We start from the raw sequence: 285814 nt of genomic DNA, 5'->3' as shown, positions 1-285814 counted from the left end.
GACAAGAGATATTAAGTGTACACAGTTCTGCCTTTCTGCTGCTTTCTGTATTCTGCTAAAATACAACACATTGTTTGTTGAATAAAACAAAACAATATTTCCAACATTCTTTTATTGAACAAATTAAACTGAACACAAACAGCACCAATAGAAAAATCTGAATGCTAGTTACATTTTAAAGTGCAGGTTTCCAGTCATACTCTTTCAAACAACAACAAAAAAATATCGCAGTCTTATACGATGTGTTTATGGTGCAAGTTGACATCACGATGGCGATTAAAAAAAAGCCCTAATGGAAGCTCAATTCATTTGCACTTTTTTTTGTTGCAGATTTCTCTGGAAATCCGGTTCAAAATAGCACTACACTTAGAAGGAAACCTGGCTAATGTCAGCGTGTTCTGGAGCTTAGCATTTACTATGATAAACACAGTGTTATCATAACTGATAGAGATAGGAAATAAGATCCTAGTTGTAAAAACGGAGAACTATCCTTTAAATCAGTTTAAGAGATCCTCTCTGATGTATTCAAACTGAAGCAACGTTCAAACTGGCACCTTGAATTCATCCCCTTAGAGAGGAAAACCCTCAGTTCCACACTGCAATCACACCAACTGTTTTATACCAACTAATTAAACTAAAAACACTCTCCAAGAAAACTAGAACAAAACAGACAGCTTTGAACCCAAGAGGCCATTTAAAACAACAAACCAATCAGAATCCAGACAGAAGTGAAAATGGAAAAAAGGTGATAATGATAAAATCTCTTCACAGAAATCCAACTCCCAGTAATCCCTCTCCTCAGTCACAATGCTGTTGACAAGCCATCCTTAGTGCCAGATTTATACAAGCATATGTTACCATAGACACGCTGAATAGGTCTCACCGCTCCGGCACACAGCAGTGATAAACCTCTTTGTCCTCGCCGGCTATCTCACTCCCTTGCCGCTGCTCCCACTCTCATTTTCCCTTTTGTCTAAAGTGACCATATTCGTCAACAAAAACACACTTCCCTTCCTGCTTTGAAAATCTCTCCCTTTCACTCAATTTGGTGTACGTCATTTCCCTCAGATCTGTCAAAGAGTATGTGATTATGGCATCCAGTGACATTCACCCCCTTATTATGCCACAGTGTGAAAGAACAGTAAGACATTCATTTTTTTTTTTAAATAGTGTTAAAGATGATTGTTGAAATTCTGGTGTGTCAAGATGGATGGGGGAGGCATACATGCTGAGGTGTCAGGATTTCGGTGTCCTAAATTTTCTTGGTTACACAACAGTTTCTTAAGTGACACATTTGCCGACTCTCACTATGAAAGCTTTTGTTGTTTTTTTTCGTCTCTGTCTTGCTTTTTGGGAGGATGTTGATGTTGATGTTAACTGACAAAGAGGGAGGGGAAAAAAAATGAAGTGAAACTATGCCAACCCATATTTTTTTTGTTTTGTTCCTCGGTCTCAATGCCTTTTTCTCTGTATCTGGCTTTCAGCTCCAGAAGAGGAAGGAGAGAGAGGAGCAGCTGGAGGATGTGATCCAGGCCTACGAGAAGATTCACATGGAGAAGAGCAACCTCCAGAGGGATCTCGACAAAATGGTCCGAGACATTATTCAGTCCACTACACTGTGCATTCGTTTTACGCAGAAGCCATATGGCTCATTAATACATTCTTACAGTTTCACATTCTGCTGAATATACAGTGTATATGTCGGCATGGCTGACATCATGAACATGCATTAAACATAAAAGAGATGATTACATTTAAGTCACCAAATGCACTATGGGGCCAACAGCATGTGGACACCTCTCTGCATACATGTAATGTATTTATGTAAACTTAGTCTGGAGTTGTTTTTATGGTTTGGTTCCAATTTAGGGGAAATCTTAATGCTACAACACAATAATATTCAAGACAATCGTGTTTGTCCCTTTCCTGTTTCGACATGTGTGCGCAATCAGTGCGCCTGCGCAAGCTGCAGTGCAGAACCTGACCTGTTAAAAAACTAATAGGTCAGGAAAAGATTGTGGTTTAGGTTCATGTTAGTACGTTTGTTATGTAACTTTTGTTTTTTTATGCTTATTTGTATGGGGACAAGTATGTAGCATAGACCTATGCCACACACCACAACATTTATAGCCTAAGCTAATTTGCAATGCACGTCCCTAGATGGGCCCTTTTTTTTTATATAATTTTTTTTAAGACAGTAGAGAACACAAACTCAACAATAGATACATGACTTAAAATGCAAAAACTCACAAGGAGATACGGACAAAACAATACACAACACAGACTAATACGATAAATCACCATACAACAGGAGCACCAGATCATTCATGACTACATGACTGCTCCCTCTTCAAAAACTGTTTCAGAAGAAGTTCCCTTCCCAGTCAGGATCATTTTTAACAACGCATAACGCATTCCACAAACGCATCCCCCGAACAGAGAAGGCTGTTTGACCAAATGAAGATTTACGCAAGAGCATCTTAAAGTTCCCGTTGGATGCACCGCGCGATACAGAACCCAAAGCTCTAAGAGGAACCACCAGGTCACTGAGCACCTGGGGAGCCTGGCTATGTAGGCACTTATATACAAGTTTAAGATTTGCAAATTTAGTACAATTAATCGAAATGTAACATATTTAATTTCTTGAGAACATGGCAATGATGAGATCTCATCGGCTTCCAGTCCAAAATTTTAATTGCTCGATTGTATATCATCATAAGAGGCTTTGTTATTGTAGGTGCTGCTTGTGTACAAATTATTGATACATGCTTGTAGTTTCTAGAAACTACATGCATGTATCAAGAATTTGATATTGTTTTCAGTCACATATCTGTATGGAAAAAGAAAGAAAAGAAAGTTAATGTTTTCGTTTTGAGGTATGCAACATTTGCATACCTCAAAACGAAAACATTAACTTTCTCCCCATTACCTCATTGGGTAATATTGTATTATCACTACCCTGTGTAAATGGTAAATGAAGGAAAGAGTAATGTATACTACGACTGTCGGTTTTCTCTCTCCTGTCATTACTTTTCCTTTTGTCGCTCTGATAGAACGATAAAGAAAACAGACAGACACTTTGACCGGGCACTGCTCATTTCAAAGTAATTGCACTCTGAGCAAACCGTTTTCTTATACTGAGTCAACAGTCCTTCAGAGAGAAGAATCCTTTTAGAGTTAATCAGTGAAATGTCTCCTCTGACACAGACAAACTCTTGATTGACTGTAAAGCCACATCAATCTCGAAAGATTTAATTTAGGAAAGTATTGTAAATATTTCTTTTCCAAGAAACTGCAACTTCCTTTAATTTAAAAAAAAAAAAAAAAAGATACTAAGATTAGTTTTTAGCTTAATCCTCCTTTGTTGCATTTTTCATACTGTGAGAATCTCCTTTTATAAGCACATTTCTGTAACTGGTTACAAATCAAAGTCGATCCAGCCCCAGGTAGACGCTTCCAACTGAACAGCTTGGCTGGCTGGTCTTTCCCAGATCCCCTCTGTGATAATAAAGCCTCTCATATGACAGTGAAGTCCACTGAGCACCTCATGCCGAGCAGCCGCAGCAGTTTTATGTGGGCAGAATGTTTACGGGAGGAAGTGAGCCAAAAAACGTTGGAACTGCCACCTGCCGAGGACTGACACAGTGTCAATGTCACCTGAAGTCTGTGGCGGCAACGGTTAATACTGCTCCAGCTAACTGCTGGGCCACATTGATCTTTAACCTCCGACTCACTCATCGACATAATATTATATATATATATATCATTATGTGTGTGTATTTTGCATAATGACAGAAAAACGTTAGTTTTCCATGTACTCTAGAGGGAATGATGTCTAAAATAAGGCCCTAAGGCCTGTCAAATCTGACTCCAATTTATTAATTCCTGTGTCTTCTCACATTGGACTTAAGTCTACCAGAACACAAGGATCAATCTGAGACGAAGAGTTCAGTTAAGCAAAGTTTACTGAATCCAGCATAAAAGTACATACCTCAAAGTTTTTAGGCTGAAATAAAACACCAATGCCTGGTTGAAAATATCAGTATTATAATATCAGTGCCAGGATGTGAATGTAGACCACTCGGCCAGGCATGCCAAAACACTTTTTTATTTATGAACTTCAATAATCAAAGGAAAAATAAACTCAAAATGAAATAGCACAGGAAACGTGGTCGTTCTCGGGAGTGTTTTAATCAAACCACAATCTTTTTCCTTTTAAGTTTTGGTGCCTAAACTTAACTTTTTCTGACTAAACTCAACTACCATGGCCCTGAAAAGACCGTCATCTGGCGGTGTATATAGCCGGCTCGCAGTCTTGGCGGCTAAACACATCTACAAACTGCAGTTGCTGGTTGTGTCTAGCTCCGTAGCCGGCGTCACGGAGATAGACACAACCAGCAACTTCCGCTCGGATTTTTGCCTAATCCTAGTGCCTTCCAGGCAGCGAGACTTTGGGGGCTGAAAACACAGATAAACTTAGATTTTATCGTTCTATCGCACTGTAGACTGTTCAAATTACAGCACTTTACTTAGTTTAAAAGACTTCTATTGATAATATGATCTGTTGGTGAAGAAGCACTGATCACTTTTTTTTGGGGGGGGGGGGTATATAGACCAGAAAGGGACATGTTCACAAACTGGCTTTTAGCGAGTTACAAAGTAGAAAAAGTAGCCTGGCTGTGTGTCGCTGGCCATAAGTGCCTAAGAACGTACTGTATATAACTTCTGTAACTATGTTAATCCTGTGCACGTGTCATGTAGTTGGAAGATTTAACTAAAGCATGGAAAATGTGTGTGATTACAGTCCAGTCTGGTGGAGAAGCATGTGGAGCGTATCCTGGGCCTGGAGTCAGCTCTGAGGCAGAGGGAAAACTCCCTACAGAAACTCAACATGCAGCTGCACAGCAAAGACATGCAGTATCTGCAGCTGCACGCCGGACCGGACCAACACAGTGAGTGGCTGTCAACTCTCACTCAGGATGTAGATCTGTAGTTGAGATGTGCCGGTTCTACTGTAAAGAAATTCTGATGGCAACAGTACATCCAACAATTTCTTTTACCATCATTACCGTGATTATCGCCACAATAATCGTAACATGAGATTTTAAAAACCGGCACATCCCTCATTTATATATCTATAAATAAATATATGTAATGAAAATGTAAAATACAAAATTCAGAGGGTTGCTTGGATATTTCGGTTCGTTAACTACTCAACTCTGATAACCATTTTGATAGTTACTGTAAAAAATAAGTTGAATAAGAAAATACATTTTAATATCAACCAGCCGTTATCTCTGTTAGTCACTCTCCACTCATCTTTTCTCTGTATCTTTAATCAAATCCAACAATCTGGCCAGAAAAGCATTTTTAGTTGAGGTCAGGTGAATCTTCGGCCTGTTGGAGAGAAGCTTGGACATTTTGTTCTAACTCCTCAGTCACAGTCGCAGAAAAAAAGAGACCTCCGAATCAATGTGGCTGCTAGTGACTGAAACTCCGAACATTTGTTTGTGCCTGGTACTATAAATTTGAGGATTTCTCCGTGTTATTCAGCCTGTTGCTTCCATCTGTACAGCCAAGTGATCTCTATTGTAATTAGACTGCATCACCAAATGCTAGAAAACCTGTGAGATAATTTGACTTATTATGATGCAAATTCATTCCTGTATCCGATGCTTCAACCAAGGCGGGTCACTCCATTGCTTTAACTGCATTTATGAGAGAAAAAGCATGCGATTAAAACCTTAAACCACATATGGTTTTGAACTATAAAGCCTCACCAAGTCAGCAGATTCCCTCATTTTGAGACAGCAGCACAGAATTCAACATAAAATATGCAGTCCACCGCTGTTGTAGAAGAGATTGTGTTCAACTTTAGCTGTTCTAGAGTCAGTAGATGCTAAACTCTGCTCCCTTCAACGCTGTGGGCGGCTGACTGAAACCTGGAAGAAATGTGTCACCGCCACCTCAACAGATGCCTCTAAATGATGGTATACCTTGATGAAGAGGCGGTATAATTCTGCATCAAGCTCTCGTATTTAATGAAAAAAGGGGTGTATTAGCTTTTTTTTATTCCTTAAATTTGTTTGAGTTTGCAAGGTTGTATTGTTGATTAGTAGGTGTGTGTGTGTGTGTGTGTGTGTGTGTGTGTGTGTGTGTGTGAATATGAGGAAATATCCATGTACAGTATGTGTCCACACCCGGGTGAGGAGGCAGTAGAAGCTGGGATATAAAAGATGATGCACTGTTACTTTGTCTTCTGGCTCAAGGACTGGAGTCTGTGTGAGCGGAGCTGAATCACTAACATGCCCACACAGATCACATCACCCAGGTACGAACTGAAAGATGCTGCCCTTGGAAGAAGTCAGCTCTTCTGCTCTTTCATACTCATCTACTGTACAACAACTGTGGACAGCAGAACGCTGCATTAGTCAGGGCTAAAAGCAATTCAATTCAATTGTATTCATGGTGTCAAATCATGACAGAAGTTATGTCCGGACACTTTACAGGTAGACCACACTCTAATTTACAGAGACTCAACAATTCCCCCAAAGAGCAAGCATTTGGTGCAACAGCTGCGGGGAAAAAACTTCCTTTTAACAGGCAGAAAGTTCGGACAGAGCCTGGCTGTTGAAATGCAAGCAATGAAAATGTAGTGTTTTGTTCACTTTGACATGTTCTCTCTCTTTCCTCCCAGTGCTGGACTGTCCAGCTTTGACCCTTCAGAGCTCCCGCAGCCTGGACACCCTGTCCGACCTGAAGCTGCAGCGGCTGGAGGCCGAGCTGGAGGGGGCGCGGCACGAGGCCCAGGGGGCATGTCAGAGGGAAGAGGAGCTGAAGGGGGAGTGCGAGAGAATGAAGGAGGAGATGAGGATGCTGCAGAACAGCCAGAGGGACAGGGTCAGTGTTTGTTTTAGAGTGCTTGGGTTGCCACACGAGTGGAGTGTACTGTGCCTGGACATTTTAAATGATGTAAAGAACACTGTCAGAGACGCAATTGACCCCAAAATAATATCTTGTGATAGATTCTCGTGAATGTCCTGATTGGTTTGTGATAAAGTGTTAAGAGAAACGTAAATGTCAAAATATATGTCCAAAACATTGATATCGGACAATTCTGCAACAAAAGAACACAAAAAAAGATATAATATTTAAAGACATGATTCTCCCATGATTTGGAATGTATTCCCAGCTCCAGTGGGACACAAAACCCTGACCTTGCCAAGCTCAAGCTGTAGGCATTGAGCTGTGTAGGGACTAAAATCCCAACATATCAGTGTCAGAGTCCAGCTCTACCCAGGACGTGACAGAGGACTGAATATGCTACAGTTTATGCCATTAGTGCTGAAATCAATATTGTACCTAGTTAGTAGGGTCGGGTGGAAAAAATCGGAAATCGTCTGTATCGTGATTTTTTTTTTGTGATGATTTTAGAACCGATTCTTTTCACTAGAATCGTGATTTTTTTTTCTGCTTCTTTAAACCAATGATTGACCTAAATATTGTAGTGTTTATACGCTACCGCCGAATGCGACTACATCATTTCCGTTTCCAGCTAAACAGAGCGAAAGCAGAAAATGCCACGTTATGTTCTTCTTTACAAATGAAATAACTGTCAGACTGACTGACTGACGTGTGATGTGCATTCTTCTTAGAAAACAATTCGTTTTTAGAAATGTCTCATGATATATTGTCTCTAGAAGTGTATTATTCAACTTTTGTTTTTGTTAAAGAAGGAATAGAAAATCGCAATACTCAATACTATCTAATCGCAATACTTCTAGAAGCAAATCGAATCGGCACCTATGTGTCGTGACAGAATCGAATCTGGACAAAAGCATATTGTCCCAGCCCTACTAGTTAGTGCGTGATTTTGAGAAGTACTATTATTCCCTTTATGCCATGAGTTACTGTAGATGGAAGATTAATACCACTGTCATGTCTGTAGGCCTATAAAACCTTAATTTAAAAGTCCTTAAATATGAAGCTATATACAGCTGGTTAGCTGGTCAGCTTAGCTTAGCACAAAGGGCGAACAGCTAGCCTGGCTCTGTCCAAAGATAACCTAAGGTTTGTACGCTTCAACTTTTGAAGAAGAAACAGCTAGCTCAGACAGATCCAAGCTAGCCGTTTCCCCCGTGTCCAATCTTTATGCTAAGCTAAGCTAACCAGCCTTTAGCGGTGGGTAAAGGTAAAGTGGGTTTTCATCTCAGCAAAAAAACATAGTATCTCAACATGTTGAATTATTCCTTAAGATCTTCCTACAGCTGATTTGTTGACATTTAATGCCACATCAGAGCATCTCATTAGTCACTAAAAAGACAACACAATCTCAACTTTTCAAATGCTCTCTTTGTTGTGGCAATATTGCTAAATATGTGGGCTTCTGGGATCACACACACACACACACACACACACACACACACACACACACACACACACACACACACACACAGACACAGTGCTTGAATAATAATTATCAATAAACCTGTTTTCACCCACGTCCACTTTATTTCTGATGATGTTACCTTCAAACATGTTGCCTTGATGGGCTCTTGCTGTCAGATTTTGTCCAATATTCTACCAGCACCTGCATGCTAATCTAATTTCACGCTCTACTTCGGCAGGAAATGACTTCTCCGTGCAAGCAGTGTGATGTGGAATGGATAAAGAAGGTGGGAGATGAGCAGTAAGTGACCACAGCTGATCTCTGGGGGGGGGGGAGGAACTAGGTAGTTATGTCAGGAAGAAGAGATATTGGTTAAGGAGCATCATCTATGGCAACGTCAGAGAAAAGAAAGAGCAATGTTTCACTAAAAGCCGCTACTCATCTAAATCTTTATTCCCCGGCTGATGTGATGACCTCCAGGGGCCTCATTAGAAACTAGACAAGCTCGCCATCGCTGGCTAACTGTGTTCAAATAAATTAATTAAAATTAATAAAGGAGCCTTATTCTTGGAGCACAAAAGCTGTATTTACTATATACTGCAGTATATGTGCATTCAACTGCAACATTGCTCATTTGGCAAGAGAATAGACTGAGCAGTAGGGGGCAGTGTGAGCACAGTGTAGGACGCCTTCCTGTCCACTTCCTCATCTCTATGAGGCATTAATTCCAGTTTTGTCTATCTATGTCTTATGCTTCCACACCTGAAATCTACAAAAACAGCAATAGTGAGCATTCAAGCTGCACTGTTTCCACTCATTTATCTGCCACTTTACAGCCAAAGAGATAAACTTGTGCTGAGAGTAAAGAAAGTAGCTTATCATCTTATTGCCCCAGGCATCACATTACTGTTCACAAGGTGTTAGGTAAGAAAAGAAGTAAAAACCACAGCAGGTTGGGCAGATGACTCCCACACAGTGAAACCCCAAGAGTGTTTCGATGGGGAACAAACTGAAAGTAAATGGTGCGGCAGCGAAGAGAGGCTGAGTTTGTATTGAGTGTGTGGTGAAAGCCTACTGCTTTTTCCAGACCATGGTCACCTTTTGGTTTTACTCAACAATATCACTTACTCCTACTGAAAAGCTGTGATGCCTCGACTCTGTTTCCTGGTGCTTTTTCTTGTAATTGGGTTCATTTAGTGTAAACTGAACAGATTGATATGGAAGATTTTTCATGTGCTGTGGACAGTGGTGGAAGTGAAATTATTCAGATCCGTTACTTCAGTAAAAATACTACCACACTGAAAATACTCCACTACAAGTAATGGTCCTGCAATTAAAACCTTACTTGCATGTAAGTAAAAGTATGTATCAGCAAATGTACTTTTAAAGGTCCAGTGTGTAACGTGTTTAGAATCAGAATCAGAAAGGGTTTTATTTCCATGTACGTTTTTTAACACATACAAGGAATTTGTTTTGGTGTTGTTGGTGCACGTCACACATTCTCTAGATGGAATATTAAACAATATAGGTATAAACAATATAAGTATAAGTACATGTACACAGTATGTATTAAATTAAATTAAAAATAAAGATAGAAATAAAAAAAATCAAATAAATAAAGAGCAAAGAGCATTACAGCAGAGAGAGAACAGTGGCATGAAGAGCCAGGGGTGGAGAGTCAGGGTGGTTTCCGGGCCTTGTTAATAAGGCTAGTGGCGGAGGGGAAAAAGCTGTTCATGTGATGTGAGGTTTTGGTCCTGATGGACCTCAGCCTCCTGCCAGAGGGGAGTGTCTCAAAGAGTTTGTGTCCGGAGTGGGAGGGATCGGCCATATCGGATCGGATCGCATTATCAAAATCTGTGTTGCCCGTTCACAAACTTGTCCTTTTTCTTGAATATTTACCTCCACCATCAATTCCAAGTATTCCTATTGGCTTGAAATTTTACATTTGCATTCGCATGAACTGGGGTAGATGCTCCATATTCATGCTCCATCTTGAAATACGTTAGCCGGTAAGGGACATACAGGACATACTGCTCCGCCTTTTGCGTTTTCGCTGTCACATGATAAACTCACAGGTGCTGCTAATGCTGCTAACGGGTATCGTAGCTTCCTGGCCCCGGCAAGTTTGAAGAAGGAAACATGGAGGACCACACGTATTCAAAATCCAAAATCCAAATTTCAGGAACAGGAGTCTTCTTCTTCGCCCAGAAAAAGAAAAAGGATATTGAAAAGAGCAAGAGACCGGCGTCATCAGAACAATGCGTGAAGGCTACCGTAGCTGTAATACGTACTTTGAACTGCGTGGCGCGAGAGAGTTGATTGCAATATATGATCTCAACGCTAGATGGGAGAAATTCCTACACATTGGAACTTTAAGTCTCAGTGCAGTAAAATGTTCCCTGTCAGAGTTTTCCCATTATATCTGATGTTTCGGGATTAATATTCCTGCTGCATTAATGTTTCATTTTTCTGCTGTAAAAAAATGCATAATATTCTATATAAGATCATCATATGTTTGTAGCGTTGCTGTCTTGTGAGAACCACGTATCTCTTAAAAAGGTTTAAAACTTTTCATGGTTTTCAGCTTTTTTTAGACTTTTTAAAGACTCTGTGTAGCTTAAGAAGTAGTAGTAGAATTGTCTCAACACATAAAAGGACACTTCATCCTTCAGTTTATCACAAACATCCAACATTTTTCAACAGTTTTCACTGGACAGGAAGGGGATGAAAAACTGAAAAGTAACCAAAACTGTCAGATGGTTTTACCCTATTTACCTCTGAGTGGTTACGTAATGGAGTAGAGCTATAAAGTTGCATATAATGGAAATACTCAAGTAAAGTACTTCCAATTTGTACTTAAGTAACTGTACTTTTACATTGTTCCACTGGCTGTGGATCACATTAACACCTGCTTTGCCCTAATAATCATCAGCACTTTAGGAGAGTCTGTTGGAGGAAATTGCTGGTATTTAAAAATGGAGACTTTTGTTAGTAACTTCATTTTATTGTGATACTTTTAAAGCTTCTCCTGTACACTGAAACTGTTGATATACCAGCAATTGGACTGATGGAGTCATGAAACTTTCACCTAAAAAACCCAACCAAAAATGTTTTTATTTATTCTTGTTTTGGAAATGTTTCTGTTTCGTAAGAGGCGGCGCAGTTTGTGGCTAATCCTATAACCTGTCAGAATTTTCGTGACTAAATTTGTGGATTTTCATGTGCCTCACTCATAACTAGTAATACATAAATGAGCTGCTCTCCCCAACCACAAGCCACACGCCTGTAGATGTTGGCAGCCATCTGGCAGTAACCCCCCTCCTCCTCTTTACTTCTGTAGAGTGACTGACTAATCCCTCTTCAGCTTTCATAAAATATGAGCAGTTTCCAATAAATCACGACAGACATGATGATTTTAAATTGATCTCCCATTTCTTGTTGGAAATAAAAAGTTTAGAAAACTTTATTCTGCCTGAAATAGAGCCTGGCTTTTAAAACCAAGTGCAGTTTTTGGAAATCCATTTTTGAAAATTTGAATTGCTATCTAGCCCCAAAGGTAGCAAAGCTTAACACACTGAATGTTTGGTGCAGTATTATGACTTGTGTGTGAGGACAGTTTGACACCTCTCTGTGTTCGGCTGAAAGTGCTTGATGAGAGTGTGAAAAGCCCCCACCGTTTAACACCTGCCCTCCATGAGACACGAGGCACGAGGCATGCAGTGAAGACCCATATTCAGTTTAATTTCTTTTAAGTAGGCTACAATTAATTAATAAGTATTTTTTTCTCCAGAAAACACAACCACACAGTGACAACTTAACAAAAATATTTGGGATCGACACATCGCCCTTACCACCGTGTATTTACCTGTTAGCACCCCCCCCCCGCCTTGAAAAGGAAAATGTATTATTACTTTAAGTTGTAGTTAACATAGAGGAGCTCAGATCATGCAGGCAGCTGCAGTGACAGCTCATTCTTTGAAAGGTCAGATCAGAGGTCAGATTTCTGCCCACACTCTTCAATTCATCTCCCACAAACACACATAAACCATTTTATCTGATCAATTTAGTGGCACGTATCTTTCATCACTGCTGCATCTGCATTATCACACCCATCCTACGCACGGTACTGTACATTGTGCAGTATGTTCGCGCATACAAAGCGAAGAAAGAGGAAACAAAAAGAACCTGCGCATGCTGGCAAATTTCTGAACTTATTTTTAGACATGGCAGAGAAAACAAACAAACGTGGGACCTCTTTTCAAAGACTTTCTGAAGTTGAACGAAAATGATTGAGAAACTCGGTTAAGTGTGTGTGCGCACTCGTGTGCAGATGTTCACACATCTGCTTTACTACGTGGGGCCCGGAGTGAAGGTGGTGTTGCAGCCTGACCCGGACCTCTGACACAGATTGTCAAAACACACAAGCAAAATTGAAAAGTGAGATAGTACGTGTGAAAAAGGAAGAGGTGCATGAATCTTAACTGTCAAGAAATTCAGTATACACCGGCGTTTGAAAGAAGTCAAAAGGAGAGCTGGAGATGAGGGTCTCCAGGAGTAGAGAGGATAATTACTTTTTCTGGGCGCTATCACATTATAGCCTACTACATGCTCCACCCACCATGCCAGTAAGTAACGCAATAGTTTTTGTTTTCCTACTGATGCACTAAAATGTATGCATACGTTTGCAGGAGATTTTAGATGATTGTGAATCATTTCATTGTTAAGCACCAGGTTCCACCGACTTTTACCACAAAGAAGGATGTTGTTTGTTCTAAGGTGGGGGGTTAAAGGGGGTTTGGTACCCCACTCTGTTTGAGTCATAGCAGAGTTGGTGGAAAACTAGGTGGGCCACTCGCAAAAGCCAACTAACCAGTGGAAGTTATGACTTATTTTCATTATAATTGTGAGCTTCCTTGAAATGGAGTCTCTAACTTTATTTTAAATGATTTTGGGATGAGGAACGTGTAGCAGTGTGTCGTGGGTTGAACGATGTGTGAAGAAGCATCACAGCAAGCATGTTTTTCAGTGCACGTCTTTGCAGATATACTGGATGTAAATGTAAAAAGAATTAGATTGTAGTTCAAAGGAAACAAATTATCTACTGTTATTAGTACAAAAATATGCAGTGCGAAGACACGATTAAGTTAGTGCGCGGGTGTGCCGGGGAACATACTGTTCATTTGTTTGTTTTATTTGCTGTGTAGGCAGGATACATATGTGTTTTCTTTTCATTTTACTGGTACTGCAGTGAAAGCTATTCCTCTTTATGTAAAAATCCCCAGGATATGCAAACGTGTTTTTTTTATCTGCCACAATCTTAATGGAGGAATGAGCTCAGTCAAATTCTCATTAACAACAGCATAAACATGGTTATCAGATTTGAGCCTGGCAACAATCTGGCATTTTGGTAAATGTATAGTTCCATTCATCATGAGTGGCAGGTGTTAAAGTTGACTGAACCTTTGCCCTCATAAGAGGTGTATTTTTTTTTTTTAAGCACCTACGCAAAAGGCAATTCAAAGTGCTGTACGAAATTCATTAAAAACATTGAAAGAAGTTGAGCAAAACATGGTAAAAAAACAAACTTTTTGTAAAGAAAATTCAAACATTTAGAGACATAAATGCAGGATAGAAGAGCGAGATGGTTTTTGATGAGTATTTAAGGTTCAGTGCAGTGTCCCAGCTCTAACAGCTTTACATTTGTTATTGCACTTATGAAAGTAATCAAACCTCTGAAAGGTCTAGATACAAGAAGTTGACTCACGCTGGCAGGATAAACTGATTATCTTAACAGATTTGAAGTTAGATTTGCGACTTTCACGTCGCGCAATTAACATTCTAATATACTGCTTTCAGTGCTGGAATGATTGAATTTCAGGTCAAGACTGGGGAGTTTATAAAAATTGGTTAGACATTTGAGATAAGGTGTGCGTTATCAGATTTGAGGGCAGCTGCATGGCGTCGGCAGTGACTAACTACTATAGTTGCTTTTCTCTATCTGAACAAAAATCTCAACCTACAAATCTCTCTGCTATTAACCACATACTGATCACTCTTAATCCCATCTAAGATATCAAATACATGCTTCAAGACATGTAGAGATTATTCTTTATATCTGCTTGTATATTGCTTATAAAGTAATTTATATTGTGGGACTCAGATCAGTTTCGAGCTAATGATTTGACTCAAAGTCAGCTTGTTGCCATGGTTAGAAGACACGGAAGCTAAAAAAGACACAGCTTTTGTTTACGGTTCTCGGAGAGAGAGTTGCTCCGTCAGTGCGGCCCCTGGGAGAGTCATGACACATCTTGCTTTAAATGGTGTGATTTTATGCACTTCAAATTATGCGCCGTGACTTTCACTCTAAAAATATAAAGCCCGTAATTCTCTCAATTAGCCGCCCGGATTTGTGAGGCTGTGTCACTGCTGCAGAGCTCATTCAGTTTGAAGAGGAGATGGAGACGCGTGTGGATTTGTGATGCACTTCCATAAATCTTACAATATTAAATAAAGACTTTGATTAACTTCCATCCATGGTATACATTTTGATTAGCTAAAGCTGGGGTAGGCAGTTTTTTGTATTACTGAGCAAGAACTAGACGTCTGCAGCTCTTCTTGGCTCTGATTTCAGGCTTTAGAAAATCTAGCTCGTGAAGGGAGACTTTGGTCAGAATCACAGGTCATTTCAGAGAGAGGACGTTCCTATCGGCTGTTCTACAAAACGCAGATGCACGTGCGCCTCCCTTCAGATGGTAAAAAACCTAATTAAATGCCGTAAAATCCTGCAGAAGAAGTTGCTATTCCAGCATTGGCAACAATTGCAGACGATGCAAAGCAATGTCCAAAAAAGGGAAGACAGACTTATTAAAAAAAGTCTAACAATAAAATAAAGTCCGGCAATAAACGCAATAAAACGCGTGTCAGTATCGATGAAGCGTTTTAGAGATGGAGAGAACATGTTTTGTATTAGTTTAGCCTTCTGCTAACCATAGCCAAAGTCTCAGCTATTTCAAGTTCATGTTTATGTAGCGAGCTACAGCCTCGTACAGCTTGTCATCTCAAAGGGCTTTACAAAGAAAACAGGATGGTAATTCTCATAGAATTGCTGCCACATTCCACCAGCATTGTGATATTCTGTAATGACAATTATTATGATAATTACATAATTGCCTCCCTTCCTCCTTCCTGCAGGGTGAACTTGGCTCTGGCCTACACAGAGTTAACAGAGGAGCTGGGACGCCTCCAAGCGCTGAGCTCCAAGCAGACGGAGATCCTGAGGAAAGCGTCACATGAGCAGGCTAGTCCAGGTTAGCATGTAAAATACTGCATATCAAAAATGTGAAATCCTGGGTCACTATCACCACAGTCCCTCAGTGGTGAAGGATGTATTTAGTTCCTTTACTTGAGTAAAAGTAGAAATACCACACTGTAAAAATACTTAATTACAGGTAAGTCCTGCATTCAAAATAAAAAGTAAGCAAAATAATCAAAAAGTAAATGCCCGCTGTTAAGTGTTCTACTCTTATATTATTGAATTATACTCTCCAAGTGCTAAGGAGAGAGGTACAGCATCTCTTGGACCCTTACCAATTTGCCTATAATAATGGTAGGGATACCGACGATGCCTTAATCACAACTGTGCACGCTATCTTAAAGCACCTTGAAAATCCATCAGCTTATGTTCGATTATTATTTATGGACTTCAGCTCTGCATTCAATTGTATTCTCCCTCAGACACTGTTATGTAAATTACAACAGATGGAGGTGAATCCCATCATTATTAGATGGTATGGTTCTTTTCTGACAGACAGGAAGCAGCAGGTAAGAGTCAACTCTACTCTTTCTGATACTCTGAACATAAGTGCAGGTGACCCCTCAAGGCTGTGTAAGCTCTCCTTTACTTTTTATAATATACACAAATGATTGCAGAAACATCTATAGAAATAACCACATTATTACATTTTCAGATGATACAGCCTTATGTAGTCTACTTACAAAAGATTCAGACACTGCTATCTATAAACAGGAGATAGAGGAGGTAGTGAAGTGGTGCAACAGGCATAACCTGCCGCTTAATGTAAATAAAACCAAAGAAATGATTTTTGACCCCAGGTCTATAGGAGATCAATGCACACTTCAAATTGAAGGTGTACTTGTTGAGCAGGTAACAACATATAAGTATTTAGGCATACAATTAGACTGTCAGTTACAGTGGTCCCATCAAGTGGATTATGTTTGCTCAAAGATGAGTCAGTGTCTATATTTCTGAAGACGACTTAGAGTTCATGGAGTGGACAAAGATATCATGCTACTGTTTTACAAGGCAGCCATTGAATATATTGTTGTGATTGTGAGGAAAGTATATGATAATGTGTGATTATGTTTCTATGTAGGTTAACTGTATGTTTATTGTGTGGTTATGCGCGATGTGTCGCCATTTCGTTTCTCTCGATGCCCAAGATGAATTTCTCCTATAGGAGACAATCAAGGCTTATCTTAAGTACAGTTGTACAGCTGTTGGATACTTTCAACTGTAACATTGCAACATACTTTATGAGTTCATCATCATCATGTTTTGCGTATAAAATCTATAAGCAAGGTAACTAATACATGTGGTAGAATAGAAAATACAATATTTCCATCTGTGTGGAGTGGAAATACTAAAGTAGCATGACATTTAAATACTTAAGTACAAGTACCTCAGATTTGTACTTAAGTACTGTTAAGTTACATTCTACCACTGAGGTAGGTCTCTACAGTTCTGCATGTGCTGTCTAATGACATAAAAGAAAGAACTTCTGGTTGTGATTTGAGATAGAAACCAACATACAAAGCAGCGTACAAGTGCTAAACAGTAGCAACACCTTTCCCTTCCTGCACACACAGTCACACACAATGCATTGTCTGCCTACCACAAACCAAATGGCACCACACGCATTACCTTTACTTAGCTGTAGCTAGTCCAAACTGGAAAAGGATTTTGCATAAATCAATAAATTACTGTGCATTTTAAAGCAGCCAACAGTAGGGAGAACACACAAAAAAACCCCAAACTGCGTTTAACTTTTCCCGAAAGTCGTGTTGTTTCACATTAATCTAGAAAATGTGACTTAAATGGCACTTCTGCGTAATTTGTTACAAGATTGTGTGGCTGATACATATGCCTCTCGGCTCTCTTTAACAACAAAACAAATATTTTCCGTGAATTGCTGAAATAATCAGAGAAATGGGAATTTGTGCGGAGCCATGCACGCTCTCCTGGGTGTTATACTGCAGAAGTAAATGTGAACTGAAGAGTCCCATTGGACGGTTTCCACCTCATTCGGAGGCTCTGAGAGTGCCTTAGAGCACAAACACCCCCCTTTCTTTTAACACCTCAACCAACTGGCCATAAATGATGTTTCCTCTTTGATATGGGAAGTGGAGCTGAAGTGGTGACTGACTCATCAACATATCTTGTAATTACACAAAACTGTACAACTGTACAGTTGTACATACAGTACAACTGTATGTGTATTTCTATTCATACCCTGATGCAGCATTTGTAGGAAGTTTTTTTTTTTTTTAAACTGCCATGAATGTCTTCTGATAAAATGCATATCGACTGTTTTGGTACAAAAGTGTTGTTGACGCCTCTTACACAACATGGCCAAAAGTATGTGGACACCTGAACATTACACCCATGTGTGGGTGTTGAACACCTTGTTCCAAAACCATGACCATTAATCTGCCACTATTCTGGTTTTAGTCTTTCCACCAGATGTTGAACCTGCTACAGGGATTTTGTCCCATTCAGACATAAAAGCATTGGTTAGGTCCAACACTGATGTTGGGCGATCAGTTCTGGCTCACTGTTGGTGTTCCAGTTCATCCAAAAGGTGTTGGATTGGGTTAAGGTCAGGGCTCAGTGCAGGCCTTTGTGCACAGGGGCATTGTCATGTTAAAACAGTAAAAGGTCAAACACAAACTGTTGCTACAAAGCTGAAATAACACTATTGTCTAAAATATAATTGTATTATAGCGTAGCATTAAGATGTCCTTTAATTAGAAAGAAGGGGTCTCAGCCCCAGACCAAGAGTACACAAAAGTATATGCACAAGTGTGTCCACATACTGTACTATTGGTCAGGTTACCAAACTTCTTTTCTAATGTGTTTTTACACTTTTTTTTTTTTTCTTCCCTCAGTCCAGCGCCACTCTCCAATCCACCACCAGCGCCACTCTCCAGTATCTCAGCGCCACTCGCCCATCTCCCAGCGCCACTCTCCGGTCCCACCTCCGCCACACCACTCCCCAATCCAACAGAGGCGCTCACCGGTGCGCCTCTCTCCAGACATGCACCGCCGTTCACCCCTGCTGGACGTCAATGGCGGTCCGGCCTCTTACTCCTGCCGGCCACCCAGCCAGCACCTGAGGGCCAGCTTCCAGGGCCGTCGCAGTTACTCCGAGGTTGCTGATCCCTCCGCTTACCAGTGCCCACCCCGCTTCTCCCTGGACCCTGTCGCCACCCTGCCTAAGCCTCGGCCCTACATTGACGGCTACGCAAAACAGCAGCAACAACATGTGGGCTCTCCTCACGGTGGACTGCAGCACAGAGGCTCCCCGTCTCCCCATCAGGGTGGTGCAGGAGGAGACGGGGGCCTCGGGGAGAGCTCCATGCGCCACTCAAGAGAGATGCCATTCCCTCTGTCTGAGGTGGCCCACCTGCATTTTGAGCCCCCTCCTCCTTCCACACCGGCCCCCCAGCCCCCACAGTCCTCTGAAGATGAGGAGGAGTGGACTTGCCCGCATCCCATCAGCCCACCACGGACGCTGGGCGTGCTCTCTTCGGCAGTGCCCAGTGGCGTCATGAGAGGCCCAGCATCCTGCTCAGTCTTCCCCATCCCTCAGAGGTCTAACAACCTCAGCTGCCACACGCAGCCGGGGTACATGTCAGCCGAGCACGCTCAGTCCTGGCCTTCAATCAATGTGAGTTCAAACTAAGTGTAAAACTCGATCACAATGATGTAAAAGAGATAGTATAGCTATGTGGTTGAGTGATTTTGAAACTATGAATTTGCAGCAGTGAAGTTTGTCACAACTGTAGTTACTGTGGGAGTGCTGAGCTGCTTCACAGAAAATAACTAATGAGCCGTTTGCACACTCGATGTCACAATCATCTATAGACCTCTTGTCTTTATCACATCTCTTTCTAGTTCCTTAAAAGTAATTACTAAACAGAAACAGTTATTTGCTTCCTTTCTGAGCATGACATGAGAAGATTGATATCAATCCAGTGTGTTTAGCCTACCTTAGTGTAAAGGGTAAACAGCTCTGGCCAAATTGAAAATCTACACCAAACAACATCTTTAAAGCCTGACAGCTAAATAACACATCTCCTTTGTTTAACCTGTACAGTACATGAACAGAAAAACAATTATTGTGGTTTTAGAGTGAGATAGTGAGTGTCGAAACTATTTCTTGGCAAACAACAATTAAATGCAAATATTGTGCACAGCTTTTTCAAAGTAAGGTTGCATAGTTTGGTACCATCGTGCCTGTGCAGACGGCACACAGGGATTACTTGCTGTTACTCAAGAAATAACTCCAACTCTAACTTAAACACACAAGATACATCATGTAAATAAACAGCTGTTTTCTAACCTTAACTTTAACATTTGTCAGGTTAGAAAATGCCTTTATTTTTGTAAAAATGATTTTACAAAATCTAACCACCCAAAAAGATGCCAGTACCCTAAATTAGCGGTTGCATGACATGATCATTGCATGTGTCTTGGATACACCAAGCAATGATTCGACTGTGTGATATACCAATCACACAGTCGAATCATTGCAGTGTCTGAAGATGTGGTTATGAAACAAAGGATCATTCCATTCGGGCTATATGGGGGTGCTGAATGTCTTTCACATAGAATTGCTTGGTTTCTCCAAATAAATCATTTACATATCAGCCTATTCATAATACTGTTAATAACAATCAGAAATAAGGGTACTCATGTGGACAAAAATCAGAAGTGCGGGTACTCAGTACTGGTGAACTGGCCCATTACAGGCACTGGCACTGACTAATGATGTCATCCTGCTGATAGATCAGAAAATGCTTTTATGTGTCGTTCTGGAGGGCACTTCCGTGTCGATCTTCTCATCTCCTTCTTGGATAGAAAGCAAATATAGTTCCCACGATGTTGAGACATTCCTCTGATAACTATTCTTCTCTCTAAATGTAACTGGATTACACAATGAATCAGTGCTTGGATGAGAGTTTCCACCTGGATTTACTACGAAGGTCTATTTCATGGCAAAACCCTGTTGTGTAAGTGAAGTGATCACTCACCAAGTAGTAATGTCATTTTGTCGCCTCCCACAGAATGACTAATACAATGCAGTGAAGATGTAGAATATGTAGTGCTTTATCCTGATGGTGTGTGTGTGTGTGTGTGTGTGTGTGTGTGTGTGTGTGTGTGTGTGTGTGTGTGTGTGTGTGTGTGTGTGTGTGTGTGTGTGTTGCCCTGCAGCTCTGGATGGAGACGGAGGAGAGCGACATGCGGAGCTGCCCTCTCTGCCAGCTGATATTCCCCATCGGTTACCCTGACGATGCCCTCATCAAGCACATTGACTCCCACCTTGAGAACAGCAAGATCTAATTGCCATGGAAACCAGCCCGCACACATCTGCGCTCTCCTCTTATAGATTAGGTAACAAGATTGACAGAAGTGGCCAAACGGAAAGTCAAACGTAGAATCACCAGTTAGCTGTGTGTAATAATCGATAGATAGGGATGCAAAATGGATGCAGGGGCCTGGTATATTTGGGAAGTACTTAAACCAGGGTCTCTCTTGGACTTCTGAGTCCTTCACCGATCGCCCTTCAGACAGCTCTGCCTGTATAATCACTGGTTCTGGTTGCTGCTGTTTTGTTGTGAGTCTTGTTGTGTGATTTCAGACAGTTTCAGGTATCGTGTTGTTTTTCGCTTCACAGTGTAGTACACTTAGTTATAGCAAAGTAAGCCAAAGACGAGGTACGAGAGGCACGCTGGCAGGTTCAGAGGGCTCTGCATGTCAAAAAGTTAGTTTCAGTGTGCATCGGTAAATGATCAGGGAGATCTGAGGCGTCCTTTCTGACAAACCATTCTCACCACTTAGCTTTAAATACTGTACGCTTGGACATTTTCTATCTCTCAAACAAAACTACAGAAACACTATGTACACTATGTTGCAGAGGATTTTGTGGAGTAAGAGCAGAGGACAGCCATCTGGTAGAAGCTGGCTTATTAAAATGATCTGACAGAATAGTTGTATGAGTGAAGATTTTAAGTTTTTGATGCTGAAGTGAGGAAAGAACACAACACTGTGAAGGATGGCCATCAGGGTTTGATGCCAGTTCACTTTCACTTCTCGAAAACAAGGTTTTCATGGCAGTTAAGAACGTATAAAACATTCCAGTCTCACATTTCATTTACTGACAAATCAAGATGGAGAATATGAATGTGAAAGTATGTTTGGATCAGCCTGAAGGCGGTTTTATGATGATGCCCTGCAGGGCGGGGCGGTGGTGTTGATGTGAGAGAAGGGAAAGTTTAAGTCAGAATATACCTTTATGCTTACGGCTTGTTCAAAAATCTAAGCTAAACTTTAAGTTGGCAAAGCCTATACAATGTATCCGTTTTCAGTCCCCATATATATTTTCGATGTATTATTTCCTATTTATATTCGATCTGTAAGGCAAAAAAATATGAAGATATATTTTTGCAAATGTTAAGGCACCACGTCTCATGTTGGTGTTTCTCCCATGTGCTTGCACACTGCTGTATATTAGAGGAGCTGGAGGTTAAAATCCCACCGCATGGGATATTTTTCTGTACAAATTATCAACTGGGATTCTCCTCGGTCTCCCTCAAGATCTGACCTTCAAACAGTTTGATGTCACGACTGCCCAGACCACCCAACAAAAAAAGAAAAGAAAGAAAAAAGAAGACACTCAGCAGGCTGCATGAGATCAAGACTTCTGACCTGCTTTGAGAAAAAAAAGGCAGAATTTCTAACTGTACTATATTTCTATCCTGGAGATCTGATACAAAAAACTTCATCTCCAAACAGCAAAATTATCTCTGCAGGGTTTCAACAATGACAGTTCTTTTGATACATGGGTTTCATTTTTTTCACAAGTGGAAGCTTAACTTGAGATCTGCTTGTGGGACTTGAACTTCTTTTTGAAAAAGAGAAAAGAAAAAAACAACAAAGTTATACTGATGTCAGCTAATCTGAGGCTTTCAGTTCCATTTGCAGTTTCTAATGTAGGGGATGTCCCTACACACCCACCCATGCATTTAAACTGGAAGTTACTGAGGAGATGAAATGTGGTACATTAGAGCACATAGGGCAGCGATTGTGGCAGCAGGATGTTGTAGGACAGGTTTCATGTCCAAGTACTCTTGAGCAACACATTGAATCCCTACAAGCTATGGATGCTCTGCTCCAGGCTACAACTTCTTATAAAAAAGGTAAAGAGAGTTTACCAACGGGGGTCAAAGCATATCAGATAAAAGGATAACTGGTGTATTACCACTTGGACATCATTTTAGTGGGTTCGGACACTGGTTCTGTTGGTTATGATAACATTGTACTTACCTTGTTGATTGCTGAGATCTGGGACAGCACAGGCATAGCTATTTCTCCTTTGCTTTACATTTTGTCCAATAAAAAGGTTTTGAAGAGAAAAATGAAATCGCTCCAAGATGTTAGCAAACATGTTAGCTCAGTAGCTTAGCTTGGTCACTAACAGGACAATAGGTGCACACAGTTTATTTAAAGTGGCCATATTATGCCTCTTTTCACCCTGTTTGTTCAGGTCTCTGTTTTAGCTACAGAGTGAGACCTTGCAACTTCTGTAACATCTTTGTTGGCAGCCGCACATGTGCAGTAGCTAGCTAAGGATTACATGAGCTAGCTAGCTGTTTCTCCAACTTCGGCCTGTACAAGGCAGGATTAGCCAGGAGACTTCTTCTAAACGAGGGCGCACTTCCAACTTTGCGTGGAATACCTGCAGAACAGGGACATGTAAGTAGTTCTATACAATTTATTTTGTAGATCAGGGTGAATTTGTGTGTGTTGTAGCAGTGTTTTGCCATTGAGAACGAGCTAGCATGCTAAGGGTTAGCCCCCTAGCCAGCTCGTTGGCTTCACTTGAAGTGAATGGTGCAACACAGCTAATAAACTACGATAGCGTTCTCCATTTTGAAATCTCATGCGTTTTGTTCCCTCAAAAGGTCAACACTGTAGAAACGGCTTGGTGTTGGCCAATGGTACAAATTTGCGGGTCAATGTTCACCCAGGTTGAATTTTAATCATTTAATCATTCATTTTAAATCCTGGTGCGAGCAGGCCTTTAGACAGTTTAATTTTAGTTATTTTACAGGCCTTAGAAAAAGTGTGTTTTCTGCAGCGTATTACAGTAGAGGCGCTTTGCCTCGCCTGGAATAAAGACCAACGTCAGAAGAAATGATTGTACTTTGAAACATAAAACAAGCAGAGGTATTTAAGGAGTGAGCCCAGTAACTGAATTTCTCACAAGACCAGATGCGTCAGGATTTGTTGGATTCAGCTCAGCAGGTAACATTAATTGATTGATCCATCATACTTTTAAGAAAACGCATGTTGCAATGTTGGGAATAAAAAAACCATACTTTTTTACAAATGGGAAATGCACCTACCACCTCCACTAACCACGTCCTGGGGAAACCCTGAAAACTCTTCAGAATTGCACAAGAAAGAAGGTGTGTGGTATGTGTTTTTTGTCCCATCAGAGTTGTTTTTAGCTCAGAGATTTAAGCAAATTCACTTGGTGATTATTGTAACTGACAGAACCAAACTGAAATGAACTGGAATGCTCCTTAAGAGAACAAGTACAGAGACCATAAAATCGAAGCAGGCTTCAATGACGCCCAATTATTCTATACTGTATGTATGTTCCTATATCAATCTGTGTAAAAAGAAATATTTAAAGTTGTGTACAGACAGGTATTTTGCAAGTGTGTAAGGCTAATGCAACGTGTACTCTATTATTCACCAACTTCAAATTGGAGTGTCTGTAAATCAGTATATATATAATCCTAGCCACCACCACGCGACTTATGAATTATATGCGAGTTATATACAAGTACTACCTTACACTTTTCCTCTTTTACTCACTACGTAGTGATATGTCCTTTAGTCAGCTAATATCCAACTACAGCCTGCAGATAAACATCTGTTTGTTTTCAGCTGTGGGACGTGTGACAGTGTGCACTTTCAGGCTTTGTCACATCAAATGATTTGGGCTACAAGTACACTACAGGTTTAAAGAAAAATCGTTTGAAGGTTTCAGTTATTAAGAAATAAAAGTCTCCAATGCATGTTTTTCTAGTTAGATTTATCATGCAGCAAAGAAAGAAAGAAGCACAATCAAAATGTGCGTCGGTCTTCACCAACGACGATGCAATGTTGCGTCATAAACCACAAGTAGTTAAACTGCATTTGGAAACTTTACGTTATGACAATGTAATTTTAATTTGAAGTCAGACCGTAGTTTTTTTTTTTCTTCATAGCGAGTCATGTTTACGTGCAGCGGTTAAAGATTTCACAAACAATATGTACGTTTGTTCCCCCTGATTAGTGGACCTACGTTGACTCACAACCAAAGACAACTAATTATTTCCTGTCAGTGTGTAGGTAGACGCTACACTGTGGTCAGTGGTGCTGGGATGTTCACAAACCACAATCTGTTGGCCAGCAGCAGCAACACAGAGTGATCACACCCTGTACAAAGCTCACAATATGATGCACACTGATGTTTATGCTGCAACACATTCGCACGTACAGAAGCTGTGCTTATTCTTATTCTTATTCTTTATTCATAAAGGACAACACACATTAATCAACATTTCTGTAAATGTGCCAGTGTTAGCCAGATGGCTAATTTTCAACTGTAGTCCTTTGGCCAGATGATTTTAGACCAGAGCAGCAGGAAGCCGCAAGACATTAGTACTAAGGTCCATCACATAAACATAAACATTAGAATCGCCAGTTCTGGTTCAAGATTTTTCTTTTTGTGCCCACCGACAGTCAAGATCTCATCCGTTTTTCTCCTTTGTTTGCTATTCTAACAGCAACCTGTCTCCTTGGTTTTACTCAGGAGATTAACAGAGAGACAAACCCAGTGGAGGAAAGATCAGATCTTTCGGATCAAAATGTGTTTATAATGAAATTTCACTCAAAACTTCCCTCAGATTTACTCAGGAGGCAAACGGCTAGATCCAACAAAGATTAACAGTTTTTAAAAAAAAGCCTGGTTTCTTTCTTGTATAGCTCCTCTCTCCTATAAGTAACTGTGTGAGTCAGGTTGTTCTCCTGGGTAACACTAAGCGCACATGAAGACCTCAGCACTAATGAACTCTCCGCAACACTAATGAGAAGTAATGTGTACTCCACTCCATTTGTGTGGTGGAACAACACCGCCGGCATTCAAGGACTTTTACGAGTCTGATAAACAGAACGAAAGCAGCAACAGAGGTATATAAAGAGTCACTTCCCCCTCCCCCCCTCTCTCTCTCTGTAAATAATCTAACGAATAAACTGGAACATGCACTGAAATAATGTGTGAACTGGCGTCTTTATGCACCAATGATGTCATTTGCTCTCGGCTGCATTTCACATCCTCTTTATTGATATTAACATCAAAGCTTTGTGTTGCACATGACGTTAGACAGTTTCTAAGGAGAGCATTTTAAAAGAACAGATCAGGGTGAAAATGTGGCACAAAACAAATGGCTACTAGAGGAGTTTTCTTCAAATTACGTGCTTTTAAAACACTTTCAGAAGTTGTTTGTATTCTTAAACATTTGAAAGAGACAGAAGATATTGCATGTTCAGTCTATGTGCCACTTCCTTAAAGTTGCTTCTTGATGCAGAAATAAATGAAGACACAAGATGGGTAAAGGAAGTTTGGCTTGGTAGTAGGTGCTCAGACATTTCAAACTCAAGTTTATTTTATCCTTAATATTTTTACAGTGTGTTATTCAAGTATTGCGCCCGTTAACATGCTTTAAAACCTAGTAGTAGAATAGACTATATAAACTAATTTCTTTTGAAATCACGTTAAAAGCATCACTGTGCACAAAACATCTGAAATGCAAGCCTGAAATGTATTCACACATCTCCGTTTTAGAATGACATGTTGAGATTATGTTATTAAAAAATATATATGCATAACTAGGTAGGCATTTAAATTAGGTTTGACAACAATATTCAATATGCACAATGCACACACACTTACATACACAGAGGCTGTGTGTGTGTGTGTGTGTGTGTGTGTGTGTGTGTCAAAGAAAGACAAAAGTAGTAAGTATTGATGCACTCATTCAATGTACTGAATCATAATGACATGTCTGATCCACATCAAATACTGTTTCTCATTATAAAACTAACAACTATTAAAAACTAAGTTTGCTAGACAAAATATAATTTAACATTTGCCGGTTATAGCTCTTAGGTATCAACACAATTCCCCACTCTCACCCTCTCCTATACTCATGTAGGTAGCTACTGTACCCATCTACACATGCATGGATACACTCTATATCTAGGCTTTATGTATTTACAGGTACATATTCATGGTGGGGGTGGGCAAGTATTTGGTATGAAAATAAATATAAAACAACAGATGGACAACAGACATACAGTATCTGTTAACATATCAGACTGTTACTGTACCCTGTATATATACACACACACACACACACACACACACAATTGTAATCTGGTTCAGAGTCCTGAGGAGTAATTATATTGTTAATCTCAGTCAGCCGGGCTTTATGCAGCTGCTGAGGGAGCCGAACTCGCTGTGAAAACATCACCCATCGATATCGCTCAGGTGTCGCTCATAGGTCAGCGATAAGATATTGCATCAGTAAAAGAGGTTGAAGTATGCCAGATTGCGAGCTCACATTGATGTTAAGTGAGATGGTTGATGTATGAACTTTGGGTTGTCTTTGTAGCCAATTATGTCAAAGTAATTATGTTCACAGTACAAGAAGGTGATGATTCTGTTCTGGCTGCTTTGTTTAGTTGTTTTTTGTTGTGCATTTATTATATTAAAATGTATTTTCACATTTCACCAGCGTCACCATACCGATTGATATCGTAAAAATAGAATTAGACAGATTACAACTTTAATAATGAAGGATACCATCTCATGGACTGCTTAACCTCGTTTTATTTTAATGAAATGACTTTATTTATACCAGCAGGCCTGATGGCTATTTTTAACACAAAAAAGCCCCACTACTATTTATTAATAACTGAAACTTGATGGCTTTGATAAATGAAACCGTTTGGCTCCTTTGTTCAAATGTTTTGAAAATCCCCCTAAAAAATGTTATTAGTCTTTATAACATGATATTACTAACCTAAAACATTAAGTATTCTTTAACTATTAAAAGTGCCATCAGCAGTGAGTAACATTGTCTTTTAAAAAAAGCCTTTTTGATTGACTGAGTTTTTGTTGATGTGTTGACGTTTGATCTGCACACACGTCAGGCAACATTATTGCTTCTCTCATAAAAATGTCAAAATTTTTAAAAATATTGAACTTTGGACTCAAAGAGCAGACCAAATATAAAATCCCCCGCTTTGTGTGAAGTCAAGGTTGTTCTGTTTACTTCAAATCATCCGCCAAGCTTCTTACCAAGTTAGTTTCCTACATCGTTAGCTCTATGCTGCTAACCTCAATGCACAGCCTACCTCAGGAAAAAGAAAAATGCACCCACCCATCCGGGCCACAAAACCACAAACTCTGGTAGACTTATATACAAAAAGCTACACAGGCAACACACACAGCTACGCAGTGAGAACTAACAGAGAAAAACCACAGAAACGCAGTCAATAAGTGATAAAAAGCAGCACTTACTGCTCACTGATCAAAAACAACAAGTCCTCTGTACTTACACACACACGTTGCTAAGAAGCTGTAAACACACACGCATGCATCATCTTAAATGCGCACACACACGCACACACACACACACACACACACACACACTTTTCTTAGAATTCACTGTTTTTTTGTCATTTCTGTATTTCCGATTATCTTCACCACATCACTTGTCACCTGTTGCTCCTGGCAATAAGGTTAACATTTAATTTATTGAGATTATATATATATATATATATATATTGTTTTTACAGCTTGTGAGGCTCATACTAAGACAAAAATGTCATACTGATATTTTTTTGTATGTGGAACAAAAACACACATGGAGGTTAATATGGGTGGATTTTTCTGTGTTGTCGTCCATCAATGTTTACACACTGTTGCACTTATATTAAACCACTACAGGACCATTAACGCCGATCTTTATTTCTCTTTTAAACTGATGTATCATATTGACTACAGTCATATTGACTACAGCTTTTATATCAACTATTTCTGTTCTCAAAGCAGTGTTAATTTCCCGCTAAAACAGGAACCATGTTTTTAATGCAACAATACTGGATGGATAAGCATGGTGGGGAAGGAATTGAGTTTGGATTTTGAACCCCAGAGATGTGCAGAACAATTAGACTAAAAAGACTACCAGTTTCTCAGGGACTACATTAATCCAACAGAAAGTAGTGGCATCATGAGTTTCTCCACATCACTCAAGAGTCAACGGTTCAAAAAGCTGAAGGGTTAACATTTAACAGATGCAAAATAAAATTGGAGTCTTGTAAGAGTTAAATATGCTGAAAGACATTGAGGAAGTTTCCCTCTGCTGCTCTGCTTTTTTGCACATTTGATCTCAGCCCAAACCTGACGAAGCTTTATTCATAACGCAGTAGTCTAAGTGGATACATACACAGTACATCTAACTTAAATCTATTTTCCCGATAGATATTCAGTGAATGACTGTTTATAGTTGTTGAAAAACGGTATATACTGTATGTAGGCCTATTAAAGATATGTCTTCTTGAACATGAAGTACAGAAGCTGTGCAAAAAAACCACTTTGCCCATTTGCAGGTTAAAAAAACCCATCTTAAGTCCCATGTTTAGTTTCCATGTGGGAAGTGTTTCACCGAGCCCACTAGATGGCCACATAAACCACAGAACTTTATCCTAGTTAACTTCAAACCACAGCAGACTCTGGCAAGTCGTATCATCGTTTGTTTGCCTTCACATTTATTGTAAGCGCTACTGTTTGCGTTCACATTAAATCTCTTCTAAACGTCCTTTAGACTGGAGCAAAAGTCCATTGAATTCACATATAAGTGAAAAAGACAGAGGCAGTGGACTGTTGGGACTGTTCTGTTCCTCCTTGTACTGTATATTGAATTCAGTTGATATTTATTGGACTTGAATTTTAAGTTGAATCAAATCATGGTACACACACACACACACACACACACACACACACACACACACACACACACACACACACAAAACGCTGTCTTCAACTTCCCAAAATGTCCTCACTTTCCAAAAGATGTCTTTACTTAGCAATAATGTGGAATGCACTTACACAGTTGAGTTCTTCTTTAACTTCTCTTAGACGCCCACACTACGCTGGCTACAGTAACATTTAAAAAACGCATGCTTTCTTCAGCATTTTAAACAGCCCCCAAAATTTTGCTTTGTAAAACAGTCTCCAGTGTGGAAGTCCTGAAAGGCTAGGTGAAAAAGAAACACATGCAAATCTGAAAACACTGGCCTTGTTTTTTAGTGCATATGAGGAAAACACGGCTTTGGGCTGTGTAGAGGTCTTTCTGTGCCTCTAACCCATGTGATCAGTTATTTTAACCACATCTGTTGTCATTAAACTAACCTTATTTTGTCAGGTAGCATTATGCTCATATAATATAGTGATTTGATTGACGGAGTTACTGGTTTACCTGGTTAGCAGTATTTATGAGCTGCATTCAAATACTCGTTCAGTTGACTAACACCAGAAACAAGAAACTATGTGAGAGTCTGTATGAAAACACAGTGGAGGGAATACCAGAGAGCAGGGAGGAACAGAGCAGAGGTTAAACCAGCTGAGACTCTGCAGAGTAATTGGACTGTCTGTCCCACTCTTTACCAGATTTGGGCTGTGAAGCGTAATTTTGTAGTTTGTCGGCCAACAAAAGACAAAAAAGATGAGAGTCAGCTTTTTTCCTGTTTAGACGTTTCAGTGTGGATAGAGATCTTTACAAAAACACATTTTCAGATTTAGCAGGTTAGTGGATGTAGTCTTGGAGCTCACAATGTGTCACGTTGATGTGCAGAAAGATATACAGTGAAAGATCAAGCTAGATGACTGTGATTGTTCCGTGACATTTCCCTTCCAGTGACTGAGCTGTACACAGTGATACAGCTGATCACACACACAGATTCACCATATGCTGTTCGACCAGGAATCAGTGCCGGTTGCCTCACTGACGACATGTTCATTATGTCGGCCAGCAGAAGGCCCAGGCCAGAGAAATCGAAACCCTCCGTGCTGTGGATGAATGAGTAAACACGCAAGCCAAAAAATACATACAGTATGACGTCACACTCCAGCACACGTTATCTACGTGGGTAGAGGCAGAGATAGTGTCGGCGTGATGCGTGAACTGCGTTTGAACCGGCGACCTCTGTAACTCACCCATATTGACGGCAGGCAGTGTGCCCACTCACAACACAGCGCTTCAGCGAGCACAGCGTGGCCCCAGGGACTGCGTCGATCGGGGAAAGGGAGGAGGGAGGATGGAGGGGTTGACAGGCAAGTGAAAAATATTGCCAGTCCAGTTTATATGTCAAGGTGTTGGTGGAATAACAAAGAGACACAGAAGGGTATGAGAGACATTAACTTACAGGATGTTATGCCCAGTATAGGCTTAATGAAAGATGCTGAGGAGAGAACAGTGGTTTGTGCTTCACTGTTCTATTATTTATCCTTCGAGAAGAAGATGAGACTGAATGTAATTCAGTTTTCAGCAGTCTTGTATAAAGTACTTGAAAGCAATACTTGAGTAAAAGTACAAGTATCTTACCAGAACATGACTTTGGTAGAAGTTAAAGTCACCTTTTAGAATATTACTTGAGTAAAAGTCTTAAAGTATCTGATGTTTACTGTACTTTAGTATCAAAAGTAATTTTCTGATATTAAATGTACTTAATTATTAGAAGTTTAAAAAAGAAAAACTTTGATTATGAACTATATGGCCAAAGGTGTGCAACGTTATCTTCATCACCACCCCGTTCACCACTGTCGTCAGGGTGTCCATCATCTATCGTCAGGGTGTCCATCGTCTGTTACCATGGTGGCAGAGCCTGCACCAAGTGCTTCCATGACACTATCAGTTATTATGCTTCCTCTTCTTCTTCTTTAGTTTTGGCCCATGTTTTTTTTTTTCCGCCGCTTGACAACAAACAGGCATTACGTTGCCAACTGGATTGGAGCGTGCTTTAACTTAGCAATCTAGGAGCAATGATTCACCAAACCTGCTGTTTTCCAGTGTAACGAATTTCTTCTGATTTTATTTTGTAGTAACAAGTAACTAAGACACATAGGGGAAATGTAGTGGAGGAAAAGTAAAAAAAATTTGGAAATATAAATAAAGTAAAATATAGAAAATTCTACTTAAGTACAGTGGCAAAGTATTTGTACTTTGTTACATTACAACTCTGGTTTTCAGTCTCTGGGGAATACATGGTAGTTTGTTCTTTTTATATATTGGACTAAGTCTATAACTAACTACACTATGTCTATGGCCCGCAGTCTGGTTTCAGTCTTTTTTCCAGATGTTGGACCTGCTGCAGGGATTTTCTCCCACTCAGCCACAAGAGCATTAGTGAGGTCCAACACTGATGTTGGGTGATGAGGTCTGGCTCACAGTTCATCCCAAAGGTGTTGGATGGGGTTGAGGTCAGGGCTCTGTGCAGAGTCAGACCAGTCAACTTCTTCCATAGCAAAAAGGGAAAAACATTTCTTTAAGGAGGTGGAAAAGGGACAAACACAAACTATTGCCACAAAGTTAGAAGCAAGCTAGGGGTACAGACCACACAAAAGGGTTCCCACAATAAAATCGGAAGGGTCACAAGATGAGAAGGGATAAGAAAAGAAGGACAATATTTCTGTTACACAAAATGATGTACATTATCGCCGCTAATTTTAGCTTTTTCTTGTGAAATACTGGATACTTGCAACTTCAGATGTGTGCCAGGGTTGTCCACATACTTTTGGCCATACAGTGTATTATAATGAAGCACAGGCATTAAAAGGTCCCATATTGTAAAAATTGAGATTTACAAAAAGAAATTTGTTATAAAAGCAGGTGGAGTGCAGTACATAAATACTGTGAAAATAATAAAATGCTCAATCCACAGAGAAAATGTTGATTTATCAGAAAGGAGTCTTTCTGATAAATGCACACAGCCCGTATTCAGAAACTGTGCCTTTAAACGAGATTTCCGTAAGGTTGTGATGTCACAACTATACTTTAATATATACATATATATGTAGGTAGAAAGTTTCACTACAGTACAGTTACAGTCATTCCCCAGCTGCAGTGAATGTCCAGATGCATTAGAACCAGAAACTGACAAATCAGAGCAGACTAGGCTTTTTCGGGAGGGGGGTTAAAGACACAGGCACTACAAATTGAGCGTTTTAGACAGAGGGTGAATACAGGTATATTTAAAGAGACAGTACGAGAAAAATAACGTGTTTTTTTTAACATTAAGCATGTTAACATGTTCTTGTACAACCCCAAAATACAAGTATAAACCTGAAAGTAAGCATAATATGGTACCTTTAAGAAAACCAGATGTTGATCTGTTTGCAAGTAAACTGTATAAGTAAAGCCATTCTGTGGGTGTGTGTTTATCTGTGCGTCCCCAGTTGTAGGATGCTACTGGATGAAGCAAAATCTTTTTTTCCTAGTCGTGTCTCCACATTAACATTAGGGGTGACACAGAGGTGAGTCACTGTCTCCATAAATCATTCATTTACCTCTCATGTATAATTGTATAATACTGCATTGCACTGTAAAGCCAAGCACATCCTTTCTAAAATCCTGAAGGAAATATGTAGCCTCATGCAGTGTCTCAATGCAGTGCAACTGCAATCATTTATATGTTCTAATCCATAACACATGATCCATTATGGATGTTAGAAGGTTACTACAGTCAGAGGAAGGGTGGAGGTGCCAGTTTCCACTGTCAGGACTGCCTTCTACTTTAATATTTGATCGAGAACAGGCAGCCACGGACGTATCACAGGGGTCGTCAGCAGGGTATCCACCTACATGAAATGGCTCTCAGATGCCTGACACACAGAACCAGTGAGTTCATCTTTGTCCCAGTGACATTGAAGAAATTACCTTTTTGAAGGCTGGCCGGGTTACGATCATACCTGCTGAGATCAGGCTGGCTGAAAGGGGATGTTTTCAGAGCCAAACATTATTGTAAAAGGTCGATAACAGGTTTCGAAGAAGGACACTTCAAAATATTCAGGTTTTATACAATAAATAGTTAAAAGTATGACGACACGCAGACATTACACCCAAATATGATTGTTAGGGCTGGGTATCGGTACTCAGTACCTAATAATTAAGGTATGGACCGAAGAATTTGAAGTAATATGTGAGGGGGTCTACCCGCCCTGGAGTCTAGAAACTGGTGGAGAAGGAGTGAATGTGATTAAGATTTGGATGGATGTGATCAGAAGTGGCATTCCTGATCCTGATCTTGCTGGGAAGACGCACTGGACAGTTGATTTTGAAGCAAACTGGAGGTGAATGGGTTGGAGGTTAGTTTGCGTAAATCACACAATAACAAACAAACTAAGTGATCGAGTCAGCGGGAGACCAGCAACCCCTGTGTTCTACAAAGTAAAATGACAAAAGGTCAAATGAGTCTGGTGGCTTTAAAGAAAGCAGAGATAACGGCTTCAGTTCCCTGTCTGAAAGGGCTGTGTTACAGCAAGGTAAAGAGGTGAAAATATTCTAAATATAGCGCACACTTAATCAGACTTTTTGTAGGTGTCTAAAATGCATTTAGCTGCTGTCCCCGTCCACAGCAGGACATTGCTTAGCTTCTGTGTCGGTACTCCTGCCTGCTTCTCCGAACTGGGGGGTGTCATACAACCCCACTTCAGAAAATCTACTATACAGTTCGTAGATCGCTTCATTTTGTTCCAAATATTCTTTAGCTACACATGCCAAGCTTCCAAAACTAGAAATATTGATCACATATCTCTGGCAGACGTGCGATCTGCAATGTCATTAATGATTATTAATTATAGAAACTCGAAGAACAATATGGACATTTGGACTGGACTCAGATTACTCATTCTGCTCCTCAAACCAACACTTCAAATAATCTTTGAGGCAAACAAATGGAGGCAGGTGTTTGAAAATCTGCCAAATCAACCATATGGCCCCGAAGGTGGAAGTAACAAGAGTGAGTGCACAGAAGCTCTCGTTTCCTTTCGACAGTTAAACATTCAGCTCAGCACACTACATCCAAGCGGTGGGTTCTGGTAACAGATGTGACAAAAGGTGTTGTAGCCCGGAGCAGCCCACTTGACCTCAGCTGCTTTGGGTGAGAATGTTTTCTTCGAAGAAGTGTTGATCCTGTTTCAACACTTGGAGTTTTATTGTCAGTAACAATATGGAGTTGAGCATCACTCTAGTGAAGAGCGATCTGCACTGGTCTTCACTCTGTGACAAGAGAGATGGAGATACGTCTGTCTGCACACATATCATCTCAGTGATTGGTGGGCATATTGCTCGACTCGGGGAGTTTTCATCATTAGCCTGTGCTGCATGGCAAACGGGTAGTGTGGCCCCTTTTTTTCCCTTACAGGCGGCAGTATCACAGCTCTGATCTGTCACCCTTCGCTTGCCTTAATGTGTGAAAGCAAGACGTGTTGCGCCTATTAGCACATCTTGGCAAGGCTGGCATGCTCATCCCACATCCCCGGGGAGCCCGGCAATATGGTGCCGCATGGTGACCGCCCGCCAGCCCTGGCTCCCGCTGTCACAACACATCACACATCCCCAACAACCACCGCCACCATCTCCTCTTCCACCACACCTCCATCACTGTGGCTGCATGAGTGACAGGAGCGCCAAACAGCCAGAGCCAGGGGGCTGCTAGGTGTAATAAAAACAAAAAAACTTTTAAAGAGAGGGGAAGCAGCTCAAGTGGACTATTTTTTCAATTACTAATTTCATGTTTGGTTCAAAGGAAAGCGCACACATGCCAGTATACGCATCAATGCTTTAAATTTACTTCTTCTTACCTAACCTATAAACTTACCAGCTGGTTTGGAAACCCAACCGTTATGCTTATGGCTCAAATTCTTGTTCTGGTAAAGATGACATTGAAGATTATGGGAAAGCCCACCCACACTTAAACTTGTAATGTCTTTAAAATATATATTTTTGGGGAATTTTTGCGTTTAAAAGCTGACAGGAAATTAGGGGAGAGGGAAATGGGGGCTCTGTTAGACTCAATCCAGGGATGTTGCGATTACATGGCCCGCAAGTTAGGCAACACCTAGACCAGAAAGGTTTTTTGTGTAGTGTCATTGCTTTATTTTAGTTCAGACTCTGGTTTTAAAGTGTGCTTTTACTGGAGTATCTATTAAGTGGCTTTTTTTATTGTGACATGGATGTCTTTTTTGCAATTTATCTGATCTAAGAGGAAGAGACAATAAGAACAACACATACCTGTGTTATATTAAGTCAGCAAGAAATGTAAATAGAATTAGCGACAAACAAAAGACAAATGTGTGGGATTTGACCCTAATCCAGCAGGAGCACTTATACAGTTCAATAGTTAGATAAGACTGTATGCTGCATCTTCAAAGGCAAAAAAATGTATCACAACTTCCTGTACAACCTGCAGGTTAAAGGCTTAAGACACATTTCAGTCCAGTCTTTCTAACAGTGCCATGTAGGGCTGGGTGGCCTTTTTTTTCTTTTCTTTTATATACACAGACCAAAATCTGTCTGCAGCACCAATAATTGACATGTGGTCAAACTTGTTATCAGTTTTACAGTCAGATTTCAGATTAAATTCCAGATTTAAAGTCAGACATTTACCAAATTTAGACTATTTCGATCTAGGCAAAGTTCTGGTACTGTTTACACTGCAGAACTAACTATATATAGTGCCAAGACAGGGCAGACTGAGCAATTGGCATGATGACTGGCACTAATGTGGTTAATAATAATATACGCCCTAACAGTGTGATTCATGCATATAAAAGCGAGTTAACTTTGTACGTTTTGGTCATAATTTCTATATCAATCAAACTAAAAGCTTTTACAACATCAACAATTAACCTGCAGGTTCCAGACATTTGATTCGCCGCCCACAACTGTGAATTGTCCAGTGATTCTTATGAATTAATGCAGTGACAAAACAACCTCACTTAGTGCAGTATCTAACCAAATACACCTCCTCACACGATGAAACCATTCATAACCAAAACACTGCAGAGGTGGACACCTACAACGAGCAGAGAGGCATGTTTGTGGGATGATGGAAAAACAGTATATTTGGAGAATTACACATAGAAACTGCAAGCAAATACAACCATGGCCAGATTGGAAACATAGGAAACAATAGACAGGCTATTAATGATGTGCACATATAATAGTTTCCATTCTGTAGTCGTGACAACTCGCCTATTACACACAAGACTGCGGCAGAGTTGATGACTGTGCTGCCTGGATCTGGATCTGATGATGAGCGGTCTCTGTCTCTCAGGTGGTGGAGATAGAGTCAACTCTGTGAGTCACAAGGCTTCCACTGACTAAGTTTGAGTATCGCAGACCACGAGCAAACAAATCAGCCATGTGTGTGTGGGATCCACCCACAGTCTGTGTTTTTGTGGTGAGTAGATACTTTACAATAAGAGCAAATGAGCCTATATTTAAATTTCAACTCAGGTAGCTTGTAATTCTTGAGTTTTATGTTACATTAAACTTTAATACAGCTATTTTTATTATGAAGTCCCAATTACTGCATGTTAATTTGAGTTTTGTGCGTGCAAAATGCATGTTAAATATCCATCTCCTAAATTAAAAATGCAGATATAATTTGGATACCACAAGCAAAGCAGTCTTCCCAGTGTGAATTCTGTTTATTTCAGATAGGAAAACACAAATACATTTAAAATCTGACCATGTCTGACTATAAAAAGACAACATTAATCATTAAGGGAGTTTTGCAGATTTCACCTGTAGACAGCACACCGTGATCATCAGATTTTCATCATTGATCAACTCAAACTACAGGCTCAGATTCGTTTAGATTCAAGTCAAACAAATCAAACATGTTTAATCTGATGTGAAGGCTCCGTCTGAGGCCCAAACAAGAAGTGGAAGCTTTGAAACTTGTACCTCCTTCACACTACAAGAGTGCTAACGCTCATGGTGCCATATTTAGATTAGTACAAAGTCTTATCTATAAAAATCTGAGGTCTGCATCTGCTCTGGCTTTCAAACATTTCTACATTTCAACATCACAAGCAGCACTACAGAATCCCAGCCACAAAGCCACGATGTTTACTGTGTATGTGGTGCTTTGCACACAGCGGTGTAAAGGTCAGGTTAATGGAGGGGCTTGCTACACGACGTGACAGTGTCAGCACATCTTACCTGCCTGTCACAACCATATGTACCCACACTATATTATATATATATATGCATATAATAAGCAAAGCACCACATACACAGTAAACATCGTGGCTTTGTGGCTGGGACGCTGTAGTGCTGCTTGTGATGTTGACATGTGGAAATGTTTGAAAGCCAGAGCAGATGCATATATGTGCTGTTGTAAGAGTTTATGCCACAGGTTAAAGCTGCAGAGCTGCTGTGACACCATGGCTTTCAGCCATGAGTGCGACGCCTGTGAGGTGCCTGTTGTACACACCACCGCTGATCCTCTCTGCCACCCCGCCGGTGCCCACTGGGCATCTTCTGGCGCTGTGAAGCATCGTAGCCCGAGCACCAGTGACGGACAGGTTCTGACCTGAAATTAAATTAAGATTCCATATGCCAGAGGTGATGCCTGGACAGTAAAGGATATTTAATCCATGTGCTCAGGGCAGGGAGACGAGGGAGGGGACTACGGGAGGAAATAGGGTCAAGGAGGTGGAAGCGGGTGGGGAAGCAGGGGTTCGTCTGCTGATCTGTCATAGCTCCACGCCTGGCTGGCCATGCTCACATTAACACTGACAAGACAAAGAGGTGACACATCCCGGCCTGAAGGGCCCCGGGTATATGGACACGTTCATGCACATGCACATGCAGACATTTACTCTCATTCACATGTGCACACATGCATTTACAGTAATATTTGCAGGGACCAGAACAGGAAAACTACGCACACTTCAAAAAAACACGTTACTTTGATTTTTCACACAATGCATTTGTGCAGTGTGAAGTCTTAATCCTCACTCTTTATTATTTACATCTTCATTTCTTCTACATAACAGAACTGCTGCCGTCACCGTGATTCAGAGTGTAATCTTTTAACACACCCATTAAGAGCACAATTTACAGTATTATGTAAACATTACCACAAAATAAAACACCCATATTTATAAGTCTTTACAAGGTGGTGATGGCGCAGTTGATATAACACATGCCTTTGGTGTGGGAGATCTGGGTTCAATTCCCACTGCAATACATCAACCAATGTGTCCCTGAGCAAGACACTTAACCCCTAGTTGCTCCAGAGGCATGCAACCTCTGATATATAGCAATTGTAAGTCGCTTTGGATAAAAGCATAATCTAAATGACATGTAATGTAATGTAAAAAAAATAACTCTGCACAAAGACTCTCCCACATGTGCCTCTAAAGCACAGATCACACATGAAGTAAAGAGGAACACATTATGGTTCACAAAACGGTTTGGCTGACAGATGAGGGGTGGCAGAAAGTGATGCCAAAGCAGATTGAACTTTGGGACATCTCTGCTTTGGACACCTTCAACAAGCGGAGGGCATGCGGCGGTCACTGGGGGCAAGGCTCCGGTCAATAGGGTGTTGGGCAGGGATGGGAGGGAGGGGAGGTGAGGAAGGTGGGGGGCTGGGGCGCACGAGGCGTTGTGGTGTCACCGTAATGTCAGCCCGTGTCAAGTGCAATCATCGTTAGCTGTAATTTTCTGAGCAATTAGAGTGCTTATATTGAGAATGCTCGCCAGCTGACAAACATTGGGAGTAGCTGAAGGAGTTCCTCAAGGCTACACTGGACATACACACACATGCTTTCTAAAAACAAACACACACACAGTCTCAAAGGGCTACACACACACACACACACACACACACACACACACACACACACACACACACACCCCCCAACAGCCAGCACTCCTGCCTTTTCTATGGTCTAATTGATTGCTTTATGTTTGACATCAGCTTACATATGTGTCTTTTCATTTGTATCAAGATCTGTCATATAGCTAGACTATGGAAGCTGTTTATCGAGACACTGTTCGTGTACACTGCTTTTTTTTGCACTAAATTGAATATTAATTAGAAAAACACTCATCTGTCCCCTTTAAATTGTGCAAGAGCACTTCAACTTTCAGGTTAGTTGGGAAAAATATAATAAATCTAACAAATGAACGCAAGAAAACAAAAAGGACAATACAGCAACTGCTGCAGAAAACAGCAAAGATATAGTGTCCTTGTAAAAAACATTTTCGGAAAAAAAAACTGGAGGTGTATACGGCGCAGCGCCGCTGGTGTGTGTGACAGGGACATGATTTGGAGAGGCCACCGCGATCTGACACAGTTAAAAGAGGGGCATGTGGTCCCAGTCCTCTCACTCACAAACTGGGTGATGACTGACTGACCCCCCCCCATCATCACTTCAACCCCCCCTCCACACACACACACACACACACACACACACACAGTACAGATGCACACACAAACACAAAAGCATGTGCAAAATTAGCACGACCCATTTACACATTTGAGGGATAAACACGTGCACAACATGACAGTTATACTGTCAATAAACCAGCCTTTTGTAAATTCTTACCTTGCCTTAATTCAAGAATTTAGGCATGAAATAAAACAAAATTATTTTGTGATTATTTTTGCAAGTGATTATTACAGTTTTTTTCAACTGCTTACACACAAACTCTTTTCATGTCACACAATTTTTGAAACCTCTCACTCAAAGTGCAAAACTACACAGCAAATCTCCAAAACCAGAAGCTATTTCTCCGCCTTTCACTCAGTTTTCAGTTGCATTAAACACTTTTTTCAAAACACTACACACAATTCTCTACCTAAGACTCAGAAATCTAACAGGAAGTGACTTGCTTTACTTTTCTAAACACAACCAATCAAAATGCTACACTTATTTACAAGGGCACACACACACTCCTCGCATGTGCAAACACATTATGTCATAACTGAACACTAACCAATCACTGCTTTAGTATAGGCCGATACAGAGGTCAAAGGTCAGATTACTTGAACAATGGATGCCAACAATAGACAGAGAGCAGGGGGAGGAGGAGGGACAGACAGGGGACAACAACGAGGAGGAGGAGGAGGAGGAGGAGGAGGAGGAGGAGGAGGAGGAGGAGGAGGAGGAGGAGGAGGAGGAAAGAAGAGGAAGGAGAGCCATCTCTGATGACATCAGGGCCACACTTATTCATCATTTGATCAACCACGGATTGACCAATGAGAGAAGCCCATCTTGAGTAGCTTTACAATGGCCATACTGCATGCAACTATCTAATGACTACTTTAGCATTACAAATAAATCAGACTTTGTTTGTGCATACAATTCCCCCCCCCCACCCCCCCGCCACAACACACAAGCACACACACACACACACACACACACATACACACATTCTTTATTCTAAAAATGATACCTTTGGTTTACATATGTTTGTAGTTTTGTTTTCTTGTTTCATGCTACTCTTACAAACGTAATGTTTTGCCCAATAAATATTTTCTGTTTTACTGTAACATTACATTGTTGTTTACAGTGCACTTTTCAACCACTTTCAGCAGATTACTTTCACTTTAGAACATTGTAAATGTAGATAAACTAATATAGCCTATGAACGACAGAAGAGCTTTAGATTTAAAACAACAGTGTGTACATGGTATATCCAAAAATGTACTATTATGAAAAAAGTGTTTGCCATTTGATGCAAATGCTTCATTTTGAGATATGTATATGGTATTTTGAATGCAGTGTTTCATTTTGAAGGAGATGTGAGGCATTTTGCATTTTGTGTGTGCAGTTTTGGGAATTGTGTGTAGAGTTTTGAAAAAAGGAGACGTTTGAAAACGTGTGTAAGCAGTTGGAAAAAACTGTAACAAATATCTGTGTTATCTTCTGGTAAAAGTCAATTGACCGTTCACTAAAACCTGATTTCTGTCAAAATTCTGACAAGATTTTTTGGATTTCTTCACCCGTTGACTTGGTATGCAAGCACATTGGATTTTGGAGTTTGGAGGGTGGTATACTTTTAGCTGACGTGTAAGGAATTGTTTTAACAGTGTGCTGCGAACGTTATCATGTCCAGCTAACTAGCTTAGGCTACTGCCTAATAGTAATCAAGCAGTACTTCCGAGGCCAAGAATAAGTAGCCTATAGTAAGTGCGTTAGTTTGTGGGGTCACAAGTTATGTTTAGGAACGAGCATGTCCACTACGCAGTATATCCCCAATGTATGGAAGTCGTCCTGGATGCTCTCAGAGTTTAGGCTAATGTTATCGTATTGGATTTGGAGAGGTTTACACGCCAGAAATGTCAGCCAACTTTACCCAAAACAGCGATACGTTCACAAAACGCCTTTTTTGCGTGTGTAAGCTGAGCAGACAAAGGTTTTATTAGAAGGAAATACGTTTGGTCTTACTTTTTAGTCTTTTTCCATATCATAAAACATATATTTACATATATTATATACATGTATATACATCTATGTGTGTGGTGTGGATTAAAACTGATGTATTTCAGTCTCACTATCCGTCTCACTTTCTCCTCCTAAAACTTTCAGAAAGCTTTAACATCTCCAGCCACATAGGCGTCCTCCCATGTCACCCACGGTTTTACTGACACACGTCTATCTGGGACGAGTCGCTGCCCACATCCTGTCTGCTCACGTTGGCTGGTCCCTCGTCACCAGCAGCAGCAGCCACCCAAACAGCAACATCTGTCCCGATCGGTCCCCACCGACCTCAGATACTGAGGGGGATCAGAATATGACACCAGAGAGTAAAGTGGAGCTGTGACACAGTTGTGGTTTTGCACAACAGAGATGGGCAGCAGTCCGATCAACAAGCAGCAGATAGATCCAGTGGGTCAAACAACAAGTGTGTGTTTCAGTAGGCTATACGAGTGTGTGAGGCAGAGAGAGAGATCCCATACACTTAAAATTAGCAATTGTATTTAGGTTTAGTTGGGGCTGGGCACAGAAATGTGTCTGTGGCACCGACAAGTATAGAAAACTGCCAAGTGACAAAAGTTAGCATTTATTGTTAGGTCAGATTCATAGTTTTTTATTTTGATCAGATACAGACATTAAGTGAACTGATTTTTTAAGTTCTTGTATGACTGCTCGTGTTAAGACAACATTTTGAAAGAATTTTGGCTTCTTTCGTTAAATTTTCAATACATTTTTGATGGAAAAAACACTTTTCACCCTTTTTAAAAGAAAGCTGTTGTTTTGGTAGCAAAACCAGGTATTGTATTGGCACTATTGTTTAAAAACTTAAATCCCTTTGTTTAGCACCTTTTAAAATAGTATTGCAGATGTCGAGCCACTAAACACCATTATTTTAGCTGTGATATTTAAGTCATTATGATTTGAGGTGCAACTGCAATACAACAGTGGATGAAAATCAAGATTAAAATAAGTGAAAGCCACAGTGCCTCTGCAAAATAGCCTCTGGAAGGAACTTGTTTTGGTGGAACATGTGTAGGTTCAATGGTTGTTTCAGATGGCAACAGAAAACTCAGATTGGACAGATAGTCTAGCTAGCTGTCTGGATTTACGCTGCAGAGATCTGAAGTTAACTATTGTCCTCAGAAATCGACCGGAGTTTAGAACGCCAACACAAAGAAAGCCGAAGGAAACGGACATCCCGCCGAAAAAAAAGGCCATACGGCAACATTTTCGGTGGCAACGGAACAAACCCGGAAGTGCAAGAACGTGGACATAGACTAGTTCAAAGATGACTGGTGATGCAATATATGTTGACTTCTTGTTTTACTTTTGTGATAAAACCTTTGAAACGACATGCTAAGTACTGTTAGTTACACTGCAAAACTCATCTAAAGTTTGCCAACATTAGCTTTGTTTAGCCACCATAAGCTAATGGTCGTAACAGACCAAGTGAGGCTGTAGTGGCAAAACACCTGAGTGTGTTGAGTTTAGCAAAAGTGTGTGTGACCGTTTATGAATTATAAGTTTTAATTTGTAAGAGGAAGAACGTGTTAATTCTTCTTTCAAAAGTTACATGGTTTTTGCTTTAAAAGAAAATTCAAAAACACATTTTTAAAGTAGCATATTGTGTTCTTCTTTCCCACCTAACCTTATAAAATTGGGATCGGCTTAAAATGTGAAAAAGAGATTATTCACAAATTGGAGGGGTTTGCAAGAATTTATTGGATTGCTCTCTAATCTGTGATTGGTCATCCTTGTCTGATCCTGTATTTCTTAATGTGACAATGATGGTTAGGAGCAGACGAGAGGGAAGCAGAAAGACACAAACAGAGAAACGAACCGGACAAAGACAGAGGGAGATAAACAGATAAACAGGATGTACAACAGACGGAGAGAAAGATTCAGAGCTGCTCCTCTCCTCCGCCTCCCCCCTCCAACATGTTAAGGTGCAGGGTGTATAAATACCCCACTTCCCCCCAGGGCCAAATCAGCCCAGCAGGACCCTCTGTGTCCCCCTGCTTAGACCTCTCCCCCCACCCCCCTTCTCTCCTCCTTGTCCAGCTCCCTCTTACCCCCCCTCCCTCTCAAATCACCTCCCTCTTACATCGTCTAATTAGGATCTTGGGCCTCGTTAGGGCCAGCAGACCCTGGGGCCCGCTGATACAAAAGCTGATTCTATCTGACGTAACAAGTCAATGCCAAGGGGACAGATGCTAATTTTAATTAATTAAATGGAAGGGTCAGCTCGTGACAAACGAGGGCCAGAGGGAGGGTCGGTCGCCGGTGTGCTTGGACCAGCCAGACGCCTGTTCCTCTGGAGGGGAAGATCAGCCCAGTTGTTGTTATTACTGCCGTTGTTCATCTCACAATGCGAGAACCTGAGTTCCCAGATGAGAACTTTACAGGCAAGTCATGGCTGGTGGGCAGAAGGTGATTGGAGCGGGGAAGAGAGAAGTTGGCATTCTACCTTATTAGCACAAATTATAACATGCATAACCCTGATTTGGTGGTGAAATATCTGAGAAAACAATGCCTTACCTCGCTAATTTTCATTAATGTGACAATTGTGGGCAATAAATTCTGTCTTTTTTTATGAATCAGGTAAGTTAACCAATACACGGAGAAATCTATGCTGCCACTACAAAAATCAAGAACAGCAAGGAATTATTAATTTTCATTATCAGCTGATTTCATTATTGGCTGATTTCATTAGCCCTAAATCTGCCAAGTATATTTTTGATTAATCAGTCAGGAAATACACTCTTTTTTTAGACACCAAAAGATATTTGATATAAAGTGATAGAAAACAGAGAAAAGCAGAACATTGATTAATTAATTATCAAAATACTGTCAATAATAGTTCTGTCAATACTGGCTAGCGCTGTGATGTTTTTTGATACTCACAGCCGTGAGCACATCTTTGCCTAAATAAACAAAATTCCGTTTGCAGCAGCAAACACGTTTGGTTCAAAACATTTACTGCCATTACTACAAGCGTATTTTATTTCTTTTGTCTATAAGATCTGATCTTGCAATACACTATCTGCTTATACAAACTAAATCATGATTATTTTCTATTATGTATTATGTTTAGGCAACTCGAAGAACTCAGACTGGATGTTTTTGATTTATTAACATTTGACTCAATGCTTAAACCAAACCACACTGTTACGACCCAGCAGGACTCGGGATGCAATGCCGAAGTCATGCGCTTTGGCTAAGCCCACCCTGAGCACCTGAAAGAAACATTACCAGTGAACATAATCCAGCCAGAAATGGCATTTTCCCTTAAATTAGTAGTATGTAAATGTAATTTAGAGACATGGGGTGCTTTTCATTATGCTAACTTATGCTCCCTGGTGTCCTGTCTCCTCTCGTGACCCGGAAATCGTTTCCTGGAATCTCCGCTGCACTCCTGTTTTGTTTCACTAGTAGCAGCTAGAGCTACTGCAATGGCGTATATAGCAGGACTTTGTACCATGAAAAATCCCAAATAAAGGCTTCTAAACCAAATATTACACAACCGGACATCCTAGCAGAGAGCAGTAATGTGATTCGAAATTGGGGAGAAATGACCAGGATTGGCCGCCAAGATTATAGCTATCTGGTGTTAGCATGCAGCTACTTAATAGTTAGCAGTATATCCTAACGTTAGATTGTAATGCAACAAAGCAGCACTTTCTACAGTCAAAAATGGCAGATATAGGCTTTTAAACCAAATACTACATAACTGAAAATGTTTCAGGAGTAATGTCACCCAGAATTGGCAGCCAAGATGACATCTTTTACTGCAGTTAGCATGTAGCTACATGTGACAATGTTAACACCGCAGTAGCTTAAAACAAACACTCCAGTCCTGCCTGGCTGGAGCAAATGACCAATCATAGAAGGCCAGTGAAGGCCGGCTAAGTGTGGCATAACACTCAGCCCAGAGTATAAAAAAAACTGTTAAAACCGGAGCGTTCAGAATAGTTGGAAATCTTAATGTTTTAGCTCACGGGGATTTCTCTAAAATACGTTTACCTCATTTGTTTTGGCCACATTTAACATGAAAACCCAACATTATAACATTGTAGATATGACAGAAAATACAGAAAAGCATAATATGTCCACTTTAAATGCATCTTGAGGAAACAAGGAGCAAGGAGGCTTCTGGAGGCGCTTCAGAGAGAGAAAAAACAGGTGTTCCTTTATCAAGTGGCATGACGTATAAAAACATGACAGATACAGCTGGGCAGCATGTTATAAGTAACTATGGAATCAAGGATTTCTCATTTGGCAGCTTTGGCTCCTCTGCCCTCACATCTCTCTCTCTCTCACACCTATGCTGGGAGGAGCTAAAATGCGAGGATGAGATGTGAGTTAGGGAAGCAAGGAGACACGCCCAGAGTTGAAATGAAATAGTAAAAAATTGGCAATTTATTTAAATAAGCAACTATCTGATCAAAGATATGTCAACAAGATTACATTTGATGCCAACTTTCGGTACTTCGGTAGCCTGGGAAAACCCTCGACGAACTTCCGGCAAATTTGAGATTTGCTCTGCAAGTCCGTCTGGCCAGGGGCCCATTCAAGCCCATTTCCAATTTTTCCAAATCGAGGCACCAATCACAACCGTTGAGGCGGGCTTTACACGATGACGATAGCACAGCGACGTTGAAGAGTCATCTCTTCCATCGCTCTGATTGGTTTTAGGTCTATCCAATTGCGCCCAGAGGCATTTGAGCGGTGTCCGTTGGTGACGCCCCTTTAGAAATGGGCTGTGAATGAACCTTCCCCAGAACCCCACTCTCAGTTACAACTGAGAAGGGTCTGGTGTCAACCAGGCTAGTACTTTGGTACATTTTTGATTCCAGCGAGACCCAAACCCCAGTAGTTTTTCCTCAATATGACCATTTTCAAAAGTTTTTTCAGATATTCTTCTGGATAACATCCTGCAAAACATCTAAATATTAAAACTTTAAAATGTTCACATGCTGCCTTTGTCGTTATCAGTTGACCTTTGTTTGTGTGGAGGATCTGCGGTAATAACCACAGGTGTTTTTTCAGTAGTACGGACCACACCAACACTGACAACAAAACCACAATCTTTCATTGTCTACTGGCTATCGATGATGTCTATCTGATAAAACTGTCAGCTTTGACTTTAGTAGAAATGTTTAAAAAGTGGTAGATAGGTGGATGATAATGGTGTATTTGACTGACTGTACAGTCTATTGTGCTTAAGGTGTTGAACACAAAAATATTTTTTTTTCTAAATATTAAGAATCCCCCCTCCCCATATCTCCTTCTCTCTTCCCACTGACCTAGTTTTGGCATTTGATCCTGAAGATCAACCCCTAGAGGGTGCACAGTGTCAGCCTTGTACCATGTCAATTCCCACACAAAGGGCACCATTTGTCACTTCATATTTTCAAGGCTCCAAAACCCCGGCTTTTTTCATTGTTGTCTCTGGCAGGGGTCACTTCCTGGTGGTTGCCCTGCCTCCCTGTCATTCTTCCCTGTGGTGCACCTGCTGCCCTTGTTGACCATCACACAACAGGGAGCCAAATGTCTCCGTTCACAGATTATAGATCTGAACTTGATTTATATTACGATATAAGAAATACATGTATACAGGCACTACAAGAAATTCCCATACCCAGAAGGTACTGCAAACTTGATGCAAAGTCGGACCTTTGAAAGCAAAAAAAGGAGCTTTATTTATTTAGAATATTTCTAGTATTTGGGTATTATTTTTTATAGGTTTGGCCATCGTTACTGTCATTTATAATGACATTATACTCACCCATGTAATGCCATGAGCTCATTCTGGGAACATCTCTAAAAGAAGTCTAAAGGGGCAAGAAATGAACACGCAGTCGATCTGACAGGATGTAAACAAACCAACTTTTTTTTAACCACTCTTGAGGGTAAAACACACCTGAATTGTTGGTAACAATCCTTCACTGCACAGGAAAACCTCTGTATATGCACAGCTATGGAAAGTAATGTAGATCTAAGATGAACATTTTCTCTTCCAAATGAGTTTGTATTGTTTAACTGCTCATGTTTTTTGTCCTGTTGGACTTCTTTTAAGCGATGTCGCTGTGTGCCCAGACCTTAGCACTTCTATCATAACTGATAGAATCAATGGCTAAATCTACAAAAATTATATCCAAGTTTTAATAAATTCTTCTTCAATTTTTGAAGTTCAAAAGTTTTTTTCAAACTACTTTTCTGACACTCCCTCCCTCTCAGCCATCTCCTCCACGGTCTATGACTCAGACACATGGGGCATTTTAACAGGGTGTCCTTGATGAGGCCCAGCACAAATTACCCAAAGTGCCATCTTTGCCAGCGCCACTTACTATTTGACATCAGGAGAGTGAGGGCTGCTCCTGGCAGGAAGTGAGCCCAGGACCTGGCATCATTGGTGCCCAACACCGGCCAAACCATCACGGCCAACGCTCCGCCGGGGGTCAGCAGCCATCACACGCGGCGGCCTAATGCTGCTGATGAGAGAGAGCCCGCCTCGCAGGCCTGCACACCCCCGAGGTGTGGCCACTCAGCATCAGCTTAACCTGAGCTGACAGACCGTCCGCCACTCGGCACTCACACAGCCGTGCACGCACTCACACATGCACTGATTCATAAAAATACACACATGCACACACAAACTCATAGAAATACCCATGGCCACACAAAACCTCCTTCTTTTATATATATATATATATATATATATATATATACACACACACATATATACGTACATATATACACACACACACACACACACACACACACACAAATAAAGACTAAAGTATATCTACGTATCAGTAGTCTAATATCACTTTTATAGAAGACATTTATATGTACTTTATGTTTGCACAGCAATGATTTGAGCTAAATGCAACATGCTCACAACAATAATGCTAACATGCAGGTATGATGTTTACCATTTACTGTTTAGCCTGTTAGCATGCTAACATTTGCATAGCACAAAACACAAAGTACAGCTATTACTGAAGAAATTAATGTTTCCAGGTATTTGGTCATGACTCACTTAAATATTCAGAAAAGTCAGGGGATCATCAAACGTTATTACAATTTATCCTGAAGGGAACATGAATATCTGTACCAAATTTCACAAAAATCCATCCACTACTAGCTATAGAGACATTTCATTTAAAACTACAAATGTCAACCTCATAGTGGCACTAGGGCAGTGATCTTCAACAGGGGATCCGCGACCCCTGGGGGGGTCCTCAGAGTCATTTCAAATTATTGTCTAATCATTTTGTCCAATCAGTTTTTTTCCCCATCAAAATTAAAATGTCTGAAAATATACATTAACATATATCCAAATATTTTTAAAACACAACAACCTCAACAACATTGATGATACACTTACTGGCCTGTAGGGTAGCCACTATGGTAGGCATCCATAGATACAGTTAAGCTAATGGATTCACTTTGCCTTTCATGTGTATGTTTGACATTAAAACATGATGATATATGAGTATGTAAATAGTAGCATAATGCACCATAAAAAGGTATGTGTAAAGGCTTTACACGTTATTGTAGGCCCAGTTGTGTGTGTGTGTGTGTGTGTGTGTGTGTGTGTGTGTGTGTGTGTGTGTGTATGTATATATATATATATATATATATATATATATATATATATATATACACACATACACATACATACATGTAGTAGGGGTCCCTGCTCGTCTCTTTGCCAGCTTAGGGGTCCTTGGCCCAAAAAACATTGAAGACCCCTGCACTAGAGGAAAGATCAGGGCATCACCAAAGTCTGTAGGTTTCAATATCTTCCCCCACTTTCATTGCAACCCATCCAGTAGTTTGATATTTCAGGTGGTGGACCAACTGACATTGTTATCCCTAGAGCGACGCTGCTAGCGTATTTAAGTTAGGCCTAAACAAAGTTGCTAACACAAATATATGCAAGAATGTAATACATTTGCCTCAATCTGTTGTCTTGCTTGACATAACCAGTAAAATGCTCTCACATATTCACAGAAATAAAAAAAGAGGAAAGGTCTAAGGGGATGTGATGATTTTCACACCCAGCATGTTTTCTGAGCTTCAGTGTGGTTAGAAACCAGATGAGTAACATAGTGTAAACTGTTTTAGGTCAAATGTGTGGAGTGCATTTTATTTTCAATCTGATCATTTAAAGAGCTTCCTCAAAAGGTCAACATCTCATCTGTTGTGTGCAAATTACAGTAGTATTTATTTCTTTTAAGATAAAATTGAAACTTGAGAAACCTTAATATTACAAATATCTGCTCAAGACAGAGATAATATTCCCTTATTGTAAATACATCCCTTACGTGCCCCAAAGCAGTTTGGGCATCAGTGCTTTGCTCAAGGGCACTTGCAGGCAATGGAAGATGTAACACCAGATGAATGGAGCATAATGTACCCTGAAGTTTAAAATGTCACTCCAAAATGTCACTTCAGATCTTGCCATCTGAGTCATTAGCAAGCATCGATGTTCATACATGAAGAAATTCAAGTCTGAAATTTTGACCGTGTTACGAAGTTAAAAGGTCCTTTCATTTTAGTTGGACAATTAAAGTGGAATCAGTTTATTTAGGTTAATGCACCAATGTACAGACTTACGTTTGGTGCCATGACTGTAATGTCATTCCCCACAAGCAAACACTCATCAGATTGGGAAAAAGCACATACAGATACAGAGCTGTGAAATCTACCATCAGTGGGCTGTGTGGCCATTCTCAGACCAATTACTTCCAACCATTACAGTAAACTTGTAGTCAGCTAATATGGATGCATCCAAACCTAACAAACTACCTGATAAGCTGCAGCAAGTTAAGACAGATCAGAAACGCAGGTAATTAGTTGTGTGTCAATATATAAAGTGTAAATCTGGCATTAAGTGTGCATGAATAACTGCAGCGTAACTCATAGAACGGATGCAATTATAGTAACTCAAATAGTTACGCAAGTTCACACATAAACCCACAGCCTTTGAGTCAAAATACTGTATATCTGTGATGCTATCTTTTGTGTGACAAAAGCATTGAAACGCCCATAAAGCCAATTGTACACTGAAAGAATTATGTGAACAGTCAAGAAAGCACTCATGTTTACATTTCTAAAGACACCATATAAGAGTATTAAAGCATTACAATGCACGTGACAAACAACAACCAAATGAAAACAACGTTCAGCCACAACAAAAAATGAATTGACAATTGAACAACTGCCAATGCAAATATTGCTCTTTGCAGCAGCAGCATTACAGCAGAAATCATCAACCAGCTGACGCTATGACATAGCTCATAGCTTTCTGACATTTCAATGCACACAAACACAGACTGAGCAAAGGGAAGACATCACCTCAGGATAAGCAAACACTTAGTTGACGAAGCGAGGAAGCGATGTCCATGATCTCAGTAAAACCTTTCTGGAAAAGTCTCTGTGGTCCCAAACAGCCACTAGCAGGACAGGAAACTCCAGCTTCAGGCTTGAGGTGAGTATTTGAGGCCTACAGCTAATATGACCAATAGGGTTGCTAAATCCAGGCAGCAGCAGCAGAGAGTGTAGCACAAACACCATTATCTCCTCCAACAAGCCATCCTGAAGCAACAGCATCGGCCTGTTGTGTTAAGAAATACTAAACAAGTAGTCCGCCTTGTGACAAAGGGTTTGTTTAATATAAACTACAGGAAGTAGAGTATGTCATGTGTGAAAGTAGCAGCCATTTGAGTTGTCAGTCTGAATTAGCTTGCAGGCAATTGCATGACACCACCATGAGGTTTTGTGTGAAAGATCTCAACTACTGGATGGATTGCCATGAAATTTTAAGGTGCTTTTATTGGATACTTTGCTGTAGAAAATTGGCAGGAAGTGAGGTGTGAGATGGCCGTGGTTTGGAGGTTTGGTTGGGTGACATGCAACAAAGATCCCTGGCTAGACTCAAATCAGGGACATTTCAATTATATGGTCAGCATCACAAACCTCTAGGCAATAAGGACATGCCACACCAGAGTGCCAGCCAACAAAGCACTAAAAAGTCTTGAAAATGTTCCAAGTCCTTCCAACGTCCTTCCAAAACTAATTAATTACGTCAGTGTAATGATTAACATCTTTCCATGACATGGGGTTGGATGAGTGACAATCATCTGTCAGGGCTCAAAATCCTTTTTTTTCTCTGTACAAGCACTGGACCAGTGTTAGACGGACCGTCTAACTTTTAAAATAACATGCACCAAAAGTTTTTACCTGCACCCAAAAAAATATAATAATTACTGCACCATTTGGTGTGTTTGTCCTTCTTCCTCGACACTTTTGCAGCATCCAGATCCGACCATGAGAAATCCAACATCGACTGCAAAATTCTCTTTGTTATGAAATCGTCAATGTGCTGTATTGTAATTTGAGCCGAATTTCCCTTTAATTTTCTAAAAAACTGGAGAATAAAATAACTTCATAGTCATCCTGAACATTATCATATTGAAAAGATCAGCACACCTCTGAAGGAAAACATTTATTTAATTTATGAGTTTAAAAATAAGGGCATTTTCAATCTGGTACAACATGATTTGAGCTGACCTTCCCTGTACAGTAATGTACAGTGAAGCTATTCTTTTATATGGTCATAGGACAGGAACATTTTGAATAGAAATCCATTGTGCTTCTCAGCCGAACCGAATATGTGCGTGTGGAAAATGTCAATTGTGTCAATGCATGAGAGTTGGCAGTCCTGCACAACATATTTTCTGTACAAAGTTACGTGTAACAATGCATGTAAATCTGAGAATTACGTGCACAGTTCAAATTTTTCACTTGCACTACTATGTATGCACGTGGTATTCGGAGCCCTGTCTGTAGATGTTTTGATATCAAACTGTAATCCTCTGTCAAGGAACTCCTCCTTCATCACCTGACTGCACTCAGTCAGCCAGCATTTCCAACACACATACAGAACCATCAACCAATCCTCGTTTATAAACTGAACTGTGACAAAAGACATATACTGCAAAAGACAATATTGCAGACAATTACAAGATAATTGCTTATGTTGACACAGTAACCAATAACAGATGATTCAAGTCAGTGAACACACTCAGTAATGTCAGTTACATAATAAATTTCAACCTATAAATCAGTGTATTGATTTGAGGAAGGGTGCATTTTATTGCTGATCATTTATTATTTTTTACTTCTAAGAGAAACAATATGTTATTTATTCTGTCAAAAGTCACTGCAGCGTCACTTCAAAGCTCATGTTCTCTCTAGTGTATTTAATATGATGATGTGTGGGCAAATATTATTCCTGTGTTTGACACAGTATCTATTTGTTGTTCAGATGATACCACAATATTGGTTAGTTTTTCTTGTTCAATAAAGATGGATTCATTAAAAATGGTGGTGGGTATCGGGGTGGGCTGCCGGGTGGTGGATGTGGGTGGGTGGGGGTGAAAGGAAACACCGTGGTGTTGATCTCCTGGAATGTGGCATGCCAGAAAGCTGGCTCGACTGGCACCAAACCAAATGCCTTTAGCTCTCAAACACCACTCTCACTCTCCTTCTTTTCTCTCCCTCTCATGAGCGTCATGGCCCCAGTCCAATCTCTCTCTCTCTCTCTCTCTCCCTCTCTCTCCCCCCCTCTCTCCCTCTCTCCCTCTCTCTCTCCCTCCCTCTCCCTCTCTCTCCCTCTCCCTCCCCCTCTCCCTCTCCCTCCCCCCTCTCCCTCCCCCTCTCCCTCTCTCCCTCTCCCTCTCTCCCTCTCTCCCTCTCCCCTTGAAACAGGAGAGGCGCCCATCTCCGCTTCCTCCAACAGGATCAGCGATCACTCTGCCCAGGCCTCCGGACAGACGGCATTCCTTCCACCTGCTGCTGCTGTTGCTGGCCGGCTGTTGCACCGGGCATCCAGAATAGATCTCTGACGTCCGACTGGTTACTAGAATACGCCGACGTCCTGAGAATCGAAAGGAACACAGAGGATAGACACAGACACACTGTACAGACTTAAAACACAGGGAAATTCATGTATACATACAGAGATAAAAGGTCCATTCAAACACAGAAATGCAGATATCTACAGAGCCTTTAAATAGTGATGTCAGACATGCTGGGGTGAGGGACGGGTGGGACTGTGGTCTACAGTAAATAGTGACCAGAGTTTGACCCTATATCAATACTATCAATACAACAGCACAACAGAAGTTGAACTACTACAGCCAAGGTCCTCCATAGCTGACACAAACTGTGCTTTGTAAGAAAAAGGATGCCAACGTTTCTGTTATTGTATCCCAACTGTTTTTAGCCACACAATGTCGGGATGGCAATGATGGTCAGGTGGTTGGTTGGTTGGTAAGTCAGTTCGCTACACTGGTTCAGACTGAAATATCTCAACCACTATTGGATGGATTGACATTGAATTTGTTGCAGACATCCATGATGCCCAGAGGACACATTATTCTGACTTTTGTGAGCCCCTGACTTTTCATCTAGTGTCATTAGAAGGTCGTAGTTCCCGCTTACCCAGTGAAACATCTTAACATCTACTGGATAAATTGACACCTGGAATTTGACATTCATGGTCCCCAGAGGATGAACATGTCTGACATTGGTGATCCCTAAACTTTTCATTTATGCCAACATCGTGTCAAAATGTAAAGGTCCAATATTTTTATGACCAAATACCTGCTAAACTAATGACATTCCCATCTGCCACAGCTGCACTTCGTGTTTTGTGCTAAAATACGGAGTGGTTTCGGACACGCACTTAGTGTTCTGCATCAAGCGGTGAAAATGCATCCATCAAAAGAAAAACAAAAAGCTGCTCTAGCTTTTATCAACAAACTTTTAAAAGGCTGGAGAGGAAAAGAGGGAGGGCTTTGGCGGTGGACGGCACGGTTGTCACTTTTGCTGGCGCCTATTTGCGTGATTCATGTTGACTGAAGCCCTGCGTTTGTCAGGGGAGGTGTCTGCAGTAAAAGTGCCACAGCCCTCCAGATTGACACTCATTAGAGAGGGGCTTCGAGGCAGAGGGGTCCCGCAGGGGGCAAGAGGGCAACAAGGAGGACGAGAGGCCACATCCCACTAAAAATAAATGATTTCTAATGATTGATACAGATAGCAGTGGACTGATAGGGCCAGATGAATCAGCGGGCTTAGGTGGTGGTGGAGGCAGGCAAGACCTCTGGTTGGCAAGCTGTTGTCAGCTGAAATGTTGCTTAAAGCCAACGTGTCCAGCTAAACGTGTCTGATCTGAATCCAAACACACACATATATATACACACCACCTCAATACCAGTACACCTCCCCCTCCTCCTCCTACACTTGTTGTGTTTGACCACCCCTAGCAGTGCCCCTCTGCCTCCTGCCACTCAAGCCATATACACAAATACACACATTCACATTACAGACATTGCACACAAATGCCAGCGCTCGCCCAGGAGCAAATGAAACACACAGGGGCTACCGGACTTCCTGCCTACATACACACACACACACACAAACACATGCTTCAGTCTTAGCCTATTGTGCTTTAACCCTGCTGCACTTTCCACAGCTTCACGTCCCCTGAAACACTGTGTCCATCACTGTGTTTGTGCATGAAGTCCGCGGCTCAGGTCATTCATCGCACATGTCTCAAGCTGCCAATCATTCAATCAATCCCGGCTTCATTACAGTGATTGTAATATCAAGGCCCCCAGCATCAAGCTTGCAGGATGTTAGGAGGCAAAGGGGGCAGGATTATTTTAATACAGCATTCAGATCAGATTTCCTTCAAAAGTAATTTTCTGCTGAACCTTCTCAGGCAGTGTTCTTCAAAGTCTGAGTTAGAGCGCAAGGGGGGGTCAAAAGTTTTAAGTGGATCTTCATTTGGGAGGCGCTAAAGTTGATTTAATCTCTTGAGAGAAAGTTGGACTCTGACTATCTGACATCATATCGGTTTCTCCAACAATTATATAGCTGTCGCGTGACCCACAAGCATCACAACATGCAGTCATCTTAATGTTTTTGCCTTCCATTACCTCTTGCCAGTTCCAGTTTCTGAGTTGTACTTAGTTTGCACACATTAAAATCAAACTCATAAGAACGATATTCAAAAATAAAACAAGATTATAACAAGAGTTATAACTCCAAAAACCTATCCTATTCCTCTGCATGTTTTTGGTAGACAAATCAAATATTACATATATGTAATTAAAATAAGCTATATTTTCATCTTTTTGTAAATATATATATATATACATACACACACACACACACACACACATACTGGATGGATCCTTACATGATCTTTTCTCCATTCATGGACCCCAGTGAACCGACTAAATATACCTGGCAGAGGTGGCCAGGTGGGTCAATGTGAAAGTAAGGATGGCCATGTGGCTGCTTTGACAATCTGAATCGGTATTGTGGCAACTCACTATTCCTATTTAAACAAGCTGAGGAAAGTCAGCAGAAACAGCGATCCACCTTTTTTTACTTCAGGAGATGTGATGTAACTCACCAAATATTTCACCGCCAGAGTTTAACATCTCATATTTCTGCTGGTTTTCTCGTGAACATCCTCTGAATTCCATCAGTTAAGTTACGGTAACTTTAAGGATAATAAAGCCATTTCTCAATGTCAGTATGGGATTAAGAAGGAAGGGAACAACAGAGACCATGGTGTCTACATGTCTTGAATGAGGGTTGATCAATTATTAAATGATCCTTGCCTTTATCTGGATAGGAGACACGGACCCATGGAAATCCTTGGCTAAACTGACAGCACCTGACTCTTTGTCCTGCAGGATTTATGGCCTGATAATTAGGATTTAGAACAAGCGCCTATCCAGAGTGGCAGCTGTACATCAGCTGCCACCCTGGATAGACAGAGACAACAGAGCTGGTACTAGAAGGAAAGACATCCTGTATTTCTCAATGCCCTGAATAACTTCATTAATTTATAGCCTAGCATCATAAAATAAGCACATAGTCATACAAGTAAAGGAAGGTGGGATGTACAGACTTAGCTATGAGGGGTTTTTTGAGTTTCTTTAAACTTGGTTAAATACAAAACATTAAACTTTTAGGCTTTTCTTTGCAGATTTTTGTGGATGAAATTAGACAAGCAGAGATCATGAAGACAAGATGCTGCAGGACAATGAGAGAAATACGATATTATTTCACATTTATGTAATTTAAGTAGATGTCTGTGTTTCAATTCGGTGATTAGCTTAGCATAAAGACTGGAAACAACTAGCCTGGCTCTGTCCAAAAGTAACAAAATCAAAAAAAAAATCTGCACTTCTAAAGATCACTAATCTTGTTTGTTAAATCTGTACAAACATTGAAGTGTGAAAACATTTTTTGCACAGTTTCCAGTCTTTATGTTAAATTAATCTTTTTTTTAAATTAATTAATCTTCACATGAAAACCACCTGGCAACATGCCAAGTACATTCTGCGGGGTGTAGAAACACAACCAGAACCAAAGCTCATTCAAAGTTTCAGTCATATGCAGAAAATGTCGAGGTGGGGAAACTCAAGCTTTTAATAGCTTCATGGGTTCAAAGTCACTCCATAATGCTTTCTGTGCTCAACCTTCTATAAGCTTCTCATTTGGCTGTGATTAAATCTCCAACAGTAGCTGAGCCGTGCAGCTGACCCTGAACCAGCTGACCCTGACAGTAGCACTTAGTATCGCAGGGTCAGCTTGAAACTGACAAGGGTGATGATTTCTTAATGTAGTCAGAGGGCAAGTGGACGTCGGCTGAGGTTGGGACTCTGTCTGCGTATGAGGTGGGTGTAGGGTATGGGGTGTATGTTGGGTGGTATGGTGCCTGTAAGGGAAGCCTGGCAATGTTTTGGGGTGGGTGGATGAGAGGGGGTGATATGCGTTCATGGAGCAGGCCAGAGGAATGCGGGGAAGTGCACAGCTGCCCTGTTTTGTCATAGCTGTGCACTGCACTGTCTGTCTGAGTAACATAAAGCTGCCAGTGTTATGTGTTCATGTGCAGGACCTCCCATGTATCTGCGGGCCCAAGATGCACAACCCAGCATGAATGAACCTACATGAGCACCAGCCATTACAGTTAAGGCTGGGATCGAAAGCAACACCAACCATCAATCAGATCCTAGTTTAATTTTGTTGTAGCTCATGAGTCTGTCAAATCTGTTAGCTGCTGATAGTATAACTAATGTAAACTGCATGATGCATACTCATCCCTATGCAACTCTATTTTATATTGTTAAGGTTCAAATTGTCACAGTAATTAAAGAAAACTTCACAGATTAGACACATAAAGATCCCTTTTCTCATCATGGTGTGTATTACTCGGCCTCTGAAAACACCGGTCATCTTATCCTTAAGGTTATCTTGGCTTTGGCTTGCAGATTGCAAATGTACTACAGAAGGTCTGTGGTATAAACTGGGGGTGTGAAGTTTGAAAGATGTGGGCATTCACCAGACAGGGAGGGTCTAATTAAACAGTTGCATTATGGGGAAGTGTAGGATCCAGTGGAGCTTGATCCATATTGGGGACACCTCCACCTCTTCTGCTTTGATCATTCCTATTTGTGAATCCCCCAACTTGGAAAACCCCTCTGATCGCTGAGTATTCACCTATCTATACCTCGTGTATCACTATATGTGTTGCATAGTACATTTGTATGATGTAAGTACTGGTAATTTTGGAAGAAAAGATAATCGGACGTTTGATGTTTTTCAGCTCATACAGGCATACTGTAAATGGTTTTTGTGTGATGTTCCTTGCAACTGGTTTAAAATTAGCTAACAAGGTTTTCTTGAAAACCTAGAGATTAATTGAAATGACTGAAAGTCATAGTGAAAGTTTTGACACATTTAATGTCCCAGTGTGTGATCACTCAAAGGGCACATCATGAGTCAGATCCTGTGCAGACTCAGCTCTGTAGGAACTGTAACTGAAAGCTGAACTTTAGGACATATTAGAGTTTTTAATACTACATCTGATTGATTACTGGATATCAGAGCATGTAAAAAAGATGATATCTACATCTACATTTTTGCAGAAGGAAAGTCATGGAGGTAACATGCAATGCAATAGAGAACCCCCTGTCTAACAAGTTCAACGAGATTCCTATGAGATAATCAATACGATCACTGGTGTCAAAAGCAGCTTTACCGTCATGTAGAAGCTTCAACAGCAAAAAGACAGTGAGAACTAATGCTGCATTTCCACTGCATGGCACAGTATGGCTCTACTCTACCTGCTCTTATTTGGTTTTCTGTTAGCAAAAGTTCTGGATAGTACCTGGTACTTTTTTATGGTACTACCTCGGTCGAGGTTCCAAGCAAGCTGAGCCAATACTAGAAGGTGGAGTTAAAACACTGCAGACCACTGATTGGTCAGAGAGAACTGTCACTAGTGCAACAAGAGACATCCTGTACAAATCCAACATTTTTAAATAGCCAAGAGATGCAATTTCTTTATTCACTCACCAGAGATTTTTTTTAAATGGCAGCTTGCAAACTAGGTCGTATAATTGACGAAGTGCATACATCGTTGCAGAGGAAAGGATCCAGCGAGTGTGACGTTGAAGATGATGTCAAGGCAGTTTCACTAAGGGGGCTACTATCTGCATTGAATAAACAAAACAGAGAAAAGCACCTGGTACCAAAAGTGAGTTGAGTCAAGTTGAACCATGCAGTGGAAATTAGGCATATGTGTTAACCTTGCAAACTAAACTAATCAAAGAATCATGAAGTCGAGTTAGGTTTTATGTGTTTTCATATTTTAGTTACTATCTGTAACTGTGGAAAAGTGTCAGTGCCTGAGAGCTGCTGCTTGTTGCCTTAAGCTTATACACATACCCTGTGTGTGTTTATAGGGGTTAGCGAGGGTTCATAGGCCAACAAGAGAGTGCAGACTGTCCCATTACTCTCCCACCACAACACGCCCCTCTCTTAAACAAGCTCTTGGAGAAAGTGGCAAATGTCTGGGGGAGTCACACAGCAACATGTGCCAATGGAGATGTCTATGAACTCCACTGGGGATCAGAGAGGTGGTGGTTTGTTTCAGCTTTTTTCTCAACTTGTATATCCTTGAAAGTTCATATAGGAAAATAAATCCACAGCCTTACTTGAACTTGTATCAGCATTTTACATACGTGCATCCAGTTTCAATGTTTTTTCAGGCAGCCCCAATAAGCAAGGAACACTTTCCAAAAACATGGCTTAATGTTCTTTATGTCGGATTGTCATCTGAGACTTGAGTACAGCTGCAGGTCTAGTGTTGCCCCACGATGGCTGGGGATGTCTGACAGGACAGAAACCCACCCAGCATTGATTACCAGCTAATTATAGGCTGAGGAAGTGGCAGCTTGTTTGTTTCTGGGTTGCTGAGGAATACATTTGCACTTCACCAAGAGTTCATGAGCTATTGAGAGTGAATTCCGCTGAGCACTAAGTGCTATCTTTCCTATATCTCACTCTATCTGGAACTCACAAGATTTCTCCATTCTCTCCGTTCCTCACTTAATTCCACCACCCTCTGTTTTCACAGTCTCTGTGGGTGGTGCCTCCTGAAGCCCTCTTTCACACCCGTGCAGAGATTTGAATAAACATATGTTGCGTTAATTATGAACCAGAGCCATGGTGCGCCTCAGACAGGAAGACGTTCTTCAGGAGCCACTTTGCAGAGCCTGAGCTCCAGCTAAGTCGGTCTAATGAGAAACGTTTACGTGTGATTATGAGGGACGTCCTCACTCCTGATTCTTACAGCGCCCAAACATCTGCTCCCTGCACACTAAAGCCAGGCCTTATCACATTTTTACCAGGGTTTTTAATAAACTAGTCAACGTCTCAGCACAGTGTAGCATAAGAACGTCCTCTCATAATGCACCCTTTATAACATATGTTGGACTTACAGTGTTATTCCAGTGTATAAATCAGGTTCCAATATAATACTCCTACTGGTACTTAATGTAGATACAGTGGAACAAAACAAGACTGTGTGGAACAAAGGAGTAACTATTGGGCATTGAAGAAATTAAGTATTTTTGTAAATATTGATTACATCAAAGTGACGTTCTTTCCTCTAAAATGTCCAGTTAATACTCCCTTTCTACCAACAGCCTTGTTTCTGGTTTGGTTTAAACGTCTCCAAATAAGATGTTGATGCCATTGAGGCGGAGTTATGAAAATAAGAGTTTTTTTACACCCAGACAGGAGAAAATGTACACCTGTCTCCCTTAATATATCATCTGAATTATCATGTTTTCCAAATACATTCTCTGTAAGGAGATAGTGTGGCCCTTTAATCACAAGGTTGGCAGTTTGATCCCCGGCTTCTCCTGTCCGCATGTCGAAGTGCCCTTGAGCGAGACACTGAACGCCAAGTTGCTTCCTGGGTGCTTAACAGCAGCCCACTGCTCCAAATGCTTAGGATGGCTCAAATGCAGTGGTCAAATTTCACTGTTGTGCCATGTGCAATTGTGTGTGAAACTTAAGTTAAAGTTTAAGGGTTTCCCCAACCCCCAGGTAGAGGGATCATAGGACAAATTCTTTTTGATTCTTACTTTTAGTAAATAATTTATTTAGCAATACCTCGTTGGGCCTCTAGGAACTATTCAAATTTGAACAGAGTATCATGATAGACAAACAAGTATGCACCTTGTGACAAGGGATTGCAAGTAAAAATGGTTAACAAGCCAAAAAAATTGGGAAAAACTGCCTGATAACATCAGATTTTTGAGTCTTTGTGCTATAGTTCATCAATGGTGGGAGCAACTTTATTTTAGTTCTACTACTATGGTATCAACACTGCTGAATCGTTTTTACTTGTAAGCCAGTGATAAATCTCCCATTCCATATGATGGTAACGTCATATTTTTTAATTGGTCTGCTTGGTACGAGCACCAAACTGGTGTTCGAGTGAAACGAATGCCATGGCTCAGCCTGTACATTGGGTTTGATTTGTGAACTCTGTCAGACATGCCATGCCCACCCACATCGGCGCAATGTCAAAACGCGGATATTTATGACTGTGAGGTTATGCACCCAAACAGCAGAGTTGACTTAAAACATAAGCAAGGAGGTTAACAGAAAAATGGCACAAAAAAAACACTAAAGTAATAAGCCATAAGTAGGTTTTCAGATGATTGTGGCTGAAATACAGTATATAGGAAGTCATATTAACACAAGCATAAGTGAGTTTCACATAGTGAACATTGTGGTTATGAGTTAGAGCAACATGTAGCCTCCTCAGGTTTCAAATGGGGGTTGGTGGGTCTTTCCAGTGCAGATTCATTGGGAACACGCTGTAAATTAAGTGGTGTCAACCTTTAAACTTTATACCAGCCATAAGGATTCAGTGTGTCTCAGAAAAACAAAGTCTCCTCCAAAGACATTTAAAAAAAGAGAAAGTGTTAATACCAGACTCCCAAGAAAAACAAGAGGAGGTCGGGGTGGATGAATACAAAACTTCAAAAACAAAACCTGGCTGGCCGCTGCCCTAATCAGGGGTTGTTGTCCAATTGTTGGCTTTAACTCCAACATCGGAAAGGTTTTTCGGGAGGAGGTTGTCAGACCAAGCCCCCAGGAAGTGCGCCGGGCTTTGAGGCAAATTGAACATAGCAGCCAAATGAGGAATTACAACTGGCCCGTCATGTGATGCCCTCTGGCCCAAAAAGACTTTTTCCCATAGATTTACATGGTGATAGAGACGTCTGAAAATCCGTGGATACATTTTTTTCGAACATCACAACCCCCTGCAAAATGACTCATTTCACTATCAGAATTTGATCCATTTGGTCTGATAACATTTGGAAAGGAGAGCCGCACAATTAAATCATTTAATCCCCATACAAGTTAATGGAGCGCTCAACCGGAAGTAGCCGGCTTGACTGGCAGAGGTCTCTAGTGCGCCTGCTCTATGGGCCGCACAATCCGGAAGTTGTGCTGATCATGTGGCTAATGTTTGGCTCCATGGGCCACTGAGCAACGCTCATAGGAAAGAGTGGGGCTCCGCCTCAAACACTCTATCCAGTTCTTATAATACTGCATGTTTCAGACGATGTTTGACCATTATTTCATCTAAAGCACATTGAGGCCTTTAATATCGAAATCCACAGTGTCATTCATTACAGATCAAATAAAAATGGTGTTATATTTCTAACCAGCAGATGATTTCAGGTTGTTAATGCCCACAATCTGGTAATTATCGCCACGTCTTCCTTTTTGCAGAATTTCATCCGTTTTAACCGAGCGGTCGGGAAATAATGTTAATAACGACATGTGAAGACATCCACTGATGTGCCCGTCCATCACGTCTAAATTTGTCAGGCCTCAGAAACCATGTAGGAGCCAACCTCACTTGTTTTTAATGCATTCTTTTACAGCTGTTAAGATTTTACATCAGTGACCAGTTGCCTCTCATTTCTACAAGTATGAGGGAGATTATGCTTCGTTATTTTTTTTAACTCATGCTCACCCAGATTGACATGCAGGCAGCAGCAGAAAGTTTAGATTCTTGAGAAATCAGAAGGTGCTTCATCGAGGATCTACATCCAAAATGAAAAGCGATTTATCTTTTTCAGAATACCTGTGTGTTTTTCCTCATGCCTGTGCACATGAGAGCCACCTGACCTGCTAATAACACTGCCAGGACAAAATGAAAGCTGGTTGTGCTTCACAAGGTGATGGCCTGGGGGCTGTAGCCAGAAGCAGGAAGAGCAGAGTAGAGGAAGTGGTGACTCTAGCCGGAGGTGGGTGGGGGGTGGTGGGGTGGACACGCCTGGCTGGCCGTGGCGGCGGCGGTGTCGCTCACACTGTTGCCCTCTCGCCACCCGTGTCAACACTGATGACTTCAGCGTGTGCCCTTATGAGCTCACCTTGCTAGGAGAGACACAGGAAGTGGGATTGGAGCAGTGACAGTGTCGAGGGGGATGACTGTGTCATATCTGCACTGGAGGGGGGTTTTGTGTGTGTGTGTGTGTGTGTGTGTGTGTGTGTGTGTGTGTGTGTGTGTGTGTGTGTGTGTGTGTGTGTGTGTGTGTGTGTGTGTGTGTGTGTAGCTGCTAATACCTCGGGGATTATCTCTTTCACCTGTATTTATGGAGCCGATTCTCTGTCCACACTGGCAAAAAACGAGCCATTAAAAAGCTCTTAATGAGCAGAGAAAGCTGCTGCGTGACCACTTTCTGTTTCATCCAGATCAAATGATGTGTGATTGGGTACGTGTCGTGTTATGCTTTGACAAGCACGTTTGTGAAAGTTAATTTTGCATATTTGATTGGGACTGAAATATTACCTGATGCTTTCTGAGCTGTTCTGCTGCCTTGTTGCCAACTTGTTCAAACACCAAGCAGGTTAAAATAATCTGTAATCTAGATTTTAAACCAAAGTGTTATTCAATTTAGAGATTTACAGTAGTTATTTAAACATGCTTATAGTCTTGGCCTAACACAGATCTGTGGTGGGAGAAATATCACTTCAAGCCTTAAGGGAACATTCTGCTGTTTTTCAGCCTGGATCTTCTTCTTATGTCTATGATGACAATAGGACTTTTTACTCAGTAAAAATATTAACATGTTTTTGTTTATTCTGTCCATGACTTAGACACACATTCCTTTATTGTATTATTGTATTAACATTGTGAATATCTGTATAAGATACTGTTTTTTTAAAGTTGGTTATCTTTAACAAAATAAAAGAAAGCGAGAAATATATGAACAGTTATTGTAAATACATTTCATCTTTCCATGACCTGAACCTAAATTAAAATTTTTAAAAGATTTATAAATGACATTTATTTTATTTGGGGTTAATTTTCACGACACTAAACAACTGGAATAGCCTAATAAGGCAATTAAAGCCATTTAATATTGACGTCACACAACCAGTGGCTTTATGTCACAGACTTATTAAAAATGCATGATTGAAATGGAAAATGAAAAACAAAATCGGGTTGATGATGCAACCTGTCAACTGGGTCTGAACAAAGAACAGCTGGAGTAAAAACGGATCGATTTCAAAGCTCTCAACGTGCACATATTTAGTCTTTTTTTTTTTTTTTTACTAAATAACAACAAATCGCTATTTTGTTTTCAATAAGCTTCGGCGGGCTATGAGGCAAACAGGAGTCATTCTAGCAAAAACAAACAACCATAATTAATCAATCTTCTTGATAATTAGGCTACATGTATAAGAACCTTCTGGACACAAAGCGCATTATTCTGTTTTATTGTTAAATTATAAAGTGTTCAAATTAGTTCAATGATTGGCCTAAATAAATATGGTCAGCTTGAATTCACTACTATGTCTTCAGTTTTAATTCACGCCCTTGCAGGTCACATACTCAATATCAAATTATTATGATAAACAACAATCATAAAAACCCCTCAAGATAAATGCACAGACATATTCCCAACAGGGAGTTTGTGGCATTCAAGTTTTACAGCAGTTATTTTTTGTGATTGTTATTTTTCTGTAATTTCTTTCTTTAAATACTATCCTTTTAAAATGTATTAAAGCAATTAGCCTACAGTTCTTTTTTTCTTTTTCTTTTTCAAAGGGCAGTGTGTGTAATTTATGTCCAGTTACTGTGATGAGGGGATGGCTCTTTCATATCTGGAGCCTATCACGTCCTGCCTCTGCATCAGACACACCTACAAAATACTAAATGTATATATCATAGGTTTGAAAACTGAGCATGTGTTTGAGTCATTGGTAGCGACTCCACGCGTCAAAAAAGATAAGACAATCACCTGCTAAAAAAAGTTTATAGATAGTCTAATAAGACGGTGTGAGAGATGTTTTATTTGTCAAATTATAGGAGTTGATAGACCGAGACACAGAATTGTATAGTCTGTGGCATGTCAGTGCGCTGCGAGTGATAGGTGAGGATAACAGTCCACACTCTGCTGTTTGTGATTTCATTTTTATTTTTTTATTCTTGTACATGCTCTTATTGAACTGGGCGCAAGAGCGGAGCCTTATGACATTACGCACAGACCGGGAGCGGGGCTGCAAATGGGCGGCATAGATGGCAACCTCTCCCTCAGCATGTTGAATGGGACTGAAACGCAAACTTTCGGAAAGAACGCCGACATCAGCAGTCATCTCCACCGCGGCAGCAAGGATCTAGCCGAGTTTAAAATGGGGATTCAGGACACGAGGTTTTACTACCCAGACTCTGTTCAAAACGGACAGGACGCTCTGTCGCTGCCGTACCACTCGGACCAGGCGGTGGGAGGCTACGGAGCGCAGACCGGCAGGTTTTACGCACAGACCCTCAGCAGTTGTCCGTACGGCGGCGTGCGCTCGCCGCCAAGAAGTGGAGCCGGGCAGGGTTACATCCCGACGACAGGAGACGGGTTTCCTACAGGGGGTAAAGACTTGTACTCTCCTTCTCCGGAGAATTACCCGGCGAGCTTTCAGCACGGCTACCAGCGGCCGCCTCTCTACCCTTTACCTGGGCTACAGGTGTGCGGGAAGACTCAGGCTCTGCTCAATAACTACCCGCTATGGGCCAAGTTCCACAAGTTCCAAACCGAGATGATAATCACCAAACAGGGGCGGTAAGTCTGACAGACAACTCAAACCATTCTCATTTGTTTTTCCACACTAATAACAAGCTGATTATCCCTTTCTTCTGGTCAGATTTGGGGTTAAATAAAATATAAATGACGGACTGGTTGTTATTTTGGCTTTTACACTTTTTCTACTTAACTCACCACCAGTCGTATCTCAATGCCACTACACTGCAGTAACTTCCTACGATTTAACTTGAAATGCGTTTTTTATTTTCGTTCTGAGAACTAAATAACACTTGCTGTGCCTTGTGGTGATCATCGATTAGAGATTCAAAAGTTTAACTTTTAGCCCCACTTAACTTTGCAGACATCCCCAAAACGTCACTGGTCAGGTGACGGGGCTGCTGCCAGCTTTGGGATTGTATATTAGTTGATGAGAATGACCTCTGAACATGTTTACCGTAATATAAGGCGATTTTACGCGTTGCTGCTTTTGCGCAAAATTGGTCAGAGCTGAGTCATAATTAGAGGATGAATAGAAATGAATCTTGAAAATGCTTACAGTAATTTATTTGAAACCTATCTCAAGAATGGTGCTGTAGAATTTAATTAATAATTAATTAATTATTATAATTATTTAATTAATAATTAATTAATTATTATAATTATTTAATTAATTGGCCTAAAACATGTTTTACAAAAGTCCTTTCTCTCAGTAAACTCCAATGCTTCCGCACTCTCTTATTTTTTGTTGGTAAAAAGTTGACCAAATCAAACATTTGCTTTGGGCAATGTTCAGGAGCCAGAGAAATGATGAAGTGGATCTAACATCAGTTGCAGGTGTTGCTGGAAACGGTTTTGACACCTCTGCTTAACCTCTTAAGTCACTTTAACACAGCAGACATGGAACCCCCAAAAGAAGGCAAATCCTTTAAGTGTACCTATTTTTAATTGATAAAATGTCACTTTATTATTACTTCTTACTCCCTGGAGGCAGTACTTCGATACAATCCCCGTCCAAATCTTATTCCTAAATGTAGCCTATATTTAAGTTATTTCTCGTCAATTAATCTCGTATAGCCTACACACTCTCTATTTCCTGTGATTTTAATATTAGGCTAATAGGCTCGACAAAATCAAATCAGTGATACATCAAACAGTTGTAGGATACACACCTTGTCAGTCTGAAAGGGCTTTGAAGGCGATGTGATAAAAAAAAAAAAAAAATGTTTTGATAGTTAAACCTCAGCGCGATATCTCGAGTATGCGATGATACTGAAATTGAGATAATAAATAAAAAGCGGAGAGGGGAAGAGACGGCGCTGCCGGGCCCCTGTGATGGGTCACCGAGCATTAGGACGCAGTCATGTCGATGAGGATTAATTCACTAATGTGCGACACTTGTGTCTGACAGAAGGTTTCAGGCCATGGGTTTCTCATGAACAGAAAACAAGTGCGCTGTCACAAACGTCACGTAATAGGACACTGATATTTCCAATGCTGAAACCACACATGTTCTATTAAAATGTAAAGCTGTAATCTCTTCATTTAGCTAAATAAATGTCCCTTAAGTCACCATCGATCGCTGAAGGAGGTAACACAATGGGGATTGAGCCTTAACACTGACGAATGTATTGCAATATTAAAATATTTGCAGAAAAGACTCCAGGCCATAAAAACAGAATATGCTTCAGTCTGTTTCTATGCTCCAGACTGCTAAACTCTCAACACAATGCCATTGTTTTCACTCAAATACAAATTCTGAATCAATCAGGACTGAAATTAGCCACTTTTTATTTACAATTCCAAATAGCATCATATTTAAAACTTGTTGTTTTTATAAATTTTTAGTGTTTTTTTTTCTATTTTAAAAACCAGGAGGATTCACAGTTTTAGAACAAGAATTTCAATTTGCCAGCTGCAAGTTGCAGTCTTGCAAAGTCTTCCCCTTTGACCTGCTTGGTTTCTGCTGTCAGAGCTATTCTGAGTGCACTTACATTGCATTTTTTTTGCTTTAATAACTTGGAACAAAGAAATTGCAAGAAGCTTTGCATCAACTATATAACTTATATGGATTATTTATGAAATTGGCATTATTGCATAAAGCACCTTCATAACATGTAAGGGTGTGTTGATTTTGTGAGTGAGTTTTTGTGAAAGCAGAGAAAGTTTCAGGTAGTTTGAGTTGCAGATTTGTATTTTATTGTGTTTCTTCTTATTTTTCTTCAAGTGTGTGTATATGTGTGTCAGTTACCATTACCAGTCCTGGCAGTTTGCTCTCTAGAAACACATGTAATTAAAACACAATTTCATTTTAAAACAGCTTCACAGAGAGAGAGAGAGAGAGAGAGAGAGAGAGAGAGAGAGAGAGAGAGAGAGACACACACCCCTTCAGACTTTTCTGCACAAAAGTGTAAAAACCACCCGCAATAACAAAAGGATCGGTAAAATGGGCGCAGAGGTGTTATCCTTCCACATGTGACAAAAAGCTAATTTTCATGTTGTGCAAAAACCACAAACCTCATATTATGAAAATGTTCTCATTCGATGTTCTCTCCTTTCATCTTAACTCCCTTACTCACATGCAGAACTGCAAGTATCCAGCACAAGACTCTTTTAAAACAAGAACAAAAACTGCTACTGATTTTGGAGGAGTTGAGCAGAGGAACAGTACCGGGGAAAAAAATGAAAAGTTTCAATATCAGAGGCAAAATCCCTCTTAAATTTTCATCTTGGGTTCAGGCTTCTACAATAATTTTGCTGCGAATTTAGAAAGAAGTCTGAGGGTCTGCAATGTTAATCAAAACCCTGGTATCTATAGGAGACAAGGTGAAAGAAGCTCTAGAGAAAAGTATAGAGAAGGGTCAAACACCACTGAGCCTTCAGATGGCCACGCTGAGAAGGTGAGGCTACTTTGAAGTTCAGGAAGTAAGACTAGATTCTCTTTTTCTTCCAGCCTGCTAGACACTGGGTGCACAGCCAGACAGATCTCTCAGAAGTTTTGCTCATGTACACCTGGGGCTTTGAAATCTAGAGACATTTTTCATGGCCTATTGCAAAGGGGGGCTGAATTCATCTTCACTTCTCACAAGCTAAATAAAGCCATTTCACTTATGCACAAAGGCAAAGTTCATCGAGGCTGCACACAGTGGGGCCTCAAGGTTGATATAAACACGCTTTCTGTTGTCCAAGAGGATGAACAAAAGAAGAAAGAAAACAGCAGAAAAAGGCTTTTCAAATGCAAAATAATGGGATTTTCTAATATAGTGAAAAATGAAATGAAGTGACTAAAACTGAAAAGGGAAAGTAAAGCTTTTTTTCCCCCTCATTCATTTGATTGACCAATGTGGTGATCCTACACCTGGGGGGTGATATGAGTCAGGAGGACAAACTTTTTCCTACCATAGTTTCTAAGAAGCACATTCATTTAAAGGGGACTTTTTTCTGGAAATAGAATGGAATTGAATATTAAGGGATTTCATAAGCGTAAAGACACAATTTCATCGGAAATGTGCCTGGACTCGAATCAAAAACCTTTTGCTAGAAGATTTAAAGACAATAACTCACAAGTCCTGCTAACAAAGTTGGGCATGATCGTACAGTCTGTGTTCTAGGAAGGAGATAAGACTGACTAACTTCTCACCATTCGTTAACCTTTCAGGGAAATAATGCAGAGCTAAACTTCAGATTGAGAGGAATCATGCTCATGTGCTCTCTGTGCTCCACTGAGTCCAAACTGTGACATGTATCAGTGATGCCTGGTAGTGGGAGAAATAATCCTTTGATTTATTTTGCCCTCAAGAACAGTAGGTACTTATGAGTCGACGTTTCACAGAAAAGCAGAATTATCAGGCAGAATAATCAATCATAAGGGGAATTTTAAGTTTCTGCTCTTCTACAAGATATAGTATCACTTTTATCATAAAATGTGTATTAGTACATCATTTAAATAACTATCCTATCCTATCCTAAATTGACTGCAGCTGCTTGGTGAAGTCCTACAAAGGAAAACATCATCTACAGTTAGAATAGTCAAGTTTATTTCCAAAGTAGATATGTATTATATGTATTGTATTATGTATTTTGGAAAGTATCACTTCACCAAGGAAATTACAGTGGGCGTTTTCTCTGTTGTGCCTAGCTACAGACATCTCAACACAATGCAATGCAGTAATATTAAACAGAACAGATTTAAGAATTACACAGAACTGCAAGATGTCATGTAAACGGATATTTGGAAGTCTTGTGCATTAATGCTTTCTGCATGTCTGAAAGCAGAAGTGGGACCATTTCAAGGTTTTAACAGTATGACTTGTCACTTCCTGTTCAGCTGTTTGTGTGTACATGCAGCTTTTCGCAGAAACATCTACTGCCAATATTATTTTGATAGCTAAACGAGTTCCTCTTACCATATAAATAAACTCTAATAAGTGGTGAAGTCCACCGCTGTTTGAGCCACCGGCCAATCCTTGCTGGCCTCAATGTTGTTATGTTCCCCTGGTGTCTCTATATAAGGTTTCCAATGGCGTTAATACAAACACTGAGGCCGAGAGGACTGATCAATATACTGCTAATTTTTTCTGTGATTATTCAGATAATAAGCTTTGCATACGAGAAAATACCAAAACAATTTTATTTGTCACATGAAATCGTACGAGGTACAATTCCTGTGAAATGTAGTCCCATCAGCTCCTTAAACTTGTGCAGGATTCATCATAAAGCAGAAGGTGGCTGTCAGATCAGCAGACAGAAAAAGAGTCTGCAACCCAGTTGAATGGCATCGGCACTCCAGGATCTCGGTGAAAGGACTCCACAGCTCCGGACATCCCGCTGAAAACCAACGCAGGCATGGAGGCCACCCAGCTCACCGTCTGACACCTGCACACTGGCTAGCAGGATGCCCAGCAGAGAAGTCGCAGACGGTGTTCAAATCCTCCATGCTTGCCTCGGTGATGTAGAGATGGAGATGGACGCAGAGATGGTCTTGCTTGTCCACATAGTCGGGATCGTAGACATAGGTCGTAGCCGATAGCCATCTTCACCTTTTACTCTATTTACATTTGAAAACTTTGACCAGCCAGGCAAGAGCTTGAGCTCATGTTCTCCACCTTTTTCTCAGTGTTTACTCTGATGTTGAGGTCCCACAGCCCTATGTTCCCACAGCCCAAAGGTCCCACAGCCCTACGGTCCCACATTTGTAAGATTTTTCTTAAAATTAGGCCCTATGTTATGGTTAGGGTTACATTCCATCTGTAGTCCATTGCTACTGGATAATAGGTTGGGTGTAATTGGCAACCAAATTGGGAGAAAGGGGGATGAAATCTGATACAAATTCATGAAAAAGGAACTTTGGCAACATAGGGCCTAATTTTGAAAAAAAATCTTAGAAATGTGGGAACATAGGGCTGTCAGAACATAGGCATGTTCCCCTGATGTTTACATTTGAAAACTTGAGCCAGCTGGCTAGCTAGCCCAGGCTAGCAGAGTCGGCAGGAGACTGGCAAGTTGATTTCCCAATCCTGATGAGCGACTCATAGCCACATGCAATCACCATCCAACGTCAACCACATTGTAAATTTCAGCAAACATTTTGTAGAGCTGACAGAGAGGCGACTGGAGAGTTCTGTGCCTTCGAGCAATGAATTGATCCTACTAACAAGTATTGTCTGTCTATGAAAGTCTGATATATCATCTTCCTCTGTGCCATAGAGCCCCATTGTTGTTAAAAAAATAAATAAATCAATCAATGAGCCACACTGTTGCACTGGGTGACATGCTCCCTCATCACCATGAACACACACACTGTAGTTTATTTTGACTCAATCCCACGCACACTGTCCTGCTGCCACAAATACTCATTAGAGCACCAAATGTAGATTACTCCGCCGCTGAAAATAGTCCAACAATTTCCAACCATTTCCTTCTGTTTGAGTTACGTTTCATAAAATCTACACTGACCAGCTTTTTTAGGAATTTACTGAGACTTTAAAAATGAAACTATACATTTGTGACCTATTTGAAAATATTTGCATCGTCACTATAGGAACAAATGGCCTTGAGGTGTCATAGACAGTGAAAGCATTGAAAGACGGACCAAGTTTTGGTCTTTCCAGCATTACATACATACATACAAATCCTTGTTGTCGGTTATTGGCTGGAACACGGTTATGTTTGGTGGGGCAGGTTGGCGCAGTTTGTTTTTGTTGCCGTTTGTGGAGCCTGGGCTGTCTACAGAGACCGTGTTTTTTTACAGTGTGTTCAGGGGACAGGCAGCTCACGGATAGTGAGGAGATGTTTGCTGTATGTGACAAAAAATGTTGTAGCCTAAAAAATGCGTGACATCGCTTAGAGCACCTTTAAATTTCAACATGTCTGTCACTGAATTCCTCTGCAATAAGTCAATACAGAAGCAAGAGTGTCTGTGTTAAAGAGTGCTTGTGTCCGGCAGCAGCTGTAGACTGGCATGTTTTCGTCACAGATGATCAAGCGTACGCACGGTGACAAAAACTGGACCTGAACTCCTGTCCAGATGAATCAGCTGGTGCGCTCATGTAGAACAGTCCTCTCCCTGGTGAATATCCAGTTCCTCTTCTCCTCTCAAGCTTCTGCCGTGCATCCCCAGGACAAACCCTCCACCCCTCCTTCACTCCACCCTCTGCTCTTTCCTTTCTCTAACCTCTGTTTCCCCCCGCGGTTTCCCCTCCCCCTTCCTCCAACATCCACACAGAGTTATTTTGATTTTTTTAAATGTCACCACCAGCAGTACGGTCTCTGTATTACTGGCTGGTTCACCACACTCGCCTGTTTCTATGGTATTTTGTCTGAAAAAAGACTACAGTTATGAGTATTCATGTGCGTACATACCTGGATCAGGCTGAGGAAGTGCCAGCCAGTTGTCGTTACTGTCAAGTTTCCATTGAATCAGAGTGGCACACTGGCAGGTTGGTTAGGGAGTCTGTCTGGTAGCTGTGGAGCTACAGGTTTGATTCCCACTGGTGTTGAAGCAAGTCTATGTATGTAGTCTACTGCAAACAGACTGAGCTGTTTTCCTTGTGGTGGAAACTGGTGCAAAAATAAAATCCTGCGTGACAAACTCGTCAGAAAACAGCATAGCTACTGTATGCTTCATTACCATGCTGTCACCACATTGACAATAACGCACGCTAACGTGTTGTGTTTTTCAGCTTCTCTCTCTGAACACATGTACATAAAGCCAGAGTGCTACCCCCACATGCAAATACCCCTCTGTATTGTGTTTTCTATGGTTTCCCCCTTGCACAGTTCTGATTTCCTATAAAAGGCTAAGTATTAGTGAATCAGCAATATCAGTGGAGCCAAAAAACACATAACTACTAATGTACTTTCTAGATTACTCTCACAGTGTAGGTGGGTTGATCCATTCATATGCTCAATAGAGTTTCTGTTTTCACTTGTATTAAACTCTGCAATGGAAGAAGAGCCTTTTCACCTGTTCTTTGCGAGCCACTGAAGAGCTGCTGCCACGATTTGGTTTCACAGAGAACTATGAGCGATTGTTAAACTGGACTCGCAATGTAGCCAAAAAGACAACTGGGACCGTTCTAGGCAAGGTTTTGTCTTACGTACGCCTGTTTGTGCGTATGTAGTCCACAAGTATAAAGAGTCATAATTCGAAGGCCCAATCCAGAATAAATTCCTAAAAGTCGGACTTGTAGGGCTTTTTGAGTGTTCACAAGATAAATTCAAGAAACTTTTAAGAAATACATGCAAAGTTCAAGATTTAAGCATATTTTGACATTTGCGATCAAATTGTGTCATTGTAATAAACCAAAGATAAAGTATTTTACGATATCTTTGTGTTAATATATTAGTACATATGTGAGTAGTGTCAGGCTAGGTATTGTTCCAATTATTGTGCCAATATGATTATATCTAGTTTGAGTAGCTTACTGAAGCGATTAAAACATTTTTTTTACAGTTTCTATATAGTCATTTTAGTTAAGCAGCTGGTCACTGTGGTTTTTAGTAAACATTTCTCAAACAGCAGGAAGTAGTGCATTTGTTGGACTATTTTTTTTTTTTTTATATATCTCTATCTCACACAAACACACACACACACACACACACACACCCTCAACCCATGTTTCATCCTCCTCCCCTCTGCCTGCAGAAACAGACAACTTCTCTGCAAAGGACGGACAATATAAAAAGGACAATAAAGAATTAATCTGATTCATTGTGTAGGGGAATATATTTTTAAATTGGCTCTTTTTGCTGTATAAATACATCTACCTGTACGTAGACACACACAAAAATCAACAAAGGCACCTCTAGCCTGCTAAACAGTAACCTCCAACGCTTTGTCTCTTTATACACCTCACTGGTTTTTACACCACTAAATGACCAAACTGCTTCAGGGAGAACACACTGAATTTAAATGAGATAAACCTCCATCCAGACAAGATAACGTTTTTTCTACTTTGCCTAAACAGCACTGCCAACATGTCGGAGGCTTAACATGTAAGTTTAACCCTCGTTTGACCAAGAGAGCATCAAGATTAAATACTGTAGTCTCTAGACATTAGATCTCATCTATTTGTTCCACCCAAGAGGGCGTTTCTGAAAAGGAAGTTTTTCCCCCCCTCTCTATTTTGTGCCTTTGCACTCTTGCAATGACTAATTTAAGCCATACACTGTATGAAAAAGTAATCACATTCGTACTTCAAAACTCTTTCAATGCATTTGTGTTAAAACAACACACTTCTATTCAACTTGACTTTAAAAGCATGTATTTGTGCTGCAAACACTCCAAGCCGGACATAAACTTTTTTCATATTGAACTAATCAAATGGGGCAATTGACGGGGTGAGCTGCTGGGTGCCCTTCGCTCATTACAAATGCTCCATAGCCTTAGGTGCTTTTAGCCAGTGTAAAACAGCAGGGCCAAATGTCAACATATTGCCCTCATTTGGTGACACCAAATGCACACTGGGGACATCATATAGATCCAGAGTGCAGTGCAGGTTCATATGCAAACACAAAGCATAAATAAATCAGTCGTCATTCAGTGGTTCATTTAGACAGTTTTTATTTCAGTTCATTTTGGGAAGTGTGCTTATTCGCTTTCTTTCTGAAGGGTACTGGAAATGAGAAGATCAATACCACTAATTTCTGTCCGTTAAATATGAAGCTACAGCCAGGAGAAAGGCAGTGGCGTTTCCTGGGGAATATAAAATTAAGCCTCGACCCCCCCCTAACTGTGACACATATTTTCATACATTTTTCACCCCACCTTTATCCCCAAAGAGGGGATATTGTAGTCCATAAAACTTGTTTACACTTTTTGTACAGATTAAAAAGATGTGTTAATTAGTGAGCTTTATAAACGTACTGATAGGGAGATTTTCTAGCCATGCTAGCAGCATTAACTATTTGATTTTGTACAGCCATTTATGGTTCCAGAGGATAAATCCCACAGATTTTGGTAATCCTGTGACTTTTCCTATGGCGCCAACACACTTGTAGCCTTTGTGAAATATCTCAACAAATATACGATAGTCATGAAATTTGTAGTCTCCTTTGCCAGACCCTGCTCCAAAGCACGCTGGAGGAGAGTCTGGCTACTCCACATAGCATTCGGGGATGGGAAGAAAATGTGCTCTGGTTAATTGGCATTTCTTTAAACCAATCACAATTGTCTTGGGCAGTGCTAAGCACTGGAGAAAAGCTGCGATGCCGCTGCAAAATAGGCTCAGAAGGAACTTGTTTTGGTGGACCATGTGTACGTTTAAAAGTGATTTTATTCATGCAACAGAAAACTCAGATTGGACAGATAGTCTAACTAGCTGTCTGGATTTACCCTGCAGAGATCTGAGGAGCAGTTAACCATAGTCCTCATAAACTGACCGGAGTTTAAAATGCCAACACAAAGGAAGCCCAAGGCAACGGATATCCGGCCTAAATGAGTGAAATCCGGCGGATTTTCCGGCGGCAACGGAGCAATCCCGGAAGTGGAATGTCAAGGATAGACTACGAAATTTGGTACAGAAATTCATGAAGTCCCAAAGAATTAATCCCATTGATGTTGGTCTGACTATTCCTCTAGCGCCACCATCACACCAACTTTAACATGGTTTATGAACAAATACCTGCAGAACTGAGATGCATTTATGCCAACATGCTACATGGTGAACATGGTTAACTTGCTAAACATCAGCTTGTAGCATTAGGTGCTTTCCGACCGGATAGTACTTGTACTTTTTAGAGGAAAAGTACACTTCTAAGCAGTTCTAAGAACTACTCTCCCCCAAAATCTTTTTTTCTGTTTGCATTCCCACTGGCCAAGTGGCCATAGGGACTGGTAGGAGGGGTAAGGGAGTGACGCAAGCACAGCAACGGTCTTTATAGCATTGTCACTAGACCTTAGCGCCACATACAACAAATGATGCTAATACTTGTGCACTTTTCCTATATTAAATGCACGTCCAGTCTCGTAGTAATTCACGTAATGTTTTGCTCAACACAGACGGGGCTTTATTATACTCGGAACAGACCCCGCCTCTGCCTGCTGCGCTGTGTGTGTGTGTGTGTGTGTGTGTGTGTGTGTGTGTGTGTGTGTGTGTGTGTGTGTGTGTGTGTGTGTGTGTGTGTGACGGTCAGCGAGCCGCAGGACACGTTTGTGGAGTTTAACTCCGAAAAGAGTTAACCACAGGTTCCCGTTAATCTTATGATGGACATGTGATATTTAAACAAACGAACCGTCAATGGCGAAATAAAAGCCTCTTATTTTCGAGAGCGGTCTGAGAGACCTCCAGCTTACCGCGAGGTGTCTGAGCATGACTGGCCGAGCGACGAGCTAGAAGCTGGGGCAGGCGCTTGCTGGCTGTCGCCTCACTTCACAGAGCTTCTGAACTCCGAAAACTTTGAAGCAAATTGTCAATTCGGCATCAGTTTTCGCAAGACTGCCTATATTCGAAATCTAAATAGTTAATTTCTCACCTAAAAACGTTGTCAGAAGTGAATTTAATGAATAAGATGGTGAAAATTGTTAAAAATATCCCGTTGTTGCTCTGCCTGCAAGTTCCGAGTTGGCAGTGGGCGAGACTTATAAGTTCACCAATCAAGTACACCTAGGAAAAGGGAAAAGGGAAAAGACCCTGCTCTGAAGTAGGAGCTAAAAAGTACGCTACAGTGGCCAGAGGAACTTAAAAATCCCCAAATGTTCCTGTCGGAACACGACAAAATAAGTGTTCTAGGAACGTTTAGTTCTAAGAACTGCAAAAATCCCTCCGGTGGGAAACCCCTATTGTGATTGTGAGCATGTTAGTACAACCTCATAGAGTATGGCTGAAGACACTTTGTATTGTTTACCTTTGGACAAAGCCAGGCTACCTGCTTTCAGTCTTTATGCTAAGTTAACAGCTTCTAGCTGTAGCTTCATATTTACCGTGCAGACAAGGGAGTTATCAATCCTCTCAGCAAAATAAGTGCATTTCCAAAATGTCTATTGCTAGATGATGCAACTCAACTGTACCATAACATTCATGTGGTAATGCGTTTCTGTTGCTTTGCTCTGTATAATGTAACAGGGTTTATAATCCTGCAGCACTAAGTGCATCTCTATCAACACTACATGCTTAGTGTATACATGAATATGCCACAGTCACAAGTGTCTGTCGTGGTGTGGTTGTGTGTAGTCCATGTCTTATATTTGTGTGTGTCTGTCTGTCTGTCCCAGCCTCTCCCACCGGGGATGCCCTGACCTCCCGGTTACCTCGTCTCACTGAAGCCCTCTGTGTTCAAACTAAGTTCAACATATAAAGCTCCAGCAATCAGCAGCGACTTCTGGGGCATCTTTTATTAACAGCAGTATTAAATATTCACCTACACTCGTCAGACATCATCTTCCACTTCTCCATTACTACTACTCCTCCTGATTCTTCAGCTGGTGGCACAAAGGCAAACAGGAATGATGTCCCGCCTTACTTCCTTTCATTATTGTCCTTAAAGGGTAACCATTTTTTTTTTCCCCAACCTATTTCCCTATGTTTTTGTGTCTAAGTGACTGATGGGTACATTGATCTGTGACATTGGTCCAGTATTAAGCAAGATCGCTGCAGTCGGCAGCTAACAAACAAGCTACAATGTAAGTTAATAGGGCAATTGTCCAGCTTGTATTTACCTTCACAGAAGTGCTCGTTTTGCCATTGACAGGCTCAAATTAACAGTCTAAGTGTCTGACAACATAATAAAATTTATATAGCGCTTTTCAAGGACTCAAAGTCACTTTACAGGGCAAGGTAGAAAACAAAAAAAAACGAAACAAGATTCAGGCACAGATGAAAAGAGAGGGGGCGTGGGGCTACGGATAGGCAGAGGTAAAGAGATGGGTCTTGAGGCGGGACTGGAAGATGTTGAGGGACTCAGAGGTGCGGATCTCTTGGGTGAGGGAGTTCCAGAGCCTGGAAGCTGCCCTGAAGAAGGCTCTGTCCCCAAAACTGCGGAGGTTGGACTTGTTGATGGAGAGGAGACCGGCTGAGGTGGATCTGAGGGACCGTGAGGGTTGGTAGGGGGAGAGGAGGTCAGTGAGGTATGAGGGGGCCAGATGGTGGAGGGCTTTGTAGGTGAGGACCAGGATTTTGTAGGTGATCCGGTGGGAGATGGGAAGCCAGTGGAGTTGTTTTAGGACTGGAGTGATGCCAGGATTTGGTGCGGGTGATGAGTCGGGCGGCTGCGTTCTGGACCAGTTGGAGTCATTTGATGTGGGTAGAGCTGATGCCAAGGAGAAGTGAGTTGCAGTAGTCCAGTTGGGAGGAGATGAAGGTGTGAATGAGTCTTTCAGCAACGGGGGGTGTGAGAGAGGGTCTGATTTTGGCGATGTTGGAGGTTTTAATGATATGACGGATGTGGGGCTCAAGGGAGAGAGTGGAATCAAAGATCATGCCAAGGTTGCGGGCCTGGGGAGACAATGGTGCCGTTGATGGTGAGAGTGGGGTTATTGATTTTGCTGATTGTGGATTTGGAGCCTATGAGGAGGAATTCTGTTTTATCGCTGTTGAGTTTGAGGAAGTTGTGTTGCATCCAGGTTTTAATAGCTGACAGACAGGAGTTGATGTGGGAAAGGGGAGGATTGTGGGGGGGGGGGGAATTTGGTGCCGAGGTAGCTCTGGGTGCCATCGGCGTAACAGTGGAAGTCCCGGTTGAAGTGGCGGAGTATCTGACCAAGAGGGAGGATGTAGATGATGAAGAGGAGGGGGCAGAGTACATATTATGGAAAGGATTTCTATGGAGGTCAACCTTTCTGTTAAGAGTAAGATTTTTTTTAAGCATAAAAACAGCCGCGAAATTGCGTTGGCTAAACCCACCAGACCATGTAAATAACAGTAATTTTAGCATGGTAAAATACACTTCAAAAGACAGAAACAAAATTAAACTATGAAAAGCTGTTTTGGGTCATCTTTCCACTTTTTCCCCCCCAACCATCACAACTCTAGTTTTGGTTTAAATAAACACAGTTTACAGATTTACATGTGAAAATATGTTGGCTCTATACACGCTAAAATTATTATTATTATTATTTTTTTTTTAAATGGAGTCTGGTGGGTTTAGCGCTAGCGACTTCAGAGCTGTTTCTGGTTAAACAGAAACGTCTCAGAGGTTTTAAAGGTCTCTCTGAAGGGATCTATTCCATAATGTTGTCAGACACTTAGAATATTAATCTGAGCCTGTCAGCGGCAAAACAAGCACGCTTGTGAAGATAAATACAAGCTGGACAATTGCCCTATTAACTTACATTGTAGCTTGTTTTGCCGCTGCCCACTGCAGCGATCAGTGGCGGTTTTTGGCACGGGCGAACCGGGCAGTCGCCCGGAGCGGCATTTTTTCATGTCACATGGTGGGCGGCACAAGAATTTAAAAAAAATTAAAAATAATAATAATAATAATAATAATAATAATAATAATAATAATAATAATAATAATAATAATCTGCGCTGCGAAGCGGTTCTCTGTTATCCACCATTTCACTATGTGGGGAATTGGCAAATCGTCTCCCTCCTTGCAGCTGCAGGCGCCCTGCTTGCACCCCCTACTTTCACAATGAAATGGACTAGTCCGTAACGGTGCGGGGCCCGGCGCGAAAGATAAACACAGTGACAGGAGAACTCGGAAATACACAGAGACGAAGCAAGACGAGTCTAAACCTCTTTTAAGTCAATGGTCTAAACGCGAAAATGAAACAAAGTTACCCAAGTGGCTCAAATAAGAGAAAAGCGAAAAGACATGTTTTCGGCAGTAGCAGGACCTTCATCAGCTCCCGTGGCTGATGATAGTGGGGGTGGTGGTGTCGGCAGCAGTGGCATGCACAGTGAGGAGGAGAGAGACAGATGAGGGAGTGAGGGTAGAACCTGCGTAAGAAGAACTCCCCTTAAAACACTTTGCCCCTTGATAAAACTGAGTGGTGGACAAAACACTACAACAATAAAAGACGTAGGCATTCTTTACTGTATGATTGCATTAGTAGCCTATATAAACGTTGCACATCATGCAAACTTTAACGGGAATTGTAGCTTTTCCATCTGCTTAGGCAGACAAAAACTCACGATAGACTTCTTCAAATTAAAGCACAGGACCTCTTGAAATGATAGATAGATAGATAGATAGATAGATAGATAGATATATTATACACACACACACACACACCTTTATACGCCAGTAAAACTACTGCACAATCTCACTACATGTACATTGTGAATGAATTGTACATCACCATAAATGCACAAATACTTTGAGCATCAAATTCCGAAAAGAAATATTGTCCGTTGCCTGTTCGTCAGCTATTCACATTTTTAGTAAATTTATTTTTTACATTTCCACCAGCTGTATTGCATTTAACAACTGTCAACTTTAACATTTGAGGCAACACAAAAAAAAACACAACACACTGAAATGTCGAGGCCTGCTAATTTTAGCCATAAGATGATGAAATTCCCCAACAAAAAAAAAAATACAGATACATGCAGACAAAATATTCGAAAGATGATTAATTATGTTTATCCCTGTGTTTATCCAGGAGGATGTTCCCCTTCCTGAGCTTCAACATCAGCGTTCTGGATCCGTCTGCTCACTATAACGTCTATGTGGACGTAATTCTGGCGGATCAGCACCACTGGAGGTACCAGGGCGGAAAGTGGGTCCAGTGTGGGAAAGCAGAGGGCAACATGCCAGGTACATTTTAAAATCAGAAAACAGATAATAAATCAATGTAATGGATTCACTCTCTCTCTATTGCTGCTGTATTTATTGTATTACTGTTTTAGCTCTACCTTTACCAGCTGCAACTCTGAAGTGATAAAAACATAATTATAATCCAATATTGTTGTATTCCAATGTTCTAAAATGGGCCAGTCTGCATAGAGTACTTGTACTTAAGCAAAATGTTTAATGCACAACTTGTAAAGAGTATTTCTTTACTGTGCTATTGCTATATTTACTTTAGTAAAATAGCAAAGTACTTTTCTCCTACTCACTAGCAGCATGTCTTTTTCGTCTCTTCCATTTGGTATCCCTTGATTTTATTTTTTTTTAATAATTATTTCCATCAATAAGTTATACATATACCAGCATACTGTGTAAATTCATACTCCAATCAGGTATCTCTTGATTTGAAGGGATGATTAGATGAGCATGTAGTTTGCGGTTTACTAAATAAAAAAAAAAATGTGAAGGTTTTTCTGTCACCTGTTCCTGCTCTTTGGAGCTGCTAACATCTTTTACAGAATACTTCTCCCAAACACAATAACCTTCTTAAATCAGAGACTTACCCTTAGCCATACATTTTTCACATTTCTTTCTGGGGCTTTCAAAAGAAAATTCTGACTAAGTATATGACGAACTCCAGCTGATGAGCACAAACCGTGGTCAATGAATGAGTCGGAGACTTCAGCTCAGTGCGTGCAACAGGGGTGATCTTGAGGAAGTGGTTTATTTTAGCAATATGGTAGCAAATCTACATGCATACAGTACAGAAAAACCAAGACGTGCATCATGATGCACAAGTAGTCTGAGAGGTTTCTGTGGACAATTTTTTTCCGCTGTTGAAGTCAGCAGGGAGTGAGTAAGAAATACAGAAATTATACATTTTTGGTTGAAGTATTCCTTTAAAGCTAGATCGCGGCAACTCTGTTTAATGATGGAGCCTAAAGTGCTCATATGCTTTTTCTTTTTCCTTTATTGTGTTATATATCTTTTTGTGCAGGTTATAGGTTTACAAAGTGAAAAAGCCCAAAGTCCACCCCAAAGGGACTTACCATCTCCAACAGAAAACACTGTTCACCAACTGCTCCAAACAGCTCTACTGTAGTCCAGCCTTTACTTCAGAGACAAACATGGTCACTTTGGAACACACGTCATAATGCTCGCCTAGCTGCTAGCGTGGCGCGCCCTCATACTGCTTCTGACTGGCTAGTAGTCCTTACCTAGGTACTGTCAGGGCACGCCCTCATACTCTGCTTCTGACTGGCTAGTAGTCCTTACCTAGGTACTGTCAGAGCACGCCCTCATACTCTGCTTCTGACTGGCTAGTAGTCCTTACCTAGGTACTGTCAGGGCACGCCCTCATACTCTGCTTCTGACTGGCTAGTAGTCCTTACCTAGGTACTGTCAGGGCACGCCCTCATACTCTGCTTCTGACTGGCTAGTAGTCCTTACCTAGGTACTGTCAGGGCACGCCCTCATACTCTGCTTCTGACTGGCTAGTAGTCCTTACCTAAGTACTGTCAGGGCACTCCCTCATACTCTGCTTCTGACTGGCTAGTAGTCCTTACCTAAGTACTGTCAGGGCACTCCCTCATACTCTGCTTCTGACTGGCTAGTAGTCCTTACCTAGGTACTGCACATGTGCGACTCCCAACAAAGATGGAGAGGTCTGAGAGGTCTCACTCTGTAGCTAAAACAGAGAGCTCAACACACAGGGTGAAAAGAGGAGCTGCAGCAATGTGCAGTACAACAAAAATATGGTGTTTTTTGATAATTAAACCGTGTAAACCTATTCTGATATAACCTCTAAATACATTTATGAACCTGAAAATGAGCATAATATGATCAATTTTAAGAACTTATTGATGTCCAAGAGAAACATCTCCGTGAAAATTACAAGTGCATTTTATTTCAGTTTATAGTAGATTATATTAGCTTTATCAAAACTATATTTATAGCGACACGCCTCAATTCACAGGATATTGATTGTTCTTTTCGGTTACTCACATTTCATTTTTTATTTCAGTCTTTGAAATAAAATCTAATACATTTTCACATTTTTTAGTTTTCCTTGATCCATTTCTCAGCTGTAAATTCATAAAACAATTCCAAGACAGCAAATATATTGAGTGACAAAAATAAGGAAGGGGGGGGGTATTTACTGTATGCATGTAGGTCACACAATTAGCGAATTTCGGCAACAATGGAGATTTTTAAGATTAAGACTTATTTATGAGGATAATGCACATGAATCAACATTTCTTCGGAGGAGGAAGACAACTACACAAGCAGGTAGGATAAAAGATGACTTACTCAACTTGATGGTCAGGAACAGGCTGTCATGGCTAGCAACAGGATGGCAGTGTGAACAGGCAAACAAATCCAACAAAGGCACGACAGGTGAGCAGGACAGGAACAGGCAACAAAAAGCAAGAACAGATCGGGGCCGGGTATAGAAGGTTGGAGATTGAAGGCATAAGCCTCATTGGAAAGGGAAAACATAAATTAAAACCATTGGGAATGATTGGGAAATGGGCCGGTTATATACTGCAGGACTGATGAGGGAACGTGGAAACAGGTGAGCAGGTGAATGAGGGACAGGTGGGAAGGTCTGAGAGCATCTGGTAGATGGATGCAGAATGGTAATGCAGGGAGGGACAGAGAGGCAGACTGTGTGACAGTAGGTAATGGATAGGAAGGTGGGCAGAGAAGTGTATATTATTAGACAATGTTGGGCATTGAATGAGAGTGTAGTATGTATTAAAAAACTTTATTCAGTAGGCGATTTGAGGCTGGATGCCATTGATCTTTTATCTGACTGAAGTTAGTGTAAGTTAGAATCTACGGCCCCGACCACGGCTCTGAAATATCTGTAGTCTAATGCCGCCTTCACATTGGCACAGTAGATACTGCTGCGAAATGACCGGAAGTCATTCATTTCCTATGGAGATGGCGTCCGAATGGGTCCGAACCAATGCAAACGAATGCGGTGGGAAAACAAATCGGACGGTTCCTATCCGACAATCCGACCGGAAGTTAGTGTTGCTATGGTACTGATAAACAAATCTGAATTCTTAACTTTTAATAAAATAAATGATTTCATAACGATATGTTGTCATGTAATTTTTTAATTTTCATGATTTCAACGTTATTAGGGCAGTTAATACAATTAAAATGTATAATTATATATTATTATATACTGTATAATATATATTACAGCGGCCGTTTCCCTCCAAAAAAAATCTTGGACACTGACAGTAAGAGTCATTCTAGTCTCTTCATTTTTTTTCTCCTCGCTTCTGACACTTTCAACAGTGTAGTACGACGTCCACTGGGGGCGCATTGCGTATTACGGAGCTGATTTCAAGTGCCAGTATGAAGGCGGCGTAACTGTGCATTGATAAATCCATGGTGCTGTCCGTGGTGCTGAAGTCTCCTATTTCTTAAACTAAATAAACTATTTATAAAAATATTGGTTTATCTGAAAAATACAGGACTACATTGGGATCGTTGGAAATGTCATAAAGGAACACATCTTTCTAATCATTGCATAACTGGACATAAAAATGTGGGTATGATTGATTTTTCTTCAGAACATTTCTGGACTGGTTGGCATCATCTGCAATGTCCATACGTATCTTGTTATTGTGTGTTTTTTATTTTAACTCCCTTTAAGTTTTTTTAAATGGATCACTCACCCCCCTTCATGCTTCTCCCCAAATACAGTGTATTATGATATTGATATTGTGATATATCAGTGTTAGTTTCAGCCACACATTCCTCATTTATTTGTAAGAAGTTGTTTGAGTACATGGACAGAAATATTTGATATACATTAGATATTATTTCCAGTTTGCAGTTCTGTAAAGAACATGGAATTGTTTTGTTTTTTTACATCTCCATGTTTCGTTCTCCCCGTTTTCTTCTTCCATTCTGTCATTATTTCTTTCTGTTAACACCTCAGAGAAAGAAAAACACAATAGCAAGTCAACCAAGACGTATTTTGTGTGTGATTGATGATAGACTAACCACAATTATAAAAATGAGAGAAAGTGCAAGGTATTGTCACACATGTGCCAGGTGTTGTGGAAAGGTGACTGCTGTGCCACAGTTGTGGAAACTGTGGTGAAACAACTTTACTCAATTAGATTTAATAGTGCCATTAATGTGGTCTGCTCATAGGTTAGCAGGTCATTGTGGTAACACTGAAAAATCATGGCCCTGAGATTGTATCCTGTAATAAGAAGGCATCAAATATAGAAAGGATGAAAACAATATCGTCCCTGTTGGCAAATTTAATTTTAGATCAAATATGATGAAAAAGTGTTTTTTCCAGTAGCTTCTCACCCTCCCACTTATTAAACTCAATCAACCACATAAAAGTGATTTATTGTTTTAAACAAATATTGGCAGCCAGTAACATCTACAATATCTACAGCTGTTGATATTGCATGTTGGATTATTTGTAGTGCACTACAAAAAATGCAACATGCAATATCAACAGCTGTTACGTATGTACGTATGTTACGGCTTGCACTGTGAAGCAATTCAAAGACTACCTTATCTATCTTTTTCTTGTAAACAAATTACAAATGAGTAGAAATATTCATTTGATAAATGTGTGTTAACGTGGGGGGTTACATTTAAATTGCATTGTATGTGCAATCTATGAATATCTATATAAACATGCAGGTTTGCAGATGTGGCTGATGTTAGATTCATGCATGTTCAAGTGACTGAAAGTGTAAAGAATGTTTGTTTTAGTAGTTTTCCTGGCCAGAAATACTTTTAAAATGTTATAAAGTTCTTCATGGTATGCTTTTGCTCTTACAGGGAACCGGATGTACATGCACCCTGACTCTCCCAACACAGGCGCCCACTGGATGAGACAAGAAGTGTCTTTCAGCAAACTCAAACTCACCAACAACAAGGGCAGCACCAATAATGTGGCACAGGTACCACTTCCTGTTCTCTGCCTTCTACCCTTTGTATTTCCTCTAATAATTCTGTATACAAGAATCATATCAAGAGCTTCTTAAACCACTTCTTTGTAGGCCTATTCATCTTTTAAAATGTACACAAATAGGTTTTACATACAATGTTCATTTTCTGTATCATGTTTCTGACAAATGTCAAATTGAAAAAACACATTATTGGGTGTAACAGTGGCAAAGTGCTCTAAAATACATATAAAGTATCTCTGGTTTGAAACCAGCCAAGTGCTTTCTCTCTGCCTTCACATTTCCTGTCTGATTATCTTCAATGTTTTGATCAAATAACGGCAAAATAAAATGTGAAACATACCGAATATTAGATTGTCCTGGCCTCTCTCTCCTCTCCAGATGATCGTGCTCCAGTCGCTCCACAGGTACCAGCCTCGTCTGCACATCGTGGAGGTTAAAGAGGACGGCTCCGAGGATGCCTTCCTATCATCCAAAGCTCAGACCTTCATCTTCCCGGAGACTCAGTTCATCGCTGTCACCGCTTATCAGAACGCCGACGTAAGTCACATCAATCACAGGACGGCAGTTTTGTGTGTACTGATTCTTTGTAAATTATGGTCAACCTCAGCTCAGTTTATTTTTTTTATTTTCAATCAATTCTTACTTGAAAAAATCCTGAGAAGAAATTATAAGTTATGTTGTGAAGTCTCACTTCTCTGCCTTTATTTTTGTTATATTTTGGACTAACGAGTAGGGCTCTGTTACTTTATTCTATTTAATGTACACACTTATTTACTGTAAGAACTGCTGATTGCATAACACGATAACAACATATCTCATCCTCCATCTTTATGAGGTCTAGAGTTCAATGATTCATGTCAGAGCCATGCTTCAGATAGAAGCTTTGGTTTATGCATCAAAACTGCACACACAATAATTAACATTGCTACAATCTAACATGGGTTACTATACAGTGACTAAGTTCAACTAAGAGTCACCTCAGCTGACCTGAGGACTGTCGCTCACTCCTCCCCAGTATGTGCTGTATATAGTATATCTGTAACAGCTGTTCAAATACATTGTGTAAGAGTTACTGTAATCCAAAGCAACATACACTCGCCGTGTTGGTATGATGTTCATTCTATCACTATATGTGTACCCACTCTCTGGTTCTAAAGATTAACTTTTCACACACAAGAAAAGAAATTACATGCAATCCTCATTAATTATTAGTCAGTGACCTCTTCTCTTTTTGCTCTCTTGTTTCTCTTACGTGGTGGCTCACTCCTTCTCTTTTTCCTCTGCCTACATTCTCTCATTGCCCTCCTCCTATTCCTCACACAGATCACTCAGCTGAAAATAGACCATAACCCCTTCGCTAAAGGTTTCCGCGACAATTACGACACGTAAGTAAATTATTTTTAATAAGCTGTATTTGTAAAATAAATGCATTTGCTCACTGTGAATAGTGAGACTGGATTACTGCTGGTACTAAACAGGTGTTTAATAAGGATTAGATGCAATTACTACGCTGCTCGAGCATGTTGCAATGAAAGGGTGTGAGGGGCTGTGAGATGTTTGATAGATAGTTTGAGGTTTGTGCAGGAAATAACACCTTCTTTTTTGTCTCTCTTCTCACACTCTCTTCTCTGCCCCTCCTCCTCCTCCCTGCTGCCTAGGCTGTACGCTCCTCCTGACTCTGATCGCCTCACCCCCTCCCCTCCAGAGAGCCAGCAGCTGCTGCCAGGGAGCTGCTACCCCCAGGGCTACCTCTCTGAGCAGTACATGAGCCCCCTGCCTCAGAGCCGCTTCTATGGTATGGGCCAGCAGCACAAAGACCCGTCCGTCAGCCCTGGTCCTCACAGCCGCTGGTACCTTCCGCCTCAGCAGGGTGTGGCCTCCAATCGGCTTGACTTCACTTCCTCCTATGAGGGGGACTTCTCCGGAAACGGTTTCTACAAGCCCTTCCCCTTGCAGACATCCGCTCACCATGCCCTCAGCTACTACCCAGACCATCCTTTTGCATCTACTAGCGTGTCCGTATCAGGAGCCACCTCAGCGGGCTGGACCACCAGCCGGCCCACCCCTCAGTACCTCAGCCACCCGAGTAAGCCTGGCCCCAGTCTGGGCTGGTTTAGACCCATGTCCTCGTCTTCTTCCTCCTCATCTTCTTCTATGTCACCTGGCAACCCCAGGCTGCACCCGCCCTCGCTCCTAGAGCCTCTGAAGCCACCCCTGCTGCACGACAAGCCCAAAGACACTGTGGAGGTGGTGGTAGAGGACCCCTGGCTTGAACCTCCCTCTGTGAAATCAGTGGCCTCGGCTGACTCGGGCCTGTTTGAGGGCGGCATGGGGGACAACAAGAAGAGGAGGGTGTCGCCGTACACGTCCAGCACTGAAAACTCCCCGCCTCCGCGCAGTGGAGAGGTCTGCGAGAAGGACAGCAACAGCGATGCAGACTACTATGGCTATTACACCCACTGAAGGCCTCACACAGTCGCCACAGTCTCTCTCCCAGCGTCTTCCCACACCGCCCTCATGAACACGCATTGGTCTGTCCAGTCAGGTCATGATAAAGGGCTGGAACAGTCTCTGTTTTTTGAAGCAGACAAATACTAGAACAACATCACAGAACGTGCAGCCTCGTCTGCTGTCATGTCACAGTGTGGCCAGCCTCTCTATAAAGTCCCCTCTCAAAGTGTCAAATGATTACAGGAGCAACTTCCAATGTTACTGTCAAAGTTAGTGTTGAACAGAAGTGGATGTGACTGGAGAACCGGTCTGCAGTCACATAAACACCATACGGACAAACAGACCTGTGACTTAAGCCTTTGAAACATTTGGAGATTTGGGGGGGAAAAAATGATCTGCATATCTGTTTGCTGACAGACGCCTGCAGGGATTGTCTGTTCTTCCTGCATCAAACACTCTCTCTGTCTCTTTTGATCTGTCTTGTCTCTGTCTGTCTCTTCCGTTTCACCCTCAACCTTTCACACATAGGGCCTACTTAAAAAATGCTCACGGTCATTTCCCCCCTGATGATTCTAGGCAGAAATTACCTTTCACACACAGTCTCTCTCTTCAAATCCGGCTCCATTTGTGTGGTGCAGCGCCGACCAGTGGCGACAGAGGAGTGTTGCAGACTGCAGAGTGTCTGAGTGAACTGATATCAGGAGGTTAGGAGGGCTTAGCGAGCACATGTTCTGAAGCACGGCCGCTAATTGAACTCTGTGTGTGTGTGTGTGTGTGTGTGTGTGTGTGTGTGTGTGTGTGTGTGTGTGTGTGTGTGTGTGTGTGTGCGTTTGCATGTTAAGTAAATCAGCAACCACAGCAGCAGAAATAACTAACACGTCCTGACAAAAGGACAACAATAATCCAACAACAATCCAACATATCTCACAGGTGTAAAGAAGAGCTTTTATCTGTGAAGTTCCTATGACTTTTAAAATCTGGGGTTACAATTTACATTTCATAATCAAATGCTGCCCTTCTTGGTATTTACAGGGTAACACAGAGTCGTAATTTATGTCTGTTTGAACTGTAATGTGATTAGATCCATGTCCTAGCACAGAGACAGTTAACATGGAAATGCTGGATATGATAAAATCTCACCTGAAGGCCAACTGCTTGGTTTCATAGAGTGAAAAAAGGCCTCATTACAACAAAGGCCTAGCCCCCTGCTGCAATCAGTGGATGTGAAAATGGTCCTGTCACTACACAGTACACACATAAAGCCCACGATCAATACCAGCATCGATGACGAGGTAACTGGAAAACAGTATTAGAAGAGAGAATTGTGACCATTTAAAACACGAACTGCACCCACTGTGCATGAACAAAACCACATTATTCATATTAAACTACATTACATTTCCCATTGTGACTCTGATCTATACATCTTAATCTTTTTTGATGTGGTGCTGCAGGTTTTCCCAATCACTTCCCATACAGTAGGAGCAGAGCAACAGAGCTGCAGACGAGTAAAAAGTGGGTCAATCAGAACGGCTACACGCACCTGTAGGTTAACAGACGAGGTACTGTCACCCTCAGGCCCACGATAAACAGGAAGCACAAAGTGACCAGACAGACACTCTGAATTTCCCCCCTAGTCTTCGGTCCTATCATGCCGTGACACTGGCTGACAAGATTCCTGGCTCCCGGCCTGGTGACAGAAATGAAGAGTGAGGCCGCAGTCGGCGCTGATAAAGAAATCTGCTCCTCATTCCTCACCAGGTGTGCTAATGGCCTCAGACAACACTGGAGGCGAGAGACAGCCACTCGCTTGGTGCAGTGCAGGGTTACTTTAGTCTTTTCTGAGGGAGAGATGAAATTAAAAACAAATATGCACTCTTGAAATGCCTAAAATGTGGAACCAGCAGTCGGTAGCGTACCGTCTTTGTACAAATGTGTACACTTCAGCTTTTGTACCCATTAAACAAACAAGATACGAAGTGTAAATATGTGAACTTATAGGTGCGTTGGACAGAGCCAGGCTAGCTGTTTCCCTTTATTTTCAGTCTTTAAGTGTTTCAGTCTTTTAAAAAAAAATGTTTAAGAATGCCACCACCAAACATTTCATGCGTAAATAAAGAGAAATACCACAGCCCTGAGACACTGAGGTCAGGTCACCTGGATTAATTCAGAGAATTGAAGGGTTATGGACCTGGGGGAGTTAGTTTGTAAAGTACTGAAAGAAACTTACATATGGTGTGTATTTTACAGGCTGGTTTCACTATTTTCAGACTCATATATTTAAATGTTAGGCCATCATAAATTAAACTAATGAAGGAGTTCCCCTCCTGGCAGCATGGAGAGGACTTTAATGTTGGGAAATGAAATCTATAGAAACAGTTAACTGAATCGATAAAATATGAAAAAATCCAAGTAATTATACAATTTTACAGGTTTTGTAAGGGTTGGACTCCTATACATTGTTTAAACCCTGGCTTAGACCTGTTTTCCTTATTAAGGTTTCACATGTCGACATAAAATTCAAATTCAAGCTCTTTTCTGAACTGTGCTGGTTTTATATAATCGTCGTTTAAAGACTGGGACTGCAGTATTTGGCAAAATTATCTTAACAATGATGCAAAAAGGACAAACTGACGGTTCAGTCCTCTACCTGAACATTTAAATAACAAATTATTGAAATGGTAGCAAAGTGTTAATTGTATGCAGAAAAAAGAATGGATATATTGTTTGTAACTTTTCCAAAAGATATGCTAATAAATGTTTCTGTCGACATCTGTCAGAGGAAAAGGTGATGATGTACCTTGATGAAGGTGAATGAAGGTGAGCGATGGACAATTCTTGTTTCAAGTGCAATTAATAGAAAGCAAATTACTGATGGCATTTCAAAAACAATGAGAGTAAAGTTTAAGTTATCACTGGCTTATTTATTTAAATGTGCTGTTGGTTTGTTTCGTGTTTCACCTACATCAAATCGCAGAAATGCTTTCAGACGCCTCAGGAATGACCCCTGCTGGATATCTCAGCTATTACAATCACCTTCAGCCAATCCCTGATGTTAAACCTCTATTACCTCCATTTCCCATGAGTCTGTGTTTCCCTTGAGCACACATTTCCCTCAGTAAGAGAATAAAAGACTGTGTGGGAACTGTATTTCCAGAGATTTTACTGTATAATATTGCTATAGAGGAGTGAAGGAGGGAGACCAGATGAGGTCAAACATGTTATTTTTGTGTGTGTGATCCATGTGCACTGTTTGTCGAGGGAGCGTTAAACCTCCTTTGACTCCTTCAATAGGAGCTTATAAATTGCAAAAATAAGAGATGAAGATTTTCTGAATGGGGAAAACTGTTATTTATTAAAAGGTGGCATAATTGTGTATTGTATTGTTTTTTTATTCATGACATTAAAGCTTACACATGACAAGTCTCGTCTGTTTTGATGAGTTTCTGTTATTTAATGGAAGTAGAATTTTTGATGCTGAACGGAGCACCTTTTTTAAAATGCTGCATTAAAAAAATTAAGTGAGAATTAATTTGTGCCATATATCGATTTCAAACAAAAGTCACCATGCGTATACAATTACCTGCAGCCAAGTGTAGTTCTCATAAATGAAATGATACATATCACTGACAAATAAAAACACAGTTGTGATGTCGACAATTTAATGAACATGTACATGTTTCCAACCAGTTGGATATTCTTTTCACTATCAATGACATAGAAATACAGTTTCATATCTTCTTTTTTTTAAATATGTGTATATAATGAATGTTGGTTATTGTGATTCTTTAAACAATAAATGACATGTTGAAAAAAAAAAAAATAAGATGTTGCAAAAAGAACGCCCCTCCCTCTGAAATTACCTATGATTGGCCGTCACGGGATAGATTCTCTAAAAGCCTAAAAACAGAGCCAAGAAGAGGTGCAGTTTTGTTTCAGACCACTTGAATTACAATATGCTGAAAGGTTAAGGCCCAATGACGCAAAAAAACTGCCTACCCCAGCTTTAATCTGCCAACTATTCTCTTTAAAGCTTTAGTGCATAACTTTTTGATATTAATGAACGTCCGTTACATTCAAGCCGTTGCCAAATGAGTTGTTACAAAGCTAATGAAGACTATCAGCTCCACACAACTCTCTGGATTTCTCAGTATGACTATGTTCAGAAGATTCGCGGTCAGGGAAGGCTTGTATCATGTGGACGCGCCGACAGTTTTGTTGTCATTACTTAGAATTTCTCATGGAGGAGACAGAAACTACGCACTATAGCTTTAATTATCAATTAATTGGTAAAGTGAGAAATACACGTTATAATTTCCCACATCGCAAGGTGTCACCTTCAAATGTCTTGTTTTCTCCGACCAACAGTCCGAAACACAAAATATTCAGTTTAATATCATTTACGACAAAGAAAAGCATCAAATCATCACATTTGAGATGCTGGAAGCAGAAAAAGTTTGCTTAAAAAAAAAAAGAACTAAGACGATAATCAAATCAGCTGCCGATTCATTTTCTGTCGATCGACTAATCGTTGCAGCACTAATTATCCTTCATCTGATGCCGTGTTTCTGATTAAGTTCTCTCTCTTTTAGCTGTTTTTGGTCTCTTCCAACTCCTGAGGGAAATATATGTCTCTTTATCTGCACAAATGCTCCACTTTGTTCACCAGCTAGTCTCTAACTGTGTCTGCTGTTTGCTGCTGAGCAGGTAGTGTACAGAGTTTTTTTCTCTGGAAACGATGCTATCTGACGGGTTAGGCCGGGTGAACTAAAACAGTAAAGTTGTGGCCAGACAGATAAACAATGAGCTGAAACTCACTTTAAAGCTGTGATGCTGAGGGATGCAGCAGATTCTGGTGATAATTAACTGTAGATTGAAGGTTCTTATCTTTATTGTGCTTTAGTGGAGCATATTCCCAAACCAATTTGTAATACATCACAGCTGATGCTGTTATCCAAAACGACGTACAATAAGTGCATTCAACCATGAAGATCCCACACAAACATTGCAAGAATCATGTTAGTAAATTAATAATCAAATAAATCAAATTACCCACTGGCTCCCTTGTCTGGGACGCTGTGGCTGTTGCCCGCTTTGCTCAGTTGGTAATCCAGCCCTAACTGTAGCATTAACTTCAGAAGATCAAACAAATGTACCCATCATAAAATGTTAAGTAAACTGGCTGAGAAGGAAGACATGCTTTTAATAAATGTTTACAATTAATAAACTAACACAATAGGCCTGTTACTAGCCTGACTGTTCATGTTCATGCAGAGTGTGCATCACACATTCAGTCTTTTCTGCAAAAAAACTGTGCAATTCTCAAAAATATAAACATATACTGTATATGTGTTGACTGAAGTAGTCTAAAAAAAAAAAACTAAAAAAAAAATGCATTATAAAATTGATTGTGATGAGAAAAGTTCTTTCTGTTTCTTCACCTGTGCTGGATGCTGGGCGACTGACTGGTCTGATGGGACTACAGGTGCTGAGGGTTTCCATGAACCAGTCATGGGCCAACAGAAGGAACGAGAAGAGAGACCAGCAGCATCATCTCCACTCTGCACGTTTCTCAGAGCTGTTTATCCACCGCTGATATTTCTTTCTCTCTCTCTCTCTCTCTCTCTCTCTGTCTCACTCACATGTGGTTTTTGTCTGGCGTCGCTCGTCGCTGTCGTCTCATCACCAGACAGTTAGGTTTTCAATATTAGCAAAACCTGGATTCTCTCTGAGCTTCCAGTACGTCCCGTTTGTCAACCACACGTCCCGTCCACAGGAATCTTTGGCTTTTCTGAAGAAGAAGAAAATAATCATTTACAAACTTTCATTTCATACAATTCATGTATTTGCACAGGAACATGGTACCATGTGGTATCTTCAAAATATCAACAATTTGAAACAAAGAAGAAACTTGCTTGTTTTCAGCTGTATCACCATAAATCAAATGTTTAACATGTATCTGTAAGAATGTAAGCATACTGAGTAATATGGAAATGAACTTGCAATAGTACTGTTTATTGATTAACCGTTTCATTCATTTTTCACGCAAAAATGCCAGAAAATTAATAGGTCCAGGTTCTGAATTGTGAGAATTTGCTGCTTTGCGTCGTCATTACATTATAGTGAATTAAATACTGATATAATAGTTTGGAGAAGCAGGCAGGAGTCCCAACACAGAAGCTAAGCAATGTACTGCTGTGGACGGGGGCCAGCAGCTGAATGTAGATTAGCCACCTAAAAAAAAAACTGTTTAAGTGAACACTATTTAGCATATTTTCACCGCTTTACCTTGTCGACAGGGAACTGAAGCCGTTACCTCTGCTCTCTTTAAAGCCACCAGACTCCTTCGACAAAAACAGTAATTTTACCTCACAGAACACAGGAGTTGCTGGTCTACCGCTGCCTCCATCGGTTTGTTTGTTTGTGTTATTCAGTGACTTTGGGGAATCCAAACTAACCCTTTAAAACACCAAAGTTACTCACTTTGTTGTGACAGGGCGTAATTGTTTGTCTATAACCAGGATTACAAAATAATTGAACTTACTTGAAAAAACGTGGAACATGATCTTGCCCCATTTTGGAGAGCTCTTTTCTCCGCTCCCTATGAAACTCCTCTATCTCATCTTTCTTTATGTCTGCTTCATCCACCTTTCCATCCTCCAGCAACCTATTAAAAGCAGAGGAATTTAAAGAATAATTCAACACTAAATCCACTTTTTTTGTGACAGTAAATTACATTAGACCGTCACTCTATTATATGTTGATTTTTTTTCTTTGCACCGTCTCCAGCTCGCCTCACCTTTGGTCTGGGCGCAGACGGCTGTCTGTAGGAGGAAGGAGAGGCTTCAGGTCGGGGGTCAGTTCATTTAGCTCCATGGCAAAGGTGGAGAAGCCATAGTACAGCATATGATCCTTTGGCTGGGGATCTGTGGGGTGACAGAATCCTCTCCGGTAAGCTGCTGCACAAACGTGACGCCTGGATTTATGCTGATTAGCAGTTTTGGCAACAGGGAATGCTTCCATTTAAACCCTTAACCTCTAAAGCAGAATCTAAGCAACAATAAAAAACCTTGAGGACAAACACGTTAGCAAACATGTCCTCAGTCTTGTTTGCGATGATCACACACTCACTTGGCTTCCAGACACATTTCGGAGTGGGCAGGGTGTCACAGTAGATGCCTTCGTGCCACAGACCTCCGAACCGGTGAATGACACTCCCACTTTGGTCCAGCACCGTGCCCTGCACTTCATTCTTGTTCGTGTCTGAACCCCAATAACGAGACTACAAAAACAGACAAACGTGTCAGTCAAAACCCTAAAATATCCAAACACAGAAAAGAGAAAAGAGCTGAGTGGTGCAGGAAGTCGTTTCGTTCACCTTGACGAAGGTAATCTTGCAGGTGCAGACGTTGCTGTTGAGGTTACGGATGGTGACCTCTCCGTAATGCTCCAGATAGCGCTGCTGACTGAGGACGTTGTGGATACAGGTCACTACTTTGTTCCACTCATAGTGGTCACCATACCTGGACAAAACATCAAATTTATCAAGCTAAACTAACAAAGAGAGTTTATCAAGTATGAATGTTTGCTGGTTTTCTTTGTTTCATATCTTTGTAAACTGAATACCTTTCCATTTTGGTTGAACAAAATGAGCAACAACAACAACATTCTTTCCCATTTTTTGGACAGAATTCTAATCTATTAAGCAAAAAAGTGACGTACAGAAAGTAATTATTAGTTAGACGCCTGGTAGCCTAATGGTTAAGGTGCATAACCTTATAAACACAACGTCTCATGTTTGATTCAAGCCCTGGACATTTGCTGCATGTCATACCTCTCTCTCTCCTACCCATGTTTTCTGTCTCTCACTATTCTGTCAACTGTCAAATAAAGGCAAATATGCCAATGAAAACCTTTTGGGATTTTTTTTTGTGGAAAACCTCAAGTGTGCTTTAGTAATCATGATGTATACATGGCCAAATGCTGTGGCTCTGGTTTGTCCTGATTGTGTCATTATAAAACGGGGATATTTATGGAAGTGTTTCATGTCTCATTGATTTTCTAATGGAGAGAACCTTCATCGCTTCACATCAAGTATGATGTTCACTTACATGTAATGGCTAGTGTAATGCCAGGTGTAGGCTGTTTACCTTGGAAGAGTGACATTCACCATTCCTGTTGGCAGAATCTCCAGTGACTTCCCCCAGAATTTATTTTTCCATCGCTGGTCTGTTCAGGAATATAAATAAACAAGTGTTGTTGAGAATATACATTACAAGCAGTCCTAACTTTGTCCTAACATGTGACTTAGACCACTAACTGAAACACAAATCAAGAATTTGGTTCGATAAAAGAAGAGTCTCACCTTGCCAAAAGGAGAAGTTCTCTGAGTGTGCATGGCATGCAGAGATGGGGGGATGGTGGCATACCTGGTAAAGTACCAAAAAGTATGTCAACATTTTAAAACGGATACTTCCAGTACATATGAGTGTGGAAGAAAAAGTGAAAGAGATATAAAGCTTTTTCACTTTCAATTAGAATTGTATCTTTATCAACGAGACTGTTACATATCTGTGCATTTGTCCTAAAAAGAGCACTGCACCGATTTAGCAGCAGAACAGTCTTTTTTATTGCACACGTTTCTTTTCCTGTCAAAACCTGGTGCCTTCTTCACCCAAAATGCAACTCTAACTGCAACTTTAACTGCAGACAGTTTAGTCGGACATGTGGCTAATGTAGCCTGGAGCCTCCAGCCTGCAGCAGAGATGAGCAGCGGGCTACATAGGTCTGGAAAGATCACATCTTTCTAACTTTTTTTTTTAATTATCAACTGTCAATCTTCCTGCCATGGGAAAGAGTTTTTGATCACATACTATGACATGTAATCAATGATATTAACAGAAGTCACTGTCTCATGATACTATAAATACTCTATTGCTTTACTTAGGAATATGCATCACTGTAAAACGTCGTGTAATCGCTGCAGTTTCTTGAGCTTTGAGATTTATTACATATTGCATCTTGAAATTGCATCTCTAAATTTCAGCGTGCCTATCTGAAATCATGTTTTTAGAAGTTGTATTGCTAAGATACTGTTCAAGAAATGAATTGCTTTGTCAAGGACTGACATTTAATTACTTTTCACTTAATTGCTATCACATTAAAAAAAAATGATTTGTGTTCATTTTTGATAGCATGATTAGTTACCACCATTTCAATAAAGCAATAAATCACTCAGTGTTGATTCGTGCAGCCCTGTGTGGCTGAGCTGCTCAATTACACAAATGGATGATCCATCTTAATTTACCAAGAGGGGATTAAATAGTAACTCCCCATCATCTTTTACCAATCATAGAAGTAAGTCAGTTTGGTCCCCTGTAGTAGCCACTCAGAGCTCTTAAAGATATTCCTGAATAAAATATCACATAATAAATAATAATAATCCTGTTTGTGAGATACCTGCTCACTGATGAGGCGGAAGCCCCGGTCCTCTCTGATGCACTCGTAGGTCTCCCCCAGCACCGGGTTAAAGGGCTTGTAGCGGTTTCTGAATGTCACAGGGGAGTAACTAGAGATAGCGAAGGCAGCAATGTAAACCTGTAAGAGATCAAATACAAGAGTGTGTTGTGCTAACTCAATCTAGAGACAATCGGGAGGATGAGGAAAGGAGGAAAGACATTGCTGTTGTTGTTGTTACATATCCCTGATTGTTATTGTATGTTTACTTAAAAAATAATATACAGTATATGACAAAATCACTTCATGGCTCATGGAACTGCCTGTTGCTGGGTGATTCTGTGTGCAGCCACAAGACAACAAGCAGCCATTTTCCTGCCTTTACTTGGGCAGTTTAAAAAAAGTAAAGACAGGTGCACACAATTCCTGGACTGGAGTCTAAATTATATTTCTAGGAAACATTATCAACTGCTTAGCCTGTGCAGATTTATCAGGGTTGCTACAACGTTATTAACGACAATCTGACTCAGTCATATTACATAAATGTGTGTGAATAGTCTTACCATCCTCTGGTAGGGGTCCGATGTGTTGCTGGCGATATCCAGCAGCTCACTGTACTCCAGCTCTTCACACAGCCTCTGCAGCAGGTTAACGGGCTCATTGAGAGCAGCAGGCATGGACACTCGAGCCAAGTCTTTACCTGAGGAAAAACACAGCACATAAGGAAACTGCTGTTTCAAAAATAACGTCTGTGTAACAGCAGAGTGGTGTGACTTGCCTATGTTATTGTAGAGGATAGCCATGAGGCCCACGTGGCTGTTGTCAGGACAGTGAGCAGGCAGTGTCGTTCGCCGGCCGGTGCTCTTGGGAACAAAGCTGTTAGGAGTCTTGGAAATGCTAGCACGGTACTTCCGGGTGGCCGACGCTGTAATGTTGGTGAAAGGAAGTAATATTAATCAAAGCAAAAGGGCAATTTGTTATTTCTATTCAGGAAACAACAAGAACAATAGTCTGCAGCCGTGCTAGCAGCTCTGTGAGGTTGTATTTAGGCACAGAAGTGCTTTGAGCTGACGCGGCCTCTAGCTCACTCAGTGACACCATTGTATGGGTCCTGCAGCAGCCCGGGTTCGAATCCGACCTGCAGCCCTTTGCTGCATGTTATCCCCACTTTCCTGTCACTATCAAATAAAGGGAAGAGCCCCCACAAAAATAATCTAAAAATATCTTAATATATTATCTTAAAATATTTGAATTAGAAATTATATAATCTATAAACTTTTTTTAAAAGTGCTTTGAGCTAAATGCTAGCAGGCTGCTGTTAAGCAGATATAATGTTTAAAATGGTCATCATCTGAGTTTAGTGTGTTAGCATGCTAATATTGGTGCTAACAAAGTACAGCTGAGGCTGATGGAAATGTTAGTTTTGCAGGTTTAGTTATAAATCAAATTAGTGGACAAACAGAAATTTTGACCTGATGATGGCGCTAGAAAACTAAATTAAGCGACAACCAAAGTTATTACAACTCATCCCCTGAGGAATATGAATGTCCAAATGAACCACATTTCATGGTAATACATCCAATAGATATTTCAATTAAATCCAGGAGGCAATTTGAGGGGGGATGAGGGGCAATGCCATCCCCCTTGTTAGCAAAATGACTAAAATACATGCCCCTTGTTAATCTACCATCCCCCCCCCCCACTCCATCTCCTAGTAGCAGAGAGAGTGCAGGGGCAGAGGAGTTGTTTTGTTGAATATAATTGTGTAGTCTGACTCATTGATCCTTTATCTGACTGAGATATGTGCAAGTTAGAATCTAAGGTCCCGACCATGGGTCAGAAATATTAGTAGCCTAACAGTGTAATTAAAAATCCATGGCGCTGTCCGTTGTGCTGAAGTAGCAGATGGATACGTAATTGCGACTTTTCCCGCCCTTCTATTAGTTTCGTCTTGGATCTATAATACTCTCTAAAATATTTAGCTGAAAAATAAACTAATAATTAAAAGTAAATTTAAATAAATAAATCGCCTAGCTCTTAAAACACACATTGGCATATCGGGAATTGTCTTAATGCAGAAATTAAAATAGTTTATTCATGAGGTTTAAAGTTTCCAGGGGAAAAATATCACAGTTCTTACTGTAAAAACTTATTTTTGACATTTCTGTTTCCTTTCTGTTTGCGTACTGATGCAACTAGTAGTCAGAGTAGATGGAACTAATTAAAATAATTTGATTGCATGAATGAAGGTCCTACATGTACCCACCATGTCCTTCCTCTGGCTCAGAGTTGGTAGTGCTTCCATCACTGAGTCCTGACTCATCAGACACCTTAGAGGAACTACCACAAAGGATGTCGCTGGCGTCAAAATACTCTGCAGCTGAATCTGCTACTGAAGGAGGCCCGTGGGATGAATGCCTCGCTGCTGCAGGCTGTCGACGGAGGAAAGAGAATGAGGAGCAAAGAAAAACAGCCACCAAAGCCCAGAAAGGAATATGTCCCAGAGAATTCAGATGACAGGTTCAGCGTGAATCGTACCTCAGCAGTTTTAGACTGGTGGATGTTGTTAGTTTCCCAGACTTCCTGCAGTTTCTGCCTCTCCTGGGATAGAGTTTCATGCACTGTCTTCAGCGAAGCAAGCACTGAAGAGGAATAACAACAGAAGTAGTTTCAGGGGAAATTTGGATGCATATTCATTTCAGATTTCTTTCAATATGGGCGTTTGTAACATTTTATCTTTTGCATAATCATCTCTGTGGACTCTCTGATCTTGTCTTGGATTTTGCTCATCTACCTATAATACTACCTTGTAAGAACCCTGTCTACCTGTGTGCATGTTTCTGTTTTTCTGACCTCGTAGCGATATGGCGCAGATGTCCTGCTGGATTTTCTTGCCCTCGGGCGATGTGGCAGTAGGAGGGGACAGCTGTGAGTAGACGTAGTCAGGGATAGAGGGGACTGATGCACCGAGGTGAGGCGAGCTGCCCAGCTGACTGGAGGACAGCTATGAAGGTGAACAGAGGAGAATGGAAGATGGTTGATTTAATGATTCACTTAACAATGTCCCTTGTTATCTGCGAATTTGGGTGTAAAGGCGCAGTAACTTCCTGGAGTCTTGTTGTCATCAGCTAATAAATACTCCTCCCCGTAAAACCTCATTTTATTATTTTTTTTTTACTTCTGTTTTTGTACGGATATAATGTGTAAATTAGTTCACTCTAGAGGAGCTGGTAGGTAGAGCCAGGCTAGCTGTTTCCCTCTGTCTCCAGTCTTTATGCTAAGCTAAGCTATAACCAGCTGCTGGCGGTAGCTTCATATGTAGTGTACAAACTAATAATCATATTTTACATAAAAAATATGATTTGTCAAACAGAGAAGTAGCTAATTTAAAGCTATAGTGCGTAGGAATTCTAAGTAATGACAACAAAACTGGCGGCACGTCCACATGATACAAGCCTTATGTGATCGCTCACACAGTTGCTAGTAGCCAAGGAGGACACAGAGGATAAAAAAAAACATGATGGACTCTTCAGAAGAGGTAATTATCTTCTCATGTGCTTCTGCGCGGGAAAGTCACCGGACGACACATTCTTCTGAACACAGTCATACTGAGAAACACAGAGAGAGCTGTGTGGAGCTGATAGTCTTCATTAGCTTTGTAGCAACTCATTTGGCAACGGCTTGAATGTAACGGACGTTCATTAATATCAAAAAGTTACGCACTAAAGCTTTAATTCTACCTATAAAATGTGTTGAGGCCTATTGGATCACTACTGGAGTACAGTTTTCATTGTTTTATTGTTGTCGCATTGTGTTGTGTGATAATCAACCTGGTGAAATCAATTAAATTGACCAACATGGATTATGGTCATCATTATTGGTAATTAATGTGCTTAAGATACATCAATATCATAATAGTCATCTAATCAAGGACTTATTTACATTTGGAACATCAGGTTAACTACTTTTTTTAATGGCTTAATCCTGGACCTCTAGTACCACAGCCCTAAGGTATTTTATGATTAAATCAGGTCCTGTTGTTTGGTAAGAAAGGAAACCGTCAGAGCTGCAGTACTCTGACTAGCTGGCAGGATAGACAACCAACAGCACTCTGCTTTCTAAAGAACAGGATTGAAAACTACTGATCTAGAATATAAACAAAACGCAGGTTTACTTGATTGATCTATTCATTTATTAATTTTATGCTCTGTTCTGCGGGAAAAACAAGATACTCTGGTATATAAAATACGTTTTGGAGGTTGAATAAGACTATTATGAATATACCAGGCTAAAGCACACAGAAACGTTATTCAGTGCAATTAAATTTGAATTTAACATTTAAATTTTTTGTGTCCATTATTTATGCAGTCACAATTCAGTTTCAGGATGCTACAACTACAAGTGTGTAAATGGAAAACATTAAATCATTTTTATGAATCAAGTTGTCTCTGCCCATTGCCAACTCACCGATTTAGTAATCCCACGAATAGGCTTTGGATTAGAAACAAAGGCCCAAACATGTTACAGGAGGGTTGGGATGTCAAATACTTAAGAGTCTGTACTCGATATTCAGAACATTAAAATAGCAGAAACTATTTGCTTTTATAAAGAAATAGTGGAGTAATGGCGTCCTGAGCAGAGAATCAAGTCACACTCCCTCTGTTTGTGTTGTAATCTGAGTTTCTCTGTTCTTTGTTTTGATAGCCAGTAAATGTGACTGCATGTGAGTGCCTTGTGCATTGGTATCTGTCGTTGAGGGCCATAACAAAGTGTCAGTATTTGACGAGTTGGGGAACTGTCTGTGAGTCGTGTGGAGGCAATCCCATCCCATTTTTGTTTTTGTGAATATCGAGTACAGACCCTTTAAACCCAATATGTTCTAAAATAAGTTACCATTAAAAAGACTATTTATGGTTTCAATCAATAAGTATTTCAAATCAACTTAAAACACTGATATTAAATGATATCGCATCAATGTACAAATCAATGTAAAACAGTGCCCGTTTGGTCTACATACTAATTGAGAGTAAATTACAGACCTTTCTTACCATTCCCAGGGATAATGTGCGAGAGTGGCTCCACATCTTCCCTGACCTCGGCTTCTTCGGCTTCTCAAGCGAGATATTCTGGATCAGAACATTTATAAATAATTTTAATTTCATGTGATGCTGCCCAGAAAGAAGCTGCTCCAAACTGAACAGAACTCTACCTGTATGCTGATGATGCGCTTCAGGTCTCCGTTAGTGAAAGCCTGGCCCCCTTCCAACATCTGCAGCTTCTGGATTAAGCGGTTTAGCTCAGTAAGGTCCAAATGACAACGGTTCAGCTCTGGAAGAAAACATAAGTGGTATGTAAGGGATAATCACCTAGAGGCAGGGCAATAAACAGTTTTATATGCCCGGCTTGTGGACGGCTTACGGTAACCTTCCACAAGCCGGGCATATCAAACTGTTTATTGCCCTGCCTTGAGGTGATTATCCCGTTGATTCTACTTCTTGCTTGCCAACATAATAAAACAATTCAAATACTTTAATAATTATGCTTTTTCTTATTCATATTGCATGCTTATTAAATGTATACTCTGTTTGAGTTCATCTCCCTCAAAAAGTAGTCCCCTTTAGAACTTCGGTGAATAATGTTAGCTCAGCTGTAGCTAATTAGTTTCTATAGCAACCACACACGGTTCTTCGGCGCTGCAGGTGTCCGGGTCAGTTGTCACTGTCAGTCTATCCTTCTGGTGGCTCTTCCACTCGGTGAAAACCTTGATAGCAAAGGCAGTTGCCTTTTTCGTGTTTGATTCAAGGGCCCCGTCTTCAATTGTACGCAGTTCCTCATCTGTCAGATCTCGTTAACGGGGACCCTGGGCCTTGTCTTTTTCTTTTGTCATTCTGTCGTCCTCGACGCTCTTTAACCAGTCCTCAAATGTCTTCCCTACTCCAAATATATTAAAACAGACAATGAATTCGTCCATTTTTAAAACACTGTAATGTTTAGAACTACGGCGAATAACGTTAGCTCAACTGTAGCTAATGTTAATTAGTTTCTATAGCAACCACACAAGGCTGCATCTGATCACTAACGTTAGTTTAATAACATAGTTGCTACGTTGTATCTCGCTTGCGAAACTATGTATCGACTGACCCTCCGATAGATTTCCGACACATTTTAGAAACTTTTTTAAACAAGGTTTATTTTTACAATGGACCTCATGTTTGAAATTTCTGTGATAGAAAAAAAATACAAGCGGCGTATTGATCTTCTATTTGATGACGCTGTGCTCAGTCAGCGGGCAACCTGCCAGGTTAATGCCCTCCTCCCAGCCAATCAGAATCAAGCATTCTTAAACGAAGTAGAATAAATCTATTTATTGAGTTTCTGTCACTAATTAATCAGATAAGATTTGTGTGGTCATGATCACATTTTACGGTGAAAAAGATTCCACAGAGACAGCTGTGTAAGAGCTTTTAAATAGTGAGAATGATTAATGATACTCTTTGATTCTGGTTGACAGAGTAAAACCTGACATTTATGTTAGTTTTTAAGATTAACAATACAGCATCTTAACATAATGTCGCATCATTTACACAAGTCTGTTTATCGAGAGGAATAACAAAATGTACCACCAGAAACAGAAATGCAAGGCACACTTCCAATAGCTGTTTTCTTAACAGTGTTTCCTGAGAGAGACACTTATAATTGCACTCCTACAGTATAACACTATCAGACTCACATGGACGGTTAATATATATATATATATATATATATATATATATATATATATATATATATATATATAAATCAATGCAGCAGAACCAGAGATATCGTCTTATTTATTTCACACTTTGTTCTTCCTTGTTTTGGCGCCTAAATACCCACAATGCGACTCAAGTACAGACGGCTCCATCAGAGATTCGGGGTGTGTTGTGCTAGTAGCAGCTAATGTAGCATTGAGTCTCTAGCCTGCAGCAGAGATGAGGAGCGGGCTACAGAAATCTCTTAAGCTCACTTCTTTCTACCTTCACACTAGGGCAGTCCTCGACTAAAGAAATTCTTAGTCAACGAACACCATGATTTTGTCAACTGACATCACTTGAGGCAATTTATCAGATTTCGCACAGCTTCCTCTGGCGATACAAAAGGCTTTACAGCTCCTCTTTAAATAACTTATATTTTTCAAAGACTATCCAGAATTTATTCGAAATCTGTTTCTATAATGAGACTTTTTCATTGGTTTGTGAATGTTGTTTCTTTGCATTTGGGAATATATGACACATACCTTGAACACAGGAGTCTGGGTTGTGACTTTGCTGCAGCCAGGCCGAAACTTTTCTGTTCACAGCGTTGTTATCTGAGGGCAGCACTCCTGCTGGTGCTCCAGCTGAATCCACCATGCCTGCAGAGCTCTGGTAACATAAATACAGAGAGAAGAGGACACAGGAGTTAATTTGAGTCACTTGTAAAGATTGTTGTGTGTTACGTTTGACTTTATTGCTCATTTGATAATCACCAAATCTCCATTCCCAGCTTGTCCGGCTGCAATGCCATGGGACAAAGTCTGGAGGAAGCTGCTGTGAACATGAGCCACCTCATGCTTCTTGTACAGGCGGTGGGCTTGTAGCTTGGTTACCCAAATGTAGAAGAGTTCATGGCTCTTTGCCTTAGAGAGAAAAGAAAAGTCAAAGATATGTCTTTTTAATCTGAAGGCACACTCTTTGTTTGTTTGAAAAATTACTGTTTACCTTTATGTGATAGAGAATGTCCCCTGCATCCAAGTCAATCTGATTTGACTTCTTGTTTATCGACAATACTGCGTGGCTGACATCTAAAGAGCCCTGGAATCTTCCCCTGGACACCTTCAGTGGACAAAAGGTATGTTTAAGTGTTTAAATCTAGTTGACGAAATATCCTATTGAAAAATAAAAAATAAAATAAATAGTAAAGATATAGTAAAATAAATGTTTACTTACATCTTGTTGATTTTTGGAGTAACGCAAGTTCCCTGCTTCCAAGACAAAGTATCGCTGATAAAGAGATCAAACATCATATTTTTAAAAACTTTATTGATAAAGTCAACGTGTTGGCATACAAGATGACAGAGTGGACGGATTTCTTACCTTGTGCCAACCTTTCAGTGGCCACTTCCTCCTCTTGAGGAGATATCCTTCACAGATACCCGGGGTGGTCATGTCGTGAGGGTTATCGCCTCCTGCGTGCATTTCTACCTGAAGGTCGTCAATCACTTCCCAGTCTTTGATAATCTATAGACAGCATAAACGGGAAACACACTTTAATTTTAAGGTTAATTGGCAATGTTATTCTTCTTTTTTAGTAATTGTTTTGACCTTTTACAAAAGCACAACAGCAAAACACAACACATTTTGTAAAGTGACACAATACATACATACATACATATATATATATATATATATATATACATACATACATATATATATATATATATATATATACACACACTACTGGTCAAAAGTTTGGGGGTCACTTAGAAATTTCCATTCCGCTCCATTACAGACAGAATACCAGCTGAGATCAGTTGCATTGTTTTTTTAACCAGGGCAGCCGTTTTCAGATTACATTATGTGCTTACATAATTGCAAAAGGGTTCTCGACTGTTGTAGAAAGAAGTGGCTGATCTTTAATGCAATATCTACATTTCCCATTATCAGCAACCATTCATCCAATGTTCCAAAGGCACATTCTGTTTACTAATCTGATATCATTTTAAAAGGCTAACTGAGAACACATTGGAGAACCCTTTTGCAATTATGTAAGCACATAATGTAATCTGAAAACAGATAGATAGATAGATAGATACTTTATTCATCCTGAGGGAAATTTTAGGCATCCAGTAGCTTAGACAACCATAACACAACAAACACACATACATAAAAATCACTCACAGCAATTTAAAGAGTTAACAATGTGTGAAGTGATAAATAAATTTGGATGAGCTAACTTTGTCTCAAAAGCTCAGAAAAGAAGGCAAGATGAACTTTACTCTGATGTCCCTAGTACTGTAGGTGGCAACACCATATGTTGTTTTAGTAATCTATGATTTTTGCTGAATTTTGAATGTCTAAAAATCTGATTATATGACATTTGTAAACTGGTATTCTTTATTTTTAGACTATTTTAAGTGTTGTTTGAAAAGTTTGGATTCTGGGTCTGGTTTAAACTAACTTCTGGTGTCTTGTAAGGCCACAGAGGAATAGATGTATGCATGACACAATGATGAAGATGGTGTTAATTTTACTGTGGCATTTACTGCCTTTAAAATAAATAGACAAAGGATCTGGCTCACTAATCTCAGTGGTTTCATGCTAAATAAACTATAATTCAGAATGAAAACAGAAAATCTAAAACTGCAACAAATCTCAGGATGTTATTCTGTGGAAATTGTAACTGATACCAAGCAATGACTTCCCTTTTAAAAGAACAATAATATACATAGAGCTATAATCCTCTTATTCAGGTGAACTATGACTCACCTGTCTGGAGTGGCGGGATGACCCAGTGCTACTGCTCCGAGAGCGGGATGGCTTCCACGTTGGTGAAGACTTCTCCAGGCCGCTCGCCAGCGATTGGCTGCGGTTGAGTGAAGATCCGTATGAATCCATTTCAAAGCGCAGACCTCAGACTCCCCTCCCTGTTGTGATCAGCTGGTTGTTGAGAGATATTTGAGAGATATATTCCATTATTATTACATCTCTAGACGGCATTACAAAGAATAAGAACACACACGAAAGCAGCTTTCCAGATTCCTTTTTAAAGAATATAGAAAGAGAAATGTTAAGACTTGAGGTTTTTCATGCTGAACTTATACCAAAGAAACTTATCAGCACATCTCTGGTAAACACAAGATTTAAAGTGGTGAATTTGCATGATTCTTTGTGGAGAAACTCAGTTTCACAGATCTGTAGAATAAATCAACTAATTGATTAGTCAATAAAATCATGAGTGAGTCGACTAAGAATTTCTTTGGTTGAGGACAGCCCTAGTGCGACATCCATGTGCCCCCAATTTGTTGTGACACGCGAACACTATGCTACAAAGACACCAACTGTATATGTGCTGGAAAACCAAAACAGACACTATATTTGAAGAGAGGCTTTGTAAAGATATCAGTCACTACCCACATCTCGACAATTAATTTTAAAACAATATAAAGACAATCAAATATGCAACAATTCATGGAGGGAAATTGCCCAGAGTTTCGGGAAAAGAAGAAAGTGCATGCGCAGAATACATCATCCTGTAGACACCATTCTACTGCGCATGTGTGGAATGCGTCCTCCAGAAAGTAGTATAAACCAAACTACTACAGGTCCGTGGTGCCTGCAGCTGCCCATAAATTCCACATGCAATTATCTTTTTATTTTGTAAGGGAGTCAGCTCTTAATTTAAAGTCTTACTTTAATCAAAAGTTGTACATGTTAATCTGATATTGTCCTTCATAAAGATGTAATGACCCTCGAGGACGAGACAGCTCCGCAAACATGAAACCAAAGTGAAAGCGTCAAACAGGCTCAACAGAGCAGGAGACGAGTTGAGACTCTCTGTAATCCAGTTACATAAAGAGCCACCTGGATACACTTCGTACATCCTGGATCCTCATCTCACTCTGGATATTAAAGTCACCCACACTGAGCATTTCACTGAACAGAAAACTAAATGTTCTTCACAAATTCATTAACATTTTATACAACATATTTCTACATATATGGCTAAATAGTAGTTTGTTTACAGATTAGTATGCATGAGCAACTCAAACTTTAAAGTCTAAAAGTAAGCAAATAAAGAGAATTAGTTTCCGTTGCCATGATTTTCCTTTGAACTATACTTGAGGTAAAAAGGAACAGGCTCTGAAGATGTAAAGTCATTCTTGTGATTACTTTGTCACAGAATAATCTGTTAATCTCGAGTTTTTGAACATGGGTGGGTTGGTTAAAGAATACATAAACACCCTACAACATGCTCCAAACTGACACAATAGCCCTGCGTGACATATTATGTTTTTGAAGGTTATAATGGTCATTTTTAAGAACATTATTTGGTGGTGCTGTAGTGCAACATAATGGAATTCTTGTTATTTTGAGTCCTGTTAGAGAAATTGTTCAATGTGAAATATTTGGGATGTAAATATCATTCCTTTCATGCCAAAATGTTGATTAGTTTAGTAATTTAGGCTCTTGTTTATAAAACTGAAGGACACTGACACAGGATACTGTATGTTTTGCACAAGCTGGTCTAACATAATGTACAGTATGTGACATGGCCGCCAATACCGGCTGCAAGGAGAGGATTACTAACCTTGCTTAATTGGTTTTTCAGGGGTTGTTTTTAGCCACATAGAGGAACATGAGGCAAAGAGCACTGACACAACATGGAAACTGCAAATGTGAAGACCACAATCACAGCAGGACAACAGTTAGAAATTGTAACCTTGTCCATTGGATTGTTATCAAAGTACTTTTAAAGTACCTGTTGACATGAATGTGAAATAATAACAGTACGCAAAACAAGTGTACAGACATAAAAACTGAAAATATGCAGTGCAGTTCAAGAATAGAATAAATACAGGGCAGTATTTTGATGTCACATATTTGTTTTTACAAAGAAAACTTCCTCCAGAAAAGCAACGTGTTTGTGAGACAGTGACCATTTTGTTTGCCTGGAGAAACCTGGAGATTTGTCTTTTGGGCTTTCTTACAGACATTTGCAACATTTTATGTGTGCATTTAATTTGCAAACCTTATTTTATTCACTCAAGTAGGGAAATTACTTTTTTTTAGGTTTAGGTTTTATTATTCTGTCATCTGTATTTAAACATCACAGAACACTGTATTTGTAACAGCATCAGTCTGCAGAAGTGAGAATAAATGAGTCTGTGAGAATAAAGGCCATCTCAACGGAACCTAAATCAATGGGGCGTTACTTCCAAACTGATATCCCTCTAAATCTGGGCAGAAGCAGCACGGCTCGTGGTTATGTAAGGGCAGGAGAGGATGAGTAACTGACCTCAGTGATGATAGCATGTGGTGGAAACCGGATGAAAGGATTTGCAGGTTTCTGAGCTTGCTTACACAAGAAGGAACACAAAGAATATTCTACAAGTTAAAAAAAAATGGTTTTGATCTCACTGGACGGCCACAAAAGTGATATTACACTTTCCCCAAGGCGTCAAGAGTACAAAGTATAATTTTAGATTAGAACCTTTTGCAAAACAAAAAAAAAGATCTATGTAACTCAGTTTTGCAAAACTTCTATTTAAAATATAAAAATCCGTTATATACAGTACATGTTTCATAGTTACATGTAGTTGAGGTCGAGCACTTAAAGCAATCTTACTCCAAATCATTTGAGTCAACTTTTGAAATGCAACAAAGCATTTAAAGGGCTGTTCAAAAACAATCGAAATAGACAAATGATTTGTGGTCAGAATCCTATGCTTCCTCATGATTGACCCAGAAGAGAGCAGATATGAGATCATGAGCTCAAATGAGATCCAAAAACCAACAAGTCAACCGAGGCGAATCATGCAAGAGGATGGGGTTAAAATGCAGAGATTATGACAGCTATAATCTTGTATTTTGGAATACAAACTGCAGCCAATAAATGATCACTTGAGAATAAAATATTTATAAATGAGTGTGGAAATCAACCTTACTACATGCAGTACAAATATATTAAATAGTCTAAGTGAGGATTCAATTAAATTACAAGGACGCAGTTTGTAATCCAAAATCAGAGATGAGACGAGACAATCTAACAGAGGGAAGCACATTGTCGCCCAACAGCTGTAAAAGTGTGTGCTTGTAGTAAGGAGAGGATATGTCACTTATTTAAAAAGACTATTAACTGACCAAGAATGCAAATCAAGAAGCAGCTACATTGATATGTTTTAGTAAAACTAGTTCAGTATGAGCAGCCAGTCTGATTTTATATGTTACACCTTCAGTCCTTTAGGGTCCATGAACTATTCGGAACTGCTCTCAGAAACTTTATCCAAAGACCATTAAGATGTCACTGTCCCAGCACACAGAGAAGAGGAACTTTGGATGATTTCAACCAAGCGTTTAGTTGTATTCTACCAATATGAACACGATGCATTCAAGGCAGAGAACACTGTTTATCACATGCAATATCTAAATTATATTAAATATTCTACTGGTTTGGTTCGGCTTTAGGCTATATTAGGATTGAACAGAAACGTTGTGTTTTCTAAGCGAGCTAAGGTTTAAAATCCAGAACAAAAGCCTTACCTGAAATTCACCTCCGACTCTCATCATCTGTTGCGATCCTCTGCGCCTGATACATCCAACAGGTGTCTCATTGGGTGTTAAAGAAACTGCGGGAAATCAATATCTAGACGAAGAAAACAACGTTTTCCATCTAAAACAGTCAAAAACAGTGTAACTACATGTTACATGCACAGATAATCACTAACTCTGATCACATAATCTCACCGGCCGTGCCCTCTCTACCGGTGGGTGAAACGAGCTCCCTCAAATCAAAGGAGAGCTGTGCGTCGCAGGCTGCGCGCGCCGTGCGCAATGCGTCCTGGGCATTATCCGCATTAGCTGGAATTACACAGCTACTAGCAGGGATGTAGTGGAGGGTAGCCTAAATCTAGACAACCTCCACTCACTCTACACACCTAGTTTACTGTTTTAAAGCAAAGGGTGGGATCTTAAATATGGCCTTAACATACTAGAAGTGACTTGATTTAGAAAATATGGTATTTTAAGGGAAAAGTATGGTTTTATGTGTTAATAATTATCTGAAAAACATAAATAGTTGTTGATATGGGTTCATATTTGTCGATCAATCAGTGCAGGTAACAATTTGACCATTATTTACCATCATACCAATAGCTTGTAAATGGTGCCACGTCTGCAGCTCACATAATTTGTGATAAATATCTAAATAAAATCATCTATTATTTTTGATCTGTCCATACCATGTACTTTACTTTTTACTGAATCAAAATGTGAGAGTTTTAAGTTTAGACATCCCGTTTTGCAGAGGGGAGTGGAGTGTTGAAGCGAGCGCCTCAGTAATGTCTGTCTCCCTCAGAAAGGCGGGCCGTAATAGACTAACTGACCTAGATTAACATGCTGTAATCTGCAGATTAACGTATCAGGATCTGTGACCACTTGTGTTTATTTTGGCTGGAGTGCTTTTTTTAAGATGCCACTTTACAAGAATTCTGCCACTGCAGCTACTTTGGGCAGTTGCATTTAACTCAAGATAAGAACTCAAAAGAACTCAAAACTCAATTTTTAAAAAGCTTGTCTAACAAATCCTGCAATTCTTAAATCCCAACAAATCACACTGAGCAATAGAATGTGTTGAAATAGTTTATTTATATGTGACAATACAATTAAATAAAGAAATTGCTTGGGCAACACAATCCAAAACTTCCAATGAGAAGTAGTCTGCAGTCTTCTTTATTCACAGCAGCCACAGTGCTCCTATAGGTGGACGCACATTGTATGATTTAGTCGAATTTTAGCACCAATTCAACTGCTCCAGTCAAGTTATTAAGATTGAGTAAACCACCAACTTCTTTTTTTTGCAGACTAATCTTAAAGGTTTGCCTGGAACTTTGGTGCTAAATCATAATAAACCTTAAAGTATGCATCCAACCCAACAGTCCCTCGTCATTCCATGCAGCTGGAAATCTGCAAGGCGACAGTCCGAGTAATTTCTGAAGCTTTACGTGGCCTCCGCTGCTTTAGGAGCGCCCTGTGTGCTGTCCCCCGAGCTCTGCTGTTTGACGTACTGCTGGAGGAGGGCGGACAGGTGGGCTGGGTGGCGCTGCAGCAAGGAAGCTGTGTGGGAGGTCAGCATCGTCAGCCCGCTGACTAGTTCGCCCTGGACAACAGCCACTGACGGCAGTTTGGAGTAGCTCACCACCCCCTGGGCAGTCAGTAACATGTTGTCTATACAGGCTCCTGTTGACAGGTGAGCAACGCAGTGATTGATGAGCTGTAGTTAAATAATCACCTTCTGTTTCTGTTTTTCAGTTAGGTTTTTAATGAAACACAATCCAGGTGTATTAATAATTGTGTGTTAATCTTCCTCTAATGAACTAGACTATATCCAAGAAGTTCCACGTATGGGACTGGTGAGGTGGTGCCGGAAATTTCGCCGGATGTCTTTATGTTGTAATTTTAAACTCCAGTGGATTTCTGAGGACTATGGTTAACTGCTCCTCAGATCTCTGCAGGGTAAATCCAGACAGCTAGCTAGACTATCTGTCCAATCTGAGTTTTCTGTGCACGACTAAAACAACCTTTGAAAGTAGACACGTTCCACTAAAACAAGTTCCTTCCTGAGTCTATTTTGGAGAGGCACCGTCATTATGTCCGGAGCTCAGCAAAGAAATTCCAATAAACCAGAGCATGTTTTTCTCCCATTGCGGAATGCTGTGTGGACTAGCCAGACCCTCCTCTGCAGCGCTGTGGAGGAAGGTCTGGCAATGCGAGACTATTAATGAACTGAAACAATTAGTAAATTAACTGATTGACTTTTTAAAAATATTTCATTAATTATTGAAGACATCCCAAAGATAACTTACCAAACATAGCGAGGATTCTAAAGTCAGTATTTTTGGGACTTTCCGAGTGTTGTTAAACAACTTAAATTTGGTCTCTAGCAGCATTGTCACGACACTGGGACTTCAAACTTTGATACAATACCTTGAAAATACCGATTATTGAAATAATTTTCCGATACCACAGGGATAACATATGGACTTGCTTGTATCTAATTATTTCCAAACAGCACTCCTGCTGTTTTCTTCGTCAACCAACACCAGTTGCGGAAACTCTGCACCTGCCATCTTTAATGAGCTAACTGCATTATATTATAAAACTAATTTCAACAAAAGATAATCAATTCTTCAAGTTGCTGTTACTTTTAAAAGCCTTAATAGTTCTATCTTTTAAACTGATATCACACACACACACCTTTAGGGTATGATATAAAGTTCCCATTTGTTAGTACTTTGTTAAGAAATTGTCTTGGGCAGAAAATACCAAATCAGGATCTACACCCAAATCAAATAAGACATTTCTTGAACCACGTATCTGTGTAAATCCATTTGTAACCTCCTGAGGCAGCATATCACTCTTGAGCCATCTTTGTCTGTAGCAAACATTATAAAATGATTATTCTGCATCACAACGTTCCTCCTTGCATTCAGACACGGACAATAAACATACCCAGGAGCGTCATCTGTGGGCTGGCCCTCAGAGTCGACAGCATCTCCTTCGCTTTGGGCTCTTTACTAACAAACATAACTGTAGGACCGACGAACAGAGGAGCCATGTTGGAGTAAACGCTGTCTTTCAGGAACGACCGCACCACCTGAAAAAAAGCATGATTAAAGAATAGAATAACCTTCAATGAAAACTAAGATCACAGGGGTTTAAGGCTGTGTAGCATGTTCCATGTTTTAAGGGACACAAAGGAGAGCTCAGTCACGTTCCTATCTACTTTGATTGGTTATTTTATGAATTATGCAGCAGCTACAGCTATGATGCATTGTTTCACAGCCTGGAATTCAGTCATGTAGATAGAATCAGTGAGATTGAAGCAAGAGTTTAACTGTTTAAAACCTAATTGTGTGTAATATATCCCATGACAAACAAAACCAACACTAGTAACCAGCAACAAGTTAAACGTTAGGGCCCTTTATGACGGCAGAGATTGTGTGATCCTCAGGTAAAATCACGTGGCTGCAGTAGAGCTGGGCAATATATCGATATTATATCGATATATGAGGCTAGATATCGTCTTAGATTTTGTATATCGTAATATCCTGATATTACATGTGTTGTCTTTTCCTGGTTTTAAAGGCTGCATTACAGTAACGGGATGTACTTTTCCGAACTCACCAGACTGTTCTAGCTTTTCTATTATTTGCCTTTACCCACATAGTTATTATATCAACATAACTGATGATTATTTATCAAAAATCTCATTATGTGCATATTTTGTGAAAGCACCAATAGTCAACCCTACAATATCGCCACAATATCGATATATTTCATTTTCTCCATATGGCCCATCTCTAGCCTGCAGTCCATTTATTGGAAAGAAATGTTACACTTGCTGATTTTTTTTCTTCAAAAAGCAAATAAAAATACAAGGCTGGGGTGCCCTGGTGGCCGTCCATGAAACGGTCCCCAGCCTGGGACCTTTGTCACACGTCTCCCTCTCCCCACTTATTTCCTATCATTTCTCTACAGCCTGCTATCTAATCAAGGCAGTGAAAAAGAAAAAAACAACTTTAACTCACTGGCACACTCAACATGCTTTGTACAATCACTTTTTCTGGGGAAAAAACAGTCGTAAAACATTTTTAACATATGGTTACCTGGTTGGGGAAGAACTTGACAGTGATGCCATGTTTGTTGAGTCTGTGCTTGAGAATCATCATGTCTTCAGCGTTACTGGCACTGTTCTGGACCACAGCGATCATCTTAGAGTCCTGGAACACGTTATTTAAATTCCTCTTCAGGACTAACATAAGAGGGTTGTCCTGGTGGAATAAAATAGAAGATTTTGTCTCACAGCAAAGTGGAGCTACTAAAATATCCCTCCTTTTAATCTATTATACTGTGTATAGTATTCCAATGAGCGCTTGAAGTTTGGGGACAATGGTGATGTTTTAAGCTACCATTATCATTTGAAATGTTTTTATATTAATGCCAATGTGATACCTGAGTTTCTGTATCCATACCAACACAACCTTTTTTATTTTTGTGATACCATAGTTTTAGGAATAAAAATGTGTTTTTCCTTAAAAAAAACTTTTAAAGAAGCCAAACTTCACAAGCAGCTGCACACACACACATATATATATATACATATATATATATATATATATATATATATATATATATATACATACACACACACACACACACACATATATATACACACACATACATATATATATACACACACACATATATATATATATATATATATATATATATACACACATATATATATATATATATATACACATATATATAAATAATCAGTGAGGTGTAGCTGTAAAATGATAAAGTTTGTGACAAGTCAAGTCAAAACCAAGCACCACCCACTGGCCGGCGCAAACTCTCATTTTACAGCTAAACAGTACACTAAAATATGTTTCTGAAAATATTTGAGGTGAGAAAAAGGCAATGCAGTAACAGAATCTTGATTCATATTTGATCAGCGCTGCCTAGTTTTACAGATTGATCAGAGTTCACGCACAGTGATTGACACTGCAAAGGCAGAAGAGATTATTTGATTCATGTAGTACTGTCAGGATATAGTGACAGTTTAAGCAAATATGACAAAAAGGTTTTGTTTGTTTTTTTTTAATCTAAGTTACCGACTACAGCTTTAATGTCCATGGCATGCTTTTGTTCCTCGCCACTGTTGCACTAAATGCTTGCTATTGAGGGAAATTGTTGGGTTCTTATTATAGAGTGTGGTCTAGACCTACTTTATCTCTAAAGTGTCTTGAGATAACTTCTGTTATGATATGACGCTATAAATAAAATTGAACTGCTTTTGGAATAAAATGTTTTGTTTTCACAGTGTACACAAGATATGGACAAGATAGAAATTCACCAACTCACTAACAGTGTTATATATTGGCTCTTGGCCCTTCATGTCCGTCAGAGAAAAGATGCGAAGGGGATGAATGTTACCTCCTGGACGTGTTTGGTTTTGGATGGATATGCTCCTGGAGGAATGACCCGTGTGGGAGGAATGTACTTTGTGACAGCCATGAGCTTCTGTTTGAGGATGTGCATCGGTCTCCTGTGGCGAGTCACGGCCTTGGAGCCGTGCCGAACACTCTGTGTCAAGGGAAGCCATCCTGAAATACACAAAGTCTGTTAAACATTTGCTGAGGCTGCTATGCTAACACTGGCTAACCATACACCTTTAGCTCTTCTGGTATGCCGTTTAACTGAAGCGTAGCTAACAATGCTAGTTGTAGACAGTTCTAGAAAAACAGGCAACGATGTACTAACTCGTTACAGACAGATAGCTAAAGCTAGAAATGCAGTATTGACTCAACATTACCCTGTTTCGGTAATAATTTTACACACAAGGTCGCCGCCATCTTTAGGAGGAAATCGTATTCCAGGAAGTGACGACAGCACAAATGATGCATTCACTGTCATGTCGGAGGAAAGAGAATCACAACAGATGATTGTGGAAATCAATCGAAATAGTTTCGGCGGCACTTGAATACACTGTTGGGTAATTTAATTTATTTAAAAACATAATATTTTTTTGTAAATTGTGTTTTGTATGTAAACATTCTTAAGTAACTAAAGCTGTCAGTAGTGAAGTAAAAAGTACAATATTTCCCTCTGAGATATAGCGGAGTAGAAAAAGCCTAAAAAGTGGCATGACAAGAAAATACTCAAGTAAACGTAATTCAAATTTGTAGTATATTAAAGCGCTTGTGTAAAAGGTAGTTACATTTCCACCGCTGTAATACAACTAGGTGGCGGACGTTAAGGGTTTTCCGCTCGGTTGCTCCTATAACAGATATGACACGAATGCAGCACAACGCATCGCTGTTTAGTTTTAATCTTCGATGTCATTGCTTTTTTGTGTTTAAATAATATCTGCTGGCCACACAATCCCATATGTATTCCTTAATTAAAGCCTACATGTGAAAATATGATTTTAAAATCATGTTATCGCATACATTTTGGTCCGGTTACAAAACACTTAATGTTTTACGTAAAGGAGGATGCGCTGTTACGTCAGCGTCAGTTTGACAAGCATGAGGCGCATACTCAGTGCGAATTTATTGAGGCAGATCAATTTATTTGGTAGAAATCCTCCGTCTCATGCCTCTCTGACAGCGGGTCAACAACACGTCTGTGCACTGAGTTTCTGCAGGAAATCATCGAGTGACCGCACAAACATGGACCTGAGTGACATGAGGAAGAAATACAAGGGAGATGAAGAGGTGAGTGGTATTGAAAAGACTGGAGTTACCTGTGTTTGGGTGAAATACACTGATTCATATAACTATCCACTGTCCGGTCTGTGTAACTACAAGGTTATCATGATGCGAGGTGTGCAAATACTGCTATATGTGCTGTTTTTAATGTGATACAGCAGGTATGTTTTCATACTCCCCAATTGACTCAGATTTTTGACTCGTACAACCTAGGCCTAAAAAAAAGCTCCTTGGATAAGTCATTCGAATACACTGACATTGGTTGGCTCAACCATTCAAAGCCTACATCAGGTTGTGTCTGTTTTCAGAAGTATTTAGATAATTTACTTTAGTACACAACAAGTAGCCTACCAATACCACACTGTGAATATATAAGTAGGGGAAAAGTCCTGAACTCAAAACCTTACTTAAGTAAAAGTATGTAGCAGCAAAATGAACTTAAAGTATAACAAGTAAAAGTAGCCTATGTATTGTTCAGTAAAATGTTCCCTGTCAGCGTTTTCCTATTATAGCTCAATATTTCTGCTGCATTAATGTGTATGTAGCCCTGTTTTCAGCTTTGTGACGATGCCTTTTCCATCTGATCCAAGAGGCTTTTTAAAGACTTTATTTAGCTTGAGTAGTAAGAGAAGTTTCTCGACAAACATTTAACATCATCATATCTGGAGATACATGGTTTTCACTGGACAGGAAGGGAAAGACAAACTGTCATCTGAAAAGCAACTAAAGCTGTTGGACAAATGTAGTGTAGTGGATTAAGTAGACAGTTCCAAAAAAGGGAAATACTCAAGTGAAGTACAAGTACCTAAAATTTGAGTTTCTCAGTGCATTGATGTATGATTGATTTGCAGTGCTTTGAGGAGAGTCAGCTTGTATCTCTGGACCCAATCAAACAATTTGGAAACTGGTTCGATCAAGCCACAAAGTGCCCTGAAATTGGAGAGGCAAATGCTATGTGCATCGCCACAGCCACCAAGTAGGTACCACCGCCTCCTGGAAATACATTTATTTTCAGTTTTTCACTAATGTCTAATGTCAACCTTATTCCTGTCTGTACAGAGATGGACGTCCGTCTGCTCGTATGGTCCTTCTGAAAGGTTACTGCAACGAGGGTTTCCGTTTCTTTACAAACTACGAGAGCAGAAAGGGTTCTGAGCTGGTAAGTTGGCGCTGTCTGACAGCAATCGTCCAGGTTCTTTGGGACCTTAAAATCCACTAAAAAGGTGACTTTCAAACCAGTTTTTTTTAAGCTGATACTGTTTGTTTATGAGATTTACAGTTGTCACTGTCTGAATTCCTGGTGGATCAGTTCTAAAAAAAATTTCAATAATGTAATGTTGCTTTGAGCAAAGTCTCAACAATCAGGTCAGAACACAGTAGAGCTGAAACCATTACTGGAATAATCAATTTAAGTCATTTTATCTCAGAAAAAAAGCTGCATATTGTCTGATTCCAGCTTCTCCAATATGATGATTTGCTGCTGTTTTCAGTTTTTTCTTTTAATTGTAAATTTAATATTTTGGGTTTGGTCTGTTGGTTGGAACAAACACGGAATTTGAAGATAAGTTATTATATTTGAAGGATATTTTGTTTTGACTTATCAACTCTCTGATCTGTTCTTTGTCTGTAGGAGAGCAATCCATATGCATGTCTGGTCTTCCACTGGGAACCCCTTAACAGACAGGTCAGCATCTTACATGTGCTCATCATATTCTGCCTTATTGATAATGTTTCAATAGATTGTCCCACAATAAATATTTATACATTTAAATTGTGATGTGCAGATTCGCATTGAGGGTACTGTGGAGCGAATCCCCTTCCAGAGCTCCAGTGACTACTTCCACTCCCGACCAAAGAGCAGCCAGATCGGGGCGGTCGTGAGCCGACAAAGCACTCCAGTTCCTAACAGAGATGTAAGAACCAAAACTATACTGTGTTATTATGTAGGTAAATACATAAATGTTAATGGCTCAATTTTCACGGTGTCATTTCTTTTTAGTATCTAAGGCAGAAAAATGCAGAACTGGAGGAGAAGTACAAAGACACAGATGTGCCTATGCCTGACTACTGGTAAATATAACTTTTTGTTCTTTACATTAAATCAAGCTATACAATGTTTAAATCATGGAAAAGGTGAAGAAAATGTGATACATTTGTTATGCAAGATCCCATAAGTCACATTAAAAGCAACTGTGCGACATTTTAGTAAATGCATGTGTTCACTTGCTTGTAGAGAGTTAGATGAAAATATTTTACATATGTCTATTACAGCCAGCAGTGGATTAGCTCAGATTAGTTTAGCATAAAGACTGGAAGCAGGTGGAAACGGCTAGCCTGGCTCTGTCCAACCTACCAGCACCTCTAGAGGTCACTCAAGGAAAATTGCTGTTTTACAGGAAGTTAAGGCTTTTCTTCATATTCTAAGTTATTATTACTACTATTATAACATTACTGCTAAATATTTATTCTGCTCTTATAAGGTAACTACTAATACACCACACATTTATGTTACTCTAAACCACCATCTGTAAACCAACTGTATACTACTGTCTACACTGCACTATATTTCTTGTCCTGTCTATACTTGTATATCACATTGCACTTTTCTGCTCTTTTTGCACTTCTGGTTGGACGCAAACTGCATTTCGTTGACTTCGTACTCTGCACAATGACAATAAAGTGGAATCTAATCTAATCTAACTGCCCTCTGTTACCAGGGGCGGCTACATGGTCAAGCCTTACCTGATGGAGTTCTGGCAGGGTCAAACCAACAGACTTCACGACCGTATCGTCTTCACCAGGCCGAAGGACGGAGAGTCTGAGCTGGGGGAGTTTCAGCACGCTGCAGAGGGAGGCTGGGTGTACCAGCGCCTGTCCCCATGAGAAACACCTCAGCAGACTGTCATGGGCACGGGAAAAAAAACTCCCCATCTTTACCTCACTGGAAGTAACCGCTCATCTCTCGGTACTGATGGAAACCATTCAATGTTGATTAAATAGGTGGTGCTGCTGTGTGTAGGATTTATTAACAAGCCAAACATCATTGTGTCGCCTTGTTTTTCTTGATGTCAGTTTACATTTTAACAGTGGTGTGAAACAACCTGACTGCACTGTACAACCTTAATTTTCCACGTATTATGAAATGAAAAGACGCTGTGTGGTTTACAGAAAGAGAGCAAACTCCACCAAGTTCTATCAAATAATGATTGACAGTATAACGTTGATTATTCTGCAGTGTTGTTTGTTAACCTTTTGGATGTGAAGACTGTTGTATTTCTTGAAAAGCACCATCTGTACTTGTCTGATGCATCTTTCTGTGATCCATTTTACACTTTACAGGTCTGTACTTTCCAAGAAAGTTTAGTAAAACTATAGTAACTTTGTAATAGTTACAGGGAAAATGGAGAGAATGTTCTGAGACAGTTGTTTGAGTTTGGTTGGTTGTGTTGAGTTTATAAGCAGGTCTTGATTCCTATGGAAATTGATTCATTTAAACCCAAATAAATACAATCACTGGCCACTTTATTATTACCTTGCAAAGCAGCTGGATTCTTGCGAGATCATGAGATCACGCAGGATCACAAGATCTGTGTAACAAACCATCTGGCCCGTCAGGTTAATGGAGAATTCCGGTCGATTCCAACCCGTAGCTCTGTTATTTGTAAATTAGGAGTACTGTCAGTAGCGAGAAAAACGAAAACAATCGGTGCTGCCTACACCGAGTTATCCTCCTGCTAGATTTTGCACCCAACAGGCTTAAACAGGGCTTAACTGTATTTACACCTGTACAATATAATGCTAACCAATGCAAAGAGGTGTTATGTTATGGTACACGTTTCTGGCAATTCCAACAAAAACGGACCCTTATAAACTCTGTAAAGGAGAATTTAATTGTACAGGTGTGCCTAATAAAGGGGCCACTGAGTGAATTTAATCTGTATTTTATGGAAACTCAATTTTTGTTAAATCGTACGTTTATCTGTCAGCAAAGTTCGCTCGATGGTGTTTTAAGCCCCCAACGTTGACTTCAAGGCAGCACTGTGACCGTTGACTTCAAGGCACTTAACCCTAACCTTAAACCTAACCATAACCATTGCCTAATCCTAGCGCCTTCCAGGCAGCGCTGCCTGGAAGGTGACGTTGGGGGCTTAAAACACCAAACACCACAAAGTTCAAATTTGTGAATGTGTAGCTAACCTGCTGAGCCCCTGCTTCGAGTTATGTTAACATTTGATTTTAATCAATCAATTGGAGAAGAATTGAAAAACTGTCTCCATTTTCTTTATAATAGTCTAGATTATAAACCAGGAACTTTCTTATAAATGTACAGGCATCTCTCAGTGTCTTTGTAGCAAATAAGAGGGAACTATAGGTCCCATAAAATAGTGTGACTGAATTATTCTGACTTTAACTCATTATGAATTGATTGTGTCAGTCGTTGAGTGGGTCTTACTGCCTTTTAACAATGAGATTAAAAGAGCTGATGAGTTGAATTGTGCCAATTTACTGCTGTGTGCATTATGTATGTCTTGTGTCATTTGAGAATAGTGTTGTTGGGTTATTGTTCACTGAGGGAAGAAAAAAAACTGTAACTTGTAACTGAGGACTAAGTGTATGTTTGGCCAGCAGATGTCAGCAGCAGTAAACTTCAACAAAATAGAATAAAATGTATGGACTGCAAAAGACAAAGTAAACATAAGCACCAGCTGATTAGTGGATTTGTAACATTAGTGTATTGAATCAGTCTTTGAACTGGCGTAAGGATTGACATAAAATATATATATATATATATATATATATATATAGATAGATAGATAGATAGATAGATAGATAGATAGAAGCACGGAACTGTATATCAAATGTCAGTGTCTCCTAACTATCACCATGCCAACAGAACCAGCAGGTGCAAAAACAGACTTGTCTGTAACCTGAAACCAAGATTAGCACGCGGAGTCGCTTAAATCATTGATCTAACCTTTCAAAAGATTGTGACATACTGCAGCTATATTCCTGTACAAACACAAAGTACTCGTTTTATATTAACTCATCTTCTTACATTTATTAAAAACAAAATACATGTTTTTGCTTCAGGATTATTAATTAATTAATTTACCATATTTGCACAGTATCCACAATATTTCAGACATGAAAATCAAGTTGTTTTTTTTGTCATAAAATGTAATTAAAACTGACTGTGGAAGACATTAAAAAAGGTTTAATTCCAAAAATCTACATCCATAATAATAAAAATAAAAAAAGTTAATTTACAATAATGTTACTGTTCATTCATAAGAATGAGGTTAGGCAGGGTGTGAAGATAAATAGCGGTGTGAACTCAGAAAGAATAATACAAATGTCTCAGTTAGGACTCTAATGGTGAGTGACTAATGGTTTGCTGATACCAGTAGTGTTTATAGGTGTGAGTCCATTGGTTACAGTATCTACCTGGGTGTGTTGCCTGGTAACAGGTGTTTATCCACCTTGCACATTGCACATGTAATGCCACATGGTTGTGTGTATTTAATCCTTCATCTATGCTTTATTTCATATGACACGTGTGATCAAGCATGTTTTTGTGCTATTTGTCATTTGTCTTCTTTTTATGGTTCTCGCCACTGAGGCTGTGCTCTGCGAACAGACTTGGGTTCTCGGCCAGCGTGGCACGGACCTTCTTCTTCTCCTTGAAGCGTCCAGAGTGGGACACCTTGACGTGGCGGCCCTTGGTGGCAGATTTGTCCACAATCTTCTCCAGCCTGGCATTGAACTGGCTGTCCATGTTGTCCGCAGGGGGGTTGCTGCTCGAGTGCTCTTTGTTTCCGGTGTTGCTGCCATATTCAGCTGGGATCTCATACAGGACCTTAGATTCAGATTTCTTCTTGCGAGAGAAGGTCAGCTTCCACCAGCTTGGATCAGCCATGGCACCGATAGAGACTGGACCACTGACCTGCAGGGCACAGAGCACACACTGAGGACTCTGGGGAACAGAACTCTTTTGGCAATGATTAGTGAGCATGCTTTAAAAGATACATTAAAAGCAAGTAAAGCTTAAGAAGGTTCCTCCTCTCCTCTTTGTTGTGCCAACACATTTCTGATAATTGTCTCCTTAAAACATACTGGGACAAAGGACAATAAGACCTATTTAAGGAATCAAGTTAACATCCTGAACAGGCCTGGAGCTACAATTGAGGACACCAAGTTGATGTCCTCTGCAGAATTGGTTTTTTTTTTAACAACCTGAAGAGCATACTAATTACTCATGCTGGGTTTTAAAGGCTGATTCTGATATTTTTAGACTAAATATCTTTCAATTTGAATGTTTTTAACAAAACATGTTTCAACATATAAGGAAGGAAGTTCTCCACCAGAATTATCCTGAAGGCTTTGAGACAACATTTAGGAAAATAAATGTTACCGTAAACATAAAGTGGACAGGCAGAGAAACTATTAAACATTGTCCCTTTTAACAAAACTGCACATCTTAGCCTGGGAAGATGGGCCTGGATTTACTTAATTTACACTTATGTATGTAAAATTTGGGCTTAAAAAATAGATTCAAAAATATTTACTTTCATGTTCCTTCTTGTAAATAAATACACCAAATAAATGAATACACAAATTTCCAGTAAACTGACCTTGTGCAATGAATTTTTTTGTATCAAACTACTATTCCCAATGTCAGTAACAACCTGTCAGCCACTCTTAAATACATGAATACAATTTGACAAGAAATGATAAAATAATCAGAAAGTTTTACAGTCTTTTTGTGGTGGCTAGTTAAAAGCTTTGGGGAATTTGGTCTTATGACCTCAGTATTTATAAAATCCAAGCTATTGCTCTGTTACTGCACAGTTGTTTTTTAAAAACTTTTGTGCAATCACATTTCAAAGCACTGAGCAGCAATACCACGGTGGCAAACTAAACTCAATTACTAGTAAAAGTACTACATTCAAAATGAATGATCATCCTCGTGTACTCAAGGTATTACATAAAAGCACTTATTGTGGAACTGATTTCACATAAGATTTTATCTGATATATTTGATCATTATCTAATAAAATAAACACAGGTGACTATCGACACATCACCTGTTCAACTGACTTTAGCAGTTTAGAAAACAGACACTCAACTCTCCTGCAGTACTGTAATACTAGTCTTGCATTCCCAGACCCTCCTTCACAGCTCTGTGGAAGAGGGTCTGGCTAGTCCACACTGCATTCCCTGATGGGAGAAAAACGTGCTCTGGTTTATTGGTATTTCTTTAAACCAATCACAATCGTCATGGACGGCGCTAAGCGCCATACGGAGCAACGGTGCCTCTGCTAAATAGCCTCGGGAAGGAACTTGTTTTGGTGGAACATGTTTTAGTCGTGCAACAGAAAACTCAGATTTGACAGATAGTCTAGCTAGCTGTCTGGATTTACCCTGCAGAGATCTGAGAAAAGGTTAACGATAGTCCTCAGAAATCCACCGGAGTTTAAAATACCAACACAAAGGAAGCCTAATTGAGCCCTAAATGAGTCAAATCCGGCAGAATTTCCATCGGCAACGGAGCAATCCCGGATGTGGAACGTCGAGGATATAGACTATGTAATAACCATAGACTGTTAATATTTACAGTCAATGGTAATAACAGACATGAACAACAGACACTGATTCACACTGTAGTATGATGATGTTTTTAATGTGAAGTTCCTCGCTCATTATTAATGTACAATAAGTTCACATGTATCAGAGAGCAGACAGTCACTATGGATGACTTCTTTTCATCATCTCGTTTAGTAGGAGGAGAAGGTGTAACCTAATGGGAGGGGGGGTGCGGGGACACCTGACACTCGGCTGATAAATTAATGATCATCTGAAGTGTATCTTCTGTCCTCACCCTGTGACCTGATATGAAGCGAGCCGTTGTCTTCAGGCCGAACCAGGAGCAGAAACATGTTATATAACAGCAAAGTGAAGGAGACTCTATTGTTAGCTCCACAGAATAACCTCTGGGTTTTCTCTTTATGTGATTTCAGAATGCAGTAATTCAAATCAATCGGTGCATGTCGCCACACAGATTATTATTATTACTCAGCTATTGTGATTGTCAAGTCTCCTGGCAACCATATCGCTAAAATAACTTCCTCATGGAATGAGTATTGACTCCTTAATGATAAAAGCCATGGGTCATAAACAAGTTTATGATATGCTGTATAAAATATATAAAATGTTACACATAAACAGGCCTTGCTAAATTAGGTCAATTTATTCTTTCAGCCAAATCTCATTGTCTTCATTGGCAGATGGAGTTTTTATTTTTTATTTATTCATTTTATTTGTTAGGGACCATGTACATTTTTAACATAAATGTTGCCATTTGATGCATTGTACCAGAGTTAGCCTTAGGCTAATTTACATCTGCAGTCCCTAGTTTGCTCTGAAGGTCTGGAGAAAGCTAGTAAGTGAAAAGTGATGATCATTTATTTATTTGTAAAGACGACTATTTCCAATGTCACGATTGATCTTACAGGGTCATCCTGGTAGCGTAGGGCTAGAACGATTAGTCGATTCATTGATTAGTCGATTGACGGAAAATTGATCAGCAACTATTTTGATATTCTATATAATATATTCTATATATAATATATTTGATATTCATTTCAATCACGTTTCAAGCTAAAAATGCCAAGAAATGTGAGGAGATGCTGCTTTTCTTTGTCTTATGATGTAGTCAATTTCATATTTTGGGGTTTTTGGATGTTGTTCGGACATGTGATGTCACCTGAAGTCACCTCAGACTCAGACTTGGAAATTGCGAGGGCATTTTTCACATTTTTCTAATCTTTAATAGACCAATCGATTAATTGAATTCAACAATTGTTAGTTGCAGCCCTGGCACACACAGACACACACACACACCATATAACGACAACGTTTAAAGGTGCCGTAGGATTGCGAAGATCCAGGACTTAGCCAAAAAATTTGAACATTGACAACTTCTCAGTCCCTCCCCCCCTTTCCGCTAAAGCCCAAAACGGTCTCCTAAGCCCCTCCCCCCACAAGGGAGACTGCCCAGGAATGTACATAGAAAAGTAACATAAAAGCCACTCTTTACAATAAATGAATAAGTAAATTGTGAGAATTTCAAGTGATTTTACTTGTTTATAAAGTTTTGAATGACCTCGCTCCTCCACACAACAGAGATTATTTTTCATTTTATGTTCCAGCCAGATCACTGAGGTTCCACCAATTTTCTCATGTAGGTAAGTAGGCCTACAGGTGAGAGTGCCTTCTGTTTCTACGCAAGTTTGTACGCCAATAAACTGTGGAACTCGGCCCACGGATATTAGAATAGCAAGGTCTCTCTGTATTTTTAAAGAAAAGTAAAGGCCAATCTTTTTAATCTGGATTTTAATTTTTGAGTAATAGCATTAGGTTTTCAGTTTTAATCATTTGTTTTTACTTTTTTTTTTATCCCTGGTGTTATATTTTAGTCTGTTTTTTTTTTTTTAAATAATCTTTTCTTATTGTTGTTGGTAATTCATAGTCTTGCTAAATACTTTTTATATTTTTCTGTGTACTTTCAACTTTCATGTTGTGCTGCATGTTTGTATGAAAGGTGCTGAGTTGAGTTGTTTTTCTCAAATCTTGTTTCTCACAATTGTAAAATTCTTTTTAAAACAGTTCAAACTGGGATCAACTTTGAACTGCAAATGAAACAAATAGTGTTTGGATAATAAATGTAGCTTATAAACCAAATGTATTACAATTTACAAATGCTACGATTTCTATTTTAGGAGGGCTGACAAGAAGCAAAGCAGCACACTAATCCTCCTTTGGTGTGGTCATCTTATCATGTAGCACCTATGCAAATACACAGTCCATGTCCTTTACAGAAACACTCCTCTTACTCTTATCTGAACCACGTGATGTTTGGCACCTGGCATGAACAAGCAAGGCTCAAAGCACACACAGAGTAGGGAAACAATTGATTGCATGTTGAGATAGAGTTCGAATAGTAGCTTTAATTGTAATTCAAGCACACATTTTATCATGCAAGAGCTCTTTTGCTTTATTATTCTGGACCTTATCGTATGTCTTGGCCCTGTGTTGCTTAATTACACTCAACTGTGCAGACAGACACCCAGCTAACAGGATGTGTTTCTGCAGCAACCATCTCATACATCACTTTAGTTCAGTAAATTCCACCTTCTTTTCTAAATAGCAGCAACATGGATGTGTTTGAGTCTTTAAGTAAAGACAGGTTCCTCTGTAACAAATGGAAAAAAAAGAGACAAAAGACAAAAAGAGAACATAGCTGTACAATATGCACACATATTTCTTTATCTACGCCATATTTGACTTAGCTGTGACCTTTGAGACGGAAAGCCCTGTTGACATAAAGGAGGCCCTCCATAGTTCTCTTTAATAAGTTACTATGTCTAATGTTATGTGTGGGTGAGCCGCTCAGCAAAGCCTCAGAGATCACAGCAGGAAGGGAACACTGTGGCCACGTCCGGAAATCACTAACCAGCTGCAAAGTCTTTTTAATAGCACAATGTTTGAGCCTGAGAGAGAGAGAGAGAGAGAGAGAGAGAGAGACTCCAAGGGCACTGAGGACTGTGCTGCTCATAATTGAGCTGAAGGTTCATTAGATTCTCAGGTTTCCTTCCTTGTGCCAGCTTCCCTGTTGACCCGTAACAGCAAAGTTGAATGAGTTGATGAAGAAGCCCCTGGGCGTTCTTCGCCTGGTCTTTAGAATAATGCTAATTATTCTTTGTGTTGTTTGTTCTGTGCACATAGAAGGCACAGAGCGGCTGACTTTTCTTTGAAACTTTACGTGTGCTTATAATGGGACATCATGTCAACAATCCTGATAAGGCTGCAACAATGTTCTTGACTTTATCGCTTTCATGACTTTGCTTGTAGCAATTTTCTATTTTGGAAGGTATATTCTCACGCTAACAGTCATCAGCTCAAGCAACACACAAGCAAAGACATCAGTTGATATAACACATCATATTGTTTGTTTATATGATTCAATCTTCTTCTTTCTTACTTCCTAATATTTCTTAACGGCAGACATTGAACGCCTATCTCCATTTAACTTCAGTAAACCATGTCTGTTACAATTACCTGTAGCTCAAAGAACATCTTAAAATGCCTTGACAAACAGTCCAAAACATATTAAATTCACAATAATGTACGATGAGGAAAAGCAGCTAATTCTCACATTTAAGAGCCTGAAGGCATCACATGTTTGGCATGTTACAGGTAATCAACTAACTGTTGCAGCTTGTTGGGCTGTGAAAACACCAGAAGCAACAATGAAAATAAGTCTTAAGACTTTATCGTCCTATGCCTAACAAAGATAAGGAATATATTAGAAAGTTGTCAACAAACCAACCTCATTCTTTAAAGTTTTACTGGATTCAGACTATTCAGAGGCTAATCTGTTGTCGAGCATATAAAACCAACAAAAACAGTATTTTAGAGACATAAAATAACTAAAATGTGTTTTTCTTACCTTCTTGATGACGAGCTGACTGAAGGAGATTCTCTCAGATGTGAAACTGTCCCGCCATGCTTACAAATTCTTCACCTCCTCTGTGTTTTATTTTCTTCTTCTCAGGTGATCATGCACAGGTGCAGCATCTCTCTCTCTCTCTCTCTCTCTCGCTCTGCCTCTCTCGCTCTGCCTCTCTCCCTTTGCCTCGCTCTCTCACCTCTGCACTCTAGCACACACCCTCCACACACACACACATTTACACACACCTAAAGCCCGCCCCAGCTAAGTGCATGAGTGAGTCAATTTTGCATGTGAGGTCTCTCTTCAGGCCGGCCCAGTAACAAGATTACTGACATCAGGGGTAACGTGAACTTGAGAGGTGAGCAGCTCTCCAAACTGAAAATAAATTCCCTTTACCAGTCTCGCTTTAAAACCCAGACTGGTCTTAATGTGGAATTTGGACACAGAATAAAGTTTCTGTTTGAGTTTCTTATCCCTGTTTTTAAACTCGAATTACTTTAAGCTGAAGTAAGAAAGAGAGACAACGAGATGTAGGCTCTAAAAGATTATCTGAATGAGGTGAGGGCCCGTGATGTTTAGTAAAATCACAGACAGTGACGCTCACTTTGCAAGTTGGGTTTACATTCAAATGACCTGAAATTAGGTCACTTGAGAGGTTCTGCTGCGGCTGTACACGCAGGGATTCACAGTAATGTCAATGTTTTAGCCACATTCATTTCTAGAAGTCCACAAGGTGTTAAGTTCCTTTGACTTTCTAATGACAGCACATTGGAGATTTGTGTGTGGTCTCTGCCAAGAATGGGATTAATGACAGGAATGAGAAAGCAATCAATGACAAGAGAGGAGCTCTGGCGGGCCAATTATTAATGAAACCTTATGAACTTTATTTTGAGTTCTAGTGGAGATCAAGAGTTTCCAAAGACACCAAATATGTCAGGTTGAATTTTGGGGAAATGTCTATAAAATAATGCACAAGACGTGTGCCATTTAATGGGAAAATGCAGCCATAAGAAAATGTAGTCTTAAACGGTGCAGACAAAGATCATTTTACCAACTTTAAAGCTACTTAATGGGGGGAAAAGGCAAAAACTATATTTTAAGAGTTTAAGATGACAGGAGAGTTGACTGTACACACACACACACACACAGACACACACACACACACACACACACACACACACACACACACACACAACAAAGTACATCTATTCTAGTACTGTAGTCTTCTTACGGTAAGTTTGAGATACTTGTACTTGAGTATTTCTATTTCATGCTACTTTATGCTCTCACTCCACTGCATTTATTTTAACAGCTGTAAATACTAGTGACATTGCAGATTTAGATTAATAATAAAAAACATGAATACCAAATTAATTATGATGTAGGCTATTATTACAAGCTAGCCAGCTGTTTACAAAGTAATTCAAATTATCTATCTATCTATCTATCTATCTATCTATCTATCTATCTATCTATATATCTATCTATCATATATCAGTCACAGGGGACAGAAAAAGTAGCCTACTTTTACTTTTTGATATAAAGTATATTTTCCTGATAATACTGAATGCAGGACTTTTACCTTTACATGCCTTTTTTATATTGTTGTACTAGTACTTTTAGTTGAGTAAAGCATCTGAGTACTTCTTCCACCACAGCATGGATGTATTAAGAGTAATACATCCATGATTAAGAGAATAAAATGATCTTGCTTTGCCTTTAAAAACGTAACATTCTCATCTTATTTAACGGACGACACCGCCCTCTACCGACGGATTGTACCTCTGCCCCAACTCATGATCTGAACCATCCACCAATCAGCTGCAGCTATCAGCATAGTGAACTGTCATTGGTCAGTCCTTCTAGCGTTTCTAACGTTACCTCCTTCTATTGGTTCTACTTCTAGTAACGTGTCATAAACAGTGTTTAAGTCCGGATGGTGACAATAATCCTGGATACAATTCTATTAAATAAACATAAAATGAGCCCGTAACATATTGGAAGTACTTTTGTTTTGAAGAGGTGAAGAAACAATGGAGGTGAGCTGAAGTAAAGTCTTCTTGATCGCTTTTTAATAAGCCTGCTAGCTAACGTTAGCTAGCTGTCACACAGTCAAAGTCCAGCTAACAAACATTTTCCAAAAGCAAAGAAAATAGTTTTTCCTCTTAGTTTAGTATTATTTTTGTTTTCTGTGTAGTTGTTTAAAGTTAACGTTACATGAAGGCAGTTTTTTTGTCTCCCTGTGCAATGTACTGCTACAAAAATAAGGGAACATATGTGCTAAATGAATAATGTTTTGACTGTTTTCTCAACAGAATATTCAAAACCTTCCAATCGACATACAGACTAGCAAGCTTTTGGGTAAGACACAAAAAGAAAATGTGTTGCTGTTCCACATGTTACTGATGTGCCGTAGTGGAAGAAGTATTAAAGGTCCCATGACATGCTGCTCTTTGGATGCTTTTATATAGACCTTAGTGGTCCCCTAATACTGTATCTGAAGTCTCTTTTATATAGACCTTAGTGGTCCCCTAATACTGTATCTGAAGTCTCTTTTATATAGACCTTAGTGGTCCCCTAATACTGTATCTGAAGTCTCTTTTATATAGATCTTAGTGGTCCCCTAATACTGTATCTGAAGTCTCTTTTATATAGGCCTTAGTGGTCCCCTAATACTGTATCTGAAGTCTCTTTTATATAGGCCTTAGTGGTCCCCTAATACTGTATCTGAAGTCTCTTTTATATAGGCCTTAGTGGTCCCCTAATACTGTATCTGAAGTCTCTTCAGCCTTGGTGCAGAATTACAGCCACTAGAGCCAGTCCCACAATGAGCTTTCCTTAGGATGTGCTATTTCTGTGTCTGTAGCTTTAAATGCTATTGAGGAGGAGAGAGGGGGAGGTAAGGTGGGGGTGTGGCCTTGACCAACTGCCACTTTGCTTGTTTTCAAGCCATGATGTCTCTCTTTCTCATGGGTGGGCCAAATTCTCTGGGCAGGCAAAGCAGAGAAAGAGGAGGTAACCTTCCTCCTTATGACGTCATAAGGAGGAAGATTCCAGATCGGCCCATCTGAGCTTTCATTTTCTCAAAGGCAGAGCAGGATACCCAGGGCTCGGTTTATACCTATCGCCATTTCTAGCCACTGGGGGACCATAGGCAGGCTGGGGGAACTCATATTAATGTTAAAAAACCTCATAAAGTGAAATTTTCATGCCTGGGACCTTTTAAGATCTAAGCTGAAGTAGTGTAAACTTCGGTCTTGTTTCTTTTCCACCAACTGTTGATGCAAAATGCACAGAGATTCAGGATGTTAACTCATTTTGAGTCCACAGACTGGCTGCTGGATCGACGTCACTGTAATCTGAAATGGCAGAGTGCAGTAAAAGAAATCCGAGAGAAGATCAACACTGCCATCCAGGACATGCCGGAGAACGAGGAGATCAAGCAGCTTCTCTCCGGCTCCTGTAGGTCCATTATAGCCTCAGATTGTTTCTCAGATCCATCATCCTTACATATAAAGTACAGAGATGAGCATCCATTTCTCTGATACACAGGAGGTAGTTTAACAACACTTAGAAGAGAGAGGCACAAATTGGGGCTTATGTAATGCAGTGTCATTCTGTAATTCCTGTGTAGTTACTGTTTCTGTTTGTTTGTTAGTTAATTGTGGTCAACACATAAAGATATATGTCTTCTATACTTCTCCTACAGTATGTAAGAATGCTTAGAAATTGGCAAACTGTGTTTTGTTTGTTTGTTTTTAATCGACAGACATTCACTACTTTCACTGCTTGAGGATAGTGGAGATACTGAAGGGAACTGAGGCTTCCTCCAAGAACATCTTTGGCAGATATTCATCTCAGAGAATGAAGGTGAGTGGATTCAAACAAGCTGCTATTGTCCATCTCACAGCTGCAGGCGTTTTGAAATTACTACCACAAACAAAGTGGTGTGAGGGGATTTCTTTGTGTCATGTTCCTTTGCTCTAAAACTATCCTAACATTTAGATTTGAATTGTATTTTTTTGTTTTTGTTATCACAGGACTGGCAAGAGATTGTGTCCCTTTATGAGGCAGATAATGTTTATTTGGGTAAGTGTAATATCTCGGTATACGTGCAGTTTAGTGTCCCAAATTCCCCATACAATGTCCTTAATTATGAACCTGCTAAACCACCTGTTTAACAGGTGTTATGGTTAGGGTTAGAGCAACCTGTCTCGAATAAGACCCTCATCATTTGTGACACTCAGTTTTTGGAAAATAATTTGGGACACTAAACTACACGTATACTGTAATATCTCTATGTATTATGTCACGGCATAACCACAATCCCTGGGAAAACTTGAAACCACCATTACTAACACTCGTCTAGGAGTTTCCAGGGCTTGGCGGCCTGTGCACACACAAGTCTACAGAGACGAGCATTAGGTTGCCAAGCTAAAGGTGGTAAATAGGCCTACCTGTCAGCCCATTGCCCCCGGCACTGCTTCGATACCGGTCACTCGGTAGCCCTGCACTGGTTAGCGTCGAAGCTCCATTGACAGTTCATTTGTCGACATTAAAGACAATAACTTTAACACAACTTAATGGGGGGTAAGGGGATCTTGCTCATCCGTCACGGCACTCACCGAACAGAAAATAGGAAGATGTGTGCCGTGACAATTATCATAGCATGACAACATCTGTGTACACCATTAGAGTTAACATTCCTCTGTATTTCATAGAGGTAGGTAGGGCCAGTTAAGCAAGTAACACTGATTGTGATGTGGTGAACACAGTAGTTTTTGCTGCAGCTGTTCAAATTATTTCTTTTAACCTTTATTTTACCAGGGGAAAAAATCTCATTGAGATTAAAATCTCTTTTACAAGTGAGCCCTGGCCAAGAAGGCAGCACATAAAAAATATACTTTAACATACAACAAATAACAGACAGATGGGGATGGACAGCAATAAGAAATAAGAAATAAAACACTGAAAATCACATTTTAAAAACAAGCGCAAACATGTTGGTATATTTGATGTAGGTAGGACTTGAATTCAGTATGTGAAATAATTTCTGCGTCATTATTACAGAATACAGGGAAACAACCAATTCTAGAAACTAAATAATTGCATGTATAGAATTCTTTAATAAAAAATAAAAGAAGTCTCTGTGTCCCAGCGGAGGTGTCCAGCTTGCTGAGTCGCAATGTCAGCTATGAAGGCCCTGCTCTGAGGAAGCAGCTGGCCAAAGCCCAGCAACTGCAGCAGGAGCTGAGCAGGCGGGAAGTGGAGTGCCAGAGCTCAGCCGCAGACCTGAGGGAACGCTACTATGCTGCCTGCAAACAGTATGGCATCACAGTAAGTACAAGAACATTAAAACACAAAAAACATACTACTCTCTGTGTAGACATTCCTCATCCTGTTGCTTGACTTTTTATTTCCTCCGACAGGGAGAAAATGTGGCTCGAGAGCTTCAGGCTCTGGTCAAAGACTTACCAGCGGTTCTTGAGGAAGTGGGGAAAGATGCAGCAAAGTTAGAAGAGCAAATACAACTTTATACTGCTTTCACAAACTTTGTATGTGAGTGGTGAGTAATACAGTCCTGCATACCGTACTGTATGTTATAAGATATAAATCTGTTTGTAGTATAAGCACAGATCCCTAACAGCACTGTCTAACACAACTCTTCAAAATAAAACCTTTTGTCTGTTCTTTGTAACTATAGAAAAACATGGAAAATGCTCACTTTTTGTCACGTGAGCTCACATGTCATTATGTGTAGGTCTCAACCAGTCCTGCCCATGCTGATATTCACCCAGACGAGAGGAAACGCAACGTTTTACGAGTGGAGAACGGGGAAAGTTCCCACAGTTATTGAGAGGCCGGTTGTGGAGGAAGCACCTACTGACATGGTCACAGAGGATATGGTTGGTTTTACTCTCTCTATATAAGTATTAATCAGGGTCATATAATACAAACTTCCTATCACTTAAGGAAATGTTTTTGTTTGGTTTTCCTAATTGTAAGTCTGAAGTAATTGTAAGCTATGTGCTACTGTGAGATATTCAACAAATATCAGACTAGGTCAAACAAATATATTAATGTGTCAATTCTCAACTGACTTTCCTCACCGCTGACGTTGGTGTTCCTGTTTTGTCTTATAAAAACACTTTTAGATTGACTGGGGGGACTTTGGCAACAATGCAGACACTGCGGGTGTTAACTCTGGCATCACAGTTGAGGATGGAATAGACTGGGGCATCAGTCTGGAGCCGAGCTCTGAGGTAACACACATCAACTTATCTACACTTTATTTTTATGTAATTATTAATGTGAAGATGGGCAAATCAATTAAGAACTATCTCTACAGAAAAAAAAATATTAATATCTGGTTTACATTCAATATTACATCCTTTCCTCAAATACAGTGTGATGTCCAACCAGGTTTGAAGATCATTTGTAACTTGTAATTTGCTAAACAATTATAAACAATTGAAATAGCTAAACAATATAGGACAAATTGTAAAATAGCTCAAAGTCATGGATAAAATTGACCAAACTGACCTAAACAAAACCTTAACAGTGTTAAGCATTTTAAAATCAATTCAAATCAATTCAAGTGAACACATTTGGAACATGGCGGTGGTAAAGGCCCATCAGACAGGAAAGGTTGGGAACTTCTGCTCTAATATACCAACTTCTGTCTGCTTCCTCTAACAGGACACTGGTGCTGCTGGTATTGACTGGGGGGACAGTGAAGCAGCTCAAATTGAAATTGTAGACGCGGGCACAGACTGTAACTACTTCTTTTTATGGCTGCACAACTTATGTTCATGCTCAGCTGTTGAATTTTCTGTTTGCTAAAGACGTGTGTGTCGTCCTGCAGGTCCTGAGGGTGTGGCAAGAGGCGAGGATGCTTTAACTATACTGGAGAACTCTCAGTCACGCAGCCAGTTCATTGATGAGCTAACAGAGGTAAAGACTAAGACAGTGCATCAACTTGATCTTTGTGTATAAGGTACGTTACATGCGCAGCAGCAAACGGCAGATCAAGTTAGAGACTAGCTGGAGAAAATGGTGGAGCATTTAGCTGCTAAAGAGACGGATATTTCCCTCAGGGGTTGAACAAGCAGAGCAAAATGGAGAGCGACTATTGGACTGGATTAATCACGTAGCCAGAAATATGTCTCCAAATGAATAACAATGTTTCTCTGTATCTGCTGGAAATGTAAAGAAGCAACCGTTTACCATATTAAATATGTCAGTATTATTTTTACAGCTTGTTTCTACTGCCCCCAAGTGGCCTTAAAAAACAGTTAATGCTGACTTCAGTAACCTTTTTATGGTAGTAACTAAACATGATGTTTGCATGTGCAAATTCAAAACCAGTAACTGCAAACAACAAGGACTATGTGTGTTTATCACAAATACAGTATTACTAGAAGGAAGTCACAGTATTTGTGTTAACTTGCGGGGAGTAGCAGGTAACTTGAGAGCCACAGAAAAGTCGATTCAATTGTGGGGTACTGTTATTGGATAGTATTTGGATTAGTTCATCTATCAGATTTACCCCAAACATGTGACACTGGTTGAATGTGTTTGTACAGCTGGAAGTGTTCCTTACCCAGCGCATAAGTGAGATGGGAGAGGAGGGAGATGTGGTAGCTATGAGCCAGTTCCAGATGGCCCCTTCTGTCATCCAAGGCCAATCCCGTGAACATGTCCGGGAGATGCTGTCAGTGGTGCAGGACCTCCTTGTCCGCCTCACCTCTCTGCGGATGCAGCACCTGTTTATGATCCAGGCCTCGCCCCGGTATGCTTCCATAACTGATCCTCGTGTCAGTTTCAGTCGGGATAAATCATCCTTTTCTAATTATTTTTTGTTGTTGTATCAAATGTTGTTTAGGTATGTTGAACGTGTGTCAGAGGTGCTGAGGCAGAAGCTGAAGCAGGCAGACATTCTGCTACTGAAAGGTGCCACAATGGTTGAGAAAAGGCAGGAAGCCCTGGAGGAGCAGTCCAGACTGGAGCCTCGTGTTGACCTGCTGGCAGGATGCACCCGGGAACTCCAGAAACTGGTATTGGATTACTACTTCAAGTTATTTATGTTCACAGGGTTGGCAATTTCCTTGCTCACTAGAAGAGAAGGAAGAAGAAGAAGAAGAACTCTTACGGTAAACATTTGTTATAAGATCATTATATCTATGTTAATATATACTGAGATGTACAATTAGAGATTATGCCTACCACACACTGGAAGACTATGAAAAGACTAAAGTCTGAAAGAACAAAGACAATCTGTCCTAATGTCACTGAGTTTTTAGCCACATACTATAAGATTTTACTACCAAGACTTAAAATGTACGATAATATCAAGCACGTTTGATTTTGTCGGAAGTTTGAGTTTTATGACCACCTTACACCAAACGATTAAGACGACAGAAGCGCCCCAACTCTAGCAAGACTCTCGTGATTTCATTCCGATATTTGAAATTTGTCTGCGACAGTGGAATCTTTTGAAAAGTCGTTTAGCGTAAGGTCGGCCATAATTGAAAGGAAAATATATTGCACAAAGGGCTTGTAATTAATAAACGTTACACCTTGAAATATCGCAGTAATAATGAGTATTATTGACAGTAATTCTGATTGTTTATTTTTGCAGATTGAAGCCGACATTTCAAAGCGATACAACAAAAGGCCTGTCAACCTAATGGGGGTTAATATATAGTGAACATCAACATCACAGACATTTACTCTAAATATTTTGTCAAGACCTACTTGGAGAAATAAAAGTGGTATTTAATATTACGTCTTGTGTGTTCTTTACATTTACTGGATTACTATTTGACATGTTTAAATACATTTGCTTCTTTAAAGTCTGTAAATTCTGTTGTGGTTTACCTATTGATGAATGCATCCATATACTTCTTTTTTTTTTTTTTGCTTCATTGGAATATGTATCACATATAGAAGGGTGACAGAACCAACATGTGCATTGCACCTGTTATTATCATACATAAAATAAAGCACCTATTATTGCATATTAAATAAAGTAAGACATAAAATATCAATACATTTTAGAACCAGATGAATCATATGCACACATTTCTAATTGTTGATCATTCAAAAATATGGGAAAGCTTTAGAAAACCTGCACTAAGGGGAAATAAAATCTACCAAATCAAACTAGTGAAGTGACAACAACTTCACACAATTCAATAAATAACATTCTTGGCTTCTAACTTTATTTAAAAATAATCCTCCAGTTTTATCCAGATTACTACCATAGAATCATAAAACATTTGTAAAATTGTGTGATGTACTTTTCTTTTGTTCTTTTGTTTGAAATAAAAAAAAAAAAATTTAATAACCTGTTTTTTATGGAGGATATATTTATTCATAGTTTTTTGTCACCTAATATCTTAAAAGTGTTGGTCAAATATTGGTCAGTGCTGAAAAGTACAACTTGAACTTGAGTATTTTTATTGTATGCTACTTTATACTTCTACTCCATACATTTCAGAGGGAAAAATGTAACATTTTACTCCACAACACTTATTTGACAGCTTTAGTTACTTTGCAGATTTAAATCATTGATACAAAATATAAATTGAGTACTTTTACAGTACAGTTTTGGTACTTTAAGTATATTTTGATGCCAATACCAATGCATATAAGGCATACTTATCCTGCATACATTTCTTCAAATAATTGCATTTCATAATAATTCTAACTCAAAATATGTGAATATATATTTTTTAAACTACTAAATCTACCAAATAAAACTAGTAAATTGACAATAACTGCTCACAGTTTAACATATCATTATTGGCTTCTAATTTAATGAGATGGTTTGTTTGAAAAACCATCCATAAAGATTTTGTAAAATTGTGTGGTATATTACTTAATTTATTTGGAATAAACAAGGTATTGAATTCCACTGAATATCTTAATTATTCTTAATAAAATGTGATTATATTGTATAATTCTGTGTAATATTGTCAGTAGGGGATCTTCTAAAGGCTGATGAAAGCTTGCTACTAGAATGTTCTACGCATGCTCTGTGTGGAAGCGTGTTTTGGTGGGCGCTTGCTTGGCTAGCCGGGCCAGCTAGCAATTTTGCAAGTCATGGTGGGCCATTCAATAAGAAAAAGCTGGACAATGCTACATCGGGCAACACTGTGGAACTTTTAATGAAACGGGACTTGATTACTGTTCTTAGGAGGTAGTGGACATTTGTGCATGAAGACACAGTTGCCAAATCTTCATGCGTAAGTATTAAATCAATTAACTAACGTTAATAATGCGTAATACACGGATTGCAATGATTTATGGCATGAGCTAACGTTAGCAGACACATAGATAAATACGTAGTATTTATGTGTGGATGACTGGATACAGAGGTGTGTTTTGTTTAATACATAAATCACTTTTAAAAGTAGTTAAATGCTTAGGGTAGTTAGCAGCAAACTAGCTTTAAGGCTAGCACAGTGTAGCTTCGAGTTCCAATAGTAGTTCAGCTTTTTCTTCAAGTCCCACCCATGCGCTATTCCTATTGGTCGGGAGATTCTGGAGTCATGTGTCGTTACGGCGCTTGAGGCCCGCGAATGGCTGTGCAATCTGTCAGTTATATTTTCACCACTTGTTGCTAGGGAGATTGTTTGATGCTAGCCACGGCGGAAGTAGAGGTACCTGTCACTTTTTAGGGTAAACAGAGATGCGAGCTAACTAGCTAATGTGGCGACACGGCATACCATCGCTACTTTATGTTCTGTATCAAAGTGGTTATACATGTGTAATAGCAGTAGCCGGGTTTTAAAACACCAGGTAGCTAACCGCTAACGTCATAAGGACGAAGATAGGCGCAGCTGTGCGAGAGGAGGGAGGGACCCTGCCCGCTATCTAACGCTGTCGTTTGCGCGTGTGCTAGCCAGCCCTGCGAGCCTTCTCGACTCTCCCATTCACCTTCAGCAGCACCCACAAGAAGTAGTTGTCCTGTCAAGGGTGGGGTGATGTCTAAAGCTCTGTGTTCACCATCTGTGGTCTGCTGAATTTACAAGAACGAAAAAGGCATTGCGCGTCCGGTACGAGCCGACATCACTTCTCTAGTCTTGGGAGGATGGAGTGGTTGCAGTGGGCTAGCAAGTCCTGATTTTTTTGTGTCATTAACGTGTTTAATGCAAATGTAGGTAGGTAAGAATTGTGTGTTTTAGAGCTGGAAGCAGTGTGGTTATAATGTTGAACTACAGTAGTATGAAGTGGAGCAATAAAATGTAATTTCTCACTTTTGTCAGGAATGGGAAGATGAGAACCTGATGAAGAAAAAAGCTTTGAGCACAAACTGGACTCTCTCAGAGTGGAAACCCCATCTTGGATCTTATATGCCTTTTAAACATACAGAATCCTGTTGAAGACCCTTTCCCCTCACTATCTTTAACCACTTTTTTATGTTCATGTGTCTATCTCCGTCTTCTAGTACAAGTACAGAAGTTATAGATCCAAGCTAGTTGGCCCCGTTTTTGTTTTTATTTTTTACCTTTTGTTCCTTTGTAAAGAAATGCTTTACCTGAAAAAATACTTCACAGAGGGCCTGATTCAGTTCACCATCCTTCTGAGTCTCATTGGGGTGCGGGTGGACGTTGACACCTATCTAAGCAACCAGCTGCCCCCACTGAGAGAGATCATCCTGGGCCCTAGCTCAGCCTACACCCAGACACAATTTCACAACCTGCGCAACACGCTGGACGGCAATGGCATCCATCCAAAGAGTGTGGACCTCGACCAGTTTTTCACCACTCGGCGGCTGCTGAACCAGGTGCGCCAGCTGGATCGCATCTTTGTGCCCAGTACCGAGCTCAACACCTGGCTAGTGCATCGTGACTCAGAGACTGTGGTGTCCACCAGCAGCCAGTCCAGCCCCAGCATCACCCTGGACAATGGGGGCGGCCTAGAGGACACTAACAACCCTGACGCTACCCCGGCCATGAGGGGAGGAAGTGGAACACCTGAATCCACATACAACCTGAACGAAGCAGACAGCAGCCTGGGAGCTGTGGCCCCAGAGGGCAACCAGGAGCCGAGCAGCAGGGATGGCAATGACGACCTCACCAAAGAGGTACTGCAGCTTGTTTCTTCCTTCACTCTGCCAACACCTGGGGAGCACCTGTCTAAAGAAGGGGGAAAACGCCTCCTTTTCACAGTCGCTTCTTGACACCACATTCACTTGCTATGTCCCAAATACATTGGACGAGCAGGATTTTATAATGTATTTATGTTGAAATAAACCCAGCAGTTGAGAAATTAAATGTTAGCATGGATGTACATTGTTTTGATTGGCCTAATTTAGTGGTAAACTAATCTTCCAAGTAGCAACACAAGCCAGATATGTTAAGAGATATTAGTTATATATTAAGCATTAATTATTATCAATTTTGTATACTTTAAATACCTTTACAACGTAATCAGTCAATCCTAACTACATTAAGAGCTAGAATCGGTTTCATAAATATTTAGGGGTGTGGCAGCATTAAACACATGAGTACACTGTATTCCAAAGAAATTAAAACATACACTGAGTTTACATGGGTCTACCAATATCATTCATGGTCCGAAGGCTTGGTCTTTAATCAGTGTCAGATATTTTTAGTCAAACCAGTTGAGTCACATTCATGACAGCTGTGATTCTTGTCACAGTTAATGTGGGTGCAACTTTTAAATCCACAGAAAAGTCATCTAAATTAATTTACTCCTAAAACGACGCATAAGAAAAAAAAGTCACAATATTTTATTATTTTTTTTAGCATTTACTTGCTACATTTGAACAACATCTCTGTGTATGACAGTTTATTTTTGTTAGTGGTTAATTTTTGTCGTTCTTTGAGAAAACCTGCACATAATGGCGATATTGATGCAGCGGAGGTAGGGGGTCACACAAAGTCATTGTTGGACTGTAATGAACTAAGACTTCTTTCTAATCACATGATACCCACCATGTCAAAGTGTTTCTGTCATGGTTGCACCATCTGACTGCATTTCTATGGCATGATCTGCCAAAATTGCCCACTCTTATAAAATAATAAGCCAAACTGCTTGTATAAAAGATACACATAAGTACTAGTTTATTATCGTAAATAATTCAATAATAAATGGCCCAGATGTCCTTTTTTTTTAATCTCGCTACAGTATGAGTTCAATATTTTCTTTTCCTCTGCACAGGGCCATTTTTCAATGGTTGCTATATGTTTTTCCAGGACATTGACTTGATTGACATCCTATGGAGACAGGACATCGACCTCGGTGCAGGAAGAGAAGTGTTCAACTACAGCAACCGTCAGAAGGAGAGTGAGGAGGAGAAGCCCCACCCACAGGAGAACAAAGACGGGAATGAGGAACAAGAGAGGTGGAGAAATGGAGTAAACTTACAAGGTGCTCAGCCAGTAGATGGGGAGACTGGAGAGAGTATTCCAGAGCAGGTTTGTAGACTAAATGGATCTCAATATCCTAGTGTTTCATCCAGTGGGAGCTAGTACAGTTAACTGTCCTACAGTATAGTTCATAAAAAGAAAACGGAATAGTAGAAGCTGCACGGAGGTGATAAAGGATCATTTTGTCTGCTCAGAATGAGTTTGTATTCATCTGGAGACATTTCCAGTTAGTCTCTTTTCAACATTCGCCTAAAACATTGTGGGCTGAAATATTGTGTTCAGATTTGTGAAATTGCCTAGTTTAAATATATGAGTTTCATCTCATTGTTGTGTCACACCAGTCAATGAATTAAGCCTCAGACAGTGGAGGGAGAAATTAAGCAAATTGAGCTGTTGCGTTTATGAAGTTGAAATACTATTGGATCACATTTGTTTCAGGGCTTACCATCCAAGAGAATTTTCCAGTGGTTCAGTGGCCATTCAGAATCATAATCTCCGTAAAACTACAAAACTTCAGCTTATCCAGTGCTGGTTTTCGTGGCATCTGTGACGTTTTTATGAATCTGAAACCGATAAAGAAAAAAAAAAAGTTCTTTTGTTTATATCGTATTGGACTGAAAAGTCTGACCTGACTGCAGTAGCCGAGCGTTTAATTGGGCGATTACATTACATTTATCAACGATGCAAGATGTTAATAATGTAAAAAAGGAATGTGAGATGTGCCTTAGCCTTCAATCAAGACACAAAACAGCTGAAAGAACAGTCAGAATGATGCATTCGCATATAACCTCTCTGCATTAAACCGTTTTATACAGTTTGTTTGGGTTGGTGTGAAAGCCCAAACAGCACGCGGTTCGTTTGTGGTGGGCAGCTATCCTACCATTGTCTGTTATTCACTATTTATGATGTATGAGGTCCAGTTGCACTCCTGACTAATAATGCTCATAATCAGTTATTTCTTTGTGACACAAGAGAAGATAAATGCACATCTTTTTCTTTCAGTGATCCGGACCAAAATGACCTGAACTACAGGTGAATAAGCGTCCAACAATAATATATACTTTTGACTGTATTTGTATCCGTTTTGTTGTTGTTACCCAGCTCCCAGGTCTTGGCTCACAGACTTCACTCTCTCTACAAGAATGCTTGAGGCTGCTGGAGGCCACTTTCCCTTTTGGAGAAGAATCTGAGGTAAAAAAAACATAAAAATGTGTTATTTCACGTGTAAGCTGAAAGTATTGTTTCTTCATTGGTGTGGCAGACTGATCTCACTAAGTGGCGTATGTATGACACGCCAATTCGTATGTCATTATTGCCGTGTTATCAAGATGCATACTCGCTTTTTAGCGTGTTCGTCAACGCCGTTTGGCCTCCATTGACTTACATTACCTTGCGATTGCGTGTGAATTTACGCCGTAGCGAGTAGTATGAAAGGGCGAAAATTGGACGCAGGACTTTCACCCAGGAGACCGGGGATGGTGTCCCGCGTGACACGTTTCCTAAACTCAACCGTCGCTCTCTTCTTTTACTAAATCCAACCCCGTTCTTCTTTTCCTAAACCCAACCCGTCCGCTCTATACGGCGCTCAAAATGCGTACAGATAACACGCCACTTTGGCACAACTACAAGTGGCGTGTATGTTTACGTCCGCTGTATACAGCGTAGACATACACGCAGATAGCTCAAAATGCGTATAATAACACGCCACTTGGCTTAAGAAAGTGGGCGTGTATGTTTATGCAACGTCATGATGTCACGTTGGGTGTGGAAACAACTACAGTGAAGTTGTTACAATGATTTTTTTTTATTTATTTTTTTTTAAATAGTTTCCAGCACCGGTTGTCACCCCGGAAATAGTTTCCAATGATGGAGTTCCGTCTACTTCTCAGAGCCTTCCTCTGGCACCACAGCTGCCCCCAGCAGAGCCCCAGTTAGACCTGGAGCAGCAGTGGCAAGACATCATGGCCATCATGGAGCTACAAGTATGCCTACTTTTTAAAATATATCACCTTTTAACTGTGTACCAAGATGTATTTGTTTGTCCTGACACCATTAACATAATTGGTCAATCCAAAACAAAACCTTCTGTATTTCAACCAATAAAAATGATTACAAATTAGGGGAAAATTCTTCTCTGATAATAGTGTATCACTCTAGGGCAAAAGCATATTTGGAAGTATGAAAAAGATTGCCTCTTTACTGTGTCAAAGTGTGAAATAATACAGATTTTGTCTCATAATTACTTAGCACAAAAACATGCTTTAAATGATTAATATTTATATATTATTATTATTATTAAATATTTAAAGAAATGTGTGTATATTTAACAAAATCTCTCTGTTCAAAAGGCAATGGAAGTGAACATCACTTCCCCCCACAGCAACTCCAGCAGTGACATCGACTCAAGTGGGACAACTGAGTCAAACTCTGGGGGAAACTTTGGACTCCCTACTCACTCAACACCGGTAAACCAGGACGTCAGCCTTCACCAGGCCTCCCTCCCCAGCTGCAGCCAAGACTTCCCCCAGATTTTCAATCCCCAGTTGGACTCTACTAGCAACACCCCGAGAACCACAATGCCCAGACTCGCTTCCAGCAACTCCAGCAACATCAACTCCACGTTTGGCGCCACTAACCTGACGGGGATCTTTCTCCCACCACACATCAATAGTTCTAGTACCAACATTACGTCCACGCCGATCCTGCCCGATCCATTCAGCAACCTGCTGGAAGAGTCCATGTTAGATGAGATCAGCTTGCTGGACCTCGCCATGGAGGAGGGCTTCAGCCAGGCCCAAGCTTCGCAGTTGGAGGATGAGCTTGACTCCGATTCTGGCCTTTCCCTGGACTCCAGCCACAGCCCAGCCTCCCCGAGCAGCTCCGAGACATCCTGCTCTTCGGCAGCGTCTTCGTCGTCGACGTCTGCCACCTTCTCCGAGGAGGGAGCCGTGGGGTACAGCACCGACTCCGAGGTCGCTACTGTGGAGACGGAGGAAGGTGCCGTCGGTGGTTATCAGCCTGGGTACAGCAAGCTCTGCCGCATGAGCTTCCAGGACCCCTCCCAGTTCCACGGCCTCCCTCAGCTCGACAGCATCAGCCACAATCATACTTACAACCTGCCGCTTTCCTCTGCGTTCGCTGAGCATCCAGAGCTCCCCATTTCAGTTGGGAAGAAGACTGTCCGCGACAAACACAACAAGCTTCAGCCTCCTCAGGACTTGCTCGACAAGCACTCAAGCCGCGATGAACGCCGAGCCCGGGCAATGAAAATCCCCTTCTCCAACGAGAAGATCATCAACCTGCCCGTGGAAGAGTTCAACGAGCTTCTAGCCAAGCACCACCTGAGCGAAGGCCAGCTAGCCCTCATCCGCGACATCCGCAGGCGTGGCAAGAACAAGATGGCGGCCCAGAACTGCCGCAAGCGCAAGCTGGACACCATCATCAACCTGGAGCAGGGCGTCCAGGACCTGAGGCGCGACAAGTCCCGCCTACTGAAGGAGAAGATGGAGTTCATTCGTTCCATCCGGCAGATGAAGCAGAAGATGCAAAGTCTGTACCAAGAGGTGTTCACTCAGCTGCGGGATGAGGAGGGCCGGCCCTACCCCCCCAGTGAGTACTCGCTCCAGTACAGCGCTGACGGCAGCGTGCTGATCATGCCCCGCGGCGTGACAACTGCTGAGCAGAACCGTAAGCCCGAGAAAAAACAAAAAGACAAAAAGAAGTGAGGGGTGGGCAAACTGCTGTTTATTCTATCACTTTGCTAAATCAATAAGAAAGATTTCTGCAGATGCAAGAGAGATGTCCTTTTTTCCTTTAAGAAGATTCTGGTGAGTAGAAAAACGGTATTGTTGACTACTCTTCCTGCATTAGTTTCTCCCGTTTCATTCTGTTCCTACATATTTTTATTTTTTTTTTCTTCCTGGAAACAACTTTGACGCAGAAGTAGCTCTTCGTTTGAGTACTGATATTTCGTTATTTAGACGGGGGGGAAACGATAAGCAAGGAGACGAGGGATCTAAAAGGACATTAAATGAGCTATTAGAAAAAAAATTAGCTGCTCTTGATCCTTTTGCACCAAACCACTGAGGATGGAGAAGATGTGTAGGGAGTAACAAGGGACTGGTGTTGAGAAAAGTGGAAGTAAAAGAACACTGTCAACAAGGATGGTTGGAATACCTATGCACCGAAGGTTTTAAAAGGACAGAGAACATCCCTTCCTGGAGACTTTTAGTGATTTTTGTCACTGAGGCTTTTAAGTTGCAAATCTTCAGGCAAAGAACAGCACCTATGGTTGTGAGAGTTTAGATACCAAAGGCTAAAGGAAAGTCCATCATTTTAGGATGCAATTAACACCCATACTAACCAAAGGTTGTATGGTGCACATCACTTGATCTGAACACATCTTAAATGCTCAAACACTGCACTCCAATTCTGTCGGTTTGTGTGTCGCAAATTCCAGTTTTTGAGTCAGTTTGTTGGCGGCATCTCAAGTTCAGAAGGCCCTGAAAAGAATGGGGGTTTTGTATGTGTGGAAAGGAGGATGTTGAGACAAGAATAGAGTCAGAAGCTGAGTGTTCCTGGGCTGGCCACTGCTAAAAGAGGCCTGGAGTTGAAGTCCTGCAAGAGGAGCACATGGATGTTTTAAGGAGGAGATGCACTGCATTGCAAAATGTATCAACTTCCTTATAAATTATACATAGCACTGTAATTTGTCTTTAAAAGGCTTGGCTATATGCATTTTGCCGTGTCTGTCGCTATTCCTTCGCTGCAGGTTTAAATACGGGAGCTGCGTTTAGGAAGGCTCTTATTAACTGTTCATAATCTGTAGTATAAGCAAGGTTATAGGTCTAGCTACATCAGCTTTATGTAAAAGTCTACACTCTTTTGGTTGATTTTAAAACGTCACACAGAGCCTGTTATCATAAGAGGAATTGAAGATACTGTGACGGGCCCAGAGCTCCACAGAGTACCGTTTGATTTCCACCAATTTCTCCAGGCTGTCGCAGATAAGTTTTATGGATCATTTATCGGTTTCTTTTGGACGCCTCGTTTTAAGCACCAACTTAAAACAGGCTCAGTTGTCGCTGTGGTTTAGCGATATCCCTTTTCATGAACTTATTTGCCAACGTTACTCAACTGAAAGCCACTTGAGTCAATTTTTAACTGCTGTAAAGCTGAGGTCTTGGCTTAAATATTGAGTCTGAGTGTTTCATTTGTTTGTGTTAACAAAGTGAGCCAAGGTGTTACATGAGATAAAAGTTATTTGAATGCGTGAAATGACTGTGTGTTGTGGCCACTTTGATTTGCCTTTATTTCACAATCTCATTATCTCTCACTTTAAATGTTTTGAGAACTGAAGGAAAACGTCCTCAAAGAAGTGCTATTACTTGTTTGAATGAAGTTCTGTCAGTACGTGTAACCTCGCCCTCTTTTAAAAAGAAAAAAAATAGGTAATTGTTGCAGCTGAGATAGCGATTAGGCTAGAATATTTACAAGAGGCTGAACAGAACTTGCAACATAAAGATGATGTCCAAAAAAAATGTTTTTGAAAGCAGATGTCCTCATTAAATGTGATATTCAGGCATGGAACTGGTTAACATTCACTTCAGTGTAACACCAACAATTTAGTACTGCTACTACTTAGTGCACTTTTTTTTGTCTGTCTTGTTATGTAAATATTTTTATGTTTGTGTTTGTCATGATTTATGTAGTTTGTCAAATGTCTCCATAACGGCCTCACCCTCTGCTTTCAGTTTGGATGTAGTTTCCTCTGTTTTGAGGTATTTGCCGGCAATCAAGAATTGTTTTTATTGATTAATAAAGTGTTTTTATTTTCACCTGTGACTCTTGTGTTCTAGTTGTCATGAATTGTATATTGTTATACTGTACTACTGTACATTAGGGGATCCAAAAAGCAGGTTTATCAATTTATCTAGATAGATTTTGAGGGGCTCCAGGTTTTACATTTGCAAAGTTAACCCGATAACTCAGAAAACCTGCTTCTTGGAAGGAGCCTCATGACCGGGAACAACCAAATCTCGGTGACAATTAGTCGATTAATCAAGTACTCAATCGACAGAAAATGAATGGCCAAGTATTTGATAATCAATCGTTTCTCAAGCAAGAAAAACCAAACACTCTTGGCTATTGTTATGGCCATTTTTCACTGTCTTCTGATGTTTTACAGATCAAGCGATTAATCAGTTAATGGAAAAAAAATGTTTGTTGTAGCCCTAATGTTATATTAAAAGTGACACCAGTTGAAACGGCAGATTAACAAAAAGTGGTTTATTCTCCAAAAACCGACAAGCAAGAGACAAGAATGAAAAACACCACAAAGAGTACCAATGACCAAATGTAACCACTGAAAAGGGTTCGTAACCGTGAACTAAACAAGTCAGAAGGAAACCGTTAAGATGGACCTCAAAAGCACCAATGAACCATGTAAAAAGATACGACACATATGAAATAAAAACCACCTCACTGATACAATCTCATAGCAAGATGACCGAGCACTGGACCAAATGTGTGAACATGATACTGAAGCGGCCGAGTCAACGCTGAAAATCAACACTGCTTTTTTTTAATGTCATTTGGGTTTTGTCAAGCAAACCTGAAGCATATATACAGTTTGACTATCCAGATAAAAGTGGTATCAAATGAGTGATACTGTACCATAAGACGAATGAGTCCAATAATGCCTTGCTTGTCTTTGCCCCCCCCTCCCGATCTCCCCAAAATACCTCTGGAAAGTACATGTACAATGAAGTTCAAAACTACAGTTTCTCTTCTTTCTTTCCCCCTACCCCTTCGCCCTGTGTTAGTTTTTGTCATCTTTTTTCTCGTCTTCAGTGGGATACGAGTGCCAAGTAAGTCTCTCTTCGTAGAAAGAGATGACCACCTGCGGACACTTCACGTTGGCCTCCTTCGCCGGCACCAGGTCGGCTTCGTCAGAGTTTTTCCTGCAAACACAGAAACAAAGTCAACTGACTGTCATTTGGCATTCCCAGACCGACAGGTGATTTCAGTTATTCTGGCTGATTAGACTCAGGTTGAACTTATGAGGACACTAATTCTTTCTAACAACAAGAATGATACAGCTGTCATTTGTCCCACCCCAACAGGTGCAACACTACCGACAGGGGACTCAGGAAGAAGTCAATCAGTCTATACACACACCCACACAGTCCTGGGAAGAGGTCCAATCAGCCACATTAACTAAAAACACCTGTGTGGGTGTTCAGGGCCTTTAAGGTGCCGTACGAACCATTTCATGAGGAACATGAGTTCTCCTGTGGAATCTGTGGCACCAATAATCCTTTCTGGATCCAGCCCTCGAGCAAAGCCCCTTAGCTTCTCTGTCTGAGGATCAAACAACAAAACACAACTTTAATCGAGCCCAAAACAAAATTTCAGCATAAATACCAAGTACCTACAGTATTTCAAGGTTCCTATCTGAATTTAAAAACAAATTCAGATGAACAGAATGCCACAAAAACACTGGGAAACTGCTGTAAAAACAGAAAAAGTTTGGGACAAATTGAACTGTCAATCAACATGGCTGAATGCATGTGGAGCAAATGTTTGAAGATTTCATGTATATGTGTGTTGCTTTTTTTGCCATTACCATATTTGCAGGGCAGCAACTGACAATTACTTTCATTATCGATGTTATCATTCTATCAATACAATGTCTGAAAATAGTGAAAATTGCCTGTTATACACAGCTAAAGTTGATGTCTTCAAATGTCTTGCTTTGTCCGACCAACCAAAACCCAAAACATATTAAGTTTACTATCATGTATGACAGAAAAAAGAATAAAATCCCCACGTTTGAAAAGCTGGAACCAGCTTGGCAATGACATTAAGCCTCTGAACACCCACACAGGTGTTTTCAGTTATTCTGGCTCATTAGACCTCTGCTCTGGTTGAAGGTGGGCCGGAGCTTTTGATGCTCACAAATCTTTTCTACCAATAACAATGGTAAAGCTGTCATTTGTCCTGACCTAACAGGTGCAACAAAGCTAACAGGAAATTCAGGAAGGTGTCAATCAATCAGTCTAAACACACCCACACAGTCCTGGGAAGAGGTCCAATCAGTCAGTGTAACTGAAAACACCTTCGTGGGTGTTCAGGGCCTTTAAATGAGTGGTTCCCAACCTGGGGTCCGGGGACCCCTCAGGGGGGCGGCAAAGATCACAGGGGGTGCGCAAGTCTTTATCTGGTTTGAGGTTGAAGTAGAAAAAAAATATTTGCACATGTTAAACAAATTACGATAATACGCTAGAATATATAATGTATACAAAAGTCTGTATAAAAACTATATATTTTTGTTCTTGTTTAAAATTGTAGGCAGGCTACTTAGTAGGCCAAACCTCCGGGACCTCTTAACCTGGGACCCTTGCTGTCATCAGGTCAGCTGCTAGCTGCTATCATCCTCGTTTCTCCTGCCGCCACGGCATCACTAGTTTATGAATGAAACATGGCGGAGAAACGTAAAAGTGCTGATAACTCCTCTGTATCAAAAAAGAAAGTAAGGCTCTATCTCGAAAGTTACCTCAACTTCGGTTTCGGACGGGGGGGCTCAGCTTTTCTTAGACATGAGTAGGGGGGGCGCCAAGGAAGAAAGGTTGGGAACCACTGCTTTAAATGATCGAAACATTTGATAATTAGTTTTCTGTCGATCAGCTCGTGCTTTAATCCTTTTCAGTTCTACATATTTGTAAAATACTTTAAGGTTAAACATTGTCTTGTGTCGACAATATGAAAAAATAATAGCGTCACATCTTTGTTGTAATGAACTGGGAGTGGTCTGCACCCCGAGCCGACTCTCTGCAAGTCTGCAGAACGTCCACATGCAGACTTGATGAACTGTGGATCTAGACAAACCAAGGCACTCGCAGACTTCCTGGGAACGAGTCTGCAAGTGCGGTGAAGTCCAACCATTTGAGATTCAGCCCGAGAGTTTCCTGTATAGCAGGTGTGTGACTACCCAGAGGGTATCCTGCATGTGGGGGAGGGCGGGGGAGGGAATCACCAGAGGCCCCACGATACGATATTATCGCCATACTTATGTTACAATACCATATTATTGCAATTTTAAAGATATTGCGATATTCTGCGATATACTGCAACTTCAAATTATTTCCCCAAAGGAAAACTTTAGTTTTATCTAAAAAGATTAATTTCTCTGTTTGTTCATCTCCCTTAAACTTTATTTAATACATTTAATTAATTAAAAAAAGTAGCCAAAAAGTTAAATTCTCATGTGCAATAGACCTTTTTCACGGCAGACATGTTGACATGTCATAGTAGGAAAAGCACGGTGTATTCCAAACCATTAATGATGGCCGCATTCCACTTAGGAGAGACCCTGGTGTTGTGCATGCTGACTCACTGAAATAGCTCACTGGTACCCCGTTTACACGTACATGGTTATTTTCCAGACATTTCCCTTCGTTTGTGCCCTTCGTTTACACGCAAACGGAGAATTTGCCTCTGAAAACGATTCTTTCTAAAAACTCCGACCAGAGTGGAGATTTTGGAAAACTTTGTTTGCACATTTGCATGTAAACTGAGACAAACGGAGGTTTAGGCAGCCGAGGAAGTGAGGAAGAGGAGAGAGAGGAAGTGATATGTTGCTGTTGTTGCTATTTTCGGGATTCTGATTGGCTGACGTGGGCTTGAGCTTCTCGTTGGCATGCTCTTGACGGCATATGTACACGGGTATGTGTGAACGAACACTTTTCTGAAAACTGACAGCTGTGCACTAAGTTATTTTTGAAAACGGAGAGGTTGAAATGTCCGTTTAAGAAAATAGCCGGCCACGTGTAAACGTAGCATGGGACACTTGATGGAACTGAGCCATCGTTAAGGTTATCAATTTCAACTGTGCTTTTCCTACTATGACAAGTCAAAAATGTCTGCTGTGAAAAAGGTCCATTCATATAATAATAATATATAAATTGACACTTGGAGTCCGTGTATCGATACAGTATTACCACGAAAAATATTGCGATACTACGCTGTATCGAGTTTTTCCCCACCCCTAGAAGAGGAAGCATGGAATTGGTTGATTGATCCCAAAGTAAGGCGCTGTTAAAGTGTACACCTGAAGTCCCTTATGGTTGGAAAACCAGCACCCTGCTTTATCGTGAGCCTGTGATGCGGTTTCCATGACAAAAAGTTCCTTACCTTGATGTGGTTTAAGGTTTGCCTAAACTACACCTGCCGCCTGCAACTCTTCATCTAACCAACTCACTGTGCCAGGCTGTTTCACCATTCTTTCTTGGCAATGTTTTAAACTCCTTCGCCCCCCAAAAAATGACCGTAATCTCAAGCTCTGTGGATCAAAAGACTTTTATTTTGTGTCTGCCTTTTTTGTTGTTCTCACAAGCAGCAGACGATAGGCTGGCAACACCAGAGCATAGCAAAGAAAACAGCTCAACAGTGCCAGTTGCAAGTTTTTTATTAGACATATTATTACATTTTAGACATTTTACACATATTATTACTGATGAGACAATTTATTTTATTCACAGTGGTGTCAGATAGTAGACTACTTTGTCTTGTTTGTCTTAACAGACACAGACTGACTCATTGTGTAAAACATACATGCATGTTAGTGGTCAGCTGGCTGTTGGCTGTAGTCTTTGTGGTGTGTTCAATTGCAACTTTTAACAGAAGATTTGACATGAAGAATGAGTCTGTCTTTGCTACTTCTTTGAGGTTGGCTTGGTGTGTCAGGGCCCTTAATACAATAGATCTTGTAACTATGCATAATAACCCCAGTACCAGTTATGATAGATAGATCACTTATGGACTCAAACAAAAACAAAGGATTGGGACTTACATCGTCTTTTTTCTTCTTCGTTTTACTCTCGTCTCCTTCTGCGTCTCCGGCCGCCTTCCTCTTACCCTCGTGTGCTGATTTCTGGGACTGCAGGAATTCTGCAATCAAATCGGGACAGTCCAGGTTGTCTTCTGGCTCCCACGTGTTGTCTTCCCTGCAGAAACAAGTACATAAAGAGTACTGTATAAATAGGCATAATGACAGGAAAAGAAAGTAGACGATGCAATATGTTTATTAGGGATGTAACGATGCATCGTGAATCGGTTAAAAATCAATATAAATGTGTAAAGATTACAACCGGTTGAGATAAAAAATGAATCACGATGCAATGTTTAAACGTCCTAGGGTGTAATCTACTTTAGATTTCACTTGTTTGACTTCAGACGTCACTACGTCTTCTTAGTTTATTTATTTGAAGATATTTTTTGTTTTTTAGTTATTCTGATGTGGGATTTGTTTTAAAAATGTAATTGTTAATTTTTTTTTATTTCATTTTTGTTATTTAGCTGCACTTTAATAAGAAGACACATCTGTTGTTTTGCATGGTTTATAGAAAGGAATATTTTTCAGTCATTTGTCTGCAGCTCATTCTGTTGAGTTTTGTGTAAGTTACATCCCTAATGTTTCTGACAACAACTCCCACCAAAACACTCACTCAGAGAAGCCTTTCCACTTGAGAAGATATTCTACTCTCCCTTTCACCACCCGCCGATTCAGGACCTTTTCCACCACATATTCTTCCTCCTCCTCCTCCTCCTCTTCCACATCATCTGGCTTCTTGTCCTTCTCGACTGTAGTCATTTTGCTCTCTGATGGGTTAGAAAACAGGAGTAGTGAGCAGATAGTTACTGACCCTAAAGACATACCCTTTTAACAGCTGCTGAGGCTTAAAAACTGAAAACTCTTAAAGCCTGCAGGTGTTAAAATTAAGAGTTTAAGATGTCCTCATTTGTTTGGGACACGTTCAAATGGGTAACAGACATTTAGAGTGCCACTTTGTCAACATACATGACTTAATTCATTCCTTGACTCCTGACACACCTTAACGCACAAAAACAAAGTGATACAGAGACATTTATGTTGGAAAATAATGATGTATTAAACCTTCTGTAACAGCAGGAACATCGTTAGGGGGTTCTGTAGACAGGCTCATACTCATCAGGTAGACCTGGGGACCAGCAGGTTACTGGTCAACATCAAGATTGTTGCGTAATGAAGGCAAACGGGAATCAATGTGATAGAGAGGAGAAAACAGCATTGGAGAATGGGATTTATTGAGAAGATACAAGGGTAACAATGTGAGGCAATGTAGATTACCAGCAATTAATATATCGTCGCTGTCGAGCAGAAACCTTGTATGTCCCAAACCGTTGTTTTTTCAGGAAATGAAAAAAAAAATGAAAATTTAAAAAACATTTTATTGAGCTTCAAAGTCAGACGAAAATCGCCTTGATACTGTTTAAATATTTGTAAAACCCACAGTCAGACGTAAAAAGGGGACCAATAGCTTTGATTTATGAAAAAATAAAATAAAACGACTAAATATGGAGGTACAAGGTTTCTGCCCGACAGCAACGATGTGTTTCACTTTGTGATATTTTTTTAAACCAATTGTTTATGTTGATTTTTTTCTTGCAGTTATTGATTTATACTTAAAGAAGGCTGCCTAATCTGCATTGCCTAAAGTTACCTGTTACCTTATGACATGGTGTAAACTCATTGTATCTCAAGCAGTGGTGGAGGAAGTATTCAGATCCTTTTCTTAAGTAAAAGTAGTAATACAACACTGTCAAATGTAATTGCATTGAAAATGTTACTTCTGTAAAATGATGTAGGTATATTCAGGAAAATGTAGTTAAAGCATTAAAAGAAGAAAAATGCCCCCTGTGACTGTTATATATTGTATCATTAGATTATTATTACTCAGGCATTAATGTAAAAGAAAGATTTTACTGTTGTTGTTGGTTGAGCTGGAGCTCATTTTCGACTATGAACTAATGATTATTTTCATTATGAATTAATCTGTTGATTTCTTTCTCCATTAATCGATTGATTGATTGTTTGTTTTGGAAAATAGTGAGAAATACTGCCACAAGTAGGCTACCCAGAGCCCATCCTGTGTTTTGTATGCAAAACAAGCTTAACTTTGTAAAGTAAATAAAGCTGTCAGATAAATATATATTGAATTAAAGAGTACACTATTTCCCTCTAAGATGTAGTGGAGTAGAAGTATTAAGTGGCATGAAAAGAAAAGACTCCGAAGTAAAGTACAAGTACATCAAATGTGTACTTAAGTACTTGAGTAAATGCACTTAGTTACATTCCACCACTGTATCTTAGGTGGTAGTACAAGTGTATAAAATATGCCCTGACCAAATGTATTACTGACCACCTTTAACAGGTAATTACAGAGGATCTCATCACTTTAATAATATGGCGGTAAACAGCGGTGGTGCCAGCAGCATCATCATCAACAACAACACCTGGCGGCTGCTTAGCAGAATGTAACGTTGTTGTAGAAATACAGAGCCGATGATTAAACAAACCATGCGTTACCTACTTTAAATTAGCATTGTCGTGGGGTAATATACACACAATGTAGTGGAATGGGGGCGGCGTTGTTGCTATTGTAGCAAGCATAACGACTACAGAAGAAAAACACCGCACGACAAAGCCTCGGAGGGACCACAGTTTGGTGTCTCCTCCATATTGCTTTCGCGTTAGCGATGTCTGCCGATTATAATGGTTATTAAAGCATAATAAGAAGCGTGTCTCCTAATTAGACAGCGCTAGTTTTCATCCCCATTGAAAACATGCACATTAGCGGAAAGGTAACGGTAGACTCGTGCACAATGTAACGTTACCGAAACAACACGTTTGGAGGGAAGATAAAAAATAAACTCACCGATGACTTAACGCTACAATTAAAGAAAACACTTGAACTTCCACCTGAACCGATATAAAACAACACGATGGTCTTTGCCTCGTAATTATATTGTGATAACGTCGCTGTTTTGTCTTGATTTGTTGTTGAAATACAGAGCCGATAGCTTGACTACAGTCAAATGTATCGTTTCCGCCCCTTCGTCAGGAAAAAAAAAGTAGTCCTCTGGTTGGAGCGCGAGGACCACAGTATCAAAGATTCCAAAGCGTATGGATTTACTCATCAAGGTAACCAGGGTAACCACAGCCAGCCGTGCTGCGTGCGCATGTATATAGATCTCTGACTGCAGAGTGTGATCAAACGGCGGAACGCCCTCACTGCGTTGATAGATACAGTAGATAGCTACTTTATTGATCGCTCCTCACGTGCTATTATTGCTTACCTGGTTCTCTGTATACTGCATTGTGTCAATAAAAAAAAAACTTTATTGATCGCTCTGTGACTTTTCATAACTTAATATTTGATCATTTCTATTTAATAGCTCGCCATTTTGACTTATATTTCACAATTGTAATTTATTTAGTTTATCAATTTGACCTAATATCATAATTCTGATTTAATATCTTGTAATTTTGACTTAGTCATTATTTTTGACATAGCTTACCTTTTTTTCTTTTTAAATTACACTTACTGTAAACTTTCAGGAGCTGTCAGCCACATTTCCACCACCTATATATATATATATGAGCAAACACCACCCCCTGATGTGCTGCGAAGTTAGTGAACCTTCGTCAACGTTTTTATTTTATTTTTTTGTGGCGCGAATTCAGTTTAATTCCTAGAAAATAATAAATGTTTGGTTAAATAAAAAAATAAAATAAAAATTGTCAGTCCCACGCATGGATGTATTAAGAGAACACGCCCTTACGCAGCACACTTACCGGAAGCCCAAAAATATCCTAGGATGGTGAAGGCATGACCCTTCCTACTCTCCTTCTGATTGGCTAGCACTCACTGTTTGCTGTGGTTGGGTTGGTTAGGTTTAGGCAAGAGGAAAGGGATTGGTTAGGGTTACAGTAAGGGTAAGCCAATCAGAGGTAGAGTAAGGCAGAGTAGGGCGGGGCATGCCTTCGCCATCCTTGGGAAAGAAAAAAAACCTCGCTTACCGTAGGTACGTTACGATGTGACGTCGCAGCAGGGCTTGTGACTTGCGAAATGGAGAAAGGAGCTGTTCTAAGAAAACAAGCCTCTTTATATGAGCATTTTGTGCTTAAATAAAACCGAAACATCGACAAACAAGAGCACATCGAAAACTTCCGGCTGGAAACTACCACAGCTACCGACATATACCTCATGAAAGTAAGTAGTTTGTCGATTGGGATTAGCATTTAGCTTATGTTTCCTACAGCTAACGTTAGATTGTTTAGAAGTGTAATCAGTCAGGCCAGACAACTCTCTATACTCTCTCATTCTATTTTGTGTTACTTTGAGGTTCTTTACACGGTATCAAGAGACTCGATAATTAACATCTCCCACAACCTGTTCAATTCTGAAGGTTATTTTTTTGAATTTTAAATAGATTCAGGACACAAAACACTAAATCACACATCGTAGCTAGAATACTTTGTCTGTTTTGAGAAACAGCTGTTTCAGTGGCTGATAAGTTAATGGAAGAAACCTGGTAGTAATTAGCTAGTTTCTCTGTGTTATTGATGATCTACATTGTCTGAAATCCATATCCTCTAGTTCTAGCTTCTGAAATTTGAGGATTTGCTGTTTTTCTCTGCTATATATCATTGTAAATTGAATATATTTTGGGGGGCTGTAGTCATGTAAAAAAAAAAAAGAGCAATTTGAAGACATCTAGTTGGATACATTTATCTATTTTAGTACATTTTATAATAAACAACAAATTGATTATTGGGAACCAGTTGACAGATAACTTAATAATACAAACAATTGTTAGCTGCAACCCCTAATTGACATATGCCAGTCCTTTTATCTTTTCACATCAGTGCAAATTCATATATAGGCCTATATATCTTTGGGAGGGGCAATTTTGAGACTTTCACTTTGAACATTTCTATTTTCTGACAATTTTGTAAACAACTAATCAATTCAATGAAAAGCCAGTCAGCAGATTACTGAGATACATAAATGTTACTGGGCTAGATAAAGATAATTGTTAGTTGCAGGCAGCACTAATTGGCATTAGGGGTGTAATGATACATCAATCTGGATCGATATTGATTCAGTCCTCAACGATCCAATATTATCCATACAAAGTGGAAATATCGATACATATCGTAATCTTTAAGATGTGCCATTATTGTAAAAATTCCCATTTTATATTTATTCTTTATATTTTTTATTAAAAAAAAATGAGTTTTTTTAAAATGGCTGGAAGAGTTTAGTAATGAAATAGTCAAATCATATTTTAGTTGCTTTTTGTAAACTGATACACCCCTAATCGGCATGCGTCGGTCCTTACTGGTGTGCCACTCCTGGTTATTGGTTACGTGTTTCTCCAGGCTTATGATGGTGAGTCAGACTGACATTGGTTTAAAGAAATCTTGGTGTACTCGTTGTACACTATCTGGCTAACAAGCTGCTACTGGAGAATTTCACAAAGCAGTAAAGAGACTCAACAAACTACTGTAAAGTCCAGTAGAGGTTACTCTGCTTTAAACTCTTTTGAAAACTTAGGAGTCTGAATCACTAAACCCAACCCCTAAATGTAAAGAGCCTGCAAGAGTGACTCAGTGGATTTTCGCTGACAAGCTTCTCTTTTGGAGGATGAGTCATCAGCTCATGACAACACTATAGAAAACATGCACAGTTTGATGTTCTTATCCTGTTTATTGAATTTCCTCCTCATTGATTTCTCCTCTCTTTGCAGTGCAGCACTCGGTAGGATGATCAGCAATCAAGAAGAAGATGTAAGTAACTTCCCACTACGTCTTGTTCTACATTAAATTGCAATATTGATGTCTAATGTGGGTCATCTTGTTGGTGAAATCTAAAACTGCCCTTTTTAAACTTCCACTTAAATGTCAAAGAACAATGCCCCCACTGATGCATTTAAAAACATTTGAGGAACTTGATCTATTTGAAGAGCATGTGTTGTGGATACACAGTAAATGACTGTAGATCCTAATCTGTTGCTTTAACCACAGATTACCACCGTTTTTATTTAAACAACAGTGATTTTGGTTCTGTCCTTCAGGAGTTTGTTGCAGTGCGGGTCCAAGATCCCCGCATACAGAACGAAGGCTCGTGGAATTCTTATGTGGATTATAAAATATTCCTACATGTGAGTATTAACACATAAAATTACAATATATCTTTTAGTGTGAGCTACTTTAGTGGGAGCTGAAATGATTAGTCAATGAATCGTTTAAGTCCATTTTCAAGCAGGAATGTCAAACATTTTGTGGTTTTAGCTTCTCCCCATGTGAAGTTTGCTGCTTTCTTTGCTTTATTTAACTGCACATTGAATATTTTTTAAGTTTGGTCAGACAAAAGAAGACATTTGAAGGCTATGGAAGATTGAGAGGGATATTTTTACTATTTTCTGAAATGATTTTGTGAAATAATCTGCGAAATAATCGACAACAAACATAAATGTTGGCTTCTGATGATGTAGAATATTATTCTAAAACGGATCAAAGATGTGTTAGTAATGAGTCAAATCCAATATGAGTAGCCTTTGTGGTTGAAAAGTTTCACACCACTCGCCAGATAAGAATTACTGGTATTTATTTCATCTCGTGAAGGGCTCATTGCATCGGTAGAATCTGTTCTTTAAAAATAAAAACGCAAGTCTCCTTCAAAAACAATCCAAGGAATCCTTCAAAGGAGGCTTGCATTTTTATTTTTTAAGACCATAATCCCCGCTGCAATGAGCCCTTCTCAAGATGGAATAAGCACAATACACCTAAAGTATTCAAAGGGCGCCTGTATGCAGGGCTCAACGCTAACTTTTTTAAGTGGTCACCGTTACTGTCGAGCCCTGCCTGTATGTGATCACCACAAAGACCCAGCAGCGCTTCTACAGTTTTAAAAGTTTTTCACTCTAATCCACAAAATTCCAGTTTTCTATTAAGCCTGTCTCATACTACAAAATACATTTTGAAGGTTATAAGAGGATTCAAAAGCCTGGAGCTTCAGATAATACCATAAGACTTTTGAGACCGTTTTCAATTTCAGCTTTTAAGCTAACTCCAATCTTTGGAAAGCACTGAGTTTGCAGCAGCATAGATTCCTTACATTGTGTTTGGAAAGGAGTTGATGTGGTTGTCTAGGCAGCGGCCTGTGCCAGGGAATGCTGTGTCAGCAGCGAGTCTTCAGGCCTAGACGGATGTTTTGTGTGGGTGTTGACTCATGAGATTGGCTAAGATCATGTGACCTCACATGATCTCATATCATTTTGGGTGTCATCAATATGCTATTGTTTTTCACAGGTAAATGTGAGCCCCCAAAATGTACACGTTAGAATTTTAAACTCAGAAAGTTAAAACGAGAAGCTTTTTTTTTTTTTTTAAGATCTTTCAACACCTTCTAAAAAAAGCCGTCTCACTCATTAGTCGCCTGCATTTAACTATTTCTACTGTTTAACATTTTAGACCAAAACACTTATTAGTATTTTTAAAACTCCTAAAAAAAAATGGCTCAATGTCTAATCGATCTTAGCAATATGGAAGACTGCAACCAACAATTATATCATTATCAGTCATCCTGCTGATTAATTTCTCAATAAACTGATGCATTGCTTTGTCTATAAAATGTCAGAAAATAGCTAAAACATGGCTGGTATAACCATAGCCCAGGGGCACAGCTTCTTGTTTTGCTCAACTGACTGTCTAAAACCCAAAAAGATTCAGTTTACCATCATATACAACAAAGAGAAGCTCCGAATACTCACATTTGAATGTTTATTTTTGCTTAAATAAATGACTGAAATAGTGAAACGGGGGAGTCATGGTGAGTGACTCCAAGTGATGCTTCTGAGGAGTTATCATCTATTGGAATTAGTTTTAACGACAAGAACCTAACCAACGCTGTTTGTAATTGATTACGATCAGTCAGACGGGATCTTGTCATGCAAACATCACTTGACTGCCCCACATACACTCACCTAAAGGAATATTAGGAACACCTGTTAAATGTCTCATTAATGCAATTATCTAAACAACCAATCACATGGCAGCTGATTCAATGCGTTTAGGGGTGTGGTCCAGGTCTAGACAATCTCCTGAACTCCGAAACTGAATGTCAGAATGGGCAAGAAAGGTGATCTAAGCAACTTTGAGCGTGGCATGGTTGTTGGTGCCAGACGGGCTGGTCTGAGTATTTCACAACCTGCTCAGTTACTGGGATTTTCACGCACAACCATTTCTAGGGTTTACAAAGAATGGTCTGAAAAAGGAAAAACCTCTAGTATGCTACAGTCCTGTGGGCGAAAATGCCTTGTTGATGCTAGAGGTCAGAGGAGAATGGGCCGACTGATTCCAGCTGATAGAAGATCAACTTTGACTCAAATAACCACTCGTTACAACCGAGGTATGCAGCAAAGCATTTGTGAAGCCACAACACGAACAACGTTGAGGCGGATGGGCTACACCACTCATCTCCACTAAAAATAGAAAAATGAGGCCACAATTTGTACGAGCTCACCAAAATTGGACAGTTGAAGACTGTAAAAATGCTGCCTGGTCTGATGAGTCTCGATTTCTGTTGAGACATTCAGATGGTAGAGTCAGAATTTGGCGTAAACAGAATGAGAACATGGATCCGTCATGCCTTGTTACCACTGTGCAGGCTGGTGGTGGTGTAATGTGTGGGGGATGCTATCCTATCAACATGGGCCAACATTTCTAAAGAATGCTTCCAGCACCTTGTTGAATCAATGCCACAAAGAATTAAGGCAGTTCTGAAGACGAAAGGGGGCCAAACACAGCATTAGTATGGTGTTCCTAATAATCTTTTAGGTGAGTGTATAACTGGAACAACAACATGTGATGTTTTAGTTCTGCCATAAACTAAGCTGCAGTTGAGTCATTCCAGTGACATTAAAATAAATTGTAACACATTTTCCCATTGTCAACAACTCCCATGAAAAGACCAAAACCAAGCACTGAGCCCACTGATTCAAACTGAAGATGTACACCTTTAAAAACGGGTCACAAATATAAAGTTTAGTTTAAAAAAAAAAAAAAAAGGCTCAATAATTTCCTAAAACAGCTGGTCACTGTAGTTTTTTTGAGTATTTGTTGCAGCAGGACGGTGTGTGTGGGATTGAGTCAAAATAAACTACAGTGTGTGTGTCCATGGTAATTAAGGAACATGTCACCCAGTGCAATAGTGTGGCTCATGGACATGTTTTTAACAACAACGGAGCTCTATGGCACAGAGGAAGATGATATATCAGGCTGTCACTCACACACACACACACACACACACACACACCCACCTTGTTAGATACATTCACTGTTTCCGTTTTATTTTGGGATCTGTTAACAATAAGAAAAATATGAAATATTGCCAGACTTTCCCTTTAATGTGATGTTACATTGCCTCATACTTTGGCTCTGTATAATAATCTAGTATTGTTGACTGTAATACATATGTTTTCATTCCCAGACCAACAGTAAAGCCTTCACAGCCAAGACGTCCTGCGTGCGTCGGCGTTACAGCGAGTTCGTCTGGCTCAGGAAGAAGCTTCAGAAGAACACTGGTTTGGTGTAAGTTGTTGTGAAAAGTATTCTTTAAAGGTTTTTTCTTATGGTATTTTGAAAACATTAACAAATTTGTTTGCATGTCACTATTCTTTGTTCAAAGTTCACCTACATGGCCCTTCTGTGTAATAGTTACTGATATTTACATGGTTGCTTGTTTTCATCCTTCTAGGCCAGTCCCAGAGCTTCCAGGAAAGTCCTTCTTCACCTTCAGCAATGAGGACTTCCTGGAGAGAAGAAGGAAAGGACTTCAGGTCTTTTTGGACAAGTAAGTTCTTCTTAAAAAAATAAAATAAAATAAAAAAAGCATTTGATCTGCAATTTTTGTAATGCAAGCAATTACTAACAACTACCTTTTGTCCTGGCAGTGTGGTGAACATGACAGTATGTCTGTCAGACAGCCAGCTCCATCTCTTCCTGCAGACTCAGCTGCCAGTCGGTCACATCCAGGACTGTGTGCAGGGCCACACTCCCTACTCCGTGACGGACGCCATCCTCACCTACGCCTCGTCCAATCGGGGCTTTGCTCAGGCTCAAGAGGACGATTCCATCAAGGAGCCAAGTTTGACTGTTTCTTATGAGTCCATGGAGAGGTATGACGGATAAACTTTTGATATAGGCCAAATGGGGTGCAAATAATGTTACCTTTGCATGATCCCTTCTATTTATTTAAGGTTATTCATGCTGTATCTGTCATACTGAAAGCACTCAGACAAGCATAAAATTATGCACAACAGCACTGATGGATGGTTAAAGTTATTATTGTACCGTAATAAGAGAAAGACAAACCTTGTCACAAAACCCAGATGTCGGGAAGAGAAAAGAATCTTTTTCTGACCAGGGAGACAGAAAATGCATCACATATAGTTTCCTCAGAACAAGACAATGACAGTGAAAGTAATGTAGGATGTGATATAATATTGTCATGTGCACATCATCTGACAGCTATATGTTATGTAGGAAGAGCACCTGACATTCCTCTGACCGGTCTCAAGTCTTTACCATACACCGTGGCATTTCATACAACATTGGCTTCTGTTTACAGAGGAGCCAAGTGATCAGAGTATCAGTAATCCAAACTTGAATAATTGATAACACAGTGCTTCTTATGCAAGTTTACTTACACAGCTGCATAGTCGGATGTTGATTCTCAAGGGTTCAGCGCTACTACTCTCCCTTTCTTTCTTTCTCCCACCCCCCCCCTAGATGCAATGTTAATAATATAGAAAAGACTGTTGTTGTTTAAGACCCACCCTTTTTAATTTATTGAATTAAAGAAAACACTTATTCACTTTCTTGCAGAGTTTGACAGAATATTGATACCACTCTCACATCTGTAAATATTTAGCTACAGTCGGCAGCCAGCCAGCTAGCTTCGCATAAAGACTAGAAACATGTGGAAACGGATAGTCTGGCACTGTCCAAAGGAAACAAAGTGTTGACGATCTTCTCATCTAACTCTTGGCAAGAAAGTGAATGAGCGTGTTTCCCAAAATTTCAAACTATTATTCTATGCAAGTTCCTGTTCTGTTGTAATTGTGAGTTGAGGTAAATGTTTTCTCTTTCGCTCTCTACAGCCCAGCTCCTCATCAACCTTGCCTACAACCTAAAGAGATCTTCAGCCCTGAGCTTTTGTCCTGTAATGACTCGGACCCTCTTGAAGGTTTACTGGAGGTCTGTGATAAGGACACAGTTGAGTTACAGAACAAGGAGAAATCCTCAGTAAGGGTCCTGCAGAAAAACAATCATCTAGAGGCCATTGTTGTGGACCCTGGCCCAACAGAGGTGACATTTTTTCTGGGTGAAAGCCAAGATGTTGCTGAGAGTCTCAGCCCTGCAGAACAGACCCAGCAAAGATGCTGTCAGATACAAACACCAGTGGAGGTGCACTCGCCCATGGGGGCTGACTTTGAGGAGAACAGGATGGACAGCTTGTTTGAGGGGTGTTCAGTAAGAGAGGAGAGCGTTACGACATTAGATACAGAAGAAGAAACTGTTCCTCATCCAGACACAGAGAAAAAGGCTGATCAATGGGAAAGTTCAGTGGAGGCAACGATGGAAAAGGTTTCAGAAAATCATGTAATCTCCGAAGTTAGTGCTAGCAACGTGTTTGAGACCACTGAGGTTCATGTTGAAGATGTCAGCTGTCCGGAGGGATTTAAGAACTCAGACGAACACAAACAGCCAGACAACGAAAAAAGTGATGAATCTGAGAGCAAAGAGGAGACACCACTGCAGTCAGAAATCCATGAAGACACTCACAATGTGCACAGTGTCCCAGAGGTGCAAAGCAGTGGCGATGACACTGTTCAACAAATGGACCAAGTCGAACAGGAAGAGGATCTGGTTAAGACCAAAGAGGACAGTGACGAGGACAGCCACTCAATTTCCAATGAGAGCGTCGTCAAAGTCAGTGATGAAGAAAGCATTTGTGAAGAGGCCGAGGACTCAATCCAGGCTGCAATTGGCTACATAAAGACGTCTCCTGAGGAGGTCACTCACTGGTCACATGTAGATGCCTCCAGTAGAAACATTTTGGACCTACACATGAATGGAAGCCCTGTGGAAAAAGAGGAAATTTCCGCCAGGGATCACGAGGACCTGCAATACATTAACAACAAGAGTGACTTGAATACTTTTCTGGATTTGAACTCAACTGTAACTGGTGTAGATTTGACTGAAAATAGTGACTTCAGCATCTTAGAGAGCAGCTGCACGCCTGGATTAGCTCATAGTAAATGTATGGAGCAGGAAACCTTGTCCTCGCTGTCTTTGGACGTCTCAGAGGAGACTCACGAGGTGGAGGTGCATTACTTAGACAGCTGAATGGCACAACATAGGGGGGCTGCACACTCACAGAGTCAGAGAAATGGATTGTGGAAGTTGTCTTTCACATTCGATCAAACGCACATACATAAAACATCTGCTCATTATATACCATCGTCACAATGTAGATGATCCGGTCTGTCACACGTGTTGTAGGTTCAACTTTTTTTAAGTGTTTAATTTTCATTTACACTCAGGTAAACTAAATATTGGCATTTTTCTCCTCTGCCATGGATGATGATGATGATGATGATGATGATTTGCTTTTTGGGAACAGCAGAGGGTGCTCAAGTTGACAAAAGCATACAAGCATCTTAGGGTTGATTTACTCGTATACAAAAGAGCTGAAGGTTTTATTGTTGTGTAAACATAAAATGTGATTTTACATATGTTCATTTTAAGTTTAATGTGATTGCTCTGAAATGTAGTCATGTTGTACTTTATTACAGAGACAAATAGCAGAAATATACACTTGAATTAAAGAATTAATTTACCTTTTTTCAGGTGTGTATTAACACTCGCATCTGTATGCACTTTTAAAGAGTTTGTGGTTGCTGTAATTGAGCCTAATTTAAAAAAAAATAAAAAAAATAGAAATCTAGTCAAATGCTTTTTGGTGCTTAAAGGGGCTGTGCTCGATATTCAGAACATTAATATAGCAGCAAAAAAAGATTTGCTATGTAAAGATATAGTGAAGTAATGGCGTCCTGAGCAGAAAATGAAATCACACTCTCTCTGTGTGTTGTAATCTGAGTTTCTTCATCTTCGTTTTGATAGTCGGTCCGGCCATGCATGTGAGTGACTTGTGCGACAGTATCAGACGCTGAGAGCCGTAACGAAGCGTCGGCATTGGATGAGTTGGGGAACGATATGTGAGAGCCGTGGCGAGGCAAGCCCAGACCCCTTTTTGTTTCTCAATACCAAGTACAGACCCTGTAAGGCATAGTTTCTTTTCTAAAATCACAGCCTACATTTAAAATGTTTACTTCTGTGAGCACAGCCTTCATTCCAGTTACCATAGTCTGAAACTTGTGCAAAAGCTGGCTGCAGTTTGACGTCAACATCGTTTTCACACACTACTGCTACTGCTTGTGATTCTAATTAATGTGGTTGCATTATTTAAAAAAGGGGCCCAAAGTTTATTGTGCCGTTGGTCGTTGCACATAGAAATGAGCCTTGTCACTCATCCCGTGTCACAACTGTGGGATCTGATAGGTGAATCGTAGTACTGGGTTTTGCTTTCTCTCTACACTGTAAATGAGTAATAGAATTATTTTTGCAAAGTTGCTTTTAAGTTTGTTTTTTAAAAGAATGTCCCCTCTTCAATGAAGACCTATTTATAACGTGGATCTACAGAGGCAACGATAACCTGAGTGACTGTCCATGTAAACCTAACTTTATTTCAAATAAATAGTATTTCTTCTTTACTGTGTTACATGTGACTGTTTCTTTCTGTGGATTTCATATTACTGATTTTATTATACATGTCTTACTAAAACACGTCTCATGGTTTTGACAAAATAAATATTGATGCAATCCTGCCACCTAGTGGCTTGAAATAAAACAGTTTAATAACCACAGAATTTTACCTGGAAAAAAAGCACACAGACAAGCAGTAAAGGCTGTTACTATTTGTTTGGGGATTTCTGTTTAAAACTCCAGATACAATGTAGTTTGAAATATTTTACATATTGTACTTACCATCTGTTGATATTTTTTAATTGTATGTCAGTGATAAAACGAGGAAATAAACGACTAACAATCAACAAATTTCTCATTTCAACCAGTGAATTGATAAATGTAATGGACCACAATAACTAATCAATAATTACTTGGGCTGCAGCTAACAATTATTTTTATTATTCTGTTGGTTAATCTTCTGATTAATCAATTAAATGGTGGAAGATCACATTTACCAGAGCCCAATGACATCTTCAAATTACTTTTTTGTGTCCAATCTGTAGTCAAAAACACAAATATATTAAGCAGTAAATCCCAGAGAATAGAAGCTTTTCTCTTAATTAATTACATACAATTAATTATCAAATTGTTGTTGCTTAGTTATCTGTCAATTGTTGCTCTAGTTTGTCCATCATGTATGTAAGACCTTTACCAATGGTTTATAGTGTACAGAAATAAGTACTACGGCAGCAGATTCACATGATATAACTTACAGTCTTATGAGAGAATCATTTTCAAATTACAAACAATTATCTGACGGTGCTGTCTGTGAAATTCACGGCCGGACGCGTCAGCAGCAGCTGTAAAATAAAAAATAAACACGCTATCAGAGAAACAAGCATTAATAATTCAGTATTAATTTTAAGCTGTGCCTAACAGTATTAGGGAATCATTTTCTTAAATAGGAAAACCGCACTGTAATCACACTTTTGTTGCACATATTTATTCTCACCCATTGTCCCGTTCAGATTGCTTTATGCAATACTTCTTCCAGCCAGCAGATGCCATAAATGGCAGGTCAACGACTGAATATACCTCAATGGCAATCTGGAAGAGTACCAGGGGGACCGTTTCTGTGTATAAGGCCACAGTAATGGTCCATAATGCTGATGATAAGAGAGTGCCTCGGTACCTGTTGGAGCTCAGAGGATGTAGGCAGGGTGCAGGAAGTCCTTGGGGACGATACCCACAGTGCCATTCAGCTCGCCGATCCACCAGCCGTGAATGTTGTACTCCTAGACCCAAAATGAACAAACAAACAACAGTAAGTCTCCGAGGGGTCCAAGGACAAGTAAACAAAGCAGGATTAAGCACCAAGCTCACATTTTTATTTGATTTGAGTGCACTGTTTGTCCCATGTTATTAGCAATTACACGTGGCCCTGATCCCTTACAGTGGCTACTAAAATAATAAGGTTAAAACTGTATCAACTCAACTTTAGCAAAGGGAATCCAGGAGTCTAGATCCCACCTGTGAAACAGCCATGTACAATATTGTAATAGGCACTCGGGTGCATTGGCCTCGGGGGTTTCATTCAAAAAAACGCTAAACAAGACTATTGAGACAGTAAGTGTCTAAAATAAAAATAGCTTCTTTTTTTTCAGAAGCCATAACTGTTCTCCCAGACTAATTGTAACAGGACTTCAATTCTGCACTGTGCTTTATAAGGAAACTGGAGTCTTCCATTTATACATAGAAAAAACTAAACTAATGCTCTGTAACTTAAACTGGTGAATTAAAAAAATAAGACCTCAATGAAGTTAATCTAGATTCTCACTTTCATATCACCAAAAGAGGAATACCTTTAGGACATTAAATAAAATAAGCAGCTTCAACAAATCCTTTTAGATTTTTTTCTAACTCCTGGTGGGCATTTGCAATCATTTTAGACATTTTATAGACTTCATGTTATGGCGCATAAAAACAACAACAACAACAACAAAGCATTATGCACCCATTTGTATTGTTTTAATCGACTAAATTCGGAAAAAAAATAAAATGATTTCTTGTCGTCTGACTTCTGTTTATGTAGTTAAGAAATAAAATAAAACTGACTGGACTTTGACTGACTGGATAAAAAACTAAATTGTGAGATAAAGAGGAGGAGGAAAGTATGTATCCTACAAGATGGTGAAAATATAATTTAGACACACTGAGCTGAGTTAAAGACAAAAATTTGACCTTAAAAATAAATGTCACTCTTTTTTCGTAGAGGCTTAATATAACGTATAATTATTGTTGGCTAAATCAGTTGAGTTGATTTTTACAATTTACATTGGGAAGTATTTAAATTAATTGAATTTGTGGGTGGAATGTGACATTTAATCCATGTTAGATCACATGTATACTCTCCTAATACACAATTAATTGGTTATTAGGTTAAATAATCAAGGAATAATTGTAAGTGAACATATTCTAGTTACAAGCCATAAAGAATTGAAAACATGCAGATCTTTTATATGAACGAGACATTTTCCATCGCCTTTTCCGCATCTAAAAACTAAATTTCAGCCCTCTCACATTCTGTAAGACTGAAATAACAACATCTTTTATTCATTCTTACATTTTAGAAACTTGAGTCACATCAACAACCACATGACTATCTGATCGCAGCAGTTGGGCTCTAACTAGATCTGTACTGGATCAATATTTGGCTAGATACCAGAGGGGCGTTGAAGCCAAGCAGAGGAGGCACCAGCCGGCCGTCAATTTCCTGCCCTGATGGAACGAGGAGCCTGGCCACTCATCTCTCCTCTGTTCTCCAGCAGATTGAGAATGGCTGCGTGAACAGTTTTGTTTCGGCACTGAGGAGAAGATGAAAAGCTCAACTACCCACACATACTACATACATGTAAGCAGACACATGTACTTATACGTTTTACTTGTCTGAGATTGGAATCAGACTTCACTTCTTGCTGTAGCAGGTTCCAGTTGTGAAAACACACATTCTCTGACGTGATGAACGGCATTTTGTCAAAGGTTCAGCCTATCATCCAGACCTGACACCCCTCTCCATCCAGAGGAATGAGGCCTGCAGCTAATGAGAGGTATTTGGACAGCAACGATGAATGGATCGCTTAGAAAGTGATAAACCACAAGACTCAAGTGTTCTTACAGCACAAACAGGTACCCACAATAAGCAGATTGTCCATCCAGGCCTCATCATTTTCCCCTACAAACCTTGTTGACAGCTCACACTGGGATGCTCCAGCATGCTTGGCTCTCTGACAAACTCTGACTGACAATTCAGTGTGTGTTTGAACTCATAAAGCAGGGGAAAGTTAGGTCCGAAATGGTCTTTTTATGCTCCCCATAAGACTGTAGAGGGAAAAGCCCAGTTGCGAAAAGCTGGCTCTGGTTCCCATTCGTGATAATGTGAACAGAGGAGGAGGAGGAGGAGAGGAGAGACAGACGGACGGGGGGAGGCATCGGAGAGAGGGAGCAAAACAGTTTTTCTCTCCCTTGGGGGAGTCACAGCACTATTCCACCAACCGTAGTGACAGAGTTTTATTTATCTCCGTGGCCCATCTGTGCAGTCAGTCTCAAATTCTCCCTGAGAAAGGTCTTTTGGATTATCAGCGCCGCCATTTTAATACAACTGCTACATCACAGAGTTGGTGCCAATGGCGGTGGAAGTCTGTCAGGCGTGCAGAGTCCATCTTCCTCATACTTGAATAGGGGTTCATCCAGAGTACACCTGCTGTAATAGGGACATTCCAAAAGGCGTGGAGAGTGAATTATTCAAATCACAAAAACTATTCTAACTCCTCAATGTCCTCTTCCTTCTGTTCGTTTTCCTCTTTTTTGTCTTTTAGGTTGATTTGTTTTTGTGTGATGCTGCATCTTAAGCTCTGAAATGCTAACGTTGGGGCACAGAACAGGCATATATCGGCTCATTGTGGCAAGTTGTTTAAGTTGTTCATCTGAAAGGGGAGATGTTCCCTCCAAGAGGCTCTGGGGTGATGAAAAAGTGTCCCAGAGTGGCTGAGTTCTGGGAAATGACAGTTTTTACCTCATTACCAAGATGTAGCAGGACACACAGTGTGTATTCTGAGAAGTGACACATAACAGAGCTGCAGTTTGCTGCAACCTGGATGCAGATCAAATCCACTCTGTGGGAGCAGAGGGAGGAAGAGTGGTGCTAAACAGCGCCATGTCGTGGCGGCTGCGGCACTTTGACTCATTGACCTCCCAGTGACTCCTCCGCCGAGAAAGCGGGGAATGAGCGTGGGCGGGGCTGGCACTGAGAGTAGGTTGCCATGACAACACCTGCAGTGTACCGGCGCGATCGTTTATTTACCACTCAGGGGGCTGGCTAATGGTGGCATTCTGATAGGCCCATCGCTCATGTTCCCGACTGGAGGACGGATTGACAGCTACCCGAGTCTGAAGCGGGGAGAAGGTGAGTCGAGGGTGGTTGGATGCGCTGAAAGACAACGGGTGAGGCGGGTGATGCCATCACCATCATGTGCCTAAACAAAACACAGATTTAATATGTCTCACTGTCAGAAAATGAATGCACCTTTTTTGGGGAAATTTTAAATTCTGCAGAAATTCAGACTCCATGTCCTCTTTTTTCACTCTTTTTCTTCCTCATCTTCACACACACACACACACACACACACACACACACACACACACACACACACAGATGAAACACACACACAATTCCAAATGCATACAAACTAGGGGGAGTGCTAATAAGCCTGACACATGAGGCATCTTTCCTCGGCCACCAGCTGACTGAGGCAGGCCTTGGGCGTGATGGAGCGCAGGAAGTCTCTCATTGCCCTGCCGCTGAACCCGCCGCCTGGGTGTTACAATCTCTCCCTCCCTCCTTCCACATCTCCTACCCCCTCCCTCCTTTCCTCCCCTTCCTCTCTTTCCATCTCTCCTGTAGCAGCCTTTCCGATTGCATCCTCTCTGTTGTTGTTTTTTCTGCATTTCTTTCTCCTCTACATCGACTCATCAGAAGCACTGCAGCTCTCTGCAGTTATTCCATCACTGGTCACTCTAACAAAGAAACACGGACACCTCTACCAGACAGAAGTCCTTGATCTGTAACTCGCTATTAGGTTAGTGAGCTCCCCTCACTGCTTGCACAGGTAACACCTCACATATGACCTGATAAAACCCCAAACTGTGGGGGAAAATGCTTATTTTGGGGCAGTTATAAGGATTCTGTGCCAAAAGAAATCTTGTCGAAATTCATCCAGAAATATGGATGATAATTCTGCACAACCAGAGATCGAAATGGCTACTTAGTGTCCATTTTTTCCAAGAGGGCTTTTAATTAAATCAGTGAATTGGCTTCAAATTGGAAACATGACAGAGCATGAGAACGTTTGAAAATATCTCAGGGACGATGAGATTTAATAAAAAGAAAACCTACTCGCTCCTTTCTAATGCACGCCTGGGATTACAGATAGCTCCTTAACTTAATAGCAATTTAAAGTGGATTTGTGTATGCCACTGAGTGTCTGTAATGATGGCTGTTTACGCCGCCCCTCATTTATAATAATTAAGCAGAATGGATTGGGGGTGGGTTGCTCGGACGCGGTTCTGGGCTATTGGCTTGGGCTGAATAATGACCTACTGTAGTTGACCGGGGGATGACCGCTGCCTCCTGCATGACCCTAAACCCCAGACTCACCCCCTGCTACTTTGGGTGGTAAATAGGATGTCTTGCCTGTCTATAGCGTCTTGGTGTCTATGGCCACAATAGCAGCCAGGGGTCTTTAAATGGGTGTGTGACAGAGAAAAGGAGAAAGGAGAGGGGGGACAGGGTTCACACAAAAGAATAAAAGGGATCCACCCTCTTTGTCTCTCTTGCTTGACTTTTCCCATCTGATTGTTTGCCCACTTTTCCTTTTCTTCAGCTGTATTCAGTTGGTGTGACCTGTGGGCAGCAGCCCAAACCGGCTTGTTAAACAGAGAAAAAGCCTGTTATGACCATAAAGAAAAACTGTCACAAGTAGCCTGGACAAAATACGAGTGGCCATTTAAGCACAAAATGAGTTTAAGAACCTCTTATTTAAATTTTTAATAGCATAACTTCTATTTATAAGATACTATAAATCACAGCAAGTAAATCTATAAGGCTGTAAATCAGCTTCTGGTGTTTGTATAAGTTGTCATTTAATAAAACCGTCCTGTTACAAGACTTTGCTAAAAAAAAAACTGCCACAAGATGTCAGTGGTGTCCATGTTCTCATTATCTCTAACAAGCAGCTGCAGCCAAACACTTTGGCCAAATGTGATGTGATGCTCTGCTTTGGGAGACGCATTGGATTGGCTGGCCCTTCTCCCTCTCTCTGCGTTTTGGTTGGAGGGGGAGAGGTGAGCAGTGGGTTGAAGAGAAAGAGGAAGAGGTGGCAGCAGTGCTTGCCAGAGTTTTAAGGACCCTGGATGGGTTTGTGCCATAAATCTCTTCCCACTCCATCCCGCCGTTCTCCATGAGTGCCTGTGGGAATACAGGAATGTGACAGCTGACCTGTGGAGCCCATGTCTTTTGATTCTGGACACATAAATTAGAGGGCAAGAATGCAGGACAACCTTATGGTTCCGTGTGGGACATGGCCGACAAAGTACACAGGCATTACACACGTCAGGGTGAAGTCAAACAACAGCTTTAAGCCACTGTGATAAATTCATCCGACATTCACATTGTAAATCCTATGACAAATATCTAGTTGCATGTTATGATGCAGTGGAAATGTGTGCGAAACTTCTCAACAATTTAAATCGAGTTAAACATCTCAAGAGTGTGATATTACAGAAAACTGAGCTCACCAGCATTTGTCATCACACACTAAAATGACAGCGTAAAGCTATAATGCCTATTAGAAAAATGCAAGCTCTCAGAAATGAAATGCCAGAGCAAAACTCACAAGATGGATTTAACGGTGTGTTTCTAACTCATGTATCAGCGCGATGAGCATCGCCATTGAGCTCTGTGGAAAGCAAGTTAGGCATCGCTGAAACCGGCAGCAGAGCCACACTATGAGATTAATACCTTTCAACTAATGGGATTCATGAGTTGTGAGGTTCCTAATTTATTTACTTTGTCAGTGACACACAGATATGCGCACACACAGCAACACACAAGGGAAAAAAACACAAATACAGTAAAAATGCCCCCACTTTACAGTAAGTGAGAGATCAATAATGATGGATGAGGGCCTTTTATACAATCGGCATGTTCTCCTCAGTTCACAGCCATATGACACCACGCCTGTGGCTATCCCATTCTGCACTTCAGCAGTCAATCACATCCCAGCTTTAAAAATAACAGTTTGTTAGCACCATTGATTTAGCACTTAGAGCGTGTCCTTATTACCTTGTAATTATGGTCAGTGTTGACATAACAGCACAGACAACCAGGCCTCCCACCCTCTAAGAGAATTTATGGGCCCTGGTTTTATTACGGCCATTTCATGTGTCTGGGTCCCCAGTTAAGCGACAGACTTGAGTTCTAGCCAAGGGCCCGTATTTCACTCATCGAGGTCAGGGTTCTCAGGAATCCCCTGTAAAACTGAACTGTGGCAGGGGCCTGCGTGTACACGGAGAAGACGCAGGGAAGCCCTCCCCAAGGGCTCATTAAAACAAATAGCCGATTACAGGCTATAATGCAAATAATGCTATTCATGGCGGAATGTGATGCTTTTAGGACGCAAAATGGGACACGGGTGGAGTCGTGTCATCAAACGAAACCAAACAGTCGGAAGCTGTGCGGAGATCACCTCTAAATAATTTACAACCAGACCCTCGCTTTAAATCCATTAGAGGATAGTTAGAATACTCTTGCGTAGTCTATCACTATGTTATGACTTCAGCATACAGCTTGACAAAACAAGAGTAATCTGTGTCATTGAGATTATGAGATACTACAACCAAGACTTGCTTCCAACCTAGACGTAGTTTGCTTTAAGGTCTTCCGTGAAGCAGTAATCTGATCCATACAGTGAAAAGTAATACGCCAGGCAGAGCTGAGGCTGTTTGAGGCGGATCTGCAGCACAGAGCCAGGTCCCCTTTGTTTCCCCAAGTACACTGCCTTTGTCATCCTTACGTGAAAAATTGACATAGCTGTTTTGACATTTTCCCCTATCAACCAGCACACACAGACAGAGAAGGCTGGCATCTCATTAATCTGGCACTGCCAAGAGAACCTCAATTAAAAATCCATCTTCTGTGAAGAGCATATTTCACCTGTGCCATATCTGCTCTTACAAACAAAAGGCTTCATTTCCTTTAACACAAACTGTTACCGTTTGTTTATCTATCTGCCCCTAAAACCTTGACTTCTGTTACTATAAAAGTGAGTTCATCACTGTTTCGGCACTAAAACTAGAAAACATCACAAGTAATTAAAATTCAGTGGCTGCAGCTGTTGATTAAAGATGCAAGAAATCATGAGGTTGAATACATAATTTCTCAATCTCTAGAGCATAATAAACAACAAAAAGGCTGAATCTACTGTAAATTCCTCCTTCCTCCCCTCTTCAGATAATTTAGCCTAAACACAGAACATGATGATTCAATTTCAAACCGACCAATAGAAACTGTCTGGGAACAAGTCCCTGTACGCAGCAGAGTAAGAGTGCCCAAATTACAAGCCATTGATTTCCAGTAGGGTGGCTTCTCACTGGTAGATACTCTGCATGTAACTACAAGATGGCCATAAAACACGAGGAAATAGATTGAGAGAAAAAGAGCTGAGATGCAGGATGGCTTCACCTGCAGTTTATGTCAAACAGAAAGGAAGGGCTTCGCATGGCTGCCTACTCAATTAACCCCTGTGAGAGAGGCTCCATAATGAACAGCACCATTACGCAGCGGCCCGAATAGCACTTCACCCTAGTGGCCTGGGAATAGACAATGCCACTGTGGGTGCTTCACTGCTGCATCGAGACACAGGCGCACACTAACAGAGGAATTTAGACGTTGGGGATATCAGCATGTTCAGAAAGTAAACGAGGGCAAAGTGATTACTGGTATTGATGTTGTTTAACCCTTAAATAATTACATATTCTACACATCTGCATCACATTTTACTAATTTTAAACTACTGTAATTATGTCTATGAGTCAAGGGTGTAATCAGAAATGGTTTCCATTAGAGACTAATGGAAGAACAGTAATCTCCCATTTCAACTGAATGGGAGAAAGTGTGTCCAGGAAGCACAGAATTCTGAGAGAAGTTTAAATAGATTATTGTTTTGCTCATGGTAATGCTGACCTTGCTAACGATGTAGATGAGATCTCCTCTCTGGAAGGCCAGCTCGTCCGACTCGTCGGCCTGGCAATCCCATAAACCCTGGTAGTAGTTAGCGTAATCTGATGACGAAGCTGAGAAGAAATGCAGAGCACAAATTTAAATAAAAGAGCAAGAAAATTTTCTTTTCCCCACTGTGAACTATTAAGTTGGACATTTTCTCATTATTAGTAGAAGCCTGTAATGAGGTTCTAACCTGGTTTGTTCTTCTCACTGCTCTCATCTGTCGGATCTGGAAAATCCTCTTCTAAACAAACAAAACACAGCAAAATGATATTTGTGACAAAATATTTATCGTTTATGAGCAGGAAGCATTTTTTAACTAGATATCAGGAGCTAAACATTTTAACTTTATTATCTAACAGGGAAAAAAACAGCAAATTAATGATAAGAAACATTACCTGCTGCTCAAGGAAAACTATTTGTTTTTGTCTCACACATTTAGGGCAAATGTGCAGTTAAAAAAAGCATCATGATAAAACAAAAAAATAAAAATAAAATGCATTACAGCCAATGCCTGATGCACCTCCACAAGACATGATATGTCTCTTTTTCTTTAACCAGACTGAACTCCTCATTGAGGATCAATTTGTTCACATTTATCAGCGACCCAGGCAGGAAAAGTTAAAGAAAAAGAGGCTGTCTTTAAGGCAAGCGGAGGCGGACATGTCATTGACTACGGGGCGTGGCACCCGGTGGTCTGAGAGGTGACACAGTGATATGCCTGCCCTCTGTCTCCCACATCCATCCTTAACAGTAGCAGGCTGACAGCCACGCCACAACCCAGCAACACTATCCACCTTCTAGCACAACCTGCGCCTCTGCTTCCAGGAAGACCAGGAAGGACGACACACACACACACACACACATTTGTGATTATAGGTACAGTGTAGATGCAGAACATTTCTCATGTGTATATGTTAGGGTGATCTTTTCTCCGGCTTTTCTTTCTCAAACACACACTTGCAGGTTGTTACACAGTTCGTGAATAAAACAAAATCTTCTTAAATATGCAAAAGATATTATAAATCTCAGTTTTATGGCTTATACTTAATGAAATATGAAAATGCCGTGCATTGTTACGACAACAACAAAAAAAAGGGAGAAAAAACGTGATTTTAATTCTGTTTCCAAAGGGTCCAAACATTTGTTCAAAACTCTTCAACTGCTGTTCAGAAGAGCATCCCTCAGTCGAGAGGCCACCGCTATGGGCCGACGGTTTCTATATCAAAGTGATTTAATTTTCCAGTCAATAAAATCAGTCATCAGCACCAGAGCCAATACTACCATCGCTCTGCATTCTGCCTGCAACTGAGCCATGTTCGGAGTTTTGCTCCAACAAAACTGAGGGAGCTCATCACAGGGAAAATGATGCCTCACTCCTACTCGACATTTCTTGGCTAGTTTGGCTGCTGCACATGCAAGATGTATCTGACCAGGGTGCAATTTAGCAAATTCTTAATATTTTCCAGATATTTAAAGTTAATAACTCTTGAAAAGTAATCTTAAACATTCACGTGAGCAGTGAATGAAGTAAAGTCAAATAAATTAACAAAATATAGTCATTGCAAAGACTAATGTACTATCCAGGAATATTTCTATTTGTTAAGAAAGGAAGATTCCTCAAATATAAACACAAGCTTGTCTTTTGCAATCCTGGTCCATGGAATTAACTATAAATCTAATAATTTAACAGTATCTAATCACTGTGTAGAAGCTGTAAGTGAGCAAAGAGAGGTGCAGAATGATTGATAAGTGAATGGGTGAGAAAGTGAACGAAAGAGGCCGTCATTCGATATGCCATCTGTGGTCAGAGTCTGTACCTCTTCCCAGATGGCTTTGAACGCCGGCGTGACAGTCTGAAGACTGATTTCCCTCTCACCAGTGATTTTGGCAAAGGTAATGTACTCACTGAGTGAAACAGAATCTTGATGTATCTTATTTAATAGAAAGAGTGATGGACGATGGCCCTGAGAAGATCAGATCACCCCTTTTGTCCTTCTCGGGATCTTGTAGCCACCCTGACACATGGGACTGTCTCCCCCCTCAGTGGGAACTCACACACACTGTCTCGCAACATTCTCAATCAAACTCTCTAATTTCTATTAAACATGTGACATTAAGAGCCCCAGAACTATTTTAAGCCCTGAGAGATGCAGTTTTTACTTCCTTTCAACTAAATTGCTGTTGCTAGGCAATTTTAGCCAAAACTCTGCTTAGTGGATTGAATTGTAGGCCATTTGTTGCCTGGCAACATTAGCTAATTGGACGTTCTATGACAGAGCATTTGAAACTACTCGGCTCTCGCTGATTTCAACAACATAACTGTTTCTCAACAGATGGCTCTCAGTGAAATAAGGAGGGAGACCAGAGGAAGCCGATTTCCAGTCAGTGTGAGGAGAGTCCTCCCTTCCTGCCCCGTGAGCCTCTGCAGCAGCCACCTCAGTCCTGACACGCTTATTAGTGTTGCTTGATTTAAAATGAGCGATCAGTCTGGGTGCTGTGGTGGTAGGGAAGTACCTGGCAACACAAATTTCACAGCCAGGGGAGATCATCACAGATATTTCTTGCTGCAAAAATCCCTCAGGGCTCGAGTGTGTGTGAGGCAGCGTGACTGTGTCTATTTGTCTGACTGAGTATCACGAGAGTTTGCGTGTTCAGCCTTCCTCTGTGTGTGTGTGTGTGTGTGTGTGTGTGTGTGTGTGTGTGTGTGTGTGTGTGCGCGCGCGTGTGTTTATGACTCTCTGCATGCGAGCTAACCACATCCGCATACCTGGCAGCACCTCATAGATATCCTCGTCCTCGTCGTCGACCTCCCCCGTCTCATGCCCTGCACCCAGTTTGCCACTCTGAAAGGCCTGGGCGGCACTGGGCCGAGGAAGGGGAGGGCCGGTCAACCCCTCAATGTCATCATAGGTCTCCTCTTCTTCCTCCTCCTCATCATCACAAGGGATGAAGGTGGAGCGGAGATCTATGAGGGACGGAGAGAGACAACGTGATGGGCGGCGTTAGCGTCTAGATAGAGCACAGCGTGGCACAAAAGACACACACATGCATTAAAGGGTAAAGTAAGAGAAATGTTAGGCTAGGACACGTGCCATATAGTAGCAGTGGCAAGCACTGGAGGCTTGAATTCTGCCTGCAATGAAATATTATCTTCATTATTCATTAATGTGTTTATAATTTTTTTGATTAAAAAATTAATTGTGGAGCCTGAAACAATGAAAAACGGCCATTACTATAACAAATCGTGACATTTAAGAAGTCAGAGCACGCAAATGTTTGGCATTTTTGCTTGATAAATAATTTAAATGCTTCCACATTTTTCCTTCTGTTTATCTTTCAAATCTGAATTTTGGGTTGTCCATTGATTAAGACGCATAACATACAATCAGTATCAAATAAAAGCAAAATGCCAAAAATAATATTTCCATCAAGTTCTTGGAAGAGGGTCCACAAAAAGGAAAGTACATGTCAGCCTTGCTCTCAGGTTAATTCAGGAGGTGAAGAGGGTTAATAATAATTATCTACATGTTATGAATCTGACTGCATTTTGTAGTAAAACTCATCTGGAAGGAAGTAAGACAAACTGCAGAGTGTCTGTTACTTCCCGCAAATCAGTGGCCCAGCCTGAGCCCATTTTAGAGTAGACTAGGCAGGACCGCTCGCTCAGATGGAAGAGCCGACTCATTGCAGGCGACTGGCCACTGCAACACAGGGTATCAGGTCCTCTGCCGTACACCAGCAGCCAAGCAGAAATCAATGTCACCGGAGGATAACCAGAACATCTACCAATCAATTTCCTGTAAGTTGGAATTCGGTAGGAGGGTTAGGGGGGGGGAGGGGGGGGTTGGAGGAGAACTAGAGCTACATGATGGTGCACATGACATGGTGGCTGACATGTCGAATGAGGAGATTCAGGACTCGGCTGTGCAGTTAGTGATGGATCGGGTGGTTTTCATCTGAGTCAGAGATGATAAAGGGCTCTCTTTCATTTCTGACCTTTCTGCCCCTCGAAAACAAAAGCAAACTTTAGTGGAAAATTGAGGAAAAAAAGAAGGTTTATACTGCTTTAACTGTATTTTCCAATTGACCTATGTGGCTTTTAAAAAGTCAACTCAAGTCAATTTTATTTATATAACCCAATATTAATTTGTCTATGAGGGCTTGACAATCTGAACATATGAAATCCTCTATCCTTAAACGCTTGATTCAAATAAGGACACAGAAAAAAGAAACATTTAAGCAGAAGCAACAAAGCAGAGAACGCCCTTCCGAAAAACAGCACATAAAATATGTACCGGCAGAAATTACAAAGAGATGCTGACTTACCTTTAAGTACAAAATTGATTTGGTCCACCCATTCTCTGGCCTCTTGAGGACTGCTGGCAGTGAACTAATGGGAAACAGGGGCAATAATCCCGCAATTATCATCACATCTAAGGGTGCATTTATACTGAAATAAAAGTCCTGATATTTAATCTTAACTTTAATACACCAGCTATCTTCCAAGCTGCCTAGTAAGGAAGAAAGAGCAAATAGAAATGTTCCCTTTTAAAATAGCTATGAAATGATCAGATCGAAAATATTCAATTAAGACATAAATTCTTAGTGACTGGGAGAACAGCGTTATACTCAGGCAGTAGGACTGCTAATATGCCAGATATGTGTGGACAAAATGTTTTCCAAATGGATTTAAATAAAAGCCAGACCGATACTGAATTTTTTTAAGCCAATAACAAATATTTGCGAGTTAGATAACCAATATTCATTTATTTAAACATAATCACATCAAAAGCTCCATCTATTATTTTAATTTTTTTGATAATTTTCTCAATTATTTTACGTCCTCAAATGTTTTGTTTCGTTCAATCAAACGTCCAAATTCCAAAAATAATTTGTTTACTATCATAGAGGATGTACAAAACCAGAAAGTATTTACATTTGAAAGGTCTGAACCTGTGAATTTTTGGCACTTTTGTATGAATAATCACACTAGAGACTAATCGATTAAACCACTAATCACATAACTAAATAATAAATAATAAAGTATTTTGACCAAGAAATGTACTTTAAAGTAGAAAACTAAACTTTTCAGTGCTCTCTAGTGGACCAACTATGTAATGGAGTTTCAAATTACGTAAAAAAAACTTTAGCATTTATGTACTGCAATTTCTTGTTACTTATTGGACGACATATACACAGATATGAAAATATCTGTTACAGTTTAAGCTCAAATCGGCTGATGTATCGGTGGGATGTAATTTAGATTTTAGATATTTCTGCTAAAGAAAAACGGCAAATTTTTACGTACATTACTTCCAGTCTTCACAAAATAATAATATCAATATTCCTAAATAATAATATTACTCAAACTCCCTGACACATACTTTTAGTTAGTAATCTGTAAAGGCTTGTTGTGGTAATACTGACCTGAAAAGCCCGCCGGCCAGGGCAAAAGAGCTCGAAAGAGGCGTTCTTTTTGGAGTCTTTTCTAAGGTTGGTCACCAGCTGCACACTGTAGTCGATGATATAAAAGGAACCCTTCTGCTGCTTATCTGTAGGGAGGAGTACATGTGGTAGGATGTTATCTGATTCAATTTATGAGCCTATGATGTTTCTGTACGTTGGCATTTCAAACAAACCTTTTTCACTCCCAAAGTAGTAGAATATTGAATTGTTCAGAACACACCATCTCTTTTGCCACTCTGAGCCAAAGAAGCTGTGATCTAGAGAAAGAAGTGCCCGATGATCAAATGGAAAATATTCACATGAACAACATTTCTTCAAATATATGTTTTGCTCAGGTTTTTTTTCCTATAGTCGTTAAAATTGTCCGTATGTCAACACCACCCATCTAGCACTCCAAGTAACTAAAACAAATGGTCAGCATTACTTTATAAAACTACTTGACCCAGGGCTGGTATCTATATGCTGCTATACCTCTCCGTTTCTTCTCCAAGAAGCCTTGCTTCAAGATGTTGCCGAGGTCCTGGGCTGCCACAGAGGGGATGTCACCAAAGTCTGTGAACAGAAGCAGTTAATTTGTAAAATGTATTAAAAAAAAAAAAGGTAAGGAAACTTTTATAGACAAAAGAAGCCAAAGGTGGCTTCTTCAGATGTCTTGTTTTGTCCAGCCAATAGTCCAAAATCTAAAGATATTCAATTTATAATGATATAAACGAGAGATAAGCAGCAAATCATCACATTTGTGAAGCTATAACCAGAGAAAGTTTGGCATTTTTCTTGATAAATGAGTTAAAATCTATTAATTTGTTATTGAAATAGTTTCTGTCAATCAACTAATCAATTCACCAACTGATTATTTCAGCACAAACTCCTAATAAGCTGCACTTAAAATATTCCTCATTATACGCACACACAAACACACACCATGAATATAAAGTCTCCAACCCTGTGGATCAAATACATCCCTGAAAGCTGGGATCAATACATGTACAGTGCTGCTGAGCACTGCAGTCCATTCATCTGCCAACATTGCACTTTTAATGGGAGCAACCTTCCTGTGGAAATCCAAACAACTCTCTTCAATTTGCAAAGTCAAATTTTAAACATGATAGGACGATAGCGTGACTTAAGAGGCTTTAGTTAATTAGTGCAGTTGTTCGGCAAGTACTGCACAATGCAGTTCACATAGTATTTAGCCTACTGTGCCATTTGAGCTGGAGAGAAGTAGTTTTAAAGAGGAACTCTTAGTAGTAGAGACGCTAGCTAAGCCGAACGGTGACTCTCTCAAAAGGTGCATTAATTAGTTCTAGTGATGGTCAAAGGTTCACCAGACTACCTGTTTTTCCAGCAGCGACACAAATAGTCTGACAGTAGCTGCTCATGGCTGGTTAGCTCTTACAACCAGCTCTATGTCGCTGTCCATGCAACACTGAGCAGTGGTCAGTCTCATGTTACCTGACCCTCCGTGTCACACTATGTAGCCACGAGGCCACGCGTCCTACAGTTGTTGCTTCCTTAGGCCTTTGTTGCATTTCTTTTAAATATGCTGGAAGATAAGGCTTTAACAGAATTTGAGGGTGTAGTTAAAATGACTTTGTTTGGTGTTTTCACCTTTATGGGACAGTTCAAATCTAACTGGAAACATCGTACAGTAGTTATATAGTATTCAACCTAACCACTTCACCACCAGGATGCCTATAGCGAAGCGACTTTAACCAGTTGTTTCATGTTTTGAAGTTCTAAGAAGAAATATGCCTATTTGACCTATGTTCTACCCTTTAGCCATTAGAAGGGAATTTGTAAAGCTGACCCCATGTTGGCCTCAAGGGCCATCTTCCGCCCTGTGTTTCAACAGGGGTACCTGGCTTTTCCATGTGTCAAAAACAAAGCTCAGCTTCCTCCGAATTCATTAGTCAACAGGCATTAGCCTTACAGGGGGAAAAAGCAAAGGGAGAGCAGGAACCGGCTTTTTAGTTTGAAACAGGAACAATTTCACAAGTCAGTGTGACACCCTATTCAGACCGCTGATGACAAGGGGAATGCCTGGAGTCCATCCCACTAAGAAAGGACCTGTTAAACTGCTGGGAAAAACCAAACATGTCATCCCACATTTGGGTCCTCTGGTTTAAACAAAGAGCATCCCCCAACATTAGACAAACAGGAACCTCTTTTTCATTCATAAAAATCACAACATGAAAAACTCCAACTACGTGATGCTCTCTCTCTGAAAGTTTTCATTTTGAGTCTATTCTCAGTGAGCTTTGTTTGAATAACTTTGATCTAGAGAGCAAAAATAAAGCTGATATTGGATTTTTTTTTTTGCTTGGCTAACACTCCAGAGATTTAAGTTCACAACAATCCAGCCTGTGATCCCATAACCCTGCACCACTTCAGCTCGTGGGCCTGACAGATGAGCGGGTCATTCCAGAGCAGAGCCCCAGACACCTCACAGCACTAACACGCTCACATATCATCAGCCTGCCTTTGTGGATGGACTGACCGGTGACACTATAAATACAGAGGTGCTAAGGACTGTTTTGTCAAAGAGAACCTGATTCAGTACATCATAACAAACAGCGGTCATTATGCTCCCCCACCTCATCTATCCGCTGGCAGTCCTTCCATTTTTTTTCCTGGGCCTGCTTCCCTGTTGCGGCCCACTTCTAATCCCCTCATCTATCTGCTTCCCTCGCTCTTCATTTATCTCAAAAGGTCGAGCCAGGCTAATAGATGAGGAGGTACAAAATCAACACAGGATCACTCTGATCTGCTTGAGTCAATAAACATTACACATTCATGCGTGTTTAACACTTTAACGCCGGGTAACCAGACCTCACTTGACTGTCCTGCTTTTTATTCATTTCAAACACAGGTACAACTTTAGTGAAAATGGAAACAAGTACACAATAGTTCTGGATTATTCCACAGGGTAGCAGCACAACCTAAAAGCATCATGCTGCTTAATGCTGCTTGCTCAAGTCCCTGATCCCACCCTAAACAAAAGCAGACTCTGATTGGTCCTGAGTTAACAATGCCTCCTTTAATGAAAATTAGCCACTAACACCTCTTTGGGACCCGTGCAATTTTAAGTGGATATTCAGAGGTAATGTTATTTGAAAATGAGTAATTAAGGGCGTTAAAAAACCCCAACAACCATCATGGTGTTTGAGTTTTGAGTTTGACTACAGGCACGGAGAGACACATTAATGCATCTAATTAAGGCCTCATCAAAATCACAGACAGACGGCACTCTTTCATAAAAATCATAAATTGCGTTATCAATTATTCAAGGCAATGCCATGACTTCATTTTCATCCCTTTTGTGTTTTAATTAGCACCATCCACAGCTTTGGTATTGACATTAATTTGATGGCAATTTATTGATATTTCAGCATATCCTATTTAGCTGAGTGCAATTACCAACAAAGAGAAGTAGACAGATGTGATGTTAGAGTTGCATCGCATGCTTTGTAAATCAAGGTGAGGAGTTGCTACAGGCTACGCTAACTGAATCTAACTGCTCTCAGTGGTCTTCAGCAAGAAAAGATGGGAGTCACCTCATTTCCAAATGGAAGGAAATAATCAATAGAAATTGACCAGAGATATGTGTTTAATTGATCCTGACAAAGGGATATTTTCCGCAAGCTGACCTGGGTGCTGATTAGTGCTCCGTTCTGTTGCCTTCCTTAACTTGTTTTAAACTCGGGGGGGGGGGGGAAGAAGATACACAACAATGCATCTGAGCTGCCAGCGGTTTGCCACAGCCGCAATCTCTCATTTGGTTATTCACACTCTCTCAGCATGGTGTTATGAGCCCAGCAGTTGATCCCGCAAGAAAAGGCTGATTTATGTTAGCATGACCAGAGGGAGTTAATGTATTCTCTCATTAAAATCCACTTTACTTAGGCTGAAAGTCAATCAAAGGCTGGATAGAGAGTGAATCAAAATGAAGGGAAATGGTTGGGTGGGAGGACTAATATGTTACATTAGATCTAACGGTGGTCATAATGCAACAAAGATGTTATGAAAACACAAAAATGCACTGGAAATGTTGATGGTGCCACAGAAGATGAAAGTGCTGAAGGAACGCTTTAGTATCTTTTCTATGAGACAGTAGGAAGGCAGAGAGGAGCGACAGGCAGGGTTCAGTCTCAGCAGGGGAACTTATACTTCCAGAGGGTTTGAACCACTATTGTATCCACAGCTATAGAAACATTACAATAAGTTAGCCAGATACATGGAGAAAGATTGAGAGATGAGGGAGAAAAAAAGCCCTTTATCAGGATAAAAAATTGGCTTGTAACGAAAGCTTTTTTCCTTATTTTTTCTTTTGCTATTCTGTGCCGTTTTTTTCACATTTGGAAATTTTGTTACCTAAAGGCATGCAGATGTATACTGTATATAATGTAATATACTGTATAGGTGTTACGAAAGATGTCTGCTGTATTTATGAGGTTTGACATATAAGCAGTGTATTGTAATGTGTGTAAAATGTTTGGAAAGACGTGGGGAAAAATGAACTGATAATATTTTTATCTAGCTCTGAACATCAATATCTATCTAGCCTGTGATGTCTAAAATTGGTTGTCTTTTGTGCTTCATTCTTTATATTATGTGTGTCATGACTTCTTGATATTTTACTTGAAGCCCTGCAAGTTTTTGCAGCCATTTGTGCTTTATGGGTTATACTATACATTTGTAATGTTTAGTCTCATCTGTTGTTGTGAAGTTATGATTGTCATGAGCGCTGTATGTGTGTATGTTCTATAACAGCTTTATTGGGTTTCTAATCATTTATATTAAATTCTAATGTATGTGCTTTGATGGTCTATTGTCTGCTGTAGGGCTGCAACTAAAATTATCGATTAATCTGTCAATTATTCCCTTGATTTATTGTTTGGTCTTTAAAATGTCATAAATTAGTGAAAAATGCCCATTACTAGCTCCTGAAGCCCACGTTGACATATTCAAACTGCTCGTTCTGCCCAACCAACAGTTCAAAACCTAAAGATATTACATTTTATTATAATTCTATTTTAATAAATCAAGAAAACCAGCAAACACATACATTTAAGAAGCTAAAACCAGTGTATTTGTGGTATGTTTGCATTAAAAATGACTTTAAATGATCATCAAAAGTGTTGCTGATCAATTTTCTCCATCGACTAATCAATAAATTGACTAATTGTTTCAGCTGTACTCTGCTCTTTGTTGTGCTTGTTTGTTTCTTTTCATTCGTAACAACTGAGGATGGAAATTATTCTTTTGAATAAAACTAGCAAATTGACATCACATTCTTGTAATTTAATGTGAAAGAAAGAAAGAAAGAAAAAAAGAAAGAAAAGTACATCAGTTAACACTGGCCACTCTATGGGATTAATACATCTTCTGTATTTAGGAGTGTGAAGAAGAGGTGACCCCCCCCCACAGCAAAGGTAGGAATCAAAATCAGCGAGTTATCATATGTTTTCTTTCTCCAGTGCTTAGTCCCCGAGCACGGGGGCTCTCACAGAGAGGTATTGCATTGAATGCAGCATCAGGGGGCAGGACCTGACCCCCACGTGAACTCTGCTGATGAGGTGAAACAGAAGGCAGAGAGAGGCTCCCCGGCCCTGAGGGGGCTGCGGGGAGGAATGCTGCTGACTCTACAGACGAAGCGAGAGAGACCGCAATCCTCTTTGATACTGTCCTTGATTAGGAAAAAAGATTCACTCAGTGCACCTTCACCCACCCGGCGCTCAATCTGCACGCAGGCCAAAGCTAAATTGATACATTTTTCCTCATTAAAGTAGGAGGCCTTTGCTGCGCGTCCCTCCAGCGAGGCGGCCGTCAGAAGGGAGGAGAGAGACTGAGAGGCACTGAGGTTAAGGGCAGAATGTCTTCCCTGCCCTGCTCTCCTCCCCGTGATTTGATTAGGACTTCAGTCATCGATACATAAAGCGTGTTTAGAACCTCCTAATGCATGTGTTTGAACCAAAGAAAACATGCAGTGCATTATATCAGGCTGCATGATGCCTGTATCGTCGTCTAATAATGTTTAATGGGACAGGGAATTTATGCAGGAGTGATTAAGGATTTCTTTTTTCTTTGGATCAGGGATGTCAATCAGGTTAAACAACAAATGTCTGGATTGAGATAAAAGCTTTACGACTGAGCGAAGAATAAAAACTTTAATACACACACAAATGATCAGGTAAATATTTTATATCGCAGATTTGGATTCTGGAAATTCAGCTGCATTGCAGCTTAAATGCAGTGCAGAGATATTTGGTGTTTATTTTATTGTCCAATTTAGTCTGTTATGCTTGATGCAATTTGAAAGAACAAAATATGTATTTCTGTGCCTCTTCACAGGATTAGATGTCAAGTCATTCTGGGCTCCGTTTGGCTCTATTCCTATATTTAACAACATCACAGGCCGGCCACTGTAAAGACACTAAGAGGCTAAATTTACTATGTGACATCGGCTTCCCCCTGGGCAGCCATAAGCAGCGTATACAGCGACCCTGAATTTCCCTTTTCTAGATTTACTACCACTATTCAAATGCTTAACTGCAGATACAATGATCCTCTAATCGCTGGGGATGGTTTTCAGCTGCTCGACTGACAGACAAAAAAGAAAAGAAACAGTAGTAAGAATATAAATACCAACAATGGAAGATTTCGGGCCCAGAGGAGAGCCTGCATATCTGTGATAGAAACGGGATATAACACAATCACGACAGAGCCGAGAGGGAAAAACGCTCAGAGAAAATCGACACACTCGCTCTCTGAATGTACAGTTATTGCAACTTTAAAATGCTTCTGTTCTTTCCATTAAAATGCTTTAAATATCATTTTAGCAATAAAGTTAAGTAAGTATGTTTGTGAGGACTGTGTTATTGCCCTGTGCTTTCTGAGCAATATCTCATGCCTATTACCTTTTTATTATATAATTGGTTTTATTTTATAGTCACTGCTGTTACATATTATGCCAATAAACAATTATATGATGCTATCGTTCTTCTAATTCTTTTCATAAATCACCGGAAAGTCCAATGGGCAACAGGTGTAAAAAATAAAATGATTGTCAAGGAAAATAAGGCCAAATGCTAATATATAAAATATAATAAGAGTTAGGGTTAAATCTGAAGACGGTGGTTTCGCTCAAAATAAGAATATTTATTTGAATTATTTTCAGTGTATCAAATTTATTTTTTTTACTCTTTTTTTACTTATTTGGATTCACACAAACAACTATAAATAAAATAAAAGCAACAATTCCTATTAATAAATCATATAAAGATGCTTCTTTATTTGGGCTTTTTTCCCATTGAATGCTAGAATATATTTTACTTTTCTTTTAATTTACATTCTGTGTTTTAAATTGTATTCATACTGTGATATATTGAATACATTTTTAGCAGGTTTTTATTCAGTCTCTCATAAACAAATATGAGTAATGGCTGATTTATTACTCAATTTGGCCTTTTTGGAACACATTAGAATATGTTATAATTCTTTCTTTTTCTTTTGTTTGCAACAGGAAATGTGGAGGATTTTGAAATCATTGCAACAAATTAATTAATAAAAGTGTTGTGCCAGTATATAACTTACTTAAAATGTCTATTATTTTATTTAACCGGTTGACATTTACAGGCAAGTAAAAAGGATTTCTTCCCATATTCATAATTATTTTTAATTTACAAAGTATATATATATATATATATATATATATGTATGTAAAAGAAAATATGAAAAAAAATGTAACCAGTAGTTGTTGCAGTGCTTCACTCAGAGGAAAATGGTAAATCAACCTCTCTGACAGGGACTGTAGCAGAAGTCATTTAGGACGGATTTTGTGGGAAAATACAAATGAAGTCATAGACAAATACGCAATATAAACAATAAAATTATCTCAATATTTAAGATTTTTTTGCACTCTTTTTTACCACAAGTAATCAAAATTACAATCACTGACCATATTTATTTAGGCAAAGGCACTCTAACTGTAATCAGTGCTGCTTTGCTATCTAAATCTTGAAGTTAATTATGTAATTGCATAATTGTTTTGTTTAAATACAACTAATTACAGTTTTTATACTGCTAAAGAGGAACAAGTTCCTTTACTATTAAATGTTTTCCCAACTGACAGGTTTCTGATTCAATTTCTTTGAGATAAGCTAACTTACAGCATAGGCCACAATCAATAGCAATAATCTCCATTGTAGATAAGGAATCTTCAGCATAATAATTGTAGCCCACAGCAGCCCTGTCCCACTTGGCACACACACACAGTGCTGACTTCTTCCAGCCGAGCGGAGATCCCGGTGTAAAGAGGGATGCATCCTCAACATCCTCGAATAACTCCACAAGGGCATGTTAATGACCTTAAAGTGCTACATTACAGCAACAATTAAACAGAGGGATCCCAGAGGCATTGGGAGCCGTCGTGTCACTGTCTGTGTACAAGCCAACACATCTCTCCCATCTCCATTTATTTCCCTAAGAAATCAGCGGGGCCACCTGGGCTTGGCATTGAAACTTCATTCATCTCCAGAAATAGATTCCAGTGGAGGGCAAAATCAAATTCTCATTTGCAAGGCAAAGGGAGAAAGAGAGGGAGTGAATGCAGGAGGTACCTGGGAACGCTAACCTCTGGGTGAACCCAACGCATCTGATAGTTTTGCTATTTGTCTGTGACATTGACAGCTCTGGGGGAGATTAGGAGCCACCCTGCCCCAGCTTCCCACTTTGCATTCTGCCTATGTGCCTCTTTACAGATGGACTGCTGCACATTTACCTTCGCCTGTTTTCCCATGGTTTCAACACGGCGCTACACCAGAGGCAACAGAGGGATGTAATTATATGCAATGCAACAATAAAACAAAGCAAATGAGGGGAGAGCTGCATCAGAGGGCTTACAAACCGAGAGGATGCAAAAACTACACGGTGTGGCTTTTGGTGGGGATGAAGCCGGAGACGAGAGTGATGGATGCCCTTCGGTTAAATACGTCCAAATCCCCCCTTCAAGCCGCTCTCTTCTTGCCAGGCAGTGTGAGTGAGTGTGTGAGAGAGAGTGTACAAGATTAATAGTGTAAACAGCGAGGGAGAGAGGGAGAGAAAGGCAGCAGGGAAAGAGAGAGAAAGAAAAGACTATCAGCATCTGCAGCAGCACAGTAGCCCTAGGGGAATAGTGTGAACTTTTGAACCCGGGTGGCAAGCAGTCGCAGCGATGCACAGAGCCTGCTCTTGCCTCGTAATATATATGTGTGTGTGTGTGTGTGTGTGTGTGTGTGTGTGTTTCTAGAAAAGCACACAGGGTGCAACTGAGAGAGGAAAGGAGAGAGAAGGAGAATGACGAAGACTGGAGGTCATTAACATATCCCTCGCTTCCTTGCAAACGAGCTGCCGCTATCCAAATGTCACGAAATCCACACACTGAATGAATGCTGTGAAAAATGAATCTCCAGGCAGATATTCTGACGGATAGTTACAGTAGATGGCTATCAGAGAAAATCCAAAGAAACTTTACGACTGATGGGCGTTCTGTGACAGGAAGGCCAATCATTCACACAATTCTGGACTGAGTGCAGACAGGTCACAGGTTGGTCAAGCAAGGGGCCAAAGGTCAAGAGTTCAGTACGTGGGCAGACAGCATGACCACAGGCCAACAAACCTGCGAGGAGGTCATCTATGCAGACCCAAAATACTGTCCAGGTGCTGCATGCAAATTAGATAAGAAAGTTTATTCAGCTATGTTTTAACATTTTTGTCCTTTTAATAACCGTTTTTTCTTTGTGAAGCACACCGAAACTTACTCTCTCATGACTTCATTTGCCTTCAAACACAGACAAGAGGCCAGTTGGCACTTTAAACATTGCTGATTAACCCTCTAATGGAGCATCAATCCGTCAGCTGGCAACGTTTTTTCCTATTTCACCAGCCAAGAGACCCGGGCATGCACTCTCAAAAGCACTTCACTTTATATAGCTTTTTTAAGCTTCAGCCAAAATTTAGATTTAATATTCTATTTACCAGCACTGTGTAATAATGTTGTTACTGTGCATTGGCTACTCATATTCAAATTCAAATGAGAATATGCAGCAGCGAGACATAAATTCAAATTGGTTATCCTACTGCATTCTATTGCAAGTAATTGGTTTAGGAAATTGGGTCGGCACAGTAATCACTGACAGGAGTCACATTCCTGCATTCTTTAAATAGGCCAACACAATAGAACAAACATGCCTTCAGTGCTAGTACTGTTTATTGATTAATGGCTAGAGAAATTAATCAGCAACTATTTTGATAATTGATTAAGTAATTTTTCAAGAGAAAAGCCCAAACATTCCCTAGTTCTCAGATGTAAGAATAATATGCTGCTTTTCTTGTCTATTATGACAGAAAACTGAAAATCTTTGGATGGAAAACAAGTAATTTCAAGAAATCACACATCTGTGACATTTTTCACTATTTTTTGACATTTTACAGACCAAAACATTGATTAATCGAGAAAATAATCAAAATAATTGTTAGATGCAGCCCTCCCTGCCTATTATTCAAATTAAATGATCTCCAAGACATTTATTATAAAGCTAAAGAATTGGATAACATAGATTATATAACGTATAATTCAATAACAAACTTTATTGCAGAAAAAAAACATCTAAGTTTTGTTAATAAATTCTATATCCACACCTGAGCAAATACAGACTATACTGTGCATTATAATAGAATCATTATTATCACAAAGAAGAGGAGAGAGACGTATCAAAAGCATTATCTTTTTCTGCACGCCTACTGAAACAAAGCTCATCCTGCAGTAATCTGTCATCGCTGCAGCTTCTCAGCAAACATCCCCGAGCACCCAGCGGTGCTCCCCCAATCAAAGAAAAACAAACAGGCCATTTCAACTTCATAAACTTGACCTGCAAACAGCATGACAGGGCTTAAAGCCCCACATCTCCGGCTGTCTCCTGGGGTGTATGTATGTGTGTGTGTAAATTGAGATTCTACATGCCAGAGGATGAAATCTTGTGCATATATTTGTTTATGCATGCCAAATGTATTGGAATGGCAGCGAGTGTGTAATGAAAAAAAAAATCCTGAACATGTGCGTGAGCCCCAAATAGCACAGAGAGAGAGAGTTGGAGGGTGGTAAAGGGGGCAGACTAGGCTGGGGTGAGGCTGCAGGCGCGGTCAGGTCACCGGTGCGGTCGGCGGGTGAAACTCAGTTCACATTACCATGCAGACACCCGGGCTAACAATGGAGGCTCCATCTGTTCCTGTCAGCCATTACAAATCTGGTGTCACCCAGTCCACTGAAGACAACAGGCCACCGCATCTAATCAAACGGCACAGGCTCCTCCTGCGTGTAAAAGCAGCCATCGACTTCACACTCACTCACTCTCTGGTTAGGGAACAGAGAGCAGCAAAGGCAGGCAGTCGATTACCATGGATAATACATTCTCCGAGTCACAAAGTCTCTATTGTGTACAGTAGCCTCAAATAAAATGATACAATTAAACTCTAGAGAAAAAAAAACTTGATTTTCTACCTTCTCCTTAAAGCCAAATGCTATTCTCTAAATCACAAAATTACCTTTCATTTCTGCAACAAAAGGTGCTGATTTCTGCATTAAAAGGAATAAAAGAAAATTCAAATCGTCACCATGGATGATTGTTCCTCCGAAAAATGCCACTGATTTCATTAAGTGGTCATGCCATTATTTTCCACAAACACTCCCTCCTCCATTGAAACAGACCGCCCAGCAGAAAAGTGTGAGCCATCTCTTTCAACTGGCAGTGAACAGAGAATGAACTATGAACTCCACATGCCCTTTTAGTGAGGACACAAGCCATTCACTACGCTAACATGGTTGCAGCAATAAAAAGACACAGAAGCTGTGAGGTGTGAATTTGTCCTGCAGAATCAAATAGTATCATTATTGATCCAACAATAAAATACGTGTTTTTTTAAGTGTATTTGTTTAGTGTCTAGGGACATTTGATATTCAAAGCAAAATGCAAATGAAAGAAAAAAGCAGATTCTGGTAGTGCTGCGTAATTGGCTATTTCTCACATTTAACACCAACAATGGCGTGACACAATGTTCAAGCTTTAGCAACATCGCTTCCACAGTAACAGACGGCGTAGTTTATAGTTGGGTGTGTTATCGTTATAGCCTTAAGGGAAATTTTTAAAGCACTTTGTTGTTTGATTTTGTTTGTTTCTCCAAGGAAATCTCGCCTGGTTTATTTTGAAACGAACAATTTAAAAAAATGAATTATCATTGTCTTGTGGTCTATCTACCCACCATCTGGCCTGATTTGTTTACTCTATTTTTTCAAAGTTGTAGAGAAACGCAGCAGTTAATCTTCTGTGGGCAGAGGAAAGAAGTGTTCATTAAGACATTTCCAAATAAGGAGATCGTTTTTGACTACATCCAGCTGGCATTAACTACCGGTATCACAAAACGACTGCAAACGGTGACAACATGTTCTTTTTTTATTATTGGGAAATTCCAAATGAATCCAGCTTTAACTCAAGAAAAGAGCTTAAAAAGAAAGCACAGGGTATAGATGAGCACATGAGGTAGCCGAGTCAATAATGCCCACCTGCGGCATGTCAAGTCAAGGGCTATTAGCTGGCGCATGGAGTCAGAAATACAAAAAGTCTGAACGGGAGGGAGAGCAAGTCCAAGAAGGGAAGATAGAGAGAAAGATTGATAAAGGGAGAGAGGGATGCAACACACATGGCCCCTCAGGTACAGTGTTGTATTTCAAACCCGGTTGTGAAAGAATAGAGGGACTCGGGGTCAATCAATCACTGCATTAGCCTGCAGCTACAAAGCCTTCTCTCTGTGTGGGCTGCCTCCATGCCTCCCACAGTCCACAAGCAGCTCAAGGGGACAGATCAAGAGCTGAGGATCCGCCACTGGAGGGAGCTCTAGGTCCCCAATCAGACCTTTGTGAACCACTAGCCCGCTTTTTCTTCAGCATCAGGACAGCCTACCTGCACGCTGGCCAGGAGGAGGAGTCACTGATGTCACTGGAGCCAGGCAGAGAGGTAGGAGGCCAGCGAGGGCGGATTTACAGATGTGGTCTGTTTTTTCAAATTAAGAGAGCCAGCAACATTATACAGCAGAAGGGTTCGACTATGCTTCCTGTGGCGAGGTGTAGGTGTGCCAGTGAGGATGGCGGGGGTAGTTTATTAAAACGGCATTTGTTTAGTTTTCTCAGAGGAATACTGCATTGTCTCCCGTGACACCGACTCCTCCTTTTTACCCTTTCCTTTGTTGGTGCAAAATTCCTCGTACACTGTAGCCTTTCAGCACAAACACACAGACAATATCGACATGCATGTTTCAAAATTAGGGTTAAGATTTCACTGCATTTTACTTGGTTGAAGTAGATGGTATGATCTATATTATCGTATATCGTATAACGTCTGCTGCTCAAATTAAAAAGAAATTGTCTTTTTCTTTTATTTGACTTGATTTCATAGACATTTAGAAATTTTTAGCTTAGACCTCTGCACAGCGCAAACAGCCTAAGATCACACACACGCTGCTGTAATTGCCATAAAGGTGTCGAAGTAGACATTTTTTTTTTTCACAAACACACACACACACACACACACACACACACACACACACACACACACACACACACACACTTGTTAACTCACACTCAGGGGCTCCATCATCCTGGTAGTCAGAGGCTACTGAGGCGTCGTCTGATGGGGCAGAGCGACCCAGACTGGAACTGCGGTTGTCATCAGAACCATCTTCGTCCCTAAAGTCCGCTGAGTGTGTGTGTATGTGTTCATGAAAATGTGTGAAATAGAGAGATATAAAGCAAATGTGAGTGAGTGGGTCATGTAAGAAAATACTTTAAGGACTTAACTTTCAGTAGTACATGATAAACCTGTGTAATCACACACGACATGCATGTAGAAATACACAAACAGCTGAAGCAACTCAGTGTAGATACAGTAGTACGTGATACTTTGATGGTAAATATTCAGGGTAATTTTGCTTACATGGCGGGAAGGGGAATTCTTGAGGATTTCTGTAAAATCAAAATAAGCATATATCAAAATCTTTTGCACTAAATTGCAAAGCTGTCTGTGCTTTCATTGTTCAGACAACTCATCTCCAGTATTGCTTCAAAAATTCAGCAATTGTTTCCTGCACAAAAGACCACAAAACCACAGGTTTTCTGAACCGGAGCATGTGCCTCTTATCGTGCAATGCAAGCAACACCAGTGGAGCAGTTTCCGGAGTAACCTATCACACTTCATACAACAGTTTCAGTTTTTTGGGGGTTCATCATGCTTTGAACTTATATCCCGTTAAGATTTAATTATCCTGATCAAAACAGAGATCTTTAAAAACTTTTAATAACAATAAATAAAAGAAAGCATGAAGTCTTTAAGGTGACACCATTAGACTAAACGAGTTCTTCTAATGTAATGCAAACTGTGTTTAAAGCAATTACAGCAACAATTAAGGTTCTTGTGTGGTATTAACAGCAAAAGTTAGATAATGGTGGCATGAAATTACACTGTTACAATTGACTAGTAAAGCTTGCTGAACACTGATGTAATGCTGCCTCTAAAGGTAGTATCCTACCTTACATGGACGACCCTGAAATTATTCAGTAAGACTTTCCGTGTCTCTTGAGCATTTTCACTAAGGTCCTCGTCTTGAAGGATCTCTGACACAAACAGCTCACAGTCTGAAGAGAACAGAAAACGGTAAGCATGGCAATTAATGGCGTGTTTTTCCAAGGACATAATTATGAAGGATTCAAACACTGAATAAAACATTATATGATCAGGTTTATGTTTGTGAGAGACAAAACCCTCATCATTTGCTCACATTTTATACAAAGACAAGTCCCATAATTAGGTGTTGTAAATGACAGATCTATCTGTCCTCCCCAAGCCTGATGCTCATTAAATATCATAACCTATGAACATAAAATTCAAGACAGAAATCTGAAAAGTTTGAGAACTGCTGTGTGCTCTTTTATCCCTTAAATTAAATACATCTTTATACTCATACAGCAGATGGACACAACAACATGAACACCTGTAGAATTTAATGTATTGCAACACAACAACCTTGCAGTTTTTGTCACAACTTGTTTTTATGTGCATATATTTGATCATTTAAAGCTGGGGTAGGCCGGTTCATTTGGAGTCATTGGGCTAAAAGTTCCATAGTAACTCTTCAGCATACAGTAATTCAAGTGGTCTGAGAGAAAACTAGACTTCTGCACCTCCTCATGGCTCTGTTTTCTAAGGCTTTAGAAAATCTAGCCCGTGACGGGAGTCTTTGGCCAATCACAGGTCCTTTCAGAGAGAGAGAAAGCGTTTCTATTGGCTGTTTTACAAATGAAGATTGGTGTGCACGTCTCTTCAGATGGTGAAAGCCTGGTTCAAAAACTGAAAATCCTGCAGGAAAAAAAATGCTATTCCAGCATTGGCAATAAAAAGAGAGTCTGAAAGAGTTTGACAATAAATGCAATAAAACACGTGTCAATATCTGGGAAGCATTTCAGAGATGGAGAGAAAATGTTGCTAATCGTTTAGCCTTTTGCTAACCGTAGCTAATTCAAGTTTTTATGTAAATAGAGCCTTGTACTTGTGCAGGTTACTTTATAAAGGGGGGGGGGGGTTAGGACAGAGAGGGCAGAGCTGCAGGAGGAGGGCTGTATTTTCAAAATAATTTTACCAGTACATTGCTTCTTAGGGGCCTAAAAACATAAAACTACTCTTTGTGTGGTTTGACCTGTTAAAATCACTTGCATCCAAAGAGAGAGGCAAGGCATGACATTATCAAATGTCTGAAGAAAGGAAGTAGTTTTTTTACCGTTGTATTGAACTGAACTGCAAACTTGATCATTATAATAGTTCAACAAAGCCAAAGTTACAGCAATGTTACAGAGTAAAGCAAGACCCATTTTTGTAAAACAGGTTGGCCTACATCAATTATCTGATTCAATTTCTTGATGTTCTCCCACGTTACACAAACAGACTGACATTATGCAAATGATCTTCCAAAGGCCCGGTTTTTGTCCTCGCAGTACATGCAAATGTAGTAAAATACTGTACAGTTTACGGTCTATCGTGGGTGTCGTGAAATGTTTTTTACGTTCTAGCTTTTTTTTGTACAACTAGAAGTAACAGCAGGTACAAGGATTTTCTGAGCAACAAAATGAAGAATAAAAAGAAAGCTGTGACACGTTATTTTTTTAGGTTTAGTTCGCTGTCTGTCTGTTCCCAACCAGTACAATCAACTCATTTGTACATGGAAAATGTCATTTTCCATATTAACACTTATTTAATCACACGATTGTAAGTAACTGTACTATTTAAAAAAGCAGTTTTAAGAGTAAATGAATAAAGACATTACCATCCAAAAGCCTCCTAATGTCGATTGGGATTGTTGCCATCCCTGGCTTTCACCTGCCCAACTCCAGAGACTTTTGTTAGCTGACTTTTCAGACCTTTTCTGCACCTTCACACTTCAGTTTTTACTCCACAAGGCAGCCTATTGGAGTACACCCAGCCTCTGTCATATTGTTACAGCTCCACGACAGAAACAAGAGCCTGGCACAGCCTAGTATCGAACCACCTGTGTCCTGTAGCTCTGAAACCTAACTTCCGTGCAAGCATCTAGATTTGCACAAAATGGGGTGGAGCAGGTGCACTGATGACAATTTCCTCTGCACTGACACTGAGAAAAACCCTATGTCTGACCTACAATAACACTGTCAAGAAGAAAGCCTACGTAGGGGTCGTCCCCTTTATATTGAATACCTGAGCCGAGCAAAACTGCCTGTGATAAAGATTAGAACAAACGTCAGATGTACATGCAGGTGTTTGTGGTGAATCACAAAATGAGCAGCTTAAAACACTTGAACAACATGATAATGTAAATTTTGCATATGACTGGTGTCTGATGCTGAAATAACATATCTGCCTCTCTTTTTATGCTTTCCCTTGTACGTGTCCATCTGCCCTATAATCAAATGGAAATAGATAAGATAGAAGGATTTATTGGTTTGTAAAACTTGCCAACCAACTGTATCCCTGTGTCAATATTTTTCCATGTCCAGTTACATTTAGACGTGATGTAAATAATGCAAAAATCCCATCGGTCATACAGTATATTCAACCAAATTACCTGGGCTCACACGTCCAGGTTGGCAAGCATCTGGAAAGTTGAATTGTGAATCCCTGACAGCAATCAGCAGGCCTGCATACTAGTGTATTGGGTTAATGATTCAGCATAACTTTTACATAAAGCAATGGAGTCAACTGTCCTTTCTACCTCCAGTGTGGACATGGACCAAACCTCCATACAAAGTCATGTTTTGGTCAGGCCAGTATTGTTTAGTCTGTGCCAATTTAATCCTCCAGAATTAGGGTAGCAGATAAATGGTGACTGGTATGGCTAGTATGACCCCGTTTTGTGGTGAAACAAATAATACACACAATGTTACCCTTTAATACGAAGTCACACAGCCAGTTAGCTTAGCTTAGAGTGGAGAATGGAGTTGTTCGTAACGTTATATATATATATATATATATATATAGAGCTAACGTTATGGGAGCTATCACACTGCTGACCTGCTAATTAGCAAGCCATCTATAACCGTTGGCCAGGAAATGGTAACTTATCGCCGTTATTCTCTTATTTTAGACAGAGACGGTTATCTTTGTTTTAGGTCACTGTAGGTAAGGTAAGTAAGTGCTTAACCGAACCTCATTCAGACAGAGTAATGTTATCGGCTTTATATTTACATTAGGCTAACTTGTAGCAGACGATTTCCCTTCTTGTAGCTAGCTAGCTAGCTAGCACTATCAGTTAACTTAGCGTTATGTGACGTGGTTGGAGCATAGACTGTATAAAAAGGGTTGGAAGCCGCCCGTTAGAGCTAGCATGTTTAATGTTACCTGGCCTCTGAAGGCAGCCGACGTTCCTCCTCTAACAACATTGTTTCAGAGTAAATTCATATATTTACCACTTAACCTCACAATAAAGGTGGACATTAACTTTAAAACGTTAGCTAAATACGTTTTTCCATGCTTTTATGCGGTCGCGTCATTTAAGTGCTCATATCCTCCCTATCCCTAGCCTCCCTGTACCATCTTAAAAACTTTTTTTTAAACTGTAAATTAAAGTTGTGGTGCATTCCCATTTAAGTGATGCTTCGCTGAAAATAAAAAAATAACAGGGACCTGTAATAGAAATCCAACGGCATACAGCTGCCTTGTGCATGAATATAAGAAAATATATATCCACAGGGATTAAACTGATGTTTTTTAGCAAAGCCATACAACAATGAAATATATAACAGCTAAGGCTCAATTAATAAATCAGATATACAAATAGCACATCTTGTCAAATTGGGTATCAGAAATTCTCACTTTCACTGTTTAAATTACAGTAATCACCACTTTAATGGGTCTTTGACATAAGCTTGAAAACTAATTAGGGTATTTCTGACAACACGTGAATGCAGCTTCACTAAATTGGTCCCTTAATATCTGACAGGGCATGGATGAATGGTTTACATTACCAGTAGAGGGTGAACAGCAATGGGATGAACTGGACTGGGCTTTACACTGTTGACATTAGTGTAGAGGAGGTAGTAGTAATCCTAATAGAAATAGTGGTGAGTCTGACTATCGCCTTATTGATCTTGTACTACTGAAACACTATGAGGAAAGCCATCAAGAAACCAAAGCTGAATCAGACTCTGCTCACATCGACAGAACACACCGGATATCAGTCAAGGCTATGTTGAACTAATGTGTAGTTAATCTCGCAAGATAATTATTTTATATCCTAAGCAACATCACACATACGCAACATTAATTGTTTTTTCACAGTCTAACAGACCTGAGCATTTTAATAAAAATGGGTCCTTATGCAACATTTTGAAGCAAATCTAAATTGTGTACATGGATCATTTGCACATTGGGTTTAATTATTTATTTATTTATTTTTACAATTTCTTTTTTCCCAACAGTCCAAAGACATGTAACACTGAAAATAAGACACAATTAAAAGTGACAAAAATACCCTGCTGTTGCATTTTACATTATCATCATTCAAAAACATTTTAAAAGGTCACTAATCAACAATGTCTTTTAAGATCTTATTGTAATTCATCCTATACTCTTTTTCTAATTTTCACTGTTGCTTAGTGTAACATGTGTTACTTAGATGGGTGGTATCTTATATGCCTTTTCTTGGCTTCTAACCTACCCTGCACAGTGTTTTGCCTTGTATCAAGCCATGTTGTTGTTTTTTTAATAACGTGTGAATAAACTCAACTAAACCTAACTATATTTCCCCACATAGCACAAAAAGCTGTGGCATTAGCAGCAGTTTCCTTTCAGTGCATAGTCATATTTGAATCATTTACAGTATTTTTAAGTTTTTCATGTTGAAAGCTTGATATTTCATGATGGTCTCCTTCCCTGTCACTTCTCTACAGGAAGCCACGAGGTCAGAGCCAGTTGAATCCCATGTCAGAAGTGTCCCCACGTTGACCTGCGCCTGACTGGCCTCCCAGCAAAAAGCCCCTGTGAAGGTAAGAGGAACTGGGGTCCCCTCCCCTGGAAAAGAGGTTCCCTCCCCTTGACAGCTCCACAGAGCCCCAGCCACCTGCCTGCTGGGTCAGCCCCATATGAAAAGGGAAGCTCTTTGTAATCCGACGGGGATTACACCACCCAACAATGCACCGCTGAAAGGGCGACAAAAGCCCTGTATCAAACGCAGCTGAGGGGGAGCAAGGCTATGATCTCCCGCTACTACCAACACTGACTCCTCTGCCACCTCTCATCTCCCCAAGAGGCTCTTCCCCCCTTTAGCATTCGCTGCCTCTGTCCTCCTTCTGCCCTCTCATCTTTAGGATCTGGCCTTTTATCAGCGCATTCCTTTTCATTTGCATTGCGGTGTGGGGAGGGACAGCGGGTCTCTCTGATCTGATAGAGCCAGGAGAGAGAGTCAGGAGGATCCTCAGGGCATGAAGGGTGTGTGGTTGAGTGAGTGTGTGTATCCTGCCCTGCAAACACACACACCACATTGCATTCTCAAGATAGCCAGAAACACAGAGGGACAAACAGTGAAGCACCCATGCCTGTCTTTCAGGCTCTGGTTGTCTTTATTTGTTTTCAGAGAAGGAAGTGATGTGATTTACGGGGCTTTTTTTTTTTTTTTTTATTGTTGCATATAATGAGTTGTTAAAAAAGCTTAAAAATGTCCAAGGAATGAAGTTGCAGATTATACAAATACTATTTTTTTTAAAAACCTTGGCATAAATCACTCTGTAGGAATAGGTGTCACCTTTTCCAATAGATAATATCTTAAGTTGGTGCTTAAATGTGGCCCTAATTTAAACATGTCAAAGCATTTTCGAACCCTAAAAAAAAGAAGGTGTTTGGCCTGATTCTTAAGGGTCTGTTGTAAATGTTTGTGTTGCTCGAGGAGATAAAAAGAGATAGTTTACTTTTCGGATTTCCTCAGAATCATTGTATTCCCAACCCACCCATTGCTCAAACATGTGTCAGTGTAGGGGGGGCTTTGGTGGCGGCAAAGTGATGATAGATTGAGGACACAAAAGACAGAAGAGCAAATGTGTTGCGCTAAATCTACAACCTTCAGTCAGCCACACATATTGACTGACTCGGGGAGGTTACCTCAGCCTGTACTCAAATCAATGTTAGCCCTGAGAGTATGGAATAGAAAATCATTCAAATTGTATTATGTTAGGATATATGAGCCATTTCTAAATATTAATTCAGCATTATTTGAGGTGTCTGTTAAGGATAGCAGTTACAGCTCGCAGCGCGTTGACTCGACTGAGTGATTACATACCTCTATTACATGTGATGTATGAATGTATGAGAGGGACCTATTTTTCATTACCAAGACATTGTCCCTAGAGGCAGTTGTTAAAGAAGAATCTCTAAATTATCCCTGTGGAACAACTGGCCCTTGTCATGTGCTGAGGAGCGAGGGAAGGGAAGGGAAGAGAAGGGAAGGGAAAGGAAAGGAAAGGAAAGGAAAGGAAAGGAAAGGAAAGGAAAGGAAGGGGAAAATGGGAAGCACAGCACTATTGATAGCAGTGGGATTAACTGGAAGGATGCCAGAAGAGTGTGTCTGCCTGTGCTTGTGATCCTGCACGCCTCTCCCTCTGTCCAGTTAATTGGAATACAAAGCAGAGCGGGGTCGATGAGAGAGTGGTGAGGACGAGGAGAGAGGTAGGGAGGGGGGGAGCTGTTGTCTGTCTCCAGCAACGCTCAACCTTCACTGCTCGCTGGGAATTGACTGGAGAACCAGCAAGCGAGACCGACACACTGTCACTGGTAAAATGAACTGTCACCTTGCATTTCTCAGCCTCCTGGCAGCATCGAATTGGCCGCTTTGAACCATGTGACGTGACACTGATTGAGTTCTGGTTTCCCCCCCGGGCTCTAAAAGGAAGAAGCCGGTTTAATTTCAAGTGTACAGCCTGGCCATGCAAAGTATCCAGACAGGGCGGCATCACTGTGTGGGCAGCGAGAATTGCTTCCCGACCTGTATCTTTACACCAAACCTTTCATGGGCGCTCGATTCTTCCTCACCGCCCCTCATTATTTCATTGTGCTGCTTCGTTACGCTGCCTCTCAGCTAGTCTTGTTTTTCTTACGGCATATAGTCATGGCGGTCTGACAGGCACACAGAGGAGGAAAACTATTAGGGGTAGCCATTTGGATCCTGGAGGCAATCCCAAGGAGTATTAAGACGTTAACCCTGGCCAAGTCACTTGTCTCTCTCAGTTACTATGCTGATGGAGTGGGGAAAGGATGCAGTCGCAGGGGACCCAGGAGGCTGGGGCTTCAGGTCGACTGGCGCTTCCAGATCCAATAGAGCCTAAACTCGGATGGGGGATGGTTGTCAAAAATCTCCCAGCCTGGGCTAAAAAGAGCCTCAGTGCCATAACAAAGGAAGAGGAGAGTGTGCCATTCATAACTAGGCTGCAATTCTTTACAAGGCTTCAACAGTGAAAGAACTGTGGAAATTTTATTGGTAAAAATCTACAGAAAAAAATAATTTTTTCTAATTTCCAACACATTGTTACCTTCATAAGAAGTGCTAAAAAAAGTGTAGTTTTCATTCAAATTCTTAATAATAATAATAATAATAAGCATATGGATATCTAAATGCATTGTCATGTTTTACCTTTTCACCTATCGATGTTTGCTCCTTGAACAATCTCATGCAACCGTTGGGTTAAATTGACTGATTTTATTATATTATATTATTATACTTTTTACGAGAGCTGCTACGATTAGTCACCTAATCAGAAGATGAATCTGCAATTCTTCTATTTTGATTAATCATTTCATTTCTTTCAAGCAAAAATGCCAAACATTTGATGGTTCCAGCTTCTCAAATGTGAGAATTTGCTGCTTTTAATTGTCTTACATTTTAGTACTTTGAATATATTCCGATTTTAGACTGTTGGTTGAACAAAACAAGACATTTGATGACGTCACGTTGGGCTCTAGGATTTTGTGATGGGCATTTGGTGTTTCACAGACCAAACGATTAATCGAGATAAGAAACTGCAAATGAATCGATACCGAAGCTCTGCTTCTTACTTTCCAGTATTTATTTGGTCAGCTGTTGAAGGCCTTTCTCCACTTTGATAATAAAACACCATGATGGAAATATGACTTTATCGTTCTATTCCTGAAAAGCTCCCGTTTTATAAATTCATCAGAATATTGTCAATATTGTGCTCTGTTTCTGACACTTTAACAGATGCTTCTTTTATCTCTGCGTCTTCCCGGTAGAGCTGAAATGATCAGTCAACTAATTGGTTAGTTGTTTGACAGAAACATAATCGCCAACTATTTTGATAATCGAGTCATCGTTGAAGTAATTTTTTATGTAAATAAGCCAGAAAATACTGTTTTTTTAGCCTCTCAAATATGGAGATTTATTGCTTTTCTCTGTTTTATATCTGAATACCTGACAAGACATTTAAAGACATCACCTTGGACTTTGAGAAACTGGAATGGACATTTTTCACTATTTTCTGACATTTTGTAGAGCAAACAATCAAGAAAATAATTGGAAGATTAATCGATAATGAAAATGATCGCTAGTTGCAGCCCTATTTGTCAGCATACTAAAGTATGTTCTGTATATGAGGTAAACATATGTCGCTAACCTAACTAGCTGTTTTTGATAACTAGCAATCAAAAATGACTCCTCTGTGGCATCTCTTAGATGACCAACCCCCCCGTTATCCCATGAATACTGTATCTAGTTTTCCTTTGAAGCCTTGGGACCCTGCAGAGTGACATGCGACAGAGGAACTGGTAGAAAACCAAGGATGTGAGCATGGCAATAGACTTGTAAAAGAGCCTTCAACAACTGCAAGCAGCATGGGGTACAAACAGCACTGGGTTGATCTCAAACAAAATGCAGAGGGAGGCGGGCCGGCTAAAGATGTGTAAGATATCCGAGGAAAAAGAGGTTGGCTGCTGTATGTATTAATAGATCTCATGTTTGTGCAGTCAGGTGTTTGTGCAGTCAGGTGTTTGCACTCCGGAGTTTGTGATTATTTTTGCGACCATAAATGATCGTCCTTCTTCTCCCTCAGTGTCCATTAACCATTCTCTCCTCTCCTTGCCCTACATTCTTCAGCAAGAAGGCAAAGAGAGCTACGCTGATCCGAAGGTGAAAAACATCCTCCTCCTCTTCCCCCAGCTGAACATCTGTCTCCGTGGTGTTGGCTGCAGCACCGACTCTGACACCTCCAGATGGAGAGCACGCTGGGAGCACTGAGGTATTGCCTACAGAGATGGCAGGGATCACACCTCTGGAATGAAGTCCCACACTTGTTTTCTGCACCTTCCTTTTTTCTGTTTTTGAATCTGTCACTATTCACCATATTGAGTGTCACCTCCCCAGTCCTTGGCCTTGTGACTCTTCTGAAAGCTTTTGGCTTTTAGTAAAGAAAAAGCATGACAACAAACCTCTGAGCCCTTTTCTAATTTACAGTAATGGGCCGTATGGTATTTCAACTGTAACTTCTATTAGTGGAACTGTATTAATTTTTAATATAGTTGGGCGAGAACTGCATACTCATGCGGATATATTTCAAATGATTGCTGATTTCCATTTCCTAGAAACATCTTTTTTTAACAGGCCCTGAACTTATAACAGTTTTTAGTTTGCATCAACCAGAACATTAACTAAATGACCTATAATGTCTTTAGTCTAAATATTAAAAGCAATACCTGCAGAAATCTAAAGTATGAGAGGCCCCAGAGTTGACTTCTGTGAGCCACTCTGGTGTCTTGACAGATTGACTCTGCATTCATTTGTGCCTGAACTCTATGTGAACCTCAGCTTTAGGAAAAAGGGCACCAACAGGCCAGTGCTGCTGGGGCAGAAACTGTGTGTGCAAACCTAACACCCAGTGCAAATATTGAAACTGCTGCCCCTTTACCATCAGATGAAACTAGGCGGACAGGCCCGGCAAACGTTTATCTTGAGGTTGAAGCCACAATGAGCACTTAAATGTTAATTTAGCAACTTAGTTCATCTGATTTTAAAAGATAATGCGGTTGTTTAATGAAAAGTATAGAACTCAAATTATGTAAAATACAAGTGGATGTCACTGCAACCTGCGTCAGCTGTCTCCAAGCAGAATTTGGGTAACAAATCAAGGGTGAGACCTGGCTCCCTGGAGTTTGTTGTCATGTTTAGAGCCCCTGGAGGTATTTCGAGGTGAAAAGGTCACTGGGAACCACCCCATGTGTTGTGAAAGATTCCTCTTGTCACATTATGCAAGGGGACATGGTGAGAATATTAATGGAAGTGAATATAGGAAAGAAGTTTGTAATGTGATTCAAAAACATTCATATTTAGAACAATTTATTACATACATATATTTTTTTTAAATAGGAGGAAGAAATTTCAAAAACTTCAAAAGTTTAATTGGACATAACCCTATACGAGCATGTGTTACAGCCTGACCCTTTTCTTTTTACATAAACAGCAAGTAAAACACTTCTTTTTTTCATTTAATAAACTTTATTATTAAGCTAAAACATCTCAACAGTTGATGGACAATACCCTGTAAATAAATAGTGCAAACAATGCCACTGAGTACTTCAGTGCTCCAACACAAAACAACATGGACTTATGATAAGAAAGTTACAAATACAAGAACTGATTAAAAGACATTTTTATAAGGTTTCTCAGAATCCAATTCAGCATTAATCATAGAACTATAAGCACATAAGCAGACAGACATACCCTGTATACTTCACAAAGTCCACATGCATTTTTCACAGTTTTTTTTTTTGGAATGGTACGGAAAACTGCTCGGGCCCCCACAATCATATTGTGTATTTTTCTTTTCTTTTCAAAAGTCACATCATGGTTCACAGTCTTTCCCTTTTCCCTTTGGAGAGGTGTCAGGGCCGGAGAGTTTCTCCACAGGTGCCGGAGTGTTTACCAAAACGCAGCCCAGTTTCTCGCGTTTCTTCTGCTTCATCCTGCGGTTCTGAAACCAAATTTTCACCTGCGTCTCGTTGAGCTCCAGACTGGCGGCCACCTCCACCCTCCGTGCCCGCGTCAGGTATTTGTTGAAGTGGAACTCTTTCTCCAGCTCGGTGAGTTGCTTGGTGGTGAAGTTGGTGCGGATCACGTTGTGCTGGCCGGGGACCCCGAACTCCGAGTGGACAGCTGTGGAGAGAAATGGATGAATGAATGAATGAAAACATGAAAGTCATGGAGCTGGAGCTGTGAATGATACATGTGAGAATGAATAGAAACATGTACAAAACATTAGTTGCCAAATACACTTTTTTTTTTTTAGAACAATTGGGCTTCATTACATCAGCTGAACTGTATTTTTACGCATAATCAAAATTACTTTCAGACGTCTAATGGGTTCTCTAAATAGCACGTCTAGCTATTATTCTTAAATGTTTCTAAGGATGAACAAACCTGTTTTAGGTGGATTCCGCTTCACTTTCATCCAGTCAAATGTTTTAGAAGTTTCCTCCACATGGTCCAAATCCTTCTCCCTACTTTGGGGCGGTAACCTTGTGTAAACACTTTCTGGATATTCTTGCTGCCTCTGATCTCCGTTTCCAAAATGTAGATACTGGCTGCCTGTTGCGACTCCAGGCCCACAACTGTCCCCGGTGTAGGAAGCCATGTTTGTTCCGAGGGGTGAGACTTGCGCATGAATGAAGCTTCGGTCCTGCTCGGGTGCGAGGCCGTACTGGTGATGTCCGTACTCCAGAGGTGAGCCATACATGGAGCTTCCAGGTGTTGCAAACTGCAGATCCAGGTTCACGTGTGTCTGGTGGGGGTGCAGAGGGAGGCTCGGTGTCTGGTGTGGCGCAGAAGTTGAAGCAACTAAACGCCCGTCCGGTGCGTAACTATCACTTGTTGCGCACGAGTTGGACGACATGTATCCATGGTTTAAATTGTGGTATCCGGCCTTGGCACTGAAAATATTTGCTCCCCGGTTACACACGGGGTAGTCTAAGTAGGAGTTCATCCTTGGGCCTATTATTTGTTCACAACTGATCAAGACTGAGCAGTCATTAATCGGTGCTCCCTTTGCCCTAACCTTCTAGGTAGTATGTCAAAGCTGTAAAACTGCCTTCCACCCTCATATCACCTTCCTGACACACCATGTGACCCGCTAAACGCCAATGGCAAAGGACCTCCAGCACTCTGTCAAGTCTGCGGGCTCGTCCATCAAACGGCTCGCATTTACATGACAAATGCTTCAATCAAACTCGCTCATCCATCTGATAAGAACACAAACATCAGGACACATTTTCAGACAGTGTTAGAGGAGCTGAAAATGACAAATGAATGGCAAAATAAAATTCAAATAATGACCATATAGGCTATCTCACATAATAACAGTAATACGATGAAAAGTAGCTCATTATAAATGCTATAACAATGGCCTCCAAAGACTATAAAAGAGGGAACACATCATACATTATTATTGTCAAAGATGTCAAATGTTAGACTGCTAAATTATTCCTTTAACCAAACCTGAATGTCACAAGGCATGTGCTACATATTTCCATGTTGTATGTCACTTAAACATACTTAAACTGGTAATTTATATTTCATTTAGTATGTGTTAGTATTGTATGTAATTGATGACTGTGTATTTAGTGTACCACTGTACTTTATTGGCTGTATTGTTTTAAGTTGATTGCCTCTATGTGTAGCACTATTGACCAAGCTAAATTAACTTAACTTATCTTAAAAGCAAATGCAAGTAATAATACAAAATAGTAACATCTAGGTATTATTTTGTCATATAAATGTCTAACGTTTTTAAATGTATGGCCTATATGCTGTTTTATTTTTTTTTGTTGAGCACTTATTTAGCTTAATTTTAAAGCTTGAGAAAGAAAATATTGACATTATAAACTCGCTGTAAATGTATCTAAATAAAAGTTTGTTTAAATTGGCTTACTACCTAACCATTTCTTCGGCCTCTCGTCGACATGAATCCTGCAGACAGACTCAAAAGCAGCGCAGTGAATCCAGTGATCCATCATGCGCTCTTTTTAACAGATTGACAGCTTGTGTGGCCCACTTTGCCCATATAAGAACAAAAGACACATTTGCAAAACATATAGACTTTTTTTTTCCTCCTGGTTTCTTTTTAACATCAAGACTATAATGTAATATATTTCGCACACAAAAAAAACCCTCTCACATCCACACTCATCCTCTGTAATTAAGTAAGAGTTAATGTGATGTGTGTCAAGTGCTAATTAAGCTTTAACCAAAAACAAGGAAAGTTGCCATTTATTTCAACGTTTTGGTTGCATTACAGTTGTCCTTTTGTAGAGGAGTATTTACTGTGGAGAGTCTGGTGGGGGAAATCTCAGCAAATTGTGTTTATGTAGGCCTATGTAGCTGAAATAACAGCAGGAACATTTAAACCTAAGATACACAGGGCTGCATGTCTCCGGAAAATATTTAAAAGAGGCCCATGCGTTACAGTTAACACAACAATTGATATAAAATAAATACATGTGTAAAAATACAAATTTGAGACTAATATTTAGATGCATTAGTCCAATAAATAAATCATAACATAGCTACATGCATCAAGACAGAGCTTCTATAACTTAAATGGAAAGTTGTTTTGTTGGAGAGTCGAGGAGATCACATGTTTCTGCTACAGATGAGTCAGTTTTGGAGCTTGCATGATTCTGTCCTGAGTGCAGCTTTGTGAGAAAAATGACCCGTTAAGATGCACATTTGGGTCTGTTGTGCGTGAGGTGGTGTGCGTGTCGTACTGCACATTAAACTGCGGCTCGTGCGTGAAGCCTGGAGCTGGATATTTGGAGTATTCTGCCGGGTACGCTGCCTGGGACTGGTGGTGTTGTTGGGACTTGAGCAGAGGGGAGGCCGGCTGGTAATCCCCGCCCAGATGGACATAACCCAGGCTCGACAGAGTGGGGCTGCCCGGGGCGGAGGGGGAGGACGGGGGGGTGGCGAGGCCCTGCTCTCTCTCGTCCTTCTTCTGCTTCATCCTGCGGTTCTGAAACCAAATCTTGATCTGCCTCTCGTGGAGGTTGAGCAGGCTGGCCATCTCCACCCGCCGCGGTTTGCACAGGTAGCGGCTGAAGTGGAACTCCTTCTCCAGCTCCACCAGTTGCGCGCTCGTGTACGCGGTGCGCGTCCTCTTGGAGGCCGGCGGGGTCGCGCTTGGACACTTCTCGTTGACGGTGCAGTCTGTAGAGACAAACGGTTGGAGAGAAATAAGGGAAAGGTTGAACAGGTTGTATTCACTGAGTGGAAGCAGTGAATGGGAGGTTTGTTTTTCTTCTTTTTATTTATGACTTCAAGATCATTCTCAGACATTTTCTCTACCTGATTACAGTCTGCACCTTGTTATTAAATGCTTCTGTTGTTGTTAAACATAGCATGCATGCTCAGCCAACCTAACCTGTGTGAATAAAGGTTAAATACGTTAATAAAAATGAGAAAATAAGCGTAGAAATCAATAACAAGAGAGAGAAAGGGAAAAGACAGAAACATAACTAAAGAAGATTGTTTGAAAGTAACTTAAAGGTTATGGTGTTACAGTATGGGATGTATAGGGGGAGGAGGAAGCTGAGATATTTCCAAAATGGTGACGAAGAGTTTAACTCGCTTGTTTTTTTCAAAGTGGTAGGCATAAGTGGTTGATATTAGACATATATTTGGAGTTTTTCCTTTAATCAAGATTCAGAGGTACAGATTGTAAAGGCCTCTGAGACAAATTTCTAAAAAAAAATTTTTTTAAAAACGACTCAAAGGGACAGATTATTATAAGGTCTTATAAAAGGTAGCCTAGATTAAATGAAGGGAATCATTCATATCCAAGTTTATTGAAATACTGTTAATCGTTTTCTGATATTTTAATTGTTTACGTTGGCCTTTATAATAAATAGTAAGCTACTATGTTATGATTCTAAATAAAAATGTGTGAGCTTAAAAACTGAGCCAGTGTGTGTTTATCCTTCTGCTAATAGCCTGACTGCATTAATAGCTGATATTTTGAACCTGAAAAGGAGAAAATATAAACTAATTTCCTCAATTCATAAAGTGGACATTAATGGAAAGGCGTCGTTTCAAAACAACTGCTGCCTCTTTCTTTACAGACCTGCGATTCTCATGCCGGGTTTCTGATTTGAGTGTCTGGACTCTTTCATCCAGGGGAAAATCTTTTTGCTCACAGGAAACTTGGGGTTTTGCTGTTTTGACCTCTTGGGAAACGTGCGCTCAAACGTCTCCACTTGCGCCAATTGTTGGTGTGCGGCTGCGCACCCAAACCCGCTGACATCCTCGACCAAAGACTCGTTGAAGAAGAAGTCGTGGTGTTTTGGGGTGTTTTGGGTCGCACTGGTTTTCTGCATTTCCATTAAATGTGCACCTTTGACCTTCTGACGGAGCGCTGGCAGCCAAATGTCATGGCAGGTTTCCAGAGAGCCCTGCAGCTTCTGGCCTGAGAGGACGCAGAAAAAAGACGGAGACAGAATCAGGGAGGAGACCACACGATCCATCTTATCAACTCAATAGTATGCTGACATGAATAGCAAGCCTCTCCTGGCCTGAGAGGCCACGGGAAAATAAGAGTTTGTGATAATGAACCCTCTGGAAAACACCAAATCAAGGACAATCTTGTAAAATCTGTGCAGAAATTAAACATTTGTCCTTTTCTTTACCTCTAACAATTAGTGTAGACGTGAGGTCTACACTAATTGGCCTACAACGAGGCTCATTGTCCTTTTCTAATTGTGTTTTAATGCAGCTAAAACAAATGAAATATAATCTTTTTAGATTATGGAACAAGGTTATTTCCTTCCAATTTCCTTTTTTGTTTGTCTTAAAAAAGGATAATATATTAACAACATAATGGCAACAAGAACATATGGTAATAATAACTAGTCTACACATAAACATCCGAACATAAAGGCCCAAAAATAGAAAATAAAATTCATAGAAATACAAAAGTAAATACCTTATTTTTTTATCTTTAAAAAAAAAAAAATAGTTTCCTTCGATTATATTATTACGTTAGGCCTATGCGTATTAATAAATAACAGCCTTTTATTCAGTTAATGGATGGTCCTGTCTGCAACATTTTCGAGGGGAAAAAAATGAAATGTAACACGATCTACTGAAACATCCATCCATCTCCATCAAATACAAAATAATACAGTCCATTGTGCAGCTGCAGCTTTTATTCTGCCCTGAACTGAAACAAAACGCGATTTAAAGAAGCAGAAAAAAAAGCATCGTAGCCTATTCAATATCCTAATTACATTGAATCCAACAGAACAGAATTATTTAGCAGCAGTTTTAAGGGCGAAGGGAGAAGCAGAGAGAGAGAGAGAGAGAGAGAGAGAGAGAGAGAGAGAGAGAGAGAGAGAGAGAGAGAGAGAGAGAGAGAGAGATAGAATAAAGTCTGGAGGCATGCAGCTTTATGAACTCTGGTTGAACCGTGGCTGCTGAAGTCAGGCTCGTAAATCATAAAGACACATAACCCAGTCCGCGGCTGCATTACCTTCACAACCTACATTCATCCCACACTGGAACAATCCTCGCGCAAACAAACACACACCGGCTTCCTCTCACCTTTTTTGTTGTTGTTGTTATTTCTGTTTTGGAAAGAACCTCCCCAGATTAGAATAATCCTGCAGAGAAAGCAGCAGACCTCGCATTAGATGATGATGTGGCTTTGCATGCCGGTGGGGTGAAGCAGAATGGACAGTGTTTCTGCAGCTCACACCGCCCTGCATACAGCACACAATGTCAGCCTGTGTGTGTGTGTGTGTGTGTGTGTGTGTGTGTGTGTGTGTGTGTGTGTGTGTGTGTGTGTGTGTGTGTGTGACACAAGAAAACCCTTTCTGCTGATCATGCAAGCTCACTTTCATATATGGAAATAGCCATGCGATTAAAAAAAAAAAAGAAAAAAAAAAGAGAGACGCTTTTCTATACGGATAAATGTCTACTTCGACACCTTTATGGCAATTACATCAGCGTGAAAACGCTAAAAGCATTAAGGTGGCTCAAGAGAGGCAAGAAAAAGGCTGAAATATGTTGGCACTGAAGCCCATGTTAAGTGGATTTAGATAAGGAAAACGGTCTGCCTCTCATCACCACTGAAATCACCCAAACACTGCGAGTTTTAAGCTGTATTTTCACAGTTCTATGAACACACAGACATCTTTATTTTTGTCCTGGGAACGTGTCCAGTGCGTTTATAATAAATTCAAACATCCCTTCTACAGATGCCAGCAGAGATGCCATAAATTACTCCGGCAAAGAAAGCATTCAGTATTCAGTCTGGAGTTGTTTGGTTTTTTACACACTCACATACCAAGTGCATTACGTCTCGTTTCTGTAATGCGATTTTCTTTGTTTTTGTTTCTAATTTGAAGTGAGTGAGTCATTTTAAAGCACTAAAGAGGAGACAGACAGTGGTCAGCAGCAGCAGCAGCAGCAGCAGCAGCGTCCATTAAAAAGTTCCTTAATGAGGCCTTGGTTTGGTTTACATGTGGCCATCGTCAGACTGCTGCAGTGGATCGATTGGCGGTGCTTTGATGTCTCATCTTCATGTTTTGCTCGATCGCTTTGATTGGCTCTGAAAGGTAATATTTAACTGAGTATAGCGTTAATTAATGCAAATGAACATCTTTGATCTCTGAGCCGTGCAACCGTCGACCCAGAGACAATTGGAATAGTGACCAGATCTATATGTGGTGTCCAAAAATAAAAGTGTTACTGTTTCTAAAGCTGCAGAGTGAGACATTTTATTTAGTTTAATTTTAAAAGATAAAATTGAGTAAAACGTCTCTCAAAACATGTACGCATATCCCCTCAGCAAGGAACATGACTGAAACTCATGCAGTCCAATGCGCCATGCAGAATGCTCAGTTCAAAAAAAAAAATCTGGAAATAAGAAAATCTTAGCATAAATTGCATTATACTGGACATTTTCAGGAGCTTTCAGCCACATCCTCTGGGTTTTATATAGGCTATAGTTTCAACAGTTCTCAATTAAATGTTATGTATAGTGTCAAATCATAACAGAAGTTATCTCTGGACACTTGACAGATAGAGTTGGTCTAGAGTAGACCACACTCTATAATTAACAGAGACCCAACAGTTCCCCATGCAGGAGCAAGCATTTGGTGCAACAGCGGTGAAGAAAAACTTCCAGAAACCTCAGGCAGACCATCTCATGGACCACGGTGACAACGGAGCTACTCTATACTGCTGATGAAGGCCATGCAAAGCAGCTTAAAGCTCTGGAAATGTCCTTGTTTGCTTTATGGAGGCTGTAGTGTTGAATTGTATTACATTATACTGAGAGAGGTTTCTAATATTGTGTCCTCCCTAATCAATCAATGAGTACTGTATTTAGTACAACTTTGATATACTTATTTACTTTTCTGCTACTTTATAGCCTACTTCTACTCCACTACATCTATTTGACACTTAGTTACTTTTACATAAAATATGAGATGATGCGGTACTATATTAATAATCTACTCAGTAGTAGCCTAATTCATCTCAAATTGGCTCCGCATTGTCAAACTGCATTAAAAAGTATTTGTTACGATAAAAACAGAATATAATTCTGTATAATGAGTTCTTTTACTTTTGATACATTGTTTTGCTGATTATACTTTTGTTACATTTTGAAATCAGGACATTTACTTGTAATGGAGTGTTTTTAGATTGTTGTATTTCTACTTTTAGTCAAGTTAATGCCCTGAAGTGCAGTACTTGGTTACGTAAACTTGCATCAGTTCATGTCTGAGCTCTGGGTTCTGTGTGTACTCAGCCACAGACACCCATCAGGGACCCCCAGGTACAAGGAAACAAACTTGTAATGAAGTTTAATTAAGTAAAGGCCCTGAGTACTGCTTCCACCATTGCGTATATGTGCCATAAATCTCTCTGATAGCCTAAAGTGCTCTAAAAAATATATATATATATATATATTTTAGGGTTTTAAAATTCCTTTAATTTTGTGTTTTTGCAGCAAATTAATGGAGCAAACTTTCTGTTACTGGGGAAATATTGCCGTTCATTCTGTGAACTCTTCCCGCTGCCTCGAAAAAGCCCAGAACATACTTAAAGATCCATGTCACCACAGACACTCTCTGTTTGAACTGCTGCCCTCGGACAGACGTTTTTCAGGACAATTAAAACACAAACAAAAGGACTCAAAAACCATTTTTTATCAGTAACAATAATATCATATCAATAACTGCACGTAACGCTACTTGCGTTTAGATGATTAATCGTGAAGTGAATGCCTTGTTTGTGTTTTTACTTTGTCTTTTTTTACTTTTTTAAAACCTACCACTTTTACATATTTTATAGTGACTTTTAGAGGCTCTTAGATTAGACCTGCTTTGCACGCTCAATGGTGATTTAAGCCCCCAACGTCGACTTCAAGGCAGCGCTGCGACCGTTGGCTTCAAGGCACCTAACCCTAAGGCACTGACACACCAAGCCGATAATCGGCCGTTGGACAGTCTGGTGAGGTCAGTGACTCGAGTCTGTTCGGTGTGTTCCGTGCTGTCGTCCGTCCGCGGGGCGGGCACTGCCGGCAGTCGGACTCAAATGACCAATCTGATTGGTGGAGAGCTAACCCGGAAACGGGAAGCGGGATGAGCGTGACTAGAGTCTCTCAAAATCTGACGAAAATCTTTTAAACTGACCTTTGTCGATCTGAAATGAAGACAGATTCAACAACTGCACGGCCTGTTTCTCGCTTAAAATGTTTTCAGAAACACGTTTCGGTGAACTATTTTAGTACAACATGAGATCGTATTCTGAACAAACCGCCATGACAGTCTGGCTTTGAATTTCCGGAGAAACAAGACCCATGTGACGGGCTCGTCCAATCCGCTGCCGGTTTTCATTTTTGGGCGACAATACAGATTAGCTCCGCCTGCTGTTATGGAGACGTCTCTTCGGTGTGTTCTGAGGCATTTTTTTGACAAACTCGGGGCGACTGATCAGTCCAACTGGCTTTTCTGCCAACGGTTGGCCATCTGGTTGGTGTGTAAGCAGCTTTAACCCTAACCCTAACCATTGCCTAATCCTAGTGCCTTCCAGGCAGCGCTGCCTGGAAGACAACGTCGGGGGCTTAAAACACCAAACACTGCTTTGCACTTTTGCTGATGTTTTGCACTGATAGCACTGCATTCAATCTCGCTGTACATGTACAATGACAATAAAGACTAGTCTATTGTATTCTAAGTCCCCCCCCCAGGTCTGGGCTGAACCCCGAATGTTTACAACGTCTGGCTCTGCCCCTGATAAGTGCCGCTGTCTTAAAAAACTCCAAATCTTCCTGTGATACGTAGGCTATATGAGGCAGCCGGAGAAGAGGAAGAAGAGGAAGACGCAGACTGACATGATGAGTTAGTGTACAGTGTAAATATGAATTCATGTTTGATCCCTGTGCGGCCTGCAGTGTGACAGTTATTATTCACATATGACAATATCTCCCTAAGCTGCACTTTCCATCCCGTCTTCATCCCCACGGTGAGCTCCACACTCTTCAGGCTGCCTGTCTGATCTGTGATGGACATGTACACCACCACCCTCTTCCTCACCTCCTCCTCCACCCCTCCGTTCAGTCTGCCGGCCTGCTGACAAACCTCTCCTGTCAATTAGCTACAGAAACCACGTGTCCACAAGAAGAGGATTTATGGCTCTGGATTCATTCAAACACAGTTGAATCCACAGTAATATATAATATAGTTAAAATAAAGTTGTTGTAATAATGTAAAATAAGTCTTTATGGGAGAATTTAGGCTATAGTGGCTGACAGATACTGTACATTAATAAACACTTAAAGGGGATAAATGAAATAGTTTAGAGTCTACTTTAACTAACTACTTTGTAAGAAGTATATAAAGACTTAATATATATTATAAGTGGTTTATAACACATTGCTGACAGACACTGTACATCAATAAATACTTAAAATGTCCTTATATCTGCTTAAAACTCCATTAAAGTGCGTTATAAAGAATTCATTTACTGGATGTTTTCACCTTATGCTCATAGTAAAGTGTCACGGATTATTCCCTCAAATCAAATGCAAACTCACACTAATCACTTCTATTATCATCACAGTTAAATAGATATTGAATTGCCTTACTTTTTCATCTTCTCACCAGATTCTCCGGTCTCCAGCATGTTGGGAGCCTGTTGGAGCCGTTTGTTGAGGAACTCTCCTCACATTTCCCTGGAAAACTAAAACTCCTCCTCGACCAAACGGGCAGTGAAGTGCAGTGAAACGAAGATAAATGGTGTGCCGAACAATGCCCCGCATTGAAGGGCTTGTCCTGCAACATTCACAGATGTCATATTCTCCAGCAATGTGCAGCTAAAAGAGAGAGGGAAAAAAAGGCAACACTTCAAATATCGTATGGACTCTGGTGAGGGCCTGCAGCTCTGTGCGTGGACGCTCCATACAAAACACAAAAACAACACTTTAAAACACACATTGCGAGCCACAGAAAACACCAACCATGCAGCATTATTTGCCATTATTTGCCATGAAATATAATCGCCGACACCCAGAAATCAATGAGTGTTTTCTCCTCGTGTTTTTCTTCCCCTCGAGGCGAAGTGTCATCACCTACATACTCCCCAAGACGCGAATTTGTGGCTGCTGCTATATTTACACAAATTCGGATCTACAGGGTATATATAGATGACAGGTTGTCAGCCTCTGCCTGCACGAGGACAGAAACTGCAGCCTCCTTAAACTGTTAACCCTCATGTTGTCCTCGGGTCAAATTTGACCCGTTTTCAAAGTTTCTACATCAGAAATCTGGCTTTCTTTTCAACCAAATTTCCCCAAAATAACATGGATGGTTCCATCCGCTAATTGATGATCACTACTTTTATGGTGAAAATCTGTGATCATCCATAAACATATGTTTCTCTGACCTTAACTATTAATCAAGATCATTCCTAATTTCTCCTCATTTTACTCAAAAATTACCGATAATTTCATGTAAATGATGTTTACTCACCATCAATTCCATAACGAAGTGTAAAACTAGTGGTAACAACTTATGAAGTTGGCTAAAACGATATAACATATAATTGGGTAATCATTAAGAGGCTACTTTATGCTTTATAAACAGGCAAACCGAACCGGAGGACAACAAGTGCGTGGTTGACGGGAAGACAATACTAAACATCTAAATAATAATAATATCCACATTAAGGAGGCAGAACTTTTACTTTTTAAAACGTCATCTCATCTGTAAGGAACCTCTTTCTAATGAGGAACCCTTTATAAAGGGTTTATTACTTACTATTAGCGGCTTTATTAATGGTTACTAAATCATTTAGATCTGTTGTAAGCATACACAAGAACACATTCTGGGTTGCCAGGTTGTGAAAAAACTATTTCCATTCCATTGTTATTCCATGTCTGTTAGGTAATAATGTAGTAATACAGGTTGGTTATCCATTTATAAATGCTCTGGGTTTATTACTTTCTAATTAGCCATCAAGTCTGCCGTTATAAATGCTAATAAGTCTTTAATAAAGCGGTTTAATCCACCATGTCTGAAGTTGTAACCTTTCATCCCAGAAGTTGTTATTATGCTTATAAAGGATTTATAAAGCATGTTTAAAAAAAAACACATCCAATTTGGACAGATAGACCTATTTTCCAACTATATGACCTTAAATAATTTGGTTTCATCTCTCTTCGGGCTCTGGTGAAAGAAGTATTCAGATTTTTTTTTACCTTAACTTAAGCAAAAGTACCAACACCACAATGTAAAAATACTCCATTATTTACAAGTAAAAGTCCTGCATTCAAAATCCTACTTAAGTAAACGTACAGAAGTATTAGCAACAAACCACTAAACCTAAGTACTTGTTCTGCAGAACACACACACACACACACACACACACACACACACACACACACATATATATATATATACCCATATATATATATATACACATATATATATATACATATATGTGTATATATATATACATATATATATACATACATATATATATATATACATATATGTGTATATATATACATATATATATACATACATATATATATATATATACATATATGTGTATATATATACATATATATATATATATATATATATATATATATATATATATATATATATATATTATTTACAGTTGTAGCTGCTGGAGGTGGAGCTAGTTTGAACTACGTTAAATAGGCTGCAGTTAGCTATTTTAGTTCAGTTGTTCCCAAACTCGGGGTCAGGCCCCTCCGAAGGGTTTCTCTAATCTTTGGTGTTTTTGTGATATATTGAATCATTTGACCTCTTTGGGGCTCACATTGTTATTCAAACGAAACAATCTGAGAAGTCTTGGGGGGGGGGATCTTTGGTATCTTTGGTGGAACTTCTAGTAACTTTTTGTAACTGGTCACACAACCCACGAAGTGTGTGATCTTTAAACTTTAAAAAAGGAATCCTCTTTTTTATATAAAATGTAAATCTGAAAAGTTACTGAAACAGGCTGTCAGATAAATGCTGTCTATGAAATAGCTGACTAAAAAGTATCATAAAATGGAAATAATCAAGTAGTCAGTACTCAATATTGACTAATTACACGTTACACTTTCCAGAATAATAAAGTGAGAAGAAATCCAGTCTGATCATCAGACTCAACAACCTGAACAAAAAGGCAGCTTTAACCTCCCAAGAGAGAGTTCCCCTCTCAGCTCAAAGTCTCCCGGATTCAACTTCAGTGTGGGCTATTATAAATGTATCCTCTTTCTTATATGTACAATCTTAATCTGAAAAGTAACAGGCTGCAGATAAATGTAGTGGAATAAAAAGTTGCCTCTGAAATGCTGGACTAAAAAGTATCACAAATGGAAATACAAGTATAGCCAACTAGCTCAAAATTGTACTACAGCACTTACGTTAATATAGGCCCACTCAGCTGCTTTCCAGAATAATAAAGTGTGTCTAGAGTGTGACCTAGACCTACTCTCTGTAAATTGTCCTGAGATAACTTCTGTTATGATTTCACACTATAAATAAAAATGACTTGAATTAAAGTGAGAAGACATTCTGATCTGCCTGATCAGCAGGCTCAACAACCTGAACAAAAAGGCAGCTCTCCAAAGAGAGTTTCACTATCAGCTCAAAGTGTCCAGGATTAGATCCAGGAGTGATACTAGTGTTTCTGTGTTCTGCTCTACATGTTCCACATGATAAGAGCCTGAGCACGGGGAGAGAAAAAAAAGCCATCCATCATCAGCAGGGCCGGTCTGAGGCGCCCTCTGCTGGCAGAACATCTGCACTACATATCTCCTCACTGCACTCACACACATCCTGCCAGATGTTGAACATCCATGACACGATAAACTGGCCTCCCAAAAGTGACTTTTGTTTCATGTAGTTCAACATTACGATTACATGAATGCGTTAATATCCACGTGCGATGTGGCGAGAATTTTATTCACATGAAGTTATTTAACCTTTTTCATTATAAAATAAGCACATTTTCTTCATTTCCGTTTAATTGTAGGACACATTCGGAAACGTATTATTTACGTTGACTGCGTTGAAGCTGAAGCTGCATCAGTAAACAGTGTTTAAATAGATTTAGTATTAAAATGATGACCCATATACGGTTAAAGATATGTTTGTAATGCTTTATGGGTGGCTTATTATTCACTGTACATATTGCACCACTTTCTAAACACACGTGTAAACTATCAGACGAGTCTTGCTGTAAAGGAGCAAAAGAAAACAAAAAAAGAAATCCTGTTACATTTACGCATTTATCACCAAAAACCGCAGTATCTTATATTAGAAATGTATTAGAAATAAAAACATTTAAGTATATTATCTCGAATGCAAAACACAGACTTTTTTTCCCCCCATCGTGACAGTGCAAAGTGTGGCAGCAGTGCGCTTCCTCCTCCTGGAGCATCTGCGGCTGCAGAGCGTCTCCTGACCCAGCGATGATCCCCGCCGCCATGAATTATTCATGGGATCCGGGTACAGATTACCCCTATCAATATGCAATACTCATTACGCTGGTTAAATTGCCACTTAATAGTTATGAATATGAGGAAAATGGCTGGGACACATATAGCCCACCACTGGTTTTAACTTCTTCTTTTTTGTACCTGAAATGAGTTTGAAAAGACTTTGAAAATATTGCACAAGTCCCATATAATCTTTTAGTTTTCTGGAGAAAATGTCATTAGGTTTAATAAGGGGGTGGGGGGGGGGGGGAAGCAGACATATAGCCTGCAGATTTCTTTATGTTAAGTCAGTGGAGCCTGAGTCCAGCTCAGGGTTGTCCGAGACTTCACCTTTGACCGCTCGGTGACTTCGTGACAGATCGGAATAAATCGCTTTAGGACTTCGCTCAAGTTCGGTGTATAAAGCCTCCAAATAGTCTTAAAGTCTAAATAATGAGATTATGGGTTTTTTTTTTCCACAGAACATTTTTGTGTTTGCAAATTAAATCACTTCTCTTCTTTCTTTTAATACGAGAACCCCTGTTGTATAATATTGGACACTGTTGAGCAGAAACATATATAGCTTTAAAGCCTTTTCCCCCCAAAAAAAACAGAATACGTTTTGACATTTTAATTCTAACAAAATATTAAAAGTGTCAAATAATTGGAGTTCTTCTGCGGTGGAGAAATGTGGAAGACATCTGACTTTTTTTCTGAAATTGTAGCAGCAGCTAGTTACAATAAAGCAGAAACTTAAGCTGACATTTTAAAATAAAATTTCTAGCAGCCACAATATTTTTTTTTTATAGAAACCTGTTTTCCAAATTCCCCAGCAGCTTAAAGTAACTTAATATAACTGGTCACTACTTCCTTCCTTCAGTCCAGCCGTTCCAGTCCCATCCATGCAGTTAAGCCGTCACTTTCATTCAAGGTTGTGAATTATATAGTACATTGTCTACTCCCCAAAACCATAAAACCAACTTTATGGACCTCACGTGACTTTTCACAGTCTGTAAGTAATATAGGTCTATACAATCTTTGGTAAGGGGGGATTTTTTACCAACTTCAGCCTTGCTTATATACCTGTAAGCCAAAGCCACTTTGTGTTTGGGGGGATTTTATCACCAACATATTTCCCACATGGCAAACACGCATCTCGCTGCAGAAGAGTCAGAGGAGGTAAGTTTGAAAAAAAAACAAAAGTTAGATATTTCTGTTATTTCTCTGCTGCAAGGAGGCAAACAAAATGTCGCCTGAAATCTTTGTTGTTCTTGTGAGACTTTTCTACTTCTAACAAGTTAATCGTGAGTTTAAATCGGGTCAAAAGCGAACCAGAAGTTGTTACGCAGCTGCTTTGACAAAAAAAAAAAAAAAACCTGACCTGAATTTTGTATTTCTTCCTATTGATAATACAGTCGAGACAAAGCAATTGAGAGAAACTTTTATTTCCAAGCGCTATGAGTTCACTTACAAATACAAAAAGCTTATTGGCGAAAAAAGCTTACATCACTGCCTATCCACAGAATAACCTTTGCACTAAAAATTCATCACATTGACAGGTTGAATACATTTGCATTGCTCATAATTATTCTAAACAATATTATTAATAATAATAAAATAATAATAATAATAATAATAACACAATATCCTAAAGCTACACATTGGCTTGAAACTTTATGGATCTGGCCACAAGATAACCATCGAAAATAGCAGTAAAACTTACACTAAAGCGCTTTGAATGGCCCCGGAGTACATCAGGTTTACATTCAATGAAGAGCAGCATATGGTTTGGAAACTTTTTGTTTTTAACTGTACAGTGAATTTACTCCTGTTAGACCGTCAAGAAGTCACAATAAAGAGCTCAAGTTGAAACACCTTCAAGAGAGAGAGAGAAACAGAGAGACAGAGAGAGAGACAGAGAGAGCAAAAAGCATGAACAGTCAATAACCCCAATAATATTTACATCTTATTTTTCCAAATAAGACATCTAAGCTATCATAGAACAACAACAGGAAACTAGAAATGGCATTTTTAAGACGACAGAATACTTATTTTTCTATCACAATAGCATGCTGCAAGGTGCTGCGCTTTCAAATAGCTTTACAGTACTCATGGATTCTTTTGTATTTCTTTTTTTCTTTTCTTTTTTTTTCAATGATGATTATTATTATTATTATTTTTTTTTTCTTTTCTTTTTTTTTTTACTCTTCCCCCAAAAGTTATTCAGTTGTGGAAGGCGCTACCTCCTGTTACAAGACTCATGCTTTTCAGTTTATTGTCCTTCTTCCACTTCATCCTGCGGTTCTGAAACCAGATTTTGATCTGTCTTTCGGAAAGACACAGGGCGTGGGCTATCTCTATCCTCCGCCGCCTGGTTAGGTACCTATTGAAGTGAAACTCTTTCTCCAGCTCTAGCGTCTGGTACCGGGTGTACGCGGTTCGGGCCCTTTTCCCATCAGGTCCAGTCATATCTACAATTTTACAGAAAATCCAGAAAATTAGCAACCGCACTGAACAACACCAACAACAACAACAACAACAGAGGTTTTACTGCCAGACTTTTAAATTTGGCTTCACCACGAGGATGCACAGAGAGGTCACAACACGAAATGAAGCAGGGAGGAATCATGCAACCAACACGACACATAACAACACTCACACACGGTTATTACTGCCTTTCTTATCTCCAGCTATATTGCCGACAGCCAGCCTGCCTGCTGCACATTCAAATCCACATTTCACAACCCATCCTATCTCAGGCTCCAGCGGCAGTTAACCTGAACCCAAACAACCCCATAAAGAGTTTTCGAATAACGTCTTTTTTTTTTTTTCAATCACCCACACCGAGCTGCCCACTCATGCAACACTTGACAGATTTATGGCACATCGTCAGCTGACATCCTTCGGAACTAAATATTATTAGATGTGTAGATAAATATACCATGGCTTATGTGCAGTTTCCGCATCCAGGGGAATATTTGTGGCGATTGGCAATCGTTTGATGTGGGAGTGGAGGAGGTGGCGCTGGGGTCTTGGTGCTGCTGCGCCCGAGGAGCCGAGCTGGAGCCGCCGCTGCTGTGTGCGCCTTCCTCGGTCTCTGAGGCGACGGTGGCGTCCTCTATCTCCGTGAAATGAGCGTTGTTGTTAGTGTTGAGATTGTTGCCGCTCGAGGTCGAGCTCCGGTCAGAAGGAGGAGAGGGGCTTTTTAGTTCCAGCGGCTCCCGGTTGGCCGTGGCGCACGACGGCGGCACCGGATCTGGAGATGAGAGCGAGCAGTTGGGTGTCTGTCTGTAGCGGGCGTCTGGCGCGAATCCCCGGGCATCCTCTCTCACGGCCCCGAAGTGGCTGCCGGTGTTGGTGCGGTTCACGGTTAGGTCCATGCCATTGTAGTTGTAGCCGAAAGACCCGGAGTGCATGGTGCCAGGGTCTCTGAAGGAGCCGCTCACAGCGCCGTTAGTCCCATAATTTAGTAACTGATAGTCGGAGCCATTTGGATAGCGCCCTGAGAACGAGTTTACAAAGTAAGAGCTCATTTGCTTGGATTTTTAAAGCCTCGATTTGTAGATCTTTGTCGCTATAATCCTGTGTGCTTGCACGATTTATGGATGCAATCATGAATTATAAGCAATGAAGCCCTACTGTACTTTGCCAGGTATGCGGCCAAATATGGGAGAGCGTTCGGGAATCACGTGCCTTTGTTGACCAGTCGTAAATCCTCACTGATGACTTCAAGAGGTAATTCATGCTCCATGGTTACAAATGATGACGAAATAATGGTCGTTAGGCTCCAGTCAATGGTGCCTCCCCGCTGCGCCCCGAGACCCGCGCAGGCAGAGAGTGCCATCTTCCGGACAGAGGCGGTAGTGCCCCGCCGGGACGCACTGTCAGGCCCTGAACTCATCCATCATTTATGTAACGCGCTGATAATATAGGCCACAAAAGGCTCAGGTAGCACATAACAGAGACTTATCAGCCACACTGCCGTCATTTTAACGTGTTTAGAGTGTCAAACTGGAAATTATTTTAATCTTTACGCAGGTTTTATGTGAATTTAAAGCCTTATTTAATTTTAAAGGTTTATTGTGACCCCAGAAGCAGCTCAGTACCCTATAATAATAATAATATAAGTACTACTGCTGCTAATAATAATACAAATCATCTTTTTTAAGCATAAATGACGCCACAAGATTTTCCAATATACATCAAAAAGCCTTTATTTCTATGTACAATTTCCTAAACAAAATATTGCACACAATATCCAGAGGTGCATTTAACACAAGGTGAACAACAATAAATAACATGTAACATTTCTGATCTGTACAGATTGAAGAGTCGATGGCACAACAAGCCTATTATAAAGGACTATTATAGAACGACTAACACCACAGGATGTTCAGTAAAGGACAAAAAGCCTCTTTTAATGTCATAAAAATAACAATAACAAAACTCAGTAGGCCTACGATAATGAGGTAACAACATTGTCAAAAACTAAACACTAAAAAGTATATACATTTTGGCGGATTTTTGCATAGTCCCCTAAATAAAAACACGAGCACAAGGACGAACAGAGGAGGACCTGATTTTAACCTCTAATGCAGACATCATCACCGTGCAGATACTATCGCTCACATCTCTAACTTGGGATTTGCAGCACTTTATCTACAAAGAAATAATACATCATTTTATGTTGGGAGTGTGCGCACAAACACACACACACATGCCTTTTTATTCAGTGTCCTTTTAGCTCTTCTTGTCCGCCTGCTCCTCCTCCTCGGGTGTCTTTGAGGGATTGAGGAGTTTGTTCTCCTTTTTCCACTTCATCCTGCGGTTCTGAAACCAGATTTTGATCTGTCTCTCCGTCAGACACAGTGCGTGGGAGATCTCTATCCGGCGCCTCCTGGTCAGGTAGCGGTTAAAGTGGAACTCCTTCTCCAGCTCCAGAGTCTGGTAGCGGGTGTAGGTCTGTCGGCCCCTGCGGCCACTGTTTCCAAATGGACCTGGAACAAAAATAAAACAAAAACAAAAAAATCATGAATTAATAATTAAATGTTTGTCTCGAGTGAATTTCCAAAGTGTAGGAAAAAAATCTACCTGAGAGTGCACTCGAAATCTGTAGTGGTGTGTCTGAAAAAATACAATAAAGTGGTAATTTAGCTCCAAATCACACTCTTATAACATTCAAATATTATATTTTGTTGTTTATAAAGTAGGGAATTATGATATAGTAATAAACTGTACTTTATCGTGGGTATTTTTTTAAATGTTCCCTATATTATTACACCTCTTCACAGGCTCTTCCTAAAAGGTGCGCAAATGGCACTCAAGCTTGTATTCATTTCTGTTTTAATCTATTCTATAATGTCACTATATTTCCAATAATTATGCATATGACACGTCTTATAGTGAGTTTAGAATTACCTGTATACACTTTGTAACCTTCTCAATTATGTCTTTAATGTAGGCTACAATAGGATGTAGCCTGCGTAGTGCGTAAAAGTGCCCCCATGGTGTGTTTTCTCCTTTACGACAGCAGTATATTGTTCTTTGACATTACAGTAAGGATGTACAGTCAGAGTCAGATTGCGCACTGATGCACAAAGCTTATGTAGCGTCTTGGTTTTGAGATTTTAGGCCTGAAATGAAATTGTTTTGGACATTTAATCGCTGCTGAAAGTGTTTCTGCGATATGTAAACTGAAAAAGACCCATTCCGAAGATGCCATGACTCTAAAGAGCTTTAAGTTGGAGCTTGGGTGGTGTAGGCCAAGTCTGTGTGTGCGTGCGTGCGTGTGTGCGCGTGCGGTCGTGTATGTATGTGATGATGATGTAGCAGCCAAAGCCCTGAGGGCGCATGAAGATCCGAGTGCGCAATCACAATAATCTCAAACTCTACTTTCGGCTCTGTAATCGTGCAATTATTTTCTGTTCCTGTTTCTAAACGTTAAGTAGATTACATATCAGTGCGAGTATGAAGCTCTCCACATCTGACAGGTAACGTCACTCTGTGAGGCTCAGGGTGCTCACAGAGAGCAGGACTCTGTTACCTTCAGGCTGCGTGACAACAACAGAGTTAAACGTTTGTACTCACCGGCGGAGCAGGCGTTCATCCTCTGCATCCACGGGTAGATCAGAGTGGAGGACTTGTCGTCGATGCTGCTGCTCATACTGACAGCCTGCTCCGGGCACTCCGCTTTGCGCTGCTCCTGACTGACAAACAGCGGCTGGTCGTCGCGGCTCGAGAAAGCGCACGAGCCTTCCGCGTCCTTGTAGAAAGTCCCGACCGGGTTGTAGTCGCAGGGTGCTCCGCCGCCGGCCCTTCCGTAGATGGCCGCGGCCGCTGCGCCCGTCTGCTGGTAGTAGGACGCCGGGTAAACCTTCTCCTGCATGTTGGCTGCTCCATATGTGGCCGCGTTGGAGTAGTGTCTTAACGGATCGGTGTATCCCGAGGAATATAACGGTATCTGACCCAGGAGAGAGTCCTGTCCTCCCGGCAGAGACACGGGAAAAGTAGAGTTAACAAAATAGGAACTCATTGGGTGGACAACGGGGTGTATATACTCCGGAGGAATATGATTTGTTGTCTTTTATAGTCCAAGTGGTTTTGCCATTACTTTATCCGAGATTTGGTTTTTGCTGAAAGGGGGGGTTGTGAGGTGCCACTGAACACAGAGGGGAAGTGTACCATCTGATCAACCTCTGGCCAATCACCGCCGTCTGCGCTTGCACTATTGCACCCATGGGGGGGCTCTTGTTGCGCGCAGGGGTCCCCGGTGAATCGAAATGAAGCGCTCGAGCCTGTCGGTCTTTACGCACGCTCACGCACGCACTCAGAGAGAGGCTGCGACTCATAGAAAAACATATACACTAAAAAAAACAACATATAGAACAACTGTTTGTATAATAACTTCGTTTCATGCAAATACAGTCCAATAAAGCAGACGGACTTCCCCCCCTCCGTTATAAACAAGCACGCGTGCACAAACTCTCCCTCTCTCTCACACACACGCACACGCACACACACACACACACACACACACACACACACACACACACACACACAGTGCAGAAAGAAAAGACAAGAACGAACAACATCGCAACGAAATGCCAAACACTTTGCGCATTATTTCCAATTTACGCACAGATTACTGGCTCCCTCTCTTTCCTCCTCTTCCTCTAACCTTCACTTCCATCTTGGTAAATCATCTAAGAACTAATAAACACACGAATCAAACACTGCACTCTCAACAGCAGCTGCCAGCAATCCTAATGATGAGTATCAATTAATCAAAATCCACGCAGAAATTAAACGCGTCACTAATAATGGTGATCCTTCACGCTTCTTTCTTTTTTTCCAGATGTGAGCTCGTCCTGATTTCTGACTCAACACCAACTGGGACTGAAGTCCATGAAGACGTGCAGAGGGCACGAGGGAGGACACGCGCTTCCACACAGATCATCACCTTCATCCTCATCCTCATCATCTTCCTCAGCCGGTGTGATAAAGTGGAAACTAGTTCCTCATTTTTAAAAAGCTGTGTGAGTATCAATGTGTGAAACAAGGCTGAATCAGCATCAATTAAGTGTAACTATTATTATTATTATCGTCGTTATTTAACTCTATTAGTAGCTATTATGTTCATTATGTATCAATTAGGTGCTTAGTATTATTAATAACCTTCAAATGAACTGGCTCTTTCTGCAGTGAAAACCCCTTTTCATAGTTAATTGTGCGATTTAACAGCATTTTCTTGCAAAAATAAATAGCCTACTACTATCTACATTTGTTAAATCGTTATAATTTATATTTATGATGTTTATGATTCCATAAAGACAATTTCTAGCTTTTTAATTAGCTTCCGCTTTTGGAAAAGTCCCCCTATTAAATAATGAATGAATAAAAAATAATTTATTAAAAAAGTTGTTAAAATAATGTGTTTTGAATGAATTAGACAGAAAAACAAATGTTTGTAGTATGTTAACATACATACACACATATATATACACACATACATATATATATACATACACATATACATACACACACACATATATATATATATTTATATATATATATATATTTTAACATCCTACAAACATTTGTTTTTCTGTTTTTGTATAGACACTTTCATTTAAGATCCAGTTCGCTCCTGATGTAAATCTTTTTATTTTATTTTGATAATATCCGTTTAGAAATAATGTTGATGTAAACGTTTTATTTAAAACATCTTACATGTGTGGCTTTAATAAGGTAAAAGCCTCTTTAACAGGCCGCAGCCCCACAGCTGCTGGACGTTTGGAAAGAGCAAACAAACAAGCCCGCAGATTATAAAACTGTACATAAAAAGAAAAAAAAGATCTGATCTTACATCAGGTGTTTTAAAGCTGCAGTATCAAACACGACAGACACAGAAAAGCGCTGCAGAGGCGCCGGAAATCCACAAAAAAATGTGTTTAACGTGGTCATTATTGACTTCACAGTTTTGGCAAAATCACAAATTTGCCTCAATCAGAACAAATATTTGTCCAAAAGTATAAAAGATTAACATATAAAAACAAAACAAATCAAAACAACTCGATGAGGCGACGCAATGTCAACCTGAAAGCAATTCTGACTCGTTTTTCAGAATAAAACAAGAACATTAAACAATATCAAACAGCATAAAATAGAATTAAATCCATCAGAAGAGTAAAAGGTGGATAGATGTAGCAGATTTTTTAAGAAAAGCGTGTCTCAGCGGTAGCATGGGGCCTGTATGACCATCATCATCGCCACCACCATCATCATCATCATCATCATCATCATCATCATCACGGTCAAACCAGTCTGGTTTACAGCAGAAATCACTCCGGATTATAGAACATCGTTAAAGGTCTCAAACTCGCAACAGCTAGGATTATTTTCCACACATTTTAGCGCAGATATCGGGTCTGTAGCTGCAGCGTGTCACGGGTTAAACACGCATCAGCAACTGGTTGGGAATATCACACGTAAGCGTATCAGCGTAAGAAAAGATGGAAGAAGAGGAAGCTTTGGATAATTGCCATTTCTTTAAGACTGATCTTCCCATTCGCAGTAATATAAACAGCAGGCCTACAGTGACAGTTCAGCCACAACAGAGCTGCAGCGGCGCACTTGTGCTGCTGGAGTTAATCGCTGGCATATTAGAAACATGGTGCCCTTACCTTTGTTGATAATCCATCATTTCCTGTGTGCAGGGTGCCACTCCGCAGAAGAAGACTCCTCTCGCCTCCTCTCGAGTCTTTTTTCCCCCCAAAATGTCCCACTTTGTTCAAGTGATTTCATTGAAAGTAATCCCACCATCCAGCAGTGTGATCATCCCTCATTTTCAAGAACATATAGCTACACACAAGTACAGCCACATTAACATGGCGCACACGGTAAAGCACCTCGCGGACGCTCCATCGCCCATTTTGGGTTCAAACTAAATTACGCACGTTCACCGCGTCTCACAGCAACACTGCGTACGCGTATTGCATAAACACAGAGCCAAGAAAAAGGTTGTGTTACCAGTGTTAAATGAATGAGCGGTGGAAAACAGCAGCTGCAATATAACCTCATGGGAAATAAGTTCCCATTCCTGCTGCCCACATGACCGCCAGCAACCAATCCATGAGCCTGGCGAGTCGTAAACTTCCATGGCAAAGTTGTAAATTTTCATAAACAGCAGCCTTTTTTGTGCTTTAGACATGCTTTCTCATCGCCATCTTTATTTTATCCAAAGCCCGAGATGGTTGACTTTACCGCTGGATTAAAAGGGAACGTGTAAAGATGCTGAAATGAGTATTCTGAGATTGAGATTTTGTTCCGTGTGCACTTGGTTCTGTTCCATCTCACTAGAAAAGGTCTGTGCAGCTTCTTATTGTCCTCTAATTACAACTGTAGTGGTACCCAGTTATGTAAGCGTTTTAATCAGAGGATATTAGAGGATTCTACTAAATATGAAACCTTGAGTGATCTATTTCCTCCACATTTGTTCACTTATACGCACCTATACAAAGCCTAATCGTGTCATCTCAAAGCCAGTGGTGTAGACTAATGTATTGTAGTGGGTATACTGTACTGTATATAAATATATTGGCCTATATATATGGGCCAGAATCTGCCTTTGGGGGAGGGGGCGTCTGGGTGTCCCCCCCCTAGGGTTATTTTGAACGTCAAAGACTTCATTTCCTGCATTCGGATACACTCTTATGCACCAATTTACGGTGGATATACCTTTATTTAGCCTATGCCAAGAAGAAAAACACAGATGACAATTCAAAATATATCAAAAATATAATAGAAAGTATGTTGTTGCGTGTCATTGGGCCTTTCTAAGAGGGTATATGGAGCTTTCTTAGTGGGTAGACTGCGTATACATGCGTGTCACGTAGACCACTGCTCAGAGCCTCAAACGCGCCATGATTCATCGTGTTTTCTGCTTAAATCAAATTGTTCCAGGCTAGATTTGTGATTAAAGACTATTCTGATCTCTCAAAATTGAGGGTTTTCCTGGAGTCACTGCAGATCCATTTGACATGTCCCATACAGGCCAAAGATGGAGCTGGTGTTCGGCTGACTGCAGTCCTGGGGGGGTTTAAGGTCACTAAAACCTTAAACTGCACATTCTTCTCCAACTTTTCTATTAAGATAATCAGGACGTCTTAGCACAGCCAAACGAATTATTTGAAAACCGCTCTTTATTTATTTTAAAACGCATTTCTTCGGCGTCTTATTATTATTTCTAACGTCTTACTTCCGTTTAGTTTAGTTTTAGAATGGTCTTTTTTTTCTCCAGCTGACATCTGGAGATTTCCACCAACAAACGAGGATTTCCGACATTTATAGACGCAATAAAACCATAAAACCATAAATTCCTGAAATGCAACACATTCGTCCTCCGCCTTTGATTCGTTTTTGTTTTTTTCTGGCCTCCAAAAGAGACACAAACTCAAACCAAGTGGCTGAAAATGTTAAATTGTTGGATAAAAAAAATACGTTCATGAGAAATTAGGAATCACAGTTTGAACTTGTTTAAAATAAAAGCAATTTAGGCCCATCTTTTATTCTGCATGTTAGCTAATAGTCATTCCTAATTGTTAGAATAATACATCTATTTAGGCCTTGTGAGTTTCTGTCTACCATCTGTTGTGTTTTTGTAATATTTCAGTAAAAAAAAAAATCAAACAAGTCTTCAGCGAGGCCTTGCTTAATATAATCTCCGTCGACTGAAACCAATCGATGCATTTACGTTTAGTTAAGATTAAGATTAGACATTTCATGTTCTTTCTTTTGCACGGTACCGATTATAGAACTACAATTCTATATTTTCTGCACACTTACAGTGCACAATTTATTTTCCAACTATTTTCTGAGGAATAAAATAAAAGTGCAGGACCCCGTTTCTTCACCAGTTTGTGTCGTTTGGAGAATTTCGTCTTTTTCTGCGACCAAAACAAAAGAACCCGGATGCAGAGATGCTGTAAAACTCTATGTCCATTTTTTTTAAAAAGATTTTTGGGGGAATTTCAGCCTTTAATGGAAAGAACAAATAGATATGAAAGGGGAATGACATGCAGGAAATCGTCTCAGGTCGGACTCGAACCCTAGACCTTCTCCATCGGGGTATACACCTCTATATATGTGCGCCCGCTTTACCAACTGAGCTAACCCGGCCACCGATGGCCTCTTTAACTCTCACTGAAAAACTTCAAGATCAAACCACACAAACAGAGCGAACTTAATCCTCTAAGTGACTGATGTAAAAACTAAATAATAATTTAAAAAAAATCTATAAATATTTAAAAAAAAAAACTATGAAACCATTAAAAAAAAAACTAATCGTTTTTGTTGTAATATTGAATGAAAAAAAACATCAATCTTCAATGAAGATGATGAAACAAAATCACATTAAAAAAAGATATTTTATTGACCATCAGTGCAAAAAAAAAGAAAAGAAAAAAAAGATTTTCAATACAAACATTTCCTTGAGTACAGCAGGAGGCCTTTATTTTATTAATATCCCTCAGTTTATCTTCAAACAGGCTTTTAATCTGAATTAATTATACCTTAATATTCACTGTGCCAGCTTCAGCTCACATCAACTCCCAATAATCAGCGAGTTTATTAGATTTTCTTCAGGGGATTTGGATCACGCATACCATATGGTGTTAAACCAGCCTTGTCTGCTTTTATTTTGGCACTGTCAAACCGGTGAGGTTTGTTGGAGATAATTCATCCCCGGAGCAAAATATTACACATAAGTGAGCACACACAGTGGGTAGAAAAAGTTTTAAAAAACCCCCATGATGGTGGATTCTTTCTGCAGTGCTGGAGGTTATATAGTGGCAAGCAGAGTAAACTGCAGGAGTCCAGATATAAAACGTGAGGTATTCCTCATAGGCACAGTGTGTTTCTCAGTGTGTTCACAGTTTAAAATCCTCTCTACCTCCAGTTCTCCTCAGGCCCCGTGTGTCTACGGTGGTTTTAATCCCGCAGCAGCTCTGGCCGGCTGGGGGGCTCTGCGGGAGGCGTTGTGGACCATGGGAGAGAAGCCAGGCCTCCTGACCAGGGGGGCGCGAGTGGAGATGACGAGCAGGCTCTGCAGGGCCGCGGGGTCGTGGGACAAGTAGGAACAGCACAGGCCTCTTTTAGGGACGGGGTTTATGACGGGGATGCTGGGACGGGGCCGGGCGTCGGTGTAGAAGCTGCTCCTGGCGTCCTGCCTGACGGCCAGAGAGCCACCGACTGAGGAGGAAACAGAGAGAAGATCTGAAATCAACAGACTACAAATCGGGCTGTGAAGTTGAACATAAGATAAGATAGAACTTTATTGTGCAGCAGTTGCATTACAAAGTAGGAAAGAATGCAAATATAAATATCAATAACAACATCATCAAACAGTATCCAAAATATAAACAAGGTTAACGGTAAGTTGCTCATATCTCAAATTGCTTTTAATTATGTTTTAATAATAATAATAATAACAATGTGGCTCTCTGGAAACTTCCTTTTGTGATTTAAAAAATTCACACAACTCTACTTATGCTATGCAAAACAAGACAAAACAATGCATTAATAGCAATAATAATAATGAATGATTTATCTCAAAATTAAGAGTACACACTAATTATTAAAGTGGAATAGTTCATTGTCGTGGGATGGATATGATGGACACCGTAAGGAAGTCAAACGGTAAGTACTGAGTGCTATTTCCTCACACTTAAAGCTAATATAACTGTATGAGGTCATTTTTGTGATAATAAAGTCTTTTTCATCACAAGCCAGTTTTGTTTTCTTTTTATAATATAGTAGAACACACAGCATTAAGTGTTTAGTAATAAATAAACAGAGTCAAAACAGAAGCTAAATACTGATTGTGCAGTTGGAAAAAAAAAAGCCCAACGTCGCTTGTACAGTAATTCCTCAAATCCTACTATATAAAAGATTGAGTTTACTTGCCTTTAGCTGCAGTGTTGAGGTCACTTGAGTCAAATCCCAGCATGCAGAGTGCGGAGAAGTGTTTACCTGGCCAGTTTATCTGCTGGGAGCTGATGGTCCTGTGTACGTCTGCCGCTCTGTTGTAGCTCTCGAGTTCCGTCGTGATCAGGCTCCTCTGGTCCATCGGGGGCCGGAGCAGGCGCTGCTGAGTCATCTGGGATTGGATGTGCTGCAGAACAGACAAGACATTATGTCAGTTCAGTTCTACTTCACAATGTTTCATTAGTGCTGCAAAAAATGATCAGTGATACGTAGCACCAGGCCCTTCATTTGAACAGGCTGAGTGTTATACAATCACTGACAATGACCCAAAATCTAATCCGTTAACACGGTTTCATTCTTAATATTATGATTCGTCTGCTGTTTATTTGTTTATAGAGCCGCTACAGTTCCGGAGCAGGTGGTCAAAACACCTGTTAATTTTTTTTATTAGAATGAATGTTTTATTTAAATGAACTATTAATGTTTATATCTGAATACTTATTTCCTGCCTACAGAGTTTAAAACCAACAATTTTGGAAGTGCAGCATGCACCGCTCAGCCTCTGGGAGAAACTGCAGTTTTATTTGAAAACATTACTCTACATACATACATAATCCTACAAAACTCAAATAGTAATAGGTGTTACAAGTAGAGCTGCAACGGTTAGTTGATTCATCGATTTGTCAATCGACAATCGACTAATCCCTTCAGTCATTTTTCAGGCAAATATTCTCTGATTTCAGCTCCTCAAAAGGGAGAATTTGCTTTCTTTCTTTGTCTTTTATGACAAATGTGTGAATTGAATGTTTTTGAGTTTTAGACTGTTGGTCGGGACAAAACAAGCAAACGGAAGACATTGTGAATGACATTTTTTTCACTATTCTTTAACGTTTTATAGGATGCTCGATTAATTAAGAAAATTAATCAGATTTATTGATAATAAAAAATCTGTAGCCCTGGTTAGTAATTAAATGTGAACCTGTTAAACAATGAGAGAAAACATCTTTTTAGGAAGTTTTAGAATTAACTGAATCTGAATTGATTTTTTTAAATGGATTTTTCAAAAAAAAACTGATTTGGCAACAAAATATGGGATTATTTTGATTGTTGTCCTGTGTCTCTACCTGCCATGACATCTGTGTGTGGGGCGGCTGTTGCTGCTGCTTTGTCCTCTGGGAAAACTGTGTCAAAGAGTCCAACTGAAATAAAAGAAAACAGAGTGGCTGGAGGCTAAAGTAAGCACAATTATTATCATTTAACTACCAACAAACAAGTGAAAATTGAGACCACAAACTATTCAAGTTATTTGTGTGTTCATGTTGGCGGTTTATGACGCATTTAGGGGGAACACAGTACCTGTAATTTGGTCTCACCTTTGTCTGTTGTCTCTGATGAGCCTGCCTCTGCTGCTGGGTGCAGGCGTCCTGCAGGACTCCCCCTGCGTCTCTGCGGCCCTGCAGCAGCTGGTGGATCTGCTCCACCACCCCCAGGTCCTGCAGTAGTTTCTTCCTCTGGAGCAGCGCGTCGACCCGCTCCTGCTCCTCCATGTCTGTGTCCTCCTCCAGCAGCTGCTCCTGCTTCTCCTCTCGGACTTCTGCTGCTTCAGGATGCACCGCCACACTGGACAGAGATGGCTGAGACACATTTGATTCAATTTGTTTTTATTGCTTTACTGTATATATATATATATATATATATATATATATATATATATATATATATATATATATATATATATATATATATATATATATATGCATTTACGATGTATTAGCAATTTCTGTCGCTGGATAACACTGTTTGTTTTTCCCGTCTTCACAATAAAAGGTATTTGAATTTGAAATGAGAGATGTCCGATAAGCAGGAATATTATTCTAGCTAATTTAAAATGGGTAAGAGTTCATTTACTCAAAAGGGGTCAGCCAGAATGTGAAGCATTCATCATAAGACGGAAGCTGTTTGACTCCCTCTTGTGGTTTCACATGGACACTGCACCTGTAATGACACCATAAGACTCACCGGCTGCAGCTCCCAGTCACAGTTTGAGCTGGGGGGTTGGGTTTGTGCTCGTCGTGGTTTGACTCTCTCCCCCGCCGTCTCCCCCTGCAAGTCTTTCCTCCGGCCTCCCCTCTGGTCCTTCTGCTCCTGCTTCAGACGCAGCTCCTGCAGTTGTTGCCTAAACACATAAATGCACACAGAATGTTTAGCATCTTTCCCTGACATTAAGTCAAAGGATTTCTTATAATCATAGTAACAATTTACTACTAATTAAATACCCTCAAAAAACCTAAAAATTCAAGTAATTTAAAATGCAATGCTTATAATAACAATGACCGAAAGAAGCGCAAGCTTCCACCAAAAGTACATTTAAATATGTCAATTATTTCAGTTGAATTATTTTCAGTTTATACGTTTTTCCCATCTAGCAACACATGTCTTGTCATACATGTCATTGGTTCATGCAATAAATATTTACTGATGAGGTGCTGAGAGAAATGCATTGTTCCTCATGATATACAGTATTTTAGAGCAGGGGTCTTCAACGTTTTGTAAACAAAGGACCCCTTACCTGAAAGAGAGATGGCACAGGGACCCCCCTACTACATATATTGTAAAAAATTAAACTGGGCCTACCATAACATGTAGGGCAGCCTAAAGCCTTTTTTGCATTGAATACCAAGCTATTAAATAGCCTAATAATTGCTGGCATGATTTTATAAATCATATTTTCATAAATACATGTGGCAAAGTTAATCCTTAGGATTAACTGTATATGTGTATGGCCTTAGTGACTATCTCACCTATAGGCCAGAGAGCCTACCATCAGTGGGGATTTATATTTGCTAATAATATGTTGGATTCATGTTAGGAAACTTTTGAAAATTAACAATAATTTGGAGGCCTCCCTGCTTTGATTCTGAGGATCCCTGTTTTAGAGTGTGCCGTCACTAACACACATACACACGCACTTATTTTGACTAATTGTTGTCAATTAACTGTTGATCAACTAATCAACTTGATTAATCAACTAATCATTTCAGCTCTAACAGGGTTGACATTAATAACACCCACTATCACACAAATTGTTTTGTGTTCATTGTCCCCAGAAGTTCTGCATTTGTGCACAAAATGAGCAGATTCCATTTTTTCAAAAACGTTTTCTTTGTTTCTTTGTGCCTCATTTGGAAAGACTTATTTTCCTTCTGTGTGGACAACAATATCTATGTGCATCACTAACAGCCTCTGCTCTCTACTGGATTGTTTTGGGCATGTTGAAAGCGTGCTGCAGGTACCTGGCACACTCCTCTCTGGCCTTGGACGCTGCGGTCTCATGGAAGAGCGAGCTGCTGTGTTTGAAGTACTTGTCGTATTTCTCCCCTCCCTCTCTGGGATAGATCCTCTTGAAGCCTCCCAGGTGTTCGGCCTCGTACTTTTCCATCTGCTCCACCGTGGCTGCCTGGCACTGGCGCAGCTCCTCCGACCTGCGCACACACACAGTAGCAGTCACCTGCATGTGTCCCCAGGAGGCATTCAGGGACAGGTGTATGACCTTGGGGAAAAACACACACACCATTTGTGAATGACAGAACTCTACCTGGCTTCTTTGGTGCTGATTTGCTGCAGCCTGTCCTTCACCCTGCGACGCTCCTCTTTGGTGATCTTGCGGCGGTCGCAGGCGCCCAAGTTGATGAGAACCAGGGTGTCGTACAGCAACGCATCCTTTACCTCGCGGTCCAGCTGAGAGTCGGTGGTAAAACTTGGGGAGTGATTCACCTGGAATACAAATATACTGATCCATTTAGACATCTAGTATCTAGGATCAGGGATTTCCTATTAACATTTTAACACCTTAAACTTTATAACAAACTCATGCTGTGCAGCCAGATTCTGTTCCAAACCACAGACATTTATTTTAAATTCTAGAGAGCTTCAATTTTCTAAATATACCAAATGTAGCTCAATGTTAGGTAGGTGTGTAAAAAATGATGAATAAGACGGTGGTGCTGCAGTGGCGCAGCCTTAACAAACATGGACTTCACAAATTATACACCTGATACTGCCAAACAGTGTGGAATAACATTTGTTTATCAACCTAAAAGCTACTTTTTAAAAAGAATTTTCATATGTTAAGGGGTGTATAAGAAACTTTCTATTCATTCAATTCTGTTACCTGCACGCAATTGTGAATAATAACTGTAAAGATCTCAAGATCCTGGGCATAACAAAACAATACATTTGTATATTTATGGCTAGTATTTTAAACAGAGGTGTCATGATCTTTCACCTCCAGCACCCAGGGTCTGAGCCGGTGATCCAGCAGCACATCGAAGCCCAGGATCTCGAAGCAGGCGCTGCCTGTGGTGTGGTTTGGGAAACACGTGTGGTAATTATGCTTGAGGACTGGGTGAGCAGAGATCAGAGTCTTTACGATCACGTCCTCAATGTCATTCCACATCTTGTCTGTGTTGCAGCTGATGGACTCCAGGAGCTTGTTCAGAGTGGACAGCTTCCTGGGAGGACAAAAAAACAAAACAAACATTCAATAAATATGCAGTATTCTAAGTAGTATTATGACTACGACACAACAAGCATTGTCTACTGTATGTGTTTACCGTTTGCTGCCAGTGTCCTCGTCACGAAGAAAGTTCTCGCTGTTCTTGTTGATGGAGTAGTTGGTGAGATGCATGCACACATCATCCTAACATGAGAAAGACGAGGAAAACAAGAGAGATAATCACACTCAAGACAGAAATATACAGTTTGTTTATAGAGCTGCAACAATTAGTTGATGAATTGATCGACAGACAACAATTTAAGCAAATTATCACACAAAAATGGAAAATATTATCGTTTCACCTTCTCTAATGTGAGTATTTTCCATTTTCTAAATCTTAAATGGTAAAAAAAAAAAAAACTGAATATCTTTGGGTTTTGGACTGTTGGTCATACATAAAGTCATTTAAAAAAACTTCTACGCCATTTTTTTTTTTACCATTAAAATAGAAGTAAGTTGCAGCCTTAACTCTTCCAAAGAGTTGTATCTGCTGTACTTTATTCTTGTGTCTCATTTTTATCCAACTAAGGTTACATTCTGGCATTTTATTGCATGTCTTGGCTATGTTCACACATGGCGTCTTTGCTGCCAGCCTCTGTTTTACATTATAATCCTATGGAGTAAACTGTGGTTTCAAAAAACTCCTGAGCGCTTTTTTAAATGCCACCGGCGACTTCTTTTTTGCAACTCAGAGCATCTTTTTGACGTTGAAAAAAGTGTAACTTTTCTGAAAAAAACCACCCTACGTCCAGTGCTTTTTTGACAGCCGACCAATGACAAGCAGAGTAGCCAGACCTGTCGTTTTTATAAAGCTCAACAGTCCCGCCCACTAGCTAGCTGAGACAGCATGTGATAACTTTAAAAGACCCTCAAAATAAACCTGTTACCATATTACCGTTAACATATATAACGGCTGTTACGTCAGCTGTAGACGGCTTTACCCAGTGTTAAGTTTGAGTTAACGTTATTTTAGACTGAATCAAGCTGTCAGCTAGTGGTTAGCCGAATTAGCTATTAGCTAAACTAACGTTAGCTTCCCGGCAGAGGCTAACGTCAGAAGCGTGACACACAGATCGTGATTCGTGCAGTGTCGTAAATCCTCGTGACGGATCGTGCAGGCAGCAGAGACCGGGTACTGACACCCCCCCCCCCCCTCCTCACCAGCATGAGTTCCACCAATCAGAGTCATCACTGTGGGATTGTGGGATTGTTCAGGATTGTGGGTAATGAAGTACTTATCCAAGACATCGCGAATAAAAGACATTTGTCTCTAAACAAGGTTAGTGCCCCATGATTGTTGGTGTCTATATCAGCATATACAATCGCTTAGTCATGTACGCAAGCTGGTATTAAGTCTACCATCGACGGTTACGATTTTATGGCTTATACTGCAAATGTCAATGGAGAAATTGCATTGTATTTTTACTTCCGGAACCCGGTGTGGGCGGGACTGAGCTCTATAACAACAAGAAAAAAATGGAGTCGAAGCACAGCGAGTTATACGCTTATACAGTATGAACGGGTGCTCCCTGTACAGGGAACTCACTTTGTTTTATGTAACATTAGCAGCACCACTCTCTCTCTCTGTTCTTTCTCTAGCTTGCTCCACCGCTTTGTTTTATCTAACGTTAGCACCACTCGCGCTCTCTCTCTCTCTCTCTCTCTCTCTCTCTCTCTCTCTCTCTCTCTCTCTCTCTCTCTCAGTGTGTCTCAAACCGCGCACTTCTGTACTTATACTAGCTATTTGAGTACACTCAAAGCGTCACTCGTCGAAGTGTGGTAAATGCAGTGCACTACGAGTACCCGGATGGTGCACTTAAAACGGTCAAAAAGTTGAGTGTGGATCGATGGACACTTTCCACCCTCAACGGTCGCCATCTTGGCTACGTAGCGGAAGGGGCGGAGCTAACAAAAGTTGAAAAATGTCTGATAATGGCGGCCGAGGACGCGATAGCGAGACCCGTGGAGCATTTCTCTAGCTCGCTCCACCGCTTTGTTCTATCTAACGTTAGCACCGCTCAACATAGCGCTCTAGCTAGGATACTGTAGCATTAGCTGTTGCAACAAAAGACGCTCTTGGCTGCTTTTTGGAATAAAAATGCTGCCAGCTTTTTTTTTTCACTACAAAAGCGACCTAGTCAACACTTTCTTGTCAAAAAAGATGCCAAGTGTGATGGCCTAGTGTTATTTATTTCTAATGATCTCTTTGATTGTTAAGTACTTGGTAATCACAAGGATGCTGATTATCTTATGGATAATACAACATGCATGATCATCAAATATGTACTTTTTATTGTAACGGAAAAATTATAATTACAATGAACAAACATGTTCCTGACCTTTAAATGCTAAGGCTGGTTACTTTCTATGTTTTTGTTGTTGTTTGTTGTTTGTTTGTTTTTGACAAATCTAAATGTGTTAGTGTTAACACACCAAGAATGTGTTGCTGCATTGGTTCCTACTGAAGACATCTTTAGAAACAGCTCACAAATGTATGTGTGTGTGGGATTGAATCAAAATAAACTTTTGTGTGTGTGTGTGTGTGTGTGTGTGTGTGTGTGTGTGTGTGTGTGTGTGTGTGTGTGTGTGTGTGTGTGTGTGAGTATATGTGTGTGTGTGTTCATGGTGACGAATGAAACATGTCACGCACTGCAACAGTGTGGTTCTCTGATGTGCTTTTATGGCACAGAGGAAGAAGATATATCAGTCTTTGACACACACACAGAATACTTGTTATTTTAGAATATCACCAGACTTGCTTTAACATGTCTTACCACATTGCCGTGTGTCGGTTCGTTGTACTTGGTGGTGCAGAAGCGAGCCAGTCCCTCCTTAAACATGAATATGCTGAATGGGTCACATGAAGTCACCAGCACGTAGATACGCAAGTCAAACTTGTATCCATCGATTATAAAAGGCTGAGGAGGGAATGAAAAACACATGTAAACTTCAACCTGTGTGTGTGTGTGTGTGTGTGTGTGTGTGTGTGTGTGTGTGTGTGTGTGTGTGTGTGTGTGTGTGTGTGTGTGTGTATGTGTGTGTGTGTGTGTGTTTAGCAGACCCTCACCCTGGAGATGTAAACCTGGCAGATCATATGTTCTCCAGGTTGAATTTCTTTACTTGACTTGGTGATGATGATGCCTTTGCCTTGGCAACCGGTATCTGGCTTACAGATATACGTCTTGCTTTTTTTGGCCCTGGTGTAAGCTTGGAAGTCACTGTAACTGCAAAGTACAATCAAATAAGGAGTTAGTATATTAAGACACACTGAGACTAAACTAAAACTAAATAAAAGAGCAAAATCACTGTGAAAAGTTCAAACTGACTCTGCGGGAAGGCACCAAGTTTTGGGGAAGATATTGTAGTCTTTGGGGAAAAGCTTGAGCATACGGTTCATGTTTCTTGCGAGTAAATCCTTGCGGCAGATCTCAATCATTCCTGGAAAATGGTTTATTTTCTGCAAAGACACAAGAGACACACATGACTGTTCTTAGAGGGGAAGTAATGTGTTGGCAGAATACTGAACACTCCTGAATTACCCAATTAGATTTAAAAAAATGGACTGCTTGAGCTGAAAAGATGTCATGAGCCATGAATACTGTGCGCTGAATAGATTACTCAATCTCATAATCTCTATGGAAATCTCCGTTTTATTATTTCATGGGTAGGCATATTGAGCAGAAGAATTTAAATTACATGTAAGGCTATTACAATTTGACAGAGCAGAGTGACGGCTCCCCATCGATTCCTTTTCAGCTTAATTCATACAATTGAATTCAGTTTAATTAGTCTTCTATGATGATGGCAGTAATGTGTATATATATTATGTGAGCAAATGCAGTTGAATACCTGGTACCGCTTCATGTCCTTAACACGGTCGAGAGAGACAGAGTAGTCGGTCCAAAAAAGTGTCCAGTCTTCAGCCTCCATCGCCTCTCTGAGGCCGTATCTACGAGCAGCACGCCGCACTGAGACGAACAAACAGCAAGGAGTATTTTAACTGTGTGTGTATTATTGAAGTGCATGTGTCTGTGAAACCCATCTGCTACAAGGAATGATCTAGGAACTACGGGTTACAGCACAGGGCCAAATGTATGTGGACACCTGAACATTACACCCATATGTGATTGATTAACATCTTATTTTAAAAACTATGAGCATTAATCTGCTGCTGTAACAGCCGCCTCACTTCTGGTTTCAGTCTTTCCTCTAGATGTTGGAACTGCTGCAGGGATTTGCTCCCATTCAGCCAAAGATGTTGGATTGGGTTGAGGTCAGAGCTGTGCAGACCAGTCAAGTTCTTCTACACCAAACTGGGAAAACCATTTGTTCATTGAGCTGGCTTTTTTGCATGGGGGTATTGCCATTTTAAAGCATGAAATGGCCAAACAAACTGTTTACAAATTGTCTAAAATATCATTGTATTATGTAGCATTAAAGCCTCTTAACACACACATGGGATTCACTTATTCAGGATCTGCTCAGGTTGAAGGAGGCCAGAGCTTAGATGGGAATTTATTAGGTCTCAAATATTTTCTACCAATAAGAATGGTAAAGCTGTCATTTGTTCTGCCAGATGCAAGAGAGCTAACAGAAGATCCAGGAAGGTGTCAATCGATCAGTCTAAACACACCCACAGTCCTGGGAAGAGGTCCAATCAGCCAGTTTAACTGATACCCCTGTGTGGGTGTTCAGGGCCTTTAAAATTTCCCTTGAATAAAAAAAAAAGGGACCTAGCCCAAACCATGAAAATCCGTAGTGTTGACAGGGGTGTCGACATACTTTTGGCCATGTAGTATGTAGTATATCTAGTGCTTCCCATGTTCCAATACGGTCTCTGTTTTACTCAAACAATTCACTCTACACGACTAAAGTGAAATATAAATATGGGATGTTGCAGAGCAATGTAGACATCTGCACAGACATAACAGAATAATAGACATTTATGATTTAGTCATCCAAACTTACCACTTTCATATTTGCAGTTGGTGAGGTTGATCCACAGTCATCTGGAAGAAAAGAGAGACAGAAAGAGGGACAGACATCTGCTTTGCTGCAAGGTCCTACAAAGGCCTCATCACGCTCATTCTACCTTCACCAAATGATGAGGATAAGTGAGAAAACTACGTTAAGAGCCTCCAGTACAAGTTACAAAATCATAACTGTCAGTGCTCAGATGCAATGTACCTGCAATGTGAAATAACGGCGGAAATACAAATGGATGAGATCCTGCAGTAAAGTACCTCTTCTTGCCTTTCCTCCTCTTCTTGTTGACGGGTGGCGGGGTGCGGGTGCAGACTTCAGTTTGGCTTTCACCACCCTCTCCTCCCCGCTGCTCATATTTGTGTGCATCTTCATTTCTGTCTGGGCTGTCCACAGGTAGACCCATCCTGGATATGCACAAACAAAAACAAACACACTCATTTGACTGCGAGCAAATGCAAAAAAAATCTTACAGTATGTGATAGTTTACACACACATAAAAAACCTAATGATGCCATTCCATATATGACATTTACATGATATATTTTAATAGGATTTGCTGTGCAGCCTCTGAATGAAATTCAATCAAACTGAACCATGGACATGCTGTAAGTGCGTGCATGGAGTCATGTTTCCGTTTCCATTTCTCTCATCAGGTGAGTGCTCTGGTTGTCAGCACATTGTCACACACCAGCTATTCAAGAGTTATCGTGGCGGGACGGATACAAACAGTGGGTAATAGTGCAACAATAGCAAGGGGGAATCAACTCTAAGCCAACCACAACTGGTTGTAATGCTTTTCATAATGCTGAAACAAAGGATTACACATTTAAATATCTCAGTCTTTTCTTTATATGATGGTTTTAGTAGAGTCCTTGTGAGGGGTTTTATAAACAGTCCACTTTACCCATTGTCCACTAATTAACAAGATAAGTTCTTATGTTGTATATTTTTCTCTCAGGTTTGCTAAACACAGTACAACACGTGTCTTTGGTATTTTATAACCCAGTATAATTTTTAACACTACTCAAAATGTTTCTTTTTTGGACACTGCATGAATACATGAGTGTCCGCTGTCTACGCTAAAAGCATTTTTAAAATGTGACCACACCGCAGTGACTGACCCCTTTTATCATGAGTGAAGTGCACATTCATCAATAAGATAAACAAGACTGACAGCGTGTCCCAGATCCATATTACACACTTATTCTAAGCAGATTTTGAGTATGCAGTGAACGGATACAGGAACGTGGACAGGAAACAGACTAAATACGCTCGATTTTGACTGTGCTGTTCTCCCACAATGCAATGCACAAATGAAATAGAGGAGCTGCTCACAGAAAGCCTTTATAAAACTAAAATAAGTAATCAATCTTACTGTGTCATTTCCTGTGCGGATAAGTATGGATTTGGGACACAGCTTAAGAGTCCACAGCCATGCTAGCGGCTTTGTGAGACTGTACAAAACGTGAATGCCAGCATGCTAACGTGCTCACAGTGACAATGCTTATGTTCAATGCTTTTGCTAATTACTGTAGCACTAAACTAAAGTACAGTTGAGGCTGATGGGAATGTTGGTGCTAGATGAAAAGTCAAGGGGTCACCAAAGTTATAACAATTCATTATGGAGGGGAACATGTATGTGTGTAACAAATCCATGGCAATCCATCACATATTATGGCGGCACTGGATGAAAAGTCAATCAAAGTCATTAGGAGTCATCCTCTGGGGACCATAAATCTCTGTAAAAGACAATAAATACAATGACAATTAATTTAACAGTTGTTTGGATATTTCAGTCTGGACCAAAGTGATGGACCAACTGACCAACACTGCTATTCATAGAGCTCTGCCTCCAGCATGGCTAAAAATCTAAAGTTTATACAAATAAACGTAGGCGAGTTCAGTTCCACCTATGTGGTCTTTTTCTGTGAATGTCCGTCTGCACTCTGAACCGAGCACGGTGTTCAGCAATCGTCACAGTAGCATCTCAGCTGTTCGCCCCTGCCTCCTATCTGGTGTCTTGTAGGGTTGAAGGTGAGGTCAAGTTAACTCATGGAAATGATCGTGATCGTGGTGGCGGTAAGGAGGGACATCCCAGGTACATTGCGGGAGGTTACGGTGCTAGGTAACAGTATTCTGATCAAATGATCTGGATAATCCTGGCCCTGAACTGTGAGCTTTACACTGGGCCGAGACGCCCCACTGACCTCAGTCCGGATACAGTTACAGTCCTGCAAAGGATTTCTCAAAGGTTCTCCCTCAGCGTGCAACACCATCAGGAACATGAATAACACCTTTGTGCTATCTGTCCTTAACAAACAATGACTGAATTCAGTAAGAATGACTTTGTTAACTGCTCGGTGTCACTACATAACATCCAACATTCAGGCTACATCTTGACACACCATGCTAGCACTTAATATTGTCTAATATCCTATAAAAACTAACAAACAAACTGCAGCACTAAACACTAAATCCAGTTGTTTGTTTAGAGGGGATTCAGAGGTGCAGAGGTTGTCACTGTCTGATTTATTAATATAATAATGTAATATAAGAAAAGACAAACCTTTAAATTCTACATAAAAAACTTGTCTAAATAAAATTTCAAATTAGTACAGCATACTGTCTTTCACATGTATACACTCACAATTAATGCTGCAGCTAACAATTATCTCTATTATTAAATAAAAGTATATAGTCTTACCAAAGCACATCTCCTCTTAAAACTGCTAAATGTGTCTGATTGCAACCCAAAAACATGAAGGTGTTTCATTTATAATATATAAAACAATATAAAACAAAAAGAGCAGCAAATCTTTGTACATTTGACAGGCAGTAGTACACAAATGCTCTCTATTTTTAGACAAATTACTTAAATTATCATCAAAGTCACCATCAGCTAATTTTCAGTTAATTCATTTATCGATTATTCAACCAATTCTTTCGGCACTAATCGCAATCCATTAGGTTTCAGTGATGCAACTCACTCAGTTGCCAGTTTATTAGATACACCTAATGGCTAAAACTAATGCAGTCTAAAACAAATCCTCTCTTCGTGAAGGTTATAATGTTCAGTATTCGTATACGTTTTTGGAACGCTACAGTTTGTTGAGTTGAGTCTAATATCTAGTCTGCCCTCGTTGATATAAATGGGATGGAAAAAAATATGAGCAACACCTCTGCAGACTGCATAAGTTTAAGCTAATTGTACCTCATAAATTGGCAATTGAGTAACCTACTGTCTCCGTCTTCATATCAGAAATGATTCTTACTCACCTGCACTGTTAAGCCTACATTTGCAAGGACCAAGGTGTTGCAAGACGCTGCCTCCCCTGTCTGTCCTTCTGTCTCCACGCGTCTTTGATACACTAATATTTGTTTCAAGAGCCTTTTAAGACGATGTCACACTCCTCAGTAGAAAGACCAATGAGCCACATCTCCACCTCGAGCACCATCTGTCTCTGGAGTCTTTGAGAAATAAAAAGAGAGTAGATTTGTATCATCACAAGGATGGTTCAGTTCAGATTGACTTACTCCCACAAGCAAGGATCTGGTGACCAATTAGAAACTGTGGGGACAAACACCTGATCCCTTCTGACATGGTGGAGAGAAAATGAGCAGGAGACCTCAGCACGGAGCAAGAGGAGAGGGATAATCCCTGATACTTGTTAACTGAAATAGGAGATGTGTTTTTCAACGCCTCCAGATGTTAAATTTAAATCTGTGCTGAAAAGCGGAGCAGCGGTTTGTGGTGTAAGTGAACAGGCTGGACATCCATCTTGTTAGCCAAGTTGAAATAGAAACCTTCAGCTGAAGCTTAGCCTTCCAATGAAGACATTAAAAATGGAGCACAGGCAGAAGGGGAAAGGCTGGTCAAAGAAGAAGAAAGTAGACAAACAGGACGCTGTATCTTGTGTTTCCCAGTTGTCATGACAGCCAACCAGGTATCAACCAGATAAAACCAGACAGGATGATAATAGTTACGTGTAAGAATAACACAACATGATGTAACTCTCTGTGGCTACAATCTAGTGCTGAAACTATGTCTTGATTACTCAGCCAATCAACATTAATTAATCATTAGATGACATCCTACACCCTTCCACACTCACTTGTCTACCCTTTGTCTTTCTTATGACGCTTTAAAGACCACAGCCTAAGCTTCCAGTACTGATGTCAGTTGCTGAATTGATAAGTCATGACAACATTTGAAGGTATTTAAACAGTATGGGTGCAAACCCTTTGTGTGTGAGAGAGTTACATGCTGGGCAACATGAGCTCGCATACAATTACAAACCAAGACAATTATAATTGAATGTGACGATGGTGTATTATTATAGAGACATTAATGCAAGTAGAAGAAGTTAATGTGCTCTTTTCTCTTATATTGTCTCAGGTGTGTTAATAAATAAGAAAAGCAATGACAAACAAACTATTTTTTTCATTTCGTTTTGTCTGTAAAGAAGCACAACTTTGTGAATTGAATATGTAAAGTGGGGATTAGTTTCAAATTCTGCTCTACAAGATCAGCAATTGCCTTTTTTTTTTTTTTAATTAAGTACCGTGTACCATTTTCTAAATTTTTGTGTAACTGGTAACAAACCAAAACCAAAAACCTTTAGATGTCAGGTATGGATTATACCTACAATCTTGCCAAGAAACCAGAACATTAAATTGCACATTTTACATTGGGAACTAGCGCCCCCTGAATGAAATGTACCATGGAGAAAACTAAAAGTAATCGGTTACATCATAAACATCATAAACATTATAAACAAGTCATAAACGTTTATGATATAACGCTTCTTTTAGTAAGGGTCATTCGGTTTTTGTCATGACAAGTTAGAGTTAGAGTTAGAGTTAGAGTTAGGGTTCATGTGTTCATGTCACTCTTATGTAGATACCGTCAAGTAAGTGTTACCAAGTAATCTAACTGAAGTAAACTGTTGTCATTATAGTTGCAGTGGGGGAACCTGAATAAAATGAACTTTATCATAACATAATTATAGTATCTATATATTTAAGATAAGGTCCCATTTACAATATTTTAATTAGTTACCATTCAATGTTTTTAATTCACAGCTTTCAAAATAATACTAATAACAAACTGGTGAATTTACTTCTCACAAAATACAATACATGATTTACTCAAGTAGCTGTACTTATTACCTAGCTAAGATTTTGAGACACTTCCAAAGGCTTACTTCGACTCCTTTAACTTAAAGGGAAATATTGTACTTTTTACTTAGGCTACCTAGCTAGCTACATTAATTTAACAGCTACAGTTTTTACACTTTTTAGATTAAACTAACCAGCAGTAACGTTAAAGAAATGAGTCCGCTCCACCTTGACAAAGCATAGGCCTAATAGTAAATTAATGCATACATATGTTTAGCTTTTTTACTTTTTTTAAGTATTATTTTCCATTATATGCACTACGCTGTAGCTATGGTAACGGAATGCTGACTTCTCCCTAGCGATTTAGGCTAACTATCGCTAGCAAGAGATTTTAAACAATCAACATTTAAACGACTAAAAACGTCATAAACATGACATTACCGTTACAAACAAGTGTGTCCTCTCGTTACCGGCGAGTAACACTAACCGAGCAGCCTTTTGTAATGTTGTTGATGTTGTCGGGTCGTGTCTTGTCTTGACGCACAGTGGAGACGTAACCTACAAATGTAAACATGAATGAACTGGAGGCACTCGCGCGGTGCCTTTTCAGATGGAAGGTCGATCTTTAGCCAATCAAAAGCCGCGGTTGTGAAAGTCCTCGTCTCTAATTGGTTGTTGGCTCACCGATGAGAAAAGATTCATCTACAGAATGATCCACAGGTGCACCCTGCAGTTTAGATGGTTTCCAGATAATGTTATAAGGTCAATACTTACAGAAAACACAAATTTGACTCTCTGAAAAGAAAATTCTGATCACATCTGCCCTTAAAAATGAAAATAATATATGATGTTTGTCATTTTATAGCATTTAAAGAAAATAATTCCATCACACAACAAAACAAATGTTTTAGGTGTTACAAATCACCTTGGCAGCCAAGATGTATCATGTATCACTCATTTTACAAGTTTTATTTAATACTGATTGACAAGTTTCTGAAGAATTAAAAGATGCACCATAAAATACCTCTCCTGCCGACATTTTCATAGCTCACTCTTAAGATGCTCTTGAGAGAGTTTCTGTTTGTGGTCACTAAGTAGCAGTGTTGGCTAAGCCATTTTCCCCCAATAAGTAGGTGAGGATGATGATGGCCAATGCAGTGTCCAACAGCACACCCTCTTCTCCTGGTACATTTATTCTGGTCGTGTCCACATACCAAGAAACTTTGGAGCAGATTGTCACAAATTATTATTTTAACCACATTTTATTGGCATTGGCTCAGTCAAAGTTTTCAAAAAAATAAGCCAAGCCTTTTGAAGTTGACTGCCAATGTTAAGCAATATATTGTTTTCATATCTAAATGTACAAACAAAAAAAACTGTTAAATCATATGACCTCAAATATTAATTTGAATCTTTTCTTGCTTTTCTTATATATATTTTCTGTTTGGTAACCCCTTGACCTCCCTTAGCTTGTTTGTTTGCTTGTTTGATGTACATAATGTGTTGTTTACCTGCTGTATATCCACGTCTGTGAATAAAGATTGATTTAAAAAAAAAGTGAATGAAAGTTTTTAAATGAAATCATACATTTCAGTACAATATAGCTACTGTGATAATAAGGATGTCCTGTTCAAAGGATAAAGCCCAAATACTGTCATATGGCTGATATGTTAGGAGCCTGTCATGCACAAATAAAGAGCAAAAATACAACCAATACCACTGACATTTAAACTGACCGATATCTAAGTGTTTATTATAATAACATTATTATAACACACATGTAGTGTTACTATGTAGGTTTGATGAACAGAATCAGCTCCCCGACGGACAAGAGTTTGGCTCCCTCCTGTGTTTTTATGTCATACTGCAGAAGTGAGGAAGGAGTGAGTTCTTGAAATTGTCCTACATTTCCCATAATGTAGCAGCATCCAGGGCTACAATAACGCAACTACTGATGCCTTCAAGGACAATCGGAAATAAGGCAGTACAGTCTTTGATTTGAGCGCACATGAACATGATGTTTAGCTGTGGTTCTTTTTGAAGGCTACAAGCATATAATGTGTCTGTGTGAACTTAATTGTCGATTAAAAATTATGTTAATTAATGTATTATGTTTTATAAACAGCACCAGTTGTATTCTAAAAATTGTCCATGATAGGCTGCTGGTTGACTAAAAGTACCTATTTGTGTTTTGGTGCACTTTCTTTGCATTAAACTCAAGTCTTTCTTTTTCATGTATTTGAAAATGTCAACAAACACAAACGTGCGTAAAGACCTATGGTAAAAGGAAACAGGCAAAGGAAACAAAATAAAAGTGACACGTCCATTATATGTTATAAATATGAAGAACATGTAAAATAAATAAATAAATAACTACAGGGATTGTTAATTAAAGATAGGACATAAGATATGAATTGTTGTGCTTCAGTTGCAGTACAAAGTGGGATTAAAGTAAAATATTAAATATTGGTAAGGTGAAAAGCCTGAAGTGGAATGTCGTATTTAGGATCTATTTAGTAAAACAAAGGTCCGAGGAGCACCTGAATGCAGCACAGCGGCTGGTTCTGTTCTGACGACTGGAGCTGACGGTTGATGTCGGGGTGGTTGACAACAAGCTAACATGTAAGTTTAATCTCTTCACACGAATATTTTATCAAAATTGTAGCTTTTGTTAAGACTTCTTGTAGTAAAAACTGTTTGTTTATCAAAGTTAACATTATATAATGTCTGGGCGCGGTCTTTGTGACAAGCTCACTTTCGGTTTCTTCATTTTTTGATGTTTTTAATTAAACTTCAGCCGTTTAAAAGTTTATTTAACATATTAAATGGCATGTCCAGGGAGAAGGGACTCGTTTTAATGTGTAGTGTAAGCTTTTTTAGCGCTGGGGAAAGTGTTTTTTGTGACAATTATTTGTGCGTAATCGAAACTAAGATAGGTGCGCAAAAACAACAACAGGAAGAAGCTGCTCTATGTCATAACACCTGCGCTCATCAATCATAATATGCTCTTTATATGTTTACTGGCTGTAGCCCAGCATGGAGAGCTCTACAGAGGCGGCTGCCACCGGCCCCACAGCACCCAACTTCTCCCAGGTGGTGTTCATCGACACCCCTCACTCATACCCACCCTCAACCCCCATCACCTGCTGCTACACCCTCACGGCTGCCTTCCAGCCCAACCCGAGGGACTGGGTGGGCATTTTTAAGGTGGGGAAAGAATATTGTTTATTCCATTTCCATATGTTTAATGCACCAAAAGACATCAAGGCAAACTCCATGCAAGTGAAAACTCACTTTTGGCAGTCAGTCTCATTCTGATTAGGCCTGCAACTAACGATTGTTTTCATTGTCAATTAATCTGTCGACTATTTTCTTGATTAATAGATCAGTTGTTTTGTCTATAAAATGTCAAAAGCCCAAGATGACGTACTCAAATGTATTGTTTTGTCCATAGCTAAAATAAAATTAATTTACTGTCTCAGAGGACTGAAGAAACTAGAAAAATATTCACATTTAAGAAGCTGGAATCAGAGAGTTTTGACTCGGTTACCCGATTAATTCATTATCAATAGTTGACGACTAATCGATTAATGGATTAATATCTTTGCAGCTCTAATTCTTATTCTGATATCGACTTAGCTTTTATATATCTGTGTGGTTCATTAAAGAATCTCTCTTAGTTTTTGTCCTAACTTTTCTTGTACAGGTAGGGTGGAGCACAACAAAGGAATATCATACCTTTGTGTGGGTGGAGCCATGTCTGGATGTGGTTGGACAAGAGTCTGCAACTAGGCAAGCTTTTTTTAAAGGTAAGAAATAGTTTCTCTTTTACTCTCTACTCTCTTTTGGGTGTTAATGCTTTGTCTTTGTAATGTTTGTTTGTAATGTACATTTCCTGTCAGATGGTTTTGAACACCCTGGGTGTCTAATGTGCCAACAGATTAAGCATAATAAGTGCCACAAGCTCTTAAATCTGTTTTTTATGAGCTGCTGTGACACATGTCTGACCCTTTGGCTCAGTGTTGTTGAAATCCTATCTGATAAAGTCAAATCCTCTATGCAAACTAGAGAGTCAGATTTAGTTTTAGGCAGCGGTGGAAGGAGTATTCAGGTCCTTTACTTCAGTAAAAGTACTAATACAACACAGGCAAAATACTCCACTACGAGTAAAAGTCCTGCATTCAAAACCTCACTTACTCTCAGGTTTTGTCTGTGGACGTCCACCCCACATTGTGAACCGCTGACTTACATTATTTGTCTTTTACGGATGCCTCAATAAAGTGATTATTTCCCTGATTATTTCCAGTGACATAATGAAGACATTTAGAAGATATGTTGTTGTAGCGGTCTGCTCTGTTCCTGTCCCATCAGATTACTACCTGCCTAAGGATGAGATTGAGTTCTATCAGTTCTGCTACATTGACAGCACTGGTCAAGTGCGGGGAGCCAGCACTCCGTTCTGTTTCAAAAACCCGGTGGAGCAAAGCATCGAGAGCAGCCCAGATGATGACCTCATGGTTATTACAACACAGGTATCACACACATATGACCGATGTAGAGCAAAAGCCAGCGACTGTATCTTTTAACAGTTCAACGGGGTGATAACGTCGTTCTGTGTTGTAATGACAACGGATGTCAGCCTGAAGGCAAAAGTAAGTAAGGCTTTAAATTGATTTAATGTGTTTTGTTGAACCCAGGAGCAGGTCGAAAAGAGCGTACGTGAGAAAGCTGAACTGCAGAAGAAGTTGGATCAGATAAGGAAGGAAAATGAAACCTTAAAAAATTATCTACAGAAGGAACAGCAAGAAGCTGCCAGCTTCAAGGTCTGCTGAGAGATACTGGACATATTGACTCATTGCACAATACAGAGAAATAGATAAATAGGAATTGAACTTTGATATTTGACACAGTGTGATTATTTTCTCCAGGGGCAGAATGAACAGAAAGACAAAGAAATGAGTCAACTGGTCAAAGAAATGGATCAAATGAAGGAACAACATGAAAACTTAAAAAGCCTCTTACAGCAACAAGTGAAAGAAATGGACAACTTAAAGGTTTGTTTTTGGTCTTCGTGTGAATTCAGTGCTACTGTTTCGGTGTGAAAACTAACGTTGGTGTTACTGCCAGGAGGAGATGTTGACCCAAAAGACAAAGCAGATGGAGATACAGCAACACGATGCTACGGAGAAGAAAATACGGAGTCAAAGCTTGAGTTTAGACGGAGCATCAAGACCAATTGAGGTAGGATCCTTTGTCTCTTTAGCCAGGGGTGTCAAACTCATTTTCCCAGAGGGCCACACTGGAAAGAGAGAATCACAACAAGGGCAAGACATGTCGATTTTATTAACATGCTCTTGCTGCTGCAGGTACTTTTATTTTACATTTTGGTAGCTTTTTTCCTCGTTTTTGTTGTTGTTGTTCTGACTTTTTTGTGGCTTTCTCACACATTTGTCACCTTTTTGTAAATTTGTCGCTTTTTCCAACCATTTTGTAAGTCATCAAAAGAGTTCCTTAGCCATTATAGAGTTTAGCAAATCAAGCAAACAACCTGTTTCACAGCCTGAATATGAAAACTCTCTCTCTGCTTCTGGGGGAATTTCTGAGTCTCAGAGTCGGCAAATCTGCCAAATTCTGCTTTGAATGTCACGTAATTGCAGTTTAAAAAACACGTTCCTGTGTTTTTCGTTTGGCGCACAACTAGGCGGGCCAAAATTTATTGTGAACCCAAATTGATATGCGGGCCGGATCTAAATCTGCAAAGGGCCGGATTTGGCCCGCGGGCCTTGAGTTTGACACGTGTGTCTTTAGCTGTTAAAGGCTCTGACAAAATCTTGTATCAATCCTTTGTTTTTAAACATGCTCAGGAGAAATACGACCAAGCTGTGATGAAGATCATCCAGCTCAAAGAGGAGCGTGAGGAGCTGAGGGGGAAGGTCGATGCTCAAAGTGGGGAGATTTCCATGTGAGTCAAGTCCGCTCATTTCTATATATTTTCATTATTAAAGTTTGACTTGTTGCGTAATGTTTCTTGGTCTGTAACAGCTTTTTTTGGGGGGTTCGTTTTTAGGCTAAATTCCAAACTCAGAGAAGAAGAGAGGGAACTGTTCAAAATGAAAGACAACATACAGCTCCTTCAGGTAAATCTACTTAGCATTGCAACACTTTGAGGCGATGAAGCTGGCGTTATTTTATATTTTTCTGGTTATTGAATCAAATGAAAAGACCAAAACCCTTCTGACTTACCTAATCCGTCTGTAACACTCACAAATAAAAAACAGCTCACATGTATATAGTTTCATACAAAAAGGCACAATAATTACCCAAAACAGATGGTCTGTAGTCTGTACTAGACTGTAGTTTTTTAATGATCTGACAAGTTATCCATCACTTTAAAAAATAAAGGTCAGATAAAGATTACTGTATTCGGGTCCAGGTCAGAACTTTGTTGCTGTATTCAAATGTGTGTGCTTTACCTTTTGGCAGGTTGACCTTCAGAGCAGTGAGAAAGACAAGGAGAGGCTCTCTGCAGAGCTGCAAAGGTTGCAAAGCATCGCACACAACATGGACGACGTGAAGAGAGAGAACCAGGAGTTATGCAGGAGGCTGTCGCAGCAGTTGACACTGCAGAACTGTCCAGATGACGATCTAAGAGTGGGGACATAAAAAAAGAGGCTGAAGTTATTTTAATTACACACGATGACATGCATTTCCTCTATGCTAAATGCTTGATATGATGTCCACTTCAGGTGCAATGTCAGACTCTTGTCAGCCAGCTACAGGACGCTCAGGGGAAACTGGCTACGGAGAGGGAGGAGAACAAAAATGCCAAGAGACACGCCGAGTTTCTGAAAGAAGAGCTGCTGCAAGCCAAGGAGCAGCTGGAGAAGATGATCTTACCATATGAGCAGGCAGAACGGACATGTGGCAAACTAGAGGTAAACTCAAAAAGCATGTGCAGGAATTTAGACCTTGCTTGAGATATACTATGTGGCCAACAGTTTACCTGTGGTCTCCGGGTGTTTTTTTTCTTTTGCTATTTTGAGAGAGAGGCCCTTTTAGTTCCAGTAAAAGGAAAATCTTTTAGAGAATAGTGTGATGATTCCAACAGTTTAAGGAAGGCCCGGATGATTTCAACATAACAATGCCCTCGTGCACAACCAAGCACACTTTGTTTATGTAGCACTTTCAAGAACAGCAGTTACACAAAGGAGAAAAAAGGGAAAGAGAGAGAGAATATGACTCATTAAACTATTAAGTGTAGAGCCCACAAAATAAAGAAAAAAGCCGAAGAACATAAATGGGTTTTTAAGATGCTTTTTAAAGATGTGCACAGATGCGGCTTCCCTGAGACTTTGAGGGGGGTTGTCAAAGAGATGTGCTCAAAGCCAGGTCTGTAAAGAAATGGTCTTCCCAGTTTGATGTGGAAGAACCTGACTGTTCTGCACACATCACTGCCCTCAAACCCTTCCAACACCTTCGATATGAACTGGAACACCGACTGTGAGCCAGACCTGATCACCTAACAATGCTGGACCTCACTGATGCTCTTGTGGCGGAATGGGAACACATTTCTGCAGCCAGGTCAGGGTTTTTCCTGCATAGGGGAATTGTTGGCACCCCCCCAAAAACATTTTATACCCTGAGCCAACGGAAAAACGTCGGGAGGAGTAGCCGCTGCTGATGAAGTGGCATCAGTATTGAATTGAGAGGGAATTATTACAAGTGAAAAACTTTTCGTAGTCACGTTAATCGATCGACCAGGATCAACCCACTCTGTCCGGATATGGTACTTACTCTATTATATTCTATTGTATTTTATTATATTTGAATGAATTGTCACCTGCCTCCTGAGTTTTGTGTTTTCCTTTAGATAAATAAAGATGTTTCCAGCAGAAATTGGTGCATAAAAAATGCATCACAATGCAGGAAATTAAGTGATTGTTGCTCAACATTTCCTGGGGAGGACCCCCGCTTGATATGTGTGTGTCCCCCCCCCCCCAAGGGCCCATTTTGAGCCAGGAAAAATCCAACAGGTTCAGACAGACAGACACTTTATTGATCCCCAAGGGGAAATTCAAGGTCCCAGTAGCTTAAGACATCACACACAACATTCACATACATCACAAACAGATAAAAAAATAAATCCACATGAATAGCATGGAGTGGAGGCTGTTACAGCAGCAGAATAATGCCCGTGATTTTGGAATCACTCATTGTGCTTGGTGTCTACATACTAAAAACCTGAGGCTTGTTTCCCATCTTTGTTTTTCAGCTACAGCTCAGAGTGGCACATGAAGCGATCGCAGATAAAGAGACCATCATAGAAGAGAAGGAACACATGATCAGGCTGGTGAGACACGAGAAAGAAGAGCTCGACAGAGATAACCAGGTACATTTACACAAACCGTCTCCAGTCAAAAAGGTCAACTTGTGATTGTAACCTTTTCAAAACCAGAAGTTAAAAGAAGGAGAACAGGGGAAAGAGAGAGGACATGAGACACAAAACAAAATGTAAAACAAAGCAGAATCAGACGCTTGTTTGTGTTTATTCCGCCAGAATCTCACTAGTACTATTATCGAGCTGCGCAGAGTTTATGCGGAAGTCAGCGCAGCTCCCCCCGCCGACTCACCCCACACGCAGCCTGACAACACATCAGCCAGCCGTGACTGGCAACAGCCGGAGACACCAGAACAGCCTGAGAACCTGTATGAGAACATAGGTGAGTCACAAAAAAACACTCATATGCAAAGGTGGGAATGACTTTTTTGCTGTTTTAAAAAAAAGAAAAAGATCAATCCTAGTATGTTCGTCTCACTCAAAACCTTAAACCCAAACATTTCCCCACTTAAACCTAGTGGTGTATATATGTTCTTACCTGAGGTTTTCACATATCTCAATCTTCTGCCGCCACTCCAGTACAATGGAGGGCAAAACAATTTTTAATTGTGGAGTTTTAGGAAATGTATCTTTTTCAGAAACTATGTCCCGGTTACTTGAGTTCATCTCTAGACCTCGACACAGACACGACTAGATATCAGGCTCGGGCGACATGACGATACATAAACTGTGAGACGACAAAGATTTGTCAACCGCCAAAGATGTACTGTTTATACACAAGAAGCTTATACTGTAACATCACTGGGTGACCCGGGCTGCTTTATGGACATTTTGATAGCTCATTTGTTGGATTCACTTCAAACAGATCTAAAAGTTGTGTTGTTTTATCCATTAATATCCCAGTAGATTTTCTATTATCAATTATTATTGACTATAAAATGGCATAAACCATAATAGGATTGTATCTATAATCACCCACTCCTCCTAGACATGTGTACAAAAACAAAAGGTCAGGAGTCTTTGATAATAAATACCATTAGCTGCAGCTCTAGAATAAATTATGAATAAACAATCATTGTTTTTTATGAATCTGGTGTTAACTGATTTCCTTTTCCTTGCAGAGAGCGTTCCAGGCCCAGAGGAAGAGGTGAGTCAAATAATTTGACCGGTTTCAGTATATAGAGTCCACAACCTCACCTGTCTCATCACTCATACAATTCCGATCTAAAACATGTTGTCAGTGAGCCGTAGCAGCTCGTCTATTTATATTTTCTTACTCTAATCGTTTCAGTAATAATGTCTGCTAATAGGGCTTGGTTAAAAGAACAGATTATCCATCGATCTTTGTTTTGAGTGATCTCATATTGATAAATAACCTCCAGAAGTCGATCTTTTAATAAATGCCTTTTCACCACAGAGGTGGAAGTAAAAAGTAGATCAGACTCATTTTGGGGGGTCAATTCTTGATGTTAACATGCATTGTAAAAAAAAATATTTGCTTCTTGCTTGTACAAGTTCTCTGAGAATCTTGTATATCCAAGCCAAGATGGCATTGTATTGTAACTGACATTTTCCTAACCTAATTGATATTGAATCTGAAATGTTATAAAATCAGAACCACGTGAATCGAAATCGATTCGGGAAATGAAGCGATACCGAGCCCCATCTGCTAAGAAGCCCATATTACATACTTCTCTGACACTATGAATACATAGTAGCAAAAAACTTTTAGCAGTGCCAGCTAGTTAACCATCAATTTAACCTGAATGAACTAGTATTGAAACCCACTTTAGGTCAAGGAAGCTGGATGCAATGCAACTCTCAACTCCAAAACACATGCATGAGAAAACCTGCCTACCTCCCGTGGTCTCTGGATAGTCACACACGAGCCCCCGAGTGTGACTCGGCTGTTTACCATTTATTTTCGTAGAGGACTTAAAACATAATCCGCTCCCTATTTTGTTACGTCTTCTGACTTGCCGTCTCCATTTCGCAGCAGGCGCTGGTGTGTCGTCACTGCCAAGAGTGCTTCCCCTGCATCACCCAAAACGAACTGGAGCAGCACGAGCAGAGTCACCGAGTGTGTCCCTTCTGCACGATGATCTGTGACAACATGGAGCAGTCCGTGTTTGAGGATCACGTCTACGGCCACGAGCTGTGAGAACCGCACGTATGATGCATACGTTTGAGAATGAACGCCTTACAAGTTGGGTGGTCATGTGGAAAAGGACCACACAGATATTTTTGCACACTTTTACTGCAAATTACATTACTTAACATTACGGTTGCCCCATTTTCCAAGGCATACTGAAGTTTTTTCAGCCATTTGTGTCCATCATGCACAAAGAATGTGCTGGCAGAGACATGAAACCTGCCTGAGTTGCAGTATGTAATCCATCACAGAGAACATCATGTCCTCATTTATTTTGGTCAAATGTTACCTTAGTGTTGCACGTTAATGTATTTCAAAGTAAATTACCACACAACTGGGCATCGTTTGAAATGTTTTGAGACTTCCAGTGTTTCTTTTTAGTTGCAAGCAGACATATTTTGCCTGAAGAAAATAGTCTAAAGTTGGCTGTTGAATTCACATATTAGGCAAGCGTTCACAAATATTCTTTTTATAATTAAATGACTGGCAACAGTCCACGACACACAAATGTTTCTGGTTCTGCCTTCCTCAGTGTGTGTACCAGTGATTATATTGACATTATCTTCACCCCTCCATCGCCACAACTCTTCTGACCTCCACTGTGAGGTTCGCCTCATGTTAGGAAGTCAAACGTGTGCGTGAAGTGTTGCCAATCATTTCATAAATAGATGCAAATGTGTGATCGCTTTGGACTTTTGCTCCTGGGTGGTACATGTAGCCCCCTAAAGGAAGTCAGGAGGCTAAATATAAAGTTGAGTAGTGCCCATTCCTTCCTTTGTTTTGTATAAAGATTGCAAACTTCTGATTTAAATCAGGAACTATCCAACCAAAGAAGAAATAAACAAGATGATGAATCTGACCACACATTTGATGACCACATACTCCAGCGATCTGGGTCTGGCAACGTGAGACAACGCCTAAATTAAGACACTTTCAAACCTCTAAAAAAAATATCTGATTTTCATATTGCACTAAAATAAATGACGATTAAAAAAAAAAACTCTGGTATGCTTTGGAAAATAACCAGCAGTAAATAATATATTATTTGTATTAAACAGACTTAAACATGCTTGAACAAGGTAACAGTTCTCTAAGTTGATGGAAAGTTAATTTAAGTAAAGCATGGCACATTTAAAACTTCATATTTAACCACAATTCTTCATTTACAGTATAGCTTTGCACTTTTCATCTCTCAGAGGAAATTGATGGTCTGATATAACCCGATCAAGCTGATTCAAGTATTTAACTTCTGTTGATTATAAAATGTATGACTCAATGATTCAAATGCATTTAAATGTTTGTGTGAAATAAAAAAAATCAGGTGGTAGAATGCAGCTGATTTTGTTTTAAAAGTTGTTCTTTATACATAAACATTTACATGTTCTCTGTACATCGATCCGTAACCACCTATAAACCGTTAACACCAGCAACACAAAACTTTTGTTTATAAGCAGTGTCGTGTCTCATAGTCATGTGAGTTCACTCATTGCAGACGTTACTGAGAAGCCGTTGAGGAAAGTTTTCTCTCCTCGTGTCCAGATAATAATCTCAGACGGAGATCACCCAGCCAACTCTGTCACATGAGCCTTCCCACCGGCCACATTTTGTTTACCAACAAGTCTTTGAATCAGTCACCAACTGGTGGTCTGTCATTTCTTAAGGTGTCATCTGATTGGCCTCCTCTGGTGTGACATCACGGGAGGTGCTCTCAGAGAAGAGAGCAGGCAGCCAGTACTGCGCTTCTCCAGGCGCTTGAGAGTCCAACCAAGCCAAGCCTTCTTTCAGCAGGTGATCCTGGAAAAACCAAAAGACGAGGTCAACAGTGTTTGTACACAGTTCACCAACTTACATTTAAAGATTATATTTTTGGGGCATTTTAGGCCTTTGAGAAGACAGCTGAAGGCATTAAAGGGGAGAGAGACTGACAGGGCCGCGGGTCGGAATCAAACCCTGGGCCACTGCAGAAAGGACTGACCCTTGGTACATGGGTACAAAAGATTTTTTTTGCAGAATGCAATTAAATACCTTTTTCCTCAATCATATCCACAGTTAGAAAGTATTTTTTCAGTACCTTCCAGTATATAACAATAGTTCTAGGGCTGCAACTAATGATTATCAATTCTCAATTAATCATTTACTCTAATAAAAAAAAAAAAAAAAAAATGCAATTCAGTTTCTCAGAGCCCAAAGAGATGTCTTCATTTTGTCCAAAACCCAAAGATATTAAATGTAGTGTCATATATGACAGAAAACCAGCAAATCCTCTCATTTGAGAAGCTGAAACCAGACAATATTTGGCTTTTTTGCTTGAAAAACAACAGAATTGATGAATCAGTTATCAAAATAGTTGCCAATAGATTTTCTAAATGATTCCTATCCTAATGATATAATTAATTTAAATGAATGCAACCTGGACCAGGATAAGCAGCAGGATATGTTAAACAATGTAAAATGATTAATTCATTAAAGTCATGTTTTTAAAAGTGACGAGTCCCTTATTAGCAAAATAAGAGACAATGAACTTCCTGACTACTGTAGCCAAGACCAGTGTCACAACAATCCCACTTTTAGATTAACTCTATAGGTGGGTAATGTCTCCCAACATATGTTATTACTAACATTTAAGCCTACTGCAGGCAAGTGAAAATATTTAAGATTTTTTTATACGAAATTTAAGACTTTTAATACTGAATTAATTGTGTTTCTAGAGAGCAGATACCATGTTTTAAAGCACCAGGCGTTTCAGTGTCAAACTGTGGTTCAGAGACCTGAAATAAGCTGATAAGAACTTACCAGGATGTGACAAGCCCTTTCCTTCTCCCATTTCAGACTGTCCTTGATCTCACTCACCGAGACGTAGCCCTTTTTCTACAAATGAATAAACAAACAGACATCACATCATACCGAACAGCCACGATCACTCTCTTTTATGGGATATTAAGCCTTTTCCGACAGAAAATCTGTAAAATTGCTGCCAACTCTTAAAGTAAGAGCTTCTTTAGTATTTAAACATACAGTAGGTCTCTGTAACGGTTATATTCAAACATGAAGGGAACATTACGGGTAGAGCTGCAAAGCTCACCTTGTTTTTGGCACCTGGTGGGGAGAGGGAGGGGGAAGCCTCCTTCCCCCTCCCTCTCCCCACACGGTGGCACGACAGATAGAGGACAGCAGTAAGTTGGAAAATAGCGACATCAAGTGACTTTAAAACTTGTTTTGCAGATGAATTTCTTTTCATCCCAGTGACTTCACCCTTAACTCTTATTCCCAACAACGCAAGGGGAAAAAGACATTTTGTACACAGATCTGACACGAGAAGAATCTTATGTAACACTTTACATGAAGGTATCTACTAGGCCTGCACGATTCAGGGAAAAATATGAATCACGGGTTTTTTTTAGCTTAGAATTGATATCATGATTCTCTGCCACGATCCATGACAAAACAAAACTAATTGGCAGTACCAAACATAGATTTTACATCTATGATTTAGAGTCTTTACATAATTAAAACATGATTTTATAACAATTTATCGTGCAGGTCTAGTATCTACATAAGAGTGACATGACACTGTCATGAACACAGGAACCCTAACCCTAACTTCTCATGACAAAAACCTGAATGACACTTACTAAAAGAAGTGTTATGTCATAAACGTTTATGACTTGTTTATAATGTTTATGACACGTTCATGACAGTGTCATGCCACTCTTATGTAGATACCTTCAAGTAAAGTGTATCTCTTTATTTTATAGAGCATAAGAGATGGTTATTAAATGGCAGTGCTCCTAAAAGGAGGAACAAGATGCACATTCAATATTTCTCTTTTTATTTTACGTTGTGCAGCTGTAGCTTTACTGTTAATGCCACTGTTTCTCTTTTACCAAAAAGTGACTTAAACATGAGACCATTAGGTAAATCCAATTTTACAAGTCCAAGTACATGACTGAAAGGGTAAAAACTACACAAAAAGTACCTCACAATTGAAAATGTCAGTGATAAAACAGGAAGAATACATCTAAGTGAGGAGCTAATAGTTCAAGCAAAGCATATCTTAATTTGTGGTAAAAAAACAAAAACAAAGTTGTAACACTTTCTATAATTGACCTGGGAGCTGTGTCTTACCTCGGCCAGCTGCAGGACTACAGTGTGGTCCATGTTGAGCTCTGCTGGGACCGACTGGACCAAGTAAGAACCACCAACAGGTATCATCCCAAAGCCGTTCCCCATCACCTTCAGTTTCTTTATGGCTCTCATCAAGTCATCTCTGGGAAGCACATATTTCATGTCATTAATCATACAACTCGGGACCGACACACGGGCGTCAAATGATCCAAAGATGATGGCTTGAATTTTCTCTGACATATGAAATATTGAATTAGCGACACTTACTGGCTCACATCCTGAGCAAATTTACCTCTTCCCTTCAGTACTCTCTGATGGAGTTCATCCAAAGTAATGAGCCCTGAAAGATAATACACACGTCAACATTTAAAAGCCTTAAACATTATTAATCATGATATCTACATCGTGCAGGGTGTTCATGACTGGAATGATGGTATATCACTGTGTTGAATATGTGCAGAATATCTGGGATGGAGTTTAGATTGAGATCGACTTAAGTTGCCTCTGATTGCAGAAACGTTTGTCACCTCTTTCAATCATTTATTTTATATTTCAATTCATACAGGTTACACACTCAATGTTACCTTAAAAAGAATGGCACATAACATAAAAAAACTTGACTCAGACATAGGCCTGCACAATAAATCGTTATAAAATCTCAATCTCAATTCACCCCTGTTCACGATTGACATTAACATGTTTTAATTATGTAAAGACATGTTCAAGGAGTTCAGATACAGCCATATTTAGTTCAATGTGTTATATGTCACTATTTTTGGTAGGCTACTGTACTTAAATGGCCAGTATGTACTTCATTTTCTTTATTCATTGAAGCCTCTATGTTTACAGGCTTGTGGTAATGCACAATGTGCTATAGGTGCCAAAAAAACATGGTAAACATGGTTCATGTGTGCAATAAACATTACACTTCGTGAGAAAAGAATCGTGGCAGAAAATCGTGATATCAATTCTAAGCTAAAAAAAAAAAAAAATCGGGATTCATATTTTTCCCCGAATCGTGCAGGCCTACTCAGACAACGGATAACCATACCTACACTCAGACCAAAGAAAAACAACACAAACGTCAATCGTCATCCTCCACATGACAACTACAATAACGGTAAGATGTTACATGTGGTCTTTACCCTTTTGGGGATCACTTGGATCCAGAAATCCACCTCTCTGTCACCTTGTTACCAGTCAAACACAATGATTACCACTAAATCAGACCTGTAGTCACATATAGGGGTGGGCTGGCATGGGTTGTGGTGGGGTGGCAAAGGGGTGGTACAGATGGATGTGTCTTGTATGTTTATGTGCCTTATGTTTTTTTAATGTGGCAATGTTTAAAAGCCCTTCTAGGGACGGGCATTGGAAATTAGCGATAGCTGTAAATGCTGTGATGCTGTACATTGGAGATGTGTTGCACAAATGTCTATGTTGTAGCAACTGTCCCTATTCAAATAAACATGAAATGAAAAATAAATAAAGTTTCCAGAGATTACAAACCTCCATTTCTGTGTTTCAGGGCCAGGCACACTTCAACAATCTGAACACCGAGCTCATAATAGAAGTCACCTACACCGAGCATCTCAGACCAAAAACCTTTGCCAGCTGTGGAGAAAGAAATGAGGAAAAAGGGGTTAAAAAGTTATTTTTTTAACATATGATTTAGAGCTGTAGTGCGTAGTTTCTGCCACCCCCATGAGACATTCTAATTAACTGTCTGCACGTCCACATGATACAAGTCTTTGTGATCGCGCACCACCCTCCTCCACACAGCTGCTAGTAGCCAAGGAGGACACGGAGGATTAAAAAAACATGAAGAGAAGAAGAGGGAACTATCTTCACTCGAGTTTCTGTGCGGGAAAGTCACCGGACAACACAATCTTCTGAACATAGTCATACTGAGAAATACAGAGAGAGTTGTGTGGAGCTGATAATTAATTAATTAATTAATTAGCTTTGTAGCAACTCATTTGACAACGGCTTGAATGTAACGGACGTTCATTAATATATAAAAGTCACACACTAAAGCTTTAAAGCTCCAATGTGTAGGAATTTCTCCCATCTAGCGTTGAGATCATATATCGCAATCAACTCTCTCGTGCCACGCAGTTCAAAGGACGTATTACAGCTACGGTAGCCTTCACGCTTCAAAAAGCTGGTCTCTTGCTCTTTTCAATATCCTTTTTCTTTTTCTGGGCGAAGAAAAAGACTCCTGTTCCTGAAATTTGGATTTTAAATAAGTGTGGTCCTCCATGTTTCCTTCTTCAAACTTGCCCGGGGCCGGGAAGCGACGATACCCATTAGCAGCATTAGCAGCACCTGTGAGTTTATCATGTGACAGCGAAAACACAAAAGGCGGAGCAGTATGTCCTGTATGTCCCTTACCGGCTAAAGTAGTTCAAGATGGAGCATGAATATGGAGCGTCTACCCCAGTTCATCCAAACGCAAATGTAACATTTCAAGCCAATAGGAATACTTGGAATTGATGGTGGTGGTAAATATTCATGAAAAAGGACAAGTTTGTGAACGGGCAACACAGATATTGATAATGAACAACTAAACACGTTACACACTGGACCTTTAACCACAAATTTACTTTGTATTTTTACAGATTATATTCAAAATGTTTCTCACAAGCAAGTGGGTCAACTCCAATGGTGGCACACATCTCCTGAAACTGAACCCTAAACTCGGAGTTCTTTCGGATTTCTTGTTTATGCTTGCTGGCAAACTCCTCCAGGTTGGACTTGAAGGTCTCCAACTGCTTCGACATCTGGCAGAAAAACAGAAAACGGTGAGTAAATACAGAATGGGAGAATACCATTAGACAAAAAAAAACTGCATATAAAATAAATATATAGCAGATTTAGATTTGTACTGGAAGCAGCTACTGTATAGAAAATATTTAGATTGATTCTTTAAGGAGGATTTGTTTTTGATTCATAATGATTTATTGTTTGCCAATAATACTAATTATAATTATTAATGCATGAATGTGTATTTTATTGTGTATAATGTGAATTCATATTTTATTAAGAATCTTAATCTGCAAAGTAACTAAAGTTATCAAATAATTGTAATGGAGTAGAACTATAAAGCAGCATCAAATGAAAATACTCAAGCAAAGTACAAGTACTTTAAAGTTGTACTTAAGTACAGTAATTGGGTAAATGTATTTAGCTACAGTACATTCCACCACTGGAAATACATTTGTATTTACTTAGGAAATTGTTACATGGATAAAGGTTTTCAGTGTTTTTTAATCTTTATATTGAAATTCTGTTGACATAAAAACTAGGGCTGGGCAATATATCGATATTATATCGACATCGATATATGAGACTAGATATCGTCTTAGATTTTGGATATCGTAATATTATGATATGACACAAGTGTTGTCTTTTCCTGGTTTTAAAGGCTGCATTACAGTAAAGTGATGTCATTTTCTGAACTTATGCTGCGTTCCAGACCCAATTTTTAGCCCGTAAGATTATTTATCAAAACTCATTGTGTTAATATTTTGTGAAAGCACCAATAGTCACACTACACACTACACTGTCGCCACAATATCGACATTGAGGTATTTTGTCAAAAATATCGTGATATTTGATTCTTTCCATATCGCCCAGCTCTAATAAAAACTCACTTGGACAATTTGGTCCTCTGCAAGCACGGTTCCTCTTTCCTTATATTTGGCCTAAACAGAACAAATAAACACAGGTTAGATATGAAAGTGTTTCTCTAACCAAACGTAATGTGAAAGCACAAAATGTAACGTTGAAGTTACCTCTGCCAGCTTCTTTTTGGCAATCGCTCCCGCACCAACGCCTCTCCGATGCATTCTGCTGATGTCTGGTCCGAAGTTTAAATGCAGAATATAAACTACGAGTGTGTTTATCGCAGAATAATGTCAGGTAAGAGAAGTTTAACGTTATTAGTTCACGTTAGCTGAGAGGATATGTCTTGTTTTTGTCACTATCGTTCACAATTCTCCCAAACAATACGCACTTCTTCGATAACGTTAGCTTTTACATTAGCAGTCCATTATTAAATGATACTCAAAAACGGCTCAGAAGTACAGTATGCGGGAAACTTAGGTTGATTAATGTGATATAATAAAGCTACTTTAGTACAACTGTTTCCATTTTGATTGCCAGGAAGTAAAGTACTTCCTCGTCGGTGACGTCAACAAATCGTGTCATAGCGTCCCCCTGGTGTCCTGGCGAATATTGCAGGCGAGTTTGGGAACTACAACCGAACCGGTCAATGTAATATATCCGGTAATATATCCAACAATGACAACAGAATAAATCACTTAATAGGACACATAGGGAAGGAAATGGAAATACTAAGGGATAATATACAGATGAAATAACCAGTTTACATTAAAATAATGATAATAATAATGATAATATGGCTTTTTTGTTTAACTTTGAACTTTTATTTTCATCTTAAACACAAATATATGTATATTTTTCTTACAAAGTCATATTTTCTTGTTTTTCTTTCCTCCCAAATTAGCTGCTCCAATATACCATAAAAAAAACCATAACAGTTTAATACTAAAGATATCACAAATTATGACTATGCTAAATACATACATACTATAAAAAAAAAAAAAACAATACTACTCATCAGCACCAAAAATGAGATGTAGGCCTACACAACCAGCATTTTTTTCCAAATACAAAATAATGTAATGAGTCCTTACCCTTTTTAGAGGTGCTTGAGCCCCTCTAAAAAGGGTGTAAAATCGCCAATGGCCGTTATGTGGTACTAATGTACTGAGTATTCAAATATTTTAATGCTGTTTTTCTTCTAGGGGTGTGCAAAAAAATCGATTCATATTTGAAAATATATATTTTTTTTAATTGTCTACTGCAATCACATGGGACAAGTAACTACATTTACATACTGTGAATCGTTTTTTGAATCCAGTCCTGGACTGGAAGAAACTCTGGTGATTATACCTTCTGAATATCTCATTTTAAATAATGTTAAGGAGGTGACTTTTAAAATGATTCATTCTTTTGATCCCTCCAAGGTATTTCTAAAATAGATATAAAAAAGAACATTAATATGGTCTGCTCATTTTGTCAAATGTTTCCAGAAGATTTATGTCACCTTTTTCTTAAGACTCTTGAGTGGATTAAACATTATTTGATACATGCTGTAAATAACATTTCCGTAATAATTAAATCTAGTGAAATAAAAGTATGAAGCAGCGTTAGGTTGGCTAACTGAAATGAAGTACTCCAAATTGTACACTCAGTATTTCAGCTTTTATAAGCTACATGTTAAAAAGGAAAACACAATCACAAACATATTTCACTCAGTCTCAATTCACTTTATTTTTATGTGTGATGATTTGTGTTAGAAAGTATCCAGTAAATTAAATATTCATTACACACAAGATTACACACTAATTTCCTCGTTAACAAAATGATATAATATCAAAAGGAGACATATAAGAAGAAGTTGTCTGATGATTTTCCACCGCATGTCTGCACTTTGTTGAAGCCTATAAGAACAGTGAGACGAGATGTTAAACACAGCAGACAGACCAGTTTGTATGATGCAAATAAAGGGAAAACTCACCTAGATGTTTCTCTTCTGCTTCCCGTGCAGACTGAGCTTCAGCAGCTCATTGTACAGACTTTCCTTCAGATCTTCCTCTGCAGTGGCAGCTGGCCTGAGAGAGAGAGAGAGAGAGAGAGAGAGAGAGAGAGAGAGAGAGAGAGAGAGAGAGAGACAGAGGACTACTCACACTGATCTGTTGTTCCTGCTTTGGTTTGAAATCTGTTGCAACGTTCAGTGACTTACTTGCTTTTTTTCTCCCTTTGGTTGAGCAAGAAATCAACAAAGTTTTTCTGCACCATTGAATCCATGATTTTGCTGATTTCGCTGGCGATGGTTGACTCAGCGTATCTTCTGCTCACACGCTGCTTATCTTCACTGAGACTTGACAAAGACACAAAATCACAGGAGTCATTTTACAGTTTTCAAAATCTATTTCTGATCTACGTTATTCTTTTTGTCAATCAAATACAGTTTGATTAGTGAAGATAATTTAGTGGTTTATCATTAACAGCCTTAATGTCTTGCAAACTAAATGTTTTGCTGCTGTTTAAAGTTTCTTAATCCTTTAGTGCAACGGTCTTCAACCTTTTTGGGCCAAGGACCCTTCAGCTGAAAAAGAGGAGCAGGGACCCCTTACTATATATAATGTATACAATTGAGTGGCATGTTAAACTGGGTTTTAGATATACCTTTTTATAGTGCATGCAATACAAAGCTATTCAAATAATTGTTAAATATTTGACATATTCATATATTTATAGCCTACATCATGTTCTAATGTTAAAATGTGGAACAATGAACCTTTAAGCTTAACTTTTTTAGCTAGTTCTTTTTACTAAATGTATTGTAATTGTTATATTGTTATGTAAATATGTAATTTTACTTTCTTTTAGGGTGACTTTTACCATCTGTCTAGGGCCTGCAGATGAAAATTAGCCTTCTGGCTAACACTGGCATATTGACAGAAATGTTTATTAATATGCACTGTCCCTGTAATAAATGAATTATTTAATTAAAAAAAAACTTTATCTGTTATCTGTTTATCTGTATCATCAATGTTGTGTAAATAAAAAAGATTTATCTTTACAAATAATATGTTGGATTCATGTTAATGTATATTTTCAGACATATATATATATACACTTTTTTTTTTTAAACTATCAAACAATAATTTGGTGCCCCCCCCCTGCAGGAACTCTGAGGACCCCCTGATGAGGCTCTGCTTCAGTGTATCGAGGAAAAACATAATTGAGTGTTACTGAGACTTACCCCATCTGTTCAGGTTGAGTGTTGGCCTCTGCATGCAGCGCTCCGAGCAGCCAGACAACCAAAAGTTCAAACAGCACAACTTTCATGATGACCTCAAAGCAAAAAGACAGACATTTTTTTAATGAAATGCAGATCTGATCAAGCTTAAAGTCTTAACGCAGCAGTCTACACACGTAGATGGTCAGGAGGAGACGTAAACATATAATGTAGTATAAAGCAAGTGTGTGAACAACCACATTCAATTCATTCAAGTACATTTCCTTACTTTTAAATGGGGATAGCTTTAAAACAGGCAATAAGAAATACTTCAGCTGCTTACTCTGGTGGGTTGCCTTCAGAATGTGGGCTTTTATACCGTTTTCTCAGGGGAAATATGTGTCATAGCAGGAAAGTGGGAAAGAAAAACATTTTAGTTCCAGCACATTAAAGCACTAATGAAACACACATACACAGGTGACTACTGATAACAGCGCTGTAATAACTGGAGAGTGAATTGGTTTTTACTTTCCTAAAGAGCTGTTGCTGAGTTAACAACCAACAGGAAAAGATTCACGGTCCATTAAACTAATGAAAACGTGGCACTTTAGCAGCATATGAAAAAGTAATGGTTTGTTGATAATACATAGGCTAAAGATGTAGTGTGGGCTTAAATGTTCAGTATCAGGATGTTCGACTGAAGTAGAAATTTCCCACACAAAACGTGATTCTATAATATCTTCAATGTGTATCGGCACGGCACTTAAGTAAATGTACTTGCTTAAATCTACCAGTTCATTACATACTACTATTAGTATAATCATTACATAAGTATAGTGTAACGTTACTCTGTCTCCCCCTGTTGACGCTCTTCTCATCAAAACACAAGAAATGGCCATCCAACAAATTACGCATGCGCAGTAGTCGGCGCTTTAAAACAAGTCTTGAGGAGGGAACATGAAGGCACTTTGCAGGTGGTCTTGAATAACAGTCGAGGTAAGCTCAAAACACAATAACTACATGGTAGTTAAAACACGTCTGTCCGATTATGAGTGTTTCATAACGCGGCTGTTATAACCGCTCCGCTCCGGACGCGCATCTGTTGGTTAAACAAGCCGGCGGCTAACGTTAGCAAGCTAGCTGTTATTGTTTTTCATGATTTCGCGAGAACCAAAATGGAGGAGAAGGCTGCTTGCCAGTGTCCTACACAGCCACTCCCGAGTCCTCATACTGTAATGTCTACCCTGACGCACCACTGAGTTTAAATCCTCCTAATGTGGCTTGTTTGTGTCTCTAAAAGCGACTGTGTATTTGTACTGCAGTGCTAAGGTAGCGTAGCTTAAATTTCAAACCCGGAGGAAGATTTTGAGGAGAAAGATGCCCGGAATCTGTCGCACATAGTCTTTTGGAGTAGTTAGTGCATATATGTCACTACCAGTTCATAGATAACATGTCGTCCAGTTAAACAGACAACAATAACAAGACACATGTTTTTATTCATCATTGTGTTCGTTTTGTAGGACAGCAGCTCTAATGGGAGGAAGCTGTGGTTGAAATGCACCGCCGAGGCGCTGCAGGATGAACAGTCGTTGTGTTCGCCATGACTCTGAGGTCCACACTGTTTCCAAATACAGGATTCAAGCAGGACGCTGACACCAACGACTTTGACAAAACGCGTTTTGGGGCCGCCACGGTGGGACCCGTGAGCCTCAAGAGGGAGTCCTGCGACTTTGTTATAGATGTTCAAAACGCACACGGGGGCGAGATCCCGAGCAAATCAAAGGACTTAGGCCAGAATTACATGACAAGCAAAGTTTCCCTCGCGGCCACAGTTGCAGAAGACAATAAAACTGTGGGGATATTGTCCCCTGTCAGACAAATGGGGGGTGAGGGAACCCCAGTGAAAGGTAAACCCCTCTCTGCTGACAATATGGATAACCCTCAGATGGCTCTAAACAATAACCCCAAGGATGGAGTTGCGGATGACAGTGCAAAGGGGGTTGTCCCAGGAGTCCTTGGCACCGCATCCATTGAACTCTCCTCTGAGGGCAAGTGGAGGAACATCAGGAAGACCCCTGCCAATCCCCACACACAGGCCAACTGCCTCCGGCAGATTCTCCTCCTCCAGTTGGACCTTATTGAACAACAGCAACAACAGCTGCAGTCCAAGGACAAGGAGATAGATGAGCTCAAATCAGACAAGGAGACAGTAAGTAAAAGTGTTTTTAGCAAACATTGGTGTGTTTATATAATGCGTTGAATTTAAAAAGCGTTTAAAGTGACGTTTGTCTGTCTTCTTTTTGCAGCTGCTTGCAAGGATTGAGCGCATGGAGCGTCGCTTGCAGCTCACAAAGAAGGACCCGCCGCGTGACAAGCGCCTTTTCCAGCCCCTGGAGCCATGGACCCCTGACAAGGAGGACATGTGGGATCTGGAAGTAGAGGAGAATCCACAGCCCAACACAGCCACTCCGCTCCCCTTTAGTCGGGGTGGCAAAGGTCAAAAGAGGTAAAGTAAAGAGCAGAAAGCACTGGGCTTTTCTTATGTGCCTTATTCTTTTAAATCAAACACACAGGAATGAAATTCATGCAGAATAGGAGATATTACGGTCTGACACTTTATGGCTGCTCGATTATGGGGAAAAAAAATCACGATCACAATTATTTTGGTCAATATTGAAACACGATTATTTAACGGGATTACTCGTTGACTTTTGGAAAGATGTTGCAATTATTGAACTTAATAAACAGTGAAACAGTTTAACAAATCAACAGTGAAAGCACCTTAAACTGTGAAATTTCCCTTAATACTTTTAGAATTCCCCTTAAAATAAATAATATAAAAATTATATTCAAATGTTGGCTGAGTGAGGTTAGTCTTCGGAAGGGGCGAAAGTGTGATTGACCTTCAGAACACAAGACAAAATAAGAGTTTACTTGCTAAATGTAATGTGCAAAATAGATGTTTTTCTCGATTACGTTGTTTTTGTGATCGTTAGGAGCCGAGATGGAAATTGCAATCAAAATTTGATGAATTGCCCAGCCCTATGACACAGTTCATTAAAACTGTTGTAATCTAACTTACTCTGTAATAAATATTATTAATAATAATAATAAATATTGTCATATTGTAGTAATTCAAATTATTTTCTTTGCACACACAGGAAATCTTGCTTTGGAGATACAAAAGTCCAGAAATCCCGGGGCAAAAGTGCCAAGCTCAGCCCCCAGAAGCCCGAGATTCAGCCGGGCTCTCCCAATCAGAGAGAGCTGCGCAGTAAAGAAACCCCAGAGAAGACCGTTCCCATGAGGTCGGGCTCAGAAAGGGACCTTATGCTCCCGTGCAAAGAGGAGCCCGATCTGAACTGTCAGATCGAAGACCTGCCCTTCATGTCTACTACAGAGATGTACCTCTGTTGCTGGAACCAACCTCCTCTGTCTCCACTGCGTGAGACTTCCTCTAAAAAGGAAGAAGAGGTGGCCAGTGAGTGGACTCCTCATGTAGTACATGATATGCTGATTGTTTGTAAGCGTAACCTATATCTCATCTTTAATCACTATATCCATCAAATGTCCTGAACACACGTTGATCTCTGAATAGCTTACCTTTCCCGCCTTCTTTCTTCCTCTTAGTTCCATCTTGGAGGGAAAATCACATAGAGCCTTTGGAAGAGGACTACTCCTTTAGTCCCTCTGAGGTGAGACACATCTTAAATGCTAATAATTCTGCCTCTGGGGTTTGACAGGTCATCTCACATTGAATCCAAAAGCATTGAACTCTTGAGTTACATGTGTGACTTTGTCTTCCCATCAAGCCGCTGGATGACAACGTGTTTTTAAAACGCCACGCGAAGCTGGAGTTGGATGAGAAGAGGAGGAAAAGGTACCAAACACCGGCTGAACTCATTTGATTTGAGATTTAAATAAATCAGTTTGTTCTTGAGTTTTGATACTCCATCCTGGGGATAAAACAGTCAGATTATAACGCATTGGTCAATATTTGTTTGTTGTGTTTTTTTGTTAAGGATCCCTTAATTTGGTTATTAAAGAGTTGTGACCAAGATATGTACTGACTATACTATGAAAGTAATTAAATTGGAAAATAAATCATGATGTTAATAACACCTTAAACAACACAAATACAAGAACAATATTAAAGGTGAGAAAAGAAACCTGAAAACTCAAATAAAAACAACAATGAAGCCCGTAAAACTTTAAAATCTGAACTATGATGAAGTATACTGCACTGTAATAAACATCAGGTTCTAGTTTTGGTGGGGGCAAGCCTGTAATTTAAACATTAAATACATATTTTATAGTTAAAATGGCACAAAAGTCTAATTCATTCTCAAGTATTATCTACTGCTAACTTTATTTCTGACTTTGCAATGCAAGTGACAGGAAGGCTTTTCAAGAGAGACTTAAGAACAAACCATATTCATAGTCAGGGTTGTTTGTCAACAGATTAAACTCCAATCAGACATTTTTAAAACCAGTAGCCAGTACAGATCTATGAGTGCTAGGTCTCCGGTGTACAGCCAGGCTCTGGGTTCCACACAGCGAATTATAAATGGTAAACTGTTTTGATCTTGCCCTAAATGTTTACTATACTGTACATACAAGGTCCAACTTTGAGGCTGAGTTTTAAAGTGTTACAATCACAAAAGCAAGTGTTACAATGTACGGAAACTAATGAAAAACATCAATACAATTTTGCATTTCACCGCAATATACAGGAGGGTTGAGACTTAGTGCTCAGAGAAGGACTAATGAAGTCTGTAAGCTACAAATGATTTGGCGTTTCTTCGAGCAATAAGGGGAGATTCCTCACTCGTTCTTTACTCTTGCTGATACTTTTATTAATCGTCTGTGTTTCCAGGTGGGACATCCAGCGAATCAGAGAGCAGCGCATGTTTCAGCGTTTGCAGCAGCGCATGAACAGGAAGAAAGTCGTCCCGGAGACTGAGCCAGAGCTCTCGTCCTTCTATCCCGACACTGAAGATGGTACATCTGCATAACTTCATATACAATTACAGTGCAATGTAGTAACTTTAGTGGGGTGTTTTTGAATGGGTTCAAGGTATTTTCTAACTTGATTTTTGTATTTATTTCTGCCAGTTGAAACTATCGTGATCACTCCCTTCTTGCCTGTTGTTGCATTTGGCCGGCCGTTGCCCAAACTCTCACAACAGTAAGTTTGTGTTTGTCTTTAATTCTGCTTGATGACATTTTACTGTGTGATTAGCTCAAGCTGAGGCTGGTATGATCCATAAAGTTATTGACTCGTCATCTCATTACTCTGGTGATTCTGCACTGCAGGAAGTCCAAAAGCACATTTTCAAAAATGGTTACAAAGTGAAAAAGAAAAATTTAAAGAATAATGAGGGAAGAGGAGGAAGCCAATGGGAGAAAGCAGCCTTATTTGGTAATTTGAACATTTTATTGAGCCTTGACTATGAGTTACATTACATAACATGTCATTTAGCTGACACTTTTATCCAAAGCGACTTCCAGTTAAGTGCTTTCCACCCTGAAGGTGCAAAGTCCTTGCAACAAGTAGTAAGTGCAAGTATATTAGCTTTAAATAAGCTAAACTACAAAGAGCCATATGAAAGTACAGCTTTAAAAAAAATGTATATATTATTATTTCTTTTTTATTATTATGTTTTTATTCTGAGTTAACAAAGTGTTTTTACAGTTTACAGGATTAAAAGGTTTGCATATACAGACCGGTGACAAATAAAAATCAAAAACCAAAATAAAGTGTCTCCAGAACAGCTTCAGTGTTTCTTGGCGTATATTCCCAAAGTCTGTTGAACTGTACTGGGGGTTCAATCATTCTTACAAAAGATATTCCCTCTTATTTATATATATATATAAATAAATAAAAAATCTCTATACTAAAATGTTTATTCTTCCTCCAGGAACTTCGAGCTGCCTTGGCTGGATGAGCGAAGCCGATGTCGCATCGAGGTGTCTAAAAAACAGACTCCCCACCGGACCTGTCGGAAGTGAAACCCTGTTGTGTGTGTGTGTGTGTGTCAACCTGCGGAGAGATGCCACTCCATGCCCAGATTAGAAAATGCTATATTTGTCTTGCCTGGGGGGGGAAAGACAAGTCGCCAGTCCCTATGTGCAACTGCTGTTGCTTTCAGTCTGAATTCTCAACGGGTCTCCACTGACCAGGGTGGGATGATAGCTGCGCCACTGGGTGTCAGTGATATTTTTGGTCTCATTTACACTTCTGAAAAGGAGATTAAAATGCCTGATGCCCCAAGATTACAATCCCTGTGTTAGCAGCTGTTGTCTGAAATGTATGATCAGTTATGTGCATGTTCTGTAACATGTTTAAAATACATTTTGTAGCATCCAAAGTTGATTTTATCACAAAAGTGGAGTTTCTCTCACTTTTTATGCACAGTCAGCTGAAGTGGAATCTAATCTTGAGCGCTTTCATGGGGGGGGTGAAAAAAAAACCCCATTGGTTGCCATTTTGATTGAAAAAGTAGAGCTTGTGCTGTACGTCATGAGCAACACGGCTACAACTTTTTGTTCTGGGTCGTCCTCGGGTCATTCTCCCTGCCTATGTGAAAAAAGTCCAAATCTGACTATCGTGCTGTGTATCGCCTATATTGTTGTTCGCATACAACTTCAAATAACATTTTATCAATGTTTAGTGTGATGTCGGGAGGTTTGATCCACACTCAGCATGATTACATATTTAACAAACTTACAGTTCTTGCCAATCTAATGTAAGAAGAAATTAACAATAAGCAGCCAAATGATTGTTCTGTGTTCCTGGTTTGCTTTATAAAAACAACAGCACGGATCATTAGACAGCCAGTAAACTTGGGAGTGAAACCCAGTGTTCTGTTCCCTGTTTTGTTTCTTAGTTGTTTTTTTTGTGTGTGAGTTGCATGAACTCTATTTAGCTGTTTTTAAAAAAAACATGGTAGCATGGCTTCACCCCAGAATAGAAAATAATCTCTGCTCTTTGGGCTACGACAACTACAAAATATTGTTCTTGAAAGCATGACTTTTGGCTGCTCGGTTCAGTGAGAGCTGCTGCGTTCATCATAACGCAATCTGATAATAACAAAGTACAGTTTTGATCTTTCGTGTTTCCAATCTTTACAATATGCTTAATATTAGGCAAGTGGTGTGTATGCATTTGGTCTCTTAAGGATGCAGTTACCTGACATTCAAGGGAACCATTTTAGACAATAAATAAGCTTTCTAGCTGTTAGTTCTAGCGATGTTCACCAGTATGCTCTTTAAGATGCTGCCAGTTAATCTCTTCCTCTCTGAGTTAATCGCAGTGTTTGATTTCTGCCGTGTCTTCTTCCTTTTTTATACATACGATGCAATAGCTTTCTGCAGCTTCAGCACTTCTGCCAGGCGTATGTGTAGGCACAAGTTTTGGAAATACAAAGTTGATTTTTCTCTTTTTCTGTACATAGCTTTCAGAAACAAATGTACATAAAACATGGCTGTTATTTTTTTATTATTTAATGTTGGACGTGTTGAGTACATTCAATATTGTTCTATGATTGTATGTTGACAAATTGACAGTTTGAAAAGTTACTTTTTTTTGGAATAAAATTAACATGTCTACGATATTTCGATTTTGGCTGTGTACGTTTTTTGGTTTGATAGAATGGGAAGAAGTAGATATTTGAAACTTTAAGAATAACATCTTATTAAAAGTGCAATAATTAGTATACTGTATGTACTGTCCTATATACGTGTTATTTACCACAGCTGTAAGGTGCTGGAAAAGCTTAAAAATGCACCTTGAAATGCTTGAAAAGTGCTTGAATTTGATCTAAAAAGGTGTAGGAAGATATGAATATATTGGCCCGTTTATTTTTTGATGAAGACCCTTTTAAATGTAATTATTCAAGAATTGTGACCCAGATATGAACTGAGCATTTAACAGATGTACATCTGGTTTCCATGGAAAAACACTGGATACTACACTTCCCATAACGCAACTAGATAGCATCTTTCATTAGACACTCCCTGCCTGGTAAACGCACACATATTTCCACAACAAAACCGAGACAACCCTTATGACATCACTATGACATCATCAAGGTTAAGTGCTTCTTTCCACAATGAATAAACTGAACTTTACGTGTAAAGATTTCTCCAATCAGACAACCAGTTAGATAAATCTGGAAATAAAAGTTTATTGAATAAAGAAAAGCAAAAAAAAAAAAAAATGGGACAGTTTCTCAAAAATGAACACCACCGACTCCTTAACGTTTTGGTGAAACCCAGCCGATCTCAAAAACGCCACTGGGACACGGTTAGAGGGCGGTACGCAGGAGTGCCTTTCCACTGGTGAGGAGTCAGCTGGACAAACTTTTCTTCCTTCTTTCCTTCCTTTCTTCATTCTTGTAAAATAAACCCTCCCCTTCGTGAATTTAGACCGAAAAGATGTTGCGATTACACACTTTTTGTACCTCATCTTCAGCTGAACCCCGACTGTCAACTCTCTCAAATAAACATAATCAAAAGTCATCAGAAATGTGCTGAATCAGTGCTAAAACTGTATATTTTATATGATGATAATACAAAGAATGCCAAACCAGCCAGACGTACAAAAAGTGCTGACATATAAAATATCCACTTCTGTCCTGTTACCATCTTTCCTTTGGGTTCTTTTAAACATTTCGTTTTTAGTGTTAATTTAAATTGTGAAAACTTCATGCCTTGAGGAGTTGGTATTTACACAGACTGCGAGAGACATTTTCACTTTCAGAGAATTTGTGTCATTTGGCAATGTCTTAAATGAGGTGAGACCTGTGAAGGATAATGACCCTTGTAGGTTTCTGATAAAATACATAATACACCCATAAAATGAAAACACCTCAAACGGAAAGCCACACAGCTGAAACGGCGAGTGTTCTGCCAGTTATACCTTTAAAAGAATCTAAACACAGACATTTGAGTATGTTTTTATCTGTATTAACAACCCAGCCACAGTGTCTGACACGTCGCTGTGTGTTCAATCTCTCCGGAGGTTATTCAGCCGCTCCTCCAGATCTGCGTCTGCGTCAGCCAGGGCGGCTTGGGGCTCCTGCTTCTTTCCTCCGGCCACCGACAGGCTTCCTCCGGTGCTTGGAAGATCTGAAATGATGAATGCAACATGCTTACAAAGACACAACACGTGGAAAATACCAGACAAAAGACGAAAAGGAAGGATGTGTAGAATTGACATTATTGTGCTTAAAGTGTTTCTTACTTGACAGTTCGTCGGACAGATTGAGACCCAGCTCGTCCAACACTTGGGACACGATGGTGTCACTGTGCATGAGGCAGAGACACAATCACAAATGTATCAAAGTGAATGCCAAACATATATTGGCTTGGTTAGATCAGATTGTGGAAAGTGAATTAAGAAGTCAGAAAATGGAGGCAGGAGTTGAAGGGGAAATCCACTGTTTGTTTTTTTTTGGGGCTTTTCCAACTTTAATGGACAGGACAGCTAGGTGAGAAAGGGGGGGAGACATGCAGGAAATCCTCACAGGTCGGACTCGAACCCTGGACCTCTACGTCGAGGCATAAACCTCTATGTAAATGTGCGCCTGCTCTACCCACTGAGCCAACCCGGCCACAGTCCACGGTTTTAATATTGCCCTTCCATAATTGGTGGGACTTGCCAGTAGGCCTGCACGATTAATCGTTATAAAAATTTCACGATTTAATTTATAAACAACTTTATGACTTTGATTCTCATTTCATTTTACGAGCCGACAGCATCACAAACGCTACTACTTTCTTCTGTGAGTTTTAAACATGGACTGTATAAAATAGGTTTTAAAGAGCGCTGCAGTGCTCTCCCTTCTCTTCATTGAAGCCTCTATGTTTACAGCCTTGTGGTGATGATCAATGTGCTATAGGTGCCAAAATACATCTATGTTTGGTACTGCCAATGTGTTTTGTTTTGTCATGGTTCATGTGTGCAATAAACATCACACTTCGTGAGCAGAGAATCGTGATTCATATTTTCCCCCCCGAATCGTGCAGGCCTACTTGCCAGAGATTTAAACAAGAATTGTCAATATAATGTATGTCTTCCATAAATGTGGAATAAAATGTTTGCACCTAAACAAAAAAAAATACATTTTGTCACTGATCTCTGTCCCTTACCTCTCTTCCTCATCATCCTCATCACCCATGGCATCGTCGATAGCGTCATTCATCATCTCCTCTTTCATGTCCATGATTTCACTCTGTCGTTCAAACTCCATCATGATCTTCTGAATCTGAGGCAGTTTCAGCTGCGGAGATGGAATAAATATAAGATGGTCAACATCAGGAGGCCTATCTTTTATTCCCATTGAATGGTGCGTTTCTGGGATTTCTTTGCCAGACCTGTCTGTTCATGGTGGCCATGGCTTTGGTGACGCCTTTCATAGCCTGCGCCATGCTGTTGTTGGACTTGAGCGTCTGTATCTTTAGACTGACGGCCTGAATGTTGGCTTTCATCATGATGAACTTCTTGACGTAGCGCCGCGTGCGAACCAAATCCTTGGCCATGATCTTGACGGCGTCCTGCAAAGATTAAAACAGCACACACAGCGCACAGAATTACAAATGTATTCTCTCCTCATAAAAACACAAGTTCTTCTTCCTTCGTCTCACCATTTGTCCCTGTTTGGCCATTTTCTTGATGTCAGCGATGATCTTTTTCTCCTGTTGCTCCAGTTTCATTCGCTCTCGATCCAGTTCTCTCATGGCTCGGTTGAGCGCCCTCTGATTCTGCTTCAGCATCTCCTCCGGAGTCTTCCTCTTCCCAAACAGGAAGTCCATCTGTTTGAAAATACCAAAAGCAAAACATCAATACACGCAAACTAAATTGGCATTGTTAAAATAAAAAAATATATGTTTGTGGTACTTGATCTTTACTTGAGTCTTTTCATGCCACTTTCTACTTCGCTACATCTCAGAGGGAAATATTATACTTTATGCTGTATTTATCTGACAGCTTTAGTAGGTACTTTATAAATAAAAGACCTTTGCACACCAAACACATCACACATTTTAAAGTAGAACTGAAACTTCTGCATGTGTGTGTTACTGTGTGTGATACTGTGTGTGTTACAGTGTATGTGTGTGATACTGTGTGTGTTACGGTGTATGTGTGTGATACTGTGTGTGTTACGGTGTATGTGTGATACTGTGTGTGTGTGTGTGTTACTGGTTTTAAGATGTGGAAACGATTGAGCCCATGATCATTTTATCGATGTTAATTGTTTTAGTCATTTTTCATGTAAAAACATTTCATGGCTCCAGCTCCACAAAAGATTTGCTGCTTTTCCTTTTTAATAATGTTAAAACATATTCATTATTTTTAAGAATTACTTTTATTTAAAAGTTTCAATGCAGGACTTTTACAAAGTATTTTACAGTGTGGTAATTAGTTGCTATTTTCACACATACAGTATCAGTCAGTATCTAGCCCCGTTTCAGCCAATGACTTCATTGTTTCCTGGTACATATTACTCAGCAGTTAGTAATGTGACTAGAGGCCTGACGTCTCCGTTCAGCCGAGTTTTAGCTCGGCTGTCCGCCTCGAATCTGTCTCAACAGCTCCCAAGACGACTAACTGCTAACTGCCAGCCCTAGCGCCGCAGACTAAACCCAGCTTTATGAAAGACAACCCGGACAGTGTGCTTCTCTCACCGTGTACAAAGCTCGTCGGTAATCCTAAAGGTTAAGCGATGTTTAAGGCGTCTTCTCCGACTACAACTCGACACTAATTTGAACAATTATTTGTTTTCTTTCCTAGACTTCCGTGTTGCGGTAGTTTCACTTCCGGGAAATGACGTTTTCGCGTGCCCAAAGAAATAGGCGTCCTACGTGCTGGCGTCACAGGTGTCAAAATCACGCACCAAAGGTGTAATAAAGTAAATGGATTTCAAAATAAAGTCCTTAAATTAATCCATTACATTTTCTCATGGCAGTGGTGGGAGAAATACTCATCCTACAAATAGTAATACAACTATGTAAAGATACAGGTGAAAGTCCTGCATTTTTTAATTGCACTGTAGTAAACGGAAGAGTCTGTTTAATCATCCATCCATCCATCCATCTTCATCCGCTTATCCGGGGTCGGGTCGCGGGGGTAGCAGCTCCAGCAGGGGACCCCAAACTTCCCTTTCCCGGGCCACATTAACCAGCTCCGACTGGGGGATCCCGAGGCGTTCCCAGGCCAGGTTAGAGATATAATCCCTCCACCTAGTCCTGGGTCTCCCCCGAGGCCTCCTCCCAGCTGGACGTGCCTGGAACACCTCCCTAGGGAGGCGCCCAGGGGGCATCCTTACCAGATGCCCGAACCACCTCAACTGGCTCCTTCAACTGGCTCCTTCCGTCTGTTTAATCAGCAAAATATAAAATATCAAAAGCAACATTTTTGAGTTTTTTGTTGTTACATTTATGTTATTACATTTTTAATTTGTAAGGTAAAACTGAGGTTCATTCTCAGCTTTTTTTCTGGGAATTTACACATGACGGTTATTTACAGACTGATTCCAGAATTAATTATATTACTTTACATTATTTTATTATATTGTATTTTTTATTTATTTGTCTTCTTCTTCCATTTTCTTCAGTTTCTAAATACTTTTTTTATTATAAAGCTAGCTGCGTCTGTTATCAGCACTCTCGTATTTGTTGGGTATTTCTAGATCTGTTTAAAACATTTTTGGCATTTTTTGACAAACGCTTTTATTTTTATAGGTGAAAGCGCCGGACATCCGGTCATAATCTTAAGTGCTTTACGTATCTGAATTGCACACGTGCGTATTTCGTGAAAATGCTACAAACATGTCAGCTACGGAGGAAGACAGTTGGTGATAGTTGGCTTTGATGGTTGAACAAAGGGAACTCTTGATGATAGATACTCAGTTAATTTAGGGACACAACATTTATGGATTAACGGACTTCTCAGGGAGTTGAACCGCGTTTCTTTGGGGAAGCTATAACGTTACCCTTCTTCTTAGTGCCTCTGGACACATTTCCAACTATTTAAATATGGGGGTATTCAGTATTGCACATCAGCACAAGTTGTTGCTTGTTTGGACTAGAAGATTAAACAAGCCTGCATCAATCTCAAGAGTGGGCTCTCAGTTTGCCTCTCACCACGTCTCAGCTACCCTCCTGTGCCCAGAGGACAGTAGCATCAACCCTGTGGTGAAGAGACAACGCAGGGTGTTAAATACCTCCCAACACAAGCGTGTTGCATCTGATGGATGGCAGAAACACGAGAGGTCAGTCC

The 285814-nt window shown here is 40.1% G+C and overlaps 22 protein-coding genes across 31 annotated transcripts in view; 9 read left to right on the top strand and 13 right to left on the bottom strand.

The window, feature by feature from the left end:
* The window catches only part of tbkbp1 (TBK1 binding protein 1), a 30605-nt gene extending 6221 nt beyond the window's left edge, over nucleotides 1–24384 (top strand). Inside the window, exons 3-9 of the mRNA XM_078279326.1 lie at nucleotides 1485–1589; nucleotides 4805–4952; nucleotides 6698–6900; nucleotides 8628–8689; nucleotides 15584–15699; nucleotides 18578–19359; nucleotides 20907–24384. Of these exons, the coding sequence (XP_078135452.1) occupies nucleotides 1485–1589; nucleotides 4805–4952; nucleotides 6698–6900; nucleotides 8628–8689; nucleotides 15584–15699; nucleotides 18578–19359; nucleotides 20907–21035 (1545 nt within the window). The 3' untranslated portion in view covers nucleotides 21036–24384. The remainder of the gene's footprint in view (nucleotides 1–1484; nucleotides 1590–4804; nucleotides 4953–6697; nucleotides 6901–8627; nucleotides 8690–15583; nucleotides 15700–18577; nucleotides 19360–20906) is intronic.
* A 41596-nt stretch (nucleotides 24385–65980) lies between these two features.
* On the top strand, nucleotides 65981–92883 carry tbx21 (T-box transcription factor 21). Its single transcript, XM_078278621.1, has 6 exons — nucleotides 65981–66851; nucleotides 81856–82010; nucleotides 86874–86995; nucleotides 87383–87541; nucleotides 88328–88389; nucleotides 88663–92883. The coding sequence occupies exons 1-6, from the start codon at nucleotides 66304–66306 to the stop codon at nucleotides 89465–89467; spliced, it is 1851 nt and encodes a 616-aa protein (XP_078134747.1). The 5' UTR covers nucleotides 65981–66303; the 3' UTR covers nucleotides 89468–92883.
* Nucleotides 92884–92998: 115 nt separating this feature from the next.
* On the bottom strand, nucleotides 92999–108551 carry osbpl7 (oxysterol binding protein-like 7). Its single transcript, XM_078278620.1, has 21 exons — nucleotides 108418–108551; nucleotides 107026–107169; nucleotides 106879–106932; nucleotides 106651–106764; nucleotides 106419–106568; nucleotides 106188–106314; nucleotides 104121–104239; nucleotides 103960–104037; nucleotides 101765–101915; nucleotides 101450–101553; nucleotides 101178–101343; nucleotides 99690–99836; nucleotides 99475–99611; nucleotides 98915–99052; nucleotides 97821–97884; nucleotides 97606–97684; nucleotides 96834–96978; nucleotides 96587–96737; nucleotides 96255–96381; nucleotides 96000–96122; nucleotides 92999–95246 (listed from the first exon to the last, which is right to left on the bottom strand). The coding sequence occupies exons 1-21, from the start codon at nucleotides 108544–108546 to the stop codon at nucleotides 95138–95140; spliced, it is 2556 nt and encodes an 851-aa protein (XP_078134746.1). The 5' UTR covers nucleotides 108547–108551; the 3' UTR covers nucleotides 92999–95137.
* A 4725-nt stretch (nucleotides 108552–113276) lies between these two features.
* Nucleotides 113277–118118, bottom strand: mrpl10 (mitochondrial ribosomal protein L10). Its single transcript, XM_078279225.1, has 5 exons — nucleotides 118028–118118; nucleotides 117649–117818; nucleotides 116316–116480; nucleotides 115159–115303; nucleotides 113277–113886 (listed from the first exon to the last, which is right to left on the bottom strand). Exons 1-5 carry the CDS (start codon nucleotides 118116–118118, stop codon nucleotides 113648–113650), a joined length of 810 nt encoding a protein of 269 aa, XP_078135351.1. The 3' UTR covers nucleotides 113277–113647.
* Nucleotides 118119–118130: 12 nt separating this feature from the next.
* pnpo (pyridoxamine 5'-phosphate oxidase) lies at nucleotides 118131–123423 on the top strand. 2 transcript variants are annotated; one of them, XM_078279224.1, is made up of 8 exons: nucleotides 118131–118207; nucleotides 118825–118931; nucleotides 119777–119901; nucleotides 119985–120084; nucleotides 120556–120609; nucleotides 120710–120838; nucleotides 120925–120995; nucleotides 121643–123423. In XM_078279224.1, exons 2-8 carry the CDS (start codon nucleotides 118887–118889, stop codon nucleotides 121806–121808), a joined length of 690 nt encoding a protein of 229 aa, XP_078135350.1. In that variant the 5' UTR covers nucleotides 118131–118207; nucleotides 118825–118886; the 3' UTR covers nucleotides 121809–123423. The 2 variants fall into 2 exon arrangements, with proteins under 2 accessions (XP_078135350.1, XP_078135349.1); XM_078279223.1 differs by lacking the exon at nucleotides 118131–118207 and having other exon boundaries at nucleotides 118251–118931.
* A 540-nt stretch (nucleotides 123424–123963) lies between these two features.
* prr15lb (proline rich 15 like b) lies at nucleotides 123964–130630 on the bottom strand. The gene is made up of 2 exons (XM_078279226.1): nucleotides 130435–130630; nucleotides 123964–124869 (listed from the first exon to the last, which is right to left on the bottom strand). The coding sequence occupies exon 2, from the start codon at nucleotides 124840–124842 to the stop codon at nucleotides 124504–124506; it is 339 nt and encodes a 112-aa protein (XP_078135352.1). The 5' UTR covers nucleotides 124843–124869; nucleotides 130435–130630; the 3' UTR covers nucleotides 123964–124503.
* A 1700-nt stretch (nucleotides 130631–132330) lies between these two features.
* Nucleotides 132331–139224, top strand: cdk5rap3 (CDK5 regulatory subunit associated protein 3). The gene is made up of 14 exons (XM_078279657.1): nucleotides 132331–132476; nucleotides 132753–132798; nucleotides 133768–133899; nucleotides 134207–134307; nucleotides 134478–134526; nucleotides 135596–135774; nucleotides 135867–136003; nucleotides 136199–136343; nucleotides 136593–136700; nucleotides 137137–137212; nucleotides 137303–137391; nucleotides 138024–138229; nucleotides 138323–138494; nucleotides 139079–139224. Exons 1-14 carry the CDS (start codon nucleotides 132471–132473, stop codon nucleotides 139142–139144), a joined length of 1512 nt encoding a protein of 503 aa, XP_078135783.1. The 5' UTR covers nucleotides 132331–132470; the 3' UTR covers nucleotides 139145–139224.
* A 1251-nt stretch (nucleotides 139225–140475) lies between these two features.
* nfe2l1b (nfe2 like bZIP transcription factor 1b) lies at nucleotides 140476–149684 on the top strand. 3 transcript variants are annotated; one of them, XM_078278698.1, is made up of 6 exons: nucleotides 140476–140687; nucleotides 141711–142531; nucleotides 143667–143888; nucleotides 144942–145031; nucleotides 145667–145822; nucleotides 146189–149684. In XM_078278698.1, exons 2-6 carry the CDS (start codon nucleotides 141974–141976, stop codon nucleotides 147563–147565), a joined length of 2403 nt encoding a protein of 800 aa, XP_078134824.1. In that variant the 5' UTR covers nucleotides 140476–140687; nucleotides 141711–141973; the 3' UTR covers nucleotides 147566–149684. The 3 variants fall into 3 exon arrangements, with proteins under 3 accessions (XP_078134824.1, XP_078134827.1, XP_078134826.1); XM_078278701.1 differs by lacking the exon at nucleotides 140476–140687 and adding an exon at nucleotides 141082–141601; XM_078278700.1 differs by lacking the exon at nucleotides 140476–140687 and adding an exon at nucleotides 141082–141605.
* Nucleotides 149685–150292: 608 nt separating this feature from the next.
* On the bottom strand, nucleotides 150293–157838 carry cbx1b (chromobox homolog 1b (HP1 beta homolog Drosophila)). Of its 3 annotated transcripts, none has more exons than XM_078278703.1 (6): nucleotides 157598–157838; nucleotides 155797–155860; nucleotides 155348–155501; nucleotides 154693–154846; nucleotides 151108–151202; nucleotides 150293–150802 (listed from the first exon to the last, which is right to left on the bottom strand). In XM_078278703.1, exons 2-6 carry the CDS (start codon nucleotides 155849–155851, stop codon nucleotides 150661–150663), a joined length of 600 nt encoding a protein of 199 aa, XP_078134829.1. In that variant the 5' UTR covers nucleotides 155852–155860; nucleotides 157598–157838; the 3' UTR covers nucleotides 150293–150660. The 3 variants fall into 3 exon arrangements, with proteins under 3 accessions (XP_078134829.1, XP_078134828.1, XP_078134830.1); XM_078278702.1 differs by having other exon boundaries at nucleotides 155797–155878; nucleotides 157598–157837; XM_078278704.1 differs by lacking the exons at nucleotides 150293–150802; nucleotides 151108–151202 and having other exon boundaries at nucleotides 154177–154846; nucleotides 155797–155878; nucleotides 157598–157836.
* A 913-nt stretch (nucleotides 157839–158751) lies between these two features.
* snx11 (sorting nexin 11) lies at nucleotides 158752–168566 on the top strand. 2 transcript variants are annotated; one of them, XM_078280085.1, is made up of 7 exons: nucleotides 158752–158935; nucleotides 160481–160515; nucleotides 160803–160889; nucleotides 164219–164319; nucleotides 164486–164581; nucleotides 164682–164906; nucleotides 165891–168566. In XM_078280085.1, exons 2-7 carry the CDS (start codon nucleotides 160492–160494, stop codon nucleotides 167137–167139), a joined length of 1782 nt encoding a protein of 593 aa, XP_078136211.1. In that variant the 5' UTR covers nucleotides 158752–158935; nucleotides 160481–160491; the 3' UTR covers nucleotides 167140–168566. The 2 variants fall into 2 exon arrangements, with proteins under 2 accessions (XP_078136211.1, XP_078136210.1); XM_078280084.1 differs by having other exon boundaries at nucleotides 158753–158935; nucleotides 160476–160515.
* A 189-nt stretch (nucleotides 168567–168755) lies between these two features.
* skap1 (src kinase associated phosphoprotein 1) lies at nucleotides 168756–200011 on the bottom strand. 3 transcript variants are annotated; one of them, XM_078280088.1, is made up of 13 exons: nucleotides 199748–200007; nucleotides 197960–198065; nucleotides 197368–197396; nucleotides 197014–197130; nucleotides 183818–183898; nucleotides 183520–183603; nucleotides 183308–183432; nucleotides 182207–182270; nucleotides 180648–180845; nucleotides 178071–178121; nucleotides 177839–177948; nucleotides 169733–169835; nucleotides 168756–169400 (listed from the first exon to the last, which is right to left on the bottom strand). In XM_078280088.1, the coding sequence occupies exons 1-12, from the start codon at nucleotides 199785–199787 to the stop codon at nucleotides 169743–169745; spliced, it is 1098 nt and encodes a 365-aa protein (XP_078136214.1). In that variant the 5' UTR covers nucleotides 199788–200007; the 3' UTR covers nucleotides 168756–169400; nucleotides 169733–169742. The 3 variants fall into 3 exon arrangements, with proteins under 3 accessions (XP_078136214.1, XP_078136213.1, XP_078136212.1); XM_078280087.1 differs by lacking the exons at nucleotides 168756–169400; nucleotides 169733–169835 and adding an exon at nucleotides 170545–171404 and having other exon boundaries at nucleotides 199748–200010; XM_078280086.1 differs by lacking the exons at nucleotides 168756–169400; nucleotides 169733–169835 and adding an exon at nucleotides 174629–175063 and having other exon boundaries at nucleotides 199748–200011.
* An 8637-nt stretch (nucleotides 200012–208648) lies between these two features.
* hoxb1b (homeobox B1b) lies at nucleotides 208649–210027 on the bottom strand. The gene is made up of 2 exons (XM_078279567.1): nucleotides 209366–210027; nucleotides 208649–209101 (listed from the first exon to the last, which is right to left on the bottom strand). Exons 1-2 carry the CDS (start codon nucleotides 209925–209927, stop codon nucleotides 208791–208793), a joined length of 873 nt encoding a protein of 290 aa, XP_078135693.1. The 5' UTR covers nucleotides 209928–210027; the 3' UTR covers nucleotides 208649–208790.
* Nucleotides 210028–211166: 1139 nt separating this feature from the next.
* LOC144536397 (homeobox protein Hox-D3-like) lies at nucleotides 211167–213392 on the bottom strand. Its single transcript, XM_078279515.1, has 2 exons — nucleotides 213060–213392; nucleotides 211167–212146 (listed from the first exon to the last, which is right to left on the bottom strand). Exons 1-2 carry the CDS (start codon nucleotides 213316–213318, stop codon nucleotides 211587–211589), a joined length of 819 nt encoding a protein of 272 aa, XP_078135641.1. The 5' UTR covers nucleotides 213319–213392; the 3' UTR covers nucleotides 211167–211586.
* Nucleotides 213393–225161: 11769 nt separating this feature from the next.
* hoxb5b (homeobox B5b) lies at nucleotides 225162–226471 on the bottom strand. Its single transcript, XM_078279215.1, has 2 exons — nucleotides 225880–226471; nucleotides 225162–225409 (listed from the first exon to the last, which is right to left on the bottom strand). Exons 1-2 carry the CDS (start codon nucleotides 226469–226471, stop codon nucleotides 225162–225164), a joined length of 840 nt encoding a protein of 279 aa, XP_078135341.1.
* A 1159-nt stretch (nucleotides 226472–227630) lies between these two features.
* On the bottom strand, nucleotides 227631–229470 carry hoxb6b (homeobox B6b). Its single transcript, XM_078279217.1, has 2 exons — nucleotides 229026–229470; nucleotides 227631–227935 (listed from the first exon to the last, which is right to left on the bottom strand). The coding sequence occupies exons 1-2, from the start codon at nucleotides 229468–229470 to the stop codon at nucleotides 227679–227681; spliced, it is 702 nt and encodes a 233-aa protein (XP_078135343.1). The 3' UTR covers nucleotides 227631–227678.
* A 5782-nt stretch (nucleotides 229471–235252) lies between these two features.
* On the bottom strand, nucleotides 235253–246364 carry ttll6 (tubulin tyrosine ligase-like family, member 6). Its single transcript, XM_078279678.1, is given in 15 exon segments — nucleotides 235253–235685; nucleotides 236466–236607; nucleotides 237545–237619; nucleotides 237794–238054; nucleotides 238440–238596; nucleotides 239714–239902; nucleotides 240016–240194; nucleotides 240706–240931; nucleotides 241034–241119; nucleotides 243750–243893; nucleotides 244043–244199; nucleotides 244302–244432; nucleotides 244825–244943; nucleotides 245944–245984; nucleotides 246219–246364. Coding segments are annotated over 15 exon segments (2325 nt in total). The 3' UTR covers nucleotides 235253–235413.
* Nucleotides 246365–253601: 7237 nt separating this feature from the next.
* On the top strand, nucleotides 253602–262903 carry calcoco2 (calcium binding and coiled-coil domain 2). Its single transcript, XM_078280069.1, has 15 exons — nucleotides 253602–253701; nucleotides 254110–254286; nucleotides 254786–254888; nucleotides 255451–255611; nucleotides 255777–255902; nucleotides 256008–256133; nucleotides 256207–256320; nucleotides 256944–257041; nucleotides 257147–257216; nucleotides 257563–257730; nucleotides 257826–258014; nucleotides 259352–259468; nucleotides 259637–259799; nucleotides 260539–260564; nucleotides 261414–262903. Exons 2-15 carry the CDS (start codon nucleotides 254116–254118, stop codon nucleotides 261576–261578), a joined length of 1797 nt encoding a protein of 598 aa, XP_078136195.1. The 5' UTR covers nucleotides 253602–253701; nucleotides 254110–254115; the 3' UTR covers nucleotides 261579–262903.
* On the bottom strand, nucleotides 262276–269885 carry snf8 (SNF8 subunit of ESCRT-II). The gene is made up of 8 exons (XM_078280070.1): nucleotides 269492–269885; nucleotides 269351–269401; nucleotides 268339–268477; nucleotides 267204–267308; nucleotides 265962–266034; nucleotides 265695–265836; nucleotides 264363–264437; nucleotides 262276–263363 (listed from the first exon to the last, which is right to left on the bottom strand). The coding sequence occupies exons 1-8, from the start codon at nucleotides 269543–269545 to the stop codon at nucleotides 263226–263228; spliced, it is 777 nt and encodes a 258-aa protein (XP_078136196.1). The 5' UTR covers nucleotides 269546–269885; the 3' UTR covers nucleotides 262276–263225.
* Nucleotides 269886–271302: 1417 nt separating this feature from the next.
* gip (gastric inhibitory polypeptide) lies at nucleotides 271303–272639 on the bottom strand. The gene is made up of 3 exons (XM_078279944.1): nucleotides 272554–272639; nucleotides 271528–271665; nucleotides 271303–271396 (listed from the first exon to the last, which is right to left on the bottom strand). Exons 1-3 carry the CDS (start codon nucleotides 272637–272639, stop codon nucleotides 271303–271305), a joined length of 318 nt encoding a protein of 105 aa, XP_078136070.1.
* A 792-nt stretch (nucleotides 272640–273431) lies between these two features.
* On the top strand, nucleotides 273432–280145 carry msl1b (MSL complex subunit 1b). 2 transcript variants are annotated; one of them, XM_078278684.1, is made up of 9 exons: nucleotides 273432–273525; nucleotides 274050–274738; nucleotides 274836–275035; nucleotides 275691–276010; nucleotides 276160–276224; nucleotides 276342–276409; nucleotides 277406–277530; nucleotides 277645–277717; nucleotides 278451–280145. In XM_078278684.1, exons 2-9 carry the CDS (start codon nucleotides 274130–274132, stop codon nucleotides 278539–278541), a joined length of 1551 nt encoding a protein of 516 aa, XP_078134810.1. In that variant the 5' UTR covers nucleotides 273432–273525; nucleotides 274050–274129; the 3' UTR covers nucleotides 278542–280145. The 2 variants fall into 2 exon arrangements, with proteins under 2 accessions (XP_078134810.1, XP_078134809.1); XM_078278683.1 differs by having other exon boundaries at nucleotides 275691–276052.
* Nucleotides 280146–280698: 553 nt separating this feature from the next.
* On the bottom strand, nucleotides 280699–284364 carry chmp2a (charged multivesicular body protein 2A). Its single transcript, XM_078278685.1, has 6 exons — nucleotides 284221–284364; nucleotides 283180–283347; nucleotides 282910–283089; nucleotides 282685–282815; nucleotides 281777–281838; nucleotides 280699–281661 (listed from the first exon to the last, which is right to left on the bottom strand). Exons 2-6 carry the CDS (start codon nucleotides 283345–283347, stop codon nucleotides 281540–281542), a joined length of 663 nt encoding a protein of 220 aa, XP_078134811.1. The 5' UTR covers nucleotides 284221–284364; the 3' UTR covers nucleotides 280699–281539.
* Nucleotides 284365–285295: 931 nt separating this feature from the next.
* The window catches only part of mrm1 (mitochondrial rRNA methyltransferase 1 homolog (S. cerevisiae)), a 1761-nt gene continuing 1242 nt past the window's right edge, over nucleotides 285296–285814 (top strand). Inside the window, exon 1 of the mRNA XM_078279755.1 lies at nucleotides 285296–285814. This exon is cut by the window's right edge and continues 1242 nt beyond it. Within this exon, the coding sequence (XP_078135881.1) occupies nucleotides 285571–285814 (244 nt within the window). The 5' untranslated portion in view covers nucleotides 285296–285570.

The sequence above is a fragment of the Sander vitreus genome, chromosome 21 (genome assembly GCF_031162955.1).
Source record: "Sander vitreus isolate 19-12246 chromosome 21, sanVit1, whole genome shotgun sequence".
NCBI lineage: Eukaryota > Metazoa > Chordata > Actinopteri > Perciformes > Percidae > Sander > Sander vitreus.
This window is presented reverse-complemented; position numbering and strand designations above follow the sequence as displayed.

Coding starts and splice junctions, on each gene's coding strand:
- tbx21 (XM_078278621.1), top strand. CDS start 66,304: ATGGGCGGCATAGATGGCAACCTCTCCCTCAGCATGTTGAATGGGACT. Junction 82,011..86,873: donor AGCAGAGGGCAACATGCCAG/GTACATTTTAAA, acceptor TTGCTCTTACAG/GGAACCGGATGTACATGCAC. Junction 86,996..87,382: donor GCACCAATAATGTGGCACAG/GTACCACTTCCT, acceptor TCTCCTCTCCAG/ATGATCGTGCTCCAGTCGCT.
- osbpl7 (XM_078278620.1), bottom strand. CDS start 108,546: ATGGATTCATACGGATCTTCACTCAACCGCAGCCAATCGCTGGCGAGC. Junction 104,240..106,187: donor CCCAGACTCCTGTGTTCAAG/GTATGTGTCATA, acceptor GTTTTCTTCCAG/AGCTGAACCGTTGTCATTTG. Junction 96,979..97,605: donor GTGAATGTCACTCTTCCAAG/GTAAACAGCCTA, acceptor TGTTTTGTCCAG/GTATGGTGACCACTATGAGT.
- mrpl10 (XM_078279225.1), bottom strand. CDS start 118,118: ATGCATCATTTGTGCTGTCGTCACTTCCTGGAATACGATTTCCTCCTA. Junction 117,819..118,027: donor AAAATTATTACCGAAACAGG/GTAATGTTGAGT, acceptor TGTGTATTTCAG/GATGGCTTCCCTTGACACAG. Junction 116,481..117,648: donor AAACCAAACACGTCCAGGAG/GTAACATTCATC, acceptor TTATTCCACCAG/GACAACCCTCTTATGTTAGT.
- pnpo (XM_078279223.1), top strand. CDS start 118,710: ATGCGCTGTTACGTCAGCGTCAGTTTGACAAGCATGAGGCGCATACTC. Junction 120,610..120,709: donor GGGAACCCCTTAACAGACAG/GTCAGCATCTTA, acceptor TGTGATGTGCAG/ATTCGCATTGAGGGTACTGT. Junction 120,996..121,642: donor GTGCCTATGCCTGACTACTG/GTAAATATAACT, acceptor CTCTGTTACCAG/GGGCGGCTACATGGTCAAGC.
- prr15lb (XM_078279226.1), bottom strand. CDS start 124,842: ATGGCTGATCCAAGCTGGTGGAAGCTGACCTTCTCTCGCAAGAAGAAA.
- cdk5rap3 (XM_078279657.1), top strand. Junction 134,527..135,595: donor GGCAGATAATGTTTATTTGG/GTAAGTGTAATA, acceptor TCTGTGTCCCAG/CGGAGGTGTCCAGCTTGCTG. Junction 136,344..136,592: donor ACATGGTCACAGAGGATATG/GTTGGTTTTACT, acceptor AAACACTTTTAG/ATTGACTGGGGGGACTTTGG.
- nfe2l1b (XM_078278698.1), top strand. CDS start 141,974: ATGCTTTACCTGAAAAAATACTTCACAGAGGGCCTGATTCAGTTCACC. Junction 142,532..143,666: donor ATGACGACCTCACCAAAGAG/GTACTGCAGCTT, acceptor ATGTTTTTCCAG/GACATTGACTTGATTGACAT. Junction 143,889..144,941: donor GAGAGAGTATTCCAGAGCAG/GTTTGTAGACTA, acceptor GTTGTTACCCAG/CTCCCAGGTCTTGGCTCACA.
- cbx1b (XM_078278703.1), bottom strand. CDS start 155,851: ATGAGTATGAGCCTGTCTACAGAACCCCCTAACGATGTTCCTGCTGTT. Junction 151,203..154,692: donor CGAAGAAGAAAAAAGACGAT/GTAAGTCCCAAT, acceptor TTTGATCCTCAG/ACAGAGAAGCTAAGGGGCTT. Junction 150,803..151,107: donor CTCATGTTCCTCATGAAATG/GTTCGTACGGCA, acceptor CTGTGTTTGCAG/GAAAAACTCTGACGAAGCCG.
- snx11 (XM_078280085.1), top strand. CDS start 160,492: ATGATCAGCAATCAAGAAGAAGAT. Junction 164,320..164,485: donor CAGAAGAACACTGGTTTGGT/GTAAGTTGTTGT, acceptor TCATCCTTCTAG/GCCAGTCCCAGAGCTTCCAG. Junction 164,582..164,681: donor CTTCAGGTCTTTTTGGACAA/GTAAGTTCTTCT, acceptor TTGTCCTGGCAG/TGTGGTGAACATGACAGTAT.
- skap1 (XM_078280086.1), bottom strand. CDS start 199,787: ATGGCAACAATCCCAATCGACATTAGGAGGCTTTTGGATG. Junction 198,066..199,747: donor CATTAGGAGGCTTTTGGATG/GTAATGTCTTTA, acceptor TGTTCTCTTCAG/ACTGTGAGCTGTTTGTGTCA. Junction 197,131..197,367: donor AGAATTCCCCTTCCCGCCAT/GTAAGCAAAATT, acceptor ACACACACTCAG/CGGACTTTAGGGACGAAGAT.
- hoxb1b (XM_078279567.1), bottom strand. CDS start 209,927: ATGAACTCCTACTTAGACTACCCCGTGTGTAACCGGGGAGCAAATATT. Junction 209,102..209,365: donor GCGGAATCCACCTAAAACAG/GTTTGTTCATCC, acceptor TTCTCTCCACAG/CTGTCCACTCGGAGTTCGGG.
- LOC144536397 (XM_078279515.1), bottom strand. CDS start 213,318: ATGGAAATGCAGAAAACCAGTGCGACCCAAAACACCCCAAAACACCAC. Junction 212,147..213,059: donor ACCCGGCATGAGAATCGCAG/GTCTGTAAAGAA, acceptor TTGTCTCTACAG/ACTGCACCGTCAACGAGAAG.
- hoxb5b (XM_078279215.1), bottom strand. CDS start 226,471: ATGAGCTCTTACTTTGTAAACTCGTTCTCAGGGCGCTATCCAAATGGC. Junction 225,410..225,879: donor GAAACTGCACATAAGCCATG/GTATATTTATCT, acceptor GTAAAATTGTAG/ATATGACTGGACCTGATGGG.
- hoxb6b (XM_078279217.1), bottom strand. CDS start 229,470: ATGAGTTCCTATTTTGTTAACTCTACTTTTCCCGTGTCTCTGCCGGGA. Junction 227,936..229,025: donor GATGAACGCCTGCTCCGCCG/GTGAGTACAAAC, acceptor TTTTTGTTCCAG/GTCCATTTGGAAACAGTGGC.
- calcoco2 (XM_078280069.1), top strand. CDS start 254,116: ATGGAGAGCTCTACAGAGGCGGCTGCCACCGGCCCCACAGCACCCAAC. Junction 255,903..256,007: donor AAGAAGCTGCCAGCTTCAAG/GTCTGCTGAGAG, acceptor TATTTTCTCCAG/GGGCAGAATGAACAGAAAGA. Junction 257,731..257,825: donor GTCCAGATGACGATCTAAGA/GTGGGGACATAA, acceptor TGTCCACTTCAG/GTGCAATGTCAGACTCTTGT.
- snf8 (XM_078280070.1), bottom strand. CDS start 269,545: ATGCATCGGAGAGGCGTTGGTGCGGGAGCGATTGCCAAAAAGAAGCTG. Junction 268,478..269,350: donor CAGAGGACCAAATTGTCCAA/GTGAGTTTTTAT, acceptor TTTTTCTGCCAG/ATGTCGAAGCAGTTGGAGAC. Junction 263,364..264,362: donor AAAGGGCTTGTCACATCCTG/GTAAGTTCTTAT, acceptor TGGTTTTTCCAG/GATCACCTGCTGAAAGAAGG.
- gip (XM_078279944.1), bottom strand. CDS start 272,639: ATGAAAGTTGTGCTGTTTGAACTTTTGGTTGTCTGGCTGCTCGGAGCG. Junction 271,666..272,553: donor ACTCAACCTGAACAGATGGG/GTAAGTCTCAGT, acceptor GTCTTTGTCAAG/TCTCAGTGAAGATAAGCAGC. Junction 271,397..271,527: donor CAAAGGGAGAAAAAAAGCAA/GTAAGTCACTGA, acceptor TCTCTCTCTCAG/GCCAGCTGCCACTGCAGAGG.
- msl1b (XM_078278683.1), top strand. CDS start 274,130: ATGACTCTGAGGTCCACACTGTTTCCAAATACAGGATTCAAGCAGGAC. Junction 275,036..275,690: donor GGTGGCAAAGGTCAAAAGAG/GTAAAGTAAAGA, acceptor TTGCACACACAG/GAAATCTTGCTTTGGAGATA. Junction 276,225..276,341: donor ACTCCTTTAGTCCCTCTGAG/GTGAGACACATC, acceptor CTTCCCATCAAG/CCGCTGGATGACAACGTGTT.
- chmp2a (XM_078278685.1), bottom strand. CDS start 283,347: ATGGACTTCCTGTTTGGGAAGAGGAAGACTCCGGAGGAGATGCTGAAG. Junction 281,839..282,684: donor GAGGATGATGAGGAAGAGAG/GTAAGGGACAGA, acceptor CCTCATGCACAG/TGACACCATCGTGTCCCAAG. Junction 281,662..281,776: donor TCTGTCCGACGAACTGTCAA/GTAAGAAACACT, acceptor TCATCATTTCAG/ATCTTCCAAGCACCGGAGGA.